We start from the raw sequence: 231,633 nt of genomic DNA, 5'->3' as shown, positions 1-231,633 counted from the left end.
CGAACACCCCCCTGTTCGGTTCGCACCAGAACCTGCGAACAGACCTAAACTTTGTGTGAACTTTAGAACCCTATTAAAGTCTATGGGACTCGAACGTTCACAATCTAAAGTGCTCATTTTAAAGGGTAATATGCAAGTTACTGTCCTAAAAAGTGTTTGGGGACCCGGGTCCTGCCCCAGGGGACATGGATCAATGCAAGAAAAAGTTTTAAAAACTGCAGTTTTTTCAGGAGCAGTGATTTTAATAATGATTAAAGTGAAACAATAAAAGTGTAATATTCCTTTAAATTTCATAGCTGGGGGGTATCTATAGTATGCCTGTGAAGGGGCGCATGTTTCTGGTGCTTAGAACTGTCCCTGCACAAAGTGTCATTTGTGCAGGAAAAAAAGTCTTTTAAAATCACTTGCGGATAAATTGTCAGCTCCCGTAATACAGAGAACATTCAATGAGTGTTCTCTGTATTAGCCGACAATTCATTCATTCATTGATTTAAAAAAAAGCGTGGGGGTTCCCCTAAATTCAATTACCAGGCCCTTCAGGTCTGACATGGATATTAAGGGGAACCCCGTGTCAAATTTTAAAAAAATTACGTGGGGGTCCCCCTAAATATCCATACCAGACCCTTCAGGTCTGACATGGATATTAAGGGGAACCCCGCATCAAATTAAAAAAAAAAATTGACGAGGGGGTCCCCCTAAAAATCCATACCAGACCCTTTATCCGAGCACGCAACCTGGCAGGCCACAGGAAAAGAGGGGGGACGAGAGAGCGCCCCCCCCCTCCCTCCTGAACCGTACCAGGCCACATACCCTCAACATTGGGAGGATGCTTTGGGGGTCTGTGACCCCTCAAAGCACCTTGTCCCCATGTTGATCAGGACAAGGGCCTCATCCTCACAACCCTGGCCGGTGGTTGTGAGGGTCTGCGGGCGGGGGGCTTATCAGAATCTGGAAGCCCCCTTTAACAAGGGGACCCCCAGATCCCGGCCCCCCCCTGTTTGAAATGGTAAGGGGGTACAAAAGTACCCCTACCATTTCACAAAGAAAGTGTCAAAATGGTTAAATAAGACAAACACACATTTGAAAAATTCCTTTATTATAAATAAAAAAAATAAAAAAAAGATTCCAGCGGTGCTAATCCACTCTTACTATCCAGCAACGAATCTCCGGGGTCCAGCGATGGATGATCATATCCAGCGATGGGGGATCTCTCAGTCCAGCACTGTCCGTACATCCTTCTTCTGTCTCCACTCCGGAGACACTGCGGAGATCCCAGCGCTGACGTTTCTTATATTAGGAGGGCGGGGCCACCCGTCACCTGACCCCGCCCCCTCTGACGCTGGTGAAGGGAGCCAGGGGTTCCCCAGTGACGTGCGGGTGACCTCGCCCCCTCTGATGTAACGGAAACCTGCGTTACATCAGAGGGGGCGGGGTCACCCACACGTCACTGGGGAACCCCTGGCTTCCCTCTCCAGCGTCAGATGGGCGGGGTCAGGTGACGAGTGGCCCAGCCCTCCTAATATAAGAGACGTCAGAGCTGGGATCTCCGCAGTCTCCGCAGTGGAGACAGAAGAAGGATGTATGGACAGCGCTGGACTGAGAGATCCCCCGTCGCTGGATATGATCATCCATCGCTGGACCCCGGAGATCCGTCGCTGGATAGCAAGAGTGGATTAGCACCGCTGGAATCTTTTTTATTTTTTTTATTTTTAATAAAGGAATTTTTCAAAAGTGTGTTTGTCTTATTTAACCATTTTGACACTTTCTTTGTGAAATGGTAGGGGTACTTTTGTACCCCCTTACCATTTCAAACAGAGGGGGGCGGGATCTGGGGGTCCCTTTGTTAAAGGGGGCTTCCAGATTCTGATAAGCCCCCCGCCCGCAGACCCTCACAACCACCGGCCAGGGTTGTGAGGATGAGGCCCTTGTCCTCATCAACATGGGGACAAGGTGCTTTGAGGGGTCACAGACCCCCAAAGCATCCTCCCAATGTTGAGGGTATGTGGCCTGGTATGGTTCAGGAGGGAGAGGGGCCGCTCTCTCGTCCCCCCCTCTTTTCCTGCGGCCTGCCAGGTTGCGTGCTCAGATAAAGGGTCTGGTATGGATTTTTAGGGGGACCCCCACGTCAATTTTTTTTTAATTTGATGCGGGGTTCCCCTAATATCCATATCAGACCTGAAGGGCCTGGTAATTGAATTTAGGGGAACCCCCACGCTTTTTTTTTTTTTTATCAATTAATGAATGAATTGTCGGCTAATACAGAGAACACTCATTGAATGTTCTCTGTATTACGGGATCTGACAATTTAGCCGCAAGTGATTTTAAAAGACTTTTTTTCCTGCACAAATGACACTTTGTGCAGGGACAGTTCTAAGCACCAGAAATATGCGCCCCTTCACAGGCATACTATAGATACCACCCAGCTACGAAATTTAAAGGAATATTACACTTTTATTGTTTCACTTTAATCATTATTAAAATCACTGCTCCTGAAAAAACGGCCGTTTTTAAAACTTTTTTTTGCATTGATCCATGTCCCCTGGGGCAGGACCCGGGTCCCCAAACACTTTTTAGGACAGTAACCTGCATATTACCCTTTAAAATGAGCACTTTAGATTTCTCCCATAGACTTGTATAGGGTGTTCCGGCTTTTCGAATTTGCTGCGAACAGCCCAAATTGTTCACTGTTCGCTGAACAGGCGAACAGGCAATGTTCGAGTCGAACATGAGTTCGACTCGAACTTGAAGCTCATCCCTATTGGTGGGGCAAATGCAGGATTAGCTGTTGATCAGGAGGTAGAACAGTGTGCTTTAGCAGCTCCTGAGTCCTAATGAATTAAAGCTAGTTTGTACCTGGTCAAAAAAGAAAAATGAAGAGGAGGGCTATGGACCTTCTAGGCACTATTACAAAGGATTTCATTATTAAAAAGGTATCATTTTATTTACAAAAAGAGCATTTACATAAATAAATATTTTTTTTAAAAAGAAAACAGTCAAGAGTTCATCAACAAACGATGTTACCATATTAATATCGTAGTCATAGTATAGTTACTAAGAGACAAAGGGTATTTTCTTCAATGATAGGTAATCCAAGACTTTGATATAATAGACAAAATAGCGGAACATCAAAGATGACAAAATGCTGATGCTGGATTTGTGCCCGACATGTTTCGAGTACCTTTAAGCTTCTTCTGGAGCAAATTTATGACTAATTATTAAACAAAAAACAACAAAGATTATTTGATATGAAAAGATTATTATGTTACAGTATCACATTTAATAGAAAAAGTGATCTGGACAGTCTAGGCTAAAATTATGTAGAGGCGCACAATTTGGAATAGCTTATAAGGGGGCACTATGGGGGCGTAATATGATAAAAAGGTCTACATATATAAAAAAAAAAAAAATGATATTATTATAATAATATATTATTACCCTCTACGAATATAGATCTGCAAAATCCTAGCAAGACGAGGGGAGCCACGTGTCTATTATGTTTCTCCAGCCAAAAAAGGAGAAGCTCAAAAGGGAGAGGAAAAAAACTTGGTATGGAGGACCAAAAGTGTTTATAGTAAATTGAAACCAGCAAGGTGGAAGTTAAATAAGGTTCCCTAAAGATAAAAAGATAAACATTTTTTTAAAAACCATAAGATAAGCGTAAAGCGTGCTTTTTATGGGAAAATTTGTTTTTCAATATATATAAAGAATCCATTCAATTTTATTTGCTAAAAAGTGAATATGGACTCAACGCCAAAGCATAAACAAACCGGTGAAGACCCACAGTTTTAAACGTCCTCCAATGAGCAGTGGTAAAATATTAATAGCAAGCGCCTATGCTGTTTAGAAAGTTGATAGCAGCAATGAAACCCACTAGCCTGGAATAATAGAGATCATAGTTAGGAGGATAACAGAAGGATTAGCATTAAAGACAAAAAATGTAACAAAGTAATGGTAAGGTAAGTAAGGTCATTAGACATAGTACCTAAGTACAGGGATCTCTCCAGTAAGTGCCGGTCTGTCTGCCAGTGTTACTTTAGACAAACGGATATCACATTGAGACACGCCGGAGGGCGTGTCTTAAATGCGTGTGTCCCGTCCGTAGGCTTCCAATTGGCGTCATGCCGATATGACGTCGTTAGGACCGGCCAAAACTCCAACCGAGCATGCTCCCGCCACCACAACATTGCGCCTGCGCATTAAGATATAAAAAGGACAGTACGCAGAGGGGGATACGGCGCAGAGAAGCTGGAGAGGACTGGTCGGAGAAGCAGGAGGAACATAGCCACTCTATCGAACCAGTCCATCGCGTCACAAAGGCAACATGAGCCTGTTACGCTGGGTGGCCGCATAGTGCCCAAAGCTAAACCCATATACACTGACACATCAATCAGCCAATTACATGTCCAGAGATCAGATACAGTATAATAAATATTGATTTCAATTTAATAAACTGGTTACAACACATAATTTATTTAGTTTAATCTATGGGCAAAAAAAATAATATTTTTATATTTTATCAAATGGTATTATAGCATAAATTAATTAATAAATATAAGCAAAATAGGATTTTTTAAAGGTAAGGTCTATATGACTTGGTCTCGTCAATACCTGGGGCATAAATTGCATTGAGTCTCTCGATCCATGTACGGTAGTTTCTTTTTTAAGAATTTGTTTATCCCAATTGACTCCTCTTGGGTTCTGAGGGATCACAGCGAGGACAATAAATGATATGACAGAGGTGTCAAATTTGTGGTATAGGTCTAAATGTCTACTTACTGTCATAATAATTTTTCCACCTGTGGAGTAATATACATGGTCTTTAATGCGGGAATTAAAATGTCTAATCATTTTTCCCACATAGAAAGCAGAACATTTGCATAACATGAGGTAGACCAGTCCATGAGTATCACAATCAGCATAAAAATTAGGAATAAACTGTTCACCATTAAGTAATATAAAGCATTGACCTGTCTGGATCCAGGGACAAAATTAACATTTGCGAGGCGCATGCGCGGCCGCTCGCTGGATGGCTGCCTAGTCTGCGAGCTCCGCACCGTCCCGGCCTAACTTCTCCCACGGCGCCGCACTAAGCTCCGAGCCCCGACCGCGAACGGCACGAGCGGACGGAGGATACACCCGGGCATCCCGGGATGGCAGGAGGGACAGCAAGGAGAGACCTATCCCGTATTTTGAACACGGGACCGAAATCCGCGGCCTACTCCAAAATGGCGCCGGATGCCGCCGCACGAGGAGACATACTGGAGGAGGAGGACTCCATAGCCGACCCACCGCTGCGCTCTACAGGGCCCCCAGGCCCCAACGTGAGTACAAACTCCACAGCCTGCTTATCCCCCTCCTCCACAGAATCCCTTATAAGCAGGGTCCTGGATGACATGCCGCTCTCCCCCATGGAGGACATTGCAGCCAGCCCAGGAGGCACTATGGCCTATATGCCAGGCTCTCATCCCTCTCCTCAGGACTTTTCGTCCATGGTCGCACTATTTGGCACCATGCTAGCCAGGGGTCTCTCACAAAACGCTACACAAATCACCTCAGCCATTCAAGCTGAACTACAGCACTTAGGTAACAGAATAGAAACGATTGAACAAAAAGCAGACCAAACAATCTCCAGAGTAAATCAAAACACCGCGCGAGTACAGGACTTGCAGGATCAACTTGAAACAGCGTTCTCCAAAATTGACGACCTCGAGAATCGCTCGAGGAGGTACAGTTTTCGCATCAGAGGAGTCCCCGAATCATTCCAGGACTCGGCCCTAGTCGTCCAAACATTCATTAAGGAACTTATCCCGGACATCCCTGACCACCGCCTTGAAATGGATCGAGCTCACAGGGCTTTACAAGCCCCGCGCCAAGATGGACTCCCAAGAGACATCATAGTTAAACCTCACTTTTACAAAGTTAAGGAGGAGGTTATGCAACGGTCAAGGGGTGGAGGTCCCCTTATGTTCCAGGGGCACCCCATACAAATCTTTGCAGATCTATCGCCCTTCACAATCCAAAAGAGGAGATCACTGAAACCGCTCCTTCTAGCTCTTTCCCAGAAATCGATCGCTTACAGGTGGTCCTTCCCATTTCGTCTCTCGTTCTCCTTCAATTCAAAATCCTACGGCTTCTCATCGTTTCAAGAGGGTGAAAAACTTTTACTCCAACTTGGTCTAATCTCTAGGGACCCCGACCCATCTCCGACAAGCACAACCCCAGTGGCTTCCTCCAAAAGACCACCACCATCAAGTCCAATCGCACCTGCATGGCAGAAGCGCTTGTCCAAGAAGTCTAAGGATTCCAAGCCACCGTCATGACTTCATCTAAACTGGGGTCGATCGGGGCCCGCAACACTTCTTTTGATCCTGTCGGATCCTCTGATGAACATTGGGTCTTTCTGACTCAATTGCTTTTTCCTCATTTTTATTGACACGCAGAACTTACAACAACTGCCATTTGTCTCTGACTCTCCCCCTCCCTCCCCCCCCCTTTTTTTTTTTTTTTTTTTTTTTTTTGTTTGTTGTTTTTAGTGTCCTGTTATCCACTAAGCTATACTGGTTATTGATGTCAATTTTTTTTTTTTTTTCTTAAGGTTACCCTAACTCCGCTTGAATTGTATTGAAGTTTCTTAATTACAGCTGGGTAGAGCCACCCCCAGGTTCTATGCGGGCAGATGGCTGTAGTATTTTTCTTCATACTGGTTTCTCTTGGGTTTGCTGCAAGCTCTACCTCTAGAGGTGTTCCCCCGATCCCCCGGACTCCTAATCCCTCCTGACCCTACCTGGGGGCGGGGGGGGATGGGGGGATGGGGGGTGGGGGAGCACATATTCTCTGTTTTTTGGAAAATCTAGTTGGGGACTGCACCCCTTAGCAACTGTTTTAGGCCGTGTGAGAGGGCCGGGACGGCTGTCCTGCGCCTCCACACCTTCCGACCCGAGGGGGGAATCTTTGTGGTTCCTCCTGCGGTGGGGAGGCCTTGTGCCCCTTCCTTTTTCGAAGGAGCACTCATTCGAGTTTGTTTGGGTTTGGGTGGGATGAGGTGTGGGAATGGGTTCTCACATCTCTTCTTGGGATTTTTGCTTATCTGTTTAATGTTAATGTTAACGGATATTTCTTTTCTTTTTCTATTTCTCCTAGCAGGTCCATCTTTCTACTTCTTCACCTCTGACCCTCTTTTTCTATCTCCCATCCGAAGGTCATCTAATCATACATTCCTTCAAGATTTGGCGGCTTCAGACCTTACATTATCGGGTAAGTCCCACTCTCTCCCAGTAGATACCTCTCACCTGATCCATGCCAGTGCATAACGTCATAGCTTCGCCCCTTTCCATAGTGTCTCATAATGTCCAGGGTCTTAACTCCCCTATTAAAAGAAGGAAACTTTTCAAACTGTACCACTCACAAAACTTTTCGGTCCTCCTGCTTCAGGAGACCCACTTCCCCAAATCCTTTCAGCCTTCATTCCTACACCAACATTTTCCCCAGTTTTACCTCTCTAATGCCGAAAACAAGACAAAGGGGGTTGCCATCTGCTTCTCTAAACACCTAAATTTTTCCATGTCCCAGATTCTCACTGACCCCTTAGGTAGATTTCTCCTTGTAAAAGGCGCCATAGATGGGTCACTTTACACTTTTGTCTCGTACTACGCGCCCAATAAAGGCCAAGACAAATTTTTCCTTTCTCTGTTGACTACAATCTCCCCACATCTGGAGGGGGTTGTCGTCCTGGGTGGGGATTCAAACATTACCTTTGACGTTTCTCTAAACAAATCTGGTTCCGGTCCCTCGAGACCAAAGCAACCGTCCAAACAGAGTACTAGAATAGCTAAGCTCCTCTTTGACTCAGGTCTTGTGGATATTTGGAGAGAACTCAACCCCCTTACCAAGGACCACACCCACTACTCGGCCCCACAAAAATCCTACGCCAGGATAGATCATATTTTCCTTCGCGGTACTAATGTGTCGTTAGCTACAAAGTCCAAAATCAGAGATTCCCCTATTTCAGACCATTCCATGGTTACACTTTCTCTCCGCAATTCTTCTACCGCAAACAAGGAATTTAAGTGGCGTCTCAATGAGTCTCTGCTTAGTAACCCGGCACACTGCTCCATGCTAGAAAGGGATTTTTTTTTTTTTTTTTTTTCCCTTCCACTCAGTGTAAATCAATTTAAATGCTATGGGACCACCTCAGCTTTCCGCTCAGCGTCCCTGCCAACAGTCACATCATAGTGGTGAAAATTTTTTTATTTTTTATTATTGGGAGTGTTAGTACCAAACTTACTATTTCACATATTAAACTACTCAACCCTCTCTGTCACACATTCCCATTTTCTTCATCCTTTTTTCCCCTAACCCCCCCCCCCCCTCCCCCCCCTGCCTATCTGTGGACCACCTTTTCCTGTTTTACCATACGTACTTTAATTTCTATCTAGTTAGCACCTTATAGTACCTGACTGTGCCTTTTTAGGGCTTCCTCAACCCCTCTAAAATGAGCCATTTCTTCCTAAAATCTACCCAGCTCTTCCACTTCCCTATAATTGGGGTAATGTTCTGCTCTTCCCGACTACTTCTCAGACATTCCATTTTGTAAGTCTTTTCTACCGAATCCACCCATTCCCACATTGACGGGGCTTCCTTCTCTTGCCATTTCTTCGGTATTAATTTTTTACCTGCATTCAGCAAATGGGGTATCACCGATTCCTTATATTGTCTAAGCCCACTTCTTGTCCCATGAAATAGCACTACCCAGGGGTCAGCCTTCACCTCTTTGCCTGTAATCTCCTTAATATGGGCTATGATTTGGTTCCAATAGGGTTTTATTTTTGGGCAACTCCACCACAAATGTGCCATCGTACCCACCTCTCTACATCCTCTCCAACATTCCCTGGCAGCGTCCTGCTGAAATTTACTTTTCCTCTCTGGGGTATAATACCATCTCATCAAACATTTGGCGCTCATTTCCGCCGTTCTAGCGTCTACAGCCGAGCCATGCACTAATTTAAATATTTTCCTTAGTGTTGTGTTTTCTGGTTGTGATCCTAATTCCCTCACCCATTTTTTGATGTACGCAGGTACCCCCAGCTCTACTCCCTCTATCAACGTTCTGTACCATCTCGAAACAATTTTCTTTGATGTCTTTAATGTACATAATTGTTCCAAAGGGGTCAGATCTTCCACATTTCTATCCCGTACAGGGAGCTTTTTAATGAAACTAGAAAGCTGAGCGTACCTCCACTCATCAATTATCATCATCTCTTTTTTTTGTGCCAATTCGTGATATGGTGCTAATCTCTCCCCTTTCATTACATCTTTTAATTTTACCTCCTCTCTGACCCAATTTCCTCCTATTTCCTGACACCCTGGTAAAAAAAAATTATTATTCTTTAATGCTATAAGTGGTGAATTGTATTTTCCGTTAAATTGCTTATATATCTTATCCCAAATCCGCAATGTGTTTTGTGTAATATTATTCCCTTCCAAAAATACCCTTCTCTCCCATGGAGGATTCCAAATTTGCTTATCTAATTTAGTTCTGCATAAATCGTGTTCCAAACTCACCCATCTTTTCTCCATATTATCTCTTATACTCCATTCACTCACTCTAGACGCTACAACAGCTTCGTAGTATGTCTGCACATCTGGCACAGCTACTCCACCCCTGTTCTTTGGTTGTCGAAGTGTCGCTTGGGCCACCCTAGCTTTTTTATTTTTCCAGACGAATTTCATTAATATAGATTTTAATTTTGCCAAGTAAACGTTGGGCAGAGAAATAGGGAGCATCTGAAACCTATATAAGATCTTAGGAAATATTATCATCTTTAATGAGTTTATTCTTCCCAGCCATGATAGTGCCCTATAGCTACACCTTTTACATTCTGCCTGTATCTCGTCCAGTAACGGGATATAATTACAGCGGTACATTTTTCTCACTGTTTTTGCTAATTTTATCCCCAAATACTTAAGCTCGCTCTTCCACGGTAGTTTCCAATTTTGTTGTACCTTTTGTGCCTCTCTCATGTTCATGTTAATATTCATTATCTCCGATTTTAACCTATTTATTTTAAAATTTGAGACCTCCCCGTATTGGTCGAGTAGCTTAAATAATTTAGGCATCGATGTCTTTGGGTTATTTAGGTATATTAAGATATCGTCCGCAAACGCGGAGTATTTATATTCGGCTTTTTCCACTTTCACCCCCTCTATCCCAGGGTCCCCCCTTATTGCCGCCAAGAGTGGCTCCAAAGAGAGCACAAACAGAAGGGGTGAAAGCGGACAGCCCTGCCTTGTACCTCTCTCCATTTCAAAAGGCTCCGACATACCCCCATTTACTTTTATACGTGTCTTTGGGTGTTCGTACAGTACCTTTATCCTCTGTAACATCTTAGATCCTAGCCCCATCTCCTCCAGTGTCTTAAACAGAAACCCCCAGTCTACTCTGTCGAAGGCTTTCTGTGCGTCCAACGACAGAAGCAGACTGGGGGTTCCACTCTGTCGCATCCTCTGGAGCAGAAGGAGTGTCTTTATGCCGTTGTCTTTTCCCTCTCGTCCCCCTATGAAGCCCGTCTGGTCTGGGTGAACCAGTGCAGACATTAACCCCTTCATTCGCTCAGCTAGAATTTTAGCGTAAAGCTTTGTATCCGCGTTTAACAGCGAAATCGGCCTGTAGCTGGTACACTGTGTAGGATCTTTGCCCTCCTTCTGTATTAAAGTAATTGTAGCCTTTAAATCCTCATTACTCATTCTATATTCTTCTCCTAGGCCGTTCATATATCGACATAGTTGAGGAACAAGGGCCTCTCTGAATGTTTTATAGTATAATGTTGTGAAACCGTCTGGTCCCGGAGATTTTCCTGGTGCTGATTTTAATAGTGCTCTAACTATTTCCTCTTCCGAGATTGGCCTTTCAAGTATATCCCTTTCCATGGGGGTAATTTTAGTCAGAGTAGTTTTCCCAAGAAATTCCCTGATCTTCTGCTCTTTGTCTCCGTATTTGACCTTTTTATTGCTGTCTGCAAATATCTGTTCAAAGTATAGTCTGAAAGTTTCTGCTATATCTTTGGTAGTATAGAGCACTTTTCCATTTTTATTCTTAATTTCCCCAATGAAGTTTTTCCCCTTTTTCTTTTTTAACATTCTAGCTAAAAACTTACTTGATTTATCTCCCCATAGGTATTGTTCCTTGGCCAACCCTTTAAATGCCTTTGCAGCTTCCTGGTCCAAAAGGTCCTTCAGCTCCATCCTTGCCGTTAATAACTTTTTAAATACCAGGTCTTTTTGGGGTAGACTTTTTTTTTTATGGTCTTGTTCTAAATAGTGTATCTCTATCATTAATTTATTGATTTTTTCGGCTCTCGTTCTTTTCTTTTTAGATTGTAAAGATATCAGTATTCCCCTGATGTAGGCCTTATGTGCATCCCACAGCGTGTTTCTTTTAATTCCCTCAGTATCATTAGATGTAAAATATTGATCGATCTCACTCGCAATTTTTATCCTATCCTCCTCCCTAAGCATTAACTCTTCATTCAGCCGCCATTCAGGGAAATTCCTCCCTATCCTTGAGATGTTTAGGGATAGTTTTATCGGGGCGTGATCTGACAGAGTCATCACTTCTATCCCTGAATCCATCACATGTTCCAAAAGCCTATGGTCTAAGAATATGTAGTCTATGCGTGAATACGTTCCATGGACTGATGAATAAAAGGAATAATCACGTGACAGCGGATTTTTTGCTCTCCAAACATCCACTAATTGGTTGTTATATAGCTTTGACACTATATTTTTCTGCGCTGAGCTTCTCGTCTTTTGTACCTCCGAAGAACTATCTACATCCGGGTTGAGGCAGAAGTTCAAATCTCCCATCAAAATTACATAACCTACTTTAAAGTCCATAAGTTTATATAATATCTTATTTAAGAAACTAATTGGGTTACTATTAGGAGCATAGATATTAACCAAAGTACACTCCAATTCCTCTAATGTACCCTTTAGGAACAAATATCTTCCCTCTGCATCACACATTTTTTCCTTTAACTGAAACCTTATTCTTTTGGAGAACCCTATCGCTACCCCTCTACTTCTGGCTGAAATAGTATCACTATAGAACCAGACCGGGTAGTTATTGGAATACAATCTAATGTTTGATGCGAGGGAGATATGCGTCTCCTGTAGAGATATAACATCGGCCTCATAACGCTTCAGTTCAGCTAGAATCTTATGTCTTTTGATTGGGGTGTTCAGGCCCTTCACATTGTAGGACATAAATTTCAAACCATCTTTTTTACTATTACCCATCTAATTGTCCTACGTTTCTCTACCCTACCTAGGTGCTTTTTATCTTGTTTACTAAGGTGGTCCACCTTTCCTCCACTTTACTTCCCTTTCCCCCCCTTATCCCTTCCCAACCTCCCCTATCCACCCCTCCCTCCCACCTTTCTTTACAACCCCTACCCACCTCCCTCCTTACCTCCCCCCCCCCCCCAACTCCCCTGGCCTATTAGTGGCCTTTGTTAGGTTAATGGCCGTACAAACCCCTACCATCTCCTAATCTATTTGTTAAGAGGGTTTGGGGCTTTTCCACCTGCGCCTCTCCCGCCTCTCCCCAAAAGACGGGAGGTATTGAATCTCACATTCTTGTTTACATTTGTATTTTCCTTATTCCCTTCCCCTTTTCCCTCCCACCCCTTCCCCAAACCCATTTTCCCCCCTATGATGAGCCCATTACTCCATCTGCCACCCGGGGAGTATAGGCGGGCGTATTTCCAGTTTCTCACAAAAATCTTCCAGATCTTCCGGGAAGACCAGCTTCGCTGATTTACCGTCTTTGTTCCCTATTAAGCAAGCGGGAAACCCCCATCTATATTTTATGTTCTGAGCTTGCAATTCCTCTATCAAAGGTTTCAGGAGTCTTTTCCTTAGTAACGTTTCGGGTGCCATATCCGGGAATATCTGTATTTCTCTTCCTTCAAGTGCATGAGGGGATTTTCCCCTTAACTTTTTCCAAATTACTTCTTTTTCCTCAAAAAATGTGAACCGCACTATTATGTCTCTTGGTTTATCCGTATCTCTAATTCTTGTTTTACCAATTCTATGTATTCTATCAATCCTTGGTAGAGCTCCCATCTCATTTCCCCAGCAGGGGGCGAGAATATTATTTAGTATTGCTCTTAGATCTTCACCTTTTGTTTCCGGGATTGAGCGCAATTTCAAGTTTTTCCTTCTACTTCTATTTCCTGATCTTCCAATTTGTACAGCGTATTCCTTTGTGTTAGTTGAAGTGTTCTTAGTTGATCTTTAATTTTGTTTAGTTCTATGGCTTGGAGATCTACCCGGTTTTCTGTAGCTTCTACTCTCTCCAGCAGACCGCCTAGGTCTTCTCGAAGCCCCCTGATGTCCGTTTTAATTGCATTTTCTAATTTTGAGAGCATCTCCGCCATTTCTCCTTTTGAGGGTGGAAGATCATCTATCCTTGTTTCTTCCGTTTTGCTGCTCTCCCAGTCACTTTCCGTTATTGTGTCCTCACTGGTATGTTGTGATCCACCACCCTTATGTTTGCCCACTCCCTTCTTGTACTCTGATATGGTTGATTGTCTTTTCTCCAGTCCAACTTCTTTTGGGCTTGCTCCTTGTGTCATATATTGTTGGATTGACGTATCTAAGCTCTTATCTTTTATGCTCCGCGCAGCTCCACCTTTTGCCATCTTATTTGCTGACTTACTCATGATTCAGTCTGTCTCAAAATTTGGTGGGTCCTAGACCCCCCGATAGCTCTTTCCCTTGGGTCTAATTCCTTCGATGAAGTCGCTTCCTCCAGCGACTTTCCCTCTATGAAACTGATCGTCCAGATTGCTTCTTTGCTCCCCTATTTAGGGATTCCCAACCTTTTTCCCTTCTATGACTGTGTACTGCTGTCAACACCCCTTGGGGGACCTTTAACAATAGCTTCTTCTCACCGAATGATACACTGCACCCCGTTGTATTTTGTCTTGATATCTTCCTCCAACCACGCCAATCCTCTCCTAGGTTAAAAACCTATGGGTCCTGGGGTTGACGAGTCACCTTGAGGCTTGTCAAGTGCCTAGCACCTCCTATCTTTCAATGGCCGGCCTTGCATAGAGTGTTTTGTTTGATTTCGCAGAACGAGGGCAAAAGGTCGTCTATATCTTATTTCGGGGGAAGGTGGACCATCCAGCCATTTGAGAGCTCCCCTCTATTCTCTGCTAAGGACAGGGCAATCCCTTGAAAAGGAGGAAACGATATCCTAATATCAAGGAAAAATTTATCGTGATCTAATATACACAGGGGGAAAATAAAAAGATCCTTATGGTCAAGTCATGCAATTTTCCCTCTTCCTGTATAATATACAAAATTGAGAGCGATTCGGGTAATCTGCTCGATTTCTTTACGGAAACAGTGTATCCTGACGGCGAGGGGCAAAGGGAAGGAGAGACACACAGGAAGGAGAGAAAAAAAAGAAGAAGAACTTATGGTAGCATTGCAAATCTCTATGCGCTTATTCCTCCAGCCATAACTTCTCCTCTTGGGTTTTTTTTTTTTTTTTTTTTTTTTAAGTCCAATCAAAAAAATCTGATCCGCTCTTATGAATATCCGAAACCGCAAGAGGGTGAGGATAAGAAGGCCTTTTACAATCCTACACCATTAAATCCGCGCTCTGATGTATGTATACTGATTTTCTCATATATGTTGCTCATTTAACATAAAACATCTCGTCAGCCGGTATATTTATCTCAAGAATAGAAACCATACACTTCCTCTACCTATCTAAGCGAGTTTTATCCTGACCCAGGTATTTATCCCCTCGTTTGGACTATGCGACTGTTTTTCTCCCGTATTGTATCGCATGTAGAAATGTCGCATGTACCTGTGATAGTCTATGCAGCCTTATTAAGATAGATTTTGGAGAGGTAATGCATATTGATCGTGCGGCTCCACCACTGTTTAGGGAAAACACCTTCCAAATTAGCCTCTCCTGGTAAACTGAGCGTTGGCCAATACAATGCAAGCACGATCCTAATTTGGTTTATACAACCTTGCAATGGTTTCTCACTATAGGTACTTTACATTCAAAACTGTCGGAGGGAGCATGCAGCCAGAGAATCATATCCACAATCGGACTTCCTTATCTGCTTGACCGGCAAACATTTAACCTCCCAGGTATGATATTTGATTCCCCTGAGTAGATATAATTACACTGCAACACTTTTGTGGTTTAAAAAATGTTACCGTCCTTGTCCATGCTGTGTCACGCTGCTCTCCTATCCGATCCAGGCTCTAAAGAGTCTCCTCCATATGCCTCCAGAGTCCTACTGTGTAGCCAGAGGGGGTCCGTTGTGGACTAGAGCGATGGGGGGGGGGGGGAGGGGGTGGACTGGCCGACGTGATGTAATGCGGCCGCTGGGGAAGCTCCGTGCTTCGAACGTGAGGTGTTAGCAGCACCGCACCGAGGGCTTCCGTATGGCTGGGCTGGGATCTCTCACCTCCCCGCTCCTAGCCATCTCTTGCTGTTGATCAGCGGTGCGGTGCGGTGAGCTTAGCGCTGGCAGGCCCCTCCCCTCGGGCGGACGCTACGTCCTCTCGTAACGCATCCGCCAGCCGTGGTGGTGTTCGACTGTAGAAAGGGATTTGAATGAATACTTTACAGCTAACGATACTGAAGAAATTTCCCCTGCAACGTTGTGGGCTGCCCATAAGGCGGTAATGAGGGGCAAAATTATGCAATTTTCATCCCAATTGAAGAAGGCTCATAGAGCTGAAATAACCAAACTCTCCAATGACTTTCAAGCGGCCTGTAAACGTAACAAGCAAGAACGTACACAATCTTCCCGGGAAGACTTGGAATCTTCCAGGATCAGGCTCAACTTGGCCCTCACCACCGAGGCTGAAAAACATCTTCGCTGGTCCGGAGCCAGGTTTTATATGCATAAAGATAAAATAGGCTCCAAATTAGCCACCAAATTGTCTCCCAAATCACGCCTTATGGCCTTCCCCAAAATAAAGCTACCAACCGGCACCCTGACACAAAATCCACAGAGCATTCTAGAATGCTTCCAAGATTTCTACGCCTCTCTATATAAAGATGACAAACCCAGATCTCCCCCAAATATTGAGGAGTTCCTAGATTCCATTCCCCTGCCTAAACTAACCGTAGCTCATGCGGAGCTACTAGATCTACCTATTACGGAGTCGGAGGTCCTGGAGACTATACGCAAGCTCAAATTAGGTTCTGCGCCTGGCCCTGACGGCTTCTCAGCTGGCTACTACAAAAAAATTTCCAATATCTTAGCGCCTTACTTAGCTAGATTTTTCAATTCTCTTAGTCATGGTACTCCCCTGGATAAAGCCTCCAACCTGGCATACATTTCGGTCATTCCGAAACCCGGAAAGGACCCGTCCTTAGTCAGCAATTATCGCCCGATCTCTTTGATCAATAATGATCTCAAGCTTTTAACGAAAATAATGGCTAACCGTTTATCATCTTTTATCGCTCAGTATGTTCACCGGGACCAAGCTGGCTTTATCCCGGGGAGGCAAGGCCCGGACCAAATCAGACGAGCTATTGATATAGTGTCTCTCCTTAACTCTCAATGGGATGGAGGACCCAAGCAAGAGGGGTTCCTCCTTTCCGTTGACTTACAAAAAGCGTTTGACACGGTCATCTGGCCCTATATCTTTGCGGTCCTTGGGAGGTGGGGCATGGGTCCCAATTTTATAGGCACCATGAAATCACTCTACTCTAATCCCAACGCCCAAGTACGTCTACAGGGCAGGTACTCGGACACGTTCACTATTGAGAAAGGCACTAGACAGGGGTGTCCGTTATCTCCCCTGATTTTTGCTATAGCCATTGAGTCCCTAGCCATAGCCATACGCACAAACCCGGACATAAGAGGTGTTTCCTGTGGTGCTCAGGAACATAAATGTGCCCTCTTTGCTGACAACCTTCTCCTTTTCATCACATCCCCCCTTATCTCTACTCCCAACATCCTTAAACTCTTGGAGCAATTTAGTAGAGCCTCTGGTCTCAAAGTCAACGTAGCTAAATCTGCCGCTCTAAACATATCTATTTCTCCAAACCTTCTCACAAACCTTCAAAATCACTTCCCGTTCACCTGGAACTCATCAGCTATTCCCTATCTAGGAATAAACCTGACTACTAGTTATGATAAACTATTTTCCAGTAACTTCCCCCCCATGTTCAAAAAACTAGAAGCCGACATGGCGACATGGTCAAAATATGACCTATCCTGGATGGGCCGCGTAAATTCTATTAAAATGACTCTATTGCCCCGCTTACTTTATCTTTTCCGCTCTCTGCCAATTCCTATCAGGAAAGCCCAAATCATGCGCTTCCAATCCTCCATCCTGAAATTTATTTGGGGCTCCAAGGGTAGGAGATGTTCCAAAGACATTCTCTATAGACTCAAGTCCCAAGGAGGCCTAGCTTTGCCCAATATCTGGTGGTACTACCAAGCTGCGCAGATAGCCCAAATATCAACAGTATACTCACAAAACCCCAAACCGGATTGGCTTCTCTTGGAGAGGATGGCGACACCCAAACACACAATTGACTACCTACTCTGGTCTAAACCGCGTTTGCGGCCAGCGATATTGGCCCCCACCCTCTCTCACTCTATGTCATTGTGGGATAGGCTCCGAATGCACTCAGCCCTAATCTCCCCCATGCGGCCACTTGCCCATCTCTTTAATAACCCAGAATTTCCGCCCGGACAAAATATTACAGCATTTAGGTGGTGGGTAGACAAAGGCTTGTATAGGATCGGACATTTCCTGCATACTACAGGACCTCTCACACTGGCGTACTGTGTGAGCAAATTAGAAATGCCCCCCACTGAGCGATATAGACTGTTACAAATTTCTCACTTCCTTCGATCCAAATGGCCTCTTAACTCTACACCCCCTCTACCGACCCCTTATGAAATATGGTGTGGCAACATGCTGGATCAGAGGGGGGGTATCTCCATCATTTACAACTCTCTAGCCAAGAATACCACCAAGCCATTATATGCCCGACTTTGGGAACAAGATCTGGCAGTAGAGTGGGACCTACCCAAATGGTATTCTCAATTTCACAGATCATTCAAAAATATCATGAATATTTCTCTAATGGAAGCTAGTATTAAACTCATGGTACGATGGTATCTCGTACCGACCAAACTGGCCAAGATTTTCCCGGACGCTTCCCCTTTATGTTTTAGGGGTTGTGGGCTTACCGGCTCCCTATTTCATATATGGTGGACCTGCCCCAGGATACGGAAATTCTGGAACAATTTTTTCCATCTGTTGAGGAAAATTACGGGTACACCTATTCCACAGCTACCCGAGATAGCACTTCTTAATGCCAGTATGGTCGGAACTCCCAAACACACCCAAGCCTTAATTTTCTATATGCTCTTAGGAGCTAGAATTACTATAGCTAAACATTGGAAAAGACCCACGGTACCCATGCACGACATGAAAAGGAAAATTTCTTGGATAATGGCCCAAGAAAAAATTGTAGCTACACTACTGGATAAAACTCACAAATTCCAATTGATCTGGGAACCATGGGCGAATTATGTCGGAATTTCCATAATTCCTGGGACATAGATTTATTAGGCCGCTACTATCTGATTGGATGACCTTCTATCCTTATCCTCCCCTCATCTCATACTTCTTTTGGACCTGCTATCCCTCTCTTTCTTCCCTACCTTCTCTCTCTTTCTGATTCTGTTCCTTTTCCCTCTCTCTCTGGTTCCGATGGTTTGTTCCAGTGTTATGATCTTTTGTATCCAGATACGACAGCAGGCAGAAGCCCCCTGGCATGGCCAGGTTTCCGCACGCTCGCACCAAGTTTGCTTTGGACTTTCAGTTCAGCAATCCTGCTACAGGTGTAGGTTCCTCTCTGTCTCCTTCACACAGCGATTGATTAGTCGACTGTCCTTGGGTTCTTTTATATGCTTGATTTAAGAGATAGACAGCCCAATGAGGCACTGGCTCTTGCGGGCCATTCGGAGATGGGGTTGGGGAGTGAGGCCGTCCCCACAGTGTGCTCCCCTTGGGGTGGGGTACGGCTTCCCCCCAGCATTCCATCTTCCTATTAGAAACAAATTTTAGCCTGAGGCTTCTTTAATGCATATTCCTCATAGTTGCCTTTCTGGACTGTCACTACCATTGCAATGTAAATGTAATTGTGATTGTTTTTGATTCTCTGTAACGCCTGTTAAACACTGGTACGTCATTATGCACTCCCTGTTTTTTTTTTTTTTTTTAAAAGGAGGGGTGCTATCTATTGCTTGTTTTGTATTTTTCTTTTGTAAACTCTAATAAAATTATTGAAAGAAAATTAACATTTGCCACATCTATATATTCCATGTCGAGATCAGTTTTGAGGTATGATGGAAAAATGACTGGACGTGAGTTTATCACGTAGAGATCTAGATTTTCGAAAAGTAATGTTGGGAGAAATGTTTACATATTTAGCAAGGATTGGATCCTCGCGTAGTATAGACCAATGTGAGGCCAAGATTGCACGCAACTCAGATTGGTGGTTAGAAAATCTCATTATGAATCTTACAGTTGGTCATTGGTCTTTTGCTTATACAATAGGGAGTTTTGTGATTGATGTAGGGCTCTGTTGAAGGCTCAACTTAGAATGGATTTACTATACCCCCTATCGTTCAAGAGGCCACTTAATAAATTAGCTTGAACTTTGAATTCCTCTATATGAGTACAGTTGCGACGCAGTCTAACATACTGTGCATATAGTATGCTGCATACATCTCATTATGAATCTTACAGTTGGTCGTTGGTCTTTTGCTTATACAATAGGGAGTTTCGTGATTGATGTAGGGCTCTGTTGTAGGCTCTACGTAGAATGGATTTACTATACCCCCTATCGTTCAAGCGGCCACGCAATAAATTAGCTTAAACTTTGAATTTCTCTATATGAGTACAGTTGCGACGCAGTCTAACATACTGTGCATATAGTATGCTGCATACAAGTGTATCAGGATGTGCACTTGCTGCATGCAGGATTGTATTGCCTGCTGTCTCCTTCCTGAAAAGAGTAGAGGCAATACATCCTGCATCATCTTTAAAAATAGTAAGATCAAGGAATGTTATTTTTGAGACATGACTAGCTACCGTGAATTTGAGATTGAAAGAATTATAATTCAACCTAGCAAGAAAGGACTCAAGTCCGTCAGAAGTACCTGCCCAGATGATGAATGGGTCATCGATGTAACGCAGCCAGCATAACGCTTGGCTGGTATACATCAACAAGGCATCATCTGAAAATATATTTCGCTCCCACCCCCCCGGTACAGGTTGGCGTAAGCTGGGCACAGCAAGTGCCCATGTCTACCCCCTACGCCTGGAGGTAGTGGAACTCTTTAAATAAAAAACATTTACGTGTAAGTATGAACTCTAATACATGTGGCATCAGGATGGAATCCACTAGACGGCTTGCATTTTCAGTAAGGGAACCAATTCCTCATATTATCGGCCTTCCTGGAGGGATGGTAGAATGCTTGTGTATCTTGGGCAAGGAGTAGAATGTTGCCATTTTGGGATTTTTTACATTCAAGTATTCATAAGTATCCTTATCAATAAAGCTTTTCTGATAGGCAAGGCCAATGATCTCTAGATATTAATTTTTAAAAGATTGGATTTGTGTCACGGAAATTTGTATATACCATTTTCTAGTACGTAGAATTTTGAGCGCCATGGTTGTATACATAGCCTTGGTCATAAGTTCAATATCGCCGCCTTTGTCAGCGGCTTTAATTTTAACATCTGTATGGTTTCGTAATTGCTGAATCACTTGTGTTTGTGATTGAGTAAGATTACTTGGTTTGGGAGTAAAACATAATTGTTTAATGGCATTGACAGTACCCAATCAGAAAAGCCCAGATATTGGGGTTAGACATAAGATCAAGAAAGCGAGATTTAGATTTGAATTTAGAAAACACTGGTTCAGGGGCATAACCTATTGATGATGTCTCATGATCTGTTGAGTCCATAGAGTTATTTTCCTCCAAAGGAGTATTAAATCCCGGAGGGCTCTAAAATCGTCCATAGTATAGTTTTTTACTTGGTCAGAAATTTGTTTATCTTGCAGTGAGTGGAGACGGTCACCATCAAAAAGAAATTTGTATGTTAAATTGCGTGAAAATAGATAAAGATCTTTAATTACTTCATATTTGTCAATGTCCATAGATGGACAAAAGCTAAGACCCAAATGAAGAATCTCCAGTTCTTGTGTGGTAATAGTATAGGGAGGGAGTGAGGTTGATCACATCAGGGTTTGAATTTACGTGAGAGGATGAGTGTTGGGGAGTATTTGAAAATTTGATGGAGAATTGGTAGATTGAGCAATGTGTGCATCAAGTGTACTTTGACGTGTGAAAATTTGTAGCTGTGTGGCCGGTGGGATAGAGGTCAATGAGTTATTGGAAAGTGATATAATGCCATCAGGAATACCTGTGTCTATGGAAGTAGAGTGGGACCTCCAAGAGACCCAGTGAGGTTAGTGTTTAGTGAAGGATTTTTAGATTGAATTTGAGGGTTCATAAGTTGACTAGTTTGTAGGGCAGTAGCTCGTAGATATTTACTTTGTGGGTACAAACCCGTATCTTGTGATTGTGAGTTGTCATGTAGGGGTTTGTGTAAAGTAAGAGTGGTGTTTACAGTAGGGGGGCGTTTTTTACGTACAGGAGGATGATAAAGGCTTGGTCAGCAACTCCACCACCACCTCCACGTTTTGTAGGGTGTATAGCACACCCACTACCAGAAAAAGAAACCCACACATTCACTGTCCCTAGATGCTGCACTCTGACTACCACTTTAGCCTGTGGATGTTTTTCACCCCCTGATAGCTGCAGGGGAATCGCTTCTGTCTCTCCCTTTGGGCCTCCCAGACATCATTTTAAGGTCAGGTGCAAGACTTTGGCCAAGGACATTTGGTGGAGAAATTTCCACTGAACATCCCTGAAGTTGGGATTTTATCCAAACGTAGGTTTTGACCAAACTCTCAGATTATCTTTACTCAGGTGCAGTCTGTTTTCTCCACTGCAGGTGGTGCTCAACTCATGAGAGGAGGTCAGGGGGGACATGGTTTCTCTATGGTTTCGTAGGTCACTGGGGCAGTGATCCCGTTGGATGCTGACAGCCCATGTGACTCTGGTGGCCTTCTTGGGTCAGACAGAGTCTATTTAAGACCCTTTCTCCTGGGTTTTGCACGCATTTCACACGTGGACAATGGTTGGAACAGGTCACCCGTCTTTCAGGGACAGTATTAGTAGTGGGGGAAGGTTCCAGATGATTATGGAAAGTCTAGGGACATGCCACTCTTTCTGGAAACCTCCTGCTTGGACCAGGATAGCCAGGCCGCATTTCACCCCTCAAGACAGATGCTGTCAGCTTAGCTGAGACCTGATCCTCTACACACTGTGGACATCTGTGAGTGTTCCTGATTGGGCTGCCTTCCACTGGGTTGGTGTGAACTGTTTACTTCAATACAAGTTCTTTCTTTACTTCTGGACTGTGTGTGTTACTGCCGCCACACCACGCTGCACATACTGCTATCTAATGATTGCCTGTGAAAAGAAGAGAACCCGGGGCTGCCCCAATCATGCCCCTGCCAAAATAAGAAAATGATCTCAGCACCCAAAAATTAACAATGGTTCTTATAAAAAAAATATAACATTTTATTTATACAAATGCATTAACCACTTGCCGACCGCCGCACGACGATGTACGTCCTATTTTTGAAGAGGGATATCTCGGTAACGGCAGCAGCTGCTGCCACAACCGAGATATCCATCTCTTCAGGCGGCGGTCGGCTGTACGATAACGGTGGTCTCCGTGGCGGGTTCACTGCGAGATCACCGCTATCGGCGGCAGGAGAGGTGCCACCCCCCTTCCTGCTGCCCTCCCGCACCTTCCGCCCCTTACCGGAGCCGTCGATATCGGCGGAGGCGATCGGGTCCTCTTCCTAGCTGGGCATAGAGACAAGTGAGGCTAAGATGGCCCCCACTCGTCTCTATACCATAGGAGGGCGGAAGTGACGTCAAAACATCACTTCCGCCCATACCTCTTAAAGGTATATTTTTTTTTAAATGTCAGATTTTCTTTTTTTTTTTTTTTTTTTTTTTTGCATTTTAGCCCAAATATGAGATCTGAGGACTTTTTGACCCCAGATCTCATATTTAAGAGGACCTGTCATGCTTTTTTTCTATTACAAGGGATGTTTACATTCCTTGTAATAGGAATAAAAGTGATTCATTTTTTTTTTTTAAAAAACAGTGTAAAAATAAATAAAATCAATTAAAATAAATAAGAAAAAAAAAATAATTTTTTTAAAAACACCCCGTCACGACGAGCTTGCGCACAGAAGCGGGCGCATACGTGAGTAGCGCCCGCATATGAAAACGGTGGTCAAACCACACATGTGAGGTATCACCACGATTGGTAGAGCGAGAGCAATAATTCTAGCCCTAGACCTCCTCTGTAACTCAAAAAATGCAACCTGTAGAATTTTTAAAATGTCGCTTATGGAGATTTTTGAGGCTAAAAGTTTGACGCCATTCCACGAGCGGGCGCAATTTTGAAGCATGACATGTTGGGTATCAATTTACTTGGCGTACCATTATCTTTCACAATATAAAAAAAATTGGGCTAATTTTACTGTTGTCTTATTTTTTTATTCAAAAAAGTGAATTTTTTCAAAAAAAAGTGCGCTTGTAAGACCGCTGCGCAAATACGGTGTAAAAAAAAGTATTTCAATGACCGCCATTTTATTCTCTAGGGTGTTAGAAAAAAAACAATATAAAATGTTTGGGGGTTCTAAGTAATTTTCTAGCAAAAAAAACAGTTTTAAACATGAAAAAGAGGCCTGGTCCTTAAGTGGTTAAAAACACTATACATATTATATTATATATGAATAAAAACAATTACAGCAGTGCATTTATACTTGTTGATTTAAAGTGATGATAAGTTTTCCCTAATAGATGATGGGGATACAAGATGTAGTAGATTTTGATATATAATATACTGTATAAGGGGATTTTTGGTCATTGCATTGCTTACCCAGGATAGCCATTTTATTATGGATTGCTGGCTATCCTGGGTAAGCAATGCAATGACCAAAAATCCCCTATTTATATGGTGCTTCTTTTCATTGTATGTTTTTTCTTTGTTTTTGTATATCTTACTTTATGGTTAATTTGATATAAGATTATTAATATGATTTATTATTTTGTAGATGATAATGATTAATTATTCTTGTTCGAGTCGAATATCAACTCGAACATCGGATGTTCGCCTGTTCGAGGAATAGCAAACAAATTGGGGTGTTTGCGGTAATTCCGAAAAGCCGCAGAACACCCTTTAAAAGTCTATGGGAGAAATCAAAAGTGCTCATTTTTAAAGTTATATGCATGGTATTGTCATAAAAAGTTTGGGGACCTGGGTCCTGCCCCAGGGGACATGTATCAATGCGAAAAAAAGTATTAAATACGGCCGTTTCTATCGGGAGCAGTGATTTTAATAATGCTTAAAGTGAAACAATAAAAGTGAAATGTTCCTTTAAATTTCGTACCTGGGGGGTGTCTATAGTATGACTGTAAAGTGGCGCATGTTTCCCGTGTTTAGAACAGTCCGAGAGCAAAATTACATTTCTAAAGGAAAAAAAGTCAATCAAAAGTACTCGCGGCTATAATGAATTTTCAGGCCTGGCAATACACATAAAAGTTATTGAAAAAAAAACAGCATGGGATTCCCCCACACTCCATCACCAGGCTCTTTGGGTCTGGTATAGATAGTAAGGGGAACCCCACACCAAAATTAAAAAAAAATGTTGTTGGGGTCCCCTCAAAATCCATACCAGACTCTTCTGGTCTGGTATGGATTTTAAGGGGAACCCACGTGACAAAATTGAAATAAAATGGTGTGGGGTCCCCCAATAGTCCATACCAGACTCTTATCTGAGCACGCAACCTGGCAGGCCACAGGAAAAGAGGGGGGAGGAGAGACTGCCCCCCCTCCTTAACCGTACCCAGTCACATGCCCTCAACATGGGGAGGGTGCTTTGGGGTATCCCCCCAAAGCACCATGTCCCCATGTTGATGGGGACAAGGGCCTCATCCCACAACCCTTGCCTGGTGGTTGTGGGGGTCTACGGGTGGGGGGCTTATCATAATCTGAAAGCCCCCTTTAACAATATACAAATATACCCCCACCATTTCACAAAAAAAGTGTGACAATTTTAAAAATGACATGATACTGCTTGGGACAAGTCCCTTATGAGGGATAAAGTTAGTTGTGAAGTAAATCACTGACATTCTGCATAACACACATTGCCATACATTGGGTCGCACCACCTCCAGGTCCAGCAAGGGAACTCCTCTCTCTGTATACGATCCACACTGTACACATGCAGGCTGTGTGTGATCACCAAGCACAATATTCAGATTCCAGGCTGTATGGATGAGCACAGCTCATGGATTAGTCTAAATTATGCTTCATTTGTGCAACCAGATCAGGACCGTTTATGCATTCATGAGACTTTTTTCAACCTATTTTAGAACAGACTGCATTTTTTAACCTGGTCAGGATTTTTCTGGGCCATCTGTTCTCTTTGCTGCTGACTGTACTCACTGTGAAGGCTTGAAAATAAATACGCTTGATGTTATGGAGTTGCCGGCTGCTTCTTTTACTTGATGACCATCTGCTCTCTTTGAGTGTCCTTGGAGGTTTCCACCGGATGGTAGAGGGGAGGACTGATGTTTTTTGAGGGGTGATCAGTTTATAGAGTCCCCTTTTGTGACACTGGAGTGAGGTGTGGGTTTTCTGGGTGGGAGAGTTGCTTGAAAGGGATGGAGGGGTCAAGGGATGTATGCGGGCTGGGGTTTCCCTTCTTTGGGTAGCTGACTGACTCGGTCAGTGAGTTTGTACTGTTTTTTTGTACTTGTCCAATCAATTTAATTTTATACTGCAATAGTAGCCTTTGAGGTGCTTTATCCTGGTGGAGTTTTTATACATGCAGTCACATGAACAAGCTACGTTTCCACCTTTAAAAGCACTGCCCCACCTTAACACACTCACACAATCCTCAAGTTAGGGAATCCTACATAAGTTTTACTGCATCCAAGACTTTTCTACCAAAAAAATTCAGTATGTTTTAACAGGTACTTTATTTCATATTTTAAAGTGTTTTACATATAAGATTGAATTATTCACTTGCCATTCCTGGGCCTAGCAGAGCCTACAATAATATGTCCAGGGAGGTATCCCACATCATGGGGTTAACATACAGATTCCTATCAAATGATGTTCCTGCTTTGAAATAAATTCAGGACCCCAGCAGGTGCTATCGTTTGGGGACTTTTGGTTTATAGAATTTTATTGAGAGAACAATGAATGTCCACAAGATATTGCATTGTTATTTACAAATTGTAAAGTTATAGGTGTTAAGGTCTCGTGCACAGCAGAAAAAACATCTGACTCTTGCAAAAGTATGTAGCACGTTAAGGCACGTTAAGGCACGTTTAGGCATGTTTTCAGACGTCAAGCGCTTGAGCATTAATTCATTTCTTTGGCTAGAATAATAATTTATTCTTACCATTAAAATTAATTATTGCTCAAGTTTTTTTTTTCTGCCAAAAGGCAGCTGCTCTTGGACTCACTGGCATTGTTTTTTTTTTGTCTGCCTTTAAAAGCCCCTGCTACTAAACGATGCTAAAAGCCTATGTGTGCGTGGCTAACATGCAGGAGAGTTTAGAGGCAGGGGAAAAAAGCCAGATGCTCCTAGGAGCAGCTTTGAAAACATCCAGTGTGCAGGAAGCCTAAAACATAAACAAGATCTCCAATAACACCAGATCAGGTCTTTCAGCGAGGTACAGCCAACATCTCATATTCGCGAGCTAAGGCAGCATTGCTGTTAGGTTGTGGTGTAATTTCTATGTGCTTTCTGTCCATGGTGGGTTTCAGAGTAAATCTTTGCAAAATGGTTGTAAAAAAGAGGAAGAGTTCCATTCGAGCCAGACCCTCCCCCATACACATACGTTTTCCTGGGATAAAAAAAAAAGAAAACACAACTGTCACTTTTTGAAAAGCATGGTTTAAATTAAGAACCCACTGTCTATCCAAAAATTATATCTAAATTTATAAAATCTATACTTTTAATTAACTACAAGATGGTACCTGCTGAAAATGGCATGAAGGCATCATTCTTCTCAAAGGTGCCATTCTCATTTAGAAAATGTCCAGGGTCAAATTTGTAAGGATTTTTGAAGTGTTTGGGGTCCTTCAAGACTGAAGTTAGGATTGGAAACACCAAAGTTCCCTAAAATTAAAAAATTGAATTGGTTAACTGGAAACAGATGTAGAAGGTAGGTATGTAGAAGGTATTACAAAAAGTACTAACATATTAAAATGAAGAAAGTATTATAAAGCCTAGAAGGAATGTAGACTACAGCCCATGGTACAGCTTTGCAGGGGCAGTGAACTGAGACTCTGACGATGCCCGCCCACCTCTTCATACACACTCATATTCCACGTTATATTAGTCTTAGGTCTGATCAGGAGTCCAGAATATGCTTTGTTTCACAAGACTATGTCTACTTAGTGGTCCCAGGATTAGCCTGTGTGACCCTATCCAACACCTGAGATCCATGAAACAAGGGTGCCCAGATGGCGGACACATGTGCCTCTGGAACCTTGTCCATAGTGCCCTTGATGAACCCTCTGTTAGAATCAAGTTTTTTTTTTTTTTATATTTCATAAACGTAAAGAAACACCCTTAATTGGTGAGATGTTCTCAAATTGAAAAGTCCTTCCATTTTTCTGCACAAATAAAAAGTGTGTAAAATAACAAAATAGCATAAAATGACAAGATCATGTCAAATATAATATAAAATATTATAATACAGAATATAAAACAATGGCAAAAAGAATATTTCTTAAGATGAAAATTGTGTGCACTTGTATTTGTATGTGTGTGTGTCAGCACGCTCCTCGTGTGTCTATATGAGTCTTAAAGTAAACTACAGGTACTTTTGTCTCCAAAAATAACCTTCCCATAAAGGCTGGCTTAAAGCGTGATTCTACTTTTGTTGAGAAAAAAAAAACATTCCCCTCTGGGTGATCTATGTACATTGCAAGGATTTTAACAAACTGTGTTGCAGATTTCTACCTTTTGTGCCCCTGTGCTAAGTTAGTCTAATGGGAGTGGTTTCATAATTTTTAATCAGCTGCTACAGCTGCAGGGCACTAACGAGGAAAGCTGCTGGGCCTACATTCCTTTAGATGTGCCCCTATTGGGAGTATCTCACCAAAAATAAAATTTTTATTACAATCACACAAGCAGGAAAATCTCTTTCTTCTGAGCTTTCTGTACTCATTCTGTGCGCAGAACACATCTAGGTAGCCATATTGCATTGCATTTTACAGAAAATTACAGCAGCTGCAGATTATAAAGGAAAGGATTTTTTTTTTATATTCAATTACAATATAATTTGTGTTACAATTGTATAAGCTATATATATTTTTTTCTTTATTTGCTATTTTTTTCCCCACAAAAGTGGAGTTGCCATTTACGTTTCATCTGGTTAAGTAGTCCCATATATAGTAAGGCAAGAAATTAGACTGTCAGTAGAAGGAACATTAAGCCATGCTGACAAATTGCATAGTTTGCGGGGAACAGTTATACATACACTATATTACCAAAAGTATTGGGATGTCTGCCTTTGCACACACATTAACTTTAATGGCACCAAGGAGAGCAGTCATTCTCCACTTCCCCACCTCCTCCTCCCTCACAGGCAGATGAGGCTGGAGGAATCTTCTCACCACCTCTTCACAGCCTCACCAGCAGAAAAGGGTAAGAGCAGCTAATTCCCCTGCCCACTCACCTCACAAACACCCTTCCACCAAGCATCATTGAGCTGACACTCCAGGTACACAGGCAGAGCTGCAGGCAGAACATGCAGCACCTCTAGCAGCCTTTCCTGCCCCTGATGCCCCTGCGGAAAAGTATGCTTATCTCCCTTCAAACAGGCTTGCAATGCACCAACAGATTGGAATTTATAGAGCAATTCGAAAACCAGATCACTGAAGTGGTTAAGGTGCACAATGAATTAGTTGATGCGCATGAGGAGCAAGTGCAATAGATCCATAAAAGTTGCGTATCTTGAAGACCGCTCGTATCATAATAACATCAAGATCACTGGAATCCCTGAAGCAGTTAAACTCAATGGTTTGATCCAATACTTGCAACAGCTTTTTCTGAAGGTTATTCCTGACCTGTCTCCCAGGGATCTCCTTATGGACATGGCACAAAAGATTCCTAAGCCAGCTTACCTTCCTGACACAGTCCCTAAGGATGTCTTGATGCAGATTAATTTCTACCATATTAAAGAGCATCTCCTCTGCACGGCCAGATCAGCCCGCTCACTTCCGCACCCATACACCGTTGTAGTCCTTTAGAAATACCTGTCTGCTACAACCTACATAGTTACATAGTTAGTGAGGTTGCAAAAAGACACCAGTCCATTCAGTTAAACCTATGATTTGTGTGTGTGTATGTGTTTATGTCAATAGTACATTGTATACCCTTGTATGTTGTGGTCGTGAAGGTGCCCATCTAATTTTTTTTTTAAACTATCGACGCTCCCTTCTGATACCGCTGCTTGTGTAAAGAGAATTCCACATCCTAACCCTCTACGCTATTTAAGGATAAACTGCTTTTCTTCCAATTTTAGTGAATAGCCACGTGTCTTTTTAAATTCCCTTTCACTAAATAGTTTTTTCCCTCCTTATGCTAGGGTCACCAGTACAGTATTTGTATATTGATATTATATCCTCTCTCAAGCATCTCCTCTCTCTTGTAGTCTAGCTGAGGTTCCTCATTCCCTTAAATTAGCTTTGTTGCCCTTCTCTGGACTCTCTCCAGTCCCAGCACATCCCTCCTGAGGATTGGTGCCCAGAACTGGATGGCATACTGAAGATGCAGTCAGACCAGAGTCTTGTAGATTGGGAGAATTATCGTTTTATCTCTGGAGTGAATCCCCTTTTTAATGCATACCAATATTCTGTTGGCTTTGCTTGCAGCAGCCTGGCATTGCATTCCTTTGCTGAGCCTGTCATCTACTAGGACTCAAGGTCTTTTTCCATACTAGATTCCCCCAGAGGTTCTCCCCCTAGCGAGTAACTTATGTTGTATTTTTGGCATCCAATTGCATTACCTTACATTTTTCAACATTAAACCTCATTTGCATGTAGTTGCCCACCCCATTATTTTGTTTAGGTCTACTTGCAAAGGTTTCCACATCCTGCGTAGAAGTTATTTATCATCACCCTTTGGACTCACCCCTGTAGCCAGTTTTCAATCCAGGTACTCACCCAATGGTCCATTCCTACATACTTTAGCTTGTACAGTAATAGTTTACTTTGCAAATTCCAGATACACACCACATCCACAGGCCTTCTTTTACCTAGATGGCAGCTCACTTCTTCATAGAAGGTTAATAGATTGGTCTGGCAAGAACCATTCTTCATGAATCCACTCTGATTACTGCTAATGATACTGTTTTCATTACTAAAATCTTGTATATAGTCCCTTATCATTCCCTCCACTAGCTTTCAGGCTATTGATGTTAGGCTAAGGGGCCTGTAGTTCCCAGGTATATATCACAGCTCTTTTTTTAATATTGGTGCCATGTTGCCTTTTCTCTAATCAGCTGGTACAATTCCAGTCAGTAAAATGTCCATTAAAAATTAGGAACAAGGGTCTGGCTATCACCTTAAGGACCCTTGGGTGTAAGCCATCTGGTCCGGGTGACTTATATATGTTAAGTCTATTTCTGATTCCGTCTTCTGTTAGCCATGATGGTACTTTCTGTGACGCGTTATTAAAATTAACATTACTGTATCCCCGTTTTCTTTGTGAAGACTGAGGAGAAGAATATATTCAAAATCTTTGCCATCTCTTCATCTTTTGTAACCAGATTCTCTTCATCATCCTTTATGGGTCCAATATGTTCTGGTCTCACTTTCTTACTGTTTATATACTTAAAGAATTATTTTTTTTTTCACTCTCCTCCGCTATGTGCCTTTTGTGTTCTATCTTAGCCACCCTGATTGCACGCTTACATTTCTTTTTGCATTCTTTTTTAAAGTTGGAATGCTGACAAAGACCCCTCAGTCTTGTATTTTTTTAAGGCCTTTTCTATTGCTATTATATGTATTTTTATGTTGGAGTTTAGTCATCCAGGATTTTTTTTGGCTCTTTTAAACTTCTTTCCTGTTGGAATGCAGTGGCCAATACCTTTTAGTATGCTCTTAAAGCACTCCCGTTTTTGTTTGCTCAGTGTTCCTTGTTCCTAGGATTTTATCTCAATTATTATCATCTAGCAAGGAGTGCAGTTTTGGGAAGTTGGCTCTTTTGACATTCAGTGTCCTTGTATTACCCTTGTGTTTCCTATATCTGTGATTTATACTGAAACAAATTGACCTATGGTCGCTTGTTTCCAAAATTGCCCTGTATTTCTACATCCGTTATCGGGTCTGTATTGTTATTAATCAGTAGGTCTAGTAACACATTGTTTCTTGTTGGTGCATTCACCATCTGACCCATGAAAATGTCCTGCAAAACATTTAGGAAATGGCAAGGCTAAGACGAATGTGCGGTTCCTACTGCCCAGTCTATATCTGTATAGGTAAAATCCCCCATTATAATGACATTTCCCATCCTTGCCGCCATTCCAAGCCATGATAGGAGGTCTGCCTCCTCCTCCTCCCTCTGGTTAGGAGGCCTATAGTATACAACCAGTATTACATTCCCCTTAGTTTCCTCTCTTTGGAACTCTACCCACAAGGATTCCACCTCCTCCCTAGCTCCATCACCATTTAGGTGCAGTGGGTTAATTCTAAAAAGCCAATAACCAACTGAGAAGTCGGCCCAGTTCTCCAGGGACCCAAATCCCTCCTTTCTACACTAGCTCCTCAGACACTTGTTAAATTCCCTAATCTCATGCTGCCTCTCTGACATGGCTTGAGGTACTGGTAGTATTTCTGAGAATACTACATTGGAGGTCCTACTCAATTTAGCCCTGAAGTCCCTGAAATCATTTTTTATGACTCTAACCTCTCAGAGAAGAAAATAATTTGTGCCTATCACTGTGACCTTGAGAAACTGTAAGATCATTTATCACTGGGGCTTCCCTACAAAGCTAATAGTCACCTATCAAAACCAGCAAGTTACCATAACCTCTCCAAATTATGGATATAAAAAAACTGCACAACGGGGGACTAACACTGTCATCACCACCCAACCCCACAAGGAACATCTACAACTCTAAATCCTAAATGCAATGGTAACACAAAGTTCAATACCGAGTGAGCTTGCAGTCAGTTGTAGGAGATTGTGCGTGCTGTCTGCGTGCCCTGACCGCAGTATACACCGTTATATCCACCTATATAGCTAGCTATATTGCTCTTTTTTAATAGAGCTTGCAGTCAGTTGTAGGAGATTGTGCGTGCTGTCTGCATGCCCTGACCGCAGTATACACCGTTATATCCACCTACATAGCTCGCTATATTGCTCTTTTGTAATAGAGCTTGCAGTCAGTTGTAGGAGATTGTGCAAGTTGTCTGCGTGTTGTCTGCGTGCCCTGACCGCAGTATACACCGTTAGATCCACCTATATAGCTAGCTATATTGCTCTTTTGCAATAGAGCTTGCAGTCAGTTGTAGGAGATTGTGCATGTTGTCTGCGTGCCCTGACCGCACTATACACCATTATATCCACTGTAGACATGTCACTGGAGAAGTGATCGAGGGGGTGTACATCTCACCTAGGTTGCTACACAGTGTGAGATGGTAAATCCAGGATGGATCAGTTTCTCAGCAGCGATATGCTGCTGAGTTGTTATTTAATTTTTCCGGGCCTGGGTTTATATGGAATGGCAGGTAGGTTTGGTAGAGGGACCTGTCATTCCACATCCCCCGATCCAGTTCTGGGTTTGGGATCAGGTGAGCTTTGATCCTAATTAGCCTGGGAAGCTAAAGGCTCTGCAGGGTCTGCAGGTGTTTGCTCTCAGCCAGGGAATGAACAATCTGTGTGTTGAAGGAAGCTGCAAGCACAGCCACTGCTGGAGCTAAAACTCACCCTGCGATATCCAGGCGAAAGACGCTGTGTTTGTAAGTGTCAGATAGGTGAGCAGAACCTGTTAGTAAGCGCCCAGCCGGGCTAGGACTTTTATTTTTGTTGTACTTAGAAAGCACGGTGTTGCTGTATATTTTGTTTGCTGGACTGTTTGTACCACGAATAAACGCCAAGACCTGCTTTATAAATTCCAAGTCTGCTGTGAACTGTGTCCAAACACACCCTACCCCGGGAAGATCCCTTTCAATTGGTGGAGAATGCGGGCAAAGTCGGTTGCTAGGGGCAACGGTGTGGACAGACTTGGCTACAGCTGCTTATGTCTTGGGTGAAAGCTGCAACGACACTCCAAGAACAGTCCAGCAACATGGAGGAGATGCTGAAGCAGTTTATGCAAGTGAGTTTGCAACAACAGCAACGACATGAACAGTCCATGGCTGCACAACAGCAGGCTCAGATAGAGGCCAATAGACGACATGAACAGTCCATGGCTGCACAACAGCAGGCTCAGACAGAGGTCAATAGACGATATGAACAGTCCATGGCTGCACAACAACAACTTATCGAGCACCTGATAGCAAATCGAGAGGCGCCTGTGGTGATGGGAGCCGCTCCAGAGATTTTTTCTGGGAGAAGGACTGTGCAGAAAGCGCTGCAAAAGATGACTGCTGAGGACGATGTTGAGGCCTATCTAACAGTATTTGAGCGCGTGGCTGAGCGAGAGAAGTTACCAGCCGCTGAGTGGGCAGAGGTAATTGCACCCTATTTAACAGGTGAACCTCAAAAAGCCTACTATGACCTCAGTGAGCAAAAGGTTAAGGACTATACTCGGCTAAAAGAGGAGATGCTTGCCCGACTAGGAGTTACTACTGCAGTCCGTGCCCGGAGGGTACGCAACTGGAGCTACAGTCTGGACAAATCAGCGAGGTCCCAGATGTATGACCTAATCCATTTGGCCAGAAAGTGGTTGGAGCCAGACACTTCTACTCCTGCACAAATCCTAGAGAAGGTCGTGATGGATCGCTACCTCCGAGCCCTTCCTACTGACTTGCAACGCTGGGTGGGACAAGGTGATCCTAAGAATGCAAACGAACTTGTCAACCTTGTGGAGAGGTTCCAGGCGACTGAGGACTACCTCCGTGATGTTCCTGCAGCATCTTCACCTCCCCGGAGCGCCAGATCTGTGCCGTCAGCTGGTAAGAGACTTCCATCTATTGGGGGAGTGTGGAGGGGTGCTGATGGAGGGAAAAGGGCTCAAGTGGTGTCTCAGGGACAAAAGACTGGTGATGGTCCCGGGTGGCTAAGGGGCTCTGAAAAGGACTCCTTGCCAAAGAGACCAGGCCCTATCCAGTGTTGGAGATGCCATGAGGCGGGACACGTGTCGGCCCATTGCCCTCTTACCTCTGAACCCATGGAATGTGACGCTAGCCGGCGTCAGTCGCTATTTGCGGAACCATCTTGTGCTGCAGTTCCTGGATTAGAGACTGAACCGCAAATCTGCGATATTACAATCAATGACTTTCCTGTTAAGGCGTTAATGGACTCGGGAAGCCTTGTAACCTTGGTGCATGCTAGCCTGGTGGCTGGGGACTTAGAGTCTAAAAAGCATATGAGTGTTGTGTGCATACATGGTGATACAAAAGTGTACCCTATAGTGCTGGCTAAAGTCGGGACTGAACAAGGCACCGTACAATATGAAGTGGGTGTGGTTAAAAACCTCATGCATAATGTAATATTGGGGCGCGATTTTCCATTATTCTGGGCTCTCTGGGAAAAAAGAAAAATCCCCAAAAGGAGTGAGGATACCTCTAAGGGGGTTGCCTTGTCCACTGTGAATGATAAAAGTATGCAGGATGAAAATGATTGTTTTCCTTTACAGGTCCTGGCTGGGGAGGAGGAGGCTCCTCCCACTGAGCAAAATATACTAGACTTAGAGGTGTCTAGGGATAATTTTGGGGCTGCACAATTACAGGACCCCACTCTCAAAAATGCGAGAGAGCAGGTCGCTGTAATGAATGGGGTACCTCAGGAACCAGATGCTGAAAAAAGATTTCCACATTTTTCGGTGACTAATGATCTTTTCTATAGAGTCAATAAGATTAAGGATGAGATTGTGGAACAGCTTCTGGTACCTAAGCCGTACCGGCGTCAGGTGCTTGACATGGCACATAACCATGTTCTTGGGGGACACTTGGGGACTGACAAAACGCGAGAGAGGGTTCTCCAGAGGTTTTTTTGGCCGGCGATATATGATGACATTAAAAAATACTGCGAGTCGTGCCCCACATGTCAGGTTAGTGCCCCAGTGTCACATTTTCGCAGTCCTTTGGTTTCGCTCCCTATTATAGAGGTGCCTTTTGAGCGTATTGCCATGGATTTAGTGGGTCCCATTGTAAAGTCAGCTAGAGGACACCAGTATATTTTGGTAGTCCTGGATTATGCGACCCGCTATCCTGAGGCTGTACCCTTAAGAAACACTGCATCTAAAACAATTGCACGTGAGTTGTTTTATATGTTCTCTAGGACTGGGATCCCCAAAGAAATCCTAACTGACCAAGGTACGCCATTTATGTCGAAAGTAATGAAGGAATTATGCAGACTATTTAAAATCTCACACATCCGTACCTCTGTATACCACCCCCAGACGGACGGATTGGTGGAGAGATTTAATAAAACTTTGAAACATATGTTGAAGAAAGTGGTGGCAAAAGATGGTCGTGACTGGGATCATTTATTACCCTACCTCATGTTTGCTATTAGGGAAGTGCCCCAAGCGTCCACAGGGTTCTCACCATTCGAGTTGGTCTATGGTCGTCACCCTAGGGGTCTACTGGACATTGCAAAAGAAACATGGGAGAGTGAGTCCACCCCATACAAGAGTGTTATTGAGCATGTAGCACAAATGCAGGACCGTATAGCCACTGTAATGCCCCTGGTAAGGGAACACCTCCAGAGGGCTCAAGAGGCCCAAAGTAGAATTTACAACCGGTCCGCAAGAATCAGGACATTCAACCCAGGCGATAGGGTCCTTATACTAGTCCCCACTGTTGAGAGTAAATTCTTGGCGAAGTGGCAAGGTCCCTATGAAATTGTTGAAAAGGTCAGTGAGGTGAACTACAAGGTGCATCAACCACATAAACTTGATCAAGCCCTGGAAAGACAGGGAATCCTTGGTGGCGACAAATACTGTTAATAATTTGTCACCACCAATCCCTCCAGTCAAGGTAGGTGATACTCTATCAGTGTCACAGAAACAGGAGGCTCAGGAATTTTTACAGAAAAACAAAAACAAGTTCTCTGACCTCCCAGGGCGTACACACCTCATCCATCATCACATTGAAACTGAGCCTAGAAGCAGAGTAAACCTTAAGCCCTATAGGATACCCGAGGCACGTAGGGAAGCCGTATCTGCCGAGGTAAAACGTATGCTTGCTCTGGGGGTAATTGAGGTGTCACAGAGTGAATGGTCCAGCCCAATTGTGCTAATCCCAAAGCCCAATGGAACTTGGAGGTTCTGTAACGATTTCAGAAAGTTGAATGAGATCTCCAAGTTCGATGCGTATCCTATGCCCAGGGTAGATGAGTTGATTGAGAAGTTGGGTAACGCCAGGTACATAACCACCCTCGATCTCACAAAGGGCTACTGGCAGATTCCACTTTCTGGTGAGGCTAAAGAGAAAACTGCATTCTCCACCCCTGATGGGCTATTCCAGTATGTAGTGATGCCATTCGGGTTACATGGAGCGCCTGCAACTTTCCAGAGGTTGATGGACTTGATTCTGCGACCACATCGTGATTACTCAGCTGCCTACCTCGATGATGTGGTCATTTTTAGCCCTGATTGGGAAAGTCACCTCTGTAAGGTACAGGCCGTGTTGGATGCCATAAGTGATGCGGGGTTGACCATAAATGCCGAGAAGTGTGCTCTAGCCCTAGAAGAGGCCAAATATCTAGGCTACATTATTGGGAGAGGGTTGATTAAGCCACAGCTAAATAAAATTGAGGCAATACAGAATTGGCCTAGACCCCTGACAAGGAAACAGGTTAGAGCTTTCCTGGGTATTACGGGGTATTACCGTAGATTTGTGCCGAACTTTGCCTCAGTTGCTGCTCCACTAACTGACTTGACAAAGGGCGGAAAGACAGCAATGGTCACGTGGACCCCAGAGGCCGAGAAGGCTTTCCAAAGCCTTAAGTCTGCCTTGTGCCAACCACCTGTCTTAGTTACCCCCGATTTCAGGCGAGAATTTCTGGTCCAGACAGATGCCTCTAACACAGGCTTAGGTGCAGTACTCTCACAAGTAGTGAATGGTGAGGAGCATCCAGTGATGTACTTGAGTAGAAAACTAACCCCGGCCGAGAAAAATTATGCCATTGTGGAGCGAGAATGTTTGGCAGTAAAGTGGGCCCTAGAATCGTTAAAGTATTACTTGCTAGGCAGGAAATTCAAGTTGGTGACAGACCATGCCCCCCTAACATGGATGAAGTTAAACAAGGAGAGAAATGCAAGAGTGACTAGATGGTTTCTCTCCCTACAAAACTTTAATTTCACTGTGGAACACAGGCCAGGGAAATTACTGGCAAATGCTGACGCATTGTCAAGGGTAAGTTGTCTGTGGGGACAAAAGGCTCAGCCCTCCGGTCTGAAAAAGAGGGGGGGGATATGTAGACATGTCACTGGAGAAGTGATCGAGGGGGTGTACATCTCACCTAGGTTGCTACACAGTGTGAGATGGTAAATCCAGGATGGATCAGTTTCTCAGCAGCGATATGCTGCTGAGTTGTTATTTAATTTTGCCGGGCCTGGGTTTATATGGAATGGCAGGTAGGTTTGGTAGAGGGACCTGTCATTCCACATCCCCCGATCCAGTTCTGGGTTTGGGATCAGGTGAGCTTTGATCCTAATTAGCCTGGGAAGCTAAAGGCTCTGCAGGGTCTGCAGGTGTTTGCTCTCAGCCAGGGAATGAACAATCTGTGTGTTGAAGGAAGCTGCAAGCACAGCCACTGCTGGAGCTAAAACTCACCCTGCGATATCCAGGCGAAAGACGCTGTGTTTGTAAGTGTCAGATAGGTGAGCAGAACCTGTTAGTAAGCGCCCAGCCGGGCTAGGACTTTTATTTTTGTTGTACTTAGAAAGCACGGTGTTGCTGTATATTTTGTTTGCTGGACTGTTTGTACCACGAATAAACGCCAAGACCTGCTTTATAAATTCCAAGTCTGCTGTGAACTGTGTCCAAACACACCCTACCCCGGGAAGATCCCTTACACCACCTATACCAGCACCAGTGCCCCCAGCCCAATTTTTCAGACCCTGTTTAACCACTTGAGGACCGCCGTATTGCCAATGTACGTCAGCACAATGGCACAGGCAGGCACAATCACGTACATCTACGTGATTGCCTTCCAGCGGGTGGGGGGTCCGATCGGACCCCCTCCCGCTGGTTACGGCGGTCCGATTCGGTCCAGGAGCGCTCCGTGATGAGGGGATGGCCGTTGGTTTTCGGCCACCCCCTCTGGATCGCTCCTGGCCAATGAGAAGCTTCCTCCCCTGTGTATTGTTTACACAGGAAGGAGGAAGTGATGTCATTCTCCTCGGGGTGGTCTTTTTGACCGGACTACGAGGAGAAGAGTAAAAGTAAGTGTGCACCAACACTACACTGACATGTAGGTACACACAGGCACACAAACCCCCCCCCGATCCCCCCCCCGATCGCCCCCCGATCCCCCCCCGCCCCCCCTCCCCCCCCAGTCACAGTGTCACTGATTGCATTGATCATTTCTTTACTGATCAATGCATTCAGTGTCAGTTGTGACAGTAAAAACTGTCAGGACAGTTAGTGTTAGGTCCAGGGTAGCCCCCTATCACCCCCCAATAAAGATTTAACCCCCTGATTGCCCCTAGAGTTAACCCTTTCACCCCCTTTTGCCAGTGTCACTAAGCGATCATTTTTCTGATCGCTGCATGTGTCGCTAGGTAGCTAGTTATTTTTTTAGGTTCACCGCCAGGTTTTTATATCGCTAGGTACCCCGATATACTACCCAATAATGGGTTTAACCCCCTGATTGCTGCTAGTTAACCCTTTCACCCCCTTTTGCCAGTGTCACTAAGCGATCGTTTTTCTGATCGCTGCATTAGTGTCGCTACAGTCGCTAGGTAGCTAGTTATTTTTTTAGGTTCACCGCCAGGTTTTTATAGCGCTAGGTACCCCGATATACTACCCAATAATGGTTTTAACCCCCTGATTTCCGCTAGTTAACCCTTTCACCCCCTTTTGCCAGTGTCACTAAGCGATAATTTTTCTGAACGCTGCATCAGTGTCGCTAGTGTCGCTAGGTAGCTAGTTATTTTTTTAGGTTCACCGCCAGGTTTTTATAGCGCTAGGTACCCCGATATACTACCCAATAATGGTTTTAACCCCCTGATTGCTGCTAGTTAACCCTTTCACCCCCTTTCACCAGCGATCACAGTATAAGTGTCACTGGTGACGCTGGTTAGCCAGTTAGTTATTTAGGTTCCCCGTCAGGTTTTTATATAGCGCCAGGGACCCCCATATACTACCTAATAAAAATTTGAACCCCCTGATTGCTCCTAGTTAACCCTTTCACCACTGATCACCGTATAAGTGTTACGGGTGACTCTGGTTAGTTTGTTTTTTATAGCATCAGGGCACCCACCATTTATTACCCAATAAAGGTTTAACCCCCTGATCACCCGGCGGGTGATATCAATTAGGTTTTAGGGTCAGGGTCTGCATCGCCCCAGGCAGCGCTAGGTTAGTGCCAGTACCGCTAACACCCACACGCAAAGCATACACCTCCCGTAGTGGTATAGAATCTGAACAGATCAATATCTGATCTGATCAGATCTATACTAGCGTCCCCAGCAGTTTAGGGTTCCAAAAAAACGCATTGTTAGCGGGATCAGCCCAAATACCTGCTGGCACCTGCGTTTTGCCCCTCTGCCCAGCCCACCCAAGTGCAGTATCGATCGATCACTGTCACTTACAAAACACTAAACACATAACTGCAGCGATCGCAGAGTCAGGCCTGATCCCTGCCATCGCTAACAGGTTTTTTGGTAGCATTTTATATTCAAATCCGGAAGGCAGTGCTTGGTTTTCGGGGTCCCGTACGTGGCTAGGCTCCCAAAAAGTCCCCCACATGTGGTATCCCCGTACTCGGGAGAAGCAGCAGAATTTATTTTGGGGTGTAATTTGACTTCTGCCCATAGCATGTGTGAGCAATATATCATTTAGTGACAACTTTGTGCAAAAAAAAAAAAGTTTGTAATATTCCCGCAACTTTTGGCAAAATATAAAATATTCCATGGACTCAACATGCCTCTCAGTAAATAGCTTGGGGTATCTACTTTCCAAAATGGGGTCATTTTGGGGGGTTTTGTGCTATTTTGGCATTTTATGGCCTTCGAAACTGTGATAGGTAGTGAGGAGTTAAATCAAAAATTTGCACCCTTAGAAATCTTGAAGGTGGTGATTGGTTTTCGGGGTGCCGTGCGCGACTAGACTCCCAAAAAGTCCCACACATGTGGTATCCCCATACTCGGGAGAAGTAGCGGAATATATTTTGGGGTGCAATTCCACATATAACCATGGCATGTGTGAGCAATATATCATTTAGTGACAACTTTTTGTAAAAAAAATTTTTTTTTTTTTTTTTGTCATTATTCAATCCCTTAGGACAAAAAAAATAAATATTCAATGGGCTCAACATACCCATCAGCAATTTCCTTGGGGTGTCTACTTTCCAAAATGGGGTCATTTGGGGGGGATTTGTACTGCCCTGCCATTTTAGCACCTCAAGAAATGAGATCGGCAGTCATAAATTAAAAGCTGTGTAAATTCCAGAAAATGTACTCTAGTTTGTAGACGCTATAACTTTTGCGCAAACCAAAAAATATACGCTTATTGACATTTTTTTTACTAAAGACATGTGGCTGAATAAATTTTGCCCTCAATGTATGACTAAAATTTAGTTTATTCGATTTTTCTTATAACAAAAAGAAGAAAATATCTTTTTTTTTCAAAATTTTCGCTCTTTTTCCATTTATATCGCAAAAAAAAAAAATCGCAGAGGCAATCAAATACCATCAAAAGAAAGCTCTATTTGTGGGAAGAAAAGGACGCAAATTTCGTTTGGGTGCAATATTGCATGACCGCGCAATTACCAGTTAAAGCAGCGCAGTGCGAAATTGCAAAAAGACCTCTGGTCCTTAAGGTATTTATTGGTCCGGAACTGAAGTGGTTAACAGGGGCATTTAATTACAATTTTTGATGCAATGCTTTGCAGCCGGGCTCATTCCTGCACTACAACTAGAGTATATGGGAGAGGTTGCAGTGTCGTGGCACCAGCACCAGTGCCTAAGGCCCAATTTTTCAGCCCCTGTTTAACAGGGGCATGCAATTACAATTCTTGATATAATATTTCACAGGAGGGCCCGTTCCTGTGCCCACCGAGAGTAACTGTGAGGACTTATAGTGTTGTGGCACCAGCACCACAACCACCAAAGGCCCAATTTTTCTACCACTGTTCAACAATGGCATGTAATTACAATTCTTGATATAATCGTTCACAGCAGGGCGCTCCAGCGCCCACAAATAGTCACTTTGAGGGCTTACAATGTTGTGGCAACACCAACACCTTGTTCCGCCATTTCTGCAGAGCATATAGGGTAGGCCCCTACTTTCAAACATCCAACTTACAAATGTCTCCTACTTGCAAACGGAAGGAGGCAACAGGAAGTGAGATGAAAAAAGACAGACGGCAAAATAAATTATACAGGGGTGATAACCCTTCCCTATGTTTTCCAAAAAGCTTAAAAATAGATTTTTTGACTGGAGCTACACTTTTAAAATGTACCAGTTCAAAATTACACACAGATTCTACTTAACACAACAAATCTACACAGTCCCTGTCTTGTTTGCATCGCCTGTATACTGCTGTTCTGAGTATATAGGGCCTGGGGGCCCCACGTCTTTCCTTTTTTTAATATGGGTGTGGGGTTCCCCTTAATATCCGTACTAGACCCAAAGGGGCTGGTAATGGGCAGGGAGGGCTACCCATGCCATTTTCCTCAATGATTTTCATCCATATTGCCGGAACCAGATATTACATTAAAAACGCAAGCAGTTTGAAATTACTTTTTTTCGTTAAATGTCATTTTGTGCAGGGACTGTTCTAAACACGGGAATCACATGGCACTTCACAAGCATACTATAGACACCCCCCAGGCACGATATTTAAAGGAATATTTCACTTTTTTTTCTCACTTTAATCGTCATTAAAATCAGTGCTCCCGCCAAAACTGCCATTTTTAAAAACATTTTAGGCATTGACTCATGTCCCCTGGGGCAGGAGCCAGGTCCCCAAACCCTTTTTAGGACAGTATCTTGCATATTAGCCATTAAAATTAGCACTTTTTATTTTAAACGTTCGAGTCCCATAGACTTCAATGGGGTTCTAACATTCGTACGAATTTGTGGTCTGTTCGAAAGTTCTGGTACGAACCGAACCGGGGGGTGTTTGGCTCATCCCTATTAATCGTTGTGCTTTCCTCACACACCCCTAGCATGAACTAAGCTATGCATACAGCTCTGTCTTAGCTTAATTGTTACTACTACAGTTCATCTGAATTGCTCTTTTTGTTTTTCCTTTTCAGTTTTTTTAGTTACTGCTCTGTTTTTTGCTAAAGCTAGCACGGATATGAGTATCACTCCAACCCACCCTACACTCTCTTAAACAAAAGTGATTTATTAGACATCTGAAAAACAAAAACAATACTGCGCTTGTATGTGTGTGAGAATATATTGAAATTAACAAAAAGCTGCAACAGTGAAATGTGAGATATACCACAACAAAAAAACTAAAACAAGTAACAGTTCCGCTAATTATGTGCTGAAAATTAACAAAAGTCCAATAGTAATCTAAATGCTCCAATTTGATCAGCAAATGAGTAATAAATTAGTAAAAGATGTTATCCAGTGGTATCCTTCACCAAGTGACATCACCAACGTTTAGTCAAGGTCTACCCTTACCCGCATAGTGGACCCTCTAATTATGGAAGGTCAAACACGCTCTTGATACATCTGTTGGTAAGGCGTCCGAAGGAAATATGATGCAGGCACTCCACATCTCTCCAGTCGTTTCTCTCACACTAGGAATAAACCGGCAGACTGGCAGTACCCAAAAAAATGAATGAGAAACAAGGGGCCTCTGATGTGTAAAACCTTAAAGGTGTTTTATTGGCACATCAACAGAGGAACTCTGAAGTACCTAAGAATAAAATAGCTGCTGATAAATATAAGCTAAAACGTTCACAAAGAGATAAAATTGCGGTGTAGTAGATTAGCGTTTTCTTGCCCAACTGGTTTCGTCATGATAGGACTTCTACCAGGGAGATGACCCCTCCAATTTATCACTAATTTGCTGATCGAATCTGAACATTTAGATCACTGTTGGACTTTTGCTTATTTTCAACACATAATTAGCACAACTGTTTTTTTTCAGACCTTTTTTTTTTTTTTTTTTTTTTTTAGACATCTGCAGGTTGTTTCTTTATTTAAATTCGGACTAATTTTTAGTTTTTAGGAAATTCTGATGTATCTGAATTACAATCGTACCAAATTAAAATGAATCCAAAATAAAGAAAAAAAAATTGGATGAAATGCGAATTCGAATCAATTTGAATTTTTTTGGAATCCATTTCGAGTTTAAATAGTTTTCAATTTGTTTTCCAATTTCCAAAGAGAATAAACTAGAATAGAAAATAAAGAAATAGAAAAAATAGAATATAATAGAAAAGAATATAACAGAAAATAAAAGAATATATAATAGAGTAAAACAGAATAAAATAGAATAAAAAATTAAAATACAATAGAATAGAAATGAATAGAATATAATTTAACCATCTTTAAAATTCAATTTTCAAATAAAATAAATTCAAATTTGAATACATAAGAAAGGAATAGAAACAAATGGAATAGAAAAAAAAAAGAATAGAATAGACTATCATAGAATAGAAAAGAATAAAATAGAAAGACTATAGCCATTTCCCAAAATTCAAATAGAATAAATTTGAATCTGAATAGAATAGAAAAATATAGATTAGAATAGAAAATAACAGAATAGTATAGAAAAAAAAAACAATAGAATATAATACCATCTTCTGAAATAGAATAGAATAGAAATCGAATTTGAATAGAAAAGAATAGAATAGAAGAGAATAGAAAATAATAGAAAATATAGTAGACTAGAAGAGAATAGAATAAAATAAACATAAATAATATCATTAAAAAAAAAACAATAGAATGTAACCATTTCCCAAAATTCTAATAGAATCAATTTGAATAGAAAATAATAGATTAGAATAGGAAGATGGTTGCATGTGTTCTATTCTATTTAATGTTTTTTTTTCTATACAATTCTGTTATTTTCTTTTCTATTCTAATATATTCTTTTCTTTTCTATTCTATTCAAATTATATTAGAATTTTGGGAAATGGTTATATTTTTTCTCTTCTATTCTATTGTTTTTTTTTTATTATATTCTATTCTATTTGATTTTTTATTCTAATTTATTCTGTTTTACTTTATAATATATTATTTTATTTTCTATTCTATTATAATTTTTTTCTATTCTATTTTATTCTCTTTGGAAATTGGAAAACAAATCAAAAACTATTTGAATTAAAAAACAAATCAAATTTGAAAACTATTTGAAATTGATTCGAAAACTATTCAAATTGGTTTGAATTCAGAAAATTTTAACTGATTTGAATACGAATAAACAAAACAACTTCCCAAAATGAATTTAACTAAACAAATTTATGTAAATAATGAATCAAAACAAAAAACAAAACAAATGTTTACATTCTACACATGTCTATTTATTATAACTGTAGTGATCCTTCTCCGCATCCGAGCACCACTACCAGTCATACCTCCATGTCGATTCGTATCACTACAATTAACGCAAAGGGCCTTAAGATTATGACTATGGCAAGAAGCTATAACCCAGAAAGTATGTACTGTACAAAAAACACACTTTCTTCACGGTATGGCTCCGCCTTGCCTCCATCGTTCCTACCCTCATACCTTCCATGCACATGGCAATAAGAAAGTAAAAGGAGTAATGATTGCCATACGTAATTGCCTCTCCTTCCAACTCCAACACCTAAATGCTGACCCCTGCGGAAGATATCTTATCCTAGACTCTATATTTAAAAATACTGCATTGGTGATAGCTAGGGAACACCCCCCGGTTAGGTTTGCAGCAGAACATGCGAACAGGAAAAAAATTAGTTTGAACACGCGAACATCGTTAAAGTCTATGGGACATGAACAGGAAAAATCAAAAGTGCTAATTTTAAAGGCTTATATGCAAGCTATTGTCATAAAAGTGTTTCCTGCCCCAGGGGCATGTATCAATGCAAAAAAAAAGTTTTAAAAAAGGCGGTTTTTTTGGGAGCAGTGATTTTAATAATGCTTAAAGTGAAATATTCCTTTAAATTTTGCATCTGGGGGTGTCTATAGTATGCCTGTAAAGTGGCGCATTTTTTCTGTGTTTAGAACAGTCCGAGAGCAAAATGACATTTCTAAAGGAAAAAAGTAATTTAAAAGTACTCGTGGCTATAATGAATTGTCGGTCCTGGCAATACACATAAAAATCATTAAAAATGGCATGGGATTCCCCCACAGTCAATTATCAGACCCTTTGGGTCTGGTATGAATATTAAGGGAAAATGTGTGGGGTCCCCCTCAAAATCCATACCAGACCCTTCAGGTCTGGTATGGGTTTTAAGGGGAACCCTGTGCCAAAATGTTTTAAAAAATGGCATGGGGGTCCCCACAAAAATCCATACCAGACCCTTTTCCGAGCACGCAAACCTGGCAGGCCACAGGAAAAGAGGGGGGATGAGAGAGCACCCCCCTCCTGAATCGTACTAGGCCACATGCCCTTAACATGGGGAGGGTGCTTTGGGGTATCCCCAAAACACTTTGTTCCCATGTTGATGGGGACAAGGGCCTCATCCTCACAACCCTTGCCCGATAGTTGTGGGGGTCTGTAGCAGGGGCTTATCAGAATCTGGAAGCCCCCTTCAACAAAGGGGACCCCCAGATCCCGGCCTCCCCCAAATGTACCTCTATGATTTCACAAAAAAAGTGTGAAAATTGTAAAAAAAAACACAAGACACAGCTTGGGACAAGTCCTTTATTTAAAAAAATAAAAAATAAAAGTGTCCCACGAAGTCCATTCACCTTCTTCCTCTCTCGCTCCGACAGACTGAAACAAAAAAAGCCATCCGACCTGCCTCCATGGGAGGCACCGGCCACATGACGCATCTTCACTTTGACAGCTCTTTTATAACTGAGGGCTGGGCCACACAATGATGTCGCCAGGTGACCCTGCCCCCTCTGACTCATGGGGAAATCCCTATGGCTTTCCAGTAGCATCAGAGGGGGCGGGCTACCCATTTACGTCACCGGGCTCCGCCCTTCCTTCTCTGAGCTGGTCGCTCAGCTGTCAGCTAATTGCCGGTGTTGTAAAATTTCATGCGACCCGTGATTTTCGCTCACCCCGTCACTTCCGGTGAGGCTCCGTCATTCGAACAGCTGACGGCGGGCCTTTACTGCGCATGTGTCAATCCCCTGCCCTTAACAGCGCATGCGCTGTAGATTTATTCTCACGGTGGAGAAAAATTATAGCCTCGAGTGGGCGGAGACTTGCGGGTGGGCGGGCGTAGCTGAACAGATGGTGAGAATGTCCCCGCCCGTAACAGCTGACGGCGGGCCTTTACTGCGCATGCGCCAAGGAAGTGACGGGGGGAGCGAATTTCACAGGTCACAGCAAATTACCTTAGCGCCACGCTATTGGTTGTACAGGATACTGTCACCCCATAGGCTACCGTAACGATCGTTATGCATTCTGTATGATTCTAGTGCCGAGAAATTTGAAAGCTATTATTTTAAGTTAAAATTAAGTTGGGGTATATGCCCTTTTACAAGATGGCGACTGAGGATTCCGAATTAGAACTTTCCAGAGGATTCTTTTGCGACGTTGTGCGTCGTCCTGAGTTCAGTGTATTGCAGTCGTTTGAAGTGGTGTGACGGTAGGTTATTGTGTGTGTTTACATGAGAGGTGGTTTAGTATACAGATCAGTGATGAGCCTATGGCAGATCACATCATACCTAGACCGGTGTAATAAAATTAGCTGTGACCTGTGAAATTCGCTCACCCCGTCACTTGCGCTGTTAAGGGCAGGGGATTGACACATGCGCAGTAAAGGCCCGCCGTCAGCTGTTCGAATGACGGAGCCTCACCGGAAGTGACGGGGTGAGCGAAATTCACGGGTCGCATGAAATTTTACAACACCGGCTCCTATCTCTCCATAGTTACTCACCTGTTGATGATAACCTGCTCATCCAGCCCAGAGGATCTCTGCCTTTGCCTTGGTCAACATCACAGAGACTATCTCCTACGTTCCTGTTTAAGGACTTGCTTGGCTGACATCTCTTCTGGCTCCAGATCCTGCTTGCTGTTCCACTACACTGATCCCTGACTTTCTAGCTTGGCTGACTATCCGTTCCGCTTACAGAACTTTGGCTATGTTTTGAATCTGTTTGTTCTGTTTTTATTATTAAACAAGTGTGATTAATTGTACTTATGTCTCGGTCTGATTTCATGGTTTCTGACAGTAGGCGAAGGCCATGAATTTAGAAGATACAGTCAAACCACTTGTTGGTAATCTTTTTTCCAGATTGGATGAGCATTGATCAGCCATGGTGTTACAAACGCTCCTGAGTCGCACGGCTCACCTGGAACCTTCCACTGTGGCTGCTCCAGTACAACCTGTGTTGCAGGCCATCCCTGCTGCTGCTCCTTGTGTATTACCTCTATAAGAGGTATATCTGGTTCCGCTCAGCTTCCCCAATGATTTGGGGGAGATCCAGTCCAATGCAGAGGGTTTCTCAACCAGGTTGAGATATACTTTGAGGTGCTGCCCCAGGTGTTTCCCACGGACAGAAGCAAAGTAGTTTTCGTGATATCTTTGCTTTCTGAGAGAGCCTTGGCCTGGCCAAACCCTCTATGGGAGATGCAAAAACCTGTTGTCTTGAGTTATCCTGAATTTGTGGCCTCCTTTAAAAGGGTATATGATGTTCCCGCATGCTCCGCTTCTGCTGCCAAGTGCCTCCTGTCCATTAAACAGAATACGAGAACCATTGCCGATTATGCCATTGAATTCTGTACTCTGGCAGCAGAGATTGCTTGGAACAATGAGGCCCTTGTGGCTGCTTTTTTTTTTTTTTGGTCTCTCAGATGCCATCAAGGATGAGATAGCAGCCCGAGATATACCTGCTGAGCTGGAGAAGTTGATCACGTTTGCCATCCTCATTGACTCCAGACTCAGAGAAAGACTCTCTTTTAAGGATTGCTTGCGGAAGCCTCCTGTACGTTTGTCTCCGAGCTTTGCAGTTCCACTCGTGCCTCCCCCACCTCTCATGCCTCCTGGTACTGAGTGTCCTGCTGTTGCTGGTTTCTTCTTTGTGAAGAAGAGTGGTGAACTGAGACCTTGTATTGATTATAGGGGTCTCAATCGTTTCATGATTAAGAATGCCTATCCGATTCTGTTGATTACGGAGTTATTTGACCGCCTCAAGGGAGCAACGGTTTTCACAAAGCTTTATTTGAGAGGGGCATACAATCTCATGAGGATTAAGAAGGGCGACGTGTGGAAAACTGCATTTAATACCAGAACAGGCCATTATGAGTACCTCATAATGCCATTTGGGCATTGTAACGCCCCGGCAGTTTTCCAGGAAATTATTGGTTTATCACGACTATATCCTCATATTTTTTAAGTCTCTGGAGAGCTACCACACAGATGTATGTCATGTGCTTCAGAAATGAAGAGAACAATCTCTATTGTAAATTGGAGAAGTGCGAATTCCATCATGAACAGGTTAAATTCCTGGGTTATGTAATTTCCACTGCTAATTTTTTAATGGACCCAGAGAAACTTTCAGCAGTCCTACAGTGGCCCTGACCCATGGGTTTACGTCCTCTGCAGCGTTTTCAGGGATTTGCCAACTATTATCGGAAGTTTATTCGGAAATACTTGTCTCTGGTGAAGCCCCTGACTGATATGACCAGAAAGGACGTTAACTCACAGAGTTGGTCTCTGGAGTCCATTAAGGCCTTTGGGAGTGTCAAGGCTGCCTTTGTTTCTGCTCCTGTGTTGGCACATCCTGATCCTACATTACCTTTTATCCTTGAGGTTGATGCTTCTGAGACTGGAATTGGCGCCCTTCGGTCTCAACATCTTACCTCTGAAAGCGCTATGCATCCTTGTGGCTACTTTTCCAAGAAACGTGCACCTGCGGAGTGCCATTACGAGACTGATGACAGAGAGCGTTTAGCGATCATTTTAGCCCTGAAAAAATGGAGACATCTCCTCGATGGTGCCACTGTGCCAGTTGTCATTCTTATTGTCCTGTTCTCAAAAATGTCTCATTGTATTCCACTTAAGAAGTTAGCTAATGATAGGTACAGACTCCTGCTGACCTCAGACGCCTACCTGCGCCTTCCTACCAGGTTGGGGACAGGGTTTGGCTGTCATCTCACAACCTCTGACTTCATGTTCCCTCTCTGAATTTCACACCTTGGTTTATTGGGCCTTTCCGTATTCTTCACGGGATGAACCCAGTGGCTTACGCATTAGACCTTCCTTCTAATATGTGTATCTTACATTTATTTCATGTCTCCTTATTAAAACCTTTGGTCTGGAACTGCTTTACCACCTCAGTGCCATGCCCTCACCCTGTACAGGTTGAGAACCATGGGGAGTATGAAGTACAGTACATTGTTGACTCCCATAGATTCTGTGTGCGCAGAATACAGTACCTGGTGCATTGGAAGGGGTATGGTCTGGAGGACTCATCCTCAGACGTACATATCCCTGTCCTCCTCCGTGATTTCCATAGGCGTTTTCCCCTCAAGCCTGGTGGTCCTCCGGGGGGGGGGAGGGGTCGTTGAGGAGGGGGTACTGTCAAGGCAGCACTCAGCCCTTCCTTCTCTGAGCTGGTCGCTCAGCTGTCGGCTAATTGCCAGCTCCTATCTCTCTATAGTTACTCACCTGTTGATGATATACTGCTGATCAGTCCTGCCTACTTAAGCCATCCAGTCCAGAGGATCTCTGCCTTTGCCTTGGTCAACATCACAGAGACTATCTCCTGTGTTCTGTTTATAGACTTACTTTGGCTGACATCCCTTCTGGCTCCAGATCCTGCTTGTTGTTCCATTACACTGATCCCTGACTTTCTGGCTTGGCTGACTATCCGTTCTGGTTACTGAACTTTGGCTATGCTTTGATACGTTTGTTCTATTTACTTTTATTATTGAACAAGTGTGATTAACTGTACTTCTGTCTCAGTCTGATTTCATGGTTTCTGACAATACCAAAATTTGGCACCACTTCACAAGCATGCAAAATTTTAAAGCGTGACATGTTAGGTATCTATTTACTTGGTGCAACACCATATTTTATATTTTACCAAAAAATTGGGCATTATATTGTGTTTGTGTGCATTAAACTTCTTTAAAGTGTATTTTTTGTGTTAGTGTGTAAAAAACTGTACCGTGTGATATAGAAATTTGCAAAACCCACCATTTTATTCTCTGAGGCCTCTGCTAAAAATATATAATGTTTGGGGGTTGCGAGTAATTTTCTAGCAAAGATACAGATTTTTACTTGTGTCAGGAGAAGGCCTGGTCTTAAAAATGGATAATGCCTGAAGGAGCTACTTGGATTTTGGGTCCCTCTATGTGGCAAGGCTGTGAAAAAGTCTCACACATGTGGTATCTCCATACTCAGGAGGAGTAGCAGAATGTGTTTTCGAGTGTAGTTGCAAGTATGCACACTGTATGCCATTTGTGAAAAATAACTTGTTAACATGACATTTTTGTGTGTGTGTGTGTGTGTGTGTGTGTGTGTAAGGGGGGGGGTGGGGGGGGGGGGGGGTAGGGGGAAAGCTAATTTTATTTAATTTCTTAATTTTCCAAAGAATTGTAAGAAAATACCTTTGCTGTATAAGTGGTCCTTTGGGGGGGATTTATATTGACTTGGCATGTTAGGGCCTCAGGAAATGAGATTGGCCATTACTGGCACAAAGATCAATAAATATGCACTGCTTTGGGTTATTTTTACCACATAAATGTAGCAGTATATATTTTGGTCACAATTTATGAAGAAAATTACTTATTTATTAAATTGTATAACAGAAACTAAGAAAAGCATGCTTTTTTTTCAAATTGTTTTTTTTTTTTTTTCATTTATAGTGCAAAAAATAAGGAATCCAGTGGTGATTAAATACCACCAAAATACAGCTCTATTTGTCTAAAAAAAATGATACAAAATTTAATATGGGTACAGTGTTGCATGACTGAGTAATTATCACTCATAGTGTGTCAGCACTGAAAGCTGAAAATTGGCGTGGGCAGGAAGGGGGTGAAAGTGCTCAGCATTGAGGTGTTTAAGGCTGCTGTGTCCTTAACAACCAATGAGTCATCAGCTGTCAGTGGGGTTCCCTGCTGACAGCTGAATATGAAAAAAAAAAAAGAATTGCCAGCAAATAATAAAATAAGGAAAAATAAACAGCATGCCCCCCCCCCCCCCCCCCAAAATAAAAAATAAAAAAATCAGACTCTTGGAGATAGATAGACAGACAGACAGACAGACAGACAGACAGACAGACAGACAGACAGACAGACAGACAGACAGACAGATAGATAGATAGATAGATAGATAGATAGATAGATAGATAGATAGATAGATAGATAGATAGATAGATAGGAAAAAAGAAACATCTCAGACCATCCTGAAACTGAGAAAAGCACCTTTGGAATGTGATATCCTCTAAACGTGGTGTCCTTGCTGGCTGCATGGAGCACTCCTATTGGTACAATATCAGCAAATCTCTGGATTTCATGAATGACAGCTTCTGTATATGGCATCTTACTTCTGTCCTCCACTGATGGACAGCGATCTCTGCCTATTACATTGTCAATCTCTTTTTGGATTCTCTCTGGAGCACACAGAAAGAAAACAGCATTAAAAAAAATTACACATCAATTCTAGAGTTATTCATTTATGTAAGATTAGTGATATTTTTACACTGGGAATAATTTGGGAATAAGTCAGGGTTTCTCAATCAGGGTTTCTCCAGAGGTTGCCAGGGGTTCCTTGAGCAATATCTACCTCTCAGATAAGTTTTCATTGATACCATTGATCTTTTTAGCTATCAGCAAGGGGGTAATTCTTCACAATAACCAAAAGTGTAAGGAGAATTCTTCCCATTGACCACCACGCTAATGTAACATGAGTTGTAGATATAGTCAATTTTAGCAGGGGTTTCCTGAGAATGTAAAGTTATTGCAAAGGTGCCTCTGTGATGGAAAGGTTCAGAAAGGCTGATCCAAGTAATCCTTTGCTGCACATGCACACACAGATCCACGGGGAAGCAGATTGCAGCATCCTTCTAGGAGCCTGTGCTGTGTAACTTCTTTTCCCTGCTTCTAGCATCACCAATAACCAGGGCTATGACTAGAATTCATGGAGCTCTATAGTAAAATGTTAATGGAATGCTCTAGGACTTCTTTCTCCAACACCTGGCAATGTCTGAAATTCTAGAATGAAGACACCAGACAACTTCCTTAACCTCCCTAGCGGTAATCCCGAGAGTGTCTCTGGGTTACATTTCAGTATCATTAGCGGTAACCCCCAAGACACACTCGGGATTGCATTGCAGTATCTAGAGGTTACTTACCCTGTCCCCAGGATCCTCTGATGCATCCCTGCCGTGTCTGGCGGACCTATCCTCTGCGATATTGTATGTGTTCCGGGCTCCATTCCCTGCAAGCACGGGGATGGAGGCGGCAGGAAAAGTAAAAAAAATAAAAATAAACATATACAGTACACTGTAATCTTTACAGATTACATTACTGTATCAAATCATTTCACCTCCCTTTTGTCCCTAGTGCTTTGTCCAGTGCCTGCCTGCACTTTTATATTATATATACTGTTCTTTCTGCCTGGAAACTTGAGAACGTCCACGGCAACCAAAAAGCGCCCCTTTACATCAAAAGCGGTTTTAGACCAGTGTTGCCTTATGAGGAGTTTATGAGTAATCTCCATTAGCAACTGGGAATATTTGTATTATAGATGTAGATATTAGTAGTAGTTTAGCTTAACCGGCACAGATGGTTTGATGTACAGGAACAGACGTCTGGTCAGCGTATATAATTCAATTAACAATACCTTTGTCTCACAGGTATGCCAAGTGTGGGTGTGAGGGAGATGTCCTGCTGTTTACCTAATGTAATAATCAAAACCCACGAACAGATACCATTTGGGGTGTGTAGTCGGTACGGAGCCGAATTCATTTGCTAGATAAAGGCTTGTGTATTCTTCCGTGCTAATCCACCATTTATCCATTTCAAAGGGTGGTTGATATGCTTAAAATATTTCTTTGATCTGTTCAGGAATGGACAATTTACCCCGGCTGGGACTATGCATAGTTAAGTGTCCTATTCAAGAGCAAACTTCCTCTTTAATTAAGTGGGCTTCAGACTAATTATCGCTAACCAATCAGTGTGGTCCTATGCAAGTCAATGAGAGAGGGCCCTTTTTAAGGGAACCCAACCCTAGGGTAATGGCAGATGAGAACTGACCAGAGCTATGGACCAATATTAGGTAACATATCAGATCATCTCCCAGCACTTACAAGGTATACCGAATTGTCATATGTCCTGTTTTGTATTGTAATGAATGTATTGTACTCTTGTTGTATTTTAAACTAATATTTTACTCCCTCACTTAGACTATAGATATTTTCTGTGTATTAGATAAACCTGTAACGTACTCTAATAAATGGTGTTATGTTAAACCTCCCTTTCCTTTGTCAATAAGAATTCTCTTTTCAACCCATATCATATCTTCTGATTAATAAATCAGAAATATAGATTTTGAAGGTTAACAGTGGCGACCACGAAGTTGAGTACAGGACTGAAAGTATTTAATATAATACCACAATTTGTTTATTAGAGATTAAGGTTATTAGGGGGAATTTAAGCTGAGTCAGCTTATCCAATCTATACAGGGAAAAATATAGGTAAATGTTTTTTTTTTATTATATGTTTTTATTATTAAGTGAGTATTAGATTAACTCTAAGGAGAGAATATACACCACAAGTTATTATTATTGTTTTTTTTATGTTTTGGATTTTTTTTTTTAATAATTTTTTTTATTATTATTTTTTTTATTTTTTTTAATATCCCAAAATTATAATTGAAAAAGTTCTTTGGATGTACCCTTATATACCGGTCGATGTAAGGGGGAGGAAGTAACTTTGCGGGAAAAGTGTTATTAATTTTTTTTTTTTATTGCATTCTTTGGTGCTCACCAAGCTTCATTGCTGTCTCTAACAATTGCTTGAGAGTCCTGCATGGTGAGTACATTTATTTTATTGAAAAGACGCCAATTGAGTGTGATCTTGGTTTTGTTGAAAAGGTTCAACAAATGTTTGTTTTAATTGAAATGGTCTATCCACTAAATGCATAACATAGCTTTAAGAAAGTAGTTTGTTTGTTTTTACGGTGGAATTTTATAAGCAGTAATATTCTCATTGTTGTCAGTTAAAGTACAGAGCTGTGGAAGTGTTGTTGCTGAATACTGAAGCTAATCTTTGAGAAAGATTATTAGTAGTGTATTAGTGTGAAATAAGGTGCACTGAGCATAGTATAATAGACCTTCCAAAAGTTTTTGTTGTTGGTTTTTGTTTGTATTACTGAATTGAGTTACAAATACTAGTGTAAACACGGCTGCGTTTACATTACTATTGTCAGCATATAGATCCGTGGGGGCTTACAGTACACATTCTCAAAGCTCTTGGTTCTATTGTCCCCTGGGTCAATTGTTGTATTGAAGGCTCAATGTTATGGTGAGCATAATTAGTGTTCCCCCACTAATATAAAAGAGGGTTTTATTGTGAGCTGAAATATTGTTTTATTTTTACTGTATTTTCTGCATTTTTATTTGAGTCTGTTTATGTTTTTTTTTTAATTATTATTTTTAAAGTGTTTTCCTTCCCTCCTTCTATACGGTAATCTCAAAGTGGCTGTATAGTACAGGGGAAGTTAACATAATTTAGCTTACAAATTTTGCATTGTATAGATTGGTAATGGCTACCATGTCCGGTCTAGAAAGTTTTGTAGCAACGTATACTCGTAAACATAAGAACAATGAATTTGCCTGTGATGCCAAGTTAAAAGTATCTCCTTGGACTTATGTCCAGGAGTTATTTGAGAAAGAAGTTAAAACAACCAAAAAAAATCAGCATAAAAGTCTAGCCTTAGCAGGTATGTATGCAGCTTGCATGGCTATGAATACTAAAATGCAGAAATTAGAAGATATAGTCTATAATAAAAATATTACAATTTCTGAGAAGGAAAAAGAGAATACAGCTTTACAGAACCAGGTACAAACATTAACTACCCTTAATCAATTAGTTAATGCCTCACAGGAGGAAAATGTTAAAAGTGTAAATTTGGCCCAGAAAGAAGTGGTACAATATAAAAGCATGCTAACTAAAGTTGAGACTGAGCTGGACCACATAACTACTGCATACAAAGTAGTCCAAAATCAGTTACATGAAGCTAAGAAAGGAACATTTATAGATCACACACACTGCACGCAAACCGAGTCACAGTTGCTACAAACAATTTCTATCCTTAAAGGACAGGCGGCTGTGGCCAACAGATGCGAACAAGGTAATGCTACGGCACCTACTTGTGCCTATGAAATTGGGGACACAGAGGAATATGAAGAGTATTGGGGAGAGGAAGATATGGGTTCCGATTCCACATTTCCTGTGGCGATGGGAGAAATCGCAGAGCCACAGGAAAATCGAGAATGCACCATTGTCATAGACCCACCAGACAACGGGGACCAGCTATCTACAAATGAGGAGCATGACAAGTTCCCCATCATGGGTAGGACCCAGATTTCCTCCTCTACTGAAGGAAATCAAACATTTTTGGGCTTTGATAGTGAAGGAAATGAGGTGATTTCCAATGTATATCCAATTCAACCTGTAAAAACCCTTATGAGTGTAGCGGATTTCATTGGCAAAATTAAAACGAATGAACACATTACTTCACATGCAACCAATGTACAACAGAGGTGTGAGCTCTTAGGTGTGCGAAATCCTAGTGACCAAGTTAAGGTGTTACAATTAACCCTTGACGCCCACACCTGGAATGCACTCCCAGATCAAATTAAGGAAGGCAAAGGGAGCTACAAAGTAACCGTGGCCGAATTGCAAAAAGTCATAAACCCCTCAGCTATAGGTTTGATGGTGGCCTATCAAATCAAACAAAGTAATGAGGAAAATCCTTTAGTTTATGCCAATAGATTGTGGGCAGCATATAACACTAACAATGGTAAAACCACTAGAGAGGACATGGAATATAAGAACCTACTGATACACAATGCCCATCCCGCTATTCGAATAAAATGTGAGCATTTAATAGATCCTAGAAAACATAGCTATGAGGAGGTGATTGGATTAATACATAGATCATTCCATGCCATCCAAGCCTATAAACAGCACAGGCTTAAGGAAAGAGAAGAGAAACAGCTGTTTAGGAAGGTGGCTGCAGTACAATGCAGGACTACCACCGTAGAAGGCCCCCATGCCCCAGGAGAAGCCAATCCTCCATACAACCCTAACTGGGACAAAAGTTTACAAGGGAGGGGGAGGGGATATAGGGGGAAATCAGGTTATAGAGGCAGAGGCAGAGGAAGAGAAAACTCTCATAGCCACCTATCACAGGGCAAGCATGTCAGTGACACAGAAAGAGCTCCTACTTATGCAGAGTTGCGACAACAATTACAGGCCTTTCAAGTAGGCCCTGGAAAGGAAGTACAGGTAGCTTCCCAGACAGAGGCTAACCGTCATCAATGGTGACAACTACAAGGCCCCAAAATCTTAGCACCTATTTCTCTGGATAGGTGTGGGCGCCCTGTAGTGTCAGCGTTGATTAGGGGCCGTCAATGTGCCATGTTAATCGACACAGGGGCGGCGATATCAATTATGCATGACAAAGATCCCTTAAACTCAACACTATCTTCAGGAAAGCCACTGAAGCTCCAGAGCTTTGCTGGACATAATGTTGAGTCTGCCTTGTCCAAGCCCCTAACAATCCAAATTGGTGAGTTAACCCTAAAACAGCCATTAGCATTAATGTGTTTGCCAAATGAAACCAGCCTGCTGGGTTCAGACTTCTTAATTCCCAATGGATGTATGTTGGATCTGACCAACCTGTTATTATTGCAAGGGGTTCCAACTGATCAGAATAGCACCATTGTGATACCTGATTCTCACACAATTGCAGCCATCAAACGCAATGATTTAAAATATGACATACTGGAGATCATTACAGATCACCCAGAACATCAGCTTCTGCACCCTGTGATAGAAAGACATCAGGAATCCTTTGCAAAACACAAACATGACTGTGGAAAGGTAAATACGGTAATACACATCAGTGGGCCAGACCCAGTTCCGCAGAAACAATACCCCTTTCCAAAGGAAGCTATCAGCTACATACAGGAAACCATAGAGTCACTGCTTGACCAAAAGGTCATCAGACCATGTGTATCAACAACAAATGCGCCAATATGGCCGATTCGCAAAAGTACTGACAATTCGTGGAGATTAACAATCGATTACCGCAAATTGAACAGTATTACAAACAATTGCGCCCCCACCGTTGCATCTGTCCCGGATGTGTTGAGCATGTTAAATCCCAAACACAAATATTTCACAGTGCTGGACATATCAAATGGTTTTTGGTCATTACCGTTGTCAGAAGAATGTCAATACAAATTTGCATTTACATTTCTCGGAAAACAGTATACTTTCAATTCTGTCCCTCAAGGATTTCATAACTCTCCTACGTTATTTCATGCAACCATGAGAGATATTTTAATTGATTTTTCTTCTCCAAAGAATCTTTTCCAGTACGTGGACGATTTGTTGCTAGCCACATGCGACAAAGAAGAACATTTGCGGCTATTGGAGGAACTTCTGCAGATCCTAGGAAAGGCGGGACTGAAGTGTAATCCCATTAAGGCACAATTGTTGAAGGAATCTGTGTCTTTTCTTGGGATTACAGTGACAGCAAACGGACGTAAGATAGCAACGGAAAAGGTAAAAGCCATTCTACAATTACCGCTGCCAGTGAGCATCCCGACTCTGAGATCTTTTTTAGGATTGGTAAATTATTCACGGGCTTTCATCCCTGAATTTGCACAAAAATCTGCACCACTGTATGATTTGTTGAAAAAGGATACCCAATGGCAATGGACTGAGCAACACACCAAGGCAGTGCAGGAGCTTAAAGAAGCTTTAGCGCAAGCGCCAGCATTAGCCAACCCAGAGTACCAACTGCCCTTTCACATTGAGACTGCCATATCAGAGACAGCCATGTCAGCTGTTCTGTCACAGGAAATCCATGGGCAACAGAGACCCATTTCATATGCGTCTAAATTATTATCTCCTGTGGAAATGAAGTACTCTCTATGTGAAAAACACCTCCTAGTTACGTTTTGGGCAGTGAAATACTTCACATACATCATAGGACTTAACCCAGTCATCCTGCACACAACGCACACTCCCACTAAATTTTTACTCACAGACCGAGTGAAGGATGGCAATGTATCCAATGCCAGATTGGCCCATTGGGCTTTGTTGCTTCAAGACAGAGACATTAAAGTTCAACACACAAATAATCCGTCCACTAGAGCCCATGGCCTCCTTTACCAGGGAGTACCACATGAATGTGATATCACCCCACAATCATCGGCACAACAATTCTTTAGACCTTTGTCAGTAAAGGAAACAGTCCCTGAAAACGCAGGCCAAATTTTCACAGATGGATCATGTTTTTACGTGGAGGGTTCTCCATGTGCAGGATTTGGAATATACTATATCAATCCACAAGCAAAGACCCAAACATCAATCTTTCGGTCATGTAAAGTCAAATCAGCACAATTTGCGGAAATGGCTGCAATCGCTCATGCCCTAGAACTGATGAAAGGGGACCAAGAAATTGTTTTATACTCAGATTCTGCGTGGGTCTGTAATGCTCTTACAGAATTTCTGCCCTTCTGGCACACCCACCAGTACATGTCCTCAGATGGGTCTCCACTTAAACATGCATCCCTGTTGAAATATATTGTATCATTGGTGCAAAAGTTGCCAGTCAAACCATGGGTGTGCAAAGTTAAAGGTCATTCAGGTACTGCCCCATACTGGGAACAAAATGAGGCGGCGGATTGCTTGGCCAAACAAGGAGCACAGGGAGGGGAGATCTGGGAAATTCCGTCGAATTTACCGGACCTAGTCTTGTGCCCCAGTGTTTGTGCCCTCACAAAATCCTGCATAGTAGTTCCGGATATTTCGGACATACAATGCCAGGATGACAACATTAAGGAAATAATGCAAAAACTGCAAAATGAGACTGGAGAACTCTCTGAGGGGAATACTTTGGCAAAATATATAAAACACCTCACATTGTCAGAAGATAAAAAGGTATTGTTACATCATGGAGATGAAGTAACTTGGGTGGTTCCTGAAAAATACCAAAATGAAATGATTTACATAGTGCATGACCTACCTACTGGGGGTCATCAAGGGTCAGAGAAAACAGGTGAGCGGCTCAAGAACATAGGTTGGTGGCCTTCCATGATGGCAGATGTGAAGCAGTATTGTGACAATTGTATTGTCTGTGCACAGGTTAACCCCGCACCAAGGAAGATCAATGCCCCTTTACGAATTAGACTGAAAGAAGGGCCATGGAATGCCTTACAAATGGATTACATGGGACCCTTGCCAGTCACTTCTAGAAACAACAGATTCATCTTCGTAGTCACAGATTTATTTTCTAAATGGGCAGAGATCTTCCCAACCAAAAGTAACACTGCACAAAATACGGCTAAGATTTTAGTGGAACAGGTGTTCAGTAGATGGGGGCTCCCAGGATCAATAGAGTCAGATCAGGGGACCCATTTTACTGGAAAGGTGGTAAAAACCTGCCTACAGATGTTAGGGGTGGAGCAAAAATTTCACATTCCATATCACCCAGAATCTTCAGGTCAGGTTGAAAGAGCCAATCGGCAGATTAAGACAATGCTAAAAAAATTTGTACACATCAATGGTAAGAACTGGGATAATCTGCTGCCATTACTGGCCATGGCCATCCGAGCAACCCCCTCATATGCTACCCGGCTGACACCCTTTGAAGTGCTGACAGGTAGACAGATGAGACTCCCTGAACATCTCTGGCTAGAGATGCATACACCTACCATAGACAGACTGTCAATGGACCAATACCTCCTTAAACTCCAAAAAGCGGTAAAAGAGATCCATGTATTTGCCGCAGCACAAATGGGTAAAAGTCAAAAGAAAGCCAAGGCGTATTTTGACAAAGGGGTTCGAGAATGCACTTGGGCCATAGGAGACCGAGTTATGTTCTTGGAACTACGTCCCCTGGATCACAGTCTAAGTCAAAAATGGAGAGGTCCATTTTCTATTATTGATAAATTAAGTCCTTCTGTATATAAAATCAGAATAGAGGCGGGCAAAAAGACACAAGATAAATGGGTTCATGCGAACCAACTGAAACAGTTCCATGGAGCCAAAGAAATCAACTAAAATGTGCTGCTTTCTTTCCTTTTAGAGCCATGAAGTCGATGTGGATCGTTATCCTGCTCCAGCTGATCACAACTACCAAGGAAGAGGAGACTGGACCACTCATCAGCGTGATCGTTGACAAGAATCCTGTCTACTGCCTAGAGGGGGAATCCATTTTATTACCTGTGGCCATTGTAGGGACTGTGGGGAAGCAAGTATATTGGTGGAGTCCCATTGATAATCATCTCGTCTGGGGTAACGGCGTCGCAGGGAATATCACTGACTACCGGGATAGAGTCATGAGTTTTCAGAATGGATCCTTGTTGATTCAAGAGACACGGTTGAGTGATGCCGGAGAGTGGAAATATTCTTTTGTTATCTCCATCCCCTTGTCCAGCAACACACAGGCATCCACTCTTCAGTACGTCCCAGGAAAAGTCACCTTGCACGTGTCCCCAAAGACTAACACCCCTGCTCCTACCATTTTGCCCAAAAATACAGCTGCAATCCCCTACTATGAACCAACATCCTTGGAATGCCCATCACTGCAAGAGGGACCACCTAGTGGCCTAACGGCAACATCAATCCCTGGAATTCTGTTCAATAACGTTAAGTTCATTCATGTACCCGTGGTACTTAATTTGTCCCAGTGGAACATGGCTGAATTCGGCTCATGTGCCCGGACAAATGTGTCTCTGTTTTACTCCTCCTTGCTGGTAGATTTGATTGCCTCCCATGCAAGCCGAACTCAGGACCCATTTGCAGAACCAAACCTCACTCCCCATAGGGGCATTTTCAGATCCAGAAAGTTAAAGGGGTTGGACAGCATACTTGGGTCCATCCCAGGACTTTTTGGATCTGGCATGTCAATTTGGAACCGAGCCGATTTGTCAGCGATTCGCAGGCATATCGGAAATTTTGAACAAAAAGAGGGTCGGCAAGTGCTGAAACCAGTTCTGCAGGGTGTTGAGGGGCTTGCAGAGGAGGAAAGGTTTACGGTGTATAACATGAAAGATATTGCCCAGTTGTTTGAAAAGACACAACAGAAAATCAACGAAATCATAAACATAAATAATCAGAAAGCTAGAGAGGATGGTATGGGGAAAGAGGTAATATGCACTGCGTATGGAAATTTTGTTTTAACCAAGGTCACTAATATCATCCGAGATATCCAAGCAGGTAAAATCCCTGATATATTAAGAGATACCGACCTTACCCAATGGTATTGTACTCACACTAATAATAGTGGTGGAATGAATGTACATTCTGGAGACAAGTGCAAACCTCTGCCAGTTTCCACAATTCGAAATATAGGGATAGTAACACCACACCCAAATAGAGGGCCATTTGCTTGCAAGAAGAGCCCGTCCCTGTGCGCCTACCGGGACCTAATGTATGTTTCCTTCACCATGTCGCTGCCAGTGTTCCATCCACAAGATGACTACTTTAACACGATGGCGTCCATACACTCCCTCGGGTACCTTGAAAACGACGTGTACAAGGAAAGGTTGCACCTCCCCGAAATGCTCATTCAAGTTCAAGGGCGATGGAAAGCACCACACACTGCCTGCTGCACTGTCAAAGACAATAGGTACTTATGCCGTTGTGATGTGTTTGAAATTGACACTCCAGTCTGTGGTCTAAGCAATGACCCGGATCCCACCGCCAAAGTAGCGAGGGACCCCCAACTGGAAAGTCCACGCCACCCACCTCAAGAAACCAGCACAAGTGAGATGGAAGCTAACTGCCCAGTGAAGCTGTCAAAATGGAGAACACCTAGCACAAAGGTCACCTACCACATGGATGGACTGTACTGTGTCGTTACAAATCACCAGACATTTCTCTATGGGGGTCAGTCGTGTCCCATACCCTATCCAAATTTTTGCTTCATTCCACACGAGTACACTATTATTGGGCAAACTGTAGTAGCCCCCATACCAGTGTTAACAGAAGACTATATCATTGAGAGTCCCCCTGATGTCCCAGATCCTATAACCTATCTACCCCATTTTGATGTAAAAATTGATACTCTGTCAGTAAACCTTCACAATCTGCTCGCAAGGAAGGATACCCATATAATTCAAATTAGTAATGATATGGAGAAAACAGGGAAAAGGTTGAATGAACTTTTACATGATGGGGATTTCAGTTTGGTCACCACCAGGACCTGGGTAGAAATGGGAATAAAAGGTCTTCTCATATTGCAGTGTGGGGTACTGTTATTTATGACGGGTATGGTGATATATCTCGGCCGACTTCTAAGATGGCAGAGAGAGAAACTGAACTCACTAATGGAGATTAGACATAAACAATTACTCACTTAAGTGTGGCGTCGTTTCATTGGACTCAACTTGCCACAAGGGGTCATCTGTTGCCTTATGAGGAGTTTATGAGTAATCTCCATTAGCAACTGGGAATATTTGTATTATAGATGTAGATATTAGTAGTAGTTTAGCTTAACCGGCACAGATGGTTTGATGTACAGGAACAGACGTCTGGTCAGCGTATATAATTCAATTAACAATACCTTTGTCTCACAGGTATGCCAAGTGTGGGTGTGAGGGAGATGTCCTGCTGTTTACCTAATGTAATAATCAAAACCCACGAACAGATACCATTTGGGGTGTGTAGTCGGTACGGAGCCGAATTCATTTGCTAGATAAAGGCTTGTGTATTCTTCCGTGCTAATCCACCATTTATCCATTTCAAAGGGTGGTTGATATGCTTAAAATATTTCTTTGATCTGTTCAGGAATGGACAATTTACCCCGGCTGGGACTATGCATAGTTAAGTGTCCTATTCAAGAGCAAACTTCCTCTTTAATTAAGTGGGCTTCAGACTAATTATCGCTAACCAATCAGTGTGGTCCTATGCAAGTCAATGAGAGAGGGCCCTTTTTAAGGGAACCCAACCCTAGGGTAATGGCAGATGAGAACTGACCAGAGCTATGGACCAATATTAGGTAACATATCAGATCATCTCCCAGCACTTACAAGGTATACCGAATTGTCATATGTCCTGTTTTGTATTGTAATGAATGTATTGTACTCTTGTTGTATTTTAAACTAATATTTTACTCCCTCACTTAGACTATAGATATTTTCTGTGTATTAGATAAACCTGTAACGTACTCTAATAAATGGTGTTATGTTAAACCTCCCTTTCCTTTGTCAATAAGAATTCTCTTTTCAACCCATATCATATCTTCTGATTAATAAATCAGAAATATAGATTTTGAAGGTTAACACCAGCTAGAAAACAGAGATAGTAAATTAAAATCACTTGCAGAATTGAGCAATAGGGATTTGTGGGGAAATTCAAACATCAAAGACTGAAAGTGATAAGATCGACAACTCTGCAACTGAGAACATTTCTGTGTTTTTGATTTGATTACATTATTGAATAAAATTTACTTTTATTATATTATTATTTTTTATAATTATTTATTATATATTATAATTTATGATTTCATGTTTCAAACTTTATCATACCTGGGATGTCTACTAGACATTACAGGCCTACAATATAAAACGCCGAATTTGCGAAACAATGTACCGCTTTGAGACACAGAAATCTGACATAATCATACCGCCATGGAGGTTAGTGGGGCCCCCTTACCATTCTTTGGCCCAATAGAAGCCACGTGGGCTGCTATGGCAATAGTGACACCATTGTAAGTAGGTAAATATCTGCGCTCAGTTAAACTTAAACAACTAACAGCAGCTGAACACCATAACCCAGATACTGGGCCCAGAAATGCAAAGAAAAAAATAAAGTGCAGCACTTGTTCAATAAATAATGATTAAATAATCACACAAGTGAAACGTGCAAAAATGGTGACAATCCAAAACCAAAATAAAGTGGCATTCAAATGAAATCAATATTAACATAAACATGTGCAATAAAAAAAATTATAAAAAAGAATTCATATGTGAGTCCATAAATCATAAATAAATGTCCATAGAAATATCAAAAAAATCCAACAGATGGTGTGACTTGATTGAATAAAAATAATATACTTGACCACGTGGGACCCGTCACTTTTAATTACCATTAATAAGATGGGGGTTTACCAGATCATCAGTGACCCCCAGTTTAAGGGAGGTCAGTCAGCGTGTACAATGTCACAAATTCTGGTTCCAGGCAACCAGATGTGAAAAAACGGGGGTGCCTCCTATCTGCAGACTCCGCAGCTCAAGTGATCAGTCACCGCAAACTTCCCAAACATTTGCCAGCGTGAAGGCTCATGCAAAATAAAAAGTGCTCCGAATCGTGTAATATGTTTTAACACCAACATTTTTTTTTCCTTATTGCGTAAAGTCAGATGCTGTAAAAAGGACTCCACCGAGTCTCCAATGTACAGATAGCGATTAAAATACAAACAGCGTTGAAAACGAAAAATAAAACTGCTAGCAGATAAAAAACCTGCATGTGGTTTTAAATTGCGATCGCACATGCGCAGGATGTGTGGGCCTGGCTACCCAAAGGACTTGGTGGAGTCCTTTTTACAGCATCTGACTTTATGCAATAAAGAAAAAAAATTTGGTGTTAAAACATATTACACGATTCGGAGCACTTTTTATTTTGCATGAGCCTTCACGCTGGCAAATGTTTGGGAAGTTTGCGGTGACTGATCACCTGAGCTGTGGAGTCTGCAGATAGGAGACACCCGTTTTTCACATCTGGTCGTCTGCAGCTGTAATTTATGACATTATATGCGCTGACTGACCTCCCTTAAACAGGGGGTTGCTGATGATCTGGTAAGCCCCCATCTTATTAGTGGTGATTAAAGGTGACGGGTCCCACGTGGTCAAGTATATTATTTTTATTCAATCAAGTCACACTATCTGTTGGATATTTTTGATATTTCTATGGACATTTATTTATGATTTATCGACTCACATATGAATTAATTTTTATTAATTTTTGATTGCACATTTATATGTTAATATTGATTTCGTTTGAATGCCACTTTATTTTGGTTTTGGATTGTCACCATTTTTGCACGTTTCACTTGTGTGATTATTTAATTGAACAAGCGCTGCACTTTAATAGTGACACCATTGCAAATCACATCACATCTCAACTTCCAAAACAGGTTTAAATCTTATTGACTGCTGTAAAAAAAAAACAAAAAAAAAACGTCCTAATATTGGGATTTCAGGATTTTTTGTGCGTGAGATGCATCAAGCATCTGATATGATGCAGTTCAGCAATACGTAGATGAAAAACTGAATTAAGATGTGCTCTGGGCTTGTGTCAATTACATCAGAATTCACTGACAGGTGCAACTGTCCTGCAGTTGACTTCTTTCTGACTTGCATTTGACTTAAAAGTGAGTTTTGCATTCCCATAAACATGTATAGGAAACCAAAACTCATTTGAAGCAAACAAAAGTCTGTCATTCAGCAGGCCGGTTATGCTCCCTTTATGCATCGCAAAGTTACATTTTCAAATTTAGACAGGACAATGGCCCTTAATGTTCTGCTAAGAAAATATTATGTTACCTTGTATGTCAGGGTATTTGAGTAGTATCAAGAAGGCATGTCTCAATGTCACACTTGTAGTCTCAGTCCCGGCGAAGAACAGGTCAGCTACTGTTCCTATTAAATTATCCTTGTGAAATTCTGTTTTTGGGTTGTTCTTTTCCTGAAAAATATTTTCAGAGTCATTTTAGCATCCAAATGGAGTATAAGTCCCCACTAATCCTAAATCAGACTCCCACCCTGGCTCATATGGGTTTTTGTTTTTCTTCTGTATATTGTTGGAGCATCAGGTTTGAACAAACCCCCCTTCAAGATTCTTGTCCTTCCCTAATAGTTTGGATTGCTGCCATTAGGCAGAGGCATTGGACTAATTATGAACCTTTTTCTATAATGCTCACAAATTAATAATCAATCAATCAGTATACCGGCCAAGAGTAACCTTTAAAGTAGCAAACAACACTAGAATGTACAATAGAGCCATAGTATATATACATGACAGTGTCAATTGGCACATTTGTACTTTTTACCAGCCACATAGTAAAAGTTGACATACCCCTTTAAAACATTTTGTCCTTTAGAACAAATATCAGATTGTAGACCAATAATTAAAAGTCAAACTCACCTCTTCCATTTTAATTAGGAAACAATCTATAAAGTCTCGAGTGCAGTTCTCATCCAATGTCTCCTTGTGAGCTTCCACCATTTCTATCACAAACTCGTTAAACTTTTCAAAATGTTTAAACATTTTTTGGTGGGGGCCAGGAACATGGCTCATTAAAGTTGGGAATAGATTAAGAAGCTGAAACAAATTTTTAATTAAGGTGTTAAATAATGAGAAATACATCTCCCTTACATTTTTAACATACTGGACATTACCAAAACAAGTCTCCAAATTTTCAGTTTTCCTGTCAATTGCTAACCTACTGCCATCCTTTGAAAAACTTCTCTGATTAGTGCTGGGCCTCAAATGTTTTGTATGTGTGACTGAAGTTTAAAAAAGCCATATCAGATGCCATTTAAAACAGTGCCTGGATACTACTTTCCACAGGACATTGCAGTGAGTATTCCAATCAATGTATGCATTTTATTTAAATTTTAATTTGTGAAATTGAAAGCATGGTGTGAAGTCTAAAGCCCCGTACACACGAGCGGACTTTTCAACATCCAAAGTCCGACGGACTGAGTCCGTCAGACTATTCGATCATGTGTGGGCTGCAACGGACTTTTGACTCGCCAAAGTCCGAAGGACTTTAGAATATGGAACATGCTTCAAATTTTTCCGAAGGAACTCCGCCGGACCGGGTCCCTTCAAATAATTTGCTCGTGTGTATGCTATTCCGACGGACTAAAACCGACACTAGGGCAGCTATTGGCTACTGGCTATGAACTTCCTTATTCGAATCCAGTCGTACGTCATCACGTTCGAATCCATCGGAGTTTAGTGTGATTGTGTGTGGCCAAGTCCGCTCAGCCGAAAAGTCTGTCAGAACTCCGTCGGAATTCCAGCAGAACTCCGACGGAACTCCTTCGGAAGTCTGTCGGACATAAGTCCTCTCGTGTGTATGGGGCTTTACAGTATTTTCTCTGCATAATGCCATAAAGAACAGTCAGGATAGGAGGAGAGGCCTGTCACATGGCCTATGAAAGTCCTATGACAGGCTTACTCCTCTCTACACTTTGTCCCCAGTCATTAGATTGAGTAGATCTTCTATTGCTTCACTGTCCTGAAGAAACCCTCTTTATTGGTCCTGGTGGCCATGGTCTCATAAACCCATATAAAATATATGTAGTGTGAATACACATACAATCATACACTATATATATTTACCTGGCCCAATCGGGAGTTCAGTAGAGTTGCAATTTGTTGAATAATTTCCAAAAGGGACATGAACTTCTTATCTTCGTAGTCAAATCTCTCTCCAAATACAATGGAGCAGATGACATTGGAGACAGCCAATCTTAGCAGATACATTGGGTTTATTGGTTTATCTGTTATTACACAAGCAGAACCAGTCAGTATTTTTGTCACCAACATCAGTATCTAGAACTTGGTAAACCATTTTCAATGTGTGAGGACCTTAAGTAAATACTAAATGATTACAGATTAATCTTACATAAAGGATGAGCTGAAGGTGCAGGCCAAACACAAGCCTGGCTGTTTTGGCATTTGGGTGAACACCTGAACATATACCCATTCATCGGGTATGAATTTTAAAGTGTGTCACAATTACATAATTGACCAGATATAGTCATGTCCATATTTAGTCAATTATGTAACCTGAGAGACCCTGCCCCTTTGCATATATGAGCTGTTATTTGCCAGACCTGTCATTCAGCAGGAGTCTATCGAAAAGACAAGACGTGCGTTGGTACATGGTGCTTTTTTCTGTGGTGGGTCAACTAGAGTCAGGCATCATGATTGATATGAATCTATATCACTGGATGATGTGTTGATGGTGGTTGTACATGGTGATACTTTTTTGTTTTTTAAATTTATTTTGTGAATGAGTAGGGGTTATGTAACCCTTTACTTAAAGATTCTGATGATCCCCCCACTTACCGATCCCCATAACCATTGAGCCAGAGTTGTGGAGAAGAGGCCATTTTCCTCATCAATATGGGGGCAAGGTGCTTTGCCAGGGGGCTCCTATGTTGTGGACATGTGGCCTGGTTTGGTTCAAGAGTTGACTGGACGCTTGCCTTACCATTCCCTGTTCTGCAAGGCTACATGCTCGGTCTGGTATAGATTTTTAGGGGGACCCCATGCTTTTTTTTCTTAATTTTTGCATGGGTTCCCCTCATAATATTCATACCAAACTTAGAGGACCTGTTATGCACTGGGGAAACCCCATGCTGTATTTTTTTTCTTTTGTGTGTGTGTGTGTGTGGGGGGGGGGGGGGGGGGGGGGGGGTGGATGCTTTGTTTACTAACTGTATGAAGTATCCAGGAGCTGTTGTTGTGCTGGCGATTTAACCAATTGACATCCAGCAGGTTTTACCCCCTTTATGACCACGGCTAAAATATTGCTATTCAGCACTGAGCTACTTTAATTGGCAATTGCACGGGCAACACTGAAACTAAATTAAATGTATATAATTTTTTTCACACAAATAGAGCTTTCTTTTGGTGGTATATATATATATATTTTTTCAAATATATTTTATTGAGTTTTTTTCACATAACAAAGTAAAATGAAGCATAACGTGTTTCATATAAGGTCAAAGATTTAAGAAACACGAGGCAAAATGCCCTAATTTGCTCCAATACATAACAGCTATTGGCATAGTGTGACTTATACAAAAGGTTAAGAATGCTATTTAAACAATGGAGGGGGGGGGGGTGGTTGGGAGGTTAACCTAGGGATAAGAAGAGAGGGAAAGGAGAGAGAGAGAGAGAGAAGGAAGATAAAAGAGAGAAGGAAGGGAATATCTTGGGCTCGAACCCTCTCGAGTTCCTCGGGGGGGGGGGGGGGGGGGGGCAAGTGTCCAAGCAGTGGTTCTTATAATTTATGTCTTATTTTTTAATTTCGGACAAGGTGGGTGGTGTTCGGGAAATCCAGTGTTTGAATATAGTTCTTCAAGCAATTAGAGGACTTATGAATGTCCACTGATAGTTTTCTTGGAACATCAAGGTATGGATACCCTTGGAGGAATTCCACAGTTTTGGATAGCCAAACAAGAGGAGCATGGGATCCTTTGGTAGTGGACAGTTCGTCAAACTGTATATGAAGGATAAGACTCTATCCCAATATTCCGAGATGGTTAAGCATGTTGAAAGGTGGTAAAATAAGGTTGGTCTCGGGTCTGAACACCAAGGACAAGAGGTACCGTTCGGTGTATTGTGCTTTGTAGAGAAAGGAATATAAGCTCTCTGGATCAGTTTGAACTGCAAATCTCTCCAGGTTTCATTTGTTACTAACTTTTGGGTAATCTTAAAGCCTTCCAAGGTTTTATCAATAATATCCTCTCCAGGTATATCTTTGCTCCAAGATTTTACTGATGTGTGGTGTAATGATTTGCTAGAATAGGAGTTCAGTAGTTTGTGTATATCTATAATTGAGTATTTTTGCTTGTTTAGTGGTTTGTCAATCAGGGATGTTCAGAATCTGATGTGTTTTTTCAGGCAAGTTTTTTGAATAAAGTCTGAGATTTGTGAGACCTGAAGGAAATTATGTTTTTATATGTGGAATTCCTCAGCAAGTGAATTGACGGACTTAAGAGATCCTTAGTCTCCATTATATAAGGAGACAATATATATCACCCCTTGTCTCTCTATTTTGAAAATGGCTCATACTGAAATCCTGAAGGGAACATTGGGTTCCCTTGGATTGGTAGGTGTTTGGAAACATAAGTAGAGAGTCCCAACTTTTTTATTGTCTCCCTCCATGCAATAATAGTGTCTCGAATCAATAGGCTCTACTTGATGTGGTTTGGAGTTGATCTCAATGAACTATGTAGAAGCGCTGATAAATTGTATGACCATGGCTGACTCTCAGCCTTAGTAAACAAGAAATATTCTATACTGTAATATTATGAAAATAAAAACCACCTTTGCTCCTTGGGAGGTGCAGTTTACTCAGAGCAATCATGTTTTTTTATTTTTTTTGCGCCATATGAAAGCTGTAGCCGCTTTATTTATTTTTTGAATGTCTTGTGTTTCATAAGCAGTGGTATGGTTTGGAGGGGGTATAATAGTCACGCAAATCAAACCACCTTAAATAAGGCGCATCTCCTAGAGAGTGATAGTGGAAGCTTCATCCATGTTCCCAACTCACCTACTATTTTAGAGATAAGAGGAGGATAGTTATGAAAGTAGAGGGAGTAAGGTTCCCTACCGATTTTTGGTTTGGTTTCCTGGAGGACTGGGCCGACTTCTCAGTCAATAACCAGTACTATAGAAGGCATGGACTGCACCTAAGTGAGGAGGGTGCAGATCAGCTGGGAATGAAGATGGCCAAAAAGTTAGAGGGTTTTTTAAATTAGGCGATGGGGGAGAGGGTTCGGAGGTAGAGATAGTCAGCGTGGAACATATTCCAGAGAGTAGTATTGGGGGCATTAGTGGTAGGTTGACCAAAGCACATAAACCCAAGGTAAGTATAGTAGCAAGTCCTAGTTGCAATCTTGGAACACCCAATAAGAGGATAATCTGAGACCTGTCTAAATTACGTGGCATGTTCACCAATGTCAGGGGCCTGGCGGACAAGATGGGTGAACTAGAGATACTGTTGTATGAGGAGGATTTGGATTTTGTGGGAATATCAGAGACCTGGTTCAACAGCTCCCATGATTAGCTGGCAAACATTCAAGGGTATACCCTTTATGGCAAGGATATAGAGGGTAAAAAAGGGTGAGGGGTATGCCTATATATCAAGAGTAATGTACAAGTGAATGTGAGAGATGACATCACTAAGGGAGCTAGGGAGGAGGTGGAATCCTTATGGGTAGAGCTCCAAAGGGATGAAACGAAGGGGAAAATAATACTGGGAGTATGCTATAGGCCACCTATCCTGAGGGAGGAACGGGAGACAGATCTCCTATCACAATTTGGATTAGCAGCAAGGATGGGAAGTATTATCATAATGGGGGATTTTACCTATCCAGACATAGACTGGGCGGAGGGAACCATGCATTCATCTAAGGCTCACGAGTTCCTAAATGTCTTGCAGGACAATTTTATGGGTCAGATAGTAGATGCACCAACTACAAATAAAGTGTTACTGGATCTACTGATTACCAACAATACAGACCTGATCACGGATGTGGAAATATGGGGCAATTTAGGTAACAGTGATCACAGGTCAATTGGCTTCAGTATAAATCACACAAATAGGAAACATAATGGGAATACAAAGACACTGAATTTCAAAAGAGCCAACTTCCCTAAACTACGAACCTTGCTAGAAGGCATAAATTGGGATAAAACCTTAGGAACAAAGAACACGGAGGAGAGATGGGTTTGCTTTAAGAGCATATTAAATAAGGGCATTAGCTAATGTATCCCATTGGGTAATACATTTAAAAGAGCAAACAAAAGTCCTGGATGGCTTAACTCCAATGTAAAAATGCATATAAAAGCAAAGGAGAAGGCCTTCAAAAACTACGAGGTTGAGGGATCATCATCAGCATTCAGATTTTATAAAGAATGCAACAAGTAATGTAAGGGTGCAATAAGGATGGCTAAGATAGAACACGAAAGACACATTGTGGAGGAGAGCAAAAAAGTCCCAAGAAATTCTTTAAGTATGTAAATAGTAAAAAAGGGAGGACAGACCATATTGGCCCCATAAAGAAGGAAGAAGGACATCTGGTTACTAAGGATGGGAAGATGGCGAAGGTATTGAATTTGTTCTTCTCCTCAGTCTTCCCGATGGGAATTGGGGGGCTTCAGTAACCAAAACTTCAGTGTTTATCCTCATGACACTTCACAGGAAGTACATCCATAGTTAACAGAGGACAGAATTAAAATTAGACTTGGGAAACTTAACATTAATAACTCACCGGGACCAGATGGCTTGCACCCGAGGGTACTTAGGAAACTCAGTCAAGTAATTGCCAGAGAATTGCTCCTAATTTTTACTGACAGTCTACTGATTGGAATGGTACCAGCTGATTGGAGAAGAGCCAATGTAGCACCAATATTTAAAAGGGCCCAAAATAAATCCCTGGGAATTACAGACCAGTTAACCTAACATCAATAGTATGTAAACTCTTGGAGGGGATGATAAGGGACTATATACAAGATTTTAGTAATGAGAATGGTATCATTAGCAGTAATCAGCATGGATTCATGAAGAATCGTTCTTGCCAAACCAATCTACTAACTTTCTATGAGGAGATGAGTTGCCAGCTAGATAAAGGAAGGCCCGTAGACCTGGTGTATCTGGATTTTGCAAAAGCATTTGACACAATTCCTCATAAACGTTTACTGTACAAAATAAGGTGCGTTGGCATGGACCATAGGGTGAATACATGGATTGAAAACTGGCTACAAGGGTGAGTTCAGAGGGTTGTAATAAATGGGGAGTACTCGGAATGGTCAGGGTGGGTAGTGGGGCCCCCCAGGGTTCTGTGCTGGGACCAATCTTATTTAATTTGTTCATAAACGACCTGGAGGATGACATAAACAGTTCAATCCATGTATTTGCGGACAATACTAAGCTAAGCAGGGCAAGACTTCTCCGCAGGATGTGGAAACCTTGTAAAAAGATCTGAACAAATTAATGGCAATTACATGGCAAATGAGGTTCAATGTAGAAAAATGTAAAATAATGCATTTGGGTGGGAAAAATATGAATGCAATCTATACACTGGGGGGAGAACCTCTGGGGGAATCTAGGATGGAAAAGGACCTGGGGTGTCCTATTAGATGATAGGCTCAGCAAGGGCATGCAATGCCGAGCTGCTGCTAACAAAGCAAAAACAGAATATTGGCATGCATTAAAAAGGGGATCAATTCTTGAGACAAAATGATAAGTCTCCCACTCCACAAGACTCTGGTCTGACTGCACCTAGAGTGCTGTCCAGTTCTGGGCACCAGTCCTCAGGAAGGATGTACTGGAAATGTAGCAAGTACAAAGAAGAGCAACAAAGCTAATAAAGGGCCTGGAGGACATAAGTTATGAGTAAAGGTTGCGAGAACTGAACTTATTCTCTCTGGAGAAGAAACGCTTGAGAGGGGATATGATTTCAATATACAAATACCATACTGGTGACCCCACAATAGGGATAAAACTTTTTCGCAGAAGGGAGTTTAACAAGACTCGTGGCCACTCATTAAAATTAAAAGAAAAGAGGTTTAACCTTAAACTACGTACAGGGTTCTTTACTGTAAGAGCGGAAAGGATGTGGAATCCCCTTCCACAGGTGGTGGTCTCAGCGGGGGGCATTGATAGTTTCAAGAAACTATTAGATAAGCACCTGAACGACCACAACATACAGGGATATACAATGTAATACCGACATATAATGACACACATAGGTTGGACTTGATGGACTTTGGTGGAGTCTTTTTTCAACCTCACCTACTATGTAACTATATGTAACTATGTAACTCTAACTGAAGGTGCCAAGTATATACTGTAAATAAAATGGCAGAAAGGTCCTGCAAGACCAAATTTTTGCATGACCAGGGAGAGCCAACGAAAACTAACATTATTGAAGGACTTCTCGGTGTCGAGTGTAATGATGGCTAAGGCCGCGTACACACGGGCGGACTGTTCGCCCAACTTAGTTCGTCAGACAATCCGACAGACAGTCCGTTCAAAATTAGCATGAACGGACTTGACCACACACGATGAACGAACAGTCCGCTGAAAACGTGCGCGATGACATGTACAGCACGTACGACGGAACTAGAAAAACGACGTCCTATACACTGCAATGCAACCTTCGGCCGTGTAAACCCTTTCTAAGCATGCGCCATACTTAGTCCGTCCAACTTGCCTACACACGAGCGGACTGTCCGCTGAAACCAAGTTTGGACAGACAAAACCAAGTTTGAACGGACTGTCTTACGGAAATTCCGTAAGACTTTGTTCGTCAGACTGTCCGCTGAAACAGTCCGCTGAAGCCCACACACGAGCGGATTGTCCGCTGAAACACTGTTCAGCGGACTAAGTTGGGCGAACGGTCCGCCCGTGTGTACGCGGCCTAACTCCTCTAGTGGATGTGTTTTTGCGTATTCGAGTACAGCTAGAACCTTAATTCTGTTGGAGGATGCTGATCTGCATTTGATAAAGTCCTCTTGTGCAGGGTGTATTACAGATGGCATTTTATTTGCAAGCCGGGATGCCACTATTTTTGAGAGAATCTTGGAGTCTACATTTAGGAGGGAAATCGGGCGGTATTAACCAGGTTCAGTAGGGTCTTTCCCCATTTTTGCAATCAGTTTAATATGTGCTTGATGTCCTGAAGGTAGGTATGGGCCACCTTCCAAAATATCAATGTATACCTCCATTAGTGTTCCTGATAAAATTGGTTTGGTCAGTTTATATAATTCTGAAGTGTACCTGTCGGGGCCTGGAGCTTTGCCATTTGTCATCTTTTTTATAGCCTCAGACACTTCCTCATGGGTTATTGGGGAGTTAAGGAGTGTCATGCATACACACAACGAGACTTTCCGGCAGACTAGGTCTGACAGAATCAGTCCGTTGGACAATCCGATCCTGTGTGGGCTAGCCCGATAGTTTTTCGTTTAAAAAATCTGATGAAAAAATCTCCCAGAACTAATGAACTAATGAAATAGGGCTATAATCTGAAATTACCAGTTCATGAATTGTAGATTCCTGTATTCTAGGTAATAGGGAGGCTGTGCAGAAAAAAATTTGATAGTCGCCAGGGGTCAATTAGTTGTAGGGCAGCAGTCATCTGATCAGCAACTTGCTCAACATTTTTGGGGGGGTGCTAACAAACTGAAAAAAAACCCCATCAATTGCAGCCACTGTGCTATCAAACACAGCCACTGTGTCCATCAAGCGCTGCCACTGTGCCCATCAAAGCAGCCACTGTGCCCATCAAATGTTGGCACTGTGCCCATCAAACGCAGCCACTGTGCCCAATAATTGCTGCCGGTGTGCCCATCAATTGCTGCTACTGTGCCCCATAAAATGCTGCCAGTGTGCCCATCAATTGCTGCTACTGTACCCCATCAAATGCTGCTAGTGTGCATCGCCCGGCACTTACCTGTCTCGCAGCGGGTAAGCTGTGGTGTCCTCAATGTCTTCTTCCGTCCTCTCTATCAGGCGTCCAATCACAACTCCTGACGTTTCAGCCAATCTGGTGACAGGTTACAGACCCAAGCACCTGATTGGCTGAGAGGCGGTTCAGTGTTAGCAAATCAAATTCCTTCGCTTTGCTAACACATCTGAGTGATCAGCAAACACACAGCATTGCGCCCGCTGTTCACCTTTTTGGGCTCCTGTTAGAGCCTACAAAGCAAGTTTATTTTAAAAAGTTTAAAATTCTGTTTGGAACATAACTACTTTTGGTATGAGGGCGTCTACTACTCACAAATTAAGGGGGTTGCGATTGGCTCAAAGTTTGAGCCCAGCATTGCCAACTTATATATGGCTAAATGGGAGGAGAAGAGCCAATTATTGAAGGACATCAACAATTTAACCCTTTAGAAACATTTCATAGATGATTTGATCTTCATATGGAAAGGTAACAACAGGGCTCAGACTATTTTTAGAGAATCTTAATATTAAAGATAAAAATGTTATGTTAACCTGGGAGGTAAGTGATAAATATATATATTTTTTTGGATTTAGTGATCAAAAATAAGAATAATGGTTTATCTACAAAACGCACTTCAAAGAAACTGATAGAAATGTATATATTCTTATAACTAGCTGCCGTAATAGAAATTGGTTAAATAATATCCATAAAAGCCAGTACAAGAGAATTAAGAGAAATTGCTTTTAATGATCAGGCAGCTAAACTCAGATATGTTCATGGAAAAAGGACATAAGGATTTCTTACAAAAATAATGCATTAAGGTTAAAAATATACCAAGGGAAAAATTAATAGAAAATGGTGTAAAAATACCCACACCATGTGAAAACAAGACAATGGGTTATACCAGGGCTCAACATTTCAAGTCCTGAGCTATCAGCCAGGCCTCAAGGGTTACTCGCCACCAGTTGCCCCGCCCAACCCCTACCATGCCTGCCCCTACTTCTGCCCCTAAACACACCCTCATAAATTATCTCATGAAATTACACTTAAATGTTTAATGCAGAATTAAATTATAAAAATAATATTAACAACAAATTTATCCACGCCCAACAATGCAGCCTGCCGGGTCCACGAATGCAGCCTGTGCCCACCAGTGCAGCCTGTGCCCACCAATCCAGCCTGTGCCCACCAATGCAGCCTGTGTCCACCAATGCAGCCTCTGTCCACCAATGCAGGTGGACTGTATATGACGGGGCGCAAGACGGGGAATACACAGCTATTGAAATGAAAGCCGTTATGTTCTTAGCGCTCTAATCAACCAGGCAGCTGCTCTCCACTCTCTTCCCCTCCAATTGCTGAAAGAACGGCTTCCATACAATCCGCCTGCCGGCGGTGCTTGCCTCCCCGTTCCCAGGCAGCCATAGCTCGCCAGCCCTCAAAATCCACTCGCAAAATGCAAGCAGGTGAGTGGAATTTTTGAGGGCTGGGTTATACTGTAGTGATGGACTATAACATTCAACATAAGGCAGTAGAGAAGATTATAAGCAAGCATTGGGAAATTTTAAAAGATGGCCATATAGGCCCCTTCCTCCAAAATAAACCAAATTACATATGTAAAAAAGCTCCTAACCTTAGATATATGGTCTTTAACTACTTCCCACCTGGCCAATGTACATATACGGCCGGGTGGGAGCTCTCTACTTGCCCGCAGCAGCGCGATCCCGATGCGCCCGTGTCACCCGGACACGGCACATCTCGGATCGGCAGGAGGGCAGCCGGCAGCGATCAGCAGAGCAGATCGCTGCAGCCGGCTGATGATCAGTGAGTATGGGCTGTTTTTTACAGCTTTTTACTCACTGATCACCAGTCTAGTGTAAAACACACAACACACCACACAGTATAAACACAATGTCCCCACATATGTCCCCAAAACACACATGTCCCCAAATAATAAAAACACATGTTACTAATAATAAAAACATGACCCCCACATATGTCCCACTAAAATCACATGTCCCAATGATTATCTATACACATATGTCCGTGATCACCTGCACACATATGTACATGATCATTTGCGTACATATGTCCGTGATCACACAAACCAATTATTATACACTTAACCAATTTTTTTTTACCAAAGACATGTAGCAGAATACATTTTGCCTTAAATTTATGACAAAATAAAATTTTATTGGATTTCTTTTAAAATAGAAAGAAGAAAATATTGTTTTTTTTCCAAATTTCCGCTCTTTTTTCGCTTATATCACAAAATAAATAAAACAGAGTCGTTAATAAATAACACCAAAATAAAGCTCTATTTGTGCAAACAAAATGATAACAATTTAATCTGGGTGCAGTGTTGTATGACCACGCAATTGTCATTGAAATTGCTAGAACGCTGAAATCTGAAAATTGGGCTGGGAAGGAAGGGGGCGAAAGTGCCCTGTATTGTAGTGGTTAAAAATATAGTACATCCGCCCAAGAATATTAAACACATGTTCTGGGACATGAAAGGTTTTTATGGATGTGGTAGGTGTCACTGCTGTACAAAGGTCCCCAAAAACATGAAAAAAAAAAGGAATTTACTAATCCTATTAATCAAAGAGCACACATTATAAAGAATTTTATATCCTTTGACACTAGTGGGGTAGTATATGCCTTAAAAAGGCCATGTGAACTAATTTTTATTGGCTGAACAAAAAGGCCCGGTCCTGAGGAACTGCAGGCAGGAGTTTTTAGGTGAGACCGCAGTTTTGGCCTAGTCTGTGGCATCCGGCCTCGTGGACTAGACCGAAGCAGCGGCCTCGCCTAAAAACTCCTGCCCGCAGCACCTCGGGACCAGCACGGTGGTGAAAAAAATAAAAAATAAATGATTTGCTTAAATTTTGAATTGATTTGACCTCTCAACTCGATTTAAGATTTAAATCGATTTTTTTTCCCCAGCCCTAAAATATATACTGTATATATATATGTGTGTGTGTGTGTATGGTGTATGTCTGTGTGTCTATGTGTATACTGTGAGTCTATCAGTGGCAGTGCGTCCATAAGGGGCACATGGGCACTGCCCCCTCTCTCCTAGCACCTCTCTATCACCATAGATAGATTCATGCAATGCATGAATCTATCTATCTATCTATGGTCGCTGCTGACACCCCCTATTCAGGTGCCCGGCTCCATTTCGGGCACTGGGTACCTGAATTACAGCAGCGGGTGTGTTTTTGGGAAGCACCTGATTAGAGCCTTAGGCTCTAATAGGCACCCACAAAGGTGAACAGCAGGCGTCATGCTGGGCGTTCACTGTTCACTCAGCTGTGTGTGTGTTAGCAAAGCAAAGGAATTCACTTTGCTAACACTGAACCGCCTCTCAGCCAATCAGATGCTCGGGTCTGTTACCTGTCACCTGATTGACTGAAGCGTCAGGCACTGTGATTGGACACCTGACAGAGAGGACGGAAGACATTGAGGAGCGTGCAGGACACCGCCACTGACCCACTCCGAGACAGATAAGTGCGATGGGCACACTGGCAGTATTTGATGGGGCACAGTAGCAGCAATTGATGGGCACACTGGCAGCATTTGATGGTGCACAGTAGCGGCAATTGATGGGCACGCTGGCAGCATTTGATGGGGCAGACTAGCGGCAATTGATGGGCTTGCTGGCAGTATTTGATGGGGTACAGTGGCTGCGTTTGATGGGGCACAGTAGTGGCAATTTATGGGTACAGTGGTGGCAATTTATGGGTACAGTGGCTGCAATTTATGGGGTACAGTGGCGGCAATTTATGGGCACAGTGGCTGCGTTTGATGGGCACAGTGGCTGTGTTTTGTGGGCACAGTGGCTGCAATTGATTTTTTTTTTTTTTGATTTTGCTTTTTCAGTTTGTTTGCGCCCCCCCCCCCCCAAAAAGTATTGAGCACCAGCCGCCACTGGTGTCTATGTGTATATATGTATAATGTGTGTGTGTGTGTATGTATACTGTTTGTTTTATTTGTGCTTCTGCCGCTAAACAGAAGTCGATATAACAATCCTATGCCCGTGAAAAATCCACAGCCATTCGGAGGCAGCTGAATGGTGAACTGCCGAGCCAAGCCTAGGATCAGGCAGCAGGGCAGGTCTGGGTGCCTGCCTGTGCCATGATTTGGCACACATCAAGTATAGCTTTTATCCACACAACCCACTGCCAGATCTGAGGCCAACCACGACAGTTCACTATTTCACTGGCTCTAAGACTCTTGCGCAGTTCAGAGCCTGCAACAAATGGAATTTTTTTTCTAATTTAAAGGCATTTTCCTACCAGCTGCCTGCCACACCAAGCACTAAGGTGCAAAGGTGTGTGTAAGGGGACACAGATAGAAGGTGACAGGGGGGGGGGGGGGGCTCTGCCATAAGGTAGGACTGTGGACTGTGATGTATTTGAGCGTGGCACTCATCCTAACTGCTGTACTCTATATGTTGTTTTGTATGTTACTTGGCTGCCACCTGTAAGCCTGGGGGCCCATAATCTTCTATTGCCCAGGGGCCCCATGAGTTGTCAGTCCGCCCCTGTCTATCACATAAAATCCCAATAAAACGCATTTATGTTTTTGGTAGTAACATGAGAAAATTTGGAAAATTTCAAGGGGTATGAATACTTTTTCAAGACACTGTACATCGCAAAGATGTGCCACTTCACAAGCAGGGTCAGGAAGGCCTGCATCAAATATTTTTATTGAATTTTAATGGAGTTTTACATTTTTAATGTTTCACTTTAAGCTTTATTAAAGTCATTGCTCCCAGCCATGTAATTCAGAATGCCATGAATGAAAATCCAATGAAATAAAGGGGCATATAGGGAAAGTAAGTCTAGGGAAGAAAAGGATAGGTTGTCCTCCAGCCAGTAAATGAGGTTGGCTCTATGTAATGTGATGCAGTTTAATAGTGTGCAATGCCAATTTCAGCACAGAAGAGGAGCCTGGACAACTGTGTAAGACTAGAACTAAGGCTGGAGTTCAGCTTTAAAGCACAGAAGAAATTGTTCTTTGAAATTATTTAGTAATATACATTGTTAACTAATATGGCTTTCCATGCTTGCCTATGTTTATCAGAAATAGCTGACATACTAATTGCCTCTGAGAAATTATATTCCAGCTAGGTACTGTAACTGTGAGTTAGCTCATAAGAATACATATTTTATTATTATTATATAGGATTTATATAGCGCCAACAGTTTGCGCAGAACTTAACAAAATAAAGACAGACATTACAATTTGGTACAAGAGGAATCAGAGGGCCCTGCTCATTACAGCGTACAATCTAAAAAAGGAGAGTTAATTGATACAAAAAGGTAATAGCCGTGGGCAGTGGCATCGAGAGGGGGGGGCTGATGGGGGCTAGTGTGCCCCCAAAAAGCCCCGGGTCTCGATATTCCTAAATTCATTATTAGACCAGAGCCATTTCCACAGGCAACAGGGAACGATCCCTCACTTATCCAGCTTGGCCAAGTGACGTACAAAAAGTCTCACCTCCGGGACCCAGCTCCTATGATGGGCACCCCACTTGTCAAATGCTGAGACCGTGGGACTTGTGATGTCCATCATAGGTGTCGCTGGGTCCAGGAGGCAGCGAGAATGACACCGCAGCCATGCTGGGCACTGGGAGATCCCTGATCGCTCTGTGTAAATGGATGGGCAGCGGAGCAGCTCTCCTATCCTGGCTCTCTTTCCCTGGTGCGTGCAACCTGCTGTTTCGGAGTGGTCATGAATGAGATAAGCTACACTACACAGGTAAGGCTGAGCTGCAGGAGTGTCAAGAGATCACCTGTCAAGGGGGTCAATGTATGTGTCGGGGGGTCAGTGCATTTGTCGGGGAGGACAGTGTAGGTGTCGGGGGGTCAGTGTATGTGTTGGGGGGTCAATGTAGGTGTTGGGGGGTCAATATAGGTGTCAGGGGGGTCAGTGTATGTGTTGGGGGGTCAGTGTATGTGTTGGGGGGTCAGTGTATGTGTTGGGGGGTCAATGTAGGTGCAGGGGGTCAATATAGGTGTCGGGGGGGTCAGTGTTGGGGAGGGTCAGTAACTGTGTTGGGGAGGTCAATGTAGGTGTCAGGGTATCAGTATAATGGTCAGGTAGGTCAGTTTAGTGGTCAGCATTGATGGGCACTGGTGAACCAGGCAGCAAGCAGCAAGTGAGCCTAAACCCCCCCCCCCCCCGCCAAGCAGTCAATTTCCCTTACCCAGCCACCGCCGCCAGGCTTGGACTTCGGGCTGAGCTGATGGAGGAAGTAAAACAGTGTATTAGTTAGAAGCAGGATAGGCTTCTTTAAAGAGAAGGGTTTTCAGGGATCTTCTAAAGATGGATAGATTAGGGGATATTCGGACAGATTGGGGTAGAGAGTTCCAAAGGATGGGTGAAGCTCTGGAGAAATGCTGGAGGCGAGCATGGGAGGAGGTGACAAGGGAGCTAGAGAGCAGGAGGTCTTGGAAGGACCAAAGAGAGTGCCTTGGTTAGTATTTTGGAACTAGGTTAATGATGTAGCTAAGGGGGGAGTTATGGATGGCTTTGTAAATTATTGTTAGTAATTAGAATTTTTATGCATTGGGTGAGTGGAAGCCAGTGGAGGGATTGGCAGAGAGGGGTGGAGGACACTGAATGGTTGGTAAGGTGGATGAGTCTGGCAGCGGCATTCATTATGGACTTAAGGGGGGATAGTCTATGTAAAGGTAATCCAATGAGGAGGTAGTTGCAGTAGTCAAGCCGATAGATACTTACTTCAAAAGGTCTCCACTTGCTGACCAGGACTTTTCTGGAACTTTTTTTTTACAAGATTAAAGTATTAATATTATTTTTTGCTAGAAAATTACTTAGAACCTCCAAACATTATATTATATTATAATTTTTTTTTAGCACAGACTCTAGAGAATAAAATAGCAATTGTTGCAATATTTTAAGTCACACTTCATTGGGGTGCAACCTATATGCTAATGATGGTTTGCATTTGAATGGAAGGGGGTCTGCTGTGCTGGGGAAGAGGTTTATGGGAAGGCTGGAGGAGTATTTAAACTGGGTTTGAGGGGGGAGGGTGAACCAGAAGTACATTGGGCAGACAGGTCAGTTAGGGGTCAGACATTAATGGAGGGTGGAATGGGGATAGATGGGGGGTGGGATATGGCAGGTGTCAAGAAATTTCCCATGTTGCAAACAGCCATTGAAAACTATAGTGCAATTTGTACTACTAAAAATAATATGAAAAACACCAGAGCAAAATGTAATAATGCATTAAAGTGTTTATTCACCAATGCCAGAAGTCTGCCAAGCAAAATAGGTGAGTTGGAAGCTGTGGTGCATCAGGAGAGCTATGATGTAATCGGTATTGCTGAAACTTGGCTTCAATCCTCACATGACTGGGCTATTAATATTCCTGGCTATGCACTCTTTCGGAGAGACAGGGTAAAAAGGAAAGGTGGTGGGGTCTGTCTCTATGTGAGAAGTGATCTCAAAGCAAGTGTGAAAGAGGACCTGGTGGATGGAGAGTGTGATGAGTCCGAAGCATTATGGGTGGAACTGCATTTAGATGGGGGTAGTTCAAAGTTAATCGTTGGAGTTTGTTATAGACCACCCAATGTGAATGAGGAGGTGGAGACTCAGCTCCTTGCACAGATGGAAAGGGCTGCAAGGGCTGGGACAGTGATAATAATGGGGGATTTTAACTACCCAGAAATTGACTGGAGTAATGGCACTGCTGGGACAGTTAAAGGGCAAAAAATGATAAACCTATTACAGGACAATTTTATGGTCCAGTTTATTGAGGCCCCAACTAGGAATGAAGCTCTGTTGGACCTGGTAATCTCAAACCATGCAGAGCTTATTACTAATGTCCAGATAAAGGAACACCTGGGTAGCAGTGATCATAACATGATTTCCTTTGATGTTAGCGCTAAACAAGAAATACATACGGGTAAGTTAAAAACACTTAACTTCAAGAGAGCTAATTTTCCAAGGATGAGGGCTACTCTCCAGGACTTAGACTGGGAGAGAATATTCGCTTCAATGGGCACAGAACAGAAATGGGAATTCTTCAAAAAGACTGTTGGGGACCTCACTGCAAAGTATATTCCCATGGGCAATAAGTTTAAAAGGCTAAAAACAAAACCTATGTGGCTCACGGCCAAAGTTAAAAAAGCTATAAACTGTAAGAGAAGAGCTTTTAAAAAATATAAAAATGAAGGATCACTAGTGTCATTTAAATGTTACAAAGAAATTAACAGTATATGTAAAAAGGAAATCAAGGATGCAAAAATTCAAAACGAACGACAGATTGCAAAAGATAGTAGGACAAACCCCAAAAAATTCTTCAAATATATTAATAGTAAAAAGGTCAAGTCTGAGCATGTAGGCCCTTTACAAAACAATCTAGAGTTGGTGACTGGGGACAAAGAGAAGGCTAATTTATTAAACACTTTCTTCAGCTCTGTGTACACAAAAGAGCATGGGGGAGCTCATGTCCATAATGGGGGTGGTAGTGACACAGCCCCAAATGATCCACAATGGCTCAAAAGGGATATGGTCCAGAAATACTTAGACAGAATAAAGGTGGATAAAGCACCTGGACCTGATGGCATCCACCCACGGATCCTAAAAGAATTGAGCTCTGTAATTTCAGAGCCATTGTATCTAATTTTTAGGGACTCATTAATGACGGGAATAGTCCCACTGGATTGGCGCAGGGCGAACGTGGTGCCTATATTTAAAAAGGGATCAAAGTCTTTACCAAGTAACTATAGACCTGTTAGCTTAACTTCTATAGCTGGGAAGATACTGGAGCGTTTAATAAAAGACCACATCGACGAGTTCTTGCTGAACAAAAACACTTTAAGCAACAGACAGCATGGATTCATGAAAGACAGAAGTTGTCAGACAAATCTGATTTCTTTTTATGAGGAGGTAAGTAAAACCTTGGACAGAGGGGTGGCGGTGGACGTGGTATACTTGGATTTTGCAAAAGCATTCGATACAGTTCCGCACACACGGCTCATGTGTAAGGTAAAGTCTACAGGTTTGGAAATATCAGTTTGTAAATGGATAGAAAATTGGCTAGAAGACAGAATTCAAAGAGTCGTGGTTAATGACTCTTACTCTGAATGGTCTAAGGTTATCAGTGGTGTACCCCAAGGTTCAGTGTTGGGACCCTTACTTTTTAACATCTTTATAAATGACATTGGGTCTGGCATCAAAAGTAATATTTCTGTCTTTGCAGATGACACCAAGATATGCAGTGGAATAACGTCTTTACAGGATGTCTCCAATTTACAAGCCGACCTCAATACACTGTCTAATTGGGCGACTATGTGGCAGATGAGGTTTAATGTTGATAAATGTAAAGTTATGCACTTGGGGCCTAAGAATATGCATGCATCATACATGCTAGGGGGAGTACAACTGGGGGAATCCATAGTGGAGAAGGATCTGGGGGTTTTGGTAGACCATAAGCTCAATAACAACATGCAATGCCAAGCTGCTGTTTGCAAAGCGAGCAAAGTCCTTTCTTGTATTAAGAGAGGTATGGACTCCAGAGAAAGAGATATCATTTTGCCCCTGTTCAAATCATTAGTAAGACCTCACCTGGAATATGCCGTTCAGTTTTGGGCACCAGTTCTCAAAAAGGATATCGGGGAACTGGAGAAAGTGCAGAGAAGGGCAACCAAACTGATAAGAGGCATGGAGGAACTCCGCTATGAGGAGAGATTAGAGGAACTAAATTTATTCACTCTTGAGAAGAGGAGATTAAGGGGGGATATGATTAACATGTTCAAATATATTAGGGGTCCATATAGTGAACTTGGTGTTGAGTTGTTCTCTGTACGGTCAACCCAGAGGACACGGGGGCACTCTTTACGTCTAGAGGAAAAGAGATTTCAGCTTCAAGTACGGAAAGGTTTCTTCACAGTTAGAGCAGTGAAAATGTGGAATAGACTCCCACCAGAGGTGGTTCTGGCCAGTTCAGTAGATTGCTTTAAGAAAGGCTTGGATACTTTCCTGATGGTACATAATATAACTAGGTACTAACATAGGTAAAGTTGATCCAGGGAAAATCCGATCGCCTATTGGGGGATCAGGAAGGAATTTTTTTTCCCCTGCTGTAGTAAATTGGAGCATGCTCTGCTGGGGTTTTTTTTCGCCTTCCTCTGGATCAATTGTGGGCATAAAATTGGGTATCTGGATTGTACGATTATTTTTTATTTTATTTATTTGTTTTTAAGGTTGAACTGGATGGACTTGTGTCTTTTTTCAACCTGGCTAACTATGTAACTATGTAACTGTATTTGGGAAGTGGTCTTTCAAACGCAATTGTTTTGGAAAAAATACACTTATTTAAATAAAATGAAAAAAACAAAACACTAAAGTTAGCCCAATTTTTTTGTATAATGTGAAAGATATTATGCCATGTAAATAGATACACAACATGCCATACTTTAAAATTATGCATGCTCGTGGAATGGCAATATGACAATTAAAAATCTCCAACGACGTTTTAACAATTTTTACAGGTTACCTGTTTAGAGTTACAGAGAAGGTCTAGCACTAGAATTATTGCTCTTGCTCTAACGATTGCAGCAATACCTCACTTGTGTGGTTTGAACACCATTTACATATGCGGGCTTGACTTACGTATGTGTTTGCCTCTGCACACGAGCATGGAGGGACGGGGTTCTTTAAAAAAAAGTTCTTATTTATTTTACTTTATTTTTTATTTTTACACTGTACCTTTATTTATTCATTTTTTAGCACTTTTATTCCTATAATGAGGAATATTAACATCCCTTGTGATAGAAATAATTATGACGGTCCTCTTTAATGAGAGATCTGGGGTCAAAAAGACCTCAGATCTCTCATTTACCTTTAAAAGCAAACAAGCAAACAAAAAAATAAAACATTTTGGCTTTAAGAAGAAAAAACCTTGTCTATCTGCCCGAGGACCGTTAGTGACGTTGGAGGTCACTCCAGTCCCCCAAGGGCATAGAGTCGAGTGGGGGCCATCTTGCCCTCACTTTACTTCCTGCCTATCCATATTACGGCTCATTTCTGGATCTACTGACAACTCTGCTAAACATGAAAATGACCAGAAAGCAGCGGGTGGAGTGGAGCACTTCTCCCACCACCCTAAATGTGATCCAATGGCATTAAACATCAAAATAATGACAAATATATATTTTGGGGGTGGTCAGCAAGTGCTTAAAACTATACAACCTAAACTACTCACATCATATAAGGGGCATAACTGAGGTTCCTTCATTATAAATGAGTTCCTACTGTGTACTGCAGAAATTTCAGAGGCAGCTGTCAACCACAAAAAGGCCAACAATTACAAGGATGCCCATATTTTAGCCCCATGCATGTTCAGACTTTTTTTTTATAACACATCTCAAACCAGGAGATATAATCCAGGTAGTCATTAGCATATTAGATTATACTGTTACAACAGCTTATTAATAGAGATCTTTGAAGATGGCGTTAGTTTGGATCAGGGTTCTACAAACTTTCCAAACAAAGGGCCAGTTTACTGTCCTCCAGACATTATGGGGGCCGGACTGTGGCCATTGGAGTGGAAACTATCCTAGCATCAGTGGGATTAAACAATGTATCTTTGTACTAGGTGGAGGAATAATGCCCCATCATTAGCATCAGTGGGAGAAATAGTGTCCCATCATTGGCATCAGTGGGAGAAATAGTGTCCCATCATTGGCATCAGTGGGAGAAATAGTGCCCCATCATTGGCATCAGTGGGAGAAACAGTGTCCCATCATCTGTGTCAGTGGGAGGAATAGTGCCCTATCATTGGTGTCAGTGGGAGAAATAGTGTCCCATTGTTAGTGTTAGCGGGAGAAATAGTGCCCCATCATTGCTGTCAGTGGGAGGAAGAGTGCCCCATCACTGCGATCAGTGGGCGGAATAATGCCCCATCATTGGTGTCAGTGGGAGGAATAGTGCCCTGTCCTTGTGATCAATGGGAGAAATATTGCCTCATTGTTGGTGTCAGTGGAAGGAAAAGTACCCCAAGGGCCGAATAAAGGCAATCAAAGGGCCACATCCGCCCCCTGGGTCACAGTCAGGAATCTTAGTTTAGAACAATAGCTTGGGTCATTTCATATAAAAGTGGGTTTGGATTCACCATTGTGAAATTTCAGCATTATTTCCACCTGCCTTTGATCTTCATAAATCTGTCCCTGAGACACCGAGCTTCCTCTTGGATCCTTTCCTCCACACTCCTCTTCCCCATCCCAAAATTTCTCAGTGTTGTCAGGGAAAAGCGGCGAAGTGTTTTCCATCTCTCTCCATTGCTCATGATGACCCCTAAAAAATTTAAAACGTTTTATACATATTGCTCTTTAAGGCCCTTAAAATTAAAACAAACATTTTAAACAATGACCTATGTACTCCCTCTGCATTGCATGAATCTCAGCAAGGGCACTATCAGCATGTATGATGTGTGTTCTCATTGTCTTGTGTGGGTTTATAATTACAGTAAGAAAAAAATACTGATCGTTTAAGGGATTTGTTTTCCTTTTTAGAATTAACACCCTACATCCTCCCCACCTCCCCAGGGGGACTGTGCGGTACTTACCTCCACGAGTGATGAGCTGTCAGTGCCCATGCAGCTGATGTAGTGGTCTGGGGATTGGAGATCCCCACTTTTCTCTCATTTCTATCTGCAGGGCTTCCGGGATTAATCTTTTCTGTGCTGGCAATGACCAATCAGAATCCTTCTGGCCCATCTCAGAAGACCTGCAGAAGGAAGGTGGTGAGGAACAGGGATTTCAAATCCCCAAACCGCTACATCAGCTGCCTGGCCATGAAATCTCAACACCTACAGAGGTAGGTACAGCAGGACAGAGGTGGGGTTGGGGAGGATGTAGGGTGTATAAATATTATATAAAGGGCACCAACCTTCAAAATATTTTTAGCAGCCATCACTTTAAGTGTATTAAACCACTAAACGAATTTAAAATGATAAAGTTAGGCACTACTACTCTACTTTGTGCTTACAAACCTAAAGAAATTAGACAAATTTGTTGTGACACTATAAAAAAAATTACAAAATGTACAGTATAATTTCTATAAGTGTCAGACAGTACTTAGGAGAAATGTGAATGAGGGGTTAAAGTGGTTGTTAACCCTTACAACCAACCTTGACCTACAGGTAAGCCTAGATTAAGGCTTACCTGTAGGTCCAAGAAATATCTCCTAAACCTACACGATTTAGGAGATATTTGCCGAAAGACAGGCACTGCTGTCTATGGCGCATGCGCCGTAGACAGCGGCGCGCAGGCGCACTGAGCACGCCACGGTCAACGGCGATATGCCGCGAGTGGCGGCTCCCATGTGCATGAGCGGGAGTGACGTCATTGCAGCTTCGCCGAATGACAGCAGCGGAGCAGGAGACCCACCGAGAAGATGGATGCGCCGGACTACAGGGGACAGCGGTGACATCGCTGGCTCCTGTGTCAGGTAAGTGACACATAATGGACTACTATGTGATGCATAGTAGTCCATTATGCTTTACCTTTGCAGGGAATCAAAGAGGACGTAAACTCATCAGGGTTTACTTCCTCTTTAAAAACCCCAGAACCGGCACAAAGTGGAAAGATAATTAGTGCAACTAAAATAATTAGACAGGTGAAAGTTGGTAAGGATCAGCACGTTGTAAAAAAGAAAATGGATAAGTAAAAATGAATACTAAATTGATTAAACCACGCTCCTTCCCTAATAAAGTGCAAACATGTTAAAGTGATTTCAACTGAGCACCAACATGATATAATAATATGTGGATAAAAAGTCCAAACACCAAATAAGTTCAGTAGTGCAAATAGTGAACATTCAAACAATGTATCAAAGTCTTCAAACAATGTATCAACTTCTTCAGCTATTGTACACAATCGTCAAATCCCTGCTGGACAGTAGGTAAATTTGACTGAAATATCTTCCACCACCATCACCTGTCACACAATCCTACTCACCAGACTTCCATGACCCCTATTACAGGTAGTCATAAAGCGCATATGGATATATCCAGCAGCAGTTGTGCACGATCCCAATGTTGCTCCCAACATTTAACCGACCTCCAGGACACACACACCAGGGTGAATCCAGATCATTTGAGCACGTTCCCAGGAACAAAATGATTTGAAGGGATTTGTCCAATGGTTAGGGGGAAAATTAAAAAGAAAGGGCTTTCATAGTGAAGTATGTCACAGTTTTATAAAAAAAAATAAAATACTGGTAAAAACAAGATAAAAACAGCAAATTCTTGCAGATTAGAAATCCATGTGCATGGAAACACCATGGTGTGTTCCAACTGCTCTTCAAAAACAGGAGAGATGACGTATCATAATCAAGCACCCTACCGGTTTCACTGGTACACACCAACGTCTTCAGGGATTATGTGATCATGAACGTCAGGTCCGCTTTTATACAAGTCCACCCATTAGGGAATATCCAATCCGGACCAATCCTTCCATACTACTCAATAAAGTATTGCAGAAACATACCAAAGCTATAGAAGATCTTAAAATCAAAGAGATACTCGCTGAATTATTTAAAATTTCAGAAGCATATCAACATTGTTGAGCTCCTGCTATTTCTTTGCAGTCACTTCTGCATCTAAAAAGCCTGAAAGTGAAAAAATCTAAACAAATCTTCTAAAATCCTGCCATCTTGTGGACAAACAACAAATAGCAGGGAACAAGAAATAGGGGGATATTTTAAGGAAAAATATCACTACTATTTAGTGGCCAGAAAGAGAAAAAAATTGGAAGAAAAAATAATCACATGTATATACTGCCATCTTGTGTGGAATGAGGCAATATATTAAGATTTTTTTTAATATAATGAGAAAAGATTTATATAAAATTTATTTAAAACTATATAATATTTAAAAATGTATAAATAAAAATAAAATCAAGATAGTTTAGGCTATCCTACAACAAAAAGGAAAAGAGGGGATAACAGGATAGATTCAAATGAGTTAGATGTCCCCTTTACAAATTGTCATGCAAAATTAATAATTAAATAAGTAACAATTTAGATCAATATCCACACTGATACCAGCGGGCGAGAGTGTGTTTAACTTATAGATCCATTCCGTTTCATTTTTTGATATTCTTTGGATTCTTTGGATTATATTACCCCCCCTCCAATCGGGATCTATTTTGTCTATCCCAAAAAAATTTGCCAAACTTGTATCCCCATTGTGGTGTAGCCTAAAGTGATTAGACAGGCTATGCTTTGGGAATCCCTTTCTGATGTTATTAAGATGTTCATTTACATCCAGAAAAGGTACAGTTTTTCTTGGGAGGGTTTAGCACATTGGGGGCCAATTTATTTCTTAAACTGGGTGCACATCAGTATATGAATTTTGGGGACGATTTGGCAACAATTTTTATAAAGCTGTGTCCCCTAATAACAATGGCCAGTGTTTTAGAATCACCTTTTCCAGACTTATGAATTCTTTAATAAAATTAGTCAGAAAGGCTACAAATTCTAAATCTGATTATTTTTTTGGGTTGCGCCTATCCATATTCATAGTCTGTTGTTGAATAGACCTGAGTTTAGGTTCATCATAATCCTTTTCTTTAAATTTGTTGATTATCATATCTGACTGTGATATATAATCTGACATATTGTTGCAGTTACGCCTTATTCTCATTAGTTGTCCTTTTGGGATCCCGCTGAGCCATCTTGGGTGATGGCAACTTGCCATGGGAATATAACTATTCCTATCGGTCTCCTTAAAATAGGCCCTGGTAGTGTTGCGCCCATCACTTTTAACCAGAACCAAGTCAAGGAAGTTGATTTCAAATAGGTCTCAGTTCCCTGAAAATTTTAAACCAAAGTGGTTATAGTTAATGTCACTCAAAAAAACGTCATCATCAATGTATCTTTTGTACAGAGCGATCTCAGGTCTGTCAGTTCCAAAAATACTACGCTCCTCCCACAAGCTCATTCGAATATTTGCCACACTGGGAGCATACTGTGACAGGTGATGGTGGTGAAAGATATTTCAGTCAAATTTACCTACTGTCCAGCAGAGATTTGAAGATTGTGTACTCTATCTGAAGAAGTTGATACATTGTTTGAATATTCACTATTTGCCCTACTGAACTTATTTGGTGTTTGGGCTTTTTATACACATATTATTATATCAACATGTTGGTGCTCAGTTGAAATCACTTTAGCATGTTTGCACTTTATTAGGGAAAGAGCGTGGTTTAATCAATTTAGTATTGATTTTTTACTTATCCAGTACTTAGCAGAGTCTGGAAAAACTTTTACTGTAGCCTTGCCATATAGCACCTCTCGTAAATCCTGTCTAGTAACAAAATACACACTGTATATATACATATATTTAAAAGCACAATAGAGACCACCACTGAATGTATTTTCTGTTAATATTTTCTTCCATGTTTATATCCTTCATTAAAACAATATAAAAATCATTAATTGTGTAACTAATGGGAAAACATTTTAGTTTTGGATAGAGTGAAAATGGATTCTAATACCTGTCAAGTTTTTCTTGCTGTCTATATTCTTGTTAGGGAGATTCACCCTCCTTATTTCTCCTGTATACCAGATCACTGAAAGTGAAAGTAAAAGAAAATCCCAAATTTTGCATTGCCCCTATGTTGAGGATCGTCCATTTATGGGCACACCTTCTCCTAATAAAGCTCTTTATACTCGTTAAAAATTCATGGGTACTTCATGGCACCTTTGTGGGAATGATCATATATGAGGACCATTTTTGGGTTCTAGGCTGCTGAACTTCTGATAATAATGTGGATGTTGTCTTTCAGATGGACAATTAGTGGGGAGGTGGGGAGGTACACTTAAAACAAACAGTTATATGATTGTAATGAAAATGTATAAGTTCTGCATATAATTGTATTCTATTTTATATGTATTGCACACTGCCCTCACTGTGCATACGGCACTAATAATGTTTTCATTACATGTTTTGCATTCTTTCGAGTCCTGATTAGAATTAGTCTGCCTATGTAACGCCCCTTGTTACCATAAACGTAGAATTGTAATATTAATGTGATATCTACGTAATCATGTGCATAAAAACCTTCAATTGCGTCATAATAAAACAGAACAGTTATTTGGAAAGATGCTGAGCGTATGTTTTGTGTCTGTTCCCTACCGCAGTAGTTATTATTAATTTGGAACCCCTAATCAATATGAGGATAGGAGTTGCCTATCTACAAAATATCTAAGTCAATGATCTAGTGATTTATTATTAACCATTATTAGCTAGGAAAATAATATACAGCCAAGACCAACCTTAATAATCTGGCTTGGGATGAAGTGGATTCACATTGACTCGTGGTGGCTAGCAAAATTGGCACCAGTAAATGAGAATCCAGCTTTTCTCAAGCCAGTTTATTACAGTGTGTTTAGTTTGTATCGAATTACGAGATTCTGCCTAAGCCCTGAAGAATTGGGAGACCGCATCTAAACAAACACTATCTAGCTAACTACATTCCTAATAAAGAGTTTTAGAAAATCCCTTGATCATGCAGCTGTTTGTAATAGACACTTACTACACAACCATCATTGCTTCGACCCATTAGGTTCCTGCATAACTGAGAACAGGAAGATGACCCTTTGTCTGTCATTTGCAGGAATATATTTGTTTCATAAATGGGCAGAGTAAGTCATTTTGGTCCACCAGAATTAGCATTTTGCTGTCTGATCCTATGACCCCCTCTTCTCCCAAAATAACAATGTAAGTGGTTTGCCAGAAAAGAAAAAACGATTCCAATAGGTGATGGTTTCAAACTTAGTTCAGCTTCTCAATTTGCTGACTAGCCATTAGCCAAGATGAAAAATTAGGAAGTTTGGGTTCCTCATGTGTGCTTCCATGTTAAATGTATACATTTGAATAAAGTGTGCCTTTAATAGCTTTAATCTGACATTTGTAATGTAATTAGTTTTAATCACTGTTAAATTAATTATAAATGATTGCAGCTGTGTATCAACAAGGCACATATAAACAAGTTAGTCTCTAGTGGAAACATAAAGTATGATACCAATGTGGGATATATATTTTGTTTTTAGGCTCTTACCAAAGTCTTTAAAGAATAATTCTGATAGATCCGTATCTCCTCTGTCACTAAATGCATCACTGCGATCAACCAGAGCCTCCTTCACAGCATCATAGCCAATCAGCACGATTGCCCGATATTTGGACAGGTAGAGTGTATACACAGGTCCGTACTTTTCACTTAGCTGTTGATAGAGATTTTTTTTTTAAAAGAGTTGTACAGGTTAAAGAAAAGCTGTGACTGTGTGGATATGGCCTAATGTGCTTCTATGTAATCTAGCTCTCATTCCCGCAAGGGCCGCTAGATTTGCCCCAGGTTCTTCTCCTAAATAAGTGCAATGACAGCCAGGCACACAGCAACGGTCACTCCACTGGCTCAATAAACAGTATAGGGTAGGCCTTTTACATGTATTGCTGTTTAACTTGTATAGGGCATGGGACCTATATGGACAGTAAGATGTAGATTGAGGACAATCTTCACTTCCACACTACTTCTCAGAGTGGCTCTTCCAGCAGTAGCCCAGAAATTGGACAGTACCATGACACCTTCAGCAGTGACCCAGGCCACACAAAAACTAGTATTAGTTTGTTATAGATATCAGCAGTCACTAGGATCTCTTTGTTTGAGTTTATACTCACAGTGCCCCTGGAAACTTGGGTGCCTGCATCCAGTATCAGGCAGACAACTACTCAGTGAATCTTCTAGACCAGACCCCCAGTGAAATCCTTAACTTCCGAGGACTTAGCAAAATAGGCCCATCTAGCTCTGCCACAAGTGAGACCTCAATAATAGCAGGTGAAACCTGCTGCTGGGCTGCTCAGAAGGGCCCTTCAGGCTGAGAACTTCTCCTCATGGACAAGAACAGGGCTTTCAACCTTTTTATTCACAATCCCAGCCACCATCTGGTCATCCTTCCCAAGGATTGGCTGACACAACTTAAATATTCAGCTGCTGATTTGCTGCATCCAGTCCACTACAGTCTAGAATCTTCCAGAAGGCAGGGGGAGGCAACCAAACCTGCAGCCAGTTAAACCCAGAACAGCCCAAATCAATCACAAGCTGGTCAACTAATTACAGGAGTGTCACACAAACTATATTTACTGAACCTAACTAAAAGCTTATCTAGGAGGGTGCTACACCAACAACTGCCTTGATGTTTTAGGCTTGACATAGGCAAGAAGATATTCCACAAAGAGCAAGCCATCTTCCTGCCCTCGCTCACATCATTGCCAGGACCCATCTCAGCTCTTTTCTCCTGTGCAGCGCATTTAGTAATTGGATACCAACTATGTGTGCTTAATTTCCTTTACTGTTTGAAAAGGCAGAGATGATTGTACAAGTTTATGAAGGTCTGTGCATCCCATTGAACATCTTGTATCCTGGAGCGTGTCAGCAGTTCCTGCACATCTGTCCACCCCCTAAAATCTAAAGTCAGCCTTCTACAGTATAGTGACAATGGAATAAAGAAGATAACTTTGTTTCTTTCCAATTTTCCTTCTAGCATATGCAACAAAATCTTCCCATAAGATAATATGTACATTTATGTATTTCATTTTCCCATAAAAGCCTTTGCCATTGGGGCTCATTCACACCAATCCGCTGATGAAGTCCCCGTACATAGGGAAGCAACGCGTACGGAAGGAAGCATCGTGACGTCACCCACGGTGCATCCTGATGTTACCTGCATGCTGAATCTATATATCATCACTGAAAATCACATTGGACATTGATTGTTTGATAGGTGGACTGGATCTTAGTGCTGCACCATCTATTGTATATTCTTCTAAGGGATTTTTGATTATTGACCCTGGTGTTCGGCAGCTATTTGCTATATGGTCATTTATATATTGCGCCGATTTGCTCCTCTATTTATCTTTTGTTTAAAATGCTTGCCCCTACAAGCATTTGCTTTTAGTGGACAGTAGGGATGAGTCCGCGGTTTGAGTCGAACGTTAAACATCGGGTGTTTGTTTTTTCTAAAACAAACTGAACATATGGGGCATTCGCGGGAAATTTGAACACCGCGGAATGCCCCATAATGCACTGCGAGATCGCAGTGCATTGCTGTATGATGATTGGCCAAAGCATGCACCTGACCTGCATGCTTTAGCCAATCAGAGTGTGACCGGCATGCTTTGGCATATAGTGTATAGTGTGTGGACGGAGATAGATTGAGCTAGATTAGGCAGGCAGATTAGTTAGTGGTAGCGTATTTGATATATATATATATATATATATATATATATATATATATATATATATATATATATATATATATATATATATATATATATATATAGTCTAGTATGTACACTGCATTAAGCATAGACTAGATATTCAGTGTAGACTCTATATTCAGTCCAGGCAGTGTATTAGGGTGTTTGATTTTTTTAAAGATGTGACTTACATATGACTTTGCTTACACCCCGAGTCTTAGTGATGTAAAAGATATATATGCCAAATTTAAAGAAGATTGGATAATATTTAGGGGTTGCACACATTGATCACTTTTATCAAAGCAAAGTCTGTGGGCTTCACTTGATAAGAAGTCATAGATAACAATGCTGGATGAAGAAAGTCCCACTCCAAGCTTTCTAGAAGAATGAGTGAAAATGGTTAACTATATCCAAAATTTCCTCAAAGAGGGAAGTCACCCAAGAGAAGACTACAAAGAGTTATTACAACTCTCACTCCTGTACCTAGGAGGTTGGTCTAAAAAACGACTTCAGTTTCAGGATCCCAGGGGCACTGCATCAAGCAAGGTAGATGGCAAAGGCAATATATGCACTTAAAATTGAATATTCCTCAATGACAATTGGAAGGAATTGCTTTTTTGGGTGAACGTAATACTCAGGCTGTTAAGGAAAATATGACAAAAAATGTAGAAACCAAACCTGCAAAGAAAAAAGGAAGTAAAACGATTAGAGGGTAAAAACATGGTTTTTGAAGGAAAAGACCTGAGCCATTTCATTACTAATAAAACAAAGACGTTCTTTGAATTGCTTTGGATCCACGACGTGACAGAATACAAGGGATTGCATCATTCAAAGATGATTAATATAACAGATGTTTTGCCTATCATATTACCTATTAATCTTAGTGTATAGTTTTAATAGTATTTTAAGTTTGCGATAGATAGTTTCATAGAAGTTTTCTAGTATATCTTTTACATCACTCAGACTCGGGGTGTAAGCAAAGTCTGCAAAAATGTTACAGTTTATTTTTTTCCATTAGAAAATGAAACACCCTAAAAAATAATATATATATATATATATATATATATATATATATATATATATATATATATATATACACAGTATCTCACAAAAGTGAGTACACCCCTCACATTTTTGTAAATATTTTATTATATCTTTTCATGTGACAACACTGAAGAAATCACACTTTGCTACAATGTAAAATAGTGAGTGTACAGCTTGTATAACAGTGTACATTTTTCTGTCCCCCCCAAAATAACTCAACACACAGCCAATAATGTATAAACTCCTGGCGACAAAAGTGAGTACACCCCTAAGTAAAAAATGTCCAAACTGGGTCCCCCCCCGGTCATGTGACTCGTTAGTGTTACAAGGTCTCAGGTGTGAATGGGGAGCAGGTGTGCTAGATTTGGTTTTATCACTCTCACCCTCTCATACTGGTCACTGGACTTTCAACATGGCATCTCATGGCAAAGAACTCTCTGAGGATCTGAAACAAAGAATTGTTGCCTAGATGGCCTAGGCTATAAAAAGATTGTCAAGACCCTGAAATTGAGCTGCAGCATGGTGGCCAAGACCATACAGTGGTTTAACAGGGCAGGTTCCACTCACAACAGGTTGACCAAAGAAGTTGAGTGCACATGCTCAGCATCATATCCAGAGGTTGTCTTTGGGAAATAGACATATGGGTGCTTCCAGCATTGCTACAGAGGTTGTAGGGGTGGGGGGTCAGCCTGTCAGTGCTCAGAACATACGCTGCACACTGCGTCAAATTTTTCTGCATGGCTGTTGTCCCAGAAGGAAGCCTCTTCTAAAGATGATGCACAAGAAAGCCTGCAAATAGTTTGCTGAAGACAAGCAGACTAAGGAAGTCTGATGAGACCAAGATAAACGTATTTGGTTCAGATGGTGCCAAACATGTGTGGCGGCAACCAGATGAGGAGTACAAAGACAAGTGTGTCTTGCCTACAGTCAACCATGGAGGTGGGAGTTTCATGGTCTGGGGCTGCATGAGTGCTGTTGGCACTGGGGAGCTACAGTTCATTAAGAGAACCATGAATGCCAACATGTACTGTGACACACTGAAACATAGCATGATCTACTCCCATCGTAGACTGGGCCACAGGGCAGTATTCCAACATAACGACCCCAAACACACCTCCAAGACAACCACTGCCTTGCTAAAGAAGATGAGGGTAAAGGTGATGGACTGGCCAAGCATGTCTCCAGACCAAAACCCTATTGAGCATCTGTGGGGCATCCTCAAACAGAAGGTGGAGGAGCGCAAGGTCTCTAACATCCACTAGCACCATGATGTCATCATGGAGGAGTGGAAGAGGACTCCAGTGGAAACCTGTGAAGCTCTGGTGAACTCCATACCCAAGAGGGTTAAGACAATGCTGGAAAATAATGGTGGCCACACAAAATATTGACACTTTGGGCCCAATTTGGACATTTTCACTTAGGGGTATACTCACTCATTATGGACTCTGTGTCCATAGGGAATCTCATTCTACTCCCTGGTAAAGTGTACCCCAGTCAGTGTCCACAGGTATTTCTATAAACCTGACAAAGACCAGCTAGGTATAATTACGGCAATTACCACACTTACAAAACTTCTTAGCACTGCAGACTAAGGAGACAGCATTCTGCTGAACACAAGAAGAGATGAGTCAAGATTGGTGTTCAGGGGTTGTCTGGTTTATTCTGAGTGGGTGTACAATTTATATGCACCATTACCAGCCAATCATTGCATAGAACATGGGTGTGGTTAATACAGAGGTGTACATTACATATCATTACATATCATTAATTATGTCATCTGCTTTCATGAGTCACAGACATGAGTCTTGTGGCCCAGACATATTGTGGCACAATTTTTTTTATTTAGACAGTACAAAATAAAACTGCTTATGCAAGCTATATTTTCTTATATGTATGCTTTATAGGAAAACTGCTACAGTCTGTAAATACAGAGTTTAAACTAACTAATAGGTTAACCCAAGTTAATCTTATATGAACTTATAAAGATGGAGTCACTCTGGTTCAGCCATATCACAACAATCTTCTCTTTAAGTCATGAAATAAAATCATGAACATGACTTACTTCTTCTCCTTGTGACATACTCATTCCGGTGACCATAGTAAAAGTTAAGATATATTCTATTAGCTGCAACTGAGTCGGAAGGTCAAGTACCTTAGAAATCATGCACATAATAAACTTGAAACAGGCATATAAAAGTAATACCATAAGTAAAATCAGTACAACAAACATAGCAATATCCCTAATCCAGGATTAATCCAGGATCAATGCAAGATCCAGCATTGAAACCAAACCCCCCATGTTACCCAGGGGGCTCGGTAAGGTAAGACTCCACCAGCATTCAGGGTGCTCTGATGGTCCAGGATGGCTTCCACTGTGACCCTCTTTCAATCAGGTCCATCGGTCAACTCCCAGCCTCCCTCTCTCTGCGGGTCATTTCCTCCTTCTCTACCCAGCCAAAAAACACAATATTCCTCTTCCTCAGTGCCTCTGGCAGTTGAAGTTCAATGACACAACTGTAGTAAAGGCTAAGCCTCTTTGGGAACTATAGCACCCGCAGTCTTCCACAATCCTCCTCAGAGTCCTTAGCAGTCAACACCCTTAGTGCACCCCCTAGTGGATGGAGGGTGAATTAACAATGGCTGCTCTATGTTCTGCAATAAAAGTCTCCTCCCGTGACTGTGTAAACATCTTCTCTTCTGTCAGACATAAAATACATTACCTGATAGTGCTGTAGCCTGGGCTACAAAAGCTTAGGTAGGGAGTAGTGATGGCCGAACGGTTCGCCCGGCGGTCGTTTCGCGGCGAATTTCCGACTTTCGCCGTCCGCGGGTTCGAACGCCTTTTTCCGTCGTTCGCCCCGGCGGACTTACGTGTTTAATGTATACAAGAACTTTAACCTTTCGTGACACGTTTATCATGTGTTACAGGACAACCAATTGAGACATGACAGCTCATGGACACTTGGACATTCCCCCTAACCTATAAATACACCCGATCCGGTGGCCATTTTACATTCTTTCTTCTGTCACTGTAGGGAAAGGATCCTGTGTGGAGTAGGGACAGAGAAAACGCTAGCTATTTGGTACACAAAAGTTCTTTTCAGGACTGGTATAGGTGTTAGGTCAGCAGCCTGAGTTTCTTTTGTCAGTTTAGATAAAGGGACAGAGCGCTGTATGCTGCTATTTTAGGGACAGCTCAGCCAGATTAGTCTTTCTTCATCATCATCATCATCATCATCATTAGCTGTTACTATCAGGTCCACAAAAGAGCTGTTCCAGCTAATCGTTCCAGCCTACTCTTTTTTGCCAATTTGTATAGGGACAGGCAGGAAGCAGTGTGTCAGGCAGTGAGGATAATTTTAAAGACTTGCTGTTACTATTAGTTCCACAAAGGTTCTTTTCAGGACTGGTATCAGTGGTACGGTAATAGGCTTGTACACGTATAATATTCTTTCTTCCAAATATAGAAAGAATATTATACTTGACTGCTGCCCTTCTGCTGCAGTCTGCTAATCATTCACAACTCACTTGTTCCACAAAGCTCTTTATCAGGACTGGTAACTTGGTCTGTCTAGGGTGCTACGGTACATAGGCTTGGGTGCGGTACAGTCTGCTGTTCTGTAAGGACCGCTATCGGTCCACAATACATAGGGTTGCCGTGCACTACTGCTGACCGCTGCCCTATACTGCAGCAGTCCTTCATTGGTATAGGGACTGACGTACAGTCTGCTAATCACTAACACACAACCTGCTTGGTCCACAAAAGTTCTTATAAGGACTGGTAACTTGGTATAGGGTGCTACGGTACATAGGCTTGAGTGCGGTACAGTCTGCTGTTCTGTAAGGACCGCTATCGGTCCACAATACATAGGGTTGCCGTGCACTACTGCTGACCGCTGCCCTATACTGCAGCAGTCCTTCATTGGTATAGGGACTGACGTACAGTCTGCTAATCACTAACACACAACCTGCTTGTTCCACAAAAGTTCTTATAAGGACTGGTAACTTGGTATAGGGTGCTACGGTACATAGGCTTGAGTGCGGTACAGTCTGCTGTTCTGTAAGGACCGCTATCGGTCCACAATAGATAGGGTTGACGTGCACCACTGCTGACCGCTGCCCTATACTGCAGCAGTCCTTCAGCGGTATAGGGACTGACGTACAGTCTGCTAAACACTAATACACAACCTGCTTGGTCCACAAAAGTTCTTATAAGGACTGGTAACTTGGTATAGGGTGCTACGGTACATAGGCTTGAGTGCGGTACAGTCTGCTGTTCTGTAAGGACCGCTATCGGTCCACAATAGATAGGGTTGACGTGCACCACTGCTGACCGCTGCCCTATACTGCAGCAGTCCTTCAGCGGTATAGGGACTGACGTACAGTCTGCTAAACACTAATACACAACCTGCTTGGTCCACAAAAGTTCTTATAAGGACTGGTAACTTGGTATAGGGTGCTACGGTACATAGGCTTGAGTGCGGTACAGTCTGCTGTTCTGTAAGGACCGCTATCGGTCCACAATAGATAGGGTTGACGTGCACCACTGCTGACCGCTGCCCTATACTGCAGCAGTCCTTCAGCGGTATAGGGACTGACGTACAGTCTGCTAAACACTAATACACAACCTGCTTGGTCCACAAAAGTTCTTATAAGGACTGGTAACTTGGTATAGGGTGCTACGGTACATAGGCTTGAGTGCGGTACAGTCTGCTGTTCTGTAAGGACCGCTATCGGTCCACAATAGATAGGGTTGACGTGCACCACTGCTGACCGCTGCCCTATACTGCAGCAGTCCTTCAGCGGTATAGGGACTGACGTACAGTCTGCTAAACACTAATACACAACCTGCTTGGTCCACAAAAGTTCTTATAAGGACTGGTAACTTGGTATAGGGTGCTACGGTACATAGGCTTGAGTGCGGTACAGTCTGCTGTTCTGTAAGGACCGCTATCGGTCCACAATAGATAGGGTTGACGTGCACCACTGCTGACCGCTCACCTATACTGCAGCAGTCCTTCAGCGGTATAGGGACTAAGAGTTTTGTCACAGGGTCATTTAAAAAATGACATGCAGAGGAAGAGGCAGGCCCTTCCGCAGGGGTGGTAGGGGTAGGGCAGGAGCAACAGGCTTGAGCCAAAGTGGGAAGTTGCAGAAGGTGCGTTCAATTACTTTAAAGGATGCACCAGACTTGGTTGAGTGGCTCGCTCAGCCTTACTCTTCTGCACCCTCCTCATCCTCTCGATCTGCACCCTCTTCTTCACTCTCTGCTATGTGCACCCCCAAAGACACTACCACCAACAACACGACCACCACCACCACCACCACATACCTTCCGCTTGAGTCACTGGAATTATTTTCCGATCCATATCAAGAGGACATTTCTGATGCGCAGCCACTCTTGGTATTGGATCAGGAAGAGGAGGTAGCAACAAGCGCTACTCAGCAGTCTGACGCCAGTACCCAGATCAGCCCAAGGAGGAGGTTGGTCCCCGGTGTTGCTGCCTACTCTACTTATAGCGGTGGGGAAGGTGACGTTGATGATGACGTGTCTAGTGATGTCACGTGGGTGCCCACAAGAGAGGAAGAGGAGGGGAGTTCAGAGGGAGATATGGACCAGCAGATAGGGAGGAGAAGCAGCAATGACTTACATTGCACAGCAGGGACAAAGCAGACTGCAAATGTATCAGGAGCGAGTCATCGACCATGTACGGTCACATCTGGCGCTCCCAGGACACCGGCACATGGCTCCGCAGTGTGGGCTTTTTTTAACGTGTCCGCTGCTGACAATAGCGTTGCCATCTGCAATCTTTGCAGTCAACGCGTTAGTCGCGGTAAGCCCAATACTCACCTAGGGACGACCGCCTTAAGAAGGCACATGAGCAGCCATCACCGAGCCCAGTGGGAGCAACGGAACACACAAAGCCACACTGCAGGCTCTCACCGTCCAGCCTCGTCTTCTACTTCTCCTTCTCCTCTCTCCTCACAATTGTCCTCCACTCCACCTTCCATCACGCCAAGCTCACATTTTTCTGCAAAAAGGCAGGCTTCCGTGGGCCTAATGTTTGAGCGTAAAAAAATGATGACGCCGGATAACCCTCTTGCCCAACGGTTGGCGGCTGGCTTGTCAGAACTCATAGCCCGCCAACTACTGCCATATAAACTGGTGGACTCGGAGGCCTTTCGCAAATTTGTGGCCATTGGAACACCACAATGGAAGGTCCCAGGAAGGAAGTATTTCTCAGAGAAGGGCATCCCAGAGCTATATGGCCATGTTCAGCGGCAAGTGAATGTATCTCTGGCACACAGTGTCGGTGCCAAGATACATCTGACCACAGACACGTGGTCTAGCAAACACGGGCAGGGAAGGTATATCAGTTTTACTGCCCACTGGGTGAACCTTCTGACGGCCGTCAAGCATGTAACCCGTGGCACCCGTGTAGATTTGGTTTTACCGCCACGGATTGCATGCAGGCCTGACTCTTCTTCTCCTCCTCCTACTCCATCCTCCTCCCTCTCCTCCTCAGCTGCCTCCTCCTTTTCCGCTGCTAGCGTCTCTTCCACTGCACCGCCCAAGCTCCCCAGAACCTATTCCACATGCCAGGTGAGACGTTGCCATGCCGTGCTGCGTCTGTTGTGCCTGGAAGCAAAGAGCCACACTGGCCCGGCACTCCTTTCAGCTTTGCGTTCACAGGCAGATGAGTGGCTAACACCGCTCAATTTGACAGTTGGTAAAGTGGTGTGTGACAACGGTGCCAATCTGCTTAGCGCATTGAAACAGGGCAAAATCACGCACGTGCCGTGCATGGCACACGTCTTAAACTTGGTCGTGCAGCGATTCCTTGTCAAATACCCTGGGGTCCAGGACATCTTGCGGCAGGCAAGGAAAATCTCGGCCCATTTCAGAAGATCTTACACGGCCATGGCTCGCCTTGCTGACATTCAGCGGCGACACCATCTGCCGGTCAGACGTCTTATTTGCGATTGCCCGACGCGATGGAACTCAACCTTCTATATGCTTGATAGGCTGCTCCAGCAGAAACGTGCAGTTAACGTCTACCTGTATGAACTCTGCGAAAGAAACGGTTCTGGGGAGCTGGGTTTTTTTTCACCGCGCCAGTGGCTGCTCATGCGCGACACATGCAGACTTCTGCGGCCATTTGAGGAGATCACCAAACTGGTCAGTCGCAGCCATGGCGCCATCAGTGACATGGTACCTTATGCCTTCTTTCTGGAGCGTGCATTGCGTCGTGTCATTGATCAGGCTGTGGAGGAGCAGGAGCGGGAAGATGAGGAAGTCGCAATGCTGGATGAATTCCCAGGGGGGGCTACTCTATCTGAGACAAGTCAACAACAGGAGTCTGATGAGGAGTCAGAGGAGGATGGTGCCGGGGCGGATGAGCAGGAGCAAGAAGAGCATGCTTTAAACCTTTCTGGGATCCCTGTTGTGCGAGGATGGGGAGAGGAGAATGAAGAGGACGACATTATCCTGGATGATGAGCAGGAGCCAGGCCACCACACCGCTTCCACTTTAGTGCAAATGGGGGCCTTCATGCTCCAGTGTTTTAATAGGGACCCCCGTATAAAAAGCATGAGGGTCAAGGACCAGTACTGGGTGGCAACGTACTTAGACCCCCGGTACAAACACAAAATGGCGGAAATGTTACCGCCGTCGCAGAGGGCTGTCAGAATGCAGCACTTCCAGGCCTTGCTTCGAGAAATGCTGCATTCTGCTTTTGCGTGCGCTGGCAGAGGAGCAATTCCCACTCCCAGAGAAGGATTTGCGGGTACCAATCCAACAGCGCCTGCAAGAAGAGGCCGGTTTGAAGATGTGTTGGTGACTTCGGATATGAGGTCATTCTTTCAGCCGACCCATCGACAGGTGTCATCCGGATCCAGCATCAGGGAACGCCTAGACCGTCAGGTGTCCGACTACATTGGGTTAACGGCCGATGTGGACGCTCTGAGGAGTGATGAACCCCTAGACTACTGGGTGGGCAGGCTTGACCTCTGGCCAGAGCTTGCCCAATTTGCAATCGAACTGTTGGCTTGCCCCTCATCCAGTGTCCTGTCCGAAAGGACGTTCAGCGCAGCAGGGGGGATTGTGACCGATAAGCGTACTCGCCTAGCTCACCACAGTGTTAACTACCTCACATTTCTAAAAATGAATGAGGCATGGATCTCGGAGGAATTCAACACATGTGATCAGTAGACCATGTATATGTCTATAAACAATTTTTGGAATCAAGCACACAGACCTTCTTAATTCATTTGGCTCACTTCCCTGACCCAAAAAAGCACACCGTACTATATGCCCCTACCCTCCTCTTTGAAGAGGTTGAGCGGTGTCATATTTCTACTGGGGCTGCTTATTATGAGGGGTTCCCACCATCCCTGTGCTGTGCTGACTTCCTCCTGGGTGTTCTTATTATGAGGGGCTCCCACCATCCCTGTGCTGTGCTGACTTCCTCCTGGGGGTTCTTATTATGAGGGGATCACACCATCCCTGTGCTGTGCTGACTTCCTCCTGGGGCTGCTTACGGTGCTGCTGTCAGCGCTGTATGTCACGGAGCTGCTGTCAGCGCTGTATGTCACGGAGCTGCTGTCAGCGCTGTATGTCACGGAGCTGCTGTCAGCGCTGTATGTCACGGAGCTGCTGTCAGCGCTGTATGTCACGGAGCTGCTGTCAGCGCTGTATGTCACGGAGCTGCTGTCAGCGCTGTATGTCACGGAGCTGCTGTCAGCGCTGTATGTCACGGAGCTGCTGTCAGCGCTGTATGTCACGGAGCTGCTGTCAGCGCTGTATGTCACGGAGCTGCTGTCAGCGCTGTATGTCACGGAGCTGCTGTCAGCGCTGTATGTCACGGAGCTGCTGTCAGCGCTGTATGTCACGGAGCTGCTGTCAGCGCTGTATGTCACGGAGCTGCTGTCAGCGCTGTATGTCACGGTGCTGCTGTCAGCGCTGTATGTCACGGAGCTGCTGTCAGCGCTGTATGTCACGGAGCTGCTGTCAGCGCTGTATGTCACGGTGCTGCTGTCAGCGCTGTATGTCACGGAGCTGCTGTCAGCGCTGTATGTCACGGAGCTGCTGTCAGCGCTGTATGTCACGGAGCTGCTGTCAGCGCTGTATGTCACGGAGCTGCTGTCAGCGCTGTATGTCACGGAGCTGCTGTCAGCGCTGTATGTCACGGAGCTGCTGTCAGCGCTGTATGTCACGGAGCTGCTGTCAGCGCTGTATGTCACGGTGCTGCTGTCAGCGCTGTATGTCACGGAGCTGCTGTCAGCGCTGTATGTCACGGAGCTGCTGTCAGTGCTGTATGTCACGGAGCTGCTGTCAGCGCTGTATGTCACGGAGCTGCTGTCAGCGCTGTATGTCACGGTGCTGCTGTCAGCGCTGTATGTCACGGAGCTGCTGTCAGCGCTGTATGTCACGGAGCTGCTGTCAGTGCTGTATGTCACGGAGCTGCTGTCAGCGCTGTATGTCACGGAGCTGCTGTCAGCGCTGTATGTCACGGAGCTGCTGTCAGCGCTGTATGTCACGGTGCTGCTGTCAGCGCTGTATGTCACGGAGCTGCTGTCAGCGCTGTATGTCACGGAGCTGCTGTCAGCGCTGTATGTCACGGAGATGCTGTCAGCGCTGTATGTCACGGAGCTGCTGTCAGCGCTGTATGTCACGGAGCTGCTGTCAGCGCTGTATGTCACGGTGCTGATGTCAGTGCTCTGTATTACGGTGCTGCTGTCAGTGCTCTGTATCTCCTGCACCCTCTTGTTTGCCTACCCTGGTCCCTGACCTTCCCTCTCCTCCATTGCCTTCATTAGCTCCATAGTCCTGAATTGTCAGAACAATTTCCCAAATAAAAAAAAAATGCTTGTAGTTATCGATCCCAAATTCACCTCATACATGTATTATGCTATTGTCCAGGTGGTGGGACTACGTGCTACCCCCTAATAATTACCCCGTGGCCGCAAATTCGACCTAAAGGTTTGCGAAATTCGCCTCCCATTGAAGTCAATGGAGCCCGCGGCGAACGGTCGTTTTCGCGAACGTTTGTGTCCGTTCGCGTTTCGCGTTCGCGAAACGTCCCGTCGGAAGTTCGTCCATCACTAGTAGGGAGGTGACGAGAGAGATGAAGGTGCAAGGAGGGAGGCAGCTGTGGTAGGGAACTGTCACATCCTGAAATTGTCAAATGATCTAGCAAGTTCAAAGCCACAGATGACTAAAACCTATTCATTGAAAGAAAAAACACTGCAAGTAAGTATTTGAAAATACATGATTTTCTTTGCTTTTATATGACTTTTTCCTTTAATTGTATCTAAAGGATTTTTTGTTGTTACATTTTTAATAAAGTAGGGAAGGGTGTGAGCTGTTGTGTTTGCTTTCCATGTCCCAACTCTATATTTGTTCTGGCAACTACTGTCACTGGGACTGAAAATCCAAAATCGTGATTTGTTATCAAATCACAAATAGAGGAGAAATCTTCCAAATTAACTACTTGTTTCAGTAACAGCTGTCTAATGCTGTGTACACGTGGACTTTCCGGCAGACTAGGTTCGACTGTCTTCCCGACGGACTTTCGGCTGACTTCCAACGGACTTTTCGAACGAACGGACTTGGACACACACAATCACACCAAAGTCCGACGGATTCGACCGTGATGAAGTACGACCGGACAAGAATAAGGAAGTTCATAGCCAGTAGCCAATAGCTGCCCTAATATCGGTTTTCGTCCGTCGGACTAGCATACAGACGAACAGATTTTTCGACCGGACTCGAGTCCGTCGGAAAGATTTGAAACCTGTTCTAAATCTAAAGTCCGTCTGATTTTTCGACCGCGAAGGTCCGATGAAGCCCACACACGGTCAAATTGTCCGACGGATTTGTTCCGTCAGACCTTTGCTGTTGAAAAGTCCGGCCGTGTGTACACGACATAAGGGAAGCTTTCCCTTCCTTCGTAAAGATCTCTTCTTGCTTCCTGTTGTGTCTTAAGAGAGGAAATGATGCAAAACCTCCCCAAAATCACACATACATAAAAAAAAACTTTTAAGTATTTCCTGCAGTCTCCAAAATTAAAGAAAAGGTTTGATTTAGCAACAGAAGTCACCTAAAATCCTCTCCCATAAGCAATCGTTTTCCAAAATGGAAACAAACTTGATGGCTGTCTTGATTATTTATCTTGTTATGTTTTATGTGAATGTAAATTTTTGTATTAAACTTATACGTACCAACAAGGACTGTATACCTATCTTCTGTCCTCCCTTTCACACAAACTGTTGGCCAGTTTTCTCCCAAAACTCCTATTATAAGTCTGGGGAAAGGATCTCCATATATGGAGCAATAATGATTGCATCACGTCTACGGATAGTGGCACCTTTATTTGGGCTGCTTTTGTGAACATGCATTCTCCTAACCCCTTAAGGATGAAGTTCCATACAAATTTTAACCAATAAAACTATTTATATCTTTGCAATAACTTGATTTAGATGAAAGGTGAGGGTAAATATTCAGCTTTAAACACTTCCATAACCAGCTGAGCAGTAAGAAGAAAAAGGAGGATGCCGCCTTGTGGGAGGTGACTCATTTATATAATATAACCAGTCCTGTTATTGGTTAGGGGTGGAGTCTGTAGCCATATGTGTAGGCTATCATGCTTGTGTGAGGAAAAATATATTTTTGAAATATGGCTGACCCACCAGCAAAAAAAACAACTCAAAATAAATGTACTTTCTCTTGACTACACTACACTATATTGCCAAAAGTATTGGGACACCTGCCTTTACACACACACATGCATTTTAATGGCATTGCACAGCTATAACAGCTTCAACTCTTCTGGGAAGGCTGTCCACAAGGTTTAGGAGTGTGTCTATGGGAATGTTTGATTATTCTTCCAGAAGCACATTTGTGAGGTCAGGCATGTTGGATGAGAAGGTTTGGCTTGCAGTCTCTGCTCTAATTTATTTCAAAGGTGTTCTATCAGGTGCAGGCCAGCCCCAAACTTGCTCATCCATGTCTTTATGGACTGTGTGCACTGGTGCACAGTCATGTTGTAACAGGAAGGGGCCATCCCCAAACTGTTCCCACAAAGTTGGGAGCATGATATTGTCCTAAGGTTAAGGCTAAGGTTAATAAAGCGCTCTATGATTAAGTTAGTTAGAAGTGAAACACCTGAGTGTTTTCAGCTCATAAAACACCCCAAAAAACTCTTGAAAAAACACCCAAGAAGAAAAATCACATTCAATTCAATGGCACCTGTTCATATCTGAGCTTTTTTTGGGGAATATTACAGGTTGTTTTCTGTCTTTTACATTGGTGACCTGAACAAAATCACGGTAAAATGCAGCAAAATTGCGAAGCTTTGAAACGCTCAGGTGTGAATGCAGCCTAAGATACAAAAAAACCCAAGGATAAACCGAGGTAAAAAAGAAGCTTAACTTACCACCAGCCCACAGAATACCAAATAACCTGTCTAACAGCATGCGTTAAAAGCAGGGGTTTAGTCTGCACACATTTGCAAATGCATGCGTAAGCCACAGAGCCCAGTCAAGGCACCCCGGTATCTGTGCTAAGCCTAGGGTTGGTTGCACCTGGTGGACCTGTCTGCATTGATTTGCTTCAATAAACTTAACCTTGGCTTTTTTTTTTTTTTTTTTAAACATGTTTTTATTGAGAAAAAATTGAACAAAAGACATTAAGACAGGTTACCATCAGACTTTTTCGGGTAGTACAGCAGTGATATAAATGAAACAGAGGAAAGCACAAAGGGAGATCATCAAAGCAGGGCATGTAAGAATAATTACATTTAACAGGGCTGATGTATAAGCCAAAGAAGTTAACACATAAGGGGATAGATAGCATGAGAAGGCTCCTCTAGTGAGACCAAAGCAGTCTTCTTACGAAAACATAGTCTAAGCTAAAATACCGTATCTAGGCGAGTAAAGTGAGCATAGGAAAACTGGATGGATCTGTGTACTAACCACTGGGAAGCAGGAAATGATTGACATGATGGAAAAAAGAAAATTTCAACCGGGGGAAAACAGGGAGGGCGGAGGGGGGGGAGGGGGGGGGGCGTGGGGGGGTGGCGGTTGCCAAAGGAAAAAAAAAGTCTTGATGGAGTAGTCCCAGATATATAGAATGAGTGTAAATACGATCACCAGAGACAGCAGTGGGCAGGGAGAAGGTGTTAGGTTTCAGAGATCGGCTCATCAAATGAGAAAGCTAGAGTGGAAAAGGCTCGTTGGTCATCTGAAGAAAGGGCTGAAGAAATAAAATGTTGCCATCGGAGAAGAAAACGGGACCTGGATTTGGCATTTTTAAAGTCCGTGAGGAGACGTTCTCTGTACAGGAGGGCAAGAGATTCATGTTTGAGTTGGGAGATAGATGGGCTTTGAGAGGAGAGCCAGTTCCTGAGGATAAGGCGTCTAGCGATGAGTAGGCAAATCAGGATCCAATCTCTGGAGGGAGGAAGGACGGCCGGCTTAGCAGGGGTAGAGGCTGTGGAGAAGAGAGACCAGGGCAGCAGAACTGGGTCCCAGTAGCCAAAGATCAGTAGGAGGGGGTCCTTGGGCAGTTTCAGTAGGGTGATCTCCAAAATAAAGGCTATAACTTGATCCCAAAAAAAGGAGATGAAAGAACACGACCAAAAGCGGTGGGTTAGGGAGGGTCTAGAAGCCGAGCATAATGGGCAGAGAGTTCCGTCAACCGTGGATTTCGAGGAGAGGAAAGGAACAAACGCCCGGTGAACTATTTTTAACTGGGTTTCTCTCCAGGTCTCGTTAGGTGTGATATAAAAAAGGGAAAACACTGCGCTATAGTTTGTGAAAAAATGGCCACAATGGCCACAACAGCAGCCAACACCAAAAACAAACAAAGTTCAATAGATAAAATAATAAAAATAGTGTAGCGCTTCAATGATAAGTGTAATCAATACAAATTCTGTAAAGATAATAATAGCAAAACAGAAATCACACCGAATGCTCAGAAATCAAAGTCCAACATGAAACAATCATTCAACTGTGTTGGTGGCGTAGGAATGACCAAACCGTCACATGGAAGGAAAATGATGTACTGGACGAAAGTGTTCATGCAGGTAAGCTTGATTGTGAACATCAAAATAAAAAGTGGGTAAATACTTCTTACCGGAACGGTTGGACTCACACAGTCATATGACGGTTGAGTCTAGAAGGCTTGGGGTCACACTCTGGGACCAAAGACTGTAAGGAGAGAGGTCAGTTGGGCTGGTGGAGGAGCTCCAGACGGTTGTAGGCTCAAAGATGGATCCTTTCAGATGAAACATCAAAGGTCAAGATGATCAAGCCCAGACGCAGCCAGTAGTACCAATAATCCTGCCTCCCCCGAATGGGGAGGGGGGTGTTTGTAAAATATTACACCAAAGAAATGGAGAGGAGAAAAAAGAGAAAAAGGCTCCACATGGTGCGGGTCAAACAATGTAAAAAAGTTGATTTATTAAAGTCAAAAAGGTAATAAATGACTTAGTGATCACATAAAAAATAAAATGAACTAAAAGCAATGTGGGGTGCCAACAGCTTGCCCGACGCGTTTCGACATATGTGTCTTCAACTGGGGCATGTTGGAACCCACCACATTGCTAACAAATATATAGAGAATGAGGAAGAGGTCACGCCTAACAAGAGGCGGGACATCCAATCTCAGACAGTCTCTTAAAGCTACAGTGTACAATTTGATTAAAACAAAGTCTATCAATTCAGACACTATAAACAAATATAAATAACATCCAAAAATGTCATTCATGCAGACTGTTAGATAGATATTAATGGCAATAAAATCTAAAAAAATGAGAAAGTACATAAACAGTGAGTAGCCATACTTACTCCTGAATAACACTAAATAAACTACATTGTTCACAGCCTAATCAGATGTATAGATACAGCATGATTCAACTCATTTGTAAAACATATGTAGAGAACACATCAAGTGCTAATATATAAAAATCAGACATGCATTGTTCATTTTACATGAATTATATTAGCCCTTCGCCAAAAACTATCAGTACACATTTAAGTTGTTCACAGCCTCATCAGACTTGTGAGTAGCAATCCCAATATACACACAAAACACCTACGAAGATCTCATCAAATTCAAACACATATTATCAGACATGCACTATCAATAATACATAGACTGCACTATACTGTCACAAGGGCAGACTCATTTGTTTATATTATAACAAAAATAAAGCTGTAACATTCTCAGTGATACTGTTTAATAGAGATCTGTCACAATATGATTTGGGTGTCTCTTACTTGTTATGCCAACAATGCCTGGCCTGGAGATGTGCATGAGTGCTCATGGTGATACTTCATATATGATGATCAGTTTAATGAAGTTCAGATCGAATAAACTGAAATATCATGGCATGTAATGACACAGAAACAGCTAAACTAAACACTCAATGTGTGTGTCATGTGACTAAGTATGGGAGTGGTTAGAAAAGACTCAAGTCTAAGAGGTAGAGGCGTGTATATTTAAATGTCATTCAACAAAACTATGAGAAGGAGGTGTCCTGCAAAACATAGCGCCAATATACTCGTTGTTATGCGTTCCACTTTGCGGGCCGTATCAAGCATCGTAAACGCTTATAGGTACACAGCGACGAGATGGGGCGTGTGTATGAAAACGTCACAAGTTGGACGTTCATACAACAAACCAAAAATAAGAAAGGGGCGTGTAAGCGTCACCCTGCGTATGTCTGCACGGCAGTGTAGGGAAGAGGGAGGTATTTAGATCTGGCGCCAAATTGCACGTGGAAAACGTCACACGCCGATGGGCGTGGATGATAGCAACAGGGCCAATCCGAAAGTCTAACACTCCGCACATGCGCAATGACTAATGACGTAATTACGTCATGTCTTGCGCAGTAATGGATCAATGGTAGATGTCACTAGACAATCGCAGGGAATACAGAAGACGTGTCATTGTCACGTCACGTCCAATAATACAGCCCGGCGTAACCATGGTAACCACAGACGCATCGTCGCATCTGAGGGTATCGCAAGTGAAAGATGCAGATAGAGAAACAAAAGAAAAAAACAAAATATCGCTACATCATCAGAATGTGCATCTTACCCTGGGCATTCTTACCAAAAATAGCCAAAGGTTGTGTAGAATAAAAAAATAGAAAATAATCACATAGGTCAGATGTAATGCTTGCAATTTGCACGCATATTAGCCTAAACAGTATATATGTATTTTGAGGTACCTGAAACCACAAAAATAGCATTAATATATGATAAATACGACATATTTTCAACTCGTGTCCAAAGTAGGGCTAAACTAAAAAAATGAGAATGAGAGAGGGAATCCATCCCAGACTCAACATGATCTGAAAAAAATGCATAATGGATGCATATATCCAGAGTGTAAAAAAATGTGAGAGGAAACCTATCACACATGGTCTAGAAAAAAGCATAATAAATGCATATATCCCGAATGTGAGAGGAAGTCCGTCCCAGACTCCACATAGTCTGGAAAAATGCACAATAAATGCATATATCCAGATTCTAGTAGTAGTCTGGGAGGGAAATATGTGAAAGTGAAAAATGTGAAGAAAACGCATAATATATACGGTGCATAGGGCGATGTGTCACCAAGAGCACAGATTAAGGGGTAAAATGAAAAAATGAAGGGTAGAGTGCCCCGTAGATAGATAATAAGTATATTGGTATATAAAGCCAAGAAAAAGAATCTAAGAAAAAAATAAATAATGAAAATAAAATACCAGTGATTCTTAATGAGATAGATTAAGCCTGATTAATAAAGCTGTTGATGTCCCAATCTGTGTTCATGCCGAAAGGGGTGTAGCACCTCAACTCATAAATCCAAAATGTTTCAAGACGCGAGACCCCCCTCAAGCATGAATCTCCTCTCCAGTTTGGGACAAATTTGTCAATAATTTGAAATCGAGTGCCCGTAGGGTCTCTATTGTGTTTTTCAAGATAGTGTCTCGGAACGGGGTGTTTATCGCACCCTTTTTTGATTTTACTAAGATGTTCGTTGACTCTAATGGAGAAGTTACGAATAGTGCGGCCAACATATTGTTGGTTGCAAGGACAGGTAATCAAGTAAACAATATACCTCGTGACGCAAGTGGTGAAGTGTTTCATAAGGTATCTGCGTGCAGTAGATGAAGAAGTAAAGGAATCACTTTTCCCCTTACCCAACTTATTGTGTAGGCAGACATTGCATTTTCTGCAGGGAAAGTAACCCTTACTCTGGGGGAAGAACTGTATCGTTTTCGGGATATCTATTACATTGGGAGCGATATCATTTTGTATGGATCGAGCTCCCCTGTAAATGGTTCCAGCTTTATCTGGAATAGTCCCGCCCAAAACTTTGTCACTTTGTAGTACCTTCCAATGCCTATTAATAATTCTCTTTATGTCATTGTGTTGGGTGGAAAAAGTTGTGAAGAACGACCATTTATATTTATCACTGGTTACTGTTTTGACTTTTTTTTGTATAAGAGAGGCCCTATCAATATGTAAAGCTGCTTGGATCTCAGCATCAAGAGTATGTGGGTCATATCCCTTATCCTGAAACCTCTTACGTATGGTGTAAGATTGAGAAATATAGTCACTAACATTCGTGCAGTTGCGCCTGAGCCTGAGGAACTGACTGCGTGGGATGGAATTGAGCCATTGGCGATGATGGCAGCTGTCAACGGGGATATACCCATTCCGATCCGTTGGTTTGAAGAAAGTCTTCAGGACCAGGCGTTTCTGCACTACTGTAATCTCTAAGTCAAGAAAATGGATGTTAGTTGCACTGGCCTCAAAGGTCAGCTGAATGCCTCGGTCATTTAGTGTTATTCAGGAGTAAGTATGGCTACTCACTGTTTATGTACTTTCTCATTTTTTTAGATTTTATTGCCATTAATATCTATCTAACAGTCTGCATGAATGACATTTTTGGATGTTATTTATATTTGTTTATAGTGTCTGAATTGATAGACTTTGTTTTAATCAAATTGTACACTGTAGCTTTAAGAGACTGTCTGAGATTGGATGTCCCGCCTCTTGTTAGGCGTGACCTCTTCCTCATTCTCTATATATTTGTTAGCAATGTGGTGGGTTCCAACATGCCCCAGTTGAAGACACATATGTCGAAACGCGTCGGGCAAGCTGTTGGCACCCCACATTGCTTTTAGTTCATTTTATTTTTTATGTGATCACTAAGTCATTTATTACCTTTTTGACTTTAATAAATCAACTTTTTTACATTGTTTGACCCGCACCATGTGGAGCCTTTTTCTCTTTTTTCTCCTCTCCATTTCTTTGGTGTAATATTTTACAAACACCCCCCTCCCCATTCGGGGGAGGCAGGATTATTGGTACTACTGGCTGCGTCTGGGCTTGATCATCTTGACCTTTGATGTTTCATCTGAAAGGATCCATCTTTGAGCCTACAACCGTCTGGAGCTCCTCCACCAGCCCAACTGACCTCTCTCCTTACAGTCTTTGGTCCCAGAGTGTGACCCCAAGCCTTCTAGACTCAACCGTCATATGACTGTGTGAGTCCAACCGTTCCGGTAAGAAGTATTTACCCACTTTTTATTTTGATGTTCACAATCAAGCTTACCTGCATGAACACTTTCGTCCAGTACATCATTTTCCTTCCATGTGACGGTTTGGTCATTCCTACGCCACCAACACAGTTGAATGATTGTTTCATGTTGGACTTTGATTTCTGAGCATTCGGTGTGATTTCTGTTTTGCTATTATTATCTTTACAGAATTTGTATTGATTACACTTATCATTGAAGCGCTACACTATTTTTATTATTTTATCTATTGAACCTCGTTAGGTGTGAGGCGGAGGACCTCCCGGAGGCCTTGCAGAAGTTTGTCAACTAACCCCGGATCCGAGAAGTCTTTGCGCCAATTGGCAATAGATGTAGACAAAAGCGGTGGAGAGAAGCTCAATAGGAGAGGTTTATATATGTCAGAGATGGAATACTGTCCAGATTGAAGTAGGCGGTCCAGGAAGCTAGATTTGAATCTCAGAGATTCGGCTTTACATGTGCTGGAGATGAAGCTGGTGCATTGATTGTAGTAGAAAGTGTGTGAGACTGGCAAGGAAAATAGAGATGCCACGGTCGAGAAGAGCAGCGGCTTCCCAGATGAGGGGTTGCACAGGGAGGAAAATTGTTGCCCCCATATTCCGTAGGAGTTGTAGTGGAGACCAGGTAGAAAGGCAGGATTCCCTTGAATCAGCAAGTGGCACGAGATGAGAGCCGGGAGCTTGAGGAGTTTTCTGACCTCTCTCCAGGCCAATGCCGTGTCTCGTAACAAAAGGTTGTGTTGAAGCGGGAGAGGGATAGTCTTCCATCTGCAATGAAGGAGGGCTACTAAGGAGTAGGGGTGAGCCATAGCAGATTCCAGAGTAAAGTTCGAGTGACGGGATTGTTGGGCAATCCAATCAAGGCTAGTCCTGAGTAAACAAGCAAGGTTATACAGTCTAATGTGAGGTAAACCAATGCCCCCCTCGCCCCTAAGAAGGTGCAGTTTTTTGAACGCTATACGAGGCTTTTTGCCTCGCCATAAAAATGTGGAGATATTCAAATTAAGGGCGGCGACATCTTTATGTTTAAGCAACAGGGGAATAGTTTGCAGAGGGTATAACAGTCTGGCGAAGCTAATCATTTTGACCAGGTGGCACCTTCCCAGAAGCGACAGGGGGAGATCCATTCAGTTAGATAACTCCTGATTAATTTAAGTGAAAAGAGGGGGAAAGTTGAGGTGGTATAGGGAGGAGGGCAATTTCCCTATTTTTATTCCCAAGTAGGTGATGTATGATGGGGCCACCTGGAAAAGTGAATGATGTGTCCAAGGGGGTGAGGGATGAGTACCAATGGGCAGGATTTCGCTCTTGGCATAGTTAATGCGGAGCCCTGAACATAACCTGAAGGTGTCAAAGATACTTCTAATATGTGAGATGTCAACAGCAGGATTTGAAGTGAAAATGAGGATGTCGTCTGCGAAGAGAGATGTCCGGAGCTCAAAAGAACCTACAGAGATGCCGCTCAAGGGAGCGACCTGGGATAGATATCTGGAGAGGGGTTCTAGGGCGATATTGAACAGTAGAGGGGACAGAGGGCAGCCTTGCCTAGTGCCCTTGTGGAGGTGAAACTCCTCGGAGAGGAGTCCCGCTGCCACCACCCTGGCTGAGGGGGTCGAATACATGGAATTTATGAGATGGCAAAAGGGACCCGAAAAAACCCATTTTGGTAAGGGACAGTGAGAGCCAATCAAAGCTGACATTATCAAAGGCTTTTTCAGCATCCAGGGTAATGATGGCATAGTCTCCCTTTGGATCTCGCTTAGCTTGTTCAAGGGCCAGGAGCACCTTCCGTAAATTCAAAGTGGGCGGACCTTTAACAAAACCGGATTGGGCAGGGTGTATAAGGTCAGGGAGGATGTCAGCCAACCTAGTGGCCACGATTTTTGACAGGATTTTAACATCCAGGTTGAGCAATGAAATGGGCCTGTAGGAACCTGGTTCCAAGGGGTCCTTTCCTTTCTTGGCCAGAAGTTTAATGATGGCTTGGTTGCCCGTGGGCAGATACGGGCCCCCCGACCAGATACCTGAAAAGACGGAATGTAGTACAGGAGCAGTGATATTAAGGAGGGTTTTATAGAACTCACCGTTAAAACCGTCAGGGCCAGGGGCTTTGGAAGGGCAAAGGTTTTTGATGGCACGTTCTATTTCGGCTAAAGTGATAGGGGAGTTCAAGGTTTCAAGCTGGGCGGGAGAAATGAGGGGCAAATGAACTTTGTCAAGGAAAGACCGGGCAGTAGGCACATCGATCGGGTCAGGGCCATAGAGAGCAGAGTAGAATTCCAACATGGTCTTGTTAATGGCAGGGGGAGTAGAGTGGATGGACCCCGATTTATCCCGAAGGGAAGTAATGTGAGTCGGGCGGGTGGGGCCCTTGCATAGTCTGGAGAGGAGCTTTCCGGACTTGTTCCCAAATTTGTGCAGGGTGGCGTCAAAATGTGCCTTTTTAGTGAGCTCAAGGGTAGAGGCCCAGGCGTCAAAAGAGGATTTGGCGGCGGCCCATTCATCTCTGTCCGCAGAGGAGGTAGAGGTGTTAAGGGAGATTTGGGCTTTGTGCAATCGAGTACTAGCTGATTTAAATTTGACCATGGAATGGCGTTTAAAGCTAGAGGCGTAGGAAATGATACGTCCCCTCAGGAATGCTTTCCCAGCATCCCAAAGGAGGTTGGGGTCGCCCAGATGGGGGGAGTTGGCCAAGGAGAATTCCTCCCAGGAGCGCTCCATATAGGCCTTGAAGTCAGTATTGTCATGCAGGAATGAGGGGAAACGCCATATGTTGGGATGAGGCGGGAGATCTAGACGATCCAAAGTGAGAGCTATGGGGGCGTGATCTGAGATAGCTATGTCCCCCACCTCCGAGTCAGAGATCAGGGGAAGGAGATTATCGGAGCCTAAAAAGTAATCTATCCTGGTCAGGACTTTGTGGGGGTTGGAGTAAAAAGTATATTCCCTATCTATTGGATGGGATAGACGCCAGATGTCTGTGAGGTGTAGTGACTCTATAGTAGAGGCCAAAGGGGTGAGCGTGACTTGAGAGAGAATAGCGGAAGGGGACTTCGGGGAGGATCTGTCGACTACTGGATCCATGAGGTCGTTAAAGTCCCCACCAATTAAATGAGGAACGTGTGAGACATCAAGGAGCCAGGTGGATAACTGACAATAAAAGGCTTTAGAGGGACTGTTGGGGGCATATACATTGGAGATCTGGAGTTCCTTTGACCCTATTTTTACTCGGGTCGAAAGGAACCGCCCTTGGTCATCTGCGTAAGTGGATAGGACGGAACAGGGAAGGTTCCTGTGAATTAAAAGGAGGACAACCGCTTTGCGTCCAACCGACTCTGAGCCCAATACCGAACCCACCCACAGTTTCTGCATACGATGAAAATCAGAAGATGGGAGGTGGGTTTCTTGTAGCAAGGCTATGTCAGTCTTCAATCTTTTAAGATGACGAAGGATCTTCATCCTCTTGTGAGGAGAACGGAGACCCTTCACATTCCAGGAAACTACCCTAAGAGATTACCATGAGGAGGGGAATAAATAGAGCGGCCGTGTAAGCAAAGTATCAGCAAGAGGAGAGCATAAAATTTATTTAGAGTCGGGACTGGTGTAGTGCAAAGGCAACCATCCCACAGGCAAAGCGCACCTGGGGGGCGGAAGGATAGGAAGGATGACAGGGGGAGGAAGGACATAGAGGTCGGGGTAGGAAGGGGTATTAAACAATATACAACATCTATTAGTGCAAACTTCACTTTTTTCCGCATGAGAACACTGTGCGAGATGGCTCCCCACACGGGACCCTGTGCAGAAAAAAAGGTGTCAGTATAGCCCGAGTACCCCAGAGCCACTGGGGGCATATAGGAGCTATGGGGACCGGGTCCACCTGACAGGGGATGACTGGAATAAAGTGCACAGTGGACTCCTAAGGAAAAAGACAAGGCACACGTCCAACATAGATCATAACAACATAACAACAGCTGTATGGCATAACTTAAGAAGACGGATACCTGTGAAACCAAAAGGGATTAAACAACCAGTATAAATGAAACAGAGTAAAAATTACAATGCGGTAGGATGGCTAAGGGGCCAAGTAGTGTGGATTAGGGATGACGACTGAGTGGGCTGCCAAAAGTGGTTAGCTATTAACCCCAGGGTGGGGCCTTGCCCGGGGCTGGATAGACCCCTTGAGACCAGCAGGGAGCCGGATGCTAAAAGTCAGATCTCGGCTGCAACAGGAGGGCAGCAAAGTCAGGTCAAGAATAAGATAAGGATAAGTCAGGCGCTCTGGAAGAAGCCAAAAAGAAAAACGAAAAAGAAATGAGGGGGGGGGAGCACCTGGGAAAAACAGTAACCAAGTCATACGACCTGAGGTAGAGAGGTAGAAATCCAATGAACGAGCCAATGGAGATCAGCGCAGGGTGTTGCGGTTCCGATGATCAGGAGCTGAAGACCGGAAACGTTTAGGAGAATCCTTGCGCGGGCTACGTTGATCCAGGGAGCGGAGATTGGTTCCAGATTTGGAAGGCGTGTGGGGGTGCAGGTCCGGTCTCAACGTGTTGAGGTAGGAATCCGCTTCCGATGGGTCCTGAAAAGAGAGTTGGTCACCTTTAGGCGACTTTATCCATAAGGTAGCCGGGAAGGCCAGAGTAAACTTTATTTGCTGCTTGAATAGTTCAGAACAAATCGGCTGGAAGGCCTTCCTCCTCTTGGAGACATCAAGAGAGTAGTCGGCAAAAAGGAGTATTCTAACCCCATCAATGTAGAGTTCGGGGGACTGTCTAAATTTCTGGAGAATGAGCGACTTGTCAGCATAGTTGAGGTATTTTGCAATGATGGGACGAGGGGACTTTCGTTCAGCATTGGTTCAAGCCATCAGGCCCATGGCTTCCGGGATGCGTTTGGAGCAAAACTCCAGTAGGGCAGTTGCAGGGAGCGACTCAGGGACGCCAACAAAGCGCAGATTGCTCCTTCTGGACCTATTTTCCAGGTCTTCTAATTTTTGGAGGATGAACTGGTTGGTTTTATCTTGGGATCGTTCTGTGGCCTGAGCTTGGTAGAGTTCATCTTCTACCTCTGAGACACGATGTTCCAGTTCGTTAAGTCTGGTGGTGTGTTCAGTAAGTTGTGTTTTCAACTGTTGCATCCCAGCGTTGACCGCCTTCTCCACAGAGGCTGCTATCATGGGGGTGAGGAGAGCAGCCACGGCCTGTGCAATGCGATGCGTGTGGCCTTCATCCCCGGGAGGACCGTGGGGTAGAGTGACCACTGGTGGGGTCTGGTGTTGAGCCAGAGAAGGATTCTGTCCCTGGGGAGGAGCGGGGAGTGAAGAGGGAAGAGCCTGTGCAGCAGCGCCACTAACCTCCATGTCAGACACCTGAGCGTTCGATCCAGCATTGGTGTAGGCCGAAGCCGGGGGCTCGATTTGCTTTGATTTGACTATTTTTAAACCTTATGCCACTAGCATTAGTACATAGATAGGAAAGTTTATCATATTTACTTGTTTTAAACGTTTTAAAATATTTTTTTCAGTTACTTCCTGGTTTCTGACCTAGGCAAATGATGTCATACATCTTAGGAGTCTTCAGAAGGGGAGTGGGGATTTTCTCAGCTAAGCACACCCTCCTGGCTACATGTCTGATCTAAGGGCAGATGGATTCCAGGAAGTAAATGCTACATGAATCATCTGCCCTTACTCACGATGGTCATGACCAGAAATGCTAGGGGGTGTTTTTCAAAGGGATTTCTCGGAAAAATAAAACATGGTGACATGGATGAATGGGGGAATTTGCTTTGAATAGGAGGAACGAATAAAGTGTAGGACTGGCATGACATGGTGGAAGGGGAACCAGACAGTGTAGGGTTATCATGCCTTAGAGATAGTTTTCTACTTATGTGATTGGTGAGCAGATGGGGTGACAGGAAGGAGCGTAGGAGAAAATACTGGAGGAAGGAGTGGTACCATTGCAGTAGATGTTGGGAAGACAGCAGTGGAACGTCCGTCTGCACATCTCCTGTGTTTTGGGGCCTGCAAGAAAAAGAAAAATTGGAGAATGGAGCAGCTTTTGCCTCAGCTGATGACTGCAGCCATGGTGCATGGGAAGGATCTATTGCAGGACAGGATTTCTGAGATGCTGTGTGGGGATGGCCAGGTACAACAACACACAGAGCCTGCTCCCAGAGCACATGCTCGAAAGTTAGGCCTCCAGTGTGCCTCAGCCCAGAGACTGACACTCTGGCCCAAGGAGCCCAAATTTGGACCCTTCAGGACCCCCTTCCAGGGTGATCCTGGTAGGAATCTCCATCATCAGCGGGGCCCGCAGGAGAGAGACGCTCACCAGCCATCCACTCAACTCTCTTCCAGTGTCGGGAGGACAAAGGATCAGTTGGCTGGCACACATGGCGAGGTCCCTGCTGTGGTGCCGGCTTAGCGTAGGAGGAGCACAGCTATGGGCGCCGGCCTTTCCCCAGGTCCGGCCGGTGGCCTATAATCTGGTGTGGACGACCAGTGGGCACATCTTCCCAGAGGGAGCAGCAGCGGTGGCCTCGGTACTGCTCTGCCAGGACCTTCGGCTGATGTCAGGAGTGGTGGAGCGTAGGAGCGGCATCTGAGAATGGCGACCAGGAAGTGACAGGTCGGCTTGGGAGAGCTGCACAACTCTGTGAGAGAAGATCTGGCAGGCAGCCACCAACTCTGACTGTACCAGATACAAGCTCGGGGGAGAAGAACAGCTGGCAGGGTTCCCCTGTGCAGTCTATGGAGGACAGATCTGAGGGAGAGGTCACTGGCTTTGAGGATGGCGAGCTCCAGGTGCCGGCGGGGGCTGGAGGGGCTCCTCCCCAGCGCAGCCTGGTAAGTGCTCTAATCTGTCCTCTGTTTTATATTCTTCCTTTAACTCTGTGGGGTCTGTGGTAGTAGATAGGGGGTGGAGGGTCCTGGAGATATAGGTGGTGTTAGCGAGGTTTTATCTGGTTTAAAAGAACTGCTTCAGCATTTGGATTCCGGGATGCCACAGACCCTCGGCCAGTTTCAGTGTGGGTTTTGCAGCGTAGTACGCAGGAGGAGACGCATGAGCCTTTGGCAGCTGCAGGTACGCAGATGGAAGGTGGACACACACGCTGCGGAAATGGCTCGGCCGGCAGGGGACAAGGAAGTGTGCAAAGTGTGACTGGCGGATTTGGCTAGAGGGAGGGTATACGTTTGCTTTGAGCGACCTCAGGTTATTGGTAAAAAAGAGGCCGGACAATTGTTCGGCATTTTTTTTGTTATTTAGATGCTATTGGAGGATTTATGGTGGCCTGGCCTGTTTACGTTATGACCAACAATTTCATACGCAATACAGCCAACAAGAAAATTGGTTACTGTTGGCAGTTCAATGAGGGCTCTGAGAGATTCGGACCTTCCTTTCTATTCAAACACGAGTGTTTCAGATGTGGGAGTACTTACTCCCTGTCTCGCTGCATCAGGACCGTAAGGTGACGCGTCAGTGACGCCACTGGAAAAAGGGAGGACACAGATGTTGGTACTAAGGATGCAGCCGTTCTTAAATAGGTATCCGGATAGGACGGCTGCTCGGATCCTATAACTGGGTTTTTGTGAGGGTCTTTATATACAGTGGTGTGAAAAAGTGTTTGCCCCCTTCCTCATTTCCTGTTCCTTTGCATGTTTGTCACACTTAAGTGTTTCGGAACATCAAACCAATTTAAACAATAGTCAAGGACAACACAAGTAAACACAAAATGCAATTTGTAAATGAAGGTGTTTATTATTAAAGGTGAAAAAAAATCCAAACCATCATGGCCCTGTGTGAAGAAGTGATTGCCCCCTAAACCTAATAACTGGTTGGGCCACCCTTAGCAGCAACAACTGCAACCAAGCGTTTGCGATAACGTGCAATGAGGCTTTTACAGCGTCCTGGAGGAATTTTGGCCCACTCATCTTTGCAGAATTGTCCTAATTCAGTTACATTAGAGGGTTTTCGAGCATGAACGGCCTTTTTAAGGTCATACCACAACATCTCAATAGGATTCAGGTCAGGACTTTGGCTAGGCCACTCCAAAGTCTTCATTTTGTTTTTCTTCAGCCATTCGGTGGTGGACTTGCTGGTGTGTTTAGGATCATTGTCCTGCTGCAGAACCCAAGTGCGTTTCAGCTTGAGTACACGAACAGATGGTCGGACATTCTCCTTCAGGATCTCTTGGTAGACAGTAGAATTCATAGTTCCTTTTACCACGGCAAGTCTTCCAGGTCCTGAAGCAGCAAAACAGCCCCAGACCATCACACTACCACCACCATATTTTACTGTTGGTATAATGTTCTTTTTATGAAATGCAGTGTTCCTTCTACGCCAGATATACTTGGACACACACCTTCCAAAGAGTTCCACTTTTGTCTCATCGGTCCACAGAATGTTGTCCCAAAAGTCTTGGGGATCATCAAGATGTGTTGTGGAGAAATTGAGACGAGCTTTGATGTTCTTTTTGCTCAGCAGTGGTTTTCTCCTTGGAACTCTGCCATGCAGGCCATTTTTGCCCAGTCTTTTCCTGATGGTGGAGGCATGAACGCTGACCTTAACTGAGGCAAAAGAGGCCTGCAGTTCCTTGGACGTTGTTGTGGGGTCTTTTGTGACCTCTTGGATGAGTCGTCACTGCGCTCTTGGGGTAATTTTGGGCGGCCGGCCACTCCTGGGAAGGTTCACCACTGTTCCATGTCTTCGCCATTTGTGGATAATGGCTCTCGCTGTGGTTCGCTGGATTCCCAAAGCTTTGGAAATGGCTTTATAACCCTTTCCAGACTGATAGATCTCAATTACTTTCTTTCTCAATTGTTCCTGAATTTCTTTGGGTCTCGGCATGATGTGTAGCTTTTAAGGATCTTCTGGTGGAACTTACTGTGTCAAGCAGCTCCTATTTAAGTGATGCCTTGATTGTGAACAGGTGTGGCAATAATCAGGCCTGGGTGTGGCTAGAGAAATTGAACTCAGGTGTGGACAACCACAGTTATAGTATGTTTTAACAAGGGGGGCAATCACTTTTTCACACAGGGCCATGATGGTTTGGATTTTTTTTCACCTTTAATAATAAACACCTTCATTTACAAATTGCATTTTGTGCTTACTTGTGTTGTCCTTGACTATTGTTTAAATTGGTTTGATGTTCCGAAACACTTAAGTGTGACAAACATGCAAAGGAACAGGAAATGAGGAAGGGGGCAAACACTTTTTCACACCACTGTACCATGCACGCGCGGGGGAGCGGTCCCGTCTGTTCCCGATAATTTACACCCTGAGGTGATTACGGACAAGTTACGGAAGGGCGCATTAGCGGCCCTTTTCCGTCTCCACCTTTGGCGGGCCTGGAGAGTTCCTCTGGACTACCCCCAGTCCGAAAAAAGGAACAAGGTAAGTTTCAACTAATTCACCTCCTCTAGTACCCCAAGGGAGGCCCAATTAACAATGGTATTGACCCACAGGATTGTATGGTCACTACACTTCATTCAACACCACTCTCTCTTGGGTGTGTAAATATGGTCGGGGTTCACTGATGGCCAAATCAGATATAGAGGCCCCTTTAGGCTTCTGCCAGTGAATCCTGAGAGCTTCCATTTGTTGGGTTGCAAGTGGCTGGGTTCGTTCTTTGTGGATCGCTGCATGCCGATGGGTTGTTCCATTTCGTGCTCCTTGTTTGAGAAATGTAGTTCTTTTCTCAAATGAGTTGTTCGGGATTCGTCAGGCTTGAACTCCATCATCCACTACTTGGATGATTTTCTGTGCATTGGGCCTCCAGATTCCAGGATTTGCGCTGTACTGCTGGGGTCATTATAGCACGTGGTGCAGCGTTTCGGAGTTCCCTTTGCTCCAGACAAGACTAAAGGACCCTCCATAGAGTTGATTTTTCTGGGTATTACTATTGACTCCGTGGCCATGGCATGTCGTTTGCCCCTGGAAAAATTGACAGCATTGAAGTTGGAGGTGGTTAATGCTTGGCAACAGCGGAAAATTCAGCTTCGGGACTTACAATCACTTTTGGATAAGTTGAACTTTGCCTGTAGGATCATTCCGATGGGCAGGATTTTTTGTTGTCACTTAGCAGTTGCAAGGGCAGTGGTTGTTTGTCCAAGGCATTATGTCCGTTTTGAGGGGGGAGCATAGGTCTGATCTGTTGGTTTGGGAATGTTTCTTAGAACATTACAATGGGCAGTCATTGTGGATAGCGGGGCCATTAGCAACGCAGATATGGACCTTTTTACAGATGTGGCGGGTTCAGCCAGTTACGGAGCCTATTTCCAGGGGCAATGGAGTGCTGAGCCATGCCCTGATAAATGGCGGTCGGCCGACTTGCTTAAAAACTTAGTGCTGTTGGAACTATTTCCTATAGTTCTGGTGGTCGAGATTTTGGGTTCCGCTTTTTTGAACAAGAAGGTCAGGCTTCACTGCGATAACATGGGGGTGGTCATGGTGATCAACAGTTTGTCTGCATCTTCGCCCCCCAGTTATCAGGCTCTTATGATACCTGGTCCTGCTTTGCTTACACTTCAATGCTTTTGTTTATGCTGTCCATATCCCAGGTACATCCAACAAACTAAAGAATTCTTTATCTCGCTTTCAGTGGGACAAGTTTTGTGGGTTGGCACCAGAAGCGGAGCAACATGGGGTTCCTTGTCCTCGGTGAATGTGGGAGATTGAGCTGGAATGGCCACGGGTCTGATTCGCAATTTGTTTGCTGCTACAACATGGGCGGTGTATTCAAAGGTATGGACGGAATGGTTAGCCCTGCTGGAGGAAGTAAGTGTGGGGAGCGTTGACTGGGATCTGGATTTTGTGGTCTTATACTATGTCTGTCGCAACATTTCAGAGAATACTTCAGCATCATCGATTAGCCACAAGTTAACGGGTCTCACGTTTTTGTTTAAATTGGGGGGCCTAGTTGATTTTACAAAGTCTTTTGCGGTACGTCAATCGTTTAAGGGTTATCGTAAGGGCCAGCATGCTAGCGACACGTGCAGGCCAGTCTCTTTTCTGTGTCACGCTCGGTTCTGGGATGGTTGCCTGGTCTCTATTTGCCTACATACAAGGTTCTTTTGTTCCAGCCTTTTTGGTTGCCTTTTTTTTTGGGAGAACTGCGAATCAGCGAATTGGTGAGTCCTTCAAAGTTGGTGCCCGGGGGCTTGCTGGCAGAAGACACAGCTTGCAGGGATGATTCAGTTCACCTTGTTATCCGACAGTCTAAGATGGACCAAAGAGGTAGGGGTATGAGGCTTGTATTATTTTGTGGAAATTGCCCTGGTATATCATAGAGTGACACATATGTGAGAGTCTGAGAAGGCTGCACACCCCAATTAAAGTCTTTGAAAAAAGAAAAGTGGAAAGTTCCCCACGGGGCTTTTTAGCAGCAAATAGGAGTGAAATATTTTGTAAAAATCACTGATTTTTTCTTCTTTAAAAAAAAAAAATCACAGATTTTTTATTTCAAAAAATGGTTAGACACAAAATATATATAAAATTAATTAATTCAAATAGGAGCTCTGGTATATACAAGGTGAGACAAATTAGATTAGAAAAGGTTATACATCAAGGGTGATACATTGTTGAACTTGGAATTGCACTATCCAATGTATGGAAATGCCCCCGAAACTGGGGCATTTCCATACATCGGTTAGTGCAATTCCAAGTGTAACAAGCGGTTAACTCCAACCAGTGTCATGTGTTTACTGGGATTGAGTAGGTTGAAGATATAGGGGGCTAAGTATCAGCAGCAAAGGTACCTCTGAGCTACCCTAGTCAAGTGGTTTCAGTTGGTGGTGCTCAGATGCAGTGTACTGCTGCTTTAAAAAAAAAAAAAAATGTATATATTAATATAAGTGACTTCTATATGCATTGTTGGGTGTTCACTAGTATTGCCAGTTAAAGTGATTGTAAAAGTTCCCTTTTTTAATTTTTTTAATAACAAACATGTTATACTTACCTGCACTGTGCAAGGGTTTTGCACAGAGCAGCCCCAACCCTCTTCTTCTGGGGTACCCCGGTGGCTCTCCTCCTCTTCATCGGGTGCCCCCCACAGAGAGCCGCTTTCCCTGGGGGCACATGTGAGGGCACACGCATGAGTCCAGCTGCTGCCTCCATTGACACAGACAGCTGGACTCGGCCTCACCCCTACTCTCGTGTCACAGGATTTGATTAACAGCAATGGGAGCCAAAAGCTCCTGCTGCTATCAATCTATCCAATGAGGATGGAGACAGCAGCTGGAGCTGCTGGTCTCATGCTCATCACTGGAATGGATGGGATCAGGTAAGAAAAAGGAGAAGAACCTTGAGATTTTATAACCCCTTTCAGGAAAATTATAGATGTGTTAATAGGATATGTTGAACAACAGGATTCTATTATTGTTTCTTATTTTATGGGTTTATAAAGTAAAAACAGTTGCTTTTAAAATCAAGTGGCTAGAAAAGTGTGTGTATTAAGATACCATTAAAGCCTCCCTAATTTTTATGTAAAATACAGTATATACTGAATCCTACTGTATATAACAAACTAACTACTGGACTGTAGAGCAGGTATTTTCATACACCTGAATTATTTCCAGCTGACCCCATTTACCTCAAAACCCAGGAAAGTATATTTAGAGTAAATTGAGAACAGAGTTGTAACGCTCACCTCCCCCCTCTTTTTTTTTCACCAAGTCTTGTTGACCACTTAATGATATAAGTATGGCATCCTCATTGGGCATTCTGGGGTTGCACGGGTAGGGGATCATAAGGGAGCTTATAGAAGCAGTCTAGCACCCAGTTAATCAACCCTCCACAAGTCTACGTTTCTGCTTATTCTTTTTTTTTTTTTTTTTTTTTTTTTAAATTGTATTTTTATTGAAAATATAAAGATAACAATAACAAAGTGTTGGCATAAATGCACAGGTAAACAGTAAGTCCATCAAATAAAACAAATCAGAAACAGCGAGGGGGGGGGGGAGGAGAGGGGAGGGAGGAGAGGGGAGGGAAGAAAGAGGAGGGGGGGGGGTAGGATATTTCAGCACATTCTGTATATCCTCACATTAATTAACAATTATTTGTGGTACAAAACAGCAATCGTCACAATCAAATAGGCATAGGACAGTGAGCAGGAAATGTGGAAACTTCATTCCTTTAGAAGGGCATAGAACAGTGTGAACGTGCAATTTGAGCCTTAAACTTAGCGTAGGAGGTCCAAACTCAGAAAACTATATTAAGTAGCAGTATATAGTTTAGAGCGATACCACAGATCCCAAATCATTGAGAACTTAGGCATAGTGTCATGGACTATGGCTGTAAGCTTTTCCATACGGCCGATATGTTCTAGGTTCTGCAAGACCTGGGGGAGAGTGGGCGGGGAACGTGATAGCCACCGTGTAGGGATAGCTCTCTTAGCTGCTAACAAAATAAAGGTGGCAAGCTTCTGAGCATGTCTAGAGAGTCCAGGAATCGGCAACCCTAGTAAGAAATACAGAGGGTCTAATGGGAGGGAAATCTCCAACAAGTCTTGGACGAAGGATTGTATTGTAATCCAAAATGGACGGATCAATGGGCATGCCCAGAAGATATGGAAATGGGAACCTATATCTCCCCGACATCTCCAGCACATCGCAGGAGTCTTGGGATCATATTTATTTAAAATTTCAGGCGTTCTATACCAAAAGAGCAGAATCTTGTAAGCCGTTTCCTTCTGTTCCACACAGCGGGATGTCTTAGAGACGGCCTCCCAGATTCTCTGCCATTGTGGGAGTAGGATGGGATGTTCTAACACTTGCGACCACTTACGCATATATGAATGAGAAGATTCCGTAAGGGGCACCGATTCATGGAGTATTCTATAAATGTCAGTGATTAAATGGGCCTGGTATGGGCCCTGAGCACATAAAAATTCAAATGGAGTTGGCTTATCAAGACAGAGAGTGGGGGATTTAGAAGCAAAGTAGTGTCTGATTTGCAGATAGGAGTGGAAGAGTTGTTTGGGAATTTGGTGCTGTTTCTGCAAGTCCGCGAATGATAGAAGCCTCCTGGTGAGCGGATGCACTATATTGCGGAGTTGAAACAAACCAGCTTCAGACCAAGGAATCACTCTATCATATGCTAGGCTGTCTGGGATATCTGGATTAAACAGTATGTTTAGCAAAGGAGGGCATTGGGAAGCCAGAGGAAACAACTTTAGGCATTTCCTCCAGATTTCCAAGGAGAACAGCATCGGGGCTAGACAGATGCTACGAAGTGGACCCATGGAGGTTTTAAGGTCTGCCCAAAGCATGGCACAGATGTGTGCAGGCCTGGTGATGCTCATCTCAATTTCAGCCCATACTGTGGGGGCTTTCCGGGATGACCAGGTAATAACTGGTTTAAGGTGTGTAGCATAGTAATATTTGATCAGATCTGGGGCTCCCAGACCTCCACGCCATTTAGGAGCCAACATCACCGAACCTGCAACCCTATGCGCTCGATAATGCCAAATGAAGTTAAGAAAAGCTCTTTGGACAGCCTTAAGTTGGGACATAGGGATTGGGATTGGAAGAGTATCAAAAAGGTAGAGGAGTCTAGGCATCACTGAAATTTTTAGGACATTGATACGACCCAAAAGTGAGAGGGGAAGCGAATCCCATTGCTTCAAAAGCCTAGCAATGTCACGAAAAAGTGGGGGGTAGTTAGCCGAGTATAAGGTCGAATAGGAGGGAGTAATGTTAATCCCCAGGTACTTAATGGAGTCTGTGCACCAGTGAAAGGAATAGTTGTCTTGCAGTATTGTGAGAGCAGAAGAGTGAATGTGTAAAGGTAAAGCTTCAGTTTTACTGGTGTTAATCTTGTACCCTGATATGGAGCTAAAATCTTTCAGCAAGGACAACAAGTTCGGAAGTGAGATATGGGGATTGGTCAATGTCAGGAGGATGTCGTCTGCAAATAGGGACATTTTATATTCCCTGTGGCGTAGGCATATCCCTCTAATGTCTGGGTGAACGCGGATGGCCTCCGCCAGGGGTTCGAGGCAGAGGATAAAAAGAAGAGGCGACAGGGGGCAACCCTGTCTCGTGCCATTGCTCAAAGGGAATGAAGACGATAGGTAGGATGCCAATTTGACCTGGGAAGAGGGGCAGGAGTAGAGGGCTTCAAGAGCTGAAACAAAAGGGCCTGTGAAACCATATCTTGCAAGAGTGGCAAACATATACGGCCAGCTAAGCCTGTCGAAGGCCTTCTGAGCATCTAGACTAAGAATAAGGGCTGGACGGGAGGTTTTGTTCAATAAATCAATCAGGTCTATTGTGCGTCTGGTATTATCACCTGCGTGACGAGTGCGTACAAAGCCAACTTGATCTCTATGGATGAGTGTAGGGATTATATGGGTCAGCCTATTAGCCAGGATCTTTGTAAAAATTTTATAGTCTGAGTTTAATAGCGCTATAGGCCTATAATTGTCAGGTAGGGAGGGATCTTTACCAGGTTTTGGTATGACCGAAACATGAGCGTGTAGGAATTGGGCGTGTGGAGTGGAACCTTTAAGTAGGGAAGTATAGAGCGAGATCATGTGGGGACTCAGGACAGGTAGGAAAGTTTTGTAATAGGAATAGGGTAACCCGTCGGGGCCCGGGGCTTTTTGGCTGGGGAGTTGTGTAATTACTGCTTCAAGTTCGTCGGGTGAAATGGCCGAATTCAGGGTTGCAAGATGGTCGGGGAGGAGTTTAGGCAATTTCAAGTGTTCAAAAAAGAGATCAAATCTCCCTTGTGAAAAGTCATAATTTGGGTCTTTCTGTAGACAGTTATATAAATTATGGTAGAAGTCTCCGAAGATCCGTGACATAGTCAGGGGGCAATAAGTAGGTGTACCATCAGGTTGTCGTAAAAAGTCGGGAGAGGGTTGAAAAGGACGTGGTTTCAACCTATTTACCAGCAGCTTATGAGGTTTGTTTGAGAATTCATAAAACTTCTGTTTGGACCACAAAAGAGATTTGTCTATTTTGCTCATTGCTAGGGATTTGAGCCGATTACGCAGGGAAATGACTTTTCGGAGTCTGTCCACCGTGGGGGAGGCCAACAGCAGTCTCTCTGCTAAGCGCAAATCGGTCATAATGGCAAAGCGCTGGGATGCCGCGTCCTTTTTAAGACGGGATCCCAGCGCTATGCACCGACCGCGAAAAACAGCCTTGTGGGCCTCCCACAGGGTGGAGGGACCCGTGACCGAGCCCGTGTTAAGTTGGAAGTATTCTGTGAGTCCATCTGTCAAAAGACTTTTCGTTTCTGGAGAGTGAAGAAATGTCTCATTCAGTCTCCAGTGACAGGTCTTAGGAAACGAAGATGAAAGGTGGACGTCTAAGTGGACTGAAGAGTGGTCGGACCACGTCATAGGGTTGATTTCAGAGGAGACTGCTGATGTTAACAAGGGCGAGGAGATAAAGAAGTGATCTAGCCTTGAATAAAGCTTGTGAGGATGAGAAAAAAAAGTGTACTGTTTGTGAGTAGGGTGTTTTATCCTCCAGATGTCTAGCAAGCCTCTAGACCTGATCAGCTTGCGAAATGATTTAGACAATTGAGTGGCTCGGGGTGGGGAAGCAGAGGGGAAGAGAGTGTGTCTATCCTTGTCTGACGACATTGTCATATTAAAATCACCTCCTAAAATCATAAACGGTTGAGCAAAGCGGTCTAGAACGTCAAAGACTGAGGACAAAAAGGTAAGCTGACCCGAGTTGGGAGCATAGATATTAACTAAGGTGAGAGATTTAGCAAATAGGGAACATTTCAGAATAATAAATCTTCCATGAGGGTCTAAATGGGACGAAGTGACCCGTAACGGGCAATGCCGACCAATCAATATAGCTACCCCTGCCTTACCCGACGGATCAGACGCTAGAAAGGAGGTCGGGAGTTTCTGCTTATTCTTATGCCCTGTACACACGGTCGGATTTTCTGATGGAAAATGTTCAATGGGAGCTAGTTGTCGGAAATTCCGACCATGTGTAGGCTCCATCAGACATTTTCCATCAGAATTTTCCGACACACAAATTTGAGATCTGGCTCTCAAATTTTCTGACAACAAAATCCGTTCTCGTAAATGTTGATTGTGTGTATAGAATTTCGACGTACAAAGTTCCACACATGCTCAGAATTAAGCAGACGAGCCGCACTGGCTATTGAACTTCATTTTTCTAGGCTTGTCGTACGTGTTGTACGTCACCGCATTCTTGCTGTTCTGACTTTCCGACAAGATTTGTGTGACCGTGTGCATGCAAGACAAGTTTGAGCCAACATCCATCGGGAAAAAAACATGGATTTTGTTGTTGGAAAATCCTATAATTTTGGATGGGGCTTAATGCACGGTTTTTCTGACGGAATTCTGCTCAAGCTTGGCTTGCATACACACGGTCACACAAAAGATCTCTGAACTTTTGACCGCCAAGAACGCGGTGACGCGCAACACTACGACGAGCCAAGAAAATGAAGTTCAATGCTTCCGAGCGTGTGTCGAATTGTTTCCTAGCATGCGTAGGAATTTTGCGCGTCAGAATTTGTACAGACAATCGGATTTCCATTCAGAACTTTTTGCGACCGAAAAATAGAGAACCTGCTCTCAATCTTTTGCTGGTGGGAATTCCACCAGCAAAAGTCCGATTGAGCATACACACGGTCGCATTTTCTGACCAAGATCTCTCATCTGACTTTTGCTTGCAGAATTTCCAATCATGTGTATGGGGCATTAGAGTTTTCACCTTCATTGTGGTATAACTATGTGAGTCATAGCCTGTAAAAGGTAACACTTTAGGTTGTACTTTTTGGACATTTTGAGAGATTTCTTCCTGGATTAAAGGAAGAGTGAATTGTTTAAGATTATCCAGCATAATTATTCTTACCTTCACCAGAGACTGTGGCATTTCAGTGGTACTAATCTGCAGAATATTCCCCAGAAGTGGCAGAGGGGTCGGTCCTGGTGGCAAGTCTTTCTTCTTTACATTCATCCACCATTTAATGAGGTAAATTAGGAGAGTAACCGCAGAAGCGATGAGAAGTGTTGTGGAGATAGTCACCACCATCCTGACAATAATCTCTCTGTACTGTCTACAATCCACGAACTGCTGTTTTCTTTTGTGAGGAAAAGCTTGGCAGCGTTCTAACTATGATTTAAAGACTAGTGGGGTGTGTTGGAGTTTGACTCAGTTACAGGCATATTGCAACACAATTGTAAAGCTATGCTAATCATTACTAATGTTGTTAATTTTTAAAAACAATGCCAATTTGATATTTATGAAATAAACTTTCCATGTTGTATTATCCAGGAGTAAACCTGCATAAAAAAGATGGTATTTTAACCACTTCCCGACCAGCGCACGACGATGTACGTCGACAGAATGGCACGGGCAGGCATATTGGCGTACATGTACGTCCAATATTCGTTGCCGCCGTGCCATCGGGAGCGCGCCGCCGGCGGCGCGCTCCCGCGCTGGTCGGGACCCCCGTGAGTCCGGTCGCGGGACCCGCGGACTCGATCGCCGCGGGCATCCCCGCGATCGTCTCACGGAGCGGCCGAATGGAGGAAATGCTGTATAAACAACATTTTCCCATTCTGCCTAGCAACTAGTGACGATGATCTCTGCTCCATGTGATTGGAGCAGAGATCAGTGTACACTAAATGAAAGCCCAACCCCCCCACAGTTAGTAACACACCCCTAGGAACACTTAACCCCTACACTGCCACCCACTGGTTAACCCTTTCACTGCCAGTGTCATTTACACAGGAATCACTGCATTTATATAGCAGTGATTACTGTATAAATGACAATGGTCCCAAAAATGTGTCAAAAATGTCCGATGGGTCCCCGACAATGTCGCAGTCACAATAAAAATCGCAGATCGCCGCCATTACTAGTAAAAAAAAAATAATAAAAAATTATTAATAAAAATGCTATAAAACTATCCCTATTTTGTAAACGCTATAACTTTTGCGCAAACCAATCAATAATCGCTTATTGCGATTTTTTTTACCAAAAATATGTAGAAGAATACGTATCGGCCTAAATTGAGGGAAAAAAATGTTTTTTTATATATTTTTGGGGGATATTTATTATAACAAAAAGTAAAAAATAATGCGTTTTTTTCAAAATTGTCGCTCTATTTTTGTTTATAGCGCAAAAAATTAAAACCGTAGGGGTGATCAAATACCACCAAAAGAAAGCTCTATTTGTGGGAAAAAAAGGACGTCAATTTTGTTTGGGAGCCACGTCGCACGACCGCGCAATTGTCAGTTAAAGCGACGCAGTGCCGAATCGCAAAAAGTGGTCTGGTCTTTGACCAGCAAATTGGTCCGGTCTGAAAGTGGTTAAGCAAATATTTTGTCTCTATCATAACTATTGTGTACCTGAAACCCAGAATTACAGTTCACCGAAAGCCTTCTCAAGTTCATTGACTAAACCCACATAATATTACTCAGAAAAGCCCTGGCTCCTTCCCCTTGGCCAGTGCCATTGATAGCAAGCTGATTGCTCTGCGGGCAATTTTGCATGTTCGCTCCCAACCCCTGCTCTATGCATCCATGGCTTCATAGAGACAACCCCTGCTCTTTCATTGGTTTCTATACAGAAATGAGCCTGATTTTGCCCTTTTTAGCTTTAGTAAATAAACCCCATTGTGTACTTAAAAGTGGGGAATGCCTGTGTGTGTGTGTGTGTGTGTGTGTATATATATATATATATATATATATATATATATATATATATATACATACATACATACATATATATATATATATATATATATATATATATATATACACATATATATATATATATATATATATATATATATATATATATATATATATATATATATATATATATATATATATATATATATATATATATATATATATATATATATATACATACATATACAGTATATATATATATATATATATATATATATATATATATACATACATATATATATATACAGTGGTGTGAAAAAGTGTTTGCCCCCTTCCTCATTTCCTGTTCCTTTGCATGTTTGTCACACTTAAGTGTTTCGGAACATCAAACCAATTTAAACAATAGTCAAGGACAACACAAGTAAACACAAAATGCAATTTGTAAATTAAGGTGTTTATTATTAAAGGTGAAAAAAAATCCAAACCATCATGGCCCTGTGTGAAAAAGTGATTGCCCCCCTTGTTAAAACATACTATAACTGTGGTTGTCCACACCTGAGTTCAATTTCTCTAGCCACACCCAGGCCTGATTATTGCCACACCTGTTCACAATCAAGGCATCACTTAAATAGGAGCTGCTTGACACAGTAAGGTCCACCAGAAGATCCTTAAAAGCTACACATCATGCCGAGACCCAAAGAAATTCAGGAACAATTGAGAAAGAAAGTAATTGAGATCTATCAGTCTGGAAAGGGGTATAAAGCCATTTCCAAAGCTTTGGGAATCCAGCGAACGACAGTGAGAGCCATTATCCACAAATGGCGAAGACATGGAACAGTGGTGAACCTTCCCAGGAGTGGCCGGCCGCCCAAAATTACCCCAAGAGCGCAGCGACGACTCATCCAAGAGGTCACAAAAGACCCCACAACAACGTCCAAGGAACTGCAGGCCTCACTTGCCTCAGTTAAGGTCAGTGTTCATGCCTCCACCATCAGGAAAAGACTGGGCAAAAATGGCCTGCATGGCAGAGTTCCAAGGAGAAAACCACCGCTGAGCAAAAAGAACATCAAAGCTCGTCTCAATTTCTCCACAACACATCTTGATGATCCGCAAGACTTTTGGGACAACATTCTGTGGACCGATGAGACAAAAGTGGAACTCTTTGGAAGGTGTGTGTCCAAGTATATCTGGCGTAGAAGGAACACTGCATTTCATAAAAAGAACATTATACCAACAGTAAAATATGGTGGTGGTAGTGTGATGGTCTGGGGCTGTTTTGCTGCTTCAGGACCTGGAAGACTTGCCGTGATAAAAGGAACTATGAATTCTGCTGTCTACCAAGAGATCCTGAAGGAGAATGTCCGACCATCTGTTCGTGTACTCAAGCTGAAACGAACTTGGGTTCTGCAGCAGGACAATGATCCTAAACACACCAGCAAGTCCACCACCGAATGGCTGAAGAAAAACAAAATGAAGACTTTGGAGTGGCCTAGCCAAAGTCCTGACCTGAATCCTATTGAGATGTTGTGGTATGACCTTAAAAAGGCCGTTCATGCTCGAAAACCCTCTAATGTAACTGAATTAGGACAATTCTGCAAAGATGAGTGGGCCAAAATTCCTCCAGGACGCTGTAAAAGCCTCATTGCACGTTATTGCAAACGCTTGGTTGCAGTTGTTGCTGCTAAGGGTGGCCCAGCCAGTTATTAGGTTTAGGGGGCAATCACTTTTTCACACAGGGCCATGATGGTTTGGATTTTTTTTCACCTTTAATAATAAACACCTTCATTTACAAATTGCATTTTGTGTTTACTTGTGTTGTCCTTGACTATTGTTTAAATTGGTTTGATGTTCCGAAACACTTAAGTGTGACAAACATGCAAAGGAACAGGAAATGAGGAAGGGGGCAAACACTTTTTCACACCACTGTATATATACATATACACACGCACACATATTTTTTATATATATATATATATATATATATATATATATATATATATATATATATATATATATATATATATATATATACATATATATTTGTCACTATTATCATTAACACAGATTTATTATTATCATATAGTCACTCATTTTATTTTATTCAAATGTTTAATTCGTATCACATTCTATTTTTATTTCATTTCATTTCATTTATTCACCAACTATTCAGGTGTTCACATATTTATTCGACATATTTACAGATCACAGTTCATTGGAATAATTGATTAAAACAAAATAAGTTATTTAGACACTTTATTTTAGTTGGTTTAAATTAAATTGAATTCATTATAAAAGCATTTGCTTCATCTTTGCACTGACTTCACATATTCATGTTTATTCCCCCAACTCACACACGTTGAACACATTTGTTAATCAAGGGTTTCTTTCAATTGAAGATCTAATTGAGTAATTAGACTCAATAAACTACACATGGATTCATATATTTGAAACATTTTAGTATATATATTGCACTGTTTTTGGTGGTAGGGCAGCTATGACTAAGCACTGTTAAGTGTGAATCGTGTCAGCTTGCTTGTCCCATTTTTTTTTGCTGTGGCTTGTATCTGTTTTTACAAATAAACACTATATTCCCCCTGACGCCCCCCCCTATACAATGTAAAGCGTTGCGTAAACTGTTGGCGCTATATATATATATATATATATATTTTTTTTTTCTTACCACTCAGTAAGAGTTATGGATTCTAATCAGATTGACTGTCTGAATCTTATCCTGTGTTCTTAGCATCATTGTGGCAAAAGTTTCATTTTCTTTTCCCGATCTCTTTTTTTTTTTTTTTTTTTTTCCTTCCTTTATTAACTTAATTCAGTTTAATATTTTCCATTAAAAAAAAAAGAAAACCATCCATATATAGAGATAAAGAGGAAATCGAGAAAAAAAAAAAAAAAAGAAGAACCAACAATAAAATTGACATCTACTTAGTTATCGTTGCCTACTTATTCTTGTTACCTTATCTCTTTATTTGACTCCTTGTTTTGTTTAGTTTTTCCCCGCCCACCCTTCCATCTTGTCCCCATCTGTTGACCTTCCCCATACCCACTACTCTTTATTCCATTAATGCTTGAGTATAATGCTGCGTCTTTTTGAAAATTCTCCACTTTTCCCACGTTCTGCGGTATTTTATCATATTATTTTCCTCCATTTTTCTTAGGTATTCCATATTATTGATATATTCTATTCTTTGGATCCAGTCCCTGATCAGGGGTTGTTTCACCTGTAACCAGTTTTTTGGTATTAAAGCTTTTGCGGCATTGAGTAAAACAGGTGTTAATGAGTTTTGTATGTTTCTTTTAAGGTGCTTACTCGTTTTTACATCTACCCCTAAAAACAAACATACCCCTGGGGTTAAAGGTATTTTTTGCCCTATTATTTTCTCTATATATACTGTAATTTTACTCCAATATTGATTTATTACTGGGCATTCCCACCAGAAGTGGAATATCGTTCCCGGTTTCCCACATTCTCTCCAGCATAACTTGGAGTTGGATGGTTCCATCCTATGTAATTTATCTGGTGTTAAGTGCCATCTCATTAGGCATTTATAATTTACTTCAATTGATCTAATATCAGATACAGAGTAATATACTGAGTTAATCATTTGGGTCTCATCGACTTCATAACCCAAGTCCCTCTTCCATTTAACTATAGATGGGATTTGTCCTTGGCCTTCTATTTCCGATAACCAGTCGTATAGCTGTGAGACACAGTGTTTAACCACTTCAATACAGGGCACTTTCACCCCCTTCCTTCCCAGCCCAATTTTCAGCTTTCAGCGCTCTAGCGCTTTCAGTGACAATTGCGCGGTCATGCTACACTGTACCCAAATGAAATTGTTATCATTTTGTTCGCACAAATAGAGCTTTATTTTGGTGTTATTTATTCACGACTCCGTTTTTTTTTTTTTGCGCTATAAGCGCAAAAAAAGCGGAAATTTGGGAAAAAAACAATATTTTCTTTTTTCTATTTGAAAAGAAATCCAATAAAATCAAATTTTGTCATAAATTTAAGCCAAAATGTATTCTGCTACATGTTTTTGGTAAAAAAAATTCCGTTAAGTGTATAATAATTGGTTTGTGTGATCACGGACATATGTACGCAAATGATCATGTACATATGTGTGCAGGTGATCACGTACATATGTGTGCAGATAATCATTGGGACATGTGATTTTAGTGGGACATATGTGGGGGACATGTTTTTATTATTAGGGACATGTGTTTTTATTATTTGGGGACATGTATGTTTTGGGGACATGTGTGTTTTGGGGACATATGTGGGGACTGTGTTTTCACTGTGTGGTGTGTTGTGTGTTTACACTACACTGATGATCAGTGAGTAAAAAGCTGTGAAAAGCAGCCCATACTCACTGATCATCAGCCGGCTGCAGCGTTCTGCTCTCCTCTTCTCAGCGGTGACTTCCGTGTGAGGAGAGGAGAGCCGATTGCCTAGCAACCGGCTGTTTGTTTACATCACATGACGGCCGTGATTGGACACGGCCGTCATGTGATCAGGAGGGCCAATCACAGAGCCCTCCTGCCGATCTGAGATGTGCCGTGTCCGGGTGACACGAGCACATCGGGATCGCGCCGCTGCGCGGGCGCGCGCGATCCCGCTGCTCCTGAATGACGTTCCTGAACGTCCTATCAGGAGCAGGCGGCTCCCACCCGCCGTATATATACATTGGCCGGGTGGGAAGTGGTTAACTACTCTTTTCTTTGTACGTAATTTTTCCATTACTGTTAACCTTTTTTCATTTCTTATCGGTTTTGGGATGGAGTTAAAGAAGTGCTGAATCTGGAGGTATTCCCAATCATTCAATATTTGCCAATTATGCTTCCTCATTAAATCTTGTTTTGACATTAACTTCCCCTCCCTTGTGATGTCTTTTAATTGTAAATCCCTCAATCGATTCCCTAGTGATGTGTCGTGACCTGGTATAAAAAAACTCGTTCCCTCCAGAGGGAATAATGGTGAATTATATTGCCATTTGTTTTTGCGCTGTGTGGTGTCCCATTTTTTTAGTGCCGTTAAAGTGATATCGTGCATCCTACTACTAATTGCTCTAAATTTTGGTGGAATCCATATATTTTTTTTTAATTGTGACCCGATCAATATCTCCTCCATTTTTGCCCATTTTTTTTTCGTGTTTTGATTTGTCCATTCGACCAATCTCGTGTAAATGATTGCTAAATAATATCTGTGAATGTCTGGTAGTGCCATTCCTCCCCTATTTTTTTTCCTGGTTAATAAATTAAATTTTATCCTGGGTTTTTTGTTTAGCCAAATAAATTTTGAAAATAATGATCTTAATATATTGAAAAAACCTATTGGGATGTTTATCGGAAGCATTTGCATTTTGTATATAATTTTTGGTAATACCACCATCTTCAGCACATTGACCCTACCCATCCAAGATATTTTTCCTTTGTTCATCTTCGTTAATAGCGCTTTGACTTCGTTTATCAACGGGATGAAATTAGCTTGATATAGCCCCCGGATTGTTTTTGTTATTTTGATCCCTAAATATGTGATTTCTTTTTTTTCCCATGTGAACGGGAATTTATACCGTATCTTTTCTTCTTCATATAGATCTAATCCGATATTCAGGATAACGGTTTTAATTGGGTTTATTTTGAAAGTAGATAGGGCTCCGTAGTCTCTGATCTCCTTCATCATACCTGATAGGGATGTTTGGGGGTTGATCAAGTATAGGAGTATGTCGTCCGCGTATGCCGCCACTTTATGTTCCTCCCCCCCCAATCTTATTCCTTCGATAACTGGGTTGTTGCGAATCTTTGCAAGTAAGGGTTCCAGAGCTAACACATATAGCAATGGCGAAAGGGGACACCCCTGTCTTGTACCATTCTGCATATCAAACGCGGACGACATACTCCCATTTACCCCCACTCTGGCTGATGGATACGTATATAGATTGTTTACCCATTTTAACATTTTTGGGCCTAGTCCCGTTAACTTTAATGTTTCCATTATAAAGCTCCAATCGACTCGGTCAAAAGCTTTTTCTGCGTCGATCGAGACCAAGATCATTGGAGGGTAGATTTCCTTGTCTTTCCCCATTAATAACAGACTGTTATCACGACCTTCCCTCCCTGGTACGAATCCTGCTTGGTCTTCATTAATCAATTCTGGGAGTAGATTTTTTATCCTCGTTGCCAACACTTTTGCATACAATTTAATATCTGTATTCAAGAGTGCAATTGGACGGTAATTAGAGCAGCTCGAAGGATCTTTACCTGGTTTTGGAATTAATATGATGTTAGCTAAGAGTGATTCTTTCCTCGGGAGCTCCTCCTCTGCCAACTTGTTCCAGAGTTTACATTACTGTGGGACCAACAACTGTTTGAATTTTTTATAATACCTGATGGTAAAACCATCTGGTCCTGGGCTTTTCCCGTTGGGCATGGTCTTTATTGCATACTCAATTTCCTCTGGAGTGATTGGGGCCTCTAGGCTATTGGACAATTCGGGGGTTATCTTTGGTAGATCTGCTTCCCTCAGGTATTCTTGTATTTTAATTTTCCTGGTCTCCTTCTGACTTTCAGTCTCCTTGTTCCTGATTGAGTATAGGGAGCTCTAATATGTTTTAAACGCGTTAGCTATTTCTGATGTTCTATATTTTATTTCACCATTTGCGTTTTTGATTTTTTCAATATAATTCATAGCTTTTTTGTCCTTTACTATTCTGGACAATTGTTTCCCAGGTTTATTACCCCACATGTATCTTTCTTTAGCTACGTGCTTATAGGTTTTTCTTGCTTCTTGCTCTAATCTATTGTTTAGTTGCGTACGTTTCTGTATTATTTCTTTATATATGTTTTTATCGAGTTGACCCTTGTGTTTTTGTTCTAATAAGTGAAGTTCTTTTTTTAACTCGTTTAGCTTCTTTTCACTCTCTTTTTTTACCCAAGATCCTATGGATATTAATTTCCCCCTGATTAGGGCTTTGTGGGCCTCCCAGAGTGTAGCCCTTGGGATCTCCTCTGAGTCATTGGCTAGAAAATATTGTTCGATTTCAAATTTAATAATGCTTTCAGTTTCCGCGTCTTCCAGAAGGGACTCATTTAGTCTCCATAACCCCTTACTATGTTCTCTTCCTAGATCTTTTAGTTTCATTATTACCGGTGCGTGATCCGAGAGGGTTATAGGTCCTATTTTAACTTCTAATATATTTTCTAGTAGTTCGTGGTCTACAAATATATAGTCCAACCTAACATACATATCGTGTACTGTAGAATAGTATGTGTAATCCTTTTTCCTTAAGTTAAATATTCGCCAAGTGTCCGTTAATTGATGCTGCAGCATCTTCTTTTTCAGGGTTCTATGTTGTTTGATTTCGTATACCATGCCCAGTGAAGTGCTGTCTATATACGGATCCATGGCGAAATTTAGGTCCCCTCCAAGAATTATATGGCCCTGTTTGCATGTTTCTAAAATATTCAGCATTTTATTTAGATGTTTCTTTGGGCCTTTATTGGGACAGTATATATTTACTAATGTGTATCTGTCTCTTTCTATTAATCCTTTTACGAATAAATACCTCCCCTGTGGATCCTTTTTTATATCTTCTACTTTCCAATTGACATTTTTAGAGATCCCAATTGCCACTCCCCTAGAGCCCCTAATTGGGGTGTCTGCGTAATACCACGTTGGAAAATTCTGTGTGTTTAATCTGAGACTTAGATCTAGAGCCAAATGTGTTTCTTGTAAAAACACAATGTCTGCTGAAAAGCCCTCCAGCTCCCTTAGTATTTTGTACCTTTTTTTTGGAGAATTCATTCCTCTGACATTATATGTTATTATTTTGATTTCCGGCATTATACGTGTTTAAAATTTTTTCTATCCTTTTTTAGTAGGAGCAATGGGTTCTTGTCAACAGAATTAACCTCCCCCCCCCCCTCCCTCCACCTACCTCCCCTTCCCCCTTTACCCTCCCGTCCCACCCCCCACCCCATCCCCCCGTTAGATGTATATTTGACCCACTGGTCCGGGACCTTATATCTGGAACGTCCTCGTTCCAGTTATCCCTTGACCCTAGGGTGGAATTCTGCTCAAAGGTGCGATCGCCCATCCCGTCTTTCTTGGCGGGGTGGTTAATCCACGTACAAAGGACTCCCCTACCCCCACCGCACCCCCCCCCCTTCTCGACCAGATAGAAAAACGTCCCGCCCTACTGGGAGTATAACTCCCCCCCTCACTTATTTATGACTATCTTTCACATCTCCCTCCATCTCCTCATCAGAAGAGGGGGGACTAATTTTCATGTCTATTCCCTCCCCTCACCTCCTCCCCTCCCCCCGGAACTGGGATCCCCAGTTTTCCACAAAATTCTGCGGTTTCTTCTAAAAATCTTAATCTTGCTGTGCGGCCATCCTTTCTCCCTATTAAACTTGCAGGAAAGCCCCAATTATATTGCGCTTCGTTCTCAACAAGAATTGTCAGTAACGGTTTAAGGGCTCTTCTTCTCTTCAAAGTTTCCAGGGAGATGTCTTGAAATATCTGAATAGGATTTCCTTCGTATCTTAGTGGTGCTTTTGATCTAATATTCTTCCATATTTGGTATTTATCTTCTTCATTTTGGAATCGCACTATAATGTCTCGTGGCGTTTCTTGTGGAAGGCCTTTAGGTTTCCTTACTCTATGCACCGTTTCTATTTTTATCTCATTAGAACTTTCTTTGTTCATTAAGGGATTACAAATCTTCTTAATTATAACCGTTAGATCTTCTCGTTGTTGTGCGTCTGGGACCCCTCGTATTCTTAGGTTTTTTCTTCTGTGTCTATTTTCTTGATTTTCGATCTGAAATGCTTGATCTTGCTGTGTCATTTTTAAACTTTGTATTTCCGCTTCCAAATTCTTTATTGTAATCGTGTCTTTTTCCACTTTTTTTTCCACCTCTACCATCCTTTTAAGTATATGGCCTAGATTCTGATGTAATCTTTCCATTTCTACTTTCATAGTATTTTCCAGAGCTGCAAACATAGAGATTATCTCACTTTTCGTGGGTAATACTTGAAGATTTTCTTGTTGTGTCTGTTGAGATGTTAAAAATTCGACACTTTGATCAGGTTCTGTTATTAAGCCTGTTCCTTCCTCTAGTGGAACGTCAGGTAATTCAACCATGTCTTGTGCGGAAATATTTTGTGTTTAAAGTTTTCTTTTGTCTTTTCTGCTCTTTTCTCTTTCCCTTTTTTCGGTACTTTCTGTCTGTTGGGTTTTTAAATATTGGGACTGAGGCTTTTCAGCCTGTTGTTTCTCTGTGATTGCCGTCTGTGTAACATATTTGTTCATAGCACCTGGGCTGGCGACTAAGCTCCGACGTGGGGATTTTGGGGTGGCCCCTGCTTTTGCTGTTTTACCCTTCATCTAGCACAACTTTAGTTAATCGCCTCTATTGCTATTAACAGATGTGCCTCTTCCCCCTTCTTATCCTTTTTTGTATTTTATTTAATGTCCACGGGTATCAGCGATCATCCTTATCCACTGCGATATAGTTTTAAAGTTTCTTATTATCGCTGTGTTTTTGCGTCACCTTCGGTATAACCCAAATTAACCCTCAATTCAGCCTCTTCATATTCGTTTTTCCGCTCTGATATTTTTGTTTTATTTTTGATCAAGCAGGATCACGTGGTATACCAAATTTCTTTTTATTGAGGTAACTCGCTTACTTTTACTCTACCGCTTTAGTTACCTACCAATACATATACCCCACAGAAAAAGTATGTTCCTTATTGTTTGCTAATGCTGCTCTTGCTGTTTTACCACTCAGTCCGATTACTTGACAAAAAAATACAGTTCGGAGTACTTTAATGCTTATTAATGTATCCACTTACCCCATTTTTTTTTTCAGAGTAAGGCTCTATCTTCTTGTTGAGCTCTATCCAAAATTCTGCAAACACAGGCTTTTTTTTTTTTTTTTTTTCCAAAGCACAATACACTCTTATGTATACTACAAGCAGTGTCTTACTTTGTCCAGTAGATGGCGTCCGGAACTCTGAGCATACCTTTCCGAGGCTTACCAAAAATTGTCGAGCGCAGCCTTACACTGCCCGCAGAGCCAATAGATCAACCACTCCGGTGTGCGAGCGCTCTTACGAGGGGATCACCAAAGCCTCACTGGGGGGTCCAAGTCTTCACCGAGGGAGCCGCTCAGCCCGTTGTCGTGCGTCCCGGTCCGTGGGGACGGAACGAAGGGGGAAGGTAGGAGAGATGCTTGCAGAGAGAGGCAGCCAGGGGGACAGGTCGGAAGGGGGAGATCATCGGGTTGCCGCAATCGGCGGCGATGTCCATGCGGTGGAGGCCATGGAGGTCCTGGACGCTAGATGCAGACATGCACCATTACAGACTCCTCCCCCGGAAGGGCCCGAAACTGTTGGCGCTATATAAATCGTGAATAATAATAATAATATTCCGGAGTGTGGCTGTCCAGAACTTCCTTTTTGCCTCATATTGCGCTAAGTCACGCTGAAGTCACGCTGAAGTCACGCTGAATTCGCCTCCAAATCACCGTGCAAATTCGTGCTGTAAGTCGGGTTGCCCCTGTTTGAACCGAGCCTCAGAAATGTTTTACCTAGAAAAATGGTGATGTGTTTAATACTTATTTTACCCGCTGTAATATACTGTTTTATAAGAAACCATATTCAAGTAAAGGTGTGCACACATGGACCTAGGACTGCTGTTAGAAATCATATACATCCTACCCGACAGAGCCCCTCCCCCTGAAAATATCAAAATTATATTTTTACTAAAAATACACAAAAATAACTATACATACATCACTATACACTAGTGATGTGTGTATCGTTATCTTTGGTGAAATATTAGGGGCCTGAACAGATCTCTGATGTCTCATTTTTGAGACAGAGAAAGGGACTCAGGACACAGTCCTCTATCACTGTCTCTGAAGCCTCAACTGCACTGCAGATGAATGAACAGGGAGTGCTCTTTGCAGAGGCTCTTGCTCATTTACAAACTGAAGCATATTAAACACCATTTACACCACTGCCTGCTTCAACTTTGTAGTTTAGTATTTAAAGACAGTTAGCTGTCAAGGCTCTACTAGAAAATCACAAAAACTAGCAGCTGTCTTCCTCTTCCTGGCCGCACTGTTCAAGAATAGGCGGCACTGCTGTGCTTCTCCTTCTAGCTGACTGGAGTAGTGAGTGATGCTGCTGTCACACCTTCTGTCAGCCTATCGATTATCATGGGGCCCCCCAAGCACCTGGGGCCCCTGAGAAATGCCCAGGGGTGTCCATGTGTTAAGATAACCAGGGGGTGAAATTCCAGTTGTATGCTGGGGCATGTATGCTCACTGGCCATCGATGGAAAGTTTTTCTTAAAGGATACTGAACAATTAAAGGATTAATGGATACTGATGCAATGAGAGGAAGTATTTTCCTCAGTAGTTCAGTTGTGTTTCTGTTTCCATGCTGTTAAGATATGTTTTACTATCCTCCATGCAAGTAAAGTTATTTCCTGTATTCAAGAGTCTTCCAGTCTATCATGTTAATACTCAACCAACAGTGAACGGGCACCATTCAAAATAATGTGAGTTCCCTTGTCATGTGACTCTGTGCAACTCAAGTCACATCAGAAATTCCACAAGTATGAGCCAGCACTCAGTGAGTGTTGTCAACCTAGGACAGGAAGTATGCTAATGGCAGGACCACCAGGTGAAAATAAAGGGAAAAGTGAAACAAGAAAACCATTGCAGAAATCACATCTAAGGACTTGGTAACTGCAAAACCGTATATATAATTTTTGATACAATTTAAGGTAGGTATATTGCAGTGAAGAACATGATTATTACAAAGTACCGTACAAAGAAACAAGCAGTGGCGGAATTATCACGGTCGCACCAGTCGCATTTGCGACTGGGCCCTTGAGTTCCGCCACTGTGGGGGGGCCCGCTGCCGCCCGGGAGATAGTAATTTACACGGAGTCCCGGTAAGCTCCGCCCACCCTTTCCAGCTGCTCCGCCCATCCTCCCCTCCCATCCTCTGCTCCAGCACCACGGGGACAGTCCCCGTCCGCTTCGCCCATCCTCTCTGCCCGCACAGTCTCCGCCCATCTTCTCTTCTCCGGCCACACCTTCACTCACAGTCTCCGCCCATCTTCTCTTCTCCGGCCACACCTTCACTCACAGTCCCCGCCCATCTTCTCTTCTCCGGCCACACCTACACTCACAGTCTCCGCCCATCTTCTCTTCTCCGGCCACACCTTCACTCACAGGCTCTGCCCAGCCTCTCTGCTCGCCCAAGCAAGACCGAGCAAGGAGGAGGAACGAAGTGATCTGCAAGTGAGTGGCACCATCACTTAATAACAACACTGCCACTGATACCCCCTCCACACCACTACTGCCACCGATACCCCCTCCACACCACTACTGCCACCGATACCCCTCCACACCACTACTGCCACCGATACCCCTCCACACCACTACTGCCACCGATACCCCCTCCACACCACTACTGCCACCGATACCCCTCCACACCACTACTGCCACCGATACCCCTCCACACCACTACTGCCACCGATACCCCCTCCACACCACTACTGCCACCGATACCCCTCCACACCACTACTGCCACCGATACCCCTCCACACCACTACTGCCACCGATACCCCCTCCACACCACTACTGCCACTGATACCCCCCGCACCACCACTGCTGCCACTGATACCCCCCGCACCACCACTGCTGCCACTGATACCCCCCGCACCACCACTGCTGCCACTGATACCCCCCGGACCACCACTGCTGCCACTGATACCCCCCGCACCACCACTACTGCCACTGATACCCCCTCCACTGCTGCCACTGATACCCCCGCACCACCACTGCTGCCACTGATACCCCCCGGACCACCACTGCTGCCACTGATACCCCCCGCACCACCACTGCTGCCACTGATACCCCCCGGACCACCACTGCTGCACTGATACCCCCTCCACTGCTGCCACTGATACCCCCACACCACCACTACTGCCACTGATACCCCCACACCACCACTGCTGCCACTGATACCCCCACACACCACCACCACTGCCACGATACCCCCCACACCACCACTGATACCCCCACACACCACCACAACTGCCACCGATACCCCCCACACCACCACAACTGCCACTGATACCCCCACACACCACCACAACTGCCAATGATACCCCCACACACCACCACAACTGCCACTGATTCCCCGTCCCCCCCACCACCACCACTAATACCCCCCAAACCACCACAACCACTGATCCACCCCATGATGACCACTACTGTCACTGATCCACCCCACCATGACCGCTGCTGCCACTGATCCCATCCTGCAACCACCATCCTTGCCACTGATACCATTCCCCTCCCCACCACTCATCCCATCCCACCCCCCCAACGACCACCCTCACCACAGATCCCATCCTCCCACCACCACTGCCACTCATCCCATTCCATCCCCCTCCACCCCCCCAACCATCACCCTTTCCACTGATCTCATTCCCACCTCCACATCTGCCATTCATCCCATTCAACCCCCCTATCACTGATCCCACCCCCCAACCACAACCCTTTGCCACTGATCCCACCCCCCCTCACCACTGACACTCATCCCATTCCCCCACCACCACCACTACTACTGATCCCATCCCCACCAAACCACCACCGCTGCCACTGATTCCATCCTCCCCACCTCTGCCACTCATCCCATCCCCCACCACGGATGCCACTGATCCTATCCCTCCTCAACCACCACTGCTGTCAATAATCCCACTACCACCACTGCCACTCATCCCAGGGGCGTAACTACAGGGGTCACAATTGCCCATGAACACCTGGATGGGGGCAGGGGGCATTTAGAGGAACAAATCCCCTCAATTTTTCTACTGTGGTCACTAAAAGTCTGCTTCTCCTCCTGTCTCTCTGATGGGCATTAAGTGACTGCAGGAGGAAAATGGAGGGGATTTGTTCCCCCTGCTATCCAGGTCCTGCTACCCCTGGGATCAGTGGGAAGAGCCCTGGCTGGAGGTCAGGGGGGCCCTCCATGGTTTCTTGCACCGGGGCCCTGGAGGTTCTAGTTACGCCACTGGAAACAAGGCTTTATAACACTATATTATAATTTATGTGACATTTATTTCTTTTACAATGTAAAAAAATGTTTGAAATGGCTGTAAATTCCCTTTAACATGTCTAACTTAAACTCAGATGACCTAAACTGGGATGATCTCTCCTATCAGGTATAAAGTACACTCACTGTACAAATATGTCCAAAACACAATGAATAATCAGCTGTTTTCTCCGCCTTCCATAAAATGACTCAACCTGCAGACTCAAACTCTGAACAATAAAGTGCTGATGGAGCAGCATAGGTGTCCAAATGTTTACTGTAGCAACCAATATGGGTAATTATGGTTTTTTGTAGACATGTACATTTGTTTTTGTCCGAATGCATTTTCTTTCGAATTTCGGGTATTTTCGTTATCGTTTTAACAAACGCTAACGAACGTGCAGAATCCAAAAACAGAAAGATCCAACATAAGCAAAAAAGGTTGAATGTGCGTAACCTAACTCTATTAGTCCAAGATTATTCGACATAGAGAGAAAAAAATTTGACATGAAGATTCGATGAAGCAGTCGCTGCGAGTGGACATTTATGATCAAATCCTCCGCACATAGGCTATAGAAGAATTCTAATGTAGGTTGACTAGTAATAATAGTTAATAAATATAATTATTACTAGTGTCATACAACAATAAAAATCTACTATAGCTTGTAGGCGGAACATTCGACCGGAAATATATGATTGTGGTGTCGTACACTTTAGCTGCTCCGTCGAATCTTCATAGAACATTCGACAGACACCATAAGCCTTCAATGACAGATTTGTCATTATTATTAATTATTTTGGATTTTCAGACAAATACATTTTTTTAACAAAACTAAATGAATAAAAACGAATTTTGGGAGTAACTAAATAAATTTATTTTTTGGACAAAGTTGAAATTCGGAAACTAAATATATATATGTCTAGTTATTTGTCAATCATTAATACACAACACTTTTTCCACCTCTTAATAACAAAATTATACACTAGGGATGAGCCGAACACCAGAACATGCAAACAGACCAAAAATGTATGCAAACACCATTTAAAGTTTATGGGACACGAATGTGAAAAATCAAAAGTGTTCGTTTTAAAGGCTTATATGTGAGTTAATGCCATAAAAAGTGTATAGGGACTATGTACCCCTACCCATTCACATGGGGGGTGGGATGAATGAATGAATGAATGAATGAAACACTTGTATAGCGCACAATGCGAACTGAATCGCCTCTAGGTGCTGGATCTGGGGCCTCCCTTGTTAAAGGGGACATCCAGATTCTGATAAGCCTCCTGCTCGCATACTCCGACAACCAATGGCCAGGGTGGTGGGGACGAGGTTCTTATCCACATCAACATGGGGACAAGGTGCTTTGGGGGGGACCCCAAAGCACCCTCCTCATTTTGAGGGCAAGCGGCCTAGTATGGTTCAGAAGGGGAGGCGCTTCTCCCATCCTGGCCTGGCAGACTGCTTGCTCCGATAAGGGTCTGGTATGGATTTTGGGGGGACCCCATGCCAGTTTTAAAAAAAAATGGGGCTTGGAGTTCCCCTTAAAATTTATTTCAGACCCAAAGGGCCTGGTATGGATTAGGGGGGACCCCATGCCATTTACTTTTTACATTTTGGCATGGGGCTCCCCTTAAAATCTATACCAGACCCAAAAGGGCCTGGTATGGAGTGGGGGGGGGGCATGCCATTTTCTTGTTAAGTCTGTCATAAGGTTACCTTTAACCACTTCACAACACTATATTATATTTGTACAGTGCACTATATACCTTGCACTATATTATATATACTACACTGACTGCCCTATATACTCTGAACTGCAGTATATATACTATACAAACTTCACTATATACTCTGCAGAAAAATTGGGCCTTAGGTGTTGGTCGTGCCAGAACATTGTAACTCCTCCTCACAGTTACTCTTGTTGGGCAAAGGAATGGGCCCTGCTGTTAAATATTATTTTAAAAATTGTAATTACATGCCCCTCTTAAACAGACACAGAAAAATTGGGCCTTTGGTTTTGGTGGTTCCGGAATACTGTAACCCCTCACAGTTACTCTTGTTGGGTGCAGGAACAGGCCCTGCTGTTAAATATTATTTTAAAAATTGTATTTATATACCCCAGTCAAACAGGTGCAGAAAAATTGGGTCTTTGGTTTTGGCGGTGCCCTAAACCAAAAATATTGTTGGAAACTAGCATCATCAAGGTTCAGAAGGAATAGGCTAGGTAGCATAGGCAGTCTTCAAGGAATCCCAGATCCATAGCAAATTCAATCAGTTACATCAGCATCAGGGGCTTGATAGCTGCTGAGCCAGGACTGATTCATTTTTATAAATTTGAGCCTATTGATGGAGTCTGTTACAAACCCTCCAGCAGCACTGAATGTGCGTTCAGAAAGCACACTGGATGCAGGACAAGCCAGTAGCTCGATTGCATATTGCGCAAGTTCTGGCCAGTTGTCCATCCTCAAGACCCAGTAACCCAGTGGATTCTCTGTTTTAAAGGTCTCCAAGTCTGCTCTTGCCCAGAAATATTCCTGCACCATATAATGCAGACACTGGTGTTGGTTGCTTGAACCTATCAGACTTTGGTGTTGAGGACTGACATTTTTTTTTAAAGGCATCAGTCAGCCGGCCACCTTCTCCACAGCTCTTTCTCTGACCAAATGAAGCCTCAAAAACATGTTGTCCAGCACCAGGAAATGGTAACCTCCCAGGATCTGGAAATGTTTTAAACAAACTTTTCTTCAAGGCTTCCTGAAGATGTTTCATCCTCTGCTCCCCGCGGAGGTAGGATAAGTTCTGCAACGTTACCCTTGTAATGTGGATCAAGAAGGGTTACCAGCCAGTAATGATCCCTCTCCTTGATACCACGAATCCTAGGGTCCTTTTGCAGGCTTTGCATTATCAGGGTGGCCATGCAGTGTAAGTTTGCAGAGGCATTCGATTCTGACATTATTCGTAACTACCTCCTCCCAGCCACGTACAACTCCTTGGGTTTCTGGGGACTGAAAACCATACCTTGAAGACTGCTGCCCGTTATCCTCTATATCCATGCTGACACAAGCCTCCGCAGGAATGCTATCTGCATAAAGGGGACCTTGAGAGGAAAGGAAGTCCTCCTCTTCCTCCCGCTGTTCTGCCTCAAGTGCCCTGTCCATGATTCCACAAAGCGTGTGCTCCAGCATGAAGACTAGCGGAACAGTGTCACTGATGCATGCATTGTTGTTGCAAATCATCCTTGTGGCATCCTCAAATGGTGACGGGACAGTTCATGCATGCATGCTTTATCAGTACCCACTGGTGTGGTGAAAAGAAGCCAAGCTCCCCTGACCCTGTCCTGGTGTCATACCTGCACAGGTACTCATTGATGGCACTCTGCTGTGTGTACAGCCACTGCAGCATTGCAATGTTGAGTTCCACCTAGTGAGCATGTCACAAATGAGGCTGGTGGGCAGGTTACATTCTCTTTGAATGTCAGCCAGCTGAACACTGGCATTGTATGACCTGCGGAAATGACCACAAACTATTCTGGCCTGCCTCAGGAGATCTTGTAAGCCTGGGTACCTGGCCAAGAAATGCTTCAGCACCAAATTCAGGACATATGCCAAACATGAAACATGGCTCAAGTGTCCCTGTTGGAGGGTGGAGAGAAGGTTGATGCCATTATCGCATACAACCTTTCCTGTCTCAAGCTGCCGTGGCATCAACCACCTCTGAGCCTGCCACTACAGAGCTGACAGAATATCTGCCCCAGTGTGGCTCCTGCCCCCTAGGCAGACCAACTGAAGCACTGCATGTCATCTTTTAGCCTGACTGCTTGCGTAGCCCCTTGCATGCTTACTGAGCACTGCTGATTCAGAGGACAATTCTGCAGAAGAGGCCATAGAGGAAGAAGAAGAGGAGGGGGTGGAGCAGAGAGCTGTGGCAGAATCAACACCAGATTTTTGGAGGCGTGGTGGCAGAACAAGCTCCAACAACACTGAACCCTTTCCTGCATCCTTCCCAGCTGCCAGCAGAGTTACCTAGTGCTCCGTGAAGGAATGGTAATGTCCCTGCCCATGCCTGCTGACCCATGAGTCAGCAGTAATATGAACGTTGCTGCTGACTGCCCTGTCCAACAAGGCCAAAACATTGCCTTCCACATGACGGTAGAGAGTCAGAAGGGCCTTACGTGAAAAGCAATGCAGTTTTAGAACCTGCCATTGTGGTACAGCACATTCCACAAATATACAAAAAGGGGGCAGCGTCTACCAGCTGAAAAGGCAGCAGTTGCATGAGCATGTGGATGGCTGGGACTGAATTTCTTTTTACAGTTCAACAACTGGGGTAGTGATATTTTCCTGCTGAAATCAACTGGAGGGGTACTGCTAGCAGATTGGCTGCAAGTACTTGTGGCACCTATTGCTATACCTTCAATCCTCTCACTGCAGGTTTTTGAGAGGACTGGAGGTATAGTAGGGCTTGAGATCCAAGATGAGGAGCAATGCATAACAGATTGTAAAGCTATGCTAAACATTAATAAAAAACAGGGAGAAGGTGCGCCAGACTAAGTGCAGTATAAACGATAAAGCCCTGCTTCTCCTCTCAAGACTGTTGCTGCCGACGGTGCTTCTCCTATATTATTACAAATGCTATTGTTATTGACATTTTAAAATACTCATACTCAAATAGAGACTATACAGTGACTGATTCTTTGCGCCATCTGATCCCAAATATCTCTCTAAACATTAATAACACTGTTGATTTTTAAAAATGATGCAAATTTGATATTTAGTGTATGAAATCAACTTTTCATGTTGTATTATCCAGGAATGGAAAAGATGGTGTTTTAAGCAACTATTTTATCTCTATCATAACTATTGTGTACCTGTAACCCAGAGTTACACTTTACCGAAAGCCTTCTCAAGTTCATTGACTAAACTCACATAATATTACTCGGAATAGCACTAGCTGACACTCCTGGCTCCTTCCCCATGGCCAGTGCCTCCAATAGTAAGCTGATTGCTCTGGGGGCACTTTTGCATGCTCTCTCCCAAGCCCTGCTCTATGTATCCATAAGACACATAGAGCCGAGCTTTATAGAGCCAACCCCTGCTCTTTCCTCATTGGCTCACTGGCTGTGATTGACAGCAATGGGAGCCAATGACTCCCACTATAGTCTCAGCCAATAAGGAGAGGGATTTCCAGGACAGCCAAGGCTCTTGTGCACATCGCTAGATTGAGAGAGGGTTCAGGTGAGTATTGGGGGGGGGGGGGGCTGGGCAGCACACAGAACGTTTTTTACCTTTATGCATAGGAGGGATGAAAGTAAAAAACCTTCAGCCTTTTCAACCACTTTAAATAAAAAATACACAGGAATCGGAAGAAAGGTTCACCATAAAGAAACCAACAAGTCTGGTCCTGATAAAGAGAACCAGCAAGTAAACACAGCTCTCATATGGACAAAATGGCAGCCAATAGCACCACCCTGGTGGATCCTCCAATATAGCAAACTTGTTTATTATGACAAAAAAAAGACATAGCAAACTTGTTTTGTGTTGCAAACGAATAAAAAGAGAAATATCTACAGTGCTGTTGCCAATCACTAATCCAGCGTGATATTTATAAAATAAACTTTTCATGGTGTATTAGCCAGGAGTAAACCAGCATGAAAGAGAGGAGTTTTAAGCAACTATTTTGACACTATCATAACTGTTGTGTACATGGAAACCTGAGTTACACTTCACCCAAAGCCTTCATTAAAACTACCCTGTTTCGGTGATAAGCCCTACCCCCCCCCCAATAAGCCCTAGTTAAAGTCCCTGTAGGTCTTATTTTCAGGGTAGGGCTTATTTTCAGGGAAACAGGGTAGGGCTTATTTGGGGGGTAGGGCTTATATTGCAGCCATCACCGACAATCACGCTAGGTCTTATTTTCGGGGAAACAGGGTACATAATATTAATCAGAAAAGCCCTAGGCTTAATCTTAGTTCTGTGTGACAAAATACACAAATAGATATACTGTAGGTACAACATTTTGGCATCTCAGAATTCCTGCACTTGGAGTCAGTTACAGCAAGTCTTGGTGATGGTGACTGTAAAGTTACAGAAATATAACCAAGGCCCCTTTCACAATGGCAGACCAATCGTGTCTGCCTGTTAGTTTTTTTAGGCAGACCTGATCAGATCCTCCATTTCCCTCTATGGAATGGCGACATCAGATCCGATTCACTAAAAACAGACGTATGGGGATCCGTTCCCCATCTGTCTGGCGGTTCAGATCAGATGACTTGCCGGTGTAAAAAGACAGATGGTCTATATATATCTAACTGCCATATAGGAAATAAATCTGTCATCTGATTACTCAAATTACTCAACCGGGATCAGCGGACAGGTCCCCCACTGATCAGGTGGATCTGCTGGAGGAGTCCACCCATGTGAAAAAGCCCCATTTTTTTTTCTCTCTCCTGTCCAGTGAAAAATGTAGGTCACACTCGATGCATGCTGTATTTATCAATAAATATCCTGGAACACTTAAAAGAGGAAGTTATTGTAACAGTTGTAAAAATATAATTTGTCAACCTTCACTCATCTGCTCATAATGCAGTTTGTACATCATCCCCTCAATATTTAACTCTTATCAACTTCTCCATTGTCAGTTTCTGCCTCCAACATCTCTTCCTTTTCTGTCTCTATGCCATATTCCCCATCAGCTTCCATCCCCCAACGAATGACCCTCATCAACCCATCTATCACCTGTTCCTGATCCTCACGCCTCTTCATCTTTGTCTAAATTCCCTGCTACCATCATTTTCCATTCCCAAAACGATTAACCTCCATTGTCCCCTCCACTATTAGTTCCCGCCTGCCACACCTCTTCATCTTTGTCTCCATTTCCAGCAACTATGCTCCACCCCACACCATCAACCCTTGCTTTCTTCCATTCAAAGGACTGTTAACCTTGATATATTATATAAATACAGAGGGTAAAATAAGTATTGAACACGTCATCATTTTTCTAGGTCAGGGATATGCAATTAGCGGACCTCCAGCTGTTGCAGAACTACAAGTCCCATGAGGCATAGCAAGACTCTGACAGCCACAAGCGAGACACCCAGAGGCAGAGGCATGATGGGACTTGTAGTTTTGCAACAGCTGGAGGTCAGCTAATTGTTTGTTCTAGGTAAATATATTTCTAGGTGCTATTGTCATGAAACTTTCACTATATGTCGGTAACAACCCATGCAACCCATACATGCAAATAAATCAAAACAAATAAGTTCAGAAATTAAGCTATGTGTAAAAAAAAAAAGGGATGACACAGGGGAAAAGTATTGAACTTGATTTGAAAAGGGGGTGGAAAAAGGTATGGAAAGCCAAGGCACCAGCTGAAATCTATCAGTAATTAGAAAGCAATCCTGCCCCTTGTCAGTGCAAATTAACATCAGCTAGTTCAGTCGCAACTGATGGCCTATAAAAAGGTGTCTCTTTGCCAAAGTGTCACACAAGAAACATCTCATGTTGGGTAAAAGCAAAAAGCTTTCACATGACCTTTGCAACCTTATTGATGCAAAATATACTGATCGCATTGGTTACAGAAGGATTTCTTAACTTCAGAATGCAGAAAGAACACAATTTCACCATAAACCGGCCATGACTAGGTAGTCTTCACAAAATTTCTGACAGAAGAGTGAAAAGAAATGTCAGAAGAGTTGTCCGAGAGCCAAGGACCACTTGTGGAGAGCTTCAGAAAGACCTGAAATAAGCAGGTACAAGAAAACAATAAGTAATGCACTCAACCGCTATGGCCTGTATGCACATGCTCACCACTCAAGACTCCACTGCTGAAAAAAAAAGCATGTTGAAGCTTGTTTAAAGTTTGCTGCACAACATTTAGACAAGCCTATGAAATACTGGGGGAATATAGTCTGGTCAGACGAGACCAAAGTGGAACTCTTTAGATGCCATAACACACACCATGTTTAGAGGTCAAATGACACTGCACATCACCCCAAAAGCACCATACCAACAGTGAAGTATAAACATCATAGTTTGGGGCAGTTTTTCAGCATACGTTACTGGCAAACTTCATATCCTTGAAGGAAGGGTGAATCTAAAAATGTACCAAGACATTCTTGATAAAAATCTGGTGCCATCTATGAGGATGATGAAGATGAAATGAGGGTGGACATTTCACTAAGGCAATGATCCCAAACACAAAGCCAAGGGAACTCTCAATTGTTTTCAAAGAAATATCAGGCCCAGAGCAGTAGAGAAACGTAGGAGGAGGGCCCACATGACTGGGGGAGCTCGGCAGTCTGGACTGGAATATTGATATTTAACCCCACAAAGGGAGGGGGGGGCTTCCTGATGGTGGGGTAGGGGAGCGGCCTGTGTTTGTTTTGCATGGGCAGCTTTGGGTATATTTAAAAAAAAAAAGAAAAGAAAAAAGGTGTGTGAAGGGGATATTTTAGGTTTCGGGTTTGTCGTAGCGGTGGGCAGGGGTCTCGGGTTCTTGAAGGTAGGAATGGTAGAAGGAATACAGGGTGTGGAACGGGTTGGGCTCATCTCGGTATGGGTACCTTCCCTACCATGGAAATAATGGGCTATTAGTCATCGGACTGCATCGGGTGAGAAAATAATAAAAGTTTGTCCCAGAGCTGGTGGAACTGTGGCTAGGGGCCAGGGTGCCGAGGTGGTGGTGGTATAGCCAATGCAATAGAAATATACCTTCCTTCATCAACCTGAGATATAGTCAGTCAGTTTAAGTTGGGTAAAAAAGTTGAGTTATAAAATGGAATATGTTTTATATAAAATTGTTATGGTTGTTAATAAAGGGGCTGCTACAGCCATTTAAAATCCAGAGAGTGTTACGTGTTTCTTTTAAAGGTATTGCTGGGTAGTAAGAGGGGTTATGGGAGTAGGTGGTGGCAGACCACCATCAGCCACAAACCAGTCAAGAAGATAAAGCTGCTAGAATGGCCCAGCCAATCACCTGACTTGAGTCCAATAGAAAATCTATGGAAAGAACACAGTCTTCAAATCTTGAAGTTTCTGTGGGCATAGAAGAGGCCCACGGAACCTGCAAGATTTGAAGACTGTGTGGAAGAATGGAAATCACACCTGAGCAATGCATGTGAATAGTTTTTCCATACAGGAGGCATCTTGAAGCTGTCATTACCAACAAAGGATTTTGTACTAAGTTTTAATATACATTTCAGCTAGCATGTTCAATACTTTTTCCCTGTGTTATTCCATTTTATTACACATAACTTAATTTCTGAACTTATTTGTTCTGTTTTCTTTGTATGCATGGGTTGTTACTGACATGTGGTGAACATTTCGTGTCAATAGCACCCTCAGTGTCGGTTCACACTACAGCGACTTGGATCCGACTTGTGAGACGTCAAGTTGCCCCAAATCGGTAGACATAAGAAATTCCATTTAAGTGAATGAGAGCCATCCTAATGTACACTACTGAAGTTGCTCCGACTTCAGAAAAGGTTCCTGTACTACTTCAAGGCAACTTCTAGGCAACTTGTACCCATGGATTTCAATGCAAGTTGCCTCCAAGTCGGATCTCCATCTATATTGAAGCGACTTTACAGGAAAAAGAAAATAATTTATACAGATACTTCCCACGCTTACCCAGGCAACCCCCTCCCTCCCACAGAGCTGATTATTCTGTGATTGGCCACAGCCAAAGTCGCCTGTCCTGGAGGCAACTTTAAGTCACGTTGTAAGTTGCGCAAAGTTGCGCTATAGTCGCCTCCAAATCGCCTTGCAAAGTCGCGCTGTAAGTCGGGTTGCCTCTTTTTGAATCGAGCCTCAGAAATGCTTATTTTACTTGCTGTAATATACTGTTTTATAAGAAACCATATTCAAGTAAAGGTGTGCACACCTGTGCCTAGGGCTGCTGTTAGAAATCATATACATCCTACCCGACAGAGCCCCTCCCCTGAAAATATCAAAATTATATTTTTGCTAAAAATACACAAAAATAACTATACATACATCACTATACACTAGTGATGTGTGTATTGTTATCTTTGGTGAAAAATTAGGGGTCTGAACAGATCTCTGATGTCTCATTTTTGAGACAGAGAAAGGGACTCAGGACACAGTCCTCTATCACTGTCTCTGAAGCCTCAATTGCACTGCAGATGAATGAACAGGGAGTGCTCTTCGCAGAGGCTCTTCCTCATTCACAAGCTGAAGCATATTAAACACCATTTACATCACTGCCTGCTTCAACTTTGCAGTTCAGCATTTAAAGACTGTTAGCTGTCAAGGCTCTACTAGAACATCACAAAACCAAACAAAATCAGCTGCCTTCCTCTTCCCGGCCGCACTTTTCAAGAATAGACGGCGCTGCTGTGCTTCTCCTTCCAGCTGACTGGAGTAGTGAGTGATGCTGCTGTCACACCTTCTGTCAGCCTACCACGGCAGAGCCTAAGATTGTCATGGGGCCCCCCCCAAGCACCTGGGGCCCCTGAGCAATGCCCAGGGCTGTCCATGCATTAAGATGACCATGGGGTGAAATTCCAGGTGTATGCTGGGGGATGTATGCTCGCTGGCCATCGATAGAAAGTTTTTCTTAAAGGATACCAAACAGTTATTTGCATATTTCATTTGTTTTATTTATTTTTTATTTCACCTTTTTGTTGATATTGTAAGTATGTTAACATTCCTTGTGAGTGTCATTAAGAATTTAATCACTTCACTTTTATGATTTAGGAGTTTATAGGTGGAAATATTGAGATATGTAGTCTCACTTATAGCACTGCGCAGTATTATTTAATGTGTTTTCTGTAATCGGATTATAGTAAATGTATCTATATGTGTTCTGTTCAACTGCCTTGGACAGAAAGTGATTTTGATGTTTCCACTGCGCAGTCCTATTTCATTATAATAAAACTGTTGCGAAATTGATGCTTGTGTGGCAAGATTAAACCCTAACAATGATCTTAGTTCTTTGCTCAATTTTGGTGCAAAGAAATAAAAAATAAATAAATAAATATATATATATATATATATATATATATATATATATATATATATATATAATATATATATATATATATATTATATATATATATATATATATTTATGGCCCAGAGCCCTCTGACCGATACGGATAAGGATGACAAACAAGGATAACACAAAACTCGCTTACTTGAACCGGACCTGAAAGTGTGCCCTGGCCTAACGTAGGGTATACCAAAATAAGGGGGCATACCCTTGATAGAGAAATGAGTAATGAATGAAATGAAAATGAAATGGAGTGAAATGAGTACTCGCCCGGGAGTATAATGCTTGAGAAATGCCCTGACAGGGGATGGGTGGGTGGGTATCGCGCACCGGAACCGACGAGGGAGCCAGGCGAACGGGCTGGTTATATACTCCACCGGGCTCCACCCATAATTCCAGGCCACCATACTGGCCTTTCCATTTATGGCCCAGAGCCCTCTGACCGATACGGATAAGGATGACAAACAAGGATAACACAAAACTCGCTTACTTGAACCGGACCTGAAAGTGTGCCCTGGCCTAACGTAGGGTATACCAAAATAAGGGGGCAAAAACATACAGGTAGGGAATGCCTTTATTGATTCGAGTTTGTTACTGGGTGAGCTTGATGAAGGCCTGGGCCATCTCTACTTGCGGATTGGGTATGTAACGGGCGAAGCAGGCGGATTTCCACCTACCCAACTTTTTGATGATGTGGACCGGGACCCCTTGGCGAGAGGCAGTTGAAGCTGCTCCGATCCGAAACGAATGTCCGGAGTAGTGAGCCGGATCGAGGTGAAGGATGCTCAGGAGTATCCTGACATGCTCCATGAACTGGGCTGCGTTCAGTGGCTTACCGTGGAATGGTAGAAGCGGGCCAGTTCCTGGTTGATCGGCCAGAAGGGTCAACAAGCGGGTGAGCGTGGCGACCGGGCACCAGCGGTTGTTAGTTTTATAAAAATGTATGTCCGTCCCCGGGCCAAGTTGTTGCGTCTTGGACACTGCTATATGCAGGATGAAATGGTCTCCGTGCCTGACCAGGTGGTGCTTGCATAGCGTGCGAGCTGAGGGGCTACTGGAGGTAAACTCGCCTGGCCGCAGGAAGCCGTAGAAGGCCAGGTGTATGGCTGCTTGTATAATGGTACTAGTGTGGAGTCCGAAAGGTGCAGTGGCCAAAATATCGGACATGTTTCTGAAAATGTCTCCTGTGATAGGCAAGCGTTTGAGGGAGGCCGCAGGCTGGCGTTTCTGGATGCCACGCATGACGGCCCGAATGGCGTGGAAAGTGAACAAGGAGGGTTCAGCGGGGTCCTGGAGGGACGTAAAATGTTGTACCCCGGCCAGGTATAGTCGGATCGTGTTGACGGATAGCGCCAAGTCCGAGTGGCAATGGGCAACGAAGGCCAGAACTTGCTTGACCCGGGAGGTCTCTGTGGAGTGAGACGTTAAGAAGCGGTTAAAGGCCCTCCAGGCTGTTTGGTAGGCCTTGCGGGTATTGTCTGCGAGGGAGTGATTGATGAGTTGAGTCGCGGCTACTAGGTGAGGGGTTAATCCAGGGTCAGTTGAGACCAGTCCGGGATAACTGCTGACGTTGGTCCGGCTCCGGGCACCTGATCAAAAAAGGAAACTAAGTTAAAGCGGGAAAGGGCGTCCGCTGCCCGGTTACATTTACCGGGGATAAAGGCACAATGGACATTAAATTGAAACAATAACGAGAGCTGGACCAGTCGCCGCAGGAAGGACATAATCTCCAGAGACTTGGACCTGCCTTTGTTAATGATTTCCGCAGTGGCGAGATTGTCCGTTGAAAAGGTCACTGTTTGACCGGACCAACTGCGGCCCCACGTATGGGCAGCGGCTACGATGGGGTACAACTCAAATAGGGAGGACGTCTCGGTGAAGCCCGGAATAGCCAGTATCTGAGGAGGCCAAGGGGCTGCAAGCCAGAGGTGGCCAAAAATTGCCGCAAAACCCGTGGAGGCCGCTGCGTCGGTCACGACCTGCGGCGATGAGGAGGACACGGAGGGAATGAAGAGGGACACGCCATTCCAGGACGTCAGGAATTCTCCCCACATGGCAAGGTCTGCTACAGCTGCGGGGTCCAGGCTGAGGATATGCTCCGGGTCTTGTGAATGAGACAGTAGGACTAACAGGCGTGATATGAAAGCGCGACCTTGAGGGATGATGCGCATGGCAAAATTAAGCATACCGAGGAGGGACTGTAACTGCCTCTTGGTACAAGTTCTGGTGCGGGTGAAGTCCCTCATGACCGACCTGATGCGGCTTAGTTTATCCGGGGGAAGGCTGGCCTGCATAGTGCTGGTATTTAAGCTGACCCCGAGGAAGGTGATTGCCTGCGCAGGGCCCTCTACCTTGTGCTCAGCAAGCACGTCAAGATTATTGAAGACCCCCCTTAGTTTATCCAAATCCCCTGGAAGGGAGCCAGGTGACTCGACCAGCAGGAAGTCATCCAAGTAGTGTATGACTCCCTGGCACTGGGCTACGTGCAGCAAGATCCATTCGAGAGCCTGCGCAAACGAGTCGAAGAGCCAGGGGCTACTCTTGGACCCGAAGGTCAGCTTAGTGGCAAAATAGTAGAGCTCCCTCCATTTGATGCCATGCCAGCACCAGAGAGATGGATGGATAGGAAGGAGCTTGAAGGCGTCCGAGATGTCGGCCTTGGAGAGCCATGTACCTGTGCCTGACTTGAGAATGGCCTGGATGGCCATGTCTACGGACGCGTATTTGAGGGAGAACTCCTCGGAGGGGATAAGGGAATTAAGACTGGGGACAGAGGAAGAATAAGGCGCTGACAAGTCGTAGACCAACCTAAGTTTATTTGAGAACTTGCCCTTGACAAGCCCAATAGGGCTGACTCGCCAGGTGTTAAATGGGGGCTTCGTGAAAGGGCCTATGATGAAATTCCGGTCTAGTTCTGCCTGTAACAGCTGGTCGATGGCCTGTACGTCGGTGGCTGCTGACCGCAGGTTCTGGCACTCGTGTGTGAGGTGAGGGAGGGAAATAAGTCCTGTATGAAAGCCCTGAGTAAAGCCCTGGACTAGGTAGGTGGCAAGTGAGGGGGTGGGGTGATTGGCGAGGTAGACACCGAGCCACGACACGTTGACCCGGCTCAGTCATGATTTCCTAGCCTGCTTAAGCTCGCACATGAGCCTGGGATGAGCTCTATTACACCGTGAGCATACATGGAGCAGCCTGCACTGGCTGAAATTGCACGACCCACTGTTAAAGTTGTTACAGATGGCTGCGCCACCCAAGGTCTTGACCGGGCGCCCCAGTTTATCTGTCTGAGGCAGGCGTGCCGGTGCTGGTAGGGCCTGGGCAGAACCTGAGGTTGATGGACCGTCTACAGGCGGGGTTGCCACCGAGCTGGCACACCAAGTCGCGGTGTGAGTAGCTGACTGGCAGATGGCACAAAGAGGAGACCGCAGCCCTGCGAAGTGTCGGCAGAACAACTCGGTGTCCAAGGCACTCCAATCCGTAGGTAACTGAAATTGAGAGAGCCTGGCGGCCGCCTTAGCGGAGAAGGAGCGGTGATAGTCATAAAAAGCGAAACCGCCGTATTTGTACCCCAGGTCGACTACTACGTGGAGGTAACGATCCAGTTCCTCCCTTCTGCCGGGGGAGGCCGAGCAGATGACATCCCTCAGCATGCCGAAGGCCAGGGTGAACTCGGTGACTGACAGCTTTCTGTCCAGCCTGGGGTCTTTGGCTTTGAGGACCACCGACACGTCCCCCCAAGTATAAGCTTTATTTTCTGCCAGCTCGTGAATGGATATCAGTAGCGAGGCCAGATTGACGTCCTTTCCCTCTAGGATGTCCTTCCTGATGTTGGCTGATATTAAATGGGAAGGGTACACTACTGGTGTACACCCGGGGGTACCTGCGCTGGTGTTCTCCACTGCTTGTGAAGCTGGTATAGGAGGAGAAACGACTGGGCGGGTCTCGAGGAGGGCCACCCGACTCTGAACTTCTGACATTGAGGTCATCAGGGATGACACCAGCGTGTGAAGCTGCGTGATGGAGGCCGCGATGGAGCCCAGGGAGGCCTGCTGGGCACTATCCTCAACCGCGGCTGGGGGAGGAAAAAGGAGCCTGAAGAGCTCGGCCTTTCTGGCTGTAGCTGGGAAGGGTACGCCCCTACGCCTCAACTCGGCCGTCAGCCTGGGGATGGTCCATGTTCTGAAGGACCTTTGGCTGCCGCTCTCTGAGAAAAGAGACGGAGACAACGGAGCCGTGTAGTCCTCGCTGCCAGCCTGGGACATGGTGGCAAAATCCGGGCTTGGTAAGCTTTATTAATCCCTGGGACCGGGTTTTTCTCCTATACGAAACCTAAGAGGGTGGCATGGATTACAAGACTCGTAGGAGACTCCTAAGCAAACTTTTTTTTTTTTTTTTTTTTTTTTTTTTGAGAAGGGTACTACCGCTTGTGGGCGTTTCCCTTCCCGAAGATTCTCTTACCTAAGGAGGCACCGTCCGACCCGGTGCAGGTTGGACCTACTGAAAACTCGACTGATCTGAGGAGATGAAGGTAAGTTTGTATGAGACTCCTATGCCTGCAGAGAGATGTCTAGCTAAATCGTGGAGGTAAGACTGGAAAATGTGAAGAAAGACATAACTGAAACGAGCTGCATAAATGAAACGAGCAGACAACCGAACTTAGAATAATGTGCGTATGGCGACAGAGACGTGACTTGGTTGCGTCGTAGATGCAAAATTTCCTTTTCCCTTCCCCGTTTTTTTTTTTTTTCCACGCAGATGCGCATAGAACGCGGGGTTTAAGCGGAGGTGGACCCGCCACGTGGAGCTCAGGCGGAGGTGGAGCCTGCCACGTGGAGCTCAGGCAGGGGAGGGGAAAGGGGGAGGATCTGCCGCGTGGAGCTCAGGCGGAGGTGGAGCCCGCCACGTGGAGCTCAGGCAGGGGGGGGGAGGGGGGGCCTGCCGCGTGGAGCTCAGGCGAGGGGTGAACCCTGCCACGTGGAGCTCAGGCAGGGGAGAGGGGGGGGGGGGATCTGCCGCGTGGAGCTCAGGCGGAGGTGGAGCCCGCCACGTGGAGCTCAGGCAGGGGAGGGAAAGGGGGGGGGATCTGCCGCGTGGAGCTCAGGCGGAGGTGGAGCCCGCCACGTGGAGCTCAGGCAGGGGGGGGAGGGGGGGCCTGCCGCGTGGAGCTCAGGCGAGGGGTGAACCCTGCCACGTGGAGCTCAGGCAGGGGAGAAGGGGGGGGGGGGGATCTGCCGCGTGGAGCTCAGGCGGAGGTGGAGCCCGCCACGTGGAGCTCAGGCAGGGGGGGGGGGGGGGGGGACCCTGCCACGTGGAGCTCAGGCGAGGGGTGAACCCCGCCACGTGGAGCTCAGGCAGGGGGGGGGAGGGGACTTTGCCGCGTGGAGATCAGGCAGGGGGGGGGGACCCTGCCACGTGGAGCTCAGGCAAAAAAGGGGGGGGGTACTGAAATGAGGCGTGCAGCTGGGCGCACCAGAACGAATCGATGCATGAGGAATGCGATGAGATTCGAATTGGAGCGTAATAAGTGACAGAAATGATATGCCATGACAAAGAAAATTAAATGATCCGACATCACCGACTGACATGATTGAAGTGACTGCAATGATTGACATGAAAGGAAATGACATGACGGACATAGTACAAACGGTATGACATGATTTTTTTTTTTTTTTTTTTTTGGTTTTTGAACCTGAGATTGACATTGCCCGGACTGCTCAATTTAGCGCGACAAGCAGACGGCTGTGATTTCGAGATGGTTCGATCGGTTCGAACACAACAAGAGTCATTCGGTTTAGCAACGACGTGCTGCGAAACGAAGTGCCAGTTGGCACGAACGACATGTATCGAAAAGGTGACAACGACTTCTACGAAGAAGGGGTAGTGACAGTGAGGTACCGAATACAAGTGTCGCGGTTAAGCCGTTCGTGTGACCTAGAGTGAGTGGTTCGTGAGTTCAGGAATCTAATTTTCGTGACTTTAATAACACATGAAACGAAAAGGGTGCCGAAGCCCTACCTGCGACAGCCGGTCCAGACGTGTTGTACGACAACGAAACTTTCGATTAGAGTATAGCGACTCAGACGGCGACCGGACGGACGCTGATGAACGACAAGGTTTTGTCGACACGAGGCGGACGAAAACGTAGGAACTCACGAACCCGGCTCACTGTAAAGTCTCGTGGATAGTCGGCCCTTGATTTCTGACGTATCAGATATCGCGCACCGGAACCGACGAGGGAGCCAGGCGAACGGGCTGGTTATATACTCCACCGGGCTCCACCCATAATTCCAGGCCACCATACTGGCCTTTCCATATATATATATATATATATATATATATATATATATGTTCAGCTTGTCAGAAATCATATGAGCTGAAACCTTCTGTGCTTTTTTGTGCTACATTTTTATAAAGACCCTATATTTCCAGCTATCCCTCTAGACTATAGATTCCCTACCCATGTGTTATGGAGAAGGGGAAGGGGTGTCCTGTAGTCCCAGCCCATTTTTTGTCATATTGGGTGTAGAGGGGTGCCTGTGAAACAAGGTAAAATGACAGGAAAATTAACTGATGGGATATATGTTCCTCCATGGATTCTTAACCCTTGTACACACGGTCGGAGATTCCGTCGGAATGTTTCCGATCGGAGCGCTTTGTCGGATATTCCGACTGTGCGTGGTCTGCATCGGACTGTTTCCGTCGGAATATCCGATGGACCAACTTTTCCAACTTGCCGGAAATATTTTCCGACAAAATGCTCCGATCGGACATACTCCGATCATGTGTAGCCTACTCCGACGGACAAGGTGCCACGCATGCTCACAATCAAATTCCGACACGGAAGTGCTCGCTTAGGTAAAACTACTGCTCGTAATCGATATAGCACATTCGTCACGCTGCAATGTTAAAAATTCTTTCATGAAGCGCATTCTCTTGTTCTTTACAATGCTGCAAGAAGGAACTTCTTTTGATGCTCATAGTCACACACTTCTCCCGAACGTATTTCCTGACTCTTTTTTACTCATTTCAGCAATACAATTTTTGAAATCGTCACATCTACACAATTTTATTTTTTGTTTCTTGTTTTTTGGGTGAATTTTGTGTTTGTTTTTTTTCATAAACATCTCCTTTTTTGTCAGTTTGCTCATCAGGCTGCATCTTCTGTCAGACCAGACTGAACCCAGGTTCTCACACTCTGGTCTTCCTTCCACGCTTCCTTCCAGGCTGTGGCTGTGGTGCTGGAGGTGTGGCAGAAGGAGGAGGAGGAGCAGGGGCATGGGCCAAATCACACAAGTGTGTTGTTTGTGTCATTTGGCCCCACAGACTCTTGTTGAGGGTGTGTATAATTACCACCTCACACAAGAGCTGTTGCCCCTCCTCCATTTTCTCAAGCTTGCATGCAGCTAAGGTGGCAAAGGCCTCTTGATAGGTGGGTTTGGCTTGGAGGGCCGCTGATGCCTCACCAATCAGCCTCAGGGACGACTCCTCCACATTCCCCCCCTTTTTCTGCCTTTTGCGTTGCAGGCGGAGGGGAGGGACCTGGCATTCTGTGAGGCTCCTTTGCCCTCCCACCGCCTGGCTGCAGCTTACCCCCGCCTCCTCCTGGCTGCCACTTTCCACAGCCACCTCCTGGCTGCTGCATTCCACACCCTCCTCCTGGCTGATGTCTTCCTGTGTATGAAAAAGGGACATAGTTTTAGTTTTTGGTTCATCAAACACACACAATTTTCACATCAAGACTGTTGCAAATTGTTAACCAATAGAAAAGACTATCATTCTGAGCCAAGCATTTTTCTTTCTTGTCCCCAAGGTTTTGGCCACTACTGTATATTGATATGTGGATCACTTTCTAAAATCACCAATTAGTAGTGATGGACGAACTTCCGACGGGACGTTTCGTGAACGTGGACTGCGAACGCGGCCGATAGTTCGCGAACCGGAACGTTCGCGACGGGCCCCATTGACTTCAATGGGAGGTGAACTTCGCAAACCTACAGGTCAAATTTGCAGCCACAAAATAATTAATAGCTGTGCAAACATAATCCCATCACATGGCCAATGACATAACACATGTATGAGGTGAATCTGGGATCGACAACTACAAGCATTCTTTTTTTATATGGGAAATTGTTGTGACAATTCAGGACTGTGGAGCGCATGAAGGCAATGGAGGAGAGGGAAGGTCAGGGACCAGGGTAGGCAAAGAAGAGGGTGCAGGAGATGATCACCAGCAGCGTGACATACAGCAATGACACCTGCACCGTGATAGAGTCATCTGACAGCAGCACCGTGATAGAGAGCACTGACATCAGCAGCGCGACATACAGCAATGACACCTGCACCGTGATAGAGTGATCTGACAACAGCACCGTGATAGAGAGCACTGACATCAGCAGCGTGACATAAAGCACTCACACCAGCACTGTGATATACAGCACTGACAGCAGCACCGTGATAGAGAGCACTGACATCAGCAGCGTGACATAAAGCACTCACACCAGCACCGTGATATACAGCACTGACAGCAGCACCGTGATAGAGAGCACTGACATCAGCAGCGTGACATAAAGCACTCACACCAGCACCGTGATATACAGCACTGACAGCAGCACCGTGATAGAGAGCACTGACATCAGCAGCGTGACATAAAGCACTCACACCAGCACCGTGATATACAGCACTGACAGCAGCACCGTGATAGAGAGCACTGACATCAGCAGCATGACATAAAGCACTCACACCAGCACCGTGATATACAGCACTGACAGCAGCACCGTGATAGAGAACACTAACATCAGCAGCGTGACATAAAGCACTCACACCAGCACCGTGATATACAGCACTGACAGCAGCACCGTGATAGAGAGCACTGACATCAGCAGCGTGACATAAAGCACTCACACCAGCACCATGATAGAGAGCACTGACATCAGCACCGTGATATACAGCACTGACACCTGCACCGTAAGCAGCCCCAGGAGGAAGTCAGCATAGCACAGGGATGGTGGGAGCCCCTCATAATGAGCATAGCACAGGGATGGTGGGAGCCCCTCATAATGAGCATAGCACAGGGATGGTGGGAGGCCCTCATAATAAGCAGCCCCAGGAGGATGTCAGCATAGCACAGGGATGGTGGGAGCCCCTCATAATAAGCAGCCCCAGGAGGATGTCAGCATAGCACAGGGATGGTGGGAGCCCCTCATAATAAGCAGCCCCAGGAGGAAGTCAGCACAGCACAGGGATGGTGGGAGCCCCTCATAATGAGCATAGCACAGGGATGGTGGGAGCACCTCAAAATATGCACAGCAGAGGTACAGCCCCAGGAGGAAGTCAGCACAGCACAGGGATGGTGGGAGACCCTCATAATAAGCAGCCCCAGTAGAAATATGATACCGCTCAACCTCTTCAAAGAGGAGGGTATGGGCATATAGTATGGTGTGCTTTTTTGGGACAAGGAAGTGAGCCAAATGAAGAAATAAGGTCTCTGTGCTCGATTAAAAAAATTGTTTATAGACATATACATGGTCTACTGGTCACATGTGTTGAATTCCTCCGAGATCCATGCCTCATTCATTTTTAGAAATGTGAGGTAGTTAACACTGTCGTGAGCTAGGCGAGTATGCTTATCGGTCACGATCCCCCCTGCTGCACTGAACGTCCTTTCGGACAGGACACTGGATGAGGGGCAAGCCAACAGTTCGATTGCAAATTGGGCAAGCTCTGGCCAGAGGTCAAGCCTGCCCACCCAGTAGTCCAGGGGTTCATCACTCCTCAGAGCGTCCACATCGGCCGTTAACCCGATGTAGTCGGACACCTGACGGTCTAGGCGTTCCCTAAATGCTGGATCCGGATGACACCTGTCGATGGGTCGGCTGAAAGAATGACCTCATATCCGAAGTCACCAACACATCTTCAAACCGGCCTCCTCTTGCAGCCGCTGTTGGATTGGTACCCGCAACTCCTTCTCTGGGAGTGGGAATTGCTCCTCTGCCCGCGCACGCAAAAGCAGAATGCAGCATTTCTCGAAGCAAGGCCTGGAAGTGCTCCATTCTGACAGCCCTCTGTGACGGCGGTAACATTTCCGCCATTTTGTGTTTGTACCGGGGGGTCTAAGTACGTTGCCACCCAGTACTGGTCCTTGACCCTTATGCCTTTTATACAGGGGTCCCTATTAAAAACACTGGAGCATGAAGGCCCCCATTTGCACTAAAGTGGAAGCAGTGTGGTGGCCTGGCTCCTGCTCATCATCCAGGATAATGTCGTCCTCTTCATTCTCCTCTCCCATCCACGCACAACAGGGATCCCAGAAAGGTTTAAAGCATGCTCTTCTTGCTCCTCCTCATCCGCCCCGGCACCATCCTCCTCTGACTCCTCTTCAGACTCCTGTTGTTGACTTGTCTCAGATAGAGTAGCCCCCCCTGGGAATTCATCCAGCATTGCGACTTCCTCATCTTCCCGCTCCTGCTCCTCCACAGCTTGATCAATGACACGACCCAATGCACGCTCCATAAAGAAGGCATAAGGTACCATGTCACTGATGGCGCCATGGCTGCGACTGACCAGTTTGGTGATCTCCTCAAATGGGCGCAGAAGTCTGCATGCGTCGCGCATGAGCAGCCACTGGCGCGTTGAAAAAAAAACCAGCTCCCCAGAACCGGTTCTGCCACAGAGTTCATACAGGTAGATGTTAACTGCACGTTTCTGCTGGAGCAGCCTATCAAGCATATAGAAGGTTGAGTTCCATCGCGTGGGGCAATCGCAAATAAGACGTCTGACCGGCAGATTGTGTCGCCGCTGAATGTCAGCAAGGCGAGCCATGGCCGTGTAAGATCTTCTGAAATGGGCCGAGATTTTCCTTGCCTGCCGCAAGATGTCCTGGACCCCAGGGTAGGCTGCAGCTTACCCCCGCCTCCTCCTGGCTGCCACTTTCCACAGCCACCTCCTGGCTGCTGCATTCCACACCCTCCTCCTGGCTGATGTCTTCCTGTGTATGAAAAAGGGACATAGTTTTAGTTTTTGGTTCATCAAACACACACAATTTTCACATCAAGACTGTTGCAAATTGTTAACCAATAGAAAAGACTATCATTCTGAGCCAAGCATTTTTCTTTCTTGTCCCCAAGGTTTTGGCCACTACTGTATATTGATATGTGGATCACTTTCTAAAATCACCAATTAGTAGTGATGGACGAACTTCCGACGGGACGTTTCGTGAACGTGTACTGCGAACGCGGCCGATAGTTCGCGAACCGGAACGTTCGCGACGGGCCCCATTGACTTCAATGGGAGGTGAACTTCGCAAACCTACAGGTCAAATTTGCAGCCACAAAATAATTAATAGCTGTGCAAACATAATCCCATCACATGGCCAATGACATAACACATGTATGAGGTGAATCTGGGATCGACAACTACAAGCATTCTTTTTTTATATGGGAAATTGTTGTGACAATTCAGGACTGTGGAGCGCATGAAGGCAATGGAGGAGAGGGAAGGTCAGGGACCAGGGTAGGCAAAGAAGAGGGTGCAGGAGATGATCACCAGCAGCGTGACATACAGCAATGACACCTGCACCGTGATAGAGTCATCTGACAGCAGCACCGTGATAGAGAGCACTGACATCAGCAGCGCGACATACAGCAATGACACCTGCACCGTGATAGAGTGATCTGACAACAGCACCGTGATAGAGAGCACTGACATCAGCAGCGTGACATAAAGCACTCACACCAGCACTGTGATATACAGCACTGACAGCAGCACCGTGATAGAGAGCACTGACATCAGCAGCGTGACATAAAGCACTCACACCAGCACCGTGATATACAGCACTGACAGCAGCACCGTGATAGAGAGCACTGACATCAGCAGCGTGACATAAAGCACTCACACCAGCACCGTGATATACAGCACTGACAGCAGCACCGTGATAGAGAGCACTGACATCAGCAGCATGACATAAAGCACTCACACCAGCACCGTGATATACAGCACTGACAGCAGCACCGTGATAGAGAGCACTGACATCAGCAGCATGACATAAAGCACTCACACCAGCACCGTGATATACAGCACTGACAGCAGCACCGTGATAGAGAACACTGACATCAGCAGCGTGACATAAAGCACTCACACCAGCACCGTGATATACAGCACTGACAGCAGCACCGTGATAGAGAGCACTGACATCAGCAGCGTGACATAAAGCACTCACACCAGCACCATGATAGAGAGCACTGACATCAGCACCGTGATATACAGCACTGACACCTGCACCGTAAGCAGCCCCAGGAGGAAGTCAGCATAGCACAGGGATGGTGGGAGCCCCTCATAATGAGCATAGCACAGGGATGGTGGGAGCCCCTCATAATGAGCATAGCACAGGGATGGTGGGAGGCCCTCATAATAAGCAGCCCCAGGAGGATGTCAGCATAGCACAGGGATGGTGGGAGCCCCTCATAATAAGCAGCCCCAGGAGGATGTCAGCATAGCACAGGGATGGTGGGAGCCCCTCATAATAAGCAGCCCCAGGAGGAAGTCAGCACAGCACAGGGATGGTGGGAGCCCCTCATAATGAGCATAGCACAGGGATGGTGGGAGCACCTCAAAATATGCACAGCAGAGGTACAGCCCCAGGAGGAAGTCAGCACAGCACAGGGATGGTGGGAGACCCTCATAATAAGCAGCCCCAGTAGAAATATGATACCGCTCAACCTCTTCAAAGAGGAGGGTATGGGCATATAGTATGGTGTGCTTTTTTGGGACAAGGAAGTGAGCCAAATGAAGAAATAAGGTCTCTGTGCTCGATTAAAAAAAATTGTTTATAGACATATACATGGTCTACTGGTCACATGTGTTGAATTCCTCCGAGATCCATGCCTCATTCATTTTTAGAAATGTGAGGTAGTTAACACTGTCGTGAGCTAGGTGAGTATGCTTATCGGTCACGATCCCCCCTGCTGCACTGAACGTCCTTTCGGACAGGACACTGGATGAGGGGCAAGCCAACAGTTCGATTGCAAATTGGGCAAGCTCTGGCCAGAGGTCAAGCCTGCCCACCCAGTAGTCCAGGGGTTCATCACTCCTCAGAGCGTCCACATCGGCCGTTAACCCGATGTAGTCGGACACCTGACGGTCTAGGCGTTCCCTGATGCTGGATCCGGATGACACCTGTCGATGGGTCGGCTGAAAGAATGACCTCATATCCGAAGTCACCAACACATCTTCAAACCGGCCTCCTCTTGCAGCCGCTGTTGGATTGGTACCCGCAACTCCTTCTCTGGGAGTGGGAATTGCTCCTCTGCCCGCGCACGCAAAAGCAGAATGCAGCATTTCTCGAAGCAAGGCCTGGAAGTGCTCCATTCTGACAGCCCTCTGTGACGGCGGTAACATTTCCGCCATTTTGTGTTTGTACCGGGGGGTCTAAGTACGTTGCCACCCAGTACTGGTCCTTGACCCTTATGCCTTTTATACAGGGGTCCCTATTAAAAACACTGGAGCATGAAAGCCCCCATTTGCACTAAAGTGGAAGCAGTGTGGTGGCCTGGCTCCTGCTCATCATCCAGGATAATGTCGTCCTCTTCATTCTCCTCTCCCATCCACGCACAACAGGGATCCCAGAAAGGTTTAAAGCATGCTCTTCTTGCTCCTCCTCATCCGCCCCGGCACCATCCTCCTCTGACTCCTCTTCAGACTCCTGTTGTTGACTTGTCTCAGATAGAGTAGCCCCCCCTGGGAATTCATCCAGCATTGCGACTTCCTCATCTTCCCGCTCCTGCTCCTCCACAGCTTGATCAATGACACGACCCAATGCACGCTCCATAAAGAAGGCATAAGGTACCATGTCACTGATGGCGCCATGGCTGCGACTGACCAGTTTGGTGATCTCCTCAAATGGGCGCAGAAGTCTGCATGCGTCGCGCATGAGCAGCCACTGGCGCGGTGAAAAAAAAAACAGCTCCCCAGAACCGGTTCTGCCACAGAGTTCATACAGGTAGATGTTAACTGCACGTTTCTGCTGGAGCAGCCTATCAAGCATATAGAAGGTTGAGTTCCATCGCAAATAAGACGTCTGACCGGCAGATTGTGTCGCCGCTGAATGTCAGCAAGGCGAGCCATGGCCGTGTAAGATCTTCTGAAATGGGCCGAGATTTTCCTTGCCTGCCGCAAGATGTCCTGGACCCCAGGGTATTTGACAAGGAATCGCTGCACGACCAAGTTTAAGACATGTGCCATGCATGGCACTGCGTGATTTTGCCCTGTTTCAATGCGCTAAGCAGATTGGCACCGTTGTCACACACCACTTTACCAATTGTCAAATTGAGGGTTGTTAGCCACTGATCTGCCTGTGAACGCAAAGCTGAAAGGAGTGCCGGGCCAGTGTGGCTCTTGGCTTCCAGGCACAACAGACGCAGCACAGCATGGCAAAGTCTCACCTGGCATGTCGAATAGGTTCTGGGGAGCTTGGGCGGCGCAGCGGAAGAGACGCTAGCAACGGAAAAGGAGGAGTCAGCTGAGGAGGAGAGGGAGGAGGATGGAGTAGGAGGAGGAGGAGAAGAAGAGTCAGGCCTGCATGCAATCCGTGGCGGTAAAACCAAATCTACATGGTTGCCACGGGTTACATGCTTGACGGCCGTCAGAAGGTTCACCCAGTGGGCAGTAAAAGTGATATACCTTCCCTGCCCGTGTTTGCTAGACCACGTGTCTGTGGTCAGATGTATCTTGGCACCGACACTGTGTGCCAGAGATACATTCACTTGCCGCTGAACATGGCCATATAGCTCTGGGATGCCCTTCTCTGAGAAATACTTCCTTCCTGGGACCTTCCATTGTGGTGTTCCAATGGCCACAAATTTGCGAATTCCGAGTCCACCAGTTTATATGGCAGTAGTTGGCGGGCTATGAGTTTTGACAAGCCAGCTGTCAACCGTTGGGCAAGAGGGTTATCCGGCATCATCATTTTTTTACGCTCGAACATTAGGCCCACGGAAGCCTGCCTTTTTGCAGAAAAACGTGAGCTTGGCGTGATGGAGGGTGGAGTGGAGGACAATTGTGAGGAGAGAGGAGAAGGAGAAGTAGAAGACGAGGCTGGACGGTGAGAGCCTGCAGTGTGGCTTTGTGTGTTCCGTTGCTCCCACTCAGCTCGGTGATGGCTGCTCATGTGCCTTCTTAAGGCGGTCGTCCCTAGGTGAGTGTTGGGCTTACCACGACTAATGCGTTGACTGCAAAGATTGCAGATGGCAATGCTATTGTCAGCAGCGGACACGTTAAAAAAGCCCACACTGCGGAGCCATGTGCCGGTGTCCTGGGAGCGCCAGATGTGACCGTACATGGTTGATGACTCGCTCCTGATACATTTGCAGTCTGCTTTGTCCCTCCTGTGCAATGTAAGTTATTCCTGCTTCTCCTCCCTATCTGTGGTCCATATCTTCCTCTGAACTCCCCTCCTCTTCCTCTCTTGTGGGCACCCACGTGACATCACTTGACACGTCATCATCAACGTCACCTTCCCCACCGCTATAAGTAGAGATCTCGGAGTAGGCAGCAACACCGGGGACCAACCTCCTCCTTGGGCTGATCTGGGTACTGTCGTCAGACTGCTGAGTAGCGGTTGTTGCTACCTCCTCTTCCTGATCCAATACCAAGAGTGGCTGCGCATCAGAAATGTCCTCTTGATATGGATCGGAAAATAATTCCTGTGACTCAAGCGGAAGGTATGTGGTGGTGGTGGTGGTGGTGGTGTTGTTGGTGGTAGTGTCTTTGCGGGTGCACATAGCAGAGAGTGAAGAAGAGGGTGCAGATCGAGAGGATGAGGAGGGTGCAGAAGAGTAAGGCTGAGCGAGCCACTCAACCAAGTCTGGTGCGTCCTTTAAAGTAATTGAACGCACCTTCTGCAACTTCCCACTTTGGCTCAAGCCTGTTGCTCCTGCCCTACCCCTACCACCCCTGCGGAAGGGCCTGCCTCTTCCTCTGCCTGTAATTTTTTAAATGACCCTGTGACAAAACTCTCAGTCCCTATACCGATGAAGGACTGCTGCAGTATAGGTCAGCGGTCAGCATTAGTGCACCTCAACCCTATGTATTGTGGACCGATACCAGTCCTTATAGAATAGCAGACTGTACCTCACTCAACCCTATGTACTGTAGCACCCTAGACAGACCAAGTTACCAGTCCTTATAAGGACTTTTGTGGACCAAGTAGGTTGTGTGTGAGTGATTAGCAGACTGTACGTTAGTACCTATACCGATGAAGGACTGCTGCAGTATAGGGCAGCGGTCAGCAGTAGTGCACCTCAACCCTATGTATTGTGGACTGATACCAGTCCTTATAGAATAGCAGACTGTACCTCACTCAACCCTATGTACTGTAGCACCCTAGACAGACCAAGTTACCAGTCCTTATAAGGACTTTTGTGGACCAAGTAGGTTGTGTGTGAGTGATAAGCAGACTGTACGTCAGTCCCTATACCGATGAAGGACTGCTGCAGTATAGGGCAGCGGTCAGCAGTAGTGCACCTCAACCCTATGTATTGTGAACCGATACCAGTCCTTATAGAATGGCAGACTGTACCTCACTCAACCCTATGTACTGTAGTACCCTATACCTTACCAGTCTTTATAAGGACCTTTGTGGGCCAAGTAGGTTGTGTGTGAGTGATTAGCAGACTGTACGTCAGTCCCTATACCGATGAAGGACTGCTGCAGTATAGGACAGCGGTCAGCAGTAGTGCACCTCAACCCTATGTATTTCTTTTTTAAATAGTTGACATCTGCCTTGGGGACCACCGGCTTCACAAACTCAACCAGTTTGTCCATTGCTGCCTGCCTCTTTAGTTTGTTACTATACTGAGGGTGTGTCGCTTGCCACAGGCAGGGCATCTCTCTGTATTTATCGATGAACAGAGGGAGGAAGCTATGATCATTGAACCCATCCATAATGTCTGCAAGACACAACACAAGACAAACCCCAATGTCAGGCTAAACTCAACTAATGCAGGCCTCAATCTAGAAGCAGTATAGCCTAGTGATGTACCCAGTTCAAAATTGTACTTTCGTTTGCACGTTCGTCGCCTCAGCTTCTCCCTCTGTTCACAGATCGTACGGACGACACATGTGTGTTGCTTTTTATATACAATGCGCATGCGTGAAACTCCTCCCACCCCTGACGTTCTTTCTAGACTATTCCCCGCCCCTTCGCTTTCGGCGCAGTGGGGAGAGCACATGGTGGAGAGAACGCAGGTGTGCAATCAGAGTTCCACTAAGGAGGAGGAGGGTGAGGAAAGCCCGGAGCCTGAAACGTCCCGAACCTGGAAGAGAAGATTTAAGGCAAGGACAAAGGGGCAGAGCATATGAATTAGAGCATATTGCAATGATGGTAATTAGGGAACGAGGAAAGAAATGCAAGAGATTAGCAATCATTAAATACATAGAATGTGATGTTAAAGGATAAAACTTACATTCATATAGTCCTTCTGCAGGACCTGAATGATGGCATGACAGGTCTCTGGAATAATGATCCCCAGAGCCTGGGGGGAGATGCCTGTAGAGAACTTGAGGTCCTGAAGGCTTCTCCCAGTCGCCAAGTAGCACAACGTGGCGATGAGCCTCTGCTCCGGAGTGATGGCTTGCCGCAAGCAGGTATCCTGCCTGCTGATATAAGGGGTCAGCAAAGCCAGCAGACGGTGAAAAACGGGGTCCGTCATCCGGAGATCCGTCCGTCATCAGGATTATTCTCCTGGATCTCACGGAGCAAAGGCATGTGCGAGAACTGGTCACGCTGGCGCAACCAATTCTTGGTCCACAAACGCCTCCCCTCCCTGTTCATGGACCGGGCTTGTGTCAAAGTAAGAACCCCAACATGAAGCCCCTGCACAGCACAAACTCTACGACGAGTACGTGGACGAAACATGATTTGAAAACGGTCGGCTGGTCAGAACGGACAACAGAAAGCACGATAAACAGCAATGCCTGAAAGAACGAACTGAATAGCAGAAGCAAGCAGACAATAAGCAATGCAAATCAAAGAGTACTATACCAAGATATAGTCCACAATGAGAAACAAATACTTACTGACTACACGCACTGATTATCAGATATGCAAAGACAAGCAGAAACTGAAGAGCAGTAGCGATCTAAATCACTAATCTGAAAAGCGCGAATCGTCTCTCACCGAACTTCTACTAACACGCGATACACACGAGATCAACAGAAGGAGCCCAAAGGGTGCCGGACGTGGTGCTGAACTTCCCCTTTCTAGTCCCGCCGTACGCGGCTTATGTCACCGCGTTCTTGGCAACCCGAAATTCCGACAATTTGGTCCGACCGTGTGTATGCAACATCACTTCCGGACCTCGTCCGGAATTAATCCGTCGGAATTACTCTGACGGATTTGGTTGTCGGAATCTCCGACCGTGTGTACAAGGGCTTAGATTTACAATCTAAGGTAATATCAGCAAAGACTTCAGGGTAAAGAAGGATAGTTCTTTACCCTGTGTTGTTAAAGTCTGTTTCGGGGCTGGTTTTATTGGGAGTCTGATAGAGCTCTGGGTGGGACAGACTCCCAAGCCAGTGGGTTTTATGTTTTGCTTTCAGGCAGGGCCGCTGATAGAAATCATGGGGCCCCGTACAGCCTACCTGATGGGGCCCCCTTCAGCTCCACCCTGGCCCCGCCCCTGGTCCCTCCTTCAGCCCCACCCCTGGCCCCACCCATTGCCCCTCCCCAGACCCCGCCTTGAAACAATTGGCGGGGTATGTATTGCAGAGTATTGGCGGGGTATGTATTGCAGAGTATTGGCAGGGTATGTATTGCAGAGTATTGGCAGGGTATGTATTGCAGAGTATTGGCAGGGTATTGGCAGGGAAAGTATTGCAGAGTATTGGCGGGGTAAGTATTGCAGAGTATTGGCAGGGTAAGAATTGCAGAGTATTGGCAGGGTATGTATTGCAGAGTATTGGCAGGGTATGTATTGCAGAGTATTGGCAGGGTATTGGCAGGGTATGTATTGCAGAGTATTGGGTATTGGCAGGCTATTGGCAGGGTATGTATTGCATTTGCAGATGTTGAACTTCAAGCCCCCCCCCCCCCCCCAAGCAAGCATACACCTCACCTTGTCACCTGTAATTGTCCACAAGATCTCGACTCGATCGATTCGCCCGGCCCCTGCTCTCTCTGCTCGCCTGAGTCGCCTCTCACTCTGCTACTAAGTTCTTGTCACGCGGAGAGAGAGAGAGAGAGAGGATTGGGAATATCACTCTGCAACACCATAACATTATATGCTGGCCGGGACTTGTGCGGTGTGCGGAGCGGGTGCAGAAGACGTATTCTTCCACGCCCGAAATACAGGAAAGAGTCCCTCCTCTGCAGCCGCATACTGGAATGAACACAGCGCAATGAGCGCATAGCACATTTAAAAAAAAAAAAAAAAAAAACTTTACCGAACGGGGCGGGGGGGGGGGGGGTTGGGTGGCTGGGGCGTACCTAGAGCATTTGGCACCCGGGGCGGATCCTATATCTGGCACCCCCCCACCATAAAATGTAAAAACACCCACTGTGTCCTCTGCATACCTCTGCATCCTTCAATATCTTTTTGTCACTACTGTGTACCCCCCTCTCCACAACTGCACCTCTGGACCCCTTTAAATTACACAGCACCTTGCACCTCTGGACCCCTTTACATTACACAGCACCCTGCACCTCTGGACCCCTTTACATTACACAGCGCCCTGCACCTCTGGACCCCTTTACATTACACAGCGCCCTGCACCTCTGGACCCCTTTACATTACACAGGACCTTGCGCCTAAGGACCTCTTTACATTACACAGCACCCTGCACCTCTGGACCCCTTTACATTACACAGGACCTTGCGCCTAAGGACCTCTTTACATTACACAGCACCCTGCACCTCTGGACCCCTTTACATTACACAGCACCCTGCACCTTTGGACCCCTTTACATTACACAGCAGCCTGCACCTCTGGACCCCTTTACATTACACAGCAGCCTGCACCTCTGGACCCCTTTACATTACACAGCGCCGTGCACCTCTGGACCCCTTTACATTACACAGGACCTTGCGCCTAAGGACCTCTTTACATTACACAGCACCCTGCACCTCTGGACCCCTTTACATTACACAGGACCTTGCGCCTAAGGACCTCTTTACATTACACAGCAGCCTGCACCTCTGGACCCCTTTACATTACACAGCAGCCTGCACCTCTGGACCCCTTTACATTACACAGCTCTTGTACCTCTGGACCCCTTTACATTACACAGCACCCTGAACCTCCTGATCCCTTTACATTACACAGCCCTTGTACCTCTGGACCCCTTTACATTACACAGCACCCTGAACATCTGGACCCCTTTACATTACACAGCCCTTGTACATCTGGACCCCTTTACATTACACAGCACCCTGCACCTCTGCACCCCTTTACATTACACAGCCCCTCACAGCTCTGGACCTTCTGCATGTTACACAGACCCCCTACAGTGCAGACCCCCCTCCCTACCATACAGACCCCCATCTACAGTGTAGACCCCCCTACAGTACAGAATCCTCCCCTACAGTGCAGACCCTCCTACAGTACAGGCCCCTCCACCCTACAGCGCAGACCCCCCTACAGTACAGGCTCCCCGACAGTACAGACTCCCCGACAGTGCAGAATCCTCACCTACATTACAGACCCCTCCCCCTACAGTGCAGGACCCCTTCTACAGTGCAGGACCCCTTCTACAGTGCAAGACCCCCCTACAGTGCAGGACCCCCCTACAGTGCAGGACCCCCCTACAGTGCAAGACCCCCCTACAGTGCAGGACCCCCCTACAGTGCAGTACCCCCCACAGTGCACAGACTCCCCTAAGGACCCATAATGTACCTTGATCCCAAGGTAGCGGCATTGCAGGGGGGAGGTGCGAGCAGCACCCAAGTGGAGTGACACCTGTCGGCTCAGTGATCCGGGACCCGGCGCAATAATCCCCTTCTCTCTGTGGTCGCGTGACTCACGTCGCGCCGTTCTGATCAGTCTCGGCAGCGGCTGTCACTCACAGATTAAAGCTTATCTGTAGGTCCAAGAAATATCCATGTAGGTTTAGGAGATATTTAGAAAAAGACGGGCACCGATGTCTATGGCGCATGCGCCGTAGACATCGGCATGCAGGCGCGCTAAGCATGCCGCTGCTAAAGGCGATATGCCGTTAGGGATGGCTCCCGTGCACATGCGCGGGTGTGACGTCATCGCGGCTCCAATCACAGCGCCGGAGCCACGATACCCAGAAAGAAGATGGATGCTCTGTGGAAGAGGGGACATCGGTGACATCGCTGGCTCCTGTGTCAGGTATATGACACATAATGGGCTACTATGTGATGCATAGTAGCCCATTATGCTTTACCTTTGCAGGGAAACAAAGAGGAAGTTATCCTATCAGGGTTTACTTCCTTTTTAAGGCAGCAGGTCCTAGCTCTCAGGGAGAGAGTGTGTGTCTCCATGTGAGGAGGCAACTAGGAGCATGGCTGCTTGTTTTCCCTAACGTTGGATACAAAGTGTTTGTGTTTGGAAAGGTATTTACTACATAACCAAGGACTGATCAGACTCTGGACACAGTAAGCCCTTGTACACACGGTCGGACATTCCGACAACAAAATCCGTTGGATTTTGTCCAACGGATTTTGTCCGAAACTGGTGTTGCATACACATGGTCGGACAAAGTTGTCGGAAATTTCCGATCGTTTGTAATGTTATGACGTTATTTCGTTACGACAGGACTACGTTCAGGCTAGTAGCCAAAAGCTTTGGTCTAGGAATTTGATCTGAGCATGTGTGGCACTTTGTCCGATCGGAATTCTCTACAAACGATCGGACAAAGGCCGATCAGATCATGTTGTCGGAAAATTCTATAGTCCAGCTCTAAAACTTTGTCGGCCGGATATTCCGATGGAAACAGTCCGATGGAGCCCACACACGGTCGGATTATCTGACAACACGGTCCGATCGGACATTTTCCGTTGGAATGTCCGACCATGTGCACAAGGGCTTGGGCTCGATAGAGCAGAATTTTATTTTTGTTTGATTGATGGCAAGATGCCTTTTTTCTTCCGTTTGGAAATCTCCTGTGCATTAAATATGGTGTTTTCCTAAAGAGACTGTGAGTTTGTCCCTGCCTTGAGTCTGATCCCCTACAGGGGGTAATTTACTAAAGCTAGAGAGTACCAAATTAATCACAAATCAGTGGCCGCTTGTCTATTAGGGGCATAAGTGCTCCAGACCCGACTGACCGGGGGGTGTGTTTGGGGGTGGTGGTGTTAGGTACTGTTTGCCACCCCCCTACCCAAAAAAAAATTACCAACTGCCTCCACTGGTCATGGTTCTGCATAGAAACCAATCAGCTTCCAGGTTTTATTGCCAAAGCTTAATTGAACAAACTCAGGTTAGAAGCTGATTGGTTTCTCTGCAGAAATTTGACTGATTTGGCACTCTCCAGCTTTAGTAAATCTGAGAGTGACAATACTGCTCCTCCAAAGGTATAGTACGTACAGTGTGTCTTGCTTCTCATTACTGCAATGCGAGTTTGATGAGATTTTCAGTGCACTTATGCAGTGTGACTTTGGGTGTGGTTAGCATATTCTGTGGTGGTAAATCGCACTGAAATTGCACCAAGGCACCCCAGGAACCTTTTGCAAAACCGCACTGAGTCGATTTGATGTAAATGTTGGAAGAACAACAGCAAGTTGCTTAAGTACTGTGACTATATATGTATTATATCTGTCTATGCAGCAGGAGGCGCTGTAGTATTATAGTGTAATGTGCATGTAAATCTATTGTATGATGCAATGAGAGGAAGTGTTTTCCTCAGTAGTTCAGTTGTGTTCCTGTTTCCATGCTGTTAAGATATATCCTGCTATCCTCCATGCAAGTAAAGGTGTTTCCTATATTCAAGAGGCTTCCAGAGTGTATCATATTAATACTCAACCAGAAGGGAACGGGCACCATTCAAAATAATGTGATTTCCTTTCTCATGCGACTCTGTGCAACTCAAGTCACATCAGAAATACTACAAGTGTGAGCCAGCACTCAGTGAGTGTTGTCAACCTAGGACAGGAAGTATGCTAATGGCAGGGCCACCAGGTGAAAATAAAGGGAAAAATGAAAAAAGAAAACCAGTGCAGAAATCACATCTTGGTAACTGCAAAACCGTATATATAATTTTTGATACAATTTAAGGTAGATATATTGCACTGAAAAACATGATTACAAAGTACCGTAGATAGAAACAAGGCTTTATAAGACTATATTATAATTTATGTGACATTTATCTCCTTGGCAATGTAAAAAAATGATTGAAATGGCTATAAATTCCCTTTTAACGTGTCTTGCTTACCTTCGCTTATAAAATCTTATCATCTACATTCAATTAACTTTAAACTCAGATCACCCAAACTGGGATGATCTCTCCTATCACATATAAAGTACACTCACTGTACAAATATGTCCAAGACACAATGTATAATCAGCTGTTTTCATCGGCTTCCATAAAATGACTCAACTTGCAGACTGAAACTCTGAACAATAAAGTGCTGATGGAGCAGTTATAGGTGTCAAAGAGCTGACTGTAGCAGTCAAATAACAAATAACAAAATTATACGTTAGGGATAAGCAGAACATGCAAACAAACCAAAAATTTACGCAAACACCGTTTAAAGTCTATGGGACACGAATGTGAAAAATCAAAAATTTTAAAGCCGGATGGTCGCATAGAACCAGAGCTCCGGCGCTTCAGGGATTCAGCGGCTAACAGCGGACCATCCGAGCACCGATTTCACTCGGAAAACCGGCGATCTAGCAGGCGCAACAGTCCGGATCATGCCTAACAAACGGCGGAACTCAAGACACCCGCACCGTTTAACGGACTTCTTCCACACCAAAGGCATGGAGGGTAAGCAAGATGGCGCCGAGGCCTACTCCGGCCCTGTAGCCTCAGCAGCACGAAATCACGCTAACTCAGGGAATCCTGCTAAACTAAACCCCCTAACCGATCTCCGGCCTTCACCTCCGCCTTCCCCAGCTATCAGGAGCCCAGTTAAGTCCAAACCCAGGCTGGATGACAACGGATTACATACCGTGGACAGCCCAGGCCCCGAATCCGGAGATGACACAAGGGACATGCTGGAATCAATTGAATCCTTCCCTACGCTTAATCAACCAGTGCTAGACACTGTGTTAAAAGACATGCTGCTATCCCTCAGAAGCACCATACAATCGGATATGGCGTCCTGCATGTCTAAGTTTAACCGAGACATTCACGATCTGGGCGACAGGGTGGATCACATTGAGGTGAAAATGGGCGAATATGCTGATACAATTAATGACTTGGTTGATGCCTATGAGGAAAAAGAAAGCGACACTACATGGGTTAAGGCGAAATTAGCCGATTTGGAAGACAGGTCCAGGAGGAACAATCTGAAAATAAGGGGGGTCCCCGAATCAGTGCAACAATCTGACCTAAACTCCTACGCTACAACGCTCTTTAAAACCCTTATCCCTGAGCTTACGGATCTTGATGTTACCATAGATAGAATACACCGGCTACCCAAACCTTCCCACTTGTCGGAGCAAGTACTGCGGGATGTTCTCCTACGCTTACACTTTTTTCATGTTAAAGAAAACCTCATGGTCTACATGAGAAAGCGGGAGGTTGTTCCATCACAGTATCAAAACCTGCAGTTCTTTGCAGATTTATCCCAATATACCCTGCAGAAAAGGAGGAACCTAAACACAGTTACAAAGGCTCTCCGAAACCACAAAGTCGCATACAAATGGGGCCATCCTACGAAACTTGTGGTGACACGGGACAATCGCACGTATGCGATATCCTCCTTAGAGGAGGGTATTGCTCTCCTGCGAAAGTGGGATATTCTTCCTGAAGAGGTGACCACCTCCCCTCCCACCAGCACCCCTAGACCAGTTGACAGGGTCTGGAAAGAGGTCACCGGCAAAAATGCACGTTCTCATACATGAACTTTATTGGTTGGTCCAGAGACACTTCTTATCCCTGAAGTGTAGGGCCGTGACCTATTTGGTCGGACTAAACCCCCACAAATAACAGCAGTTATCCGCTGACTGCGGGTGACTTGTTAGTTACAGGAGCACCCTGTTGGTGCTCAGCGGTTCTGAACTATGTTCTTTTCTTATTTTTCTTACATGTTTTCTTCTTTTCTTTTTTATAATTTGTTCTGTTTCTGCTCCCCGAGACATTTAACGGCCAGAGAAGCGCAACTCTTTGAGACCCTACTGGAGGATTTGTTGGCGGGCAGCTTGGACGACTGGTACACCACTGCTCCGGGTCCTCCGGGAGGATCCTATGTTTCAATAGTCGGCGTTGTGAGTACACCTTTTTTATTAATGGCTGTGGCACTTTCTTCATTTATGCAACCCCTTTATCCCCCGGTCGTCTGCTTCACCACCTCAGACCCGTACCATCGCTACTTCTCAGCACGTAGTCCCCACAGAGTATGGCTTTGAAGATCCTCACCATTAATGCTAGAGGCCTTAATCATCCCGTAAAACGAAAATCCTTCTGGCGGGAAGCTCTACTCCACGACAGTGACATTGTCTGCGCGCAGGAGACTCACTTCAACTCCTCAGCTCCCCCCAAATGCTCGCACGGCAAATACCCCTATGTCTTCACAGCCAATGCTGACTCCAAATCCAGAGGTGTTCTTATAGCCATTAGAGATACAGTGGCGTTTAAGCTACATATGGAGGTTAAGGACCCAAAAGGCAGATTTTTAATCCTTGTCTGTGAAGTAAATTCCTCCACCTACACGATTGCCACAGTATATTCCCCCAATGTGCACCAAGTTCATTTCTTCAACAAGCTTACTAGGAAAATCCGGAAGATCCAAAAGGGCTTATTAGTGATTTGCGGTGACTTTAACGCTACTCCAGACCCGGCGTGTGACTCCACCTCGACTTCCCATCGGAAGGCGGCTACACTACTTCCCTCTATTCACAGCAACAACCTGTATGACGCCTGGTGTTGTTTCCATGCAACTGAACGGGACTTTACTTTTTTCTCTTCACCCCATCAGGTCTACACACGTATAGACCTGTTTTTGGTTGACCACAGAGTATTATTGTTGTCGAAAGATGTCAACATTGGCACCAGTGCTGTCCATTGCCGACCCAACAGCGGCGCAGAAGAGCCCACTGTGGAAACTCAATACCTATCTTCTCCAACAGAAGGACTCTAGAGCCACTGTAGACACCCGCCTTCGGGAATTCTTTGAAAATAATGATGGTACTGTGGGAGACAATTGTATGTTATGGAATGCCCATAAGGTGTATATGCCGGGAATTCTGATACAGCTGGGAGCGAGGGCAAGGAGGCAGAGGCTGCGGCGCCTTAACGAGCTAACTACAGCAATTGCTGACATTGAGACACAAAACAAGACCCATACCACTCTGCCCTTATCTAATAAATTGACCCAACTCAGACATGACCTTAGACTCTTGCTTTTGGAAGATTTTGAACGAACTTCCAAAAAAGTGAAGATGAATTACTATGTACATGGCAGCAAAGCAGGCAAACTCCTTGCACGTAACCTGAGAGGTGATTGGCACAAATCTAAGATTCCTCACATGACCCATCCCGTGACTCAACAAAAAGTATATCACCCCCAACAAATAGCTGATGCATTTAGCTCTTACTATGAATCTTTATATAACCTTAAAACAGATCCCTTGACGCCCCAACCACAATTAGGTGCGATTGATGACTTCCTATCCTCCATCTCCATCCCCAGCTTGACGGCCAGCCAACTACAATCCCTAAATGAACCATTTACTGATACTGACGTCCATAAAGCCATTGCCTCCTTGCCTTTGAATAAATCCCCAGGCCCAGACGGCTTTGGGGGGGAATATTATAAAGAGTTTTCCCCGGTACTGATCCCTTATCTAGTAAAAGTTTTTAATGATGCGGCCGCCTCTGCCTCTTTCCCTTCTGAAATGTTAGCAGCAATAATTGTTACTATACCCAAGCCAGGGAAGACTCCCGATACCCCCTCTAATTTCAGGCCGATATCACTCCTAAATGCTGACGTTAAGTTATACGCCAAGTTGATTGCTCAGCGTCTAGTCACACTACTTCCTGACCTTGTTCATCCGGACCAAACGGGGTTTACCCTGGGCAGACAGACGTCGGATGCCACCCGCAGGATGATTAATATCATTCACATGGCCGAGAAACAACGAAGGCCTTCTCTGCTTCTGACTCTGGATGCAGAGAGGGCCTTCGATCGCATACACTGGCTCTATATGAGGAGGGTCTTGGAAGCCTTTGGTTTTACCGGTAATGTACTCTCGGCTATTCTAGCTCTGTACTCAAACTCCTCGGCCAGGGTGAGCGCATCCGGAGTCCTGTCCACCGCTTTCACAATCTCTAATGGTACGAGACAGGGGTGCCCATTATCCCCGTTAATATTTAACCTCTTAATGGAACCACTAGCTATATATATTAGAAACCACCCTACAATCAGGGGTTTTCCAGTCGGCACAGACAGTCATGTTATTAGTTTATTTGCTGACGACATAATTCTGATTGTGACTGAGGTGGAGTCTTCTCTGGCTGCAATTTCTGATGCTTTGACTTTACTCAACCGAATATCTTATTATAAAGTGAATGAAAATAAATCCCATATTCTTGGTCTAGGTATTGATCCTGTTGTCCAGGCCGTCCTTGTCCTTGGAACGTCAATGGGATACAATATCTAGGTATTACATTAACGGCTAGGACGGCACAGTTAGTTGAGACAAACTACGCAACATTTTTTCAACATTTGGAACACAAACTGCATTCTTTATCTAAAGTGGAACTTACGTGGTCTGGCCGTCTGGCGGCACTTAAAATGACTATCCTTCCCCAATTCATATACCTATTTCACACTCTCCCTATTCCAACCCCTAACACATACTTTACTAAAGCTCAAGCTATGCTGAATAATTTTCTGTGGCAGGGAAAAAAAGCCAGGTGTGCATTTCACAAACTTATTAAGTCTAGATTGGCGGGAGGAATAGGACATATTGCGTTAAAAGATTTCTACCTGGCGGCGTGCTTGGCACAAATCAGACAGTGGTTCCAGAGCGGGGTCAAGGCTAGATGGATTGAATTGGAAAACTACCTATGTCCTTATAAAAATCCACTTGATCTACTCTTGGCAGCTAGATTTATGTCCACCCTGCCCCCTAACATTTCTCCCCCTATGGTGGCAGCCATAGAGGCTTGGAGAATCCTAATTCACACTCCCCTGGCTGACGCTCCTTCCAAATCCATCCCACTAACCCTTTCTTGTCTTCAACTCCTGATCCCAAACCTAAATATCAAACACTGGCTAGCCAAAGGTGTCACTGCAGTTAGTGCTTTGCAAATAGGACCGGCCACAAAAACCTTTAGATCATTGCAAATGGAGTTCAGATTGCAGCCGGGCGACGTCTTCACCTATAATCAAATCTCCCACCTACTCTCGACTCTCCCTAACCCGAACATCGTTCTACCATGGAGGGCTCACCTTTACTTCACAAACCCTACCACATCTATTAGAGGAATCTCATTAATGTATAGCCTTCTACAGCAGAAAACAACTCTTCTTAAAACCCCCTCCATGCGGTCGTGGGAGTTGGGCTTGTCCGAATCCTATACCGTTGAACAATGGTGTATTGCCATCTCCTCTACTTATAAGACCACTAGAAGCGCCAACTTGTGGGAACTTTACCAGAAGTTGCTGCTGCGGTGGTACTTAACTCCATCTAGGATAGCCTTCTATACCCCTCAAGCCTCTCCGCTATGCTGGAAAAACTGCGGACACAGAGGCACACTCTTCCATATTTTCTGGGAGTGCCCGGTAATCCAACCTCTGTGGAATGACGTATTTAACGTAGTATCCATGATCTCTAATACCCTTGTGCACCCATGCCCGGGTCTAGCTATACTGTCTCTAGGCATTGAAGTATTACCTCCTAGTTTAAGGAAAATTGCAACCCATATTCTCCTGAGTGTGCGCCTGGAGCTGGCCAGAGGGTGGAGGTCGGCGACAGTACCTTCGCTCTTCAGGGTCCTCCAGACGGCGCACTTACATATTTCCTATGAGCCAATGTTCGCCTCCTCCTTGGGCAAATATAGTCAGGCTTACACAGAATGGGAACCATGGCTAAACTGGTATAAGAAGCGTACAGCGTAACTTAAAACAACTAGTATCCTGAGAGGGAATGACTTCATAACCTGAATTAAGGGGGGGTGCGGCCGACTGGCTCGGGTGCAGCTAGATCCCGGAGGGGGCGCCCAGGCCGGTGGGACGTACGTCCCCTATTTACTGTTTTCTCTCTCCTTTGGGAAGTTTCTCCCATACTCATCCCTTAAGTATATGTTTTGTCGTTGAGCTCGCAGAATGTTCCATTAAACCGTATCTTTCAGTCTGTACTACAATCATTTGCTTTGGCTTATCTTTGTCTACGCTAGAACAGCATTTGCTTAGACAGATCTTTAGTCTCCAGGAAAGGCGCAATGCCGAACTTAACGTTCTTTTTTTTTTTTTTCTATTTTATGTTTAATGTGCTACCTCCATACTGCTTCTGTATGTACTTGTCACTATGGTTGGATCATACATTTGTTGATGTGCATCCTTGTTGTAATTCATGTGGAAATTTATAATAAAAATGTATTGTTAAAAAAAATTTTTTTTAAAGGCTTATTCATTTTAAAGGCTTATATGTAAGTTAATGCCATAAAAACCTATGATGCTCTGGTAAACTCCATGCCAAAGAGGGTTAAGGCAGTGCTGGAAAATAATGGTGACCACACAAAATATTGACACTTTGGGCCCAATTTGGACATTTTCACTTAGAAGTCTACTCACTTTTATTGCCAGCAGTTTAGACATTAATGGCTGTGTCCTGAGTTATTTTCAGGGGATAGCAAATTTACAGGTTTATACAAGCTGTACGCTCATTACTTTACATTGTAGCAAAGTGTAATTTCTTCGGTGTTGTCACATGAAAAGATAAAATATTTACAAAAATGTGCGGGGTGTACTCACTTTTGTGAGATACTATGTGTGTGTGTGTATATATGTGTATTACACACTTCCACATAAACAAAATTGCCTGCCTAATCTAGTTCAAGCTATCTCACCAACAACACTACACGTGGACTTATGCTGCGTACACACGAGCGGATTGTATGGCGTACTTAGTCCGTCATACAATCCGACGGACAGTCCGTCGTACTTTCCACTGAACGGACTTGACCACACACGGATACACAAACAGTCCGTTGAAAGCTTGCACGATGACGTGTACAGCATGTACGACGGGACTAGAAATAGGAAGTCCAAGACACAGCAAAGCACCCTTCCACCGTGTAAATCCTTTCTGGGCATGCGCCATTCTTAGTCCGTCGAACTAGCATACTGACGACCGTATTGTCCGCTGAAACCAAAGTACGACGGACAGAATTTCGAAAAAACCAAAATTCTTAGTACTCCGGACTGCACGCTGAAAAAGTCAGCTGAAGCCCACACACGAGCGGATTGTCCGCTGAAATGTGTTTCGACGGACTAAGTACGCCATACAATTAGCTCGTGTGTACGCGGCATTAGTACCCCTAAGCCATGATTGGCCAATTATGGCTCTCGCAGCAGAGTATGCTGTGATTGGCCAAAGCATGCAGGTGTATGGACCTGTGACATGAAACTGTCTTCTACAACCTCACCTTGGCAAAAGTTTGGCTATTCTTCACCTGGTTTTAAGCCTCCTACAAAGTTGCCTCTGTTTCAGTTAATGATTGTGCTTCAGCCTACCATATGAATTGGATCATCATTAGCAACTGCCTGGTATAATTGGTTAATTATACACCTGACTCTAATCCTCCAAAATCCTTGACTTTGGGTAGTCACACCAAATATTGATTTGATTTAGATTGTTCACTAATTTTGTAAATTGATAAAAATAAACAATTAATATATATATATATTTTTTTAAAGCATTCTTACTAAACAGAATTTCTTCACACCTGCCAAAAAATTTTGCATAATACTGTAATACTCAATATTTTGGTAAGATATGATGTTAATTTGAGTAAATAGACACCTAAGGCCGCGTACACACGGGCGGACTGTTCGCCCAACTTTGTCCGCTGAACAGTGTTTGGGCGGACAGTCCGCTCGTGTGTGGGCTTTCAGCGGACAGTTTCAGCGGACAGTTTGACGAACAAGGTTTTTCGGAAATTCCGTAAAACTGTCCGCTGAAACCTTGTTTGAGCGAACAGTCCGCCCGTGTGTAGGCTTGTTCGTCAAACTAAGTTCCGCGCATGCTCAGAAAGGATTTACACGCCGAAAGTTATAATGCAGTGTATAGGACGTCGTATTTTTCGTCCCGTCGTACGTGCCGTTCACGTCATCGCGCACGGTTTCAGCAAACTGTTCGTTCGTCGTGTGTGGGCATGTCCGTCCATGCTAATTTTGAGCGGACTGTTTGCCGAAACTGTTTGACGGACAAAGTTGGGCGAACAGTCCCCGCGTGTGTACGCGGCCTTACATGTCACGCTTTAAAATTGCACACATCTGTGGAATGGCAACACTATGGAAACCTAAAAATCTCCATAAGCAATGCTTTTAAAGCCTTTACAGGTTATCAGTTTAGGGCTAAACAGGAGATCTAGTGCTAGAATTGCTCTCACTGTGATACCGTGTTCACAGTGATACCTCAAATGTGTGGCGTGGGAGATTGGTTGGATCAGATGCTTTACAGGCCATTACTATTACATCAAAGCAAAGGCAGATGTGATGAAATCCGTGTCACTTCTGGTTTCTTACGGCACAGAGAGGGGTGGGTATTGATGTAACTTGTTCCCCACTGTGTTCTCCGGGACACCCATTGGCAGCAGTCCCAGGCTCCATTATTACATGGGAGAGCCCATTAAGGGTGGCGGGCAGTGGCTGGAGGGGGCCCACTTTTGTTCCCTGTAGAAGTAATCAGCTGGCTGTAGAGCCACTTGGATCACTTCTACATTAAAGCCGATCATGGGCTAGAAATTCTGGTACCACCATGATCACCTGGTACAACCACTTCAGCCTAAGGACATACAGGTATGTCCTAAGGGCATGAAGTGCTTAAAGTGTGTGCAAACCCTAGCAGTGTAGTTCTCTTATTAGGACCCTTTTTGGTTTGCTAAATATACCATTAAAAGTTTTAAAGCGGGAGTAAACCTGCTGACATTTTATTTATTTATTACAGACCTGCAAGGGAAAAGGCATAATGAGCTAGTATGTACTGCATACCAGCTCATTATGAAATACTTACCTTAGAAGGAGGCCTCGATACATGCCGAGGGAGTTGACATGTTCCTTCGGCGTGTCTTCCGGCTCTGGCGCTGGACGTGTCCGGAGCAGTGATATAGTCACTCCCGCGCAGGGTCCGGCATCTGTTGGGCTTCCAGTCAAGAATCCCCTGTGTGCATGCGCCGCTACAGTTAGCGGCTCATTGCGAGGGGAATATCTCCTAAATCATACAGGTTTAGGAGATATTTTTTTTACCTACAGGTAAGCCTTATTATAGGCTTACCTGTAGGTAAAAGTAAAAAAAAAACACTATACAACCACTTTAAGTGAAAAGAAATACTTGTTGATCCTGCCAGAGATCTAGTGAGCTCCAAATTTCCTGTATTCTCTGTAATTGACCGCTATCAGCATTGCTTCCAGGAATCTCTATGGGCCACCTATGTTATGGAGGGGGGCATTCTGTAGTCCTAACATACTTCTTGTCCTAGGGGGCCAATAGTGATCCTCAATAGATTCTATACAGCCAGTGAGCATGTTGTCGGCTCAGTTACATGTGGCCATCACATGCAGCTGGATCTCATCCCAAAAAATGCAGGTTACAGAGCTGCACATACTGTCCTTGCCACTGCACAGGTGGTAGCCAGAGGTCTATGCATCACATCCTCCTGACCCTGTATGGTTAACACCTTCCTGGGGGTGCTCACACACTCAGTCCAAGTACTAGCTTCTGGGACTCATGGCCAGATCTTGCAAAAAAAAAGAAGTTTTACTGTTTTTAATTAGTTTATACAACGTAATCTATATAATGGTATAGGATACTGAGTGAGGTAGTTGAATGTTTTCTTCAGCTTGGAGGTGCTTGAACCCTAATAAGAGCTTACAATGTGTCTTCCTAGTCTACACAGCCAGATCACTGGGGAGAACCATAGGAAACACTAACTCCTGGCCAACAGAGAGATTGTAGAGATTAAATCTATTCCCAGATGAGGATCACCTTCTTCCCTTTAGCTGTTCAGTGTTGAGAACCCCATCCACAGCCCCTTCTCTTCTATGCATGAAGGTAAAAAACCTTCTGTGTGCTGCTCCCCCCTAATACTCACCTGAGCTCCCTCTCAATCCAGCAATGTGCACGAGAGCCTTGGCTGTCCTGGGACTCCCTCTCCTCATGGGCTGAGACAGCAGCGGGATGCGCTGAAGTTAGTGAGTCAATGAGGAATGAGTGGTGGGGCTGAGCCGCAGCTCTGTATCTTGGAGAGCAGGGCTTGGGTTTGAGCATGCACCAGTGCCCCCATAGCAAATAGCATTTGTGAATTTTGCCATTTTCCTGAATCTTTCCATGTAGTTCTCCTTTAAAAAGGAGCATGGCAAGTGTTGTGTCCTATGCCTAAATACATTTTCTAATAGGTGTCCCTCGTTCCCATCTCAAAAAGTTGGGAGGTATGTGCACATGAAAGCACATATGATTACACAGAGGCATGCAGGGAACAAGAAAAATATGACAAAGGTTTTAATTCTCACTGTATTCAAATGCAAACAAAATGCTTTGGTTGCAAATATATTTTGATCCTTTCCTGCACAATAGTGATGTGAGGAAAAAAAAAAAGAAAGGGGATTACAGTATCAGTTTCACCTTTGTTCAAAGTTCATACGTACAATGCGTTGCCTTCTCTGCACTGAGCTGACCCGCAATCATCAATACTGGCTCTGCAGACAGCTGCCACATTTTAAGACAGGGTGCAACCTGTTTTTCTCGGTCTTGTCTTGTTTTATTGGATGATGTGCTTTTCATACTTTATTATCCATTCATTATGAACTAACCCAGGATTGTTAAGTGTATTTAGGGATCTTAAAAAATAGACTTAGACGTAGAGGGACAGTCCTTGACTGATAATTTAAGTCCGTTCCCTTAGTGAAATTAAACAAACACACTGATTGCTTTACATGGGTTTAAATTGCCACAACAACCCTCAATCACAAAAAAATTCAAAGTTTCAATGTACAATAAAACTAAAACATACAGAATACATAACATAAAGACTGTAGGTTACAAAAAGGGTGCGCTAGCCAAAAGGCTTTACTAAAACTCCATCCTTGTACCCAGCTGCACCTCACCGGCTCTAGGATGGCTCATGAATTGACTAATTCAGATTCAGAATACTTTATTAATCCCAAAGGGAAATTATTTATATACAGTTACATAAAAAAAAACACAAAATCACAATATGAAACAACGACTATATGACACAATAACAAGAATTAAAATGATCAATTAGAACAAGTCATTATATACAATAACCATGAATTAAAATAAACAAAATTAAAACTAAATTAGCACTATACTGTAATAAAATCAGCCATTCTATTAAAATATAACTTAGAATAATAATACCGATTGAAAAATAACAGAAGATCAAACTACAAAATGCAAATATTGCACCACTTTCTCTAAACATTAAAGTAGTATTAAAGTTTTGGCTTTTTTTATTCCAAAAAAATAAACATGTAAATGCAGAATTGTGTAGAATGGTTTGGGAGGGTCCTGGCAGCTCTCTCTGATATAAAGTCAAGACCGAAAAACAGCATGATCAATTAAAAAAAAGAAAAGTCACCGGGGCTTATAAAATAGGAGAGTACGACCTGGTGGTACTGGCAGTCAACCTATGGGTGCCCAGGAAATAGCAAAGTAGATAAAAGTCAAAAATAGCCTTGGGAGCAGCCTTTAAACGCTTTCTTTCAGAAGCCTTTTGGTAATAGAAACTGCCAAAAATAATGCTGAAATTTGGATTCAGCTAAGAACATCTGAGTTTATAAAATCCATTCATTGCGATGTCAAGATTTTGACCAAAATCCTTGCTAACCGTATGGCTCTATTCGTTAGTACATATATACATAAGGCTTAAGTGGGTTTCATCCCGGGCAGGCAGGGTCCAGACCAGATACAGAGGACAATTGATATAATGTCTATTCTCCAAACTAACTAAACTCCTTTCGCTAGACCTGCAAAAGGCCTTTGATTGAGTTTCTTGGCCCTATATCTTTGCCATATTAAAACGCTGGGGCTTTGGTCAACGTTTTACGGTCTTAATACAAGCACTTTACTCCACTCCTTCCGCACGGGTTTGGCTCCAAGGCTTTTACTCTAAGCCCATACAGATAAGGCAGGGGACCAGACAGGGTTGCCCACTATCACTGTTAATCTTTGAGATGGCGATAGAGACACTAGCCATAGCAATACGACAAAGCCAAGACATTATAGACGTCTCCTGCAGTCCCCACACTCATAAATGCGGCCTATTTTCGGATGACGTTATGCTCTTCCTCACCTCTCCCATAACCACTCTACCCAATCTGTTTTCTACACTAGATACCTTCACCAAGATATCAGGCCTTCAGGTAAATTATTCCAAATAAAATACTTTTTGGAAAAAAAAAAAATTATTCCAAATCACAACCCCTCAATGTCTCCCTTGACACCTCTAAAGTTGACCTTCTGAAACAGTCCTTTCAGTTTAAATGGAGTGAATCCTCCATCAAATACTTAGGTATTAACCTCACAGCTAAAGTTGAAAATCTGCACAGTCACAACTACCCCCCCCATGTATCGTAAACAGACTTACACAACTGGGCACAACATAATATTTCCTGGTAAGGTAGGATAAACGCCATTAAAATTACACTACTTCCCAGACTACTATATATTTTCCGTTCCCTTCCTATTCCCATTTGAAAAGACCATATAAAAACCTTCCAAAGCAAAATCCTGAAGTTCATATGGGGTAAGGCGGGGTACAGATTATCCCAAGGAATCCTATATGCTCCCAGCAAAAAAGGGGACTTGGCACTCCAATAACACTATAAATTCTACCAAGCAGCCAGGCTGGCCAAACTGTCGATAGTCTATTCCAGATTTGAGAAGCCTGACTGAGTACAAATAGAAAAACATGCAGTCCCCAACTTCACCCTAGATTTTCTATTGTGGTCTCCTCAGAAAAATAGACCTCCGATTCTTGCCCCAACCCTATCCCACTCCTTCGTTCGTTGGGACTGTTTATGCTCCTCAGCCTCATTAGTCTCGGAATACAAACCTTTAACCCCCATATTCAATAACCTAAACTTCCCCCCAGGCAGAAACGTCCCAGCCTTTAAATGGTGGGTTGACAAAGGACTTTACAGGATAGGACATTTCTTCACACCGGCAGGACCGTTCACTCTTAAACTTTGCACAAAAAAGCTAGACCTCCCTAGCTTTGAACTATTCAGGTTTCATCAGATTCACCATTTGTTGCAATCCCTATGCAAAGACAATCCTCAATCCCCAACATTCACCGATTACGAAATGTGGTGTAGTCAAGCCATGGACCAGAGGGGGTGAATCTCGACAATCTACTCATCACTGATCATGTCTCTAAAACGTCCTTCATGGTTGCTTGGGAAACAGACTTCAACTTTCTCTGGTCCAAGGAGAAATGGTATTCAGTAGGTGGTAAGTTGGTAGGCTCTTGCATTCCCAGGACCCCCATGGTGGCTCTCCTAAATGAACCAATCCCACAAATATCTAAGCACTCTGGTAGATTGGTACAATTTGTGCTCTTGGGAGCTAAACTTATGATTACTAGGGCCTGGAAAAAATCAGGTGTTTCCCTTCCAATAGCAAAAAGGAAAATATCATGGGTAATTTCTCAGGAAAAACTCACCAGTTTATTATTGGACTCATCTAACAAGTTCGAAGCCACATGGGAACCGTGGGCTTGTCTAATGGGTATATCTACCTTCCCCCTCATACCACATACCTGAAATCTACCTTGACTAGGAAGTGGTGCTCCTACCCCTTCTCCACCCCTCCTTTCTCTCCCTTTCTATATCTCTGACTGCTTTTCTTTTCTATTTCCTTACCTAGGTTAGTCCTTCAAGGAATCAGTTCAAGTTATTGTGTCTCAAATTCATATTGAGTTGAAATGTGTTATTGATCTGCTCAGGTAATGGTGGCCAGATCCCAAACAGATGATTGCACGGCGGTTGGCTCGATGCCTAGTGCCTGACAGTGACTGCAAATACTCGTAATAAAGGAGCTGATTGCTATCAGCCGTGGTTGGCGCCAGCCCCCACAGTACAGCTTGATCCCCTTGGGGGTGTTGGAGGGGACAGGGGTCGACATTGAACAAGTTCAATCTTTGCATCAAGCTTCCTTTCAATCAGTCGAAAAGCAAATCTATCCCAGGATTCGATTCCAGGAATAGGCCGTGTCTGCTCATATCCTGGCTTAACGATTGTATCACTTTCTACTATCACCTTATGATTGTTTGCTGTTTGAGATCCTTTCTATATATTTACGAATGTATTGCTGTTGTTTATAAAATAACAATAAAAACTTTTGAAAGTAAAATCGATGCAGCTCGCACGGCGCTCAATATTAGCCTTACCACTAAAGCAGAGAAATACCTTCGTTGGTCGAGGCATAGATTTTATATGATGGGGATAAACCAACCACCTTACTTGCTAGTAGGGATGAGCTTCGAGTTCGAGTCGAACTCATGTTCGACTCGAACATTGCCTGTTCGCCTGTTCAGCGAACAGTGAACAATTTGGGCTGTTCGCAGCAAATTCGAAAAGCCGGAACACCCTATACAAGTCTATGGGAGAAATCTAAAGTGCTCATTTTAAAGGGTAATATGCAGGTTACTGTCCTAAAAAGTGTTTGGGGACCAGGGTCCTGCCCCAGGGGACATGGATCAATGCAAAAAAAGTTTTAAAAACTGAAGTTTTTTCAGGAGCAGTGATTTTAATAATGATTAAAGTGAAACAATAAAAGTGTAATATTCCTTTAAATTTCGTAGCTGGGAGGTATCTATAGTATGCCTGTGAAGGGGCGCATGTTTCTGGTGCTTAGAACTGTCCCTGCACAAAGTGTCATTTGTGCAGGAAAAAAAGTCTTTTAAAATCACTTGCGGCTAAATTGTCGGGTCTCCGTAATACAGAGAACACTCAATGAGTGTTCTCTGTATTAGCCGACAATTCATTCATTCATTGATTAAAAAAAAAAAAAAAAAAAAGCGTGGGGGTTCACCTAAATTCAATTACCAGGCCCTTCAGGTCTGACATGGATATTAAGGGGAACCCCGTGTCAAATTAAAAAAAAAAATTAACGTGGGGGTCCCCCTAAATATCCATATCAGACCCTTTATCCGAGCACGCAACCTGGCAGGCCGCAGGAAAAGAGGGGGGGACGAGAGAGCGGCCCCCCCTCCCTCCTGAACCATACCAGGCCACATACCCTCAACATTGGGAGGATGCTTTGGGGGTCTGTGACCCCTCAAAGCACCTTGTCCCCATGTTGATGAGGACAAGGGCCTCATCCTCACAACCCTGGCCGGTGGTTGTGAGGGTCTGCGGGCGGGGGGCTTATCAGAATCTGGAAGCCCCCTTTAACAAGGGGACCCCCAGATCCCGGCCCCCCCCTGTTTGAAATGGTAAGGGGGTACAAAAGTACCCCTACCATTTCACAAAGAAAGTGTCAAAATGGTTAAATAAGACAAACACACTTTTGAAAAATTCCTTTATTAAAAATGAAAAAAATAAAAAAAAGATTCCAGCGGTGCTAATCCACTCTTGCTATCCAGCGACAGATCTCCGGGGTCCAGCGATGGATGATCATATCCAGCGACGGGGGATCTCTCAGTCCAGCGCTGTCCATACATCCTTCTTCTGTCTCCACTCCGGAGACACTGCAGAGAGCCCAGTGCTGACGTTTCTTATATTAGGAGGGCGGGGCCACCCGTCACCTGACCCCGCCCCCTCTGACGCTGGTGAAGGGAGCCAGGGGTTCCCCAGTGACGTGTGGGTGACCCCGCCCCCTCTGATGTAACGGAAACCTGCGTTACATCAGAGGGGGCGGGGTCACCCACACGTCACTGGGGAACCCCTGGCTTCCCTCTCCAGCGTCAGAGGGGCGGGGTCAGGTGACGGGTGGCCCCGCCCTCCTAATATAAGAAACGTCAGCGCTGGGCTCTCTGCAGTGTCTCTGGAGTGGAGACAGAAGAAGGATGTATGGACAGCGCTGGACTGAGAGATCCCCCGTCGCTGGATATGATCATCCATCGCTGGACCCCGGAGATCCGTCACTGGATAGCAAGAGTGGATTAGCACCGCTGGAATCTTTTTTTTATTTTTTTCATTTTTAATAAAGGAATTTTTCAAAAGTGTGTTTGTCTTATTTAACCATTTTGACACTTTCTTTGTGAAATGGTAGGGGTACTTTTGTACCCCCTTACCATTTCAAACGGGGGGGGCGGGATCTGGGGGTCCCCTTGTTAAAGGGGGCTTCCAGATTCTGATAAGCCCCCCGCCCGCAGACCCTCACAACCAACGGCCAGGGTTGTGAGGATGAGGCCCTTGTCCTCATCAACATGGGGACAAGGTGCTTTGAGGGGTCACAGACCCCCAAAGCATCCTCCCAATGTTGAGGGTATGTGGCCTGGTATGGTTCAGGAGGGAGGGGGGCCGCTCTCTCGTCCCCCCCCTCTTTTCCTGCGGCCTGCCAGGTTGCGTGCTCGGATAAAGGGTCTGATATGGATTTTTAGGGGGACCCCCACGTCAATTTTTTTTTAAAATTTGATGCGGGGTTCCCCTTAATATCCATGTCAGACCTGAAGGGCCTGGTAATTGAATTTAGGGGAACCCCCACGCTTTTTTTTTTTTTTTTTAATCAATAAATGAATGAATTGTCGGCTAATACAGAGAACACTCATTGAGTGTTCTCTGTATTACGGGGAGCCGACAATTTAGCCGCAAGTGATTTTAAAAGACTTTTTTTCCTGCACAAATGACACTTTGTGCAGGGACAGTTCTAAGCCCCAGAAACATGCGCCCCTTCACAGGCATACTATAGATACCCCCCAGCTACGAAATTTAAAGGAATATTACACTTTTATTGTTTCACTTTAATCATTATTAAAATCACTGCTCCTGAAAAAACGGCCGTTTTTAAAACTTCTTTTTGCATTGATCCATGTCCCCTGGGGCAGGACCCGGGTCCCCAAACACTTTTTAGGACAGTAACCTGCATATTACCCTTTAAAATGAGCACTTTAGATTGTGAACGTTCGAGTCCCATAGACTTTAATAGGGTTCTAAAGTTCACACAAAGTTTAGGTCTGTTCGCAGGTTCTGGTGCGAACCGAACAGGGGGGTGTTCGGCTCATCCCTACTTGCTAGGAAACTTTACCCTCTCCCTTATAACCCTGCCCTCCCAAAGCTAAGCTTCAGAGATGGCAAAATGACCCAGAACCCGCACTCAGCAGTCCAAGAATTTTACGACTATTATTCTAAATTGTATGCTTCACCAACAGCTTTTCCCCTAGCACTAGCAGATACGTTTTTTTTTAAAGACATCCCTCTACCTAAGATGTCACAAGAACATATAGAGTTAATGGAGGAAGATTTCACTAAGGGGTAAGTCAAAGCAGCTATCATGAATCTATATCCCTCAAAGGCACCTGGTCCGGATGGATTTTCGGGTCACTACTACAGATTTGCTGACACCCCATATTTGCTCATTCTTTAATGGTTTGAAAAAAGTCTCTTTCTTGGCCAATCATGAAAATTCAGCTCTTATCCATGTAATCCCAAAACCTGGGAAAGATCATGGGGACTGTAACTACTACTGCCCATTATCACTTATCAATGTAGATCTTAAGTTGATGACCAAAGTGTTAGCAAATCGAATGAATACTTTTCTGTCAAGCTATATCCATCCAAATCAAGTAGGGTTTGTGCCCAATCACCAGGCTTCGGATCATACCTGTAGATTAATAGACCTAATATCTGTGGTGCACAATCCAGCTGGAACAATTGGGGGCCTAGGAAAGCTATGATGTTGTCATTAGATCTCTGCAAGACATTTGATTCCTTATCAAAGGACTATTTTTCATTTTTTTTTAAAGGGTTATGGATTTGGTCCATGGTTTCTGACAGTCTTGCAAACCCCTTACAACGGACCCACAGCTAGGATACTGATGAGGGGCCTTAGTTCACATCAATTAGACATTCATAGGGGAACTAGACAAGGGTGTCCCCATCCCCATATTGACCCTGGAACCCCTGGCCATCAAACTTGGGAACCATCCCGACATCAAAGGGATACATTGCGGAGACCTAGAGCACAAATGTTCTCTTTTGCTGATGATATCCTCCTATTGCTCACTTATCCAGTTATGTCACTCCCAATTTTTTTTGTGCAATGCGCCACTTCTCCATTGTTTCGGGCCTCACTATTAATCATAATAAATCGGTTGCCCTGAACCTCTCGCTGGATGCAAACATGGTTAATCAATTACAGAACTAATTGTCCTTCAAATGGCAGACAAAGGTTCTTCCATATTTAGGCATCTCTCTGACTCCCACTATAGACAAGCTATATTTGACAAACTATCCCCCATTATATAAAAATATGATAGCAGACCATCATCGATGGGAATGCAATCCACCACCATGGTTCGGCAGACTGTACACAATAAAGATGAACCTTTTGCCTAGGTTGTTATACTTATTCAGAACACTGCCTGTCCAGATTTCCATGCCTGACCTACATACATTTCAAAATGAGCTTCTGAAATGTATCTGGGGGAACAAGAGACCTTGAGTGAATAAACGCACTGTAAAAAAAAACAGAAGTCAAGGGGTGGTCTGAGTGTTCTGGACCTAGCTACATACTACCGAGCGGCACAACTGGCCGGTCATAATGTGTCCAACACTACATTTGTGGGACAGACTTGTAAAGCTTCATGGCTTTAAGTCACAGCATACCCTTATGGTCCCTTTGGTCTATAACCTAACATTCCCTCCAGGTCTCAATCCCCCCACCTTTGCTTTGTGGACTAATAAAGGGTTACAGCGCATTGCTGATCATTGTGAAAGTCACCCTACGGGACAAATATCAACTTCCGAACTTCAAATTTTTTCACTATATTCAAATTGTTCATTTTTTAAAGTCTTTACAGTGTACTGTACATCTGACATCACCACTTACACAGCAATGGAGTGTTTGTGTAGGACTTTTGATGAGTACACTGGGCATATTTCTAAGATTTATGCAGTACTGAATTCTAAGTCGGAAAAACTGTTCTAAATGACAAAATGGGAACAGGACCTAAACAAAACCTTTGAAATGGATGAATGGTCCATGTGTGCATCAGCATCATACATAAATACTTCCTTGATTGAAGCTAACTACAAGGTATTAATGAGATGGTACATGGTCCCAACCAGAATAGCAGCGAGTGTTCCAGGAGTTTCCTCTTTGTGCTTTCGTGGATGTGGGATGGAGGGTACAGTATTACATACATGGTGGTCTTGCTCCAAGGTGAAACACTTTTGGATACGTATCTATAATCTTATTTAATCTCTTACTTGGGTAAACCTACGTAAAACTCCACAGCAAGCTATTTTGGGACAATCAGTAGATGGAACTCCAAGACAGGCAGGGAAACCCATAGCCTTCATCTTTACGGCAGCTAGGATAGCGATTGCCAGGTCATGAAGAACACCTACAATTCCATTTAATTTAGTGAAATCCAAGCTCTCTTGGATCATGATAAATGAACACCTCTCGACGATTCTGTTATACAAGCAAACTAGGTTTGAAATAATCTGACAACCCTGGATCAAATAACTGTCCGACCCCCTTGTGATTAGCAAGGGTTCAGCTTATTCCACATTATAGAGTCAACAATTTTCTCTGGTATCCTACCCTCTTCTATCCTCTTCCTCCTCCTCTCCTTATACTAATGTCTTTTTATGTACTCTTCCAATTTCCAGTGTGGAGAGGGACGCTACAAATTGCAAAGTAATTAATGCATAATATAATAGGAAGGTCTTCATATATGATATAACAGTATTTCCAGAAAGTTCAGTTTTCTTGGAGTATGGGACAGGTGATACTGACCCCACGGTGATGCCACCATGGTGTTTCCTTACTCCTATCTCCCTTTATGGTGGGAAGGCCTGGAGCTTCCTATAGTTGTTCTTAGGGGTCGGTATAGTTCCTTTTTTTTTTATCTTCGGGATGTTTTTTTTTGTTTTGTTTTTGGTCATGTAGGTCAAATGATGTTAGCACTCTCCCTGAAAAGCTTTTTGTGCTGTGTTACAGCTGTTTGTTACAATATCATATTTTATAACCTTTCAACTGATTAGACAATTTCAATAAAAATTAGTGAAACATAAAATATTCTATTATTTATTAATAAATAACCCCTGCAGGTACAAGGAGAGCATGCAGACTAGAGGCAGGTGGTGTCGTGGTCGGGGTTCAAACCAGCGGCCCTCATTTGCTGCTGGATGAGGGTGCTAACCATTACACTGCTGTGCTGCCTGGGATTTTGTGTATATTATACAAAATACACATATATATTTTAAAGTTTTTTTATGCATGTTTGTTATTATTGTTGTTTTTAGATTTTTTTTTATTACTTTTCAACAGTACATTTTTAAGATATCAATTGTTGATAAAGTATTGTGCACTGGGTATTGTTACTATCCACTCGGGTGGGTGGAGCCGTATGGATGACAGGGGCTGCTAGCTTCTCCCCCTCCCACACTTATACATCCGGATCATTTTCCCTATTTAATCTTCACACTCAGCCGACTAATCAGATAACCTGAAAAAGGGGCATGTCCCCAAAACATGTAGTGTCTCCAGTCGGCAATGTGTGACTCTTTGCTCCCTTGGTATCGGCAGCTCCTAAATGGCCCCATCAGCAGAGTTTGCCCATAATCTTCAGATTCCCTTGGCTGACTTCCACCAGGCAGTGACATCACTTCCCGGGTTTCGTACACAGTGTGAGCATCTCTTTACCTAAGCAAAAAGGAGGGATAGGCCTGCCAGATCTAAGAAACTATTATCCGGCCTGTCATATGTCCAGAATCCTGGAATATCCATGACAAACTTAAAGACTGGGCCGAACTTGAGCCCTCCTTCACCTTATCCTCCCCCTACACTCACTACCTTGGATGCTCCCAAAACACATTCCGACCAAAATCCATGCCCACCCACTAATTGGCCCAACCCTTAGATGTTTCTATGAAACTTGCAAATTAACTTCCTTATCCTCTACTCCAGGCCCGCTTACCTCTCTTTGCCTCAACCGCAACTTTCCCCCTGGAATGCACGCCAACTTTGTAAAAGATACCTGGCCACACAGAAGTATATGAGCACACCACTTTTTTGCAAAAGGTAAACCTTTACCATGCGAAAAGCTTCCATCCAATGGGAAAGGCCTTCTACCCCTCTAGACTTACACCTTACCCCCATACTATATTTTCAACCTAGATAAGTTCAAAGTCTCCAGATCCCTTTCACCTTTTGAATCCTTATGTATAACGCAATTACCCCGACGCCACTTAATCTTTACAATGCACTCTCTTATTCTCATATGTCCCTTCCAATACAGGACGAGCTTGCACAACCTGGGAAAACGACCTCTCTTTATCTCTTTCACCGGAAGATTGGGAACGAATCTATCTGAACATTCACAAGGGATCTGCAAATGTATCCACACAAAAGAACGGATACAAAATTCGAGCCCGATGGTATCTAGGGATGAGCCGAACACCCCCGGTTCGGTTCGCACCAGAACTTTCGAACGGACCCCAAATTCGTACGAACTTTAGAACCCCATTGAAGTCTATGGGACTCGAACCTTCGAAATTAAAAGTGCTAATTTTAACGGCTAATATGCAAGATACTGTCCTAAAAAAGGTTTGGGGACCTGGCTCCTGCCCCAGGGGACATGGGTCAATGCCTAAAATGTTTTTAAAAATGGCCGTTTTGGCGGGAGCACTGATTTTAATGACGATTAAAGTGAAAAAAAAGTGAAATATTCCTTTAAATATGGTGCCTGGGGGATGTCTGTAGTATGCCTGTGAAGTGCCACGTGTTTCCCGTGTTTAGAACAGTCCCTGCACAAAATTATATTAAACGAAAATAACATCATTTAAAACTGCGTTTTTTTTTTTGTTTTTTTTTTGGTTTTCAAAAAGCTTTATTGAAAATGACGAGTGGAATACAAAGTAGGACATAGAAAGAAAAAAGAAAAAACAGAAGGGATTACAGACATATCATAAGTAAGATACAATGTCAATAAACAACAGTGACAAGGAGCATAATACTCGAGTAAGTGCATATAATCAAAGGAATATTCCAGTTCCCCATGCAGGAAGGGAACTGGAGGGGGGAAGGGAAGGGCAGGGAGAAGCAAGAAGAAGCAGGGAGAAGTAAGAAGGATGGTTACCAGTAGGGGATTGAGGTTAGTATATAGTTAGTAAGCAATGTTGTCTATCGTCGTGTCAATCACATCGCAGTGGATTCAGGTTATTCTAGGAGAGAGTAGATCAGTAAGAGTACCCCAGCCTGAGGTTTATCAGCAGGGAATAAAGATTACAATCTAATCAGGTGCAGGGTTTAGCTCTAGGGTCAGAGAGCCAGGGCTTCCAGTGGCAGTGGAATTTTTCCAGGGACATTTGCGATTTTGCAAAAAGGTGTTCTATCAGCAGGTGTTCATTTAAAATGTCAATGACATTGCCGATATTGGGAACATTGGGTTGCTTCCATTGACGGGTTATAGCTAGCCGGGCTGCTATGAGAATTGAGAATTTGTGTAACAATAGGGCGGAAATGTGGAGGCCAGACCGAGATGTCAAGACCAAATAAGGCCATCTGCGGGGTGACGACACGAGACAAACCAGTTATTCCATGGATGAAATTAGTGATGTCCGTCCAGAAAATTTTTATGAAGGGACATCCCCACCAAACATGAAGTGTATGCCCGTCTGTGTTGCAGTTTCTCCAACATTTGCTGGAGTGAGTAGGGAAGATGCGGGCAAGTTTTACAGGTGTATAGTACCAATTGTACAGAATTTTAAGTACAGTCTCCCGGTGGGATACATTTCTTGAATATCTAGCTGTTAAGTGGATTGCCCGATACCAGTCTGATGGTGGAAGATGAAAGTTCAATGTGGCCTCCCAGTGGGTGATCGCCGGAGGATTTTCGGGTTGAGACTGCTGGACCAGAAGGGCATAGAAGTAGAAGATGCCGCGGGTCTTGCTGTTGGACGAGGAAAGAAGCTGGATGATGCATTTAGTGGAGTTGCAGGTGGAAGTTGGAATTGAGGCGAGGATGTGGCGTACTCTCAGGTAAATATAGAAGTCTTTGTGGGGGAGAGGGAATCTATTGGTAAGTTGGTGAAAGGAGAGGAGCTGAGTGTCCTGAAATAGGTCTCCTATAGTCCGGATGCCATGCGTTATCCATCTTTGCACAGGTAAATCTGGGGAGAGGAAGGTGAACGCTGCGAGAGGTAATTGGCGGAGAGCATGAGGGTGTATTCCCCCTGCGTTTTGTAGTAAGGATTTCCAATTAGTCAGAGTTGCGTTCAAAGTGGGTAGAGAGGATTGATTGGGGTGATAGCCCATCCATATAGCTGCCAGAAGGTGTGAAGGCGCTTGTGCAAAGTCCATTGCTTCGATGAGGGTCCAAGGCTGTAGTGAGGACATATCCCAGAGTTTCCTGGTTTGGTCGAGCAGTGTCGCTTTATAATACAGTTTGAGGTTGGGCACTCCCAGGCCGGCAAAACTCGTCGGTGTGTATAGCAAGGAAGCTTTAACTCGTGGTTTGCGGCCTGACCAGATAAAGTTGTTAAGCAGTCGTTGCAGACCAGCTATGTCAGGTTGGAGCATTGGTATCGGTAGAGTTCTGAACATATATAGTATATGTGGTAATAAGAACATTTTAGCAAGAGCTATTCTGCCTGCCCAGGAGGCCTGTACCTGTAGAAGCGGAGTGGTTAGAGCCTGTAGTTTCTGGGTGAGCCCAGCCAAGTTAGTACGTAGAATTAGAGAGGTGGGGGAGGTCAGCTGGATGCCCAAGTAGGTCAGAGAGGAGCTGGGAGCCCAGGAAAACGGGGATATAGAGGAGATATTGGTTTTGAGCTGCGGGGGTAAAGATATTCCTAGCATGGCAGATTTAGAATGGTTTAATTTGTACAGAGAGATGAGGCTGAATTGCTGCAAAAGATCACAGAGCGGGGGCAGGGAGCGCAGGGGGTCAGTGAGCCAAATAATGATATCGTCGGCGTATAGCCCTATTTTGTGTGCAGTGGGACCTATCTGTAGACCGGCTATTCCTGGGTGTGTTCTGATCGCTTGCGCTAGCGGTTCAATGACCAACGCAAAAATAATTGGGGAGAGGGGGCAGCCCTGACGGGTTCCATTGGTGATGGGGAATGGGGAAGATAATAGTCCTGATGTAAGAATCCAGATACAGTTTGTAAGGGCGCTTTGAACTTCAGGACCAAGCAAAAAACAGATGTCTTTATGAACCAGAAAGTCTATAATAGTGTATCTTCCACACTTAGGGCTGCACATATGGAGAGAAGCAATCTCTGAATAGGAAACAGAAAAACAAAGAAAAGGCGCCTCTAAGTGTAGAATTAAAAGCTGTTTAATTTCCCCAAAAAGGGTTAAAAACACTTACAAGATATGTAGACTGGCAGAGCATATCATTAATATCCATGTAGGTGGTCCGGCATGAATGCAGTGGTCATTGGCATATACCAGTTCTTTAGGCTGTGTGTGTCCAGTAGCAGGGAGGTCCAGGGGATGCCAACAGGAAAAACAGCAGGGAGCTCCAAGAGAACTGACAGGCCAGTCCGCAATCACAGTCTCAAAACACGAGGATCCTGGAAGTGACGTCAGCGGCAGGAGACAATAACCAGCAACCAGCATGGACCACAAACAGGAAGCAAAACAGGAAGCAGTCATCAAAGAGGGACGCGTTTCGGAACATCACATTGGTTCCTTTATCAATCTGATGACTGTGTGTGTATGGGACTAATTTATACTACCTGGGCGGACCTTAGGGGCGGGGATATGTAAATGGAGCGTTATCACAATATAAAGGTATAGGACAGGGGGAGAAACAGAAACAAAATCCCTATCCAAACAAAAAAAATATGATTTCTTACAGAGCAACAACCAATAAGCGACATTTAAAAATAAAAATAAACATAAAATGAAAATGAGAATCAATATTTTTACACAGTCTTCAATAATGCTTAGGTCTAGGCATAATATATAAGACTGAAGGGGAGGGAGTAGGGAAAAAAAAAAAGAAAAGGGGCAAAAGAAGAAAGGGAATAAAGGGGCAAAGAGAAACTATTTTGAAAAATATCTAGGGCAAAAAATATGTATAAATATATTAGCTAAATATATTTAAAAAAATATATAATATATAAATATACCGAAAAGGTTAAAATTATTTAAAAATATTTACCATATTTAAAATAATATACTAATAGAAAATTATATACTACTAAAAAAATCTTGCACAAATATATTAGGAAAGGAGGAATCTAGAGAATGGCACTAGTTTCAAAGTCCTCGTTCAACCCTCCAGGGGCAAGAACATTTAAAGTAAAAATCCAAAACATTTCTCTATGACAGAGTTTTCTGAAACGTTCGGCTGAGGGGAGGTTCTTTGGCATTGTCTCAATGACCCAGACCCTTAAACCATCTGTAGATTTTTGATGATACTTCAGGAAATGCTTAGGAACACTGTGATTATCTAATCCACCGGAGATGAAACGGCGATGCTCGCCGAAACGCTTGCGAAGTGGCCTAATGGTTCTCCCTACATAAAACAGGCCGCAAGGACATGTTAGACAGTATACCACATGGTCAGTGGAGCATGTGTGAAACCCCTTGATAGGGTATGTTTTTCCTTTTACAACAAAGTCCTTCTGGCCATGTCTTACAAACTGGCAGGTTTTGCATAATGGTTTGCGGCATTGGTACATACCCGAGATAGCTAGAAAAGTGGGAATAGAGCTACCAGGGGGAGGAGGTTTCTCTTTAAGTTTACTTGGTGCCACTTTGCTCTTAATATTAGGTGCTTTTCTGTACGCAAACTTTGGCCTATTGGGAACAACAGGAAGGAGATGCTCATCCTGAAGCAGCAAGGGCCAATGTCTCCGTACAATACTCTCCATCTGTTTGTGATGAGAATGAAATTGAGTGATGAAGCGTAAATCATTAAGATTTTTACTACCACGGATAGAGGTATATGAAGAGGGAGTTGTATTTTTGTATTGAGAACATGCTGTTTCCACAAGATTTACTGGGAACCCTTTATCAAGGAATTTTGCTTTTAAAGTCTTACTCTGATTATCGTAATCATCAATTCTAGTACAATTCTTTTTCAGTCTGCAAAATTGGCTCTTGGGTATATTGTTGAGCCATTGGGAGTGATGACAACTTTTATAGTGGAGAAATGAGTTCCCTGCAGTAGGTTTGGTAAAATTCTTGGCATGAATATCTTTGCCAACAGAAAATAATTCCAAATCAAGGAAAGCTAACTTATCTTTATCCAGAACAGAGGTGAACTGTAAGCCCATATTATTATTGTTACAATGTGTAACAAAATCTAAGACCATAAATAAATAAATAAATAAATAAATCCATAGTAATAGAAAAGATAGAAAAAAAATAAAAAATAATAATATATATATTATTATTTTTTATTTTTTTTCTATCTTTTCTATTACTATTTTTTTTCTATCTTTTCTATTTTCTATCACTATGGATTTCTTATCAGAAATAGATTCTTTCAAACACTCGAGAATCAAATAACTCCTTGCTATCTTTCCTAGCAATTTTTTTAAGCCACTTCCCCAATTTTCACATAAGGAATATGGGTCCTTATGCTCATTGTTTCAGAGATTAGAGAAATTAATTATCTCTGCTAATCAGCAGTGGTGGGATGAATTTTTTCTCCATAAATATATATCTGCCCACATAACTCCAAGGGGCTTGAGGATTTTGAAGACTTGTTCATTCTTAGATCCTGCGCAAAAGAAGGAATGGTCCTCAATTTCCGAATTTTGTACAAATAAATGGATTAAAATAATTGCCACACAAAGACGTATTAGATATGAACAATTAGTACATCAAATACAGATAATTTTTTCCCAAATTTCCGAGATGACTTCACAGTTACCATCTCTGTGGCTGTCTATTATTACTAACAAAACCAATAGGAAAGAAGACCTACTTATTAAAAATAAATTGGGAAAGTTTGGTAGAGATTTGAAAGATTATAGCAATGATAGAATCTTTTCATGGAAACGTGGATCTATCATTGATCCACCCCCCCTTATGAGCATCAACCCATTTGCTACTCCAATTCATCGGCCTATAGATCGTGCACAAGAAAAAACATGCCCCATATCATCTAAACAAGTGAGACCATCTAAAAAGGTGAAGACCGCCACTGCGCCTTCCCCACCGCCAGTTGTGTCACTAATAACTGATACAGATTCCCAACCCAAGATTTCACAGGAGATCTCGTCTGCTGCATTGGCAAATAGGTCCCCATCTCATCCTTTGGTTCCCCATCCGGTAGCCCCCTCTCCCCTTTCTCCTTCCCGTACCCATTTAAATACTGGTGCCTGTGATGGTGCTGCATCTGTTGATGTTGCTAGTGGAGTATTACCTGGTCCATCAGTTTCCTTTGGTCCTAATTCTCTCCTTGCGACACTAACTACTAGCACTTACTCTCTTGACCCTTCTGCGGTCTCTTTTTTAGTGCCCGACCTCCCTCGGTCCAAGCCCCTAAAAAGAAAACATGAACTAGAGGCTGCCGAGGTAGAGGAGGTAGACTCAAGTCCAGACCCGAGGAGAAAGAGAATACTATAAAAATCTTTAATCTTTCTACCCATCTTCTAACTAATGATGAGATATCATTACTTAGTCGCGGTCTTAATTTTGCACCTTCTGCTCAGCCTAATCCTTTTCTCCTTTTCAAGGATTTAAATAAATTTGTTCGATGCCTTACTCTAAAAAGATTTTACAACATTCAGTCTAAGAAACAGAATCATAGTTACCCTCAGGTTAATTCTAGTTCCATTTCTGTTAATTTTTCTTGTAATGATATTGTAACTTCCAATGATCCAGATTGTCTTGCTGTTCTGGAAGAACTATATGCTTATAGTACAGAATCTAGTAATCAGTATAATATTCCTCCTTTTCCGTTTGATGGCTCAGAGACAGATCAAATTCTGTATACCCAACACCTTATGACTTCTCCACCTGTTAAGAATACAAATTTTAGACCTACATCAGTGTTCTACCCTACTTATTCCAAGGGCTCCTGTATCGATGCTTTTTATCGTATTGTGTATGCAGAGATACAGGATATATGCAATTCAGCAAAAAATAAAAATAAGACCCATTCCAATCTCACGTACCCTGAAAAGAAAGCCCTGCTTTAACTAATAATTATGATCTGGTCATTAAAAGTGCAGACAAAGGAGGAGGCATAGTTGTACAAAATAGAGCTGACTATGTTAATGAAGCCAACAGACTCCTTTCAGATACTAATACATATGTTAAACTAAAAACGGATCCATTGCCCAGGTTTACATTGGAGGCTACTGCCCTTGTTAAAAATGCACTTAGTGAAAAAATGATTACTCCACAGGAAGCCTCTTTCTTGATTAAGGATGTACATTTTACCCCGTACCTATATCATTTACCTAAGGTACATAAGAATTTGACTAATCCCCCTGGACGTCCTATTGTGGCAGCCATGGGTAGTATTACCAGTGGCTTGTCACAATATGTTGACCAGTTTCTTCAGCCACTTGCCCAATCCCTCCAGTCCTACATTAGAGATGGCACCCATTTGCTGGAATTGCTTTCTCCCTACTCTTGGGAGCCCAGTTATCTCTGGGTCTCCCTAGATGTCCAATCGTTGTATACCTCCATACCGCACGAGGTGGGATTGAGTGCCATACAATCCTTTTTGTGTCAGGACCCTATGCTGAACCCCAGGCAAGGCTCCTTTATTGTTGAGGCTACCTCTTTCTGTCTCACTCACAATTATTTTAAATTCGATAATAATTTTTTTCTTCAAGTGAATGGGACTGCTATGGGGGCAAATTTTGCACCTTCATATGCCAATCTTACTATGGGGCATTGGGAATCCTTGCACATATGGCAAAACAATCCTTTTCTCTCCCACATTGTGTTCTATGGTCGTTACATAGATGATGTGATTATTATTTGGGATGGCAGTGCATCTTCAGTCTTAGATTTTGTTACACATTGTAACAATAATAATATGGGCTTACAGCTCACCTCTGTTCTGGATAAAGATAAGTTAGCTTTCCTTGATTTGGAATTATTTTCTGTTGGCAAAGATATTCATGCCAAGAATTTTACCAAACCTACTGCAGGGAACTCATTTCTCCACTATAAAAGTTGTCATCACCCCCAATGGCTCAACAATATACCCAAGAGCCAATTTTGCAGACTGTAAAAGAATTGTACTAGAATTGATGATTACGATAATCAGAGTAAGACTTTAAAAGCAAAATTCCTTGATAAAGGGTTCCCAGTAAATCTTGTGGAAACAGCATGTTCTCAATACAAAAATACAACTCCCTCTTCATGTACCTCTATCCGTGGTAGTAAAAATCTTAATGATTTACGCTTCATCACTCAATTTCATTCTCATCACAAACAGATGGAGAGTATTGTACGGAGACATTGGCCCTTGCTGCTTCAGGATGAGCATCTCCTTCCTGTTGTTCCCAATAGGCCAAAGTTTGCGTACAGAAAAGCACCTAATATTAAGAGCAAAGTGGCACCAAGTAAACTTAAAGAGAAACCTCCTCCCCCTGGTAGCTCTATTCCCACTTTTCTAGCTATCTCGGGTATGTACCAATGCCGCAAACCATTATGCAAAACCTGCCAGTTTGTAAGACATGGCCAGAAGGACTTTGTTGTAAAAGGAAAAACATACCCTATCAAGGGGTTTCACACATGCTCCACTGACCATGTGGTATACTGTCTAACATGTCCTTGCGGCCTGTTTTATGTAGGGAGAACCATTAGGCCACTTCGCAAGCGTTTCGGCGAGCATCGCCGTTTCATCTCCGGTGGATTAGATAATCACAGTGTTCCTAGGCATTTCCTGAAGTATCATCAAAAATCTACAGATGGTTTAAGGGTCTGGGTCATTGAGACAATGCCAAAGAACCTCCCCTCAGCCGAACGTTTCAGAAAACTCTGTCATAGAGAAATGTTTTGGATTTTTACTTTAAATGTTCTTGCCCCTGGAGGGTTGAACGAGGACTTTGAAACTAGTGCCATTCTCTAGATTCCTCCTTTCCTAATATATTTGTGCAAGATTTTTTTAGTAGTATATAATTTTCTATTAGTATATTATTTTAAATATGGTAAATATTTTTAAATAATTTTAACCTTTTCGGTATATATATATATATTATATATTTTTTTAAATATATTTAGCTAATATATTTATACATATTTCTTGATCATACATCACGGGACACAGGAGCTTCATTACATAGTGGGTTATATAGGCACCTCTGGTGATTGGACACTGGTTGACCCCAATTAAGGAGAATTCCTCCCCTATATAACCCCTCCCATCTGGGAGGCACCTCAGTTTTTTCGCCAGTGTCTATGGTGATGGTCATATTATACTGGATTGGTGCGTACCACATTCAGAATGCCTGCTGCTGAAGTCGCTACGTCCTCTGTCTCTTCCCTGGGAGTCAGGAAAGCCCCACAGACTGCCTATTCCTTCCCAATTCATCCTTTAATGGATAAATTGATGTATGAGGATTGGGGACATCCCGATAAACTGTTTGCTCCTCCTAAAAGGTTTTCTATGCATTATCCTGTGGAGGAAAGTTTCACCAAGAAGTGGGGGGTCCCATCTGTCGATGCGGCTGTTTCTTGTGTGAATAAGAACCTAACTTGTCCTTTGGATAATGCGCAGGTATTCAAGGATCCAACTGATAAAAAGCTGGAAACCTTATTAAAAGCCTCCTTTTCCATGGCTGGCACTGTGGTGCAACCTACAGTCGCAGCCGTGGGGTTGTGTCAGTTCCTCAAGGAACAGGTTAAACAGATGCTTGGGCTCCTTCCCAGTGAGGAAGTAGAAAATTATAAAGAATTGCCTCACATTCTGTGTTTCATAATTGATGCGATTTTGGATTCCGTCCAACAAGCATCACGTTTGTCTCTCATGTTGGTTCACATGCGAAGGGCCCTATGGCTAAAGAATTGGGCAGCTGAGCTGTCATGCAAGAAGCATTTGACTGGGTTCCCGTTTAAAGGGGAGCGTTTGTTTGGAGAAGAACTAGATAAGTTCGTCCAAAATATTTCAGGAGGAAAATCTACTCTCCTTCCAGTCAAAAAGAGCAAGCGTCCTTCATTCAGGCGTGCTCTCTCTCCCGAAGCATCAAGCTCTAAACAGTGGCGACGGCCTTCTCAGTCCTCCTCTACCAGAAAGGCTCAAGGCCAAGCCCAGGGACAGAAAAAGACTTGGGGGCGAAAGCCTGCCAAGCAGAGCCCAAAAACTTCCTTGTGAAGGGGCGCCCCCGCTCGGCAGAGTGGGGGGAAGGCTCCTGCAGTTTGCAGGCGCCTGGCGGGAAGAGATCCAGGAGAAGTGGGTGATCTCTTCAGTATCTCTGGGCTACAAGCTAGAGTTTCAGGAGATTCCACCTTCTAGTTTCCTAAGGTCAAGGATCCCCAGGGATCCAGTAAAGCAAAAACCGCTGTTTCTGGCCTTAGATCAGTTACTATCCCAGGGTGTGATAGTAGAAGTGAACCCGAAAGATCAGGGTTGGGGGTTTTACTCAAATCTCTTCACCGTTCCAAAACCAAGTGGAAGTGTCAGACCTATCTTGGATCTGAAAGACCTGAACCGGTTTTTACACATCCGGTCCTTCCGAATGCAGTCAATTCGCACTGTGGTCTCCTCCCTGTAAGGAGGAGAATTCATGGCATCAATAGATATCAAGGATGCATATCTCCATGTGCCAATTTTTCCCGCACACCAACAATTCCTAAGGTTCGCGGTAGAGCAGCGCCATTTTCAATTTGTGGCCTTGCCGTTCGGGCTTGCTACAGCCCCTCGAGTCTTCACAAAGATTCTAGACCCTCTCTTAGCAAACTTAAGAGCTCAGGGCATAGCCGTCATGGCTTATCTAGACGACTTGCTTCTCATGGAGAAAACTGCAGCGTTCCTAAGTCGCAGCGTCACCAAAACGCTAGAACACCTAGAACGCCTAGGTTGGATTATAAACCTAGAAAAGTCGTCCCTACAACCGACTACCAGGTTGGAATACCTAGGTATGATCATCGACACCGCTCAGGGCGGGGTGTTTCTTCCAAGGCTAAAAGCCTTGGCCATTGGAGATCTGGTGCGCCTGATTCTGGGCAGAAGATCTTCCTCCATTCGGTTGTGCATGAGACTGTTAGGGAAGATGGTCGCCTCCTTCGAGGCCGTCCCATTCGCCCAGTTCCATTCAAGGCCTTTACAAGGATGCATCCTTGCGGCTTGGAACAGGAAGCCCCAATCTCTGGATCTTCCTATGCGTCTATCCCCAGGGACGCGCAAGAGTCTTGTCTGGTGGTTAAAAACCAAGAATTTGCTGAAGGGCAAAACCTTTCTTCCTCTCTCATGGAAGATTATTACAACAGATGCCAGCCTGACAGGCTGGGGAGCTGTATTGGAGGAAACATGCTCGCAGGGGAAATGGTCTGCGACCGAGAATCTACTGCCCATAAATATCTTAGAGATCCGGGCAGTTTACATGGCACTCATGGAGTGGTCTTACAGACTGCGAGGTTTCCCAGTTCGGGTTCAGTCCGACAATGCCACCGCAGTGGCTTATATCAATCACCAGGGCGGTACCAGAAGTCTGGTGGCCCAAAAAGAGGTGAATCGCATACTTGTCTGGGCAGAAAAGCATGTTCCGTGTCTTTCTGCAGTCTTCATCCCAGGAGTGGAGAATTGGCAGGCGGATTTTCTCAGCCGCCAGCAGTTGTGCCCAGGAGAATGGGCTCTGCACCCCGACGTGTTTCAGAACATATGCCACAAGTGGGGTACTCCAGACGTAGATCTGTTTGCTTCCAGGTACAACAGGAAGCTGGACAAGTTTGTGTCAAGGACAAAAGATGCACTTGCTCAGGGGTCAGATGCTCTGACAGTTCCCTGGGATCAGTACAATCTGATCTATGCCTTCCCCCCGAGCCCGCTTCTGTCGCGGTTCCTGGGAAGGGTCAAGAGGGAGACAAAGTCGGTCCTTTTGGTGGCCTCGGCTTGGCCCAGACGACCATGGTACGCAGAAATCATGAAGCTGGCAGTAGGCAGGCCATGGACCCTCCCTCTCCGGCCAGATCTGCTCTCACAGGGTCCAATCTACCATCCTGCTTTACGCAGTCTGAATTTGACGGTCTGGCTGCTGAGACCCACATTCTGAGAGACCGTGGCCTTTCGGGGCCAGTCCTTTCTACTCTGGTCAATGCCAGAAAGCCGGCCTCCAGACTTGTTTATTACAAGATCTGGAGGACATATGTTTCCTGGTGTGAACTCAGGAAATGGCATCCTAGAAAGTATGTCATTAACAGAATCTTGGCCTTTCTCCAGTCAGGCCTGGAAATGAATTTGGCCATAAGCACTATCAAAGTGCAGATTTCAGGCCCTGTCGGTATTTTTTCAAAAACCGCTTGCATCACATTCCCTAGTACGGGCTTTTATCCAGGGGGCTATGCGGACAAAACCGCCAGTTAAACCTCCGGTATGTCCATGGGATCTGAATTTGGTTCTCTCGGCCTTACAGGGGCAACCATTTGAACCTTTACACCTGGCTTCTTTAGCTCTCTTGACTAAAAAGCTGGTCTTCTTAGTAGCCATATCTACAGCTAGAAGAGTATCAGAGTTGGCAGCTCTTTCCAGTAAGGAGCCGTATTTAATTATCCATAAGGACCGGGTGGTCATGCGTCCCAACAGGTCCTTTCTGCCTAAGGTGGTTTCGGGTTTCCATTTGAATCAGGATGTAATCCTACCATCCTTTTTTCCGGACCCTCAATCCACAGAAGAAGAATCTTTACACACTTTAGATGTGGTTAGAGCAATCAGTATTTATCTTCAAGCAACTGCTCAGATAAGAAAAACTGATTGTTTATTTATTCTGCCGGAAGGCCCTAGAAAGGGCCAGGCGGCGTCAAAATCCACTCTCTCAAGATGGATCAGGCAAGTTATCTCTCAGGCCTATGGTTTAAAGGGGAAGATTCCTCCTTTTCGGGTGAAAGCGCACTCTACTAGGGCTGTTAGTGCTTCTTGGGCAGTGCATCACCAGGCCTCCCTGGCTCAGATCTGTAAGGCTGCGACTTGGTCATCAGTCCATACATTCACCAGATTCTATCAGGTGGATGTCAGAGGGCAAGAGGATATCGCCTTCGGGCGCAGTGTACTGCAGGCTGCAGTTTAGGTCCTCCGGTCCCTGGCGGCCTATATTTATGATCTGTGTCTCCCTCTCCTCAATCTGAGCATTGCTATGGGACATCCCACTATGTAATGAAGCTCCTGTGTCCCATGATGTATGATCAAGAAAATGGGATTTTTATATACAGCTTACCTGTAAAATCCTTTTCTTGAGAGTACATCACGGGACAAAGGCCTTCCGCCCCTCTTGGGTTTTACGTGGTTTCTTATTGCTTTGCTACAAAACTGAGGTGCCTCCCAGATGGGAGGGGTTATATAGGGGAGGAATTCTCCTTAATTGGGGTCAACCAGTGTCCAATCACCAGAGGTGCCTATATAACCCACTATGTAATGAAGCTCCTGTGTCCCGTGATGTACTCTCAAGAAAAGGATTTTACAGGTAAGCTGTATATAAAAATCCCATTTTTTTGCCCTAGATATTTTTCAAAATAGTTTCTCTTTGCCCCTTTATTCCCTTTCTTCTTTTGCCCCTTTTTTTTTTTTTTTCCTACTCCCTCCCCTTCAGTCTTATATATTATGCCTAGACCTAAGCATTATTGAAGACTGTGTAAAAATATTGATTCTCATTTTCATTTTATGTTTATTTTTATTTTTAAATGTCGCTTATTGGTTGTTGCTCTGTAAGAAATCATATTTTTTTTGTTTGGATAGGGATTTTGTTTCTGTTTCTCCCCCTGTCCTATACCTTTATATTGTGATAACGCTCCATTTACATATCCCCGCCCCTAAGGTCCGCCCAGGTAGTATAAATTAGTCCCATACACACACAGTCATCAGGTTGATAAAGGAACCAATGAGATGTTCCGAAACGCATCCCTCTTTGATGACTGCTTCCTGTTTTGCTTCCTGTTTGTGGTCCATGCTGGTTGCTGGTTATTGTCTCCTGCCGCTGACGTCACTTCCAGGATCCTCGTGTTTTGAGACTACTGGACACACACAGCCTAAAGAACTGGTATATGCCAATGACCACTGCATTCATGCCGGACCACCTACATGGATATTAATGATATGCTCTGCCAGTCTACATATCTTGTAAGTGTTTTTAACCCTTTTTGGGGAAATTAAACAGCTTTTAATTCTACACTTAGAGGCGCCTTTTCTTTGTTTCTCTGTGTCCTGATGTAAGAACTTTTGCGCTTGGGGAAGAGTATAGGCCTAGGATGGCTTGTCTAAAGGAACCATTGATGCCAAATTTTTGTAGAAAAAGGTCTAGGTAGAGCCAGTTGACCCGATCGAATGCCTTCTCTGCGTCAAGGGAGATCAGCAGAGAAGGCACTCGACGGTGTTCCGCCCAATGGATCATGTCTATGAACCTGCGGGTGCCATCTGAGGCTTGGCAGAGAGGGATAAAGCCCACCTGATCAGGGTGTATTAGGTTGGGGATAAACGAAGCTAGGCGGGAGGCTAGTAATTTGGCGTAGAGTTTCGTGTCCGTGTTGAGGAGCGAGATGGGGCGATAGCGTGCCGGATCATGGGAGGGTTTACCAGGCTTGTGAATGGTGGTTATGGTTGCTTCAAGGGATTCTGATGGAACCTGTCCTGTGGTTAGAAAGCTATTAAAGGTATTGCAAAGGTGGGGTGAAATTTGATCTCTATAGGTTTTGTAGTATTCATTAATAAAGCCATCTGGACCAGGGGCTTTATGCAAGGGAAGCTCATTGATAACTTTGAGGATTTCTAGTTGGGAGAATGGCTTGGCTAAGTCTTCAAGTTGGGAGGGGGTTATCGAGGGGAGTTGTAGAGGGGTAAGGAATTCCTGTATCAATTGTGCGGTGGGCTGCGGTTCTGAAGTTGATTGAGAGAGGTTATACAGTTTGGAGTAAAAGGCCCCGAATTCATTCGCAATGTCTTTGGGATTGGATAGCTTGTGGCCTTGCTGATTTAATAAGAATGGGATTCTATTCTGTGCTGCTTTTTTTTTTGTACTGTTGGGCCAAGTGTTTCCCTGCTCTGTTACCTTGAGAGTACCAAGTTAAACGTAGTCGTCTAAGATAGACGTCATGACTTCTTTGGAGGAGCGAACTTAGTTCATTCCGCAGAGAGCTAAGGTTCCTTGCATTGGTCGGGGTAGGTTGTTGTTTGTTTAAGTTGTCTATATTTTGGATACGTTGCAAGAGGACATTGATCGCAAGCGATTTCTTTTTCTTTTTCTGGGCTCCCAGCTGGAGGAAAATTCCCCGAATGACCGATTTGTGCGCGTTCCATAGAGTGGCTGAATTGGAGACAGAGCCGTTATTGGTGGTGAAGTAAGAAGTTATCTCGGACCGAATCTGTTCCTTGATCTCTTTTATATTGAGTAGTGCTGCGTTCAAGCGCCAGATTGTGTGTCTAGAGGTGGGGGGCGATAGGGAGATGGAAATGGAGATTGGTGCATGATCCGACCAGGTAATAAGGCCAATGGTTGCTTTATTAATTTTTTGTAGCAGGATCTTGGAGACCAGGAACATATCGATCCGAGAATAAGATCTTGGTGTATGGGAATAGAAGGAGTAGTCCCTCTCCGTACCATGCAGACATCGCCATGGATCATGAAGGTCTTCCTTGGAGACTAACGACGACAGTGCTGAGGATGATTTACGTTTTGGATTGGAGGAGTCTACTTGGTGATCTAAGATTTCATTGAAATCTCCACAAAGTACAATTTCATTTTTTGGGTAAGGTTGGATCTTGTGGAGAATTGTTTTAAGGAAGGATTTCTGGTGTGTATTAGGCGCATATACATTAACAATGACCAGCGGCTGGTCGTTGAATGTAGCCGATAGGATGAGGAATCTGCCCCCAGGGTCGACTTCTGTGTGCCTAAGGACAAAAGCCACGAGGAGCGAACTGCTATCATCACCCCCCTCGCTTTTGTTTCAGCACGGGCATGGAAGCAGTGGGGGAATAATCTATGAGTGCAATTGGGGGGATTAGGTTCAGAGAAGTGGGTCTCCTGTACGCATAAAATGTCCGCTTTCTGATTCAAAGCTTCGCGCCATAAAAGAGATCTTTTAAAAGGGCTGTTGAGGCCCTTAGTATTTAGGGAGACGATTGTAAGCAAAATTTCAGTTGGGTGAGAAGGTTAAATAGTAAGTGTCTGCATGGTACCAGGGGGAGACAGTCTTTGACAGGAAGAGAAGAGGAGAAGAAAAGAAGAACAGAGGGGAGAGAAAAACAGAAGGGGGGGGGGGGAAGATAAGCGTTGCACAAGTTATCTCTATACACAGTAGTAGATAAGCAGTAAGCTGGATCAGAACGGGCGAAACAGGCCCGATCTGAGCTAGCAGGGTTAAAGCTATGTAGGTAATGTAGTAGTAAAACGATGTATCTTATATATCAAAATCAAGTAGAACTGAAAGAAATTCAGAAATATAAACCAATAAATGTGCTTAGCACATCAACAATTGTGGAGCGTGGAAGGGACAAAACATCTGCTTCCACTCCTCCACACCATTAACAAAACTGCAAAACTTAGCATAAGTAAAGAACCATCTATAAAGAATAAGTGCGGTTAACAAGTAACAGAGTGCTGCACACTACAGGCAAGCGACTTGCGATTAAGTCAGAGCGTGGGGCTCCCACAGGTTGGCAAGCTTTGAGGATGGCCTTGCAGGTGGGGTGCGGGGAGGCGCCTGGGTTATCAGGCCCCAGTTAAGAAGCTGCTTGAGGCCTTCCTTGGGCGATAACATAGCGACTTGTTGGTTGCGATGAGAGACAATGAGTTTAACAGGATAGCCCCATTTGTAGGGAATTTTTTGTTCGTTTAGAACAGAGGTGACCGATGAAAAGGCCTTGCGGGCTTGGGAGGTAGTCGCTGAAATGTCATTGAAGAGTGACACTCCATGGAAGGGGTCTGGAAGTGAGCGCAGGGCCCTAGCTGCTCGCATGATCTCCTCCTTGACATGAAAAAAGTGCACCCTGGCCAGGATGTCTCTGGGGACAGAGTCCGGGAGGTGCTGCGGTTTGTGGACCCTATGTGCCCTGTCTATGAGCATGTCTTGTGTCGTCAGCGTAGGCACTAGCTTGCGGAATAACTGATGTAAATATGGCACGATTTCCGTGGCTGCAAGCGATTCAGATACCCTCCTCACTTTAATATTGTTCCGCCTCGAGCGGTCCTCGAGGTCTGCGATTTTAAGACGGAGCTGGGTGACCATAGCAGCTTGCTCATCTTGCAGGTCCACCATGCTATTGTGAGCTTTAGTGGCTTCTGATAGATGTTGCTCTATCTATATGGTTAGTGCGTTGCTCTAATGTGGTGACCTTTTCCTGCATTTGATTGAGAGAGATTTTTAAATCTCTGTGCAGCTCAGTTTGTAGGGACAGCAGCATGGCTTTCAGTGAATGCTCAGAGGCTGGGTTGTCTGGACCTGTGGAACTACAGGTCCCAGCGCCATGCTGCTTCTTAGTGGGAGGCTGTTTATCAGGGGAGAGCGATGGAAACTCTGCAAGCCTCTTACCTCTGTCCCCAGGGGAGATGAAGTGCTCTGTTGTTTGATCCATCCCTTCTTCCTGGACCTGGATCGGTGGGGAGGCTTCCGCAGGGCTGCCATGAGGGATCCTCGGGTTTCCCGGATCCCGGTCGGCCATTTTGAGAGTCCTGCTGCGAGGGCCTCATGTAGAAGTCCAAGAGTCTGCGGGATCCCTTGAGCCTGCTTTTCTTCTTGGACATAGTCCGGAGGCTATCCGGTGTGTGTCTGACCGAGCAGCAGTCCGTTCGGGTAGCGGGAGATGGCTTGCTGTGCTGTAATGCGGTGTGGAGGAGCGGAGCTGAGCGTTCAAGCGGCCATCTCTCTCAGCGACCAGGCCACGCCCCCCTAAAACTGCGTTTTAATGTTATATCTGGTTCCTGCAATATGGTTGAAAATCATTGAGAACAATGGCATGGGTAGTCCTCCCTGCCCATTACCAGCCCCTTTGGGTCTTGTACGCATATTAAGGGGAACCCAGTACCCATATTAAAAAAAGGAAATGCGTGTGGCCCCCAGGCCCTATATACTCAGAACAGCAGTATACAGGCGGTGCAAACAAGACAGGGACTGTGTAGGTTTATTGTGTTAAGTTGAATCTGTTTGTAATTTTCAACTGGTACATTTTTAAAGTGTAGCTCCAGTCAAAAAAACTATTTTTAAGCTTTTTGGAAAACATAGGGAAGGGTTATCACCCCTGTATAATTTGTTTTGTCGTCCATCTTTTTTCATCTCACTTGCTGTTGTCTCCTTCCGTTTGCAAGTAGGAGATGTTTGTAAATTGGATGTTTGAAAGTAGGGGCCTGCCCTATATGCTCTGCAGAAATGGCGGAACAAGGTGTTGGTTTTGCCACAACATTGTAAGCCCTCAAAGTGACTCTTGGTGGGCGCTGGAGCGCCCTGCTGTGAACGATTATATCAAGAATTGTAATTACATGCCATTGTTGAACAGTGGTAGAAAAATTGACCTTTGGTGGTTGTGGTGCTGGTTCCACAACACTATAAGTCCTCACAGTTACTCTGGGTGGGCACAGGAACGGGCCCTCCTGTGAAATATTATATAAAGAATTGTAATTACATGTCCCTGTTAAACAAGGGCAGAAAAATTGGGCCTTAGGCACTGGTGCCACGACACTGCAACCTCTCCCATATACTCTAGTTTTATTGCAGGAATTAGCCCTGCTGCAAAGCATTGCATCAAAAATTGTAATTAAACGCCCCTGTTAAACAGGGGCAGAAAAATTGGGCCTTAGGCACTGGTGCTGGTGCCAGGACACTGCAACCTCTGCCATATACTCTAGTTTTATTGCAGGAATTAGCCCTGCTGCAAAGCATTGCATCAAAAATTGTACTTAAACGCCCCTGTTAAACAGGGGCAGAAAAATTGGGCTGATGGCATCACCCAGAACCAGAAATGTTCTTCCAACATATCAGTGGAGGAGGAAGGGGATAGACAATCAACATAACAGGACAGTCACTCAGCATCAGCATAGGCAGTCTTGAAGGGATGTGATATTTCAAACAAAATTATTCGGTTACATCAGCTTCAGGTGCTTGGTAGCTGTGGGTGATCCAAGATTGATTCATCTTGATGAAGGTCGGTCGATCAACTGATTTGGTGGACAGACGCACCCTGTGATCGGTAACAAAGCCACCAGCAGCACTGCAGGTGCGTTCCGAAAGAACGCTGGATACAGGACAGGCCAGTAGCTCAATTGCATACTGTGCAAGCTCTGGCCAGTGATCCATCCTCAAGACCCAGTAAGCCAGAGGATTTTCGGTGGGAAAGGTGTCCAAGTCTGACCTTGCCCCTAGGTATTCCTGCACCATGTAAATCAGACGCTGGCGATGGTTGCTGGAACTGATCATACCTTGGGGCTGCAGGCTAAAAAATTGTCTGAAAGCATCAGTCAGACGGCCACCTTCTCCACCGCTCCTTCTGACCGATGCCTCAGCAACACGTTGTCCAGGACCAAGAGTTTGTAACCTCCCAGTCTCTGGGAACACGTTGCACAGACCTTTCTGCAAGGCCTCTCGGAGATGTCTCATCCTCTGCTCCCTCTGCGATGGCAAGATAAGGTCGGCAACCTTACCCTTGTACCGTGGATCAAGGAGAGTGGCCAGCCAGTAATGGTCCCTCGCCTTGATCCGAAGAATACGAGGATCCTTCCGCAGGCTTTGCAGGATCAGGGAGGCCATGCAGCGTAGGTTAGCTGAGGCATTCGGTCCGGAGTCATCTGGGTCACTAAGGACAACATAATCCGCAGCTACCTCCTCCCAGCCACGTACAAGTCCACGTGTTTCTTGGGACTGTAAATCATCCCTACAAGACTGCTGCTGCTGATGCTTAGTGCCAGCCTCCACCTCCATGCTGACACAATCATCCTCCTCCTCCTCTTCCTCCTCCTCATCCTCTTCCTGTGTGATGGGTGGCACAGCAGGAACACTGTCTGGATAAAGGGGGCCTTGAGAGGCAAGGAAGTCCTCCTCTTCCTGCCTCTGTTCTGCCTCAAGTGCCCTGTCCATTATTCCACGCAGCGTATGCTCCAAGAGGTGGACAAGAGGTACAGTGTCACTGATGCATGCACTGTCACTGCTCACCATCCTTGTGGCCTCCTCAAACGGTGACAGGACAGTGCATGCATCCCTGATCATGCCCCACTGGCGTGGTGAGAAAAAACCAAGCTCCCCAGACCCTGTCCTGGTGCCGTAGTCGCACAGGTACTCATTGATGGCCCTCTGCTGCGTGTGCAGGCGCTGCAGCATGGCCAACGTTGAGTTCCACCTGGTGGGCATGTCACATATAAGGCGGTTCTTGGGCAGGTTCAACTCCTTTTGGAGCTCAGCCAGCCGAGCACAGGGATTAAATGATCGGCGGAAATGCACACAGACTTTCCTGGCCTGCTTCAGGACATCCTGTAAGCCGGGGTACCTGCCCAAGAACCGCTGCACCACCAGGTTAAGGATGTGAGCTACACAGGGCACATGGGTCAGTTGTCCCTGTCGGAGGGCGGAGAGGAGGTTGGTGCCATTGTTGCAAACCACCATTCCTGGCTTAAGCTGGCGTGGCGTCAACCACCTCTCAGCCTGCCCCTGCAGAGCTGACAAAACATCCGCCCCAGTGTGGCTCCTGTCCCCCAAACAAACCAGCGCAAGCACGGCATGGCATCGTTTTGCCTGCATACTTGCGTAGCCCCTGGAACGCCTACGGAGCACCGCTGGTTCTGAGGACAGAGCACTGGAAGAGGCCATGGAGGAAGAAGAAGAGGAGGGGGTGGAGGAGAGAGGTGTGTCACAACCAATAGTAGAATTTTGGAGGCGTGGTGGCGGAACAACCTCCAACACTACTGCACCTTGTCCTGCATCCTTCCCAGCTGCCAGAAGAGTGACCCAATGGGCCGTGAAAGACAGGTAACGTCCCTGTCCATGCCTGCTGGACCATGAGTAAGCGGTTATATGCACCTTACCGCTGACCGCCCTGTCCAGCGAGGCAAGGACATTGTCTTCCACATGCCGGTAGAGAGCCGGAATCGCCTTCCGTGAGAAAAAGTGGCGTTTGGGGACCATTTGAAGTGCTAGCAATTTAGCCAAGCTAGCATTCAACCGCTGGGCATGTGGATGGCTGGGAGTGAACTTCTTTCGCCGGTCCAGCAGCTGGGGCAGGGACATTTGCCTGCTATAATCGGACGTGGGTGTACTGCTAGCAGAGTGCCCGGAAGCACTTGACTGTGACACACCTAATTCTACACCTTCATTCCTCTCAGAGCAGGTTTCAGAGAGGACTGAAGGTCTAGTGGGGTTGGAGATGCCAGCTGATGAGGAGCAAGGAGAGGTCCGCTTTGTTCTTTGGTGTGGGTCTTTGAGGTACGCTTGCCAACGAGCTGCATGGCAGGTCAACATATGTCTGGTCAAGCATGTGGTGCCCAAGCGGCTGATGTTTTGGCCACGCGAGATACGCTTGAGACATATGTTGCAAATAGCAGCGGTGCGATCTGATGCACTCGTCTCAAAAAAGGTCCACACCAAAGAACTTTTAGAATAACGTGCAGAGGCAGCGCCCTGCACAGGCGGAGCTCTGCGGTGTGATTCAGTCGGTGTGCTGCCCCTAAGCTGGCCCCCGGAGGGCATCCTGCCTCGTTGGACATGTGCCTCCTCCTCATCCTCCTCCTCCTCCTCCTCTCTCCTACCAGGCACCCACGTGGAGTCAGTGCCCTCATCATCCCCTCCCTCTTCATCGCTGTAGCAAACCTGGCAATATGCTGCAGCTTGTGGAACATGACTGCCAGATTGCTGTCCTTCTTGAGCATCCCCTCTCTCTGCATTCACGCTACTGCCTTCCTCTAGCTGAGTGTCATCATCAGAGCCTACAAAACACTGGGCATCCTCCTGGAGCATGTACCCCACACTGTGCTCAAAGAGTTCAGGAGACTCCTCAGGAGGACGTGGTGGGTCTAGGGAAGGAGTCACTGATGATGACATTGAGACGAGGGAAGACGATGCGTTGGCAGCTGCTTTGCTAGTACCCTGAGACTGGGTGAGAGAGGATGAGGAGGATGAAGAGGGCTTGGTCATCCACTCTACCAAGTAGTTGGCATGTTGCAGTTCAACATGTCCAGCTGCCGAAAAGAAGGACAAGCGTGTCCCATGGCCACGTGCTGATGACAATGCACCGCGTCCACGACCAGCACTGTTGTCTCTAGACACAGAGCCTGCTTGCCCTCTTTTATCGGCTCGCGCCTGTCTGCCTCTCCTTGCTGGCCTTCCAGACATGGTAATGGCCTGAAGGGAGTTGGGTAAAACAGCAGTTGGGTAGTGTATATTGTGCTTGAGGCACACAACACCCACTAACTCCTGCAGATGCCTTTATTATAGAACACCAGAGATAAAGGGGTATACTGTAATGGAGTCACACAACACCCACTAAGCCCTGCAGATGGCTCTATTAGAGAACAGCAATAAAGGGTAGATACAGGTGTATATTGTGCTGGAGGCATACAACACCCACTAACTCCTGCAGATGCCTTTGTTATAGAACACCAGAGATAAAGGGGTATACTGTAATGGAGTCACACAACACCCACTAAGCCCTGCAGATGGCTCTATTAGAGAACAGCAATAAAGGGTAGATACAGGTGTATATTGTGCTGGAGACACAAAACACCCACTAACTCCTGCAGATGCCTTTATTATAGAACACCAGAGATAAAGGGGTATATACAGATGTATACTGTGCTGTGCTGGAGGCACACACAACTTCCAATAATTCCTGCAGATGGCAAGTGGGCTCAAATAGAGAAGAGCTATGTAGGTGGATATAGCGGTGTGTACTGGGTACAGAGCACGCAGACAGCACGCACAAGCTCCTAACACTACTGACTGCAAGCTCTATTATAAAAGATAGATCACTAGCTATATAGGTGAGGTGAATATAGCGGTGTATACTGCGGTCAGGGCACGCAGACAACAACCACTACAGAAGAGCAAGATCGAAAATCGGCCGATAACGATCAGTGTATAGTGTGTTGAAGGTACACAGAACTCCCACTAACTGCTTCAGACGCCAACACACTACACAAGGCCACCACGCTGGTGGCCTTATATAGTGTGGGGCGTGTACTACACAGCCTGAGCTATGATTGGCCACAGGCATCCTGCCCGTGGCCAATCATGGCTCTCCTCGCTGCTGGCGCTCTGATTGGCCAAGCATGCGGGGTCACAGTGCATGCTTGGCCAATCATGAGCCAGCAATGCACTGCGATGACGCAGTGCATTGTGGGCCGTGAGCGCCACACGAATTTGGCACGAACGGCCCATAACGTTCGGAATTCGCCGAACGGGTGATCAGCCGATGTTCGAGTCGAAACGTATGTTCGACTCGAAAATGAAGCTCATCCCTAATGGTATCTCACCCCAACGCTTATCCACAAATTCTGCCCAGACCTCCCAAATACGTGTTGGAGATGCCAACTCTAAAAAGGGTCTCTCCTGCATATATGGTAGGGCTGTCCTACTATTCAAGCTTTTTGGTCCAAGGTGCACCGCCTCATCACGAAGATAACCACCTACAAGCTTGATTTCTCCCAGGCACAATCCCTCCTACACCATTCCACTCTTTCACACACAAACTACTAGCAATTCACATGATAAATGCTGCAAAACAATGCATACTAGTCCATTGGGGAACTACACATATCCTGTCAATCAAACACTGGAATGCCTTATTAGCATTGCACACAACACACCCTCTAAAGTCTCAACTAAATGGGCCTGTTGGACCCACTTCCAGACAACAGCAGAATATCAAGACTTTATCACTGCTAGCAGCCCAACTGGCTGCCTCCACCCTAATACTTCATCCTAGAACACCACAGGATCATCCCCCAAAACTAAAAACAAATAGGTATATTATCAGAACATTCTCCTACTAACAAATCCATATTTTAAACAGCCAGTAACCTATTTACAATCCCAAATGGAGGGGGAGAGAAAGATGGACACTCACCCCCTCCATTTCATTTGCACACTCCTCTATAACCATTCCCCCTCCAACACCCCTCTTTTCCCTAACCCCCCCACCATCCTGTTTCTCTTTGTCTCTTTCCCCTCCTTTCCCTTCTCCAACAATCATCCTCCACCCAAACCCTCTTATCCCCCCGTATGGAGCCCAGCCTTGCTCTTCCTCACACAAACTCACAACCGTACTGAGACATATACTACTTACATTAAACAAATGCCTAACAAGACACTCCAACTCAGCAGGACAAAAATAATGATCTATCCCATAAGCTTCATACATACGCTCAATTCGGACAATATCCACCAAGCAGCTTCTCAAACAACATACCTTAACCCAATAAAGACCTAACATTAACTTACAAAAAACATATATGGGATCACATCGACCCCCTGGATATCCCACTCTCATGTTTTTACCTCAACACTCAAGACTCCTGGAAACTAAGAAGTTCCTGACATATTTGAAATAACCTTCATCCCATACATCTCACTACTGGACCACACCAAGATGTTTAATGTTCAAGAGTTACAAATGTTCAAGTAACATGTTACATACCATATATCTTGTAATGTATGTTTCTGTATTGCATCCTATGTGTTTGTTCCCTCCTACTACCAATAAAAGAGAGAGAGAGGTGCAAATGACGGAGGCACGTAAACTGACCATGGTGCCAAGGCTCAGCAGCCATGATAAACAGAGGGGAGGGCAGAGGCAGGCAGGATCAGCCAGATATTTCAGGTGATAGAAAGGGCCAAATTACACAGCACAAGCACTGTGCTGCATAACATGCTTTAAGGGAACAGGATACTTTTTTTTTTTAAGTTAACAAATGCTTTAAGCTGTGGCCCAATGGGGTTTACAATCGCTTCTTTTCAATTGTTCCTTTTATTTATTATTTTACTAAATGTTTTTATGGTTTGTAATATTTAAGCTTGAAGCAGGGCTGGACTGGCCTACCAGGATATCGGGAAATTTTCCAGTAGGCCACCTGGCCTGGGACGCCGCTTTGAGTGGCGACTGCAGCGCTCTCCTCCCTCTGTCCTCCGGCCCTCATATATCACAGAGCTGGATCTGTGTGCAAGGTCCCGCTCCCCCTAGACTGTCTCGTATGATAGTATTGAATCAGTGTTCCACCTATCACAAGAGCCGGTCTAGGGGGGCACACAGACCCAGCCCCATGATATACGAGCACCGGAGGACAGAGGGAGGAGAGCTGTGTTATCCAGAAAATGGTGAGGCTGCAGTTGGTGGGCACAGTGAGGCTGCAGTTGGTGGGCAAAGTGAGACTGCATTGGTGGGCACAGCGAGGCTGCATTGGTGGGCACAGAGGCTGCATTGATGGGCAAAGTGAGGCTGGATTGATTGTCATAGTGAGGCTGCAATGATCTCTTGTCTTATATCATGTCTGCAGTCTCTGGGGGGGGGGGGTCTGGAGAGGAGTTAAGAGTGGGAGTGCCGCCAGGATGGGGGTCATGGGAGAAGTCAGATGTGTGTGGACTGTGAAGAGGAGACAATAAGATAAAACCAGAGCCACAAACCTGGAGCAGTTTAACTGAGCCCTGCACAGTGCACCTGAGAGGGGGTCAGTGACAGCGGCACCAGGCAAGTCTAAGCCCCTGTACACACGGTCGGAGATTTTGACAACCAAATCCGTCGGATTTTGTCCGTCGGATCTTGTCTGAAACTGTTGCATACACACGGTCGGACAAAGTTGTCGAAAAATCAGATCTTTCAGAACGTGATGACATAATTTCGTTACGATGGGACTACATTCAGGCTAGTAGCCAATAGCTTTGATGTAGGAATTTGATCTGAGCATGCGTGGCACTTGGTCCGATCGAAATTCTCTACACATGATCGGAGTATGTCCGATCGGACCAGTTTGTTGGAAAATATTTCCAACAAGTTGGAAAATTGGGTCCGACGGATATTCAGACGGAATCAGTCCAATGCATACCACACACAGTCGGATTGTCCGACAACACGGTCCGATAGGACACATTCCGACGGATTCTCCGACCGTGTGTACAAGGGCTAAGGGGGGGTCACTGATGTAAGGGGGGAGTGAATGCAATAATATAAGGGGGCACTGATATAAAGGTTTCTCCCTTATATCAGTAACCCCCCGCAC

General features: G+C 44.2%; 2 protein-coding genes across 2 annotated transcripts; one reads left to right on the top strand and one right to left on the bottom strand.

Moving 5' to 3' along the window:
- Positions 1-26,194: 26,194 nt before the first annotated feature.
- Positions 26,195-134,170, bottom strand: LOC143982596 (cytochrome P450 2H2-like). The gene is made up of 9 exons (XM_077481468.1): positions 133,897-134,170; positions 94,212-94,374; positions 88,291-88,440; positions 68,264-68,424; positions 67,058-67,234; positions 66,457-66,598; positions 52,091-52,278; positions 27,223-27,364; positions 26,195-27,089 (listed from the first exon to the last, which is right to left on the bottom strand). The coding sequence occupies exons 1-9, from the start codon at positions 134,074-134,076 to the stop codon at positions 26,908-26,910; spliced, it is 1,485 nt and encodes a 494-aa protein (XP_077337594.1). The 5' UTR covers positions 134,077-134,170; the 3' UTR covers positions 26,195-26,907.
- LOC143982589 (uncharacterized) lies at positions 58,322-64,109 on the top strand. Its single transcript, XM_077481454.1, has 2 exons — positions 58,322-58,465; positions 60,996-64,109. The coding sequence occupies exon 2, from the start codon at positions 61,000-61,002 to the stop codon at positions 63,271-63,273; it is 2,274 nt and encodes a 757-aa protein (XP_077337580.1). The 5' UTR covers positions 58,322-58,465; positions 60,996-60,999; the 3' UTR covers positions 63,274-64,109.
- Positions 134,171-231,633: the final 97,463 nt, after the last annotated feature.

The sequence above is a fragment of the Lithobates pipiens genome, unplaced genomic scaffold, assembly GCF_037356315.1.
Source record: "Lithobates pipiens isolate NorthernLeopardFrog02 unplaced genomic scaffold, aLitPip1_a1.2 Scaffold_1, whole genome shotgun sequence".
Taxonomy (NCBI): domain Eukaryota; kingdom Metazoa; phylum Chordata; class Amphibia; order Anura; family Ranidae; genus Lithobates; species Lithobates pipiens.
This window is presented reverse-complemented; position numbering and strand designations above follow the sequence as displayed.

Excerpts from the sequence above, each read along its gene's own strand:
- LOC143982589 (XM_077481454.1), top strand. The coding sequence starts at position 61,000 with ATGAAGTCGATGTGGATCGTTATCCTGCTCCAGCTGATCACAACTACC.
- LOC143982596 (XM_077481468.1), bottom strand. The coding sequence starts at position 134,076 with ATGGTGGTGACTATCTCCACAACACTTCTCATCGCTTCTGCGGTTACT. Across the intron at positions 88,441-94,211 it reads ATTATTCTTTAAAGACTTTG|GGGTCATCATGAGCAATGGA; the intron begins GTAAGAGCCTAA and ends TAAATTTTTTAG. Across the intron at positions 68,425-88,290 it reads CAGATTTATGAAGATCAAAG|ATAAACCAATAAACCCAATG; the intron begins GCAGGTGGAAAT and ends GTGTAATAACAG.